This window comes from Rutidosis leptorrhynchoides, chromosome 9, assembly GCF_046630445.1.
Source record: "Rutidosis leptorrhynchoides isolate AG116_Rl617_1_P2 chromosome 9, CSIRO_AGI_Rlap_v1, whole genome shotgun sequence".
Taxonomy (NCBI): Eukaryota; Viridiplantae; Streptophyta; class Magnoliopsida; order Asterales; family Asteraceae; genus Rutidosis; species Rutidosis leptorrhynchoides.
This window is the reverse complement of record NC_092341.1, coordinates 5,351,449-5,619,628: the sequence shown is the minus strand read 5'-3', so window position 1 is coordinate 5,619,628 and position 268,180 is coordinate 5,351,449. Positions and strand designations below refer to the sequence as shown.

Sequence of the window (268,180 nt, the reverse complement as noted above, 5' to 3'; positions counted from 1 at the left end):
TGAGATTAATTTTAAAAGTTTCGGCACCAAAAACAACATCACAATTCCTACACACATCAACCACTAGCACCGTCTTGCCGTCCGCTATTTCGACTTCTACCGGACGACTTAACTTAGCTAACGGTCTATTAAGTTTAGGCACAAATTTAGGAGAAACAAACGACAAATTTGCACCGCTATCAAAAAGAATTCTCGCCGGATTAGAATTAACCATAAGTACCTGAGACAACTTCGTTCGATTGTTTGGCTTCATCATTAGTCATCAAATAGTTGCGACCCCTAGCCGTACCCGCCGCCCTCTCCAACCTTTTCACATTATCATTTCGCAAGTCGGGACACTCCGGCTTCTTATGCCCCTCTTTGCCGCAATTAAAGCAAGTAACCTTGGTCGACGCCTTAGGACATTCGCGAGCCATGTGCCCTCTTTGATTACAATTAAAGCAAGTGGGTCCAAAACTCCCGGAACCAACCTTCTTCGCACTATTAACGCTCTCGGCGCCTCTTTTGGACTTCTTGTTTGAAAAATTCGAATGGCTCGATCCTTCAAACTTCCTTTTCGAAAATGTAAAATCACTCTTCCTAGGCACCTCCGGCTCAAAACCCCGAGCCAACTCAAACAATTCATCAAAAGTCTTAGCCATACCCCGGCTAATCTTGCTCTTGTAATTAGCATTCAAGGTACGATAAAAATCTTTCATAAGCTTATGATCATCACCCACATACTCCGGGCAAAAACGAGTCTTTGCCAAGAATGTAGACTTGAGGGTAACTAAATCCATGGAACCTTGTTGCAAATGATGCAACTCGTCCCGGATTCGATCAAGATCGGATGAAGTTCGGTATTCCTTGAAAAACTCTTTCTTGAACTCCTCCCATGTCAAGTCCATGCATTGCTCTTCGCCATACAAATTGATTTTATCATCCCACCACAACTTGCCCTCTTCACGTAACATGCTAGACCCAAACCTCGTCTTCTTCTCGGGAGGACACTCCACGGTACGGAAGGCCCCCTCGATGTCCGATATCCAACAAGTACTTTTCAACGGATCCCTCACCCCATTAAACGTCGGAGGTTGAGTATCCTTAAAATTTTTGTAGTGGAAGTCTCTCTTTCCATCACCCCCTTCACCTCGAGGATAAACGTTTCTAGCATCAAGGGCCTCTTCAATAGTGGCCTTCATTCGTTCGTTTATCATTTCGGTCACTTGCCCATCGACCGACTCTTGGAAGACCTTTTGAACGTCCGCAAGAAAATCCGATTTCAACTTCTTAAAGACGGCCTCGACCTTGGTCGAGAACTTAGCGTCTTCACTTGTACTTCCGTTATCGTGATCGGGACCGTTTCTCGTCTTCATTCTATAAAACGAATTAGGTTAAACCACGAAACGAAAGGGCAAATATACACAATTACATACATATACGCCTCACTACCCCATCTCGCTCAACAATCGTCGTACATTGCTTGTTTGACCCGATTTGCACCCGTAGTAATGGTAGCTAGTCATTACTACGCGAGCACGTCGCGCTAACTCGCTAGTACAACGTCCATCTCGCTTGATGATTGCTAAACACAACACAAACAAATAGCGCATGATTAGTTCACATAAACCTATGCACTAATCATTCCGATCCGACCCAAAGTCCTACAAGTCCCGCATAATCACGCACACAAAAGTCTAAGTCTAGGCGCCTATCTCAAGTCACCTAAATCCCTTAGACCATGCTCTGATACCACTTGTAACAACCCAAACCAACACCCGACAAAGCCTTGTGAAAATACGAAATAAAAAAAAAAAATTCTGTTGCAGACCATCGGCGCGCCGCGCCATATTGCCCGCGCGCCGCGCCATATCTGGCTGTCCTCGGGACTTTTAACCGCGAAAAGATTGACTAGTTCCCGGCACTTTTAGACAAAACGCTTTTTACCATACAACCAAATATGTAAAACTAACATGTTTCAAACATAAAATTAAAGTTTTAAAAGTGGGGCCCACACGACCCAAATTAAAAGTTTAGTACAATTTAGGAGTTTCGACCACCAAAAAGTTTAAGTTCCAAACTACACAATGAGCATGGCGTTTGGGATTAAACTACCCAACTATCGGTCAAACTCCGAGAGCTACTAAAACCAAAAGCGTCCCTTAGCAACAAGCGGGATCCCTAGTCCAAAACGATGCCCTTACCCTTGTCCAACACCGAACCTATAAAAGTGGTAAACAACGAGAGGGTAAGCAAAGCTTAGTGAATGCAATAATTACACATACATATATATCGCCCATCTATTTGCAATCACAACACAAGATACCTCGTACGAAACGTGTAACACAAAAGCATGTAATCAACCTCAAACACTTAACAAGTCATACAATAACATAACCGAGTTAGCATATACTCAACACAACCATAAATAATTTAGCATGCTAAATATCAACAAATCTTAATATGGTTAACCATGACGTTATGGTGCTACCGGCTCGTGGTTCACACCATACGCATTGAGTCTCACTCGTTTATAGTGCTACCGGCTCGTGGTTCACACTTTGTTTATAGTGCTACCGGCTCGTGGTTCACACTCGATGCTACCGGCTCGTGGTTCACATCAATTATTTTATAGTGCTACCGGCTCGTGGTTCACACTCGATGCTACCGGCTCGTGGTTCACATCAATTTACACACATGCTATGGTACTACCGGCTCGATGGTTCATAACATAACACCCACAAATAAACACGCCATATACACGAATGCATAATTATTCCACTCACCTCCAAATCTCTTGGTGAAAGATAACCGAGCTTGAACACTTCAATGTAACGCACCTATTACATTTATCACAATATCAAAATCACAACTCGAGTTGGTCAACACTCTAAAGCTCACTCCTAGTGTTAATTTGACCCATGGTGCAAATCCGACCCATTTGCACCCTTAACCCTAAAATCGGGTTAACTCATCACAAAACCCTATCATTAACCAAAGTAGGTTCATTACACATTTTAACACTAGTTTTAGGCTTCAACCACACATATTAATTAGCTTAGGTTCATTTTGACCCATTTGACACTTTCAAAGTCAACCTACCCATTTTGGGTCAACCACTAACCCATTTACACCCATTTACATAAATCATGGTGTTCTAGCAATTTTACTAGCTAATTAGGGTTCTCTAACAACAATTAACTCTTCCAAACCCTAGTTAACCCAATATTGAGTCTACATGACTCAAATTACCCTAGAACACCCAAAACACTAACAAAATGGGTTTTATGTTCATCTTCACCCCAAACCCAAGCCCTAAATCAAATTAAACAAAGAAATTAAGATTAGAGCATACCACAACTATCACAACGAAGCTAGAGGGAAGGCGAACAACTTTAATGCTTGGACTTAAGCAAGAAACCTTCTTCTTCTTCTCCAAAATGGGGTTTCCCTCACTAAAAGCCACTCTCTCTCTAGAATTGATTTGGATAAGTGTTGGTAGTTGTGGAAGGAGTAAATGAACTCCCCAAAACTGATATAAGGCATTAAATCCGGCCTCCAAGTGATTTTTACCAAAATACCCTCAAAATATCTAATTTAAAAGAAAGAGAGAATCTGTCACAGACAGATGGCGCGGCGCGCCACCATGCCGCGCGGCGCGCAACTCTCCCAGTCCAGCTCCTTTTGCCTTTTTAAATATATACAACCAAACCCCGATTCGAGTACCGCACAATACACTTATATACACATGTGTACACTTCAATTATTCGGGTCTTACAGTTATTTGCTATGAATAAAAGGTTCGGAAATAATATGAAAAACTAAATGTGTTGGATTGATTTCAAATGGTTACAATCACATCCTTATATAGATGATTAAAGCAAAACATAATCATAACACACCAACAACTTGACCCACTAGTAAAGCTAGATGACAACTAGCATACATGTGAACACACCAACATGACAACTAGCATACATGTGAACACACTAACAACTAGAACTAATAAAACAAAACAAAAGACAACTTGATTATGCAAGTATGCCACAAAAGATAATATCTAGTTGTCCATTAAACACCTTAACCATTAATTTGGTCAATAATGGCCTAAACCTATTTGGACAAGTTGAGCAACTTGAACAATAAATTCCAAAATCAAGTTGACCAAGTTGAGCCACTTGAGTTGTGCACTTATATTTTAACATTGTCTGCAAATTGCTATAAAAAGAAACATTGAAATACCAAAGTGTCATTATAATGGCTTGAGTCTAAAAAAAATGTCTTACTTTAGAAACCAAAAGTTATACCAATTCAAATATTAATTTACTTTATACATTTAATAAATAAACAAACCAAGTCATCATATTTTATACAATTGAAATTAAATAAGACAATCCAACACTTTGTTCTTGAACTTCTTTGTGGCAATTTATGAAGCAGATGGAGTTTGGTTAGTAGTAGTAACATTATGCATCCTACTTTCAATTTCTGATTTCGCATCCTTCATCTACATAGGCATAATGATGAATAAATCTGAAAGTATAAATTACAAAACACATAGAATAATGAGTAACTTGATAAAGTCAATATAGTATACCATAACTGATAAATTAATCCGAGCACCTTGAAGATAATAGTTGTGAGAAATCCAGTTTGAGAAAAATCGGACGGGAGATAAAGAAGAGAGAGGTGTATCAATTTGAATTCACTATGATTTATGACGATAGTAAAAGAGTAGGAGTGAATAATTTCAATTTTCAAGAGGAGCGAAAGCATGCCGATCGATTAAACATCCTTACAAAAATCGTCTAAGTATATATATTTTTGTAACGTATCAGTTAGGCATGTAAATGACATCATGTTAATCCTCATTTCTTTCTTAGACTATAGTAATAGAATAGAAGCCGTATCAAAGTAGAAAAAAGAGAAATTGAAAGGTTTCCATTGAGTCGTTGACAAATGACAATAATGCAAATTAATGGGCTTGTGGGTACATAAACTAATGGGCCGTTATTTCTATGTTAAAGCCCAAATTTTAGAAACAATTATATTTAATAATAGGAGTAAATAGTATGTGTTGGTTTGATACGGAGTAAATAGATTCAATAATAGGAGTAGTTAATTTGTTTATTATATTTAATTTTGAGTTTCAATAATAAGAGTCGTTAGATTTCCTTTTCTTGAATGTAACTAGTTGTGGAGCCCTCGCTTCGCGCTGGGGGCTCCGTTTTGAATGCGAGTTAAAAAAAAAGTCTTGATCTATTTTGTAAAATAGAATGTTTTTCGACATCTAACATTGAAGGGTTGTTCCTTTTGTGAAAGTTGCTTCTTTTAGCATTTGAGTTTTTTTTTTTTTAAAAAGCTAGTAAAGTGGGGGTTCGATTTGTATTTTAATAAAAGTTAGGGGGTTAAGTTTGTGAAATTTGAAAAAATATACGTATAAAGTGGGAGTTCGATTTGTATTTTAATAAAAGTTAGGGGGTTAAGTTTGTAAAAATTGAATATTAGTAAAAAAAAAAAGTTAGTAAAGTGGGGGTTCGATTTGTATTTTAATAAAAGTTAGGGGGTTAAGTTTGTGAAATTTGGGAAAAAATATACGTATAAAGTGGGGGTGCGATTTGTGTTTTAATAAAAGTTGGGGGGTTAAGTTTGCGAAAAGTGGGAAAAGGAATAGTACTATTCATTTGGACGTTGCCTTTTAGATATAGGTATATAATATATAATATATAATATATAATTTGGGTGTTAGATTTTAGTTTGTGATTTGTAATTTCAAGTTAGAAGGTATTTATTTGACTTGAATGTATATGTGGGTTTTGTGATGATGGTGAAAGAACTAGAGGAATTTAAGGGTGAAGAAGATGAAGCGGGGATTAAGATGAAAAAGAAAAAAGGATCAAGTGAAGGACTAAATTACCAATCACATGCTAGGCACATGATAAAAGTTAACGAGTGATGGGCGTTAGTCACAAGGACTTCTTGCGAAATGAGTATAAAGTACGAGGGCCCTGCACGCTAAAAAAATTTAAGGACTCCAAGTGAAATATTAGGTAAACTACAGGGACATCTCAGTTAATTATTTCTTTCACACATACTTATTTATCTGAAAGCATGAATTTAACAAATATGGTGGAGCTAAAGTGTGTATAAACGTAATTTTGAGAATTTAGTATAAACGTAATTTTGAGAATTTAGACACACAAACGTTTTTTCTTATGCTACCTTAATTGTTGACTATGATGCTTCTTGCTTCATGACTTTAAACGCTATTTATTTGTAGTTTAAAGAGGGCACACGTATGTACATCCAATACAATTCAAATTCTAGCTTCTAGGTTTAAAACCAGAAAATATAATTAAATTTATCTCATCAAGTCACAAAGACTAATAATAATAATAATAATAATAATAATAATAATAATAATAATAATAATAATAATAATAATAATAATAATAATAATAATGATGATGATGATGATAATAATAATATTAATAATAATAATAATATTAAGAATAATAATAATAATAATAATAATAATAATAATAATAATAATAATAATAATAATAATTATTATTATTATTATTATTATTATTATTATTATTATTATTATTATTATTATTATTATTATTATTATTATTATTATTATTATAACTAGCTTAATGAGACTAATCTAGAATAAAAGCAATTATTGATGACAGTTACTAAATCATATACACTAAACCCTAAACCCTATATCTATACTCTAAACATAAATTGTAAAAACTAAGACCTAAGACCTAAACCCTATACCTTAACCATAAATTCTAAATTCTAAAATCTAAACCTTAAACCTTAAAGTCTAAACAATAAACCCTAAACACTAAACCCTAAACCATAAATTCTAAAATCGAAACCCTAAACCCTAAACTCTAAATTCTAAACCCTAACCCTAAACCCTAAAACATAAACCCTAAACCCTTAATCTAAACCCAAAACCCCACACCCTAGAATCTATACCCTAAACCCTAACCTAAAATCTAAACCTACAAATCTAAACCCTAAACCCTAAATCTAAACCCAAAACCCTAAACCTAAACTCTAAAAACTCTAAACCCTAAACCTAAACCTAAACCCTAAACCTAAACCTAAACCCGAAACCTAAACCCTAAAATATAAATCCTAAACCCTAGAATCTAAACCCTAAATATAAACGCAAAACGCTACAAGTGAGCCATTAGACCCTTTTGCAGCACCTGAATAAATATTCTTTGGTGATATAGTTAATTTCATTAGGATTATAATATTTGACAATTATTATTAATATTGACCTCACCATATAAAGACCTACTCCCTCCGTCTCATTCCAATAGTCCACAGACAAAAAACATGCAGTTTTAGGAAATTTCACTAACTTCATTTCTCCACCAATGAAATATCTTCTCTCTCCAGATCCACCAATGAAATATCTTCTTTTCTTTCTATTTATGGAAGTGGACTATCAGAATGGGACAACCCAAAATAGAATAATGGCCTATTGGAATGAGACGGAGGTAGTAATAAATTATGCACAACCTTATACGAAATTGATAAGATTAATTGTAATAAAAAAAACTAATTACAGGTTATTCAATTTCAAAATAATTTTAATTAATTATAACAATTTTTACACAAAAGGAATTGATATGATTAACTGCGGAAATAAAAATTCATAAGGATACTGAGCATAATACGTATTAACAAATAATGGTTATTTCGCGATAAACTCAGTTGCCTATGAATGGGTCGATTTGAACTGCACTATTCGAAATAACATCGAAGTGTCCAAAATCTAAATTCAATGCACACAACATCCTAAATTTTCAAGATAAGGATTTGTATGTATCTTTTGATTGTACTTAACAAATCACCTATTTAGAGATCATAAAACAGAATTGAAAAAAAAAATAAAAATAAAAAATAAAAAAAAATTGACCCAATAAAAGATACGACCCAACCCAAATCGACCCAATGAAAGATACGACCAACCCAAATTGACGTATTCAATGAGAAATGAATTAATTTATTAGGTTGAATGCAACTTCAAGTTGTAAAGAGATGAATAGAGATAGAACTTACTAAGCAAATGTTAGAAGCCTGATTGTTTGCTCATGGGATTAAGTCGTCATACATTAAACTAAAGAAAGAAGCTAGAACATGCTCAAGAGCTGAACTATGAACTCTGTAAACTATTATGAACGTAGTAAAGTTTAGAGAATGAATATGATCCATTTATGGTACTTGAAACCCACAGAAGGGTTAACTTACACTCCCAATGTCCCTACATAAGTGAATCACAATACGTTTTTTTAGCAATTTTTAACTTCGATCTTCCATTATGAAGTGTATGATAAGTCACTGTAAGTTTCCAAGTTTAATTAATGAACACTCTTGTGCTTTTTTGATAAATTAAGAGCATATAAATTTATAGTTGAATATCTGATATTCAATTTTGATGCAGCTACCATCGACTCGATTATTTTATCCCTCTACATAATCACAATCATATTGAATTATAAACAAAAACAAAGTTTTAAAAATATATCAGTTCACCTTCAGAAGGATTAGTAACTCTTGTAGTTGAATGTATCAACAATAATTTTATCCAAAAAAAAAAAACTTATCAACAATAAATAAAACGTGACAGCAAAAGCACATAAAAAAGTTATCCTGAAATTTATTACCGTCATCATGATTTCATTATCATTTATCATATCAATTAAACATAATTGGATAAACAAACACAAACAGATAACACAAACCAAATTACATGAGAGGAAATAATACCTCAATCTTCCACATGATTCAAACTTGAATCCCACCATCTTCAAATTAAAAGCTCTGCAAAATCAGGCACTTGAAAATCACTACAAATAATTGAACAGAAGAAACACTAAAGTGTTCCATAAACCAAGAGTCGCATAATATCAGTATAGTACATAGTATTTTAAATCAAATCGAATACCAGGCAGTTTTATGCATCAATATTTGCTCCATTTGACAGAAAATCGTTACTCTGAAAAATCATCTCCATCAAAACATTCAAAAAATAAAACATATAGAAAGCCTTATTCTGATAACAAATACCTTTTACCTCTTGCAACCAATCCTTTAATCACACATGAAAGAAAAACTCTTATGTAAGCCTTTAAATGCGATAAGTTAAAGACTTCAGGTAAAAAGAATCTATGTAAAGTAGACATAAGAAAAATAACAAAGTTGGAACTAATTACCTGAAACTTATACAAATCACGATCAATAGGTTTATCCAAATTCACTCATCACGATTCATGATCTGCAACACAAACAAAATTATGTCATTGATTATTTTCTACCTTTTTGCAAAATTATGATTTGCAGCACGATTCAAAATTGTCTACCTTTTTGCATATATTGAACTGAAGCGTAGAAATCGGATTCATCGATTATTTTCCCATTCTGATTATCAGAAACTATGGCATCACATCAACGATAATAATCAATCGATTGCACCCTAAGAACCTTAATTTGATTTTGAAAGGGGGGCGTTTTTTACCATCGATTGCAATCGAGAACCTTAATCGATCGTTTTTAAGTACCTGAATGATTGAATGTATATTTGAAAAAAACGGTGTAGAAGAGGAAAAAGGTTTGGAGGTCGCCACTCTTTTTTTCTCATAGGGTATTTTTGTAATCAAAGAATTCAAGCTTAGGTTTATGATTAGAAAGATTAGGAAAAAATTAAGGGTTAAGATCATAGATGATTAATTTAATGGATGGCTATGATTAGTTGAGGCTTTTTAAAATGACCTATTTTAACTTTTGTTATTATATATAGAATAGATAGATACATAGATTATATTACCTACTGCATATTAATTAGGAGTACTAATACTAATATCGGTCGGTGAGAAGGACAAGCTTAAGAAGTAACACCGGCTATCAGTGATCACTCAGTCATACAAAACTAGAATATACTTCGTAATAAATATGTCTAAAATACTTTTTTATTATATGATTAACATAATTGTTTTTATTACATGATTAACATAATGATTGAAATACATACTGCATAAAACTTGCTATTGAGGATAAACAAATACAAAATGTTAAAACAAATATATATGGATTATACATTTTTGCAAGTCAATGTTTTACGCATAACAAATAATATAGGCTGAATATTTTTGCATTACATCAAATTCTTTGATGGAAATCTGTCAAGTGGGAGGACGGGTATTGGTGCGAAGATTTTGTAAGTGCTAATTGGATCTTAGATCAAACGTAGAACCTAGATTAAAGGCGGAAAACAATAACTATGGTAAATCGAATACGAGTTACACTTTCGGGATCGATCTAACCAACAATATGTTGATACAAACGACACCTAGATAATTGTATTCGGTTGGGGTTTGGTCTGGGACAAGGATCACAGCAATAAACAACTGCTAGAGGGTGTGGGGTGTGTAACCTAAGAATGAAACCCAAAACCCGTATTTATATATAATCACAGTGACCATCGGCCGGTGGTCTGGGACCTTCGGCCGATGGTGATAGTCCCTCGACCGATGGTCTCTACCATCGGTCGATGGTCTGAGCAGCCAACCAAACTGCTCGAACCATTTCACGTCATCATATTAAACAATCCAAACACATTGTATTAAAGACGTAATCCTCACATGACTGAAATAGACAATACAATACGAATAGAACTCATTACAAAATAGAACTTGGGATTATGCACCAACAAACTCCCCCTAAGACCTAGTTCTATATCAAAAGTCTTCAGTCGTCATCCAATTTATTCGTATGGATCGATTACCATGTTGTTCAAGTAGCACAGCTTAGCTACTTTAACATACTGTTCAGCCTGCACCCTGTTCTCTCGACGATAGAGCATACGGTTGTAATACAACGTGAAAATATCAGCCTCGGTACAGTTTCTCAACCAAATCGGATCCAATACACGAATGCATTCAATATCATTCTCATTCACCTTATCCAAAACAATCACAGCTTCTTCAGAACGATCATCATAAAACCACCATCTGAATCTCTGACTCCAATTTTACGGCAATTTCCTCAATGGTACCTTCTTCATAGTCTTTGCCCGCTTGTACTTCACAATTCTTCGAGATTCACCAGTTCTAGGATTAACTTTGAAACTAATCCTAGAAAATTGTGGCCTAAAACCTTCCCAATTCTTTGAATTAAAAGCTATTCGAATCTTCTTCACCAGCAACGAAGATCGATCGTTCATTCCACAATACAACATTCTCAACCTGGCAATCTGCATTAGCTCAAAGTACGGTAGCGATTTGAATTCGTGACCATGTTTTAAATAATCAACGCCAAATTCTCGCTTAACTGCAAACATGTTGAATTCTTCAATGTAAGCCCAGGCTAGAATTCTTCCTTTCGCACTCTTTATCAGATTAATCATCTTCAAATATTTCGGCTCAAGCTTCGGTTTCTCATAATACTTTCTAATCCTCAAGATATCTCTCCAATCAACTTCCAACTTTTCAGTTCTTTCCTTGTGATATTTGACTGGCAAAAATCCTTCAGACAGGACTTCAGTTCGTTCTTTCTCTTTACACTTTCTATCCAAAAGTTCATCATTTGTTTTAAACAACTCCCCAAAACCAGGAAGATCCTCATTCTTATCATTTTGATATGTAGGAAAATCTTCATGAGTAACATCCTCAACTAAATCATCTAAATCTATATCACTAAAATTCTCTGTAATCTCAGGGCCAAAAGAATCATCCTCAGATGGAGAATCGTCGGACTGTGCGTCAGCAGCTTTAGCTTCCTCTTGCTCTAGACGCACTAGTTTGTCTAGCTCTTCTCTAGAGAGGTTATGAGGGATCTCTCCCTCTTCTAGTTCATCATAAACAACAGAATGCTTGAGCTCATCCTGTTTAGAAAAGAAATCACTAAAACTATAATCAATTTTAAGAGTAATTACTGACAGTGCTGTAGCTTTGGAAGAAACAGGAGCCTCCACCATTCGATTATCAATCTCATCCTCAGGCATCTCAACCAGATCAAACTTCTCTTCCCATGCAGTCATCTTAGCCAGAGCTGATGCAGCCAACTCCTTAGCTTGAGAAGCTTCTCGTTTCGCATCAGTTAATAACAACGATTGATCACCAACTTTTCTTTGCAACAGGTCAACTTGCAACGATAGCCTTGTAACATCTTCAGACTTAACACGATTCTCCTCCTTCAACTGCTCAATTTTCTCATCCATTTCCTTCCTCATTCTCAAATTATCAGCCATAGCTTGAACATACAAATCATTCAAATTGCAAAGAGTCGAGGAACTAACACCTCCTTCAGTTCCAGCATGAATCGGAGCTTCTGGAGTAGGAGTAGAAACAGTCTCTTGAGAGACTTGTTGAACCACAGGTGGTGACTGTTGCGTTGACGGACATTGTTGTTGTTGTGAAGTTTGTTGTCCTTGAGTCTGCGGTATCGGTGTCACTGGTTGAGTTCCATCCGAAGATCCACCAGCATCTTTGTAAACCAACTTGAACCTTCTTTTCAATTTTAGCTTAGTTGAAACCTGAGAACTCTCATCTTCAACCAATCTCCTTTTTGATCCCCTTGAAGCTTCCTCAACACCAACATTTGGATTAACATCACCAATCTCATCAACTAACCCACCAGCACCTGACCCACCAGCAGCTTGAGTATTCACCGGTTGTTCCACCTCTTCATCACTATTCGCTACTTCAAAATCAGGTTCTCGATCAGATAAGCTATTTTCATTTCTCCACTTCTTCCCTGGAGGACACTGATAAGTTTCTTTCGCAAGATGACATACAAGCTTGCCATCATTAGCACTCTTCATCTGATTCAGTCGATTGAAAGTAAGATCAGTCATATGCTTCAACTCAATGACGTCTTTCCTCAATCTAGGCAAATCAACAGTTTGACGATTGATCATAATTTGTAAGAACCTCGGATAAATTAGATATGACTTGCTCGTCACATTCTCCACCAGTAGATCAAAGATAACTCCTGAGAAATTGAAATCAGCCTTCAAAACCAAAGCAGCAAACATTCCTTGATAAATCTCGCTCAGTTCATCAAACCCTCCTTGCAATGGGCTTAAGCACCTCAGCACAACAAGTGACAGATATCTATACGGTGGAGTGAATCCACTTCTTTTAATCGTTGCTCTCGTAATATCACCAAAATACTTGCATCTTAACACACATCCAGTAATCTTTGCCTTTGACAACTTCTTCGGCATATTCTCATCATCCTCGAACAAGAAAGTGTTTCGAATCGTATCTTCAGAAATCTGAATCTCCTGACCACAAACAGTACTCATAATTACCTTCCTGTTATCTACAGTCTCAACTCTTACACGTTCCCAGAACTCTCTCTGATGTGAGTAATATGCCATACAGGGCATAGAGATAGCTGTAAACACTCTTGAACGTTTCAGAAACTCGATTACACCCTTGTACTTACCAGCATTAGGACCTTTCTCATTTAGACATGCAGTAAGATTGGAACCACTGTTAGCTTTCAATCCTGGAAGATCAATAGAAAACGGAACCCCCGAAGACTCAGTATCGTATATATGTGCAATGTTTTCTGGATCAGCTTGAACACCTGACATTATGAAAATAACTGCAAACACAATTCAAATTAGCACAGAGTATTCATGACATATTTAGACATCACAAGGTGGTCATAACAGAATATATTACATCATTCAATCTATGATACCAAAGTCACAATACCCTGTTCGAAGTACGATTATTACAGACATAGAATAGTGTATAAATGCTAACAGACTAGCATCATCAAATTACATACAAAGCTAAAAATACATAATAATAAAGACAAACACAGAAACATAAACTCAGAAACACTTATCCCTCAATGGGATTCTCTGGCACGAGCTTTTCCTCATATTGGACCACACCAAGTTTCTCAAACACATTATGCAATAAGGCTGCATACGAAAATGGTTCTTCCATCTCAAGAAAATCTTTCATCACATGAATGAGAAAGTGGCCCATATTCACTTGAATACCCTCTAGTAGGCAATACAAAAGCAGAGCTTCAGTACCAGACAATAGATTATCTCCTTCTCTCCTAAAGGTCACATTACTTTTGATTATTCTCAAGTGAATCTCATGTTGTTGTGACACCTCGTCATCACAAATTTCAACCCTACCAGCATTAACTACTTTCCCTGTTGGGAATCTTTCGTATATCTTTGCTAGGATACAAAATTTTAACCCCAGTGTGCGGGACATTCAATAGGTTTGAAAATTCCTCCATAGTCCACTTAAACTGATGGTCAAATAGGCCTGAGTGCACAAACTTCTTCTTACCATCTTCTAAGGCAACATTGGCATAAAATTCCCACAACAAATCAGGACAAAAGTAATCCCCAATGTCTAAGAATGCTTGACATCCAATTTGTTCCCAAGGACTATAGGTCTGTCGAGTCGCAATGACCTTTTGTTCCACTAAAATGGGTCGTCCACTAGCTAGAATTCTCCTACGGTCGATGTTAAACATCCATTGCCCGACAAAGGAACCACCTGACATTCTAATATAGACTACAAGCACTAGCATTAGATAGGCATAACAAATATTATCAGAAAACTAAAATTCATTCAGATTTAACCATAAAATTTCACCATCGGTCCAATTAAGTGACCATCGGTCGATGGACTGGACCATCGGTCCGATGGTCTAGACCTACGGCAGTTGGTCTAAACCACATTAACAAACTGATCAACTGGAGACCAAAGGCCGAGTGACGAGTCATACGGCCGAGTGTAAGACACCATCGATCGAGGGTCAAAGACCTTTGGCCGAGGGTAGTTCATCAGATCTGTTTTCCCAAACTATTCAATTCGATCAAACCGTTGTTTCTGGTTCGAATCCTGGTCAAAATAGTTGCTAAAGGTGCCGATTAAAACAAATACATAATCAAACTCAACAAATAACTAACAGAAATCACTCGATTTAAAATTCAAACTTCGAACACAAAATTAAAGATTTAAACTAAACGAAATTGAGTTAGATTACCTCGCTTACGGCGCTAGAATCACAAAGGAATGATGCACAAAACACACGGACAAAAACACCTTTCTCTCTCACTTGAAAATCTAGGGTAAAATCGCTCAAAAATACACAAAGTGACAGACCCGATTGACTTTGGGTCCTTTTATACTCTGTCAGTGACCATCGGCCGATGGTCTAATCCTTCGGCCCGATGGTCTAGACACTCGACCGAGTGACAGACCCGATTAACTTTGGGTCCTTTTATACTCTGTCAGTGACCATCGGTCAATGGTTTAATCCTTCGGCTCGATGGTCTAGACACTCGGTCGAGTGTCTTAGTCCTTCGGCCGAGGGTAATTTCATTCGGCCGGTGGTCTATGCTTTGAAAAACTTAAAAACTTAACACTTTTCGCATTCAAACTTTACCTTCTTTTTCACATTCACTCCCCTGGGACTGATCTCCACAGTATACGTCAACACGGAGAACATAAGATTCCTTTCACAGTAAACCTTTCCAAGAACTGAGTTGTTTGGCTAAATACATAAACAGAAATGCACATGCCGCTAATCTTATGAATGCAAACAAACTCAGATATGTATGCATATGCAAAAGCACAGACATATAACTGTACAAGGTCCAGTGTGTCATGATTATCCACATTATAACAGACATAATCAGTAACAATTAACCTCTTAGATCTGAAATAAAACAACTTCTAACATCAGTTTCATTAAACAATAGCATAAGAAGAATATATGATGTTATCAGCATAGGAACAGATAAAACTGCTTATCATGAATCACACTTCAAGAAGTAAGACACATCTTTTTGTGAGTTGACACATTAAATTGATTAAATCTTTTGATTCGGGGATCGGAACTGAACTACATTGACATGTTTTTCACAGTTCATTAACTTATTTGATAAAGCATATACATAACAACTTTCAAATATATCAGTAATCATTTATCAACTTTCACCCCAGACTTCGATGATCATGTTATATTAATTACCTTAACACTTTTCAATGTTAGTGTAACACCCTGCTTTTTTTTTAAATCACAGCGGAAGTCTTAATTCACATAAATACCCTTAGTTAATTACGAACATGATTATCACAAATCATTAGCTAGTTACTTATTACAAACAACTGGTGTTACGTTAAACAACTAGTTACATATTTATAAAAGTTAAGACATCATAGTTCGTCTTGTCAAACATATCGTCAACCCAACTCCCGTCCCTACCAGCACTAAGATCGAAAACCTGCAAGGGAGGAGGTGAGGGGGGTTAGCACGAGGCTAAGTGAATGGAATCATCTAACAGATCTAGCATACAGTACCAACTTGTACAACTACAATAACTACAACAATCCATAACAGGCAACTGACAACTAATAACTAGCAACTATCAACTGGCAACAATCAACTAGCAACTATGCTCCAACTAGAGACTCGGCGGCTTGTACGAGCACACGACCACTAGCTGATCAGTCTAGCGTCTACCGAAAGTCCTTACTACTGAATCCCCAGTATAGTAAATCCACACGTAGGTGATGCGTCATTCAGCACTATACTCAACAAACAGTAGCCAACTGGACCCAACCACAACAAGGTTGACCTCTCTGAGCTGAACCTAACAACAATAGGTTCCAACAGGCAACTACAACTTATGCACACAACTGTTAAGCAACTACCACTACGAACAACTGTTCCTACGACTAGCATGGCAACTCTACGATGATCATTATTACAACATATCTACTAAGAATAGCAACTATAATAGTATAACATAGTAGCACAACTTGCTACTCTATACTACACCCGGAGATAATCCCACTCACCGATTACCAGCTACAGCTCAGTTATCTTACTTCTGAGCTTCTTCCTTGTTCTTATCACCTGAGAACAACACAACGAAGTCAATATACATATCCTAATCAATAGTATAATCAAATCATGCTATAAACTAGGTCATAACACCATATATTCATAATTTTATGAGTCTACATCATGACTCCATTCAATAATGGCATACAGGTGCGTGCAAAACACGACATACACACTAAAACTCCTTTTCCGACCCAAAAATAGTTTGATCTAGTTTCTTAAAAGTTCACCATTGAAAAGTATTCTTTATTACGATTCTAACGATAGTTTATTCATTAAAAACGAAATTACGTTTTGAAAGTTACGCCCGTTTCAATTTCATAAAAGGCACTGTAGCAAATAGTGACACTGTAGCAAATAGCGGCACTGTAGCAACTCGGGGTACTGTAGCAACTCGGGTACTGTAGCAACTTGGCACTGTAGCAAATAGTGACAATGTAGCAAATAGTGACACTGTAGCAACTCGGTACTGTAGCAACTCGGGGTACTGTAGCAACTCGGGTACTGTAGCAAACTGGGTTTCGAAGCAATTTCGCTGATTTTGTGATTTCTTCCCCAAAAACTCGATTTCTAAGTGTTTTTGACCAAATTTTAAGCACAAGAAAGTTACTAAACATATATACAACCTATTTCTAACATCAATTAAGCATAATAAACATATTTCATGAAGATTCATGCTCATATTCACACTTTTTATTCAAGAACACAAAAACCCAATTTCTAACAATCAAAGCATGGATTCAACAAGGCAAACCTGAGATGATGCTCACAATGATGCTAGAAATCAGTCTCTAAAGTCTCTTAATCCAATTTCAAGTTTAGATCAATTAGGATTTCAAGAGTGAAGGAGTTAGGTACGGGAGTAATATTTCTAATTTGGGGAAAATGATGGAATAATCCAGATTCAAGCTATTTATATTGGGTTATAAAACCATACCCCATAACACACGGGTATTTACCAGTTATCTGATATCTTTCGTACTTAATTTGACTGCCCTAACGGAGTCCAAATTAAACAAACGAACCTATTCTGTTACCCTTGTCACAAACTGGTCTCAACTAAACAACCAAATAATTATAAACATATAATTATAAAAATCACTAATTACGCCATTTCCCAGGGTACAATGGTCATTTCATCTAGACCCAAAACGCGGGTGTTACAAATCTACCCTCCTTAAAAGAGATTCCGTCCTCGGAATAGGTTCAACTATGGTCAACAAACCCAAAAATTGTTACTCGCACCGCCAAAACACACGGTTAACTTTATCGATCTTATCCCCGATATCGACAATATCCACCACAATTGCTTAGGAAATGAGATTCCTGACATCAATACACTCCCGATACCAAATAACTTGTCACAATCTTCATCGATCAACGTCCGTTAATCCACTTAAGCCCACAAATTACACTATCAAGTCAAATAATCAGAGTCAAATTCGTGTTTCTTCGCCATTCCGTATCATAAATTTCAAGATCTGTCATCCAATTCAACTCTTTATACAGTCCACTTTTCCCAATTATCCAAAGCTTAGGCAATAGAATTAGTCATCATGCTAAAATCTATACCTAGGTCCACGAAATTGTCTCGTAAGTCAACAGAACTTCACAGGTTATTCGTCTCATATCCAGTCACATCACAATCCAATATAGCACAGGCCGCCTAATTTTCCTTCAGCTTCCCAGAAATTCCGTATGATTTATCACAATATACTTCTGTTGGCCAGACACAAGCATATTATCCTAAATCATACCTTCATTCTGAGTTGTTCGTAACGGAAAAATTCTACTTGTCTCATTCACTAACTTATGTCCAATCAATTTCTTCAATAAGCATCGGTAATTAATTTAACTACTTTATGACTAATCAATTACAACATCTGTCCAATCATAGTTACTCAAACCTTGTCTATCAATCATCCAAATATAATCTATCAACCAGATCATACATCCAAAAAGCTTAGGAAATACCGTCATAACAATCATACTCATGCCACTATCCAACAACTTCATGTCGTCCAAAAGTCCATTACACAAACATAATCAACGCATCTCTATCCAAGTCACGGTTCTCAATCCCAAAAAGTCAACCTAAGGGTCACCCTTACCCCACATGGCACAGAAGGGTCACAACCAAAACATAAACAACATAATGCAACAAAATAAATCTTACACTACTATCAAGATCTACTAATCTACCACACATATATATACACCCAATCATATACATGTATATAACTAAACAATACGAGGATTTTGAAGCATACCTGTATTCACATCATATTCAACATCTGCATCTACAACCATCTGATAAGCTCTTGCTGTTTCTGTAGGTGGATTCTTTCTTTTCTGCCCAACTGGAGAACCAGAAGATCCACCTACTGATCCCAACTGCGCTCCTGGCCCCGCCCCAGAACTTGATCCTCTTACATACGGACACTGAGCTGACCTATGCCCCACTTGATGACATCTCCAACATACATCCTCTTGGAACGAACACATCTGAATCTCGTGCCCCACAATACCACATCTCAAACATCTTTTGGATGAATCCGAACAAGGACCACTATGAGATGATCTGCAACTATAACACCAAGAATTCTGACTTGATGCTGACCCACTCTGTTCTGACCCACTCTTTTGTTTCAACTTAACAGACTTCTTTGACCTAGAGTCCGAATGACTCATCACCTGATCTTGTTGTGACATCTCATAACCTACTATTCTATTCCTTGCTGCTCTGACATCATCCTCTACCATCTTAGCCATAACAAACGCTTGCGATAACGTCGTCGCCATCCTAACCATTGTTCTGTACTCTGGTAAAATTATGTTAACAAAGTGCTGAATTCTGGACTGCTCATCTGGAACCCACTGTTGCACAAACCTTAATTTATCCATATACTGCTCAATCACCTCATCTATCGTCATCTGAGGTGTCATTTTCATCGCCAGAAATTCCGTCTTAGTTCGATTGAGGTCATAAGATGAACAATACTGCTCACAAACTTTACTAAAAAATTGTTCCCAAGTAATCATGTTCACTTGCTCTTTTGGTATACTAGAAATAACCGTATCCCACCAAACCATTGCCCTATTCTTCAGCATACGACTAGCATAAATAACCTGCAATTCTGGTTCACACTGACATGCCTCAAAAACCTTTTCTATCTCTCTTAACTAGTTAAGTGTTACCGTTGGGTTAGAACTTCCTGAGTACTCTGGTGGATTACAATTCAGAAACTGTTTGAAGGTACATTTCTTTGGTTGTTGAAACATCGGTGTCTGATACGGACCCCACATCTGATTTGGGAACTGTTGATTAAACTGAGGTGACATCTGATACTGTTGAGGAAACTGATATTGAGGTGGTAACCATTGCTGTTGTTGGAAAGCACCTCCAATTTGCTGATAATTATTTGACTGCACCAGATACCCAATAATCGTCTGATTCGGTACACTACCACTTGGATTCACGGTTACCTGACGTTGTTCTAATTCCCTTATTCGATCACGTGCTTCCTTTAACTTACTTTGCAAATCTAAAATTTGTTCCTGCGGATCCTCTTCTGACACATATCCGTCTTCATCTGGGGCTCTGAATGTTCCGGGGGCTGACGGACCAGTTGCGTTTCCTGTATTATCTGCCATATCTGCACTACCACAACATCTCACACAAACTCTTAGTGCAAACAAGGTTAGTACCTATCAACTAACACATGTAATCCCTACATTCACTTAACCCGTTCCCTCATATATGTTTGACACAACACAAGGTTTGGGAACATGACATTCAACACAATGTACATGCGGCCAAACCTATGCTCTGATACCAAGTTGTAACACCCTGTTTTTTTTTAAATCACAGCGGAAGTCTTAATTCACATAAATACCCTTAGTTAATTACGAACATGATTATCACAAATCATTAGCTAGTTACTTATTACAAACAACTAGTGTTACGTTAAACAACTAGTTACATATTTATAAAAGTTAAGACATCATAGTTCGTCTTGTCAAACATATCATCAACCCAACTCCCGTCCCTACCAGCACTAAGATCGAAAACCTGCAAGGGAGGAGGTGAGGGGGGTTAGCACGAGGCTAAGTGAATGGAATCATCTAACAGATCTAGCATACAGTACCAACTTGTACAACTACAATAACTACAACAATCCATAACAGGCAACTGACAACTAATAACTAGCAACTATCAACTGGCAACAATCAACTAGCAACTATGCTCCAACTAGAGACTCGGCGGCTTGTACGAGCACACGACCACTAGCTGATCAGTCTAGCGTCTACCGAAAGTCCTTACTACTGAATCCCCAGTATAGTAAATCCACACGCAGGTGATGCGTCATTCAGCACTATACTCAACAAACAGTAGCCAACTGGACCCAACCACAACAAGGTTGACCTCTCTGAGCTGAACCTAACAACAATAGGTTCCAACAGGCAACTACAACTTGTGCACACAACTGTTAAGCAACTACCACTACGAACAACTGTTCCTACGACTAGCATGGCAACTCTACGATGATCATTATTACAACATATCTACTAAGAATAGCAACTATAACAGTATAACATAGTAGCACAACTTGCTACTCTATACTACACCCGGAGATAATCCCACTCACCGATTACCAGCTACAGCTCAGTTATCTTACTTCTGAGCTTCTTCCTTGTTCTTATCACCTGAGAACAACACAATGAAGTCAATATACATATCCTAATCAATAGTATAATCAAATAATACTATAAACTAGGTCATAACACCATATATTCATAATTTTATGAGTCTACATCATGACTCCATTCAATAATGGCATACAGGTGCGTGCAAAACACGACATACACACTAAAACTCCTTTTCCGACCCAAAAACAGTTTGATCTAGTTTCTTAAAAGTTCACCATTGAAAAGTATTCTTTATTACGATTCTAACGATAGTTTATTCATCAAAAACGGAATTACGTTTTGAAAGTTACGCCCGTTTCAATTTCATAAAAGGCACTGTAGCAAATAGTGACACTGTAGCAAATAGCGACACTGTAGCAACTCGGGTACTGTAGCAACTCGGGTACTGTAGCAGCTTGGCACTGTAGCAAATAGTGACACTGTAGCAAATAGTGACACTGTAGCAACTCGGTACTGTAGCAACTCGGGGTACTGTAGCAACTCGGGTACTGTAGCAAACTGGGTTTCGAAGCAATTTCGCTAATTTTGTGATTTCTTCCCCAAAAACTCGATTTCTAAGTGTTTTTGACCAAATTTTAAGCACAAGAAAGTTACTAAACATATATACAACCTATTTCTAACATCAATTAAGCATAATAAACATATTTCATGAAGATTCAAGCTCATATTCACACTTTTTATTCAAGAACACAAAAACCCAATTTCTAACAATCAAAGCATGGATTCAACAAGACAAACCTAAGATGATGCTCACAATGATGCTAGAAATCAGTCTCTAAAGTCTCTTAATCCAATTTAAAGTTTAGATCAATTAGGATTTCAAGAGTGAAGGAGTTAGGTACGGGAGTAATATTTCTAATTTGGGGAAAATGATGGAATAATCCAGATTCAAGCTATTTATATTGGGTTATAAAACCATACCCCATAACACACGGGTATTTACCAGTTATCTAATATCTTTCGTACTTAATTTGACTGCCCTAACGGAGTCCAAATTAAACAAACGAACCTATTCTGTTACCCTTGTCACAAACTGGTCTCAACTAAACAACCAAATAATTATAAACATATAATTATAAAAATCACTAATTACGCCATTTCCCAGGGTACAATGGTCATTTCATCTAGACCCAAAACGCGGGTGTTACAGTTAGACTTTGATCACGAGGTCAGTCCTCATTTGAGATCGCACGATGTTTCAGGTAGAACAATTGAGCACAACATGTTGACGCTGTCCTCTTATCACATCAATGTACTTTCAATTTGATTGAACAGAACCATCTCACGATGTTTCTAGCAATCTTGTCAGCCATGCGCTTCTACCTTAAACTTACACCTTTCGTTTCAGATAACCTTGTGAATCTCAAATTTATTGCATACTTTAAAAAGACGCATACCGGCCGCTATAAACCCCATACTTAAACGGAAATCGTATGATGTATGATGTTTGATGGATGGAAGTGATAAATATATTTGAGTGATGGAACGCTAAGATATCCTCCAGAAGATATTCCCTCTATCCAGGCCAATAGGCATAATCCCATACCACAGACAAGAGAAGTAAAGATCACCAAATGTGAGTTGAATTGAATGATTTAAGTTCTCTATATCTGAATGATTTAATTTCTCCTCCTCGGATGTAGATAATGAAATCGTTCATTATCTGTTGTCTTAGACTTAGATAACATAGGAATCGCTGAAACTTTGTTCAATTCTTGATCCATGATTCTCTTGCAGTTAGGTGATACACCATGTTATATACAGCACTAAAGAAATAAATAGATACAATTTTTATTTTTTTTGGATTTTCTAATGTTGCCTTTTCTCCATAAATAAAACAAAACAAAATAAATAAATAACTACAACTATACATGATGATGATGTACCACTGTCTTTGACTTTAGAAGAAACTTAACGGAAAGCCAAACTTCTGATGTTGAAAGCTAGAACCCGATGATGTTGCATATTCAAATCATTCTATGTCTGTGATACAAGATTGCACTTCTCAACCCTTCAAAGAGAGAACATCCCCCTTTGGATACCCGACATATATGATGTAGACTTTTAGTGTAAGCATTAAAGGTAAATAGAAACAAGTATGCACTCTAGAAAAAGTATGCTCACCTTGGGGACTCACAAAATTATCCTTTTGCTACCGAGTATAAATCGTAGTAGGGGAGACCTCAACCGTCTGTTGAGTTTCTGAACAACCATTTCTCAGTACATATTCAGTGATAAGTAGGTGACTACCCTCAACCGCTGTAAACCTTTCCATGATTTCCTTATCATGATATTTACGCTTTGTTAATGTGATCATCTCCATTTAGAATTAGGCCAATAAAGTCCACTAACACATTATCATTCATTCTGTATCACTTGTGTTCACAACTTACATGTCAGTTCAGTGTTGCAATCACTTCCCGCAATAAAGAATACGCAACTTATTTTCAGGTTTTTCAATTTTTTATGGGTTTTCTATTTTTTAATTTTTTTTATTTGGTTTTCTAGTTTTTCTGATTTTTATGTCCTTTTGATTTTCTCTGTACAAAAACATAAAACTATCTAAAAACATAAGCAAACATGCAGAAACATCATCAAAAACAAATCTATTATGCAAATGGAAAGTAAACATGCAGATGATCTACAAACTACCATGCAAAGCTACACATATAATACAGGCAGTTGCAAATCCTTCACAACTCAGTCTCTTGGTTAGATTCCTCTGTATCAGGAACCTCAATTTCAAGAACCACGTCAGTAAGCAATTTAATACCTATTTCCTTTAACAGAAAATCAAATCGCGGTTTATCAAAAGCTTTTGTGAAGAGATCAGCCCTTTGGGCTGTTGTGTCTATCTGCACTACATCTATCAGCTTTTTCTCATAGCAATCTCTAATGAAATGGAATTTAATCCCTATGTGTTTCGTTTTAGAATGATTTACGGGATTTTTAGTGACAGCTATGGCAGCAGTATTATCAACATAAATAGGAGTGTTAGAAATTTGAAAACCGTAGTCACGTAGTTGCTGTTGAATCCAGATGACCTGAGATGTACAGCTGGCCGCGGCAATGTATTCTGCTTCACAAGTGGATTGAGCCGCTGCTGTCTGCTTCTTACACTGCCAGATAACAAGTTTGCTTCCCAGAAACTGACAACCTCCTGATGTTGACTTAAAATCTTTCTTACATCCACCATATTCCGAATCACTATACGCTGTGAGATCAAAACTATCCTCACACGGATACCATAACCCTAAGCTCGGTGTATCTTTCAAATACCTCAGAATCTTCTTAACCACTAACATATGATGAACATTAGGATTTGCCTGATAACGAGCACACAGACAAACCGCAAACATGATATCTGGTCGAGAAGCGGTAAGATACATTAGAGAACCGATGATTGCCCTGTATAATATTTGGTCCACCGAAGCACCCTCACAATCAGGAGATATCCCATGATTGACAGACAACGGAGTCTTAGTGGGTCTTTCTGCTTCCATTTGAAACCTCTTCAGAATATCAGCAACATACTTGGTTTGATGCAAAAAGATACCTTTATCCGTCTGAGCTACTTGTAGACCTAGGAAAAACTTTATCGTTCCCATCGAACTCATCTTGAACTTCTGTTGCATGACTTTCTCAAAATCATCAACCATTCCCTGATCTGTTGACCCGAAGATAATATCATCAACATAAACTTGCACTAACATAAGATGTTGTCCCTTCTTCTTGATGAAAAGTGTCTGATCAATGACACCTCTCCTGAAACCGTTTTCAATCATGTAGTTTGACAATGTAGCATACCATGCTCTAGGAGTTTGGTGAAGACCATAAAGTGCCTTTTCAAGTCGATAAACCTTTTCTGGGTAATGCGGGTCTTTGAAACCAGGTGGTTGTTCAACAAACACTCTTTCATTGATCTCGTCGTACAAAAATACACTTTTAACATCCATCTGAAAAACTTTAAAACCCATGAAGGATGCAAAAGCCAAGAAAATCCCGATTGCTTCCAGTCTTGCAACCGGAGCAAAAACCTCATCATAGTCAATTTCAGGGATCTGTTGATATCCCTTTACCACCAGTCTAGCTTTGTTTCTGATAACAATACCCTGTTCATCCTTCTTATTTTTCAAAACCCATCGAAGACCATATGGTACACAACCATGCGGTGGATTGACTAGCTTCCAAACCTTTAAATGTTTGAATTGTAACAGCTCCTCTTGCATTACACTAACCCACTCGTCAAACTTCAATGCCTCATAAGCATCTTTAGGTTCAATTTGACACACATAACATGAGTGAGCATGCACAAATATTCTTCCTATCTTATTCAACGTTGAATAAAAAGCTGTTACCACATTCGCACTCTCTGTCTGAACATCTTCCGCTACTGTTGAACTTACACTAGTCACGGGAACCTTTGATGTAGTCGGAACTTCAGATGTAGAGGCTTCATTAGACTTCCCTAGAGGAATACTAATGTGAGGAATGCCTCTTGAATCCACATAATAATCATCAAGTCGTTTAGGTGGCAGAATCACACGATTGGATCTACGTACGCCTCTTGCTTCAGTTGGCGGTTCAGTCACTGTTACAGTTGGTGGTTGATTATATAGAGGATTAAGATGTTCCTCAGTCAGTTGCGTTCGACTAACTTCCTCGTCATCTTCAAGCTCACTATCTTCATCTGTATATACTACCCCGTCCTCATTTGAATCAAAATCACCTCTAACACTCTGCGGACTTGGTTGCAAGCTAGAAACCGGATTCTGAACCTGCACTGGAGTAGTGATAACATTTTCAGAAGTGTTTTGAGAATCAAACAATATCTAAGTCAGAACTTCTTCATCTGTAGCATCTGGCGGAAGATTGAAGGAATCAAATAACTTATCATATTCAAACTGCCATGCGAATCCTTTACTGACACGAGGTGGAGTATTGTGTTGAATATCAACCTCATAACGTTCTTCCACACACTTGGACTCAGTATTATACACCCGTTTGTTCGGATTCCCATATCCCAAGAAGATACCAGAGATCACCTTTGAATTAAATTTTCCTCCAGCGTCTCGTACCAGAATAGTACAAGGTGCACCAAAGGGTTCAAAATGTTTAATGTTTGGCTTTCTCTTGTGTAACAGTTCATAAAATGTTTTACCATGTCTCTTCACCACTAGAACTCTGTTCATCACGTAGCATGCAATACTCACGGCTTCACCCCAGAAAACAATTGGAAGACATGAATCTGCTAGCATTGTTCTTGCGGTTTCAATTAGAGTCCTGTTCTTTATTTCAGCAATACCGTTTGATTGAGGTGTATAAGCAGGACTGAACTGTTGTTGTATCCCCTTCTCATTACAGAACATCAGCATATGATTGTTCTTAAATTCCGTACCATTATCAGTACGAATCTTTCTAACCTTCAACTTATACAAACTTTCGAGCTTCAGAATCAAAACTTTAATATGATCGAAAGTATCTGACTTGTGTTTCAACATCATAACCCACGAGAAACGAGAATATTCATCTGTAACCACCAAGCAGTAAGACTCTCCGGTGAGAGTTTTACAGTTAACTGGAATAAAGAGGTCCATGTGCAGCAATTCCAAAGGAATATTAACTGAATGATGCTTCTTGGCAGTATGTGACTTCTTAGTATGTTTCCCTTGCTTACACGGAAGACAACCTTCAGGAATATGAAAACTCTTAACATTCACACCTTCAACTAATTCATTGTGGACTAGATTATTCATCTTCCTTAGACTCAGATGACCCATACGCTTATGCCAGATAATGGACTCCTGTTCAGTAGCCTTAGAAACAAATGCCTGATGGCCTGTAGCTGCTTTAACATGAGCCTTACGCATATCAAGGATATAGAGATCCTTGCACCTTGGAGCCATCATCAGAATCATGTCTTCCGGAATTACAAACTCTTTTCTCAAAATATAACAAAACTTATCATCAAAAGCTATGGTATACTTTTTGTCAGCAACTTGTGAAAAGGAAAGCAGATTGTTCGACATCTGCTCTACATAATTAACTTTATCAAAGCTGATGTTCTCATTAGTAATAACACCCTGAGCAGTAATAAATCCTCCTTCACTACCTGCAAAAGAAACTGGTCCTCCATCCACTGTTTTCACATTAGACAGCAAAGACAAGTTCCCTGTCATGTGCCTGGACGCCCCACTACCAACAATCCAAGTACTGCAGCGTGGATTGTAGGCGACCTGCACATTAAAGTAAGAGGATTAGTTAGAAAGGGCCACCCATGCCCTAATGGCAGTGGGTTTCCCATCAACACCAACAACTGGAAACTCCACCCATTGTCCTTTAGATCCAGAAGGACCTTCAGGGTTTTGAACACTCTTAACTTCTGATTTAGGTTTTCAAACTGTGTTATTCGGTAATGGTTTTCTATAATAATCATTAGTTTGAAAAACCTTTTTATCATTTGTTTGCACAGAAAAAGAATTAAACACTGGTGAAGGTGATCTCCTATTAAAAGAACGATTTGGACTAAGATCAACCTTCCTTCTTGGTGTCTGTCGAATGGGTCTACAATTCATAGCCCTGTGTCCTAACCTCCCACAATTGAAGCAGTTAACATTATCAAAATCATGAGAATTAAACAATTTGCATCTAATTGGTGAAAACTGTCTCCTAGGTGGTTCAGTATGTTGTCTAGTCGTAGGGGATGACGAGACTTGTTGCTTAACAGTCTGTCGAGGACCAGGCGGAACATACTTGGACACACTACCAGATTTGGAACTTGCACTTGTTGGTGATTGTTCTACCTTAGGACCCGATTCATCTATCCTTCCCTTACTGACAAACTTAGATGACACTCCCTGGGTGTTCTTCTTCTTATTCTGTTTGGGAGTTACAGTTTTCTTAGACTGAGCCTTTTGACTCTCAGTCATCTTACCAGCATTAACAGGATTTTTTAGAATGGTAACTGGTTTAGTGACAAGCTTAAAAGGTTTGCTGTCTTTCTCAGTGTCGATATCAGTATCTGACTCTGTTTCATAGACAACATCTAAAGTCTTCTTCGACTCAACTATCTTAACAGAACTCTCAACAGGTGTTTCTTTAGGCTTACCATATTCTAGTTCTACAACAGGACCCTTACTTTTCTCAACTGGTTTGTTAATATACTCACCTAAAAGTGGCGGGGCAACCTGGTTGTAACCTAAACCCTGCTGTTTAGGAGGATTCAAAGTCTGTTTCACATAAGACATCCTCTGCCAATTGTCGATCCTAGCTTTTTCAGACTCGTATTTCAACTTAAATGAATCCCTTTCTGCCTTAAGAGTCTCTATCTGTCCCAAATACATAGTAATCACTTTTTCATCATCTATAACCGTTGATTTTAAGTGACCCACCTAATTTTCTAAAGACTTAATCACATCAACATAGTCTTTATGTTTATTAAGGTAGAAAAGCGCATCATCATAGTTCTTTTTATTAGTCTGATTCTCCAAACTTAAATTCTTAAGGTCAATTCTAAGCTTAGGACAAGTCTCACATGTAACAGATATCTCATTAAGCTTTGTGATAACACATTCAAGCCTCTCAATTTACTGTTCATAATCAATGCATTTAGAACAATTAGAAACTGAGTCAATACATACCTTATCATTTCCGGGCGTGTTGACCATGAACGCATAGTCATTTCTTCTATCCTGAGAATCTGCATCTGATTCTGACTCTGACTCTGAGCTCGTACTATCCGAGTAATCAGCCTCATAACCTCCTTTACTCTCAACTTGATCTCCACAAACTGGACTCTGAACAGTAACAATCTTCTCATCATCACTCTTAAGATCATAGTTGAGCAAATGTTCCAGCTCCTTTCTGAACCAAGTACCAACATGACAACTCATCCCTTCTTCTTCATCAGACGAGTCAGTAGTAAACTCAAGATCTGATAAGTCCTGAGCTTTGTGAAACTTATCATACAACCTATCCTTAATCCTCTTCCTGAAACAAAATTTCATCAGCTCTTCTGCTCTCTTCAACCTAGCATCACACATAGCATGTGCAATTCGGATTATCCTTACTCGTACAACCTGCATTTTTCCGAACAATTCTTTCCTCTTCAATTTCTGCTTCGCTTTTACCTACAAACACAACATTAGCCTTTTGCGTATCTACCGAGATGGACCAGTCACATACTTCATCCGCATACGTTGTAGTCAAAGCCTTGGATTGAACAGAACCCGAAGATTCTTTCTCTATAATTACATGTTATGGTGTAACTGAGATGGTTGTCTGGTGAAAAGGATCATGAAAACCAGGTTTGGGTGGTCTCGTGCAAGTCTTCTTAAAATGACCATATTCATCACAATTGTAGCACCTAACCTTTGACATATCAAAATCAAATTTCGAATCTCGATTCAAACTCAACGATCTTTGTCATGTTCTCTTCAAGTACTTTCTAGCACGTCACACAATGCTACCCATACAGTAGAGTATATCCATTCTCTCAAGCTCGTCCTCATCAATCTGATCATAGTCTTCATTTTCAAGATGACTATTAAGCACTTGTCCACCAATCATATCGTTGTATGAGTTAACAACAATAGCTGCCAATGCCATATCTTCCTGAATAGATTCGCGAGATCTCTTCTTGATATTCTCAGTTTGAAACACAGGAGTTTGAGTCTGAGTCTGAGTCTGTTGAATCGGAGAATCCTCAATCATCTTAATTGTAGAATTTTGAGCTTGTAATTTAGCATTAAAGTAGCCGGACTGAGACGATGGTGCAGACATTTGTGAAGCATTGGCTGATATGTATACTGTCTGTAGTGGAGCATGAGTACTAGAAGACGAAGCTAAAGATGATGCAGCAGCTGCTACAGAACCAAGTCTCTTTCTCTTTGCTTCATCTTGAATGTCCTTCTCCATTAACTTCGACGTAAAAGCTGTTAGTGTCAACGGACGACCTGATGAGCTGTACCTGTTCTGAATCTTTTCAATCTCATGATCCCACTTTTCTAGAAGACCATCTTTCAACACCCTTACTGTCTTTTCATCAGGCACCTCAATCCCATAATCTGCCATCTCTGCAACCAATAATCGATATCTTTCCAAAGTCTGTCCTAGAGATTCTGATGGAAGAGCTGCAAACACCCTCCATTCATCCTTCAAAACCTTACCCTTAGTCGCACGATAAGTAGCTGTACCCTCTGTTGCTGATTGAAGAGCCAACCAGATAGTATACGATGTTTTATTTCGGTTCTTAAATTGCTGAAAAATCTCCTTAGACAACGCTTGGGTTAGCTGAGCATAACATCTACACTCAAGATTGTACTCTTCACGCTCTGTGGGACTAAACTGTGAAGTTTCTTTGGGTTCTCCATCTGTTCCGCATGGCCATACATACGGATTCTCAATACATTCCTAAAGTCTAGAGTCGACACCGTTTAAGTAAATAACAAACCTAACTTTCCAGTCCAAGAAATTCTTAAGGTTGTCAAGTCTAGATACTTTATTCGCTGATCCAGATTCACTTTCATTAAGTAACAGTTTTTGTAGTCCAGGTGCAATTACTAACGCGCTGTATTCATTTGTCATTTGTTCATTAGTGTCAAACATTTTGACTGATTAAGATTACTTAAGTGCAATTAAAAGATTCTGTCTCCAAAGAGGATCGGCCGATGGACAAGACAATAGGTCGGTGGTCGGTGACGATCGGTCGGAGGTCTGTGACTATCGGTCGGAGGTGCTGACGTTGTAACAGAATCTATAAATTTGGTCCTTCGGTCGATGGAAGAGACGTACGGCCGATGGTTAAGACAAACGGATCTAAGTTATGAAAGACTGTCCTCCGGTTCACTGCTAGACGATCGGTCGATTGTGTATGACTTACGGTCGAGGGTCGGGACGAACGGTCGATGGTCTAAGACAGTCGGCCGAGGGTTGTTCTTACGAATTCTGGGCAGAAAAAAGCTAGGGTTTTCGACAAAAACTTCAAGTTTGATCGATTTTGACGTTCTAGACTTAAACTGAACCGATAGAAACTTCAGAAAAACACCCTTGAACAATAATAGACCCAAAAACACAAGATTTAAACGTAAAAATCTCAAATTTCGATTAAAAACCCCGTTTAGACCAAAAACCCTAAAATAAAAACAATGAATTCGATTCAAAAACGTTTGGTTCAGCAACGTTATGCTCTGATACCACTTTGTAAGTGCTAATTGGATCTTAGATCAAACGTAGAACCTAGATTAAAGGCGGAAAACAATAACTAGGGTGAATCGAATACGAGTTACACTTTCGGGATCGATCTAACCAACAATATGTTGATACAAACGACGCCTAGATGATTGTATTCGGTTGGGGTTTGGTCTGGGACAAGGATCACAACAATAAACAACGGCTAGAGGGTGTGGGGTGTGTAACCTAAGAATGAAATCCAAAACCCGTATTTATATATAATCACAGTGACCATCGGCCGGTGGTCTGGGACCTTCGGCCGATGGTGATAGTCCCTCGACCGATGGTCTCTACCATCGGTAGATGGTCTGAGCAGCCAACCAAACTGCTCGAACCATTTCACGTCATCATATTAAACAATCCAAACACATTGTATTAAAGACGTAATCCTCACATGACTGAAATAGACAATACAATACGAATAGAACTCATTACAAAATAGAACTTGGGATTATGCACCAACAGATTTGACAAGCGGTTAATTGGACATGTGCCTACCTTATTTGGAAAAATCGTAACCAAAAAGTCTTTAAAGGTAAGTGTTGGAACGTGCCGGTTGCCTTGAGTGAAGTACAAGTTAAGAGCTATGACTGGGTCGCGAAGAGATGCAAATCAATGACCATCGATTGGCATTCTTGGTTGCATAATCCTCAAAAGTTCACACTTGCTTAGTTTGGTTAGTCGTATTAGGTTACTACCTTAGCACCCTAATTTGTCTCGCCAAATTTCGTGATTAAGGATGTTCGTGTTTAGTTTTGAGTTCAAAGGGTGCTGCTGTTTTGTTGTAGGCATGCTACCTTCTGTATGTACATTTGATTTCTTTAATAATATATGTGCTGCCTTTAAAAAATTAATAAATAAATAAATAAATTCTAACAATAAAAAAGAACACTTTAAATGCCTTTGTCCATTATGCGACCCTAATCCCCTATAACTTGTATAATAATAATAACTAGTGAAATGACCCGTAGATCCACGAGTTTGTTTAAATGAAACAGTTTAATAATATATTTTAGATATTAAATGAATTTAAAAGCTAAAGTAATTTAGTTTAATAACCTGATGGATTCCGACTAAGAAACTTCTCGTTGTTTTTACAAACACATTGATGTACTTAACTTGATAGAAATAAATGAACTACATTTATTCTGTCACCATCATCTTCCAATTTTTATCATAATTACTATTTTACTTGTCATAAAAATCTACATTAGAACCTTTTATTGAGACGTGTATTTCGCATACATATATAACGTAATTAATCTCGTAAAGAGAACTCATATTTGAATTTTTTATAATAATTAATAATTAATGAGAGTGAATTTTTTTCCGAAAAACATGAATTAAATAAATAAGTAGATTTAATTTAATTATTCATTAATTAGATTAATGACATCACTTTAAGGGCTTAGATATTTTTCTTTCTTTTTTTTTTGTTTTTTTCTTAACAAAAGGAATTAGCCTAATAATGACATCATCGTTATAGAATTTTAATAGAAACTATAGATTATATAGGGAGTAATATTTATTATAAAATTGGTTTTTTTTCGAGTTATTTGAAAGAGTAAGTAATCCAACCTCATATTCTATTGTTCGGGTTACTCTAGCCATTTTCAATCCTTTCTTTGCCACCTCAAGTTTCTAACTTGAACCTCTTACACTATTTCTCAATAAGATATCATATAATCACTGAAACATTTTCGATTAATTGTTACCTGTATATAATAATGAACACTTAGTTTTAGATGAATTCAAAATGTAATACTCCTGCCTTTAAAAAAAAAAAAAAAAAAAAAAATTAATACTCCGTATATTAAGTGGGAAAGGTGATAAAACCCAACCAAAAAGTTATTTTGACTATAGGTATTAAGGAATTGAGAATTTGAGAGTGTAGTCATAACTGTTTGTGAGGCCGGTGGATATATTGCTCTGCCGTAGAATGCAAGAACCTAAAAAAGTCAGGGTATCAAATAATGGACTATTTGCAAATTTCCGATAAAAAGTGGACGGCGTATGGCCAGAAATGTGGATATTTACAAAATTGTTCTAAAATTAACAATTCTTATAGTTCCCATCACTATCATATTACCACAAAAATGCTACGACCAACTCGTAACTAAATTCTCTCTATCGTGACCTCTTAAGTAGTGACGAATTCAGGATGAAAACTCAATGGTGTTCTAATTTTTTTTACAAAGTACCATTTATAATTAGTAGTTGGTTACCTTTAAAAAATCATAAATTAGTAGTTGTTTACCTTTAACAAAATCATAAATCCTCCTAATAGTGGGGTCCGTTGTTAAATTTAGTGGTGTCTTATACGATTTTACGAATATTTAACAAAATGATAATGGGGTCATGGGACCCCGTAGCCCATAGGCTACATTCGCCATTGCTCTTAAGTTACATGTCATTAATTAATTTTTATTTTTTTAGACAGCCATTGGGATCACTCGAGGGGGATTAAACCACCTGTTGCGATCATCTCCCGTTTCGACTATGCCGGTGCAGCGATAATAACCTCGCCCCTATTGCTGCCCGGGAGGACACATTAAAACCGATCCAAGGGCACAGCCAAGTAACCCCCCCCCCCCCCCCACACACACACACACGATATGGTAAAGGTGCCATGGGTGGATACTTCGCGGCAGGGATGAAATTGTGTTTTTAGTTGTTAGTCAACGGGGGTCGAACTCCTGATCTCCCCTGAAGTAGGCAGACCACCAACCGCTAGACCACATCACAACTTCTTTTATTTTATTTTTTTAACTAACACAAAATAATAAAACTTATATATAATTATACTTTATCACACACAACTTTTATTATAAGACAAATATACAAGTTTTTTTTATGTTTTTTTAAAACAAACGTAAATTAAGACGATAAAATAATAATTTAAAACAAAAGGTACTAAATTATGCATTTCGGGCACGAATGTTATTCAGTAGCGTCCAAATGTGTTCAATTAGATCGTTTCGTAGTGAATGATGAACGACCCGATCGCTCAACTCTTTTGCCATACGTTCACGTGTTTCAACCCTCTTTGGCCATACAACCACTTTCAATTTCAAACCACATAGACTGTGTCCGTTATCTTCGGCAATCATATCGCGTAATACAAACATGTGTACATAATTCTACGTACCTTGTTACAATATATGCCCGTGCGAGATTTTTAAGGATGACCCAACGACCTTGAAGAACACCAAACACACGTTCTACGTCTTTTTTTGCAGCTTCTTAAAATCTTTAAAACTTCATATTCTTTGGCTCAACTGGACATTCAAATGACTTAACAAGTGTCGCCCATTCCGGCTAAATCCCATTTGCGAGATAATAACCTTTATTGTAGGTGATATCGTGAACATTCAGTGGTGCAGTTGGAGCTGTATCTTCTAGTAATTCATTGGACAAATACGATTAATTAAATACATGTATGTCGTTGTTTGAACCAACCAGACCAAAGTAAGCGTCTCGAATCCACATGTCATATGATGCAACAGCTTCAAGCATTATGATTGGGTTTCCATGGTCACCCAATGTGTATTGGCATTTCCATTCTATTGGCAATTTTTCCATGCACAATGCATATAACCGATGCTACCGAGCATCCCCGAAAAACCATGCAATTCAGCATGCGCATGATATAAACGCTGGATGTCATAGTAATTTGGTTTTTGCAAATACTCGTGTGATAATAGATGAATAGTACATTTACATAAAATATTCAAAAAATCATATGACATTTAATGTCTAATGTGTAAATATTCATCAAAAAGGTCGGGTGCACAACCATACGCCAATTGACGTATATCAGGCATGCATTTTAAAAAATTATTAAAACTAGATCTTATGCTAGAATCATGTCGTTGATGGAAAAAATGAAAATACTTTAAGTAGTGGTTCTTGGGAGTAAGATAATATACCATTACATATACGAAGAAATAGAGGCGGCTCATTCGTTATCGTCTTCTAAAGTAATCCGCTGGAGAAAATGGAGACTCTGAAAAATATTCTGAAATGCCCCGTTCATATCGATTATAAACGATTCACAATAGTTGATTACATCGCGAGGTATTTGACCTCTATATGATACATTTTACAAACATTGCATTCGTTTTTAAAAGACAACCTTTCATTTCATCGAAAGTTGACAGACATGCATACCATTTCATAATATCCAAACTATAAATGACCTAATCTGTCATTTGCTTAATAATAATCTTTATTGAACTCAACGATTTGAATGCAACGTCTTTTGAAATATGCCATGAACAACTCCAAGTAATAGCTTTAAGGCGTTGTTATAACGATAATCGTTATATATATCGTTTCGAGTTTCTTAATTCAATAAACTCAATTTTATGTATATAATGAAATGTCCCGTTCTTGTTGATTAAAAACGTTCCATATTAATTGATTTCGTTGCGAGGTTTTGACCTCTATATGAGACGTTTTTCAAAGACTGCATTCATTTTTAAAACAAACCATAACCTTTATTTCATAAATAAAGGTTTAAAAAGCTTTACGTAGATTATCAAATAATGATAATCTAAAATATCCTGTTTACACACGACCATTACATAATGGTTTACAATACAAATATGTTACATCGAAATCAGTTTCTTGAATGCAGTTTTTACACAATATCATACAAATATGGACTCCAAATCTTGTCCTTATTTTAGTATGCAACAGCGGAAGCTCTTAGTATTCACCTGAGAATAAACATGCTTTAAACGTCAACAAAAATGTTGGTGAGTTATAGGTTTAACCTATATATATCAAATCGTAACAATAGACCACAAGATTTCATATTTTAATACACATCCCATACATAGAGATAAAAATCATTCATATGGTGAACACCTGGTAACCGACATTAACAAGATGCATATATATAAGAATATCCCCATCATTCCGGGACACCCTTCGGATATGATATAAATTTCGAAGTACTAAAGCATCCGGTACTTTGGATGGGGTTTGTTAGGCCCAATAGATCTATCTTTAGGATTCGCGTCAATTAGGGTGTCTGTTCCCTAATTCTTAGATTACCAGACTTAATAAAAAGGGGCATATTCGATTTCGATAATTCAACCATAGAATGTAGTTTCACTTACTTGTGTCTATTTTGTAAATCATTTATAAAACCTGCATGTATTCTCATCCCAAAAATATTAGATTTTAAAAGTGGGACTATAACTCACTTTCACAGATTTTTACTTCGTCCGAAAGTAAGACTTGGCCACTGGTTGATTCACGAACCTATAACAATATATACATATATATCAAAGTATGTTTAAAATATATTTACAACACTTTTAATATATTTTGATGTTTTAAGTTTATTAAGTCAGCTGTCCTCGTTAGTAACCTACAACTAGTTGTCCATAGTTAGATGTACAGAAATAAATCGATAAATATTATCTTGAATCAATCCACGATCCAGTGTATACGTATCTCAGTATTGATCACAACTCAAACTATATATATTTTGGAATCAACCTCAACCCTGTATAGCTAACTCCAACATTCACATATAGAGTGTCTATGGTTGTTCCGAAATATATATAGATGTGTCGACATGATAGGTCGAAACATTGTATACGTGTCTATGGTATCTCAAGATTACATAATATACAATACAAGTTGATTAAGTTATGGTTGGAATAGATTTGTTACCAATTTTCACGTAGCTAAAATGAGAAAAATTATCCAATCTTGTTTTACCCATAACTTCTTCATTTTAAATCCGTTTTGAGTGAATCAAATTGCTATGGTTTCATATTGAACTCTATTTTATGAATCTAAACAGAAAAGTATAGGTTTATAGTCGAAAAAATAAGTTACAAGTAGTTTTTATAAAGGTAGTCATTTCAGTCGAAAGAACGACGTCTAGATGACCATTTTAGAAAACATACTTCCACTTTGAGTTTAACCATAATTTTTGGATATAGTTTCATGTTCATAATAAAAATCATTTTCTCAGAATAAAAACTTTTAAATCAAAGTTTATCATAGTTTTTAATTAACTAACCCAAAACAGCCCGCAGTGTTACTACGACGGCGTAAATCCGGTTTTAGGGTGTTTTTCGTGTTTCCAGGTTTTAAATCATTAAGTTAGCATATCATATAGATATAGAACATGTGTGTAGTTAATTTTAAAAGTCAAGTTAGAAGGATTAACTTTTGTTTGCGAACAAGTTTAGAATTAACTAAACTATGTTCTAGTGATTACGAGTTTAAACCTTCGAATAAGATAGTTTTATATATATGAATCGAATGATGTTATGAACATCATTACTACCTCAAGTTTAGTAGGTAAACCTACTGGAAGTGACAAGAAATGATCTAGCTTCAAAGGATCTTGGATGGCTTGAAAGTTCTTGAAGTAGGATCATGACACAAAAACAAGTTCAAGTAAGATTTTTACTCGAATTAAGATAGTTTATAGTTATAGAAATTGAATCAAAGTTTGAATATGAATATTACCTTGAATAAGAAAGATAACCTACTGTATATAACAAAGGTTTCTTGATCTTAGATGATTACTTGGAATGGATTAGAAAGCTTGGAAGTAAATTAGTAAACTTGAAGGAATTTTTGAAGTGTTGTTGAAGTGTTCTTCCTATGATGATTATAGCTTGATTCTTGAAGTGATTTTTGATGAGGATGATGATTAAATACTGGAAAAATACGTTCATAGTAGTGTGTGTGTGTTGAGAGAGAATTAGAAAGAGAATTGGAAGTGAAATGGAGTGAATGATGAGTGGTAATTGGTGAGTGGTGAGTGGGGTTAAAAGGAGTTCTAGTTAGTTGACTAGCTCATGGTAGAAGTTAAAATTGATTAGTCATACATGAAATAATCAAGAGTGGAATCCCATGCTAGTTCCTATTGGTATATACTCATAGTAAGTACGTTTTGAAGCTGTGTATAATACGGGTAAGAATACGACTAGAATTCTTGATGAAAGAAAAGAATGGAAAAGTAACTGTAACCATTTTCGTTAAGTATGAGTGTTTTGATATATGTCTTGAAGTCTTCCAAAAGTATTTTAATACATCTAAATACACTACATGTATATACATTTTAACTGAGTCGTTAAGTCATCGTTAGTCGTTACATGTAAGTGTTGTTTTGAAACCTTTAAGTTAACGATCTCAATTAATGTTGTTAACCCATTGTTTATTATATCTAATGAGATGTTAAATTATTATATTATCATGATATTATGATATATTAATATATCTTAATATGATATATATACATTTAAATGTCGTTACAACGATAATCGTTACATATATGTCTCGTTTCGAAATCCTTAAGTTAGTAGTCTTGTTTATATGTATATAACTCATTGTTAATATACTTATGGAGATACTTACTTATCATAATCTCATGTTAACCATATGTATATCCATATATATATCGTCATGTCATTTTTACAAGTTTTAACGTTCGTGAATCGCCGGTCAACTTGGGTGGTCAATTGTCTATATGAAACATATTTCAATTAATCAAGTCTTAACAAGTTTGATTGCTTAACATGTTGGAAACATTTAATCATGTAAATATCAATCTCAATTAATATATATAAACATGGAAAAGTTCGGGTCACTACATATAACTCATTGTTAAAATACCTAATGAGATACTTACTTATCATAATATCATGTTAACTATATATATAATCATATATATATGTCATCATATAGTGTTTACAAGTTTTAACGTTCGTGAATCACCGGTCAACTTAGGTGGTCAATTGTCTATATGAAACCTATTTCAATTAATTAAGTCTTAAAAAGTTTGATTGCTTAACATGTTGGAAACACTTAATCATGTAAATAACAATTTCATTTAATATATATAAACATGGAAAAGTTCAGGTCACTACACCAAGCATTAAATCCCTCAAATTCGGCCTCAAATTTTATCCAAAAATAGCTCCAGCCGCAAATTATGCTCACCGGGTGCAAATTACGCCCGGGCACCAAATCCAGGCGCCTCCTTATGCCCAAATTCCACCTGAAAAGATTTGTGACACCCTGCCAAGCGCCAACATGCGCCCACCAGCCGCCTCCTTGCGGCTGGGTTCCAGTTTTCGTATTTTTTTTCTTGTTTTAACCCCCGTTTTCGCGTTTTTGTCCCAAATCGTTACTCGTTATAAAAACCTCATGAAATAGCTTTTTAAGCCTCAAATGTACACATAAAATTCACCTCTTAACATCAATCATGATCGGTGTTTAAGACCCGATCACATATATACATATATATTTTCTTCAGATGTAATATAGATTTAATGAGTTAATATGATATTAATCTCATTTGATTTTTCGGTTGGAACTAGAATAAATAATCTCTAAAACATTAGAAATTACACAATCGTCATGCAGAACGAAGATAAATGATGTAGAACGATTCGTAGAACGATTATTAAGTTCGAGGTATGGATTGTGATGTTGAGACGTGTGATGTTGAAACTTGGGTTATTGGTGGTGCTGGTGTTGATGTTGGTGGTACTGTTGGTGCCGGTGGTGTTGCTGAAGCTAGTAAGTTTTGCACCATATACTCTAAATTTATTACTCGAGCGCGAAGCTCATTAACTTTTTCCATTACCCCAGGATGATTGTCGGTCGAAACGAGCGGATGAATAAGGTCTAGAATTTTAGATAGAATATAATCGTTGCGTGATATCCTGGAAATGAGGGTGAATATGATGTTTCGGACAGGTTCACCGGTAAATGCTTCAGGTTCTTCACTAAGAGGTGAATTCGGTTGGTGGAAAGGATCGCCTTCTTCGCCTCTCCATTGATTAAGTCGACTACGAACCCATCCCCAATTCATCCAGAATTGATGATGGCTGATTGGTTGATTCATTACGGTGACGCTGCTTTCGGAGCTTACGTGAACATCCATGTCGGAATCTGAGGGACTTGAACTGGTGGCGAGTTTCATTTCGTACGATTGAGTAAAGGATTTTTCGATATGAAATGATTTTTCGACCATCGGATGATATTCTAATTACATAGAATATCTATATATATAGAACAAAAGATTTCGTGGATTACGGAGGAATTCACGGAATATGTCAGGAAAAGTTTACAGTAACAGATACGCTAAGATATGAATTAGCAGATACGCTAAGATATGAATTTTATCTATACACTATTCATGCAATTAATGCAGTAACATGTGTCTAGACTAAGAATGGTAAGCAGGTAATTTCCTAAGGATGATAAGCAGGTAATTTTCGACACGAAATGATAAGAAAAACTTTTGACATGGAGACACGGTCGAAGTCCAGATTCACTAATGCATCTAAACAACTATCAGTTAGACACACTAATGCAAGACCTGGTTCGCTAAGACCACCGCTCTGATACCAACTGAAATGCCCCGTTCATATCGATTATAAACGATTCACAATAGTTGATTACATCGCGAGGTATTTGACCTCTATATGATACATTTTACAAACATTGCATTCATTTTTAAAAGACAACCTTTCATTTCATCGAAAGTTGACAGGCATGCATACCATTTCATAATATCCAAACTATAAATGACCTAATCTGTCATTTGCTTAATAATAATCTTTATTGAACTCAACGATTTGAATGCAACATCTTTTGAAATATGCCATGAACAACTCCAAGTAATATCTTTAAAATGAGCAAATGCACAGCGGAAGATTTCTTTAATACCTGAGAATAAACATGCTTTCAAGTGTCAACCAAAAGGTTGGTGAGTTCATTAGTTTATCATAAACATTCATTTCCATCATTTTAATAGACCACGAGATTTTAGATATTTAATTGTACACGTAACACGAGTACATAATAACACGCGTAACCCGCGAATTAAAATTCATTCATATGGTGAACGCTTGATAACCGAACTAACAGGATGCATATAGAATATCCCCATCATTCCGGGACTCTCATCGAATATGATAATCGAAGTACTAAAGCATTCGTAACCCGAATGGGACGTGTCAAGGTCCATAGATCTATCTTTAGGATTCGCGTCAATTGGTGGCAATTATAATAAACATCAATTCTTAGGCTACTAAGCTAAAAAGGGGCATATTCGATTCGATAATCCAACCATAGAATGTAGTTTCGATTACTTGTGTCTATTTTGTAAAACATTTATAAAAGCAGCGCATGTATTCTCAAACCCAAAAATATATATTGCAAAAACATTTAAAAAGGGAGCAAATGAAACTCACTCTACAATATTTTGTAGTAAAAATATTCATACGACGATACTGAACAATGCAGGTGGCCTTGGATTCACGAACCTATATCATTTGTATATTTATTAATATACATAGTTGTAATCGAACAAATATATGTAAATTCTATTAGTTATATCCTTTTTATATTAATAATATATATATGTTATTTATGTAATTGTAGTTATATAAAATTTATACTAAATTTCATTTAAAATCGTATATTTATATTATATCTTAAATTATGTGTTATATATATCTTAAATAATTATTATAGTTATATTAGTATCTATATATATTTAGTATTATATTAAAAATACCTAATTTGTTATATGTAGTATTTATATAATGTTAATATGTTTTTCATATATTTTGTGGAATCTCAATATAATTATAGTGTATATAATAAGTGTGTTTTTATGTACAAGATATTTATTTATTAAAAATGATAGTTTTGATATTAATGTGTTTCTAGTGATAATAATAATAATTTTATTAATAATGATAATATTAATAATAATAATAATGATATTGTTAATAATAATACTTATATAAATATTAATAATAATACTTACTTTTATATTACTACTAATACTTATAATCATAAAATGATACTAATACTAATAATAATAATAATAATGCTAACAATAATAACAATAACAATAATAATGATAATAATAATAATAACGATTATAATACTTGTAATTGTGATAATAATATTAATAATACTGATAATACTTATAGTACTAGGAATAATAATAATACTAAATTATAATACTTAAAATTGATATTAGTTAGTAATAACAATATTAATAATATTTATAATTACTATAATTATAATATTAATAATTCATGGTAAATAACAATAATAATAATAATAATAATAATAATTATAAGATTAATAATAATAACAATAATAATAAAAATAAAAGTTTTGGTATAGTAACTACCTTCTAATGCCCATTTAAAAAAATTTGCACCAAACCGGAATCGAACCCGAGACCTCCCCCTTGCCCAACACACGCACAAACCACTCAGCTACTTCTGTTTTTCCTGAAGTACTCCCACCCTAGATTTATTTAACTATCATCATCATTATCTCCTTCTTCATCTTCTTCTTTAAAAAAAAAATTAATCGACAAGACCCAATTACCAAACATCATAACAATGATTTGGTTACATCAAGTAATTATAAACAATTAACATCAGACCAGAACTTTGTATTACTAGAAATTGAAAAGTAAAAATAAAAAATAAAAAAAAAACCTGCTGTGTCGCGGCTCAGAATAAAAAAAAAAATTTTGATTTTGAATTTTGAAAAAGTTATAGACTACGATTATAACATAAAATATGTTTCAAATCAATCTTAGAAACTTTATCCATCGTTAATTTAACTAGAAACCTCAAATTGAACTCGAATTTGATTGAAGAAAGAAGTTTGACTTTTTAAAACCCAAACTTTGACTCAAAAATTCGTACTTGATATTACGAATTGAGTTTTGAAACTTTGCAGATAGTTTATATGGAAGATTCCTAACAATTCTGCATTTAAGGATTTTTAAATAAAACTCAAATTCAAATTTTGACTAAAAATGTTCAAGAACGGAGGTACGAGCCATGTTCTCTTTTATTTCTATTTTTATTTTCAAATGGCAGTGACTGAATTATACTGGATGATTGAGGTTGGATTATAATTGGTTGTAGAGGAATTAGAAGGACAATCACTTTGACTTGTGGAGTTATAAAGGTCGACATAAAAATCACGCTAGGAGAAAAATACAGAATCGTACATTTTTCTTAACAAAATCGTACCTTTTTCTTAACAGAATCGTACCTTTTTCTTAATTTTTATATATATGTACAATTAATATTAATATTAATAATTATTATATAAATATATTACTAATAATAATAATTCTAATATTATAAATAATACTAAAATTAATAATACAAATTTTAATATCAAGTATATTAATATCTATTTATAATAGTGTTAATAATAATAATAATAATAATAATAATATTGATAATAACAATAATATATAATATTATTAAGGATTTATAAATAAAAGGATAAATTTAATAATAATTAATAAATATAACAAATCATACATAGCAAAATTTTCATATCTATTTATTGTATATTGGAAATAATAATATTACTAATACTGATATTAATATTAACATTAATTTTGATATTAACAACGAAAGTAACTATAGTATTGATATAACAACTATATTTTAATTTGTAATCTAATATTATATTTTATTGTTTATGTAATATTAAATGATTATATATTATATATTATATAATAACTTATTGAGTACTAAAATTTATACATTTTTACCATATTATAATATACATACGATCAATAATTATGTATAGCAATCATATAAATATTTATATATATAGATTCATTTTATTAATACTTTGTTATATCATTTATTATTTTACCATTTTTAGTCTTTACAAATTAAATCATATATTATTTTAATTTATTTTTCAAATTCAAATTATTATATATGTACTTATATATATATATATATATATATATATATATATATATATATATATATATATATATATACATATATATATACATATACATATTTATTTGTACACATTTGTTCGTGAATCGTCGGAAATAGTCACAGGTTAAATGAACCAATGTAAACAGTTCAAAAATTTTTACGACTCAATATTACAGACTTTGCTTATCGTGTCGAGTTCATATTAAAATTAAGTTTAAATTTGGTTGGAAATTTCTGGGTCGTCACATATTCATTCCATAATCGTTCGACCGTTTCTTTACAATCTCTATTTAAATGTATCGTTGAAATCTTTGACTTTTAGAACTCTCTAGTTCTTTTTCTTCATCATTATCCTCCAAACTTACAAGGATTAATAGTAATTCTTTCAGATTTATCGCAATAACATCTTAATGCAATTCCATATTTGAATCTTACTCGTATCGCCTTCCTTTTTCAATATAAATTTAGAAGTTAGAACTAAAAAAGAAGTGATGCTATTTTGTTATGCAAATATAAATAGATAGATATGTAGTGTGCATGTGTATTTTGAATGTATAAAATGAATGTGTATATATAGTGTTAAATATATTGTTTATAAATATTAAAAAAAAGTTTCTCTCTCATGAGGGAGGCGGGAAAGGCGGTTACGCCATTTTTGCCCTAATTCATTCGATCCAATCCTAATTCTCACTAACTTCATCCAAATTAAATTGTAGATCAACATTTATTCTGTATTATTGATAATGCTAAAAACGAACATATATTTCATAGCATTATTCCTCAAGAAAGACAAGCTTTTAGTTGCAATTGTTCTATTTACAAGTGATATTCGTTTAAATAATAAAAGGTGAAGACAAAAGACAGATTCGACGAATTGAAGACGCAAACGACCAAAAAGCTCAAAAGTACAAAAGACAATCAAAAAGGTTCCAATTATTGATAAGAAACGTCTCGAAATCACAAGAGTACAAGATTCAAAACGCAAAGTACAAGATATTAAATTGTACGCGAGGACGTTCGAAAATCCGGAACCGGGACCAGAGTCAACTCTTAACGCTCGACGCAACGGACTAAAAATTACAAGTTAACTATATATATAAATATAATATAATATATAATTAATTATATTAATTATATATATATTATATATATATATATATATTAAAAACCGTCGGCAGAGAAAACTCCAAGGACTGAGCTGTAATTTCTATCTCCGCGACTCGCGGAGTTTGAAGGGCATTTTGCCGCGAGTCGCGGAGCCCCAATTTTCAACTCTGGCTATAAAGCAAACCGAATTCTGATCAAATTTCATATCTTATTTCTCTATCTCTCTCAATATATACGATATATATATATATAATTTATATTTTAATTTTAATTTTAATTTTAAATCCTAATAATAAGGGTATGTTAGCGAATGTTGTAAGGGTGTAAGTCGAAATTCTGTCCGTGTAACGCTACGCTATTTTTAATCATTGTAAGTTATGTTCAACCTTTTTATATTAATGTCTCGTAGCTAAGTTATTATTATGCTTATTTAAAACGAAGTAATCATGATGTTGGGCTAATTACTAAAATTGGGTAATTGGGCTTTGTACCATAATTGGGGTTTGGACAAAAGAACGACACTTGTGGAAATTAGACTATGGGCTATTAATGGGCTTTATATTTGTTTAACTAAATGAAAGTTTGTTAATGTTAATATAAAGATTTACAATTGGGCGTCCCTATAAATTACCATATACACTCGATCGGACACGATGGGCGGGGTATTTATATGTACGAATAATCGTTCATTTAACCGGACACGGGAATGGATTAATAGCCACTAGAATAATTAAAACAGGGGTGAAATTACATTCAAGGGTAATTGGTGTAATTATTAACAAAGTAGTAAAACCTTGGTTTACACGCAGTCGATAACCTGGTGTATTCATTAAACAAAGTATTAAAACCTTGTTACAATTCGAATCCCCAATTAGTTGGAATATTTAACTTCGGGTATAATAATAATTTGACGAGGACACTTGCAATTTATATTTATGACTGATGGACTGTTATGGACAAAAACCAGACGGACATATTAAATAATCCAGGACAAAGGACAATTAACCCATGGGCATAAAACTAAAATCAACACGTCAAACATCATGATTACGGAAGTTTAAATAAGCATAATTCTTTTATTTCATATTTAATTTCCTTTATTTTATATTTAATTGCACTTCTAATTATCGCACTTTTATTTATTTTATTTTATCGCACTTTTAATTATCGTACTTTTTAATTATCGCAATTTTATTTTATCGCATTTTTATTATTCGCAATTTCATTATCGTTATTTACTTTACGCTTTAATTTAAGTCTTGTATTTATTTTATATTTTACATTAGGTTTTAACTGCGACTAAAGTTTTAAAATCGACAAACCGGTCATTAAACGGTAAAAACCCCCCTTTATAATAATAATATTACTTATATATATATTTGTATTTTTATAAAAGTAAACTAATATAGCGTTGAGCTTTGTTTAAAGATTTCCCTGTGGAACGAACCGGACTTACTAAAAACTACACTACTGTACGATTAGGTACACTGCCTATAAGTGTTGTAGCAAGGTTTAAGTATATCCATTCTATAAATAAATAAATATCTTGTGTAAAATTGTATCGTATTTAATAGTATTTCCTGCTAAAATTTAATAGTATTTTATACCCCTCTGCTTTGACATCAAGTATTTTTGGCGCCGCTGCCGGGGAACTATCTTAAAAGCCGGAAGCGCAACGCTAATATAAAAAAAAAGATTTTTAGTTACTTTTATTAAAAGTCATTTTTGTAAAAATACATTTTAATTATTCAAAAATATAAAAAGAAAAACAAAAATATAAGTATTTTTAAGATTTTGTTAAATATTTAAGTTTTATAAGTTTCTTTATTTCTATTTTAGTTTATAAAAATATAAGTTTTATTTTAATATCTTTTATTTATATAAAAATTAAAAAACAGAAAATAAAATAAATAAATAAATAAAGGAAAACGCGTGAATAATTAAATCTGTCAGCTGAATTTTGAAACCCCGCGACTCGCGGGGTTTTCCTCATTAATCACCGCAACTCGCGGAGGCCATCTGACACGCGACAGGAAGCCCTAAACCAGCATTAATTACGGGTTATTTTTAATTATTATTATTATTTAACCTAATTATTATTATTATTATTATTAGTTTTAGTTTTATTTTTACTTTTTATTTAATTTATGTATTTTGTTTAATTAGTTTTATTAAAATTGTAAAATTAATAGTTTTATAAAATAAAAATAATATTTTTATAAAAATTGTACTTTTTATAACTTTTTGTATATTTTTATATTTTGTACCTTTTTAATCGTTGTAGCGTAATATTTGTATTTTTAGCTCATATTTAATTTTAAACTTAGTTTTTGCTATAGTTATTTTTACTCCTAGATTTTTAGGCTTTGCCGTAGAATTCCTTAAGTGCTTTTTCTTTAGACTAAGATTTAGGTGCTTTAGAATTTTGCGACGCCATTTTAAGTTTTAGTTTCTTTTTAAGTTATTTCCATTTGGGATTTAGTTTTTCCTGTAAGCTTTAATATTTTTAGACCTTTTACTATGTATCAATTATCATTCCAATTAGTAATTTCAATTTGCGATTATAATTTTAAGTTAGTTGTAGTAATAAGGTTAGGTTAGTTAAGTATTTTTAAGTTTTGATAAGTTTCTTTTATTTTTCCGTCACCTTTTATTTTTCAACCATTTTTTTTTCTTTTTCAACCTTTTTCGACGAACTCTTTTTCTCTCTTATTTCTCGCCATTCTAGTTTTTAGGACATAGATTTTTATTCTACTTCTTATCTAAATTTCTCAAAATTACGAAAACTTATTTTAAGTGGTTAAATTGATAGACATCAAAATTTTCTCGTTCGTAGTAATAGTTGGATTTGTACGTGGACCGGGTTATTGGAGCTAAACAGTCCTCAATTATATTGAGACCAAACGAATCCTGCCCCTCTGCTGCATCTTTTGGCTATTCGAAACGTGGGCAAAATCAGAAAAGTCTATTGATTGGATAACTTATTATAATTTTTCTTTCCTTTTAAAAACTAATAGGATATTCAGTGAATGCACCGAGCAAGACGTTCACCACCTTTTGTACGTTCACCACCTGTAACTAGATCAAGACATCGTTTAACAAATATAACCGCTGTTGATTTTTCTTTAGAATCGTCATCCAGTCAACCAAGTACTTCAGTTCTAATTTTCGATAATCCATTTTTTGAACCCGACCTCACAATTGAGAATCCAGAGAATATTCAGGAACGGTTCGTAGATCCTGAACCACTAAACTTTCCTCCGGAGCCACCAATCATTCAAACAGAGATTGTTAGTGATACCGATTCAACAAATTCAATTATGGAAAATCTGGAACCTTTAAGTATGGAAGACCGAATGAGAGCTAAACGCACTGGCCAAGGTCACGCAATTACTCATCCAGACATTAATGCGCCAGATTATGAAATCAAAGGACAAATTCTACACATGGTGACTAATCAATGCCAATTTAGTGGTGCGCCGAAGGAAGATCCAAATGAACATCTACGTACCTTTAATAGAATCTGCACACTATTTAAAATACGAGAAGTGGAGGATGAACAGATATATCTCATGTTATTTCCCTGGACTTTAAAGGGAGAAGCCAAAGATTGGTTGGAATCGTTACCTGAAGGGGCGATCGATACATGGGACGTTTTAATTGACAAATTTCTTAAACAATTCTTTCCTGCATCTAAAGCCGTAAGACTTCAAGCAGAAATTGTTACGTTCACACAGAAACCAAATGAAACTCTATATGAGGCGTGGACAAGATATGGAAAGTTGTTAAGAGGATGTCCGCAACATGGTGTAGACACCTGTCAAATAGTACAAATATTCTACCGAGGATGCGACATCACTACAAGAAAAGACATAGATATAGCAGCTGGTGGTTCTATTATGAAGAAAACCGAAACTGATGCTTACAAAATTATTGATAATACTGCTTCCCACTCACATGAGTGGCACCAAGAAAAAGATATCATTAGATCATCTAAAGCAGCTAGAGCCGATTCTAGCCATGACTTAGATTCCATTTCCGCAAAGATAGATGCTTTCGAGAGACGAATGGAAAAGATGACTAAAGATATTCATGCTATACGAATTAGTTGTGAGCAGTGTGGAGGACCACATTTGACAAAAGATTGTCTCAGTATTGAATTAACAATGGAACAAAGAGAGAATATTTCATACATAAACCAAAGGCCTGGAAATAATTATCAGAATAATTATCAACCGCCAAGACCAATTTACAATCAAAACCAGAATTATAACCGAAATATTCCATACAACAACCAACAAGGTCCTAGCAATCAACAAGTATCCAATAATACTTATAATCAGCAAAGACCGAATTTTCAAAACAAACCACCACAACAAACCGATGATAAAAAGCCGAATTTAGAAGATATGATGACGAAGCTAGTTGAAACTCAAACGCAGTTTTTCACATCTCAAAAACAAACAAATGAACAAAATGCTCAAGTATTTAGAAATCAACAAGCTTCTATTCAAAATCTGGAACAAGAAGTAAGTAACCTAGCAAGGTTAATAGGTGAAAGAAAACCGGGAAGTCTACCTAGTGATACAAATGCTAACCCCCGGAATGAAACAGCTAAAGCTATTACCACAAGAAGTGGTACAACACTTAAACCACCTGAAATACCTGTAACTTCTGATGAAACTATTCCTACTCCACAAGAACCACAACCTGATCAAGATAAGGAAAAAGAACCGGTAGTTGAAAAGGTTAATGAAAATAACACAGTTAAGGATAAACCTTATGTTAAACCATACCAACCACCACTTCCTTACCCGAGTAAAATGAAGAAAGAAAAACTTGAAGCCGAGCAATCCAAATTCTTGGATATGTTTAAACAGATAAATGTAAATCTTCCTTTCATTGATGTGATTTCAGGAATGCCAAGATATGCTAAATTCTTGAAAGATCTAATCACGAATAGAAAGAAAATGGAAGAACTCTCGGCTGTTACTATGAATGCTAATTGTTCAGCAGTGCTGTTGAATAAGATACCAGAAAAACTATCTGATCCAGGAAGTTTCACAATTCCATGTTTTCTGGGTAGTCTTAGTTCAATAGAAGCATTAGCAGACTTAGGTGCTAGTATAAATCTAATGCCGTATTCACTATACGCTAAACTAGACCTTGGAGAATTAAAACCAACCAGAATAAGCATACAGCTAGCCGATAGATCAATAAAATATCCTAGAGGGATAATGGAGAACATGCTAGTTAAAGTTGGTACTTTAGTATTTCCAGTAGATTTTGTTGTTTTGGACATGGAAGAAGATTCTCAAGTTCCTCTCATATTAGGAAGACCATTCTTAAACACGGCTAAAGCAATGATAGACGTGTTCGGTAAGAAACTGACCCTAAGTATAGAGGATGAGAGTGTTACCTTTTCAGTTGATAGAGCAATGCAACAACCACAATCTGCAGATGATACATGTTATTATATTCAAACTATAGATGCACATGCAGAATTATTAGAAGAATTTCCAGAATTACAAGGAACAGGAGAATGTTCTTTAGGAGGAGGTAATGAACCAATTGATGAAGCTGAAATGTTAGCTACACTTATAGCTAATGGATATGAACCAATAACAGAAGAAATTCAAATGCTAAAAGAAGAAGACAGATATCGATACAAATCATCGATAGAAGAACCTCCGAAATTAGAGTTAAAGCCACTTCCAAACCATTTGGAATACGCTTATTTACATGGTGAATCTGAATTACCTGTAATAATATCGTCTTCTCTTACTGAAAATGAGAAATCACAACTCATATCTGTGTTGAAAGCTCATAAACCAGCCATTGCATGGAAGATTCATGATATTAAAGGAATAAGTCCTTCGTATTGCACACATAAAATCCTTATGGAAGAAGGTCATAAAACGTATGTGCAATGCCAACGAAGACTAAATCCTAATATGCAAGATGTAGTTAAGAAAGAGATTATTAAACTGCTAGATGCAGGTTTAATTTATCCAATCTCTGATAGTCCATGGGTAAGCCCAGTTCAATGCGTGCCTAAGAAGGGTGGCATGACTGTCATTACAAATGAGAAAAATGAGCTTATTCCTACTAGAACTGTAACAGGATGGCGTGTGTGTATTGATTATAGAAAATTAAATGACGCCACCAGAAAAGATCACTTTCCCTTACCTTTCATAGATCAAATGTTGGAAAGATTAGCCGGAAACAGTTACTATTGTTTTCTAGATGGATTTTCCGGATATTTTCAAATTCCAATAGCACCCGAAGATCAAGAAAAAACCACATTCACGTGCCCTTATGGTACTTTTGCTTACAAACGCATGCCATTTGGACTTTGCAACGCCCCTGCAACCTTTCAAAGGTGTATGATGGCGATTTTTCACGACATGATAGAAGAATGCATGGAAGTTTTCATGGATGACTTTTCAGTCTTCGGTGATACATTTGAATCATGTCTAGTTAATCTGGAACGAATGCTTATTAGATGCGAACAATCAAATCTAGTACTTAATTGGGAGAAATGCCATTTCATGGTTAAAGAAGTCATCGTTCTTGGACATAAAATTTCAAAAGAAGGAATTGAAGTGGATAGAGCTAAAGTAGATGTAATTGCTAAACTTTCACATCCCACCAATGTTAGAGGAGTTAGGAGTTTTCTAGGGCATGCCGGTTTTTACCGACGTTTCATAAAAGATTTTTCTAAAATTGCCACTCCTATGAATAAACTCCTAGAAAAGGATGATCCATTCATCTTTTCAGATGAGTGTATCAAATCTTTTAATATTTTTAAAGAGAAACTCACTAATGCACCGATCATGATAACACCAAATTGGAATCTACCATTTGAGCTAATGTGCGATGCAAGTGATTTTGCAATGGGAGCCGTTTTAGGACAAAGGATTGAAAAACGATTTCAACCTATATATTATGCTAGTAAGACGTTACAAGGAGCACAAACAAACTATACAACTACTGAAAAAGAACTCCTTGCTATTGTCTTTGCTTTTGACAAATTTCGATCATATCTCGTTCTAGCAAAAACGGTGGTCTATACCGACCATTCTGCTCTTAGATACCTATTTTCAAAACAAGATGCTAAACCATGATTAATCCGTTGGATCTTACTCTTACAAGAGTTTGATATTGAAATCCGAGATAAAAAAGGAGCAGAAAATCTCGCCGCTGATCATCTTTCTCGTCTTGAAAATCCCGAATTAGAAGTTCTAAATGAATCGGCCATACAAGACAACTTTCCTGATGAATATCTATTGAAGATAGATTATAAAGAAATCCCATGGTTTGCAGACTATGCAAACTACTTAGTTTGTGGATTCCTTGAAAAAGGATTATCATACCAAAGACGAAAGAAATTCTTCAGTGATATAAAACACTATTTCTGGGAAGATCCACATCTGTTTAAAAGTTGTCCCGATGGAATAATACGCCGATGTGTATTTGGAGATGAAGCTAGTAAAATTTTAAACCATTGTCACACAGGACCAACAGGAGGGCATTATGGGCCTCAACTAACAGCAAGAAAAGTTTATGAAGCTGGATTCTATTGGCCTACAATTTACAAAGACGCACACCTTCTTTGCAAATCCTGTGATGCTTGTCAAAGGGCCGGAAAAATAAGTCAACGTGATGAAATGCCACAAAATGTCATCCAAGTATGTGAAGTATTTGACATTTGGGGTATTGACTTTATGGGTCCATTTCCAAAATCTCATAATAATCTATATATACTCGTAGCCATTGATTATGTATCTAAATGGGCGGAAGCACAAGCTCTCCCAACTAACGATGCACGAGTTGTAGTCAACTTTTTAAAACGTCTTTTTGCAAGGTTTGGAACACCGAAAGCTTTAATAAGTGATCGGGGTACTCATTTCTGTAATAATCAACTTGAGAAAGTTCTTAAAAGATATGGAGTAACTCATAAAATCTCCACCGCATATCATCCACAAACAAGTGGACAAGTTGAAAAAACCAACCGAGCTTTAAAACGTATTCTAGAGAAAACCGTAGGAACAAATCCAAAGGAATGGTCCATTAAATTGAAGGATGCACTCTGGGCTTTTAGAACAGCCTACAAAACTCCAATTGGAACCACACCTTTTAGACTTGTTTATGGAAAAGCATGTCATCTTCCACTAGAAATTGAACACAAAGCATTTTGGGCTTTGAAGACATGTAATCTTGATTTACATGAAGCCGGACGTCTACGATTAAGTCAACTAAACGAATTAGAAGAATTAAGACATGAAGCATACGAAAATTCGTTAATCTATAAAGAAAGAACGAAGAAATGGCATGATAAAAGAATCAGAAGTTCAAAAGAATTTAAAGAAGGAGACAGAGTTCTTCTTTTCAATTCACGATTCAAGCTATTTCCTGGAAAATTGAAATCAAGATGGTCTGGACCATTCATAGTCAAAAGAGTTTTCCCATACGGAACGATAGAATTAATAAATTCAAATGGGATTGAATTTAAAGTTAATGGTCACAGAGTTAAACATTACATACATGGTCCGATGGAAGTCGACAACGAAGTTAATCACAATTTCGACACCACAGCTAACTAAATGTGGGGAGAATCAAGTCTTTAAAGGAAAATATGTATTTCTGTTAGAGTTAGATTGTCTGTTTTCGTGTAGTTCTCGAAAATGGAACACGTATGGTCTTTCCCTAGCAGACCCTAAAGAACTAGTCTTCTCCCCCCATTCTGAATTTTTATTTTTTTTAGGTTTTTACGAAATGAAGACTGCCTGTGAACTAAACCATGGTCTAATGCTACACGCTTTGATCACTAAACGTAATAATGACATACTACCGAGCGAATTAGTATCAGTAATCAAAGAAAGAATGGACGGAGTTAGAAAAGGATCCAGATGCGAAGATAATAAGTTACAATTTGGTAAAGGAAAATCAAAATCCGCAGCGAAAAGAAGAGCACGACACCTAGAAAGATGTCACAAATGCGGAAAATGGTCACATGGAGGTAAATGTTCAAATAATCAAACCTATTCAAATACCGAATTTGTTACTTTATGCAGAGACGGACCGTTCATATGTTTAGAAGAAAAGACACTGAATGCTCGAGGTTACGCCTATGCAGCCATGGAAAACCAATTAAACCGACTATCTTATGAATATAATAGATCATATAACTAAGAAATCTATTTCACAGGTATGTCTGTACAGTTTTTATTTTTATTTATTTTTAACCTTTTGATAATAAACGCTAATTTGTTCGCTAAAAAGTATTAAATTGGTATTAAATAAAATTAGGTTTGGCGACCGAAATTATTGATATCATTCAAAAATTTATTACATCACTGCGAAATTTAACGTTTATTCTTAAGGTATAAATATCTTTAATCAATCAACCCAAAATATTTCAAAAATTCGTCATGAGTTAAATTAGGTCTTTGAACCGAAATTACTTTACCGAAAAGAGGGGCGCATATTTTTGATAATATTTGATTGATTAAAGTGGGATAAAAAGACAAAAAGATTTTTAATTTTATTATGTTTTTAAAATTAATATTTAAATCTTAAATTAATATTGTAAATTTTGTAAAAACAATATATTTAAAATTGTAAATATTTGAAAAATTAATATAAGTTTGGTATGAATTTATAATATGAATTTTTAAATTAAGTTTGGTGTGAATTTTTAATTTTTAAAATATGAATTTTTAATTTTATGCATTTCAAATTTTAAGTTTGGTGTGATTTTTTTTTTATTAATTTTGAATTTTATATTTAAGTTGTGTGAATTTAAAAACAAAAATTTACTTTATCTCATTAAGTTAAGAATATGATTTTTAAAATTCGTCGTAAGTTGAAGACTAGGTCTTTGAACCGAAATTGCTTTACCCGAGGGAGGAGCGACAAATTTTGTTATCATTATTTTTAATTTTTTTGATTTAAAGTATGCCAAAAATATTATACTTTATAAATTTTTGAAAAGTGGGGTTATAAACCAAACTTCAAAAAAATATATATATATATATATGTTTGTATTTTATCTTATGTACAAAACAGGGTAAAACAGCGCACTTTCAAAGACTGTCATGAAGTTCAGCAAAAGCTACTGATTTTGACAAGACGCAAAAAAATCAAATGTGAAATAACAATATGTTTGCAAACTCGGTATTTTTAATCACTTTTCTACGCTAATCACCCTCATGAATTTAAATTATAATCTGATTTCATGCAAATGAGGGCATTGCATGATCTTAAGTGTGGGGAAGGGTTATAAATTCTCTCAGGTTTATACTTGGTTTATTTGCCAAATTTTGTGAAAATTTGAAAAATTTTCAACTAAATGAACTCAAAATCATGTTTATACATATTTATGAACGATGAAAACTAGGTGTTAATACCGAAATTATCGTTACCTCGGAAAGGACATAAATTGAGAAACAACCTAAAATGCTTGAATTCATTTAAAATGGAATAAAGGAGAATAAAAAGGCAAAGAAAGAAACTAAGTGTGGGGAGAATGTACCAAGTTATTCAATTAAAAATTATCTATCACATATCTTTGTACAAGATTATTGCAGGTACTTTTGTTTTGGATGATACTAATCATTTTTACCCGGTTTACTGTAATATATTTGAAAGAAATATGGATCTACACGATGAATCAATTCCATCATTAAAAGGAAGTAAAGTCTTCCGAAAAAGACACGCGCTTCTTGATTTAGGTCATGAAGTTGTCGTCCAGACCAGCTGTAGGTTGACGAAAAATCTAGAAAAGTCATCACTAAAATCAGCAGGAAATCCACGGACCTCAGCATTAAACAGGGTCGCCAAGTGGTCAGATTTATCCTAACCATGAGAAGGATTTATCTCGTACAATGGGGGGGCACCGTGTAAATTAGCTGGATAAGACTAATGAATCAGATCCCCAGAAAGGATAATCTCCTTAAAGATTAAAAATCAGCTTTTAAGACTGATATTACTCAATCCTAGAGATTGACCTTAAAGATTGAGAATTACAAACTCATGGAATTCGATGATATCTAAACTCGAGCGTGAACGAGAAAATATTTTGATCAAATTACAAACCGATTTGTTTTCTGAAAACCCTATTTTCAATGCGTTCATTACCATTGAACGTAAAATCCTAGGAATTCACCTGGAATTCATTAGGTCACCTGAACTAAATCGGGTGTCAACCGTAAGAACGGTGGTTGCATAGTGGTCAAAGACAGGACTTTGTGCCAAACCGACAAATTATAAGGGTGAGCTTTACTATTGCTCCTACCAAGGATAGTAATTGCGTCCGACACGTTATAGACCATAATCAAAAGCATGTCACGGGACATTGCCTTAACAGTTGCTTGTTCAACGCTTTCCTTTACAACCGGACGGTAGTTTGCCGAAAGGTAATATACGGGACAAGTAAACTGGACGTGTTGCTTTCCAAATACAAGGTTAGCAAGTGGGTGACACAAAACCGCAAGTTTTGAGCTAAAATTTTCAAATCTGAAACCCACCAAACCCACAAAAATATTTTGCAAACACCGGTAAAGGGTTATTCCGGAAAACTTATCTAGGGTAAAAACTAGATTTAATTTTCAAAAGATCAAATGTTTTCATAAAGATCCAATTTCCTTAATGGATCTAAATTTTTATAGTCATGTGGGACTGTAAACCATATCGTTACTACCATTGTTTATACCGCCGTATAGAAATCACTGATGTACAAAGTGTGAAGAATAAAGAAGTGATTCTAGTATTTCAAGACGATATTGCTTGAGGACAAGCAACGCTCAAGTGTGGGAATATTTGATAATGCTAAAAACGAACATATATTTCATAGCATTATTCCTCAAGAAAGACAAGCTTTTAGTTGCAATTGTTCTATTTACAAGTGATATTCGTTTAAATAATAAAAGGTGAAGACAAAAGACAGATTCGACGAATTGAAGACGCAAACGACCAAAAAGCTCAAAAGTACAAAAGACAATCAAAAAGGTTCCAATTATTGATAAGAAACGTCTCGAAATCACAAGAGTACAAGATTCAAAACGCAAAGTACAAGATATTAAATTGTACGCGAGGACGTTCGAAAATCCGGAACCGGGACCAGAGTCAACTCTTAACGCTCGACGCAACGGACTAAAAATTACAAGTTAACTATATATATAAATATAATATAATATATAATTAATTATATTAATTATATATATATTATATATATATATATTAAAAACCGTCGGCAGAGAAAACTCCAAGGACTGAGCTGTAATTTCTATCTCCGCGACTCGCGGAGTTTGAAGGGCATTTTGCCGCGAGTCGCGGATCCCCAATTTTCAACTCTGGCTATAAAGCAAACCGAATTCTGATCAAATTTCATATCTTATTTCTCTATCTCTCTCAATATATACGATATATATATATATAATTTATATTTTAATTTTAATTTTAATTTTAAATCCTAATAATAAGGGTATGTTAGCGAATGTTGTAAGGGTGTAAGTCGAAATTCTGTCCGTGTAACGCTACGCTATTTTTAATCATTGTAAGTTATGTTCAACCTTTTTATATTTATGTCTCGTAGCTAAGTTATTATTATGCTTATTTAAAACGAAGTAATCATGATGTTGGGCTAATTACTAAAATTGGGTAATTGGGCTTTGTACCATAATTGGGGTTTGGACAAAAGAACGACACTTGTGGAAATTAGACTATGGGCTATTAATGGGCTTTATATTTGTTTAACTAAATGAAAGTTTGTTAATGTTAATATAAAGATTTACAATTGGGCGTCCCTATAAATTACCATATACACTCGATCGGACACGATGGGCGGGGTATTTATATGTACGAATAATCGTTCATTTAACCGGACACGGGAATGGATTAATAGCCACTAGAATAATTAAAACAGGGGTGAAATTACATTCAAGGGTAATTGGTGTAATTATTAACAAAGTAGTAAAACCTTGGTTTACACGCAGTCGATAACCTGGTGTATTCATTAAACAAAGTATTAAAACCTTGTTACAATTCGAATCCCCAATTAGTTGGAATATTTAACTTCGGGTATAATAATAATTTGACGAGGACACTTGCAATTTATATTTATGACTGATGGACTGTTATGGACAAAAACCAGACGGACATATTAAATAATCCAGGACAAAGGACAATTAACCCATGGGCATAAAACTAAAATCAACACGTCAAACATCATGACTACGGAAGTTTAAATAAGCATAATTCTTTTATTTCATATTTAATTTCCTTTATTTTATATTTAATTGCACTTCTAATTATCGCACTTTTATTTATTTTATTTTATCGCACTTTTAATTATCGTACTTTTTAATTATCGCAATTTTATTTTATCGCATTTTTATTATTCGCAATTTCATTATCGTTATTTACTTTACGCTTTAATTTAAGTCTTGTATTTATTTTATATTTTACATTAGGTTTTAACTGCGACTAAAGTTTTAAAATCGTCAAACCGGTCATTAAACGGTAAAAACCCCCCTTTATAATAATAATATTACTTATATATATATTTGTATTTTTATAAAAGTAAACTAATATAGCGTTGAGCTTTGTTTAAAGATTTCCCTGTGGAACGAACCGGACTTACTAAAAACTACACTACTGTACGATTAGGTACACTGCCTATAAGTGTTGTAGCAAGGTTTAAGTATATCCATTCTATAAATAAATAAATATCTTGTGTAAAATTGTATCGTATTTAATAGTATTTCCTGCTAAAATTTAATAGTATTTTATACCCCTCTGCTTTGACATCAATTATGTTACTTGCAATCCTATTTTCGTGAAGATTGAGCAGTGATTTAGCCATGTCCCCAAATAAAAGAACATCGAAGAGGAAGGTCAAAGTTTCGAATAAGTTTGATGATTCAGTATTGATGATTGCTAATAAGAATAATAACCGAGCTTTGGTAGAGGATACTAGTGCTAGTAACAATGTTGAATTCGTTGATACCATCAATTTAAAAGAGGACGCAACTGATTTTGATGTTGAAGGTAAAAAACAGTGTTTGGATGAGGAGAGGTTAATCTGAAGGCTGAGAATTCTGTGAATATGCCTAAGGATACTAAAAATTCAAGTAAAGCTATTAATGATGAAGGTATTCACCTTGTGTCTGTAAGTAGTTCTATTTTGAACAAGGAACAAACTGCTAGTTCTTTTAAAAGTGTTAGTCAAGGGTTTAATATGACATATGCTAATACTGTGAATATTGATAATGTGAATAATGAGAAGATATTTAGATATATACCTCCCGATGTTGAAAAAGAGGGTAATGAATTTGTATTTTCTGATGAAGATCTTGTGAATGAAGGCAATGTTAAATGGAAATCCACTACTTGTGATTTTACGATTAGATGTTCAATGTTTTATAATGCTCTACAATATAACCCCGGGAGAATGCGGGGAAAGTTTGGACTTAGAGAAATTATAATGGATAACATACAAGTATGTTACTTTAAATTTAATAATGAGGATGATATGAATAAGGTAATTGAAAGCAGTCCTTAGATGGTCAACGATAAACCACTATTGGTATGCAAATGAGATCTATAAATGACTTTGGAGGAGACAGATCCAAGTAAAGTGCCTGTTTGGGTCAAATTTCTCAATGTTCCATTGGAGGCTTGGAGTGTTAAGGGAATACACACTATTTCTAACACGATAGGGAAACCATTGTTTATGGATACTGTTACTGCTAATATGTGTCATAAAGGTAATGGCAGGGTTGATTTTGTGAGAGTTATGTTTGAAATGGATGCTAGTAAAGGATATGTAGACGTATTTGGATATTCATTATCATGATGCTGCTCAAAAGGCTAAGATTGTAAAACATGTGAAAGTGAAGTATTTACGGAAACCTCGCGTATGTTCTAATTGTGATGTGTTTGGTCTTGGACATAAATATTGTAAGTTGAGACCTAGAACTGGGGAAGAATTAAAAGCTAAGGAGATAAGAATTGATACTAAGACTCGACTGATGATGGATTTATCGAGGTTATAAATAATAAGAAAAATGAGGAATATTAGAAGTTGGATAACAAAAGTAAGGGATCACTTAAAGTTCAAATGGTGTACATACCAAGAAAGGATATGAATAAACAATGTACAGGTGATATGAATGGGAAAGATGGACGAGAAAATAATAGGTTTTCTGTTAACAGGTTTTCTGTTTTATCTGAGAATGTAGAAGATTGTAGGGTTGATCCATTGGTTGATAAGAGATTAATTGTATATAGCTATATCAAGAAAAGATAACATCCTACAGATGATGAAACTAGAATGTGGTCTTATGACACGGTTAAGTATTTGCAGATTCAATGTGAGACAATGATAAGAAGGAAATGAGTTGAATTTGATGAAGATGATGTTTTTGAAATGGATGATGAATATCAAGCATTGAATGGTAATGAGTTGAAGGATGGTGACCCTTCTATTTTGGTATGATATCTGCCACAAAATTATCAAAAGTTGTTATTATGGAATTGAAAGTAGCAACTTGGATTATAAGGGGGGCTAACAATATTGATAAGCAGAATGAGGTAAGGAATTTGATTAAGGATGAACAATTATGTATTTGTGCAATTTTAGAGACTCATCTTAAGACAAAAACTGTGATTGCGATTAGCAATTATATGTTTGATAAGTGGGAATGGACTTCAAATATGAAGTATAGTTCTACATGTTGTAGAATGGTTACTGGATGGAATCCTAATGAAGTCAAAGTTATGGTTCTACACATGGATAGACAGGTGACATAATGCTTAGTTGAAACAGTTGTGAATAAACAAAGTTCTTTTATAGCTTTTTGTATGCAAGATTGCAAGTAATAATTGTGCTGAAAGAAGAAATTTGTGGTCTGCTTTGGAAGGCCATAAAGTTGTTTCTTGTAAGACCCGAATATTTCCTTGTTCATATGTGCTTTTAGGTTGAATGAATTGTGGGGTTTCTTTGTATATTTTAAAAAAGAGAAAAGAATGCTGCCCAGGCTATCTGCGCGCCGCGCAGTATTATGGCGCGCCGCGCCATTACGGGCTGACAGCCCAACTCTTGCTTTTAAATTAGATATTTTAAGGGCTTTGATAATGCTAAAAACGAACATATATTTCATAGCATTATTCCTCAAGAAAGACAAGCTTTTAGTTGCAATTGTTCTATTTACAAGTGATATTCGTTTAAATAATAAAAGGTGAAGACAAAAGACAGATTCGACGAATTGAAGACGCAAACGACCAAAAAGCTCAAAAGTACAAAATACAATCAAAGAGGTTTCAATTATTGATAAGAAACGTCTCGAAATTACAAGAGTACAAGATTCAAAACGCAAAGTACAAGATATTAAATTGTACGCAAGGACGTTCGAAAATCCGGAACCGGGACCAGAGTCAACTCTCAACGCTCGACGCAACGGACTAAAAATTACAAGTCAACTATGCACATAAATATAATATAATATATAAATAATTCTTAAAAATTATATATATATTATATTAATATTTAAAACCGTCGGTAAGAAAGACTCCAAAAGGGACTGAGCTGTAATTTCAATCTTCGCGACTCGCGGAGTTTGAAGGCCAAAAGGGCCGCGAGTCGCGGAGCCCCAATTTCTGAAACTCCCTATAAAAGCAACCGAATTCTGATCGCAAAAATCATCTTTTTTTCCTTCTTCTCTCAATATATACGTAATATATATTTATAATTATAATTTTAATTTTAATTTTAATTTTAATCTTAATAATAAGGGTATGTTAGCGAATGTTGTAAGGGTGTAAGTCGAAATTCTGTCCGTGTAACGCTACGCTATTTTTAATCATTGTAAGTTATGTTCAACCTTTTTACATTAATGTCTCGTAGCTAAGTTATTATTATGCTTATTTAATCCGAAGTAATCATGATGTTGGGCTAATTACTAAAATTGGATAATTGGGCTTTGTACCATAATTGGGGTTTGGATAAAAGAACGACACTTGTGGAAATTAGACTATGGGTTATTAATGGGTTTTATGTTAATTAAACAATACCTTGTTAATTTAATATACAAACTTATAATTCGACGTATTTATATATAACCACATACGCTTGACTGGGTACGGTGGGCGGGATATCTATAAATACCAATAATTATTCATTTTACCGGATACGGAACTGGATTAATAGTTAATAGACTTGTTGAAACAGGGGTGAATTACATTCAAGGTTAATTGGTGTAATTGTTAACAAAGTAGTAAAACCTTGGTTTATACGCAGTCGATAACCTGGTGTATTCATTAAACAAAGTATTAAAACCTTGTTACAATTCGAATCCCCAATTAGTTGGAATATTTGACTTCGGGAATAAGAATAATTTGACGAAGGCTTTCGCTCTTTATATTTATGACTGATGGACTATTATGGACAAATCCGTATGGACATATTAAATAATCCAGGACAAAGGACAATTAACCCATGGGCAATAAAACTAAAATCAACACGTCAAACATCATGATTACGGAAGTTTAAATAAGCATAATTCTTTTATTTCATATTTAATTTCCTTTATTTTATATTTAATTGCACTTCTAATTATCACATTTTTATTGTTATTGTATTTAATTGTACTTTTAATTATCGTACTTTTTAATTATCGCAAGTTTATTTTATCGCACTTTTATTATTCGCAATTTCATTATCGTTATTTACTTTACGCTTTAATTTAAATCTTGTATTTATTTTTAATATTTTACATTTGGTTTTAACTGTGACTAAAGTTTTAAAATCGACAAACCGGTCATTAAACGGTAAAAACCCCCCTTTATAATAATAATATTACTTATATATATATTTGTATTTTTATAAAAGTAAACTAATATAGCGTTAAGCTTTGTTTAAAAAGATTCCCTGTGGAATGAACCGGACTTACAAAAAACTACACTATTGTACGATTAGGTACACTGCCTATAAGTGTTGTAGCAAGGTTTAAGTATATCCATTCTCTAAATAAATAAATATCTTGTGTAAAATTGTATCGTATTTAATAGTATTTCCTGTAAAAATATAAGTATTTCGTATACACCTCGCACGACATCAAGTTATTTTTGGCGCCGCTGCCGGGGACCTCTTAAAAGCCGGAAGCGCAACGCTAATATAAAAAAAAAAAAGATTTTTAGTTTACTTTTATTAAAATTCGTTTTTATAAAAATACGTTTTAAATATTCGAAAATATAAAAAGAAAAATAAAAATTTATATATTTTTAAGATTTTGTTAAATATTTAAGTTTTATAAAGTTTCTTTATTTTTATTTTATAAAAAATATAAGTTTTATTTAATTTATTTTATAAATATATTTTATAAATATAAAAAACCGAAAAAAATATATATATATATATAAATCTAGCTTTAAGATTTTTATTTATAAAATTATAAAGTAATTCTATTTTTATTTTAGTTTTTAAATATAAGTTTTTTTTTATATACAAATATTTAGATTATAAAACAGAAAATTATAAAACAGAAAATAAAAAAAATAAAAAAAAACGCGACTTGCGGGGTTTGCAGCTTCGGGAACCGCGACTCGCGAAGCCGTCTGACACGAACCTGGTCCAGCAATTAATACGAGTTAAGTTTTAATTATTTATTATTATTATTATTATTAAACCTAATTAGGTTTTATATATAATATTATTTAGTTTAAAGTTTTTAATTAATTTGTAATATTAAATTTTAATTAGTTTTATTTATATATTTAAATTAATAGTTTTATTAAATAAATAATATAAAAATAATATTTTTATAAAAATTGTATCTTTTTACAACTTTTTGTATATTTTTATATTTTATCCCTTTTTAATCGTTTTAGCGTAATATTTGTATTTTTAGCTCATATTTAGTTTTAAACTTAGTTTTTGCCATAGTTATTTTTACTTCTAGATTTTTAGGCTTTGCCGTAGAATTCCTTAAGTGCTTTTTCTTTAGACTAAGATTTAGGTGCTTTAGAATTTTGCGACGCCTTTTTAAGTTTTAGTTTCTTTTTAAGTTATTTCCATTTGGGATTTAGTTTTTCCTGTAAGCTTTAATATTTTAGACACCTTTTACCTATGTATCAATTATCATTCCAATTAGTAATCTCAATTTGCGATTATAATTTTAAGTTAGTTGTAGTAATAAGGTTAGGTTAGTCAAGTATTTTTAAGTTTTATAAGTTTCTTTTATTTTTCCGTCACCTTTTATTTTTTAACCATTTTTCTTTTTCGATTTTTTTTCGACGAACTCTTTTTCTTTCTTATTTCTCGCTATTCTAGTTTTAGGACATAGATTTTTATTCTACCTCTTATCTAAATTTCTTAAAATTACGAAAATTTATTTTAAGTGGTTAAATTGATAGACATCAAAATTTTCTGGTTCGTAGTAATAGTTGGATTTGTACGTGGACCGGGTTATTGGAGCCAAACAGTCCTCAATTATATTGAGACCAAACGAATCCTGCCCCTCTGCTGCATCTTTTGGCTATTCGAAACGTGGGCAAAATCAGAAAAGTCTATTGATTGGATAACTTATTATAATTTTTCTTTCCTTTTAAAAACTAATAGGATATTCAGTGAATGCACCGAGCAAGACGTTCACCACCTTTTGTACGTTCACCACCTGTAACTAGATCAAGACATTTAGCAAATATTACCGCCGTTGATTTTTCTTTAGAATCGTCATCCAGTCGACCAAGTACTTCAGTTCAAATTTCCGATAATCCATTTTTTGAACCCGACCTCACAATTGAGAATCCGGAGAATATTCAGGAACGATTCGTAGATCCTGAACCACTAAACTTTCCTCCGGAACCACCAATCATTCAAACAGAGATTGTTGAGGAACGAACCATTAAATCAGAATCCTTTAGTGATTCCGATTCAACAAATTCAATTATGGAGAATCTGGAACCTTTAAGTATGGAAGACCGAATGAGAGCTAAACGCACTGGCCAAGGTCACGCAATTACTCATCCAGACATTAATGCGCCAGATTATGAAATCAAAGGACAAATTCTACACATGGTGACTAATCAATGCCAATTTAGTGGTGCACCGAAGGAAGATCCAAATGAACATCTACGTACCTTTAATAGGATCTGCACACTATTTAAAATCCGAGAAGTAGAGGATGAACAGATATATCTCATGTTATTTCCCTGGACTTTAAAGGGAGAAGCCAAAGATTGGTTGGAATCGTTACCTGAAGGGGCGATTGATACATGGGATGTTTTAGTTGAAAAATTTCTTAAACAATTCTTTCCTGCATCTAAAGCCGTAAGACTTCAAGCAGAAATTGTTACGTTCACACAGAAACCAAATGAAACTCTATATGAGGCATGGACAAGATATGGAAAGTTGTTAAGAGGATGTCCGCAACATGGTTTAGACACCTGTCAAATAGTACAAATATTCTACCAAGGATGCGACATCACTACAAGGAAAGACATAGATATAGCAGCTGGTGGTTCTATTATGAAGAAAACCGAAACTGATGCTTACAAAATTATTGATAACACTGCTTCCCACTCACATGAGTGGAACCAAGAAAAATATATCGTTCGATCATCTAAAGCAGCTAGAGCCGATTCTAGCCATGACTTATATTTCATTTCCGCAAAGATAGATGTTGTCGAGAGACGAATGGAAAAGATGACTAAAGATATTCACTCAATACGAATTAGTTGTGAGCAGTGTGGAGGACCACATTTGACAAAAGATTGTCTCAGTATTGAATTAACAATAGAACAAAGAGAGAATATTTCATATATAAACCAAAGGCCTGGAAATAATTATCAGAATAATTATCAACCGCCAAGACCGATTTACAATCAAAACCAGAATTATAACCGAAATATTCCATACAACAACCAACAAGGTCATAGCAATCAACAAGTATCCAATAATACTTACAACCAGCAAAGACCTAATTTTCAAAACAAACCACCACAACAAACCGATGATAAAAAGTCGAATTTAGAAGATATGATGACAAAGCTAGTTGAAACTCAAACGCAGTTTTTCACATCTCAGAAACAAACCAATGAACAAAATGCTCAAGCATTTAAAAATCAACAAGCTTCTATTCAAAATCTGGAACAAGAAGTAAGTAACCTAGCAAGATTAATAGGTGAAAGAAAACCGGGAAGTCTACCTAGTGATACAAACGCTAACCCCCGGAATGAAACAGCTAAAGCCATTACCACAAGAAGTGGTACAACGCTTAAACCACCTGAAATACCTGTAACTTCTGTTGAAGCTATTCCTACTCCACAAGAACCACAGCCTGATCAAGATAAGGAAAAAGAACCGGTAGTTGAAAAGGTTAATGAAGATATCACAGCTAAGGATAAACCTTACGTTAAACCATACCAACCACCACTTCCTTACCCGAGTAAAATGAAGAAAGAGAAACTTGAAGCTGAGCAATCCAAATTCTTGGATATGTTTAAACAGATAAATGTAAATCTTTCTTTCATTGATGTGATTTCAGGAATGCCTAGATATGCTAAATTCTTGAAAGATCTAATCTCAAATAGAAAGAAAATGGAAGAACTCTCGGCTGTTACCATGAATGCTAATTGTTCAGCAGTGCTGTTGAATAAGATACCAGAAAAACTATCTGATCCAGGAAGTTTCACAATTCCATGTTTTCTGGGTAGTCTTAGTTCAATAGAAGCATTAGCAGATTTAGGTGCTAGTATAAATCTAATGCCGTATTCACTATACGCTAAACTAGACCTTGGAGAATTGAAACCAACCAGAATAAGAATACAACTAGCCGATAGATCAATAAAATATCCTAGAGGGATAATGGAGAACATGCTAGTTAAAGTTGGTACTTTAGTATTTCCAGTAGATTTTGTTGTTCTGGACATGGAAGAAGATTCTCAAGTTCCTCTCATATTAGGAAGACCATTCTTAAACACGGCTAAAGCAATGATAGACGTGTTCGGTAAGAAATTGACCCTAAGTATAGAGGATGAGAGTGTTACCTTTTCAGTTGATAGAGCAATGCAACAACCACAATCTGCAGATGATACATGTTATTATATTCAAACTATAGATGCACATGCAGAATTATTAGAAGAATTTCCAGAATTACAAGGAACAGGAGAATGTTCTTTAGGAGGAGGTAATGAACCAATTGATGAAGCTAAAATGTTAGCTACACTTATAGCTAATGGATATGAACCAATAACAGAAGAAATTCAAATGCTAAAAGAAGAAGACAGATATCGATACAAATCATCGATAGAAGAACCTCCGAAATTAGAGTTAAAGCCACTTCCAAACCATTTGGAATACGCTTATTTACATGGTGAATCTGAATTACCTGTAATAATATCGTCTTCTCTTACTGAAAATGAGAAATCACAACTCATATCTGTGTTGAAAGCTCATAAACCAGCCATTGCATGGAAGATTCATGATATTAAAGGAATAAGTCCTTCGTATTGCACACATAAAATCCTTATGGAAGAAGGTCATAAAACGTATGTGCAATGCCAACGAAGACTAAATCCTAATATGCAAGATGTAGTTAAGAAAGAGATTATTAAACTGCTAGATGCAGGTTTAATTTATCCAATCTCTGATAGTCCATGGGTAAGCCCAGTTCAATGCGTGCCTAAGAAGGGTGGCATGACTGTCATTACAAATGAGAAAAATGAGCTTATTCCTACTAGAACTGTAACAGGATGGCGTGTGTGTATTGATTATAGAAAATTAAATGACGCCACCAGAAAAGATCACTTTCCCTTACCTTTCATAGATCAAATGTTGGAAAGATTAGCCGGAAACAGTTACTATTGTTTTCTAGATGGATTTTCCGGATATTTTCAAATTCCAATAGCACCCGAAGATCAAGAAAAAACCACATTCACGTGCCCTTATGGTACTTTTGCTTACAAACGCATGCCATTTGGACTTTGCAACGCCCCTGCAACCTTTCAAAGGTGTATGATGGCGATTTTTCACGACATGATAGAAGAATGCATGGAAGTTTTCATGGATGACTTTTCAGTCTTCGGTGATACATTTGAATCATGTCTAGTTAATCTGGAACGAATGCTTATTAGATGCGAACAATCAAATCTAGTACTTAATTGGGAGAAATGCCATTTCATGGTTAAAGAAGTCATCGTTCTTGGACATAAAATTTCAAAAGAAGGAATTGAAGTGGATAGAGCTAAAGTAGATGTAATTGCTAAACTTTCACATCCCACCAATGTTAGGGGAGTTAGGAGTTTTCTAGGGCATGCCGGTTTTTACCGACGTTTCATAAAAGATTTTTCTAAAATTGCCACTCCTATGAATAAACTCCTAGAAAAGGATGCTCCATTCATCTTTTCAGATGAGTGTATCAAATCTTTTAATATTCTTAAAGAGAAACTCACTAATGCGCCGATCATGATAACACCAAATTGGAATCTACCATTTGAACTAATGTGCGATGCAAGTGATTTTGCAATGGGAGCCGTTTTAGGACAAAGGATTGAAAAACGATTTCAACCTATATATTATGCTAGTAAGACGTTACAAGGAGCACAAACGAACTATACAACTACTGAAAAAGAACTCCTTGCTATTGTCTTTGCTTTTGACAAATTTCGATCATATCTCGTTCTAGCAAAAACGGTGGTCTATACCGACCATTCTGCTCTTAGATACCTATTTTCAAAACAAGATGCTAAACCAAGATTAATCCGTTGGATCTTACTCTTACAAGAGTTTGATATTGAAATCCGAGATAAAAAAGGAGCAGAAAATCTCGCCGCTGATCATCTTTCTCGTCTTGAAAATCCCGAATTAGAAGTTCTAAATGAATCGGCCATACAAGACAACTTTCCTGATGAATATCTATTGAAGATAGATTATAAAGAAATTCCATGGTTTGCAGACTATGCAAACTACTTAGTTTGTGGATTCCTTGAAAAAGGATTATCGTACCAAAGACGAAAGAAATTCTTCAGTGATATAAAACACTATTTTTGGGAAGATCCACATCTGTTTAAAAGTTGTCCCGATGGAATAATACGTCGATGTGTATTTGGAGATGAAGCTAGTAAAATTTTAAACCATTGTCACACAGGACCAACAGGAGGGCATTATGGGCCTCAACTAACAGCAAGAAAAGTTTATGATGCTGGATTCTATTGGCCTACAATTTACAAAGACGCACACCTTCTTTGCAAATCCTGTGATGCTTGTCAAAGGGCCGGAAAAATAAGTCAACGTGATGAAATGCCACAAAATGTCATCCAAGTATGTGAAGTATTTGACATTTGGGGTATTGACTTTATGGGTCCATTTCCAAAATCTCATAATAATCTATATATACTCGTAGCCATTGATTATGTATCTAAATGGGCGGAAGCACAAGCTCTCCCAACTAACGATGCACGAGTTGTAGTCAACTTTTTAAAACGTCTTTTTGCAAGGTTTGGAACACCAAAAGCTTTAATAAGTGATCGGGGTACTCATTTCTGTAATAATCAACTTGAGAAAGTTCTTAAAAGATATGGAGTAACTCATAAAATCTCCACCGCATATCATCCACAAACTAGTGGACAAGTTGAAAATACCAACCGAGCTTTAAAACGTATTCTAGAGAAAACCGTAGGATCAAATCCGAAGGAATGGTCCATTAAATTGGAGGATGCACTCTGGGCTTTTAGAACAGCCTACAAAACTCCAATTGGAACCACACCTTTTAGACTTGTTTATGGAAAAGCATGTCATCTTCCAGTAGAAATTGAACACAAAGCATTTTGGGCTTTGAAGACATGTAATCTTGATATACATGAAGCTGGACGTCTACGATTAAGTCAACTAAACGAATTAGAAGAATTAAGACATGAAGCATACGAAAATTCATTAATCTATAAAGAAAGAACGAAGAAATGGCATGATAAAAGAATCAGAAGTTCAAAAGAATTTAAAGAAGGAGACAGAGTTCTTCTTTTCAATTCACGATTCAAGCTATTTCCTGGAAAATTGAAATCAAGATGGTCTGGACCATTCATAGTCAAAAGAGTTTTCCCATACGGAACGATAGAATTAATAAATTCAAATGGGATTGAATTTAAAGTTAATGGTCACAGAGTTAAACATTACATACATGGTCCGATGGAAGTTGACAATGAAGTTAATCATAATTTCACCACCCAAGAAAACCTTCAAAATGAAAACATAAATATGTTATCAACAACATATGAAAAATCAAAACTGGAATATAGGGAGGATTCAAATTTGAGTGATGAAGAAGAATTCCTATACAAACCTCCCATTCCAAGAAACGAAGAAAAATGTGAACAAGAAATTCAAATAGAAATGAAAGAACCAAGGAAAGAACACCCGAAAAAGGTTTACAAACCAACTCGACTTACTAAAGCAAGAGACTCGGGTGAATTTATCATTTCTTGCTTACTTAATGATGGTGCTGTATATAATGGACTCGCAGATTTAGGAGCAAGTGCAAATATTATGCCTCTTTCCTTATACAAAAGATTAGGCATGGGTAAATTAAAACCAACCAAAATAGGTGTTCAATCATTTGACCAAACCATTAAACACCCGGTTGGAATAGCAGATAATTTACTTGTTAACGTGGGAAGTTTGACCTTTGTTGCAAACTTCATAGTGATTAATATGGAGGAAAACCTTGATATTCCTCTAATTCTAGGTCACCCATTTTTAGCAACCACCGAGGCATTCATTGATGTAAGAGAAGGTAGAATAACACTTAGGGATGGTGATACATCGATCACCTTTGTGAACCGAAAGTTTAGATCTCCACAAACCAAAACCGTTAGACCAATAAAAACGCATAAGTGTGGGGAAGATGAAGAAACACTTAATGATGATCCAATCACAAAGAATGCCGTTGATGATACGAAATTAGATGAACCCATTTTTAACAGTTCAACGAAGAAACTTTATAAACGGATTCACGATGCTAAGATTAAAGGAAACTTTAAGTTATATAACCGATTAATATCCAATTTATCGTCAAAAGAAAAGGCAATGTTAGTTGAATTTGTGAAAGTTACGGAGGAAATCAACAAATGGATTGAAATAAAAGTTAAAGATATACAAGTTATTGATGATTCAATTGAAAATAATGTTAATCACAATTTCGATACCACAGCTGACTAAGTGTGGGGAGAATCAAGGGGTTTATGTATTTCTGTTAGAGTTAAATTATCTGTTTTCGTGTAGTTCTCGAAAATGGAACCCAAATGGTCTTTCCCTAGCAGACCCTAAAGAACTAGTCTTCTCCCCCCATTCTGAATTTTTATTTTTTTAGGTTTTTACAAAATGAAGACTGCCTGTGAACTAAACCATAGTCTAATGCTACACGCTTTGATCACTAAACGTAATAATGACACACTACCGAGTGAAATAGTATCAGTAATCAGAGAAAGAATGGACGGAGTTAGAAAAGAATTCAGATGCGAAGATAATAAGTTACAATTTGGTAAAGGAAAATCAAAATCCGCAGCGAAAAGAAGAGCACGACACCTAGAAAGATGTCACAAATGCGGAAAATGGTCACATGGAGGTAAATGTTCAAATAATCAAACCTATTCAAATACCGAATTTGTTACTTTATGCAGAGACGGACCGTTCATATGTTTAGAAGAAAAGACACTGAATGCTCGAGGTTATGCCTATGTAGCTATGGAAAACCAATTAAACCGACTATCTTATGAATGGGATAGATCATATAACTAAGAAATCTATTTCACAGGTAAGTCTGTACAGTTTTTATTTTTTTTATTTTTAACCTTTTGATAATAAACGCTAATTTGTTCGCTATAAAGTATTAAATTGGTATTGAATAAAATTAGGTTTGGCGACCGAAATTATTGATATCATACAAAAATTTATTACATCACTGCGAAATTTAACGTTTATTCTTAAGGTATAAATATCTTTAATCAATCAACCCAAAATATTTCAAAAATTCGTCATGAGTTAAATTAGGTCTTGGAACCGAAATTACTTTACCGAAAAGAGGGGCGCATATTTTTGATAATATTTGATTGATAAAAGTGGGATAAAAAGCCAAAAAGATTTTTAATTTTATTTTTACCATGTTTTTAAAATTAATATATAAATCTTAAATTAATATTGTAAACTTTGTAAAAACAATATTTTTAAAATTGTAAATATTTGAAAAAATTAATATAAGTTTGGTGTGAATTTTTAATGTTATGCATTTTAAATTGTAAGTTTGGTGTGAATTTTTAATATTAATTTTGAATTTTATATTTAAATTGTGTGAATTTAAAAACAAAAATTTACTTTATCTCATTAAGTTAAAAATATGATTTTTAAAATTCGTCGTAAGTTGAAAACTAGGTATTTGAACCGAAATTGCTTTACCCGAGGGAGGGACGAGAACTTTTATTATCATTATTTTTAATCTTATTGAATTAAAGTATGCCAAAAACATTAAAAAACCCAAAAATCTAAGCTTTTAAAACAATCGCTACAAAAAGACAAATTTTAAAATTTTGTCGAAGGACGGACTAGGACATCGATCCGAAACGACCTCGTCCTAAATAACAAGGGAAACAAAATTTTAAAATTAATTACTCAATTGTTTTAATTAGTATAAGATATTTAAAAAAAAAAAAAAACCAAACTCCGCGACTCGCGGAGTTTGAAGGGGAAATCTCCGCGACTCGCGGAGGGATCGAAATACAGAAAAAATAAAATCGAGCTAAACAGCTCAGTCCACACACCACAAGTAAAACACAGCAAAGAACAGCCGAAAAAACTGTCGAAAATACACGAAAAAAACCCCCAAAATCACAATTTTTAACCATTAATCATCAAATCTTTTACTAAAATCATGTTGAGAAGGATGCTATCAAGGAATTACTCAAGAAAAACGGTAAATTTCTACACCTAAACACCATTTAATTCGAAATTAGTGTTCTTGAGCAATTTTTTTCCCCAATTTGATTTTGATGCTTTTTAGTGTAATTAAGCTTAAATTGTTTATGTATTATGCTTGTATAACCTAGATTGATGCTATTTAACATGATTAGAAGCCTTAAACTTCAAATTTTGAGTAATCTAGGGTTTGTGTTCTTGAGCAAATTTGGGGCTTTTTGATATAAACAGGTTATGGCCGATTTTTGTCATGAATTGTTGCTAAATTAAGTAGTGTAACATGTTTAGGTAGTTAAATGATCCAAACTTTGAGCCTAAACATGATTTTAAGAATTAAAGTGGACTTTTTCAAGTCTAAAAATTCATGAACTTGATTTTTGAAAGATAATGCCATTTGAAACTTGTTTAATTGCTAGTAATGATTATTTTGACATGTTATTTGAGTTGAATGCTTATGAACTTGGCAAACATTTTCGTATATGCTATTTTGAAAAAGTGTAGATTTGATGAAAATATGAAAATGAGCTTAAGTTTGATATAAATTGATCATGTCATTGTAATTATTTTGATTGATGATTTTGCTGACACTAATGCATATTTGGATGCACAAAAATTGTGTTTGATGTGTATTGCAGACTGAAAGGGGTGAATCTTCATCCCAAGCCCGCAATGCTCCTGCTGAGAATGCGGAACAACAGGAGGTGGATAACTACTACAAGCAAGATATACCTCATCCAGTCATGACCTTTTCTGATATGCACTTGGAAGATTTGCACCCGAACCTGAGATTTGACAGACTTTGGATAGATTATCCAAAATATCAAAGGGGTTTGCATACTCTTCATTCTAAGGTTGTTGAGGTACCGAGGGTCATAGAATGGGGACCCTTAGAAGCTGTAGAATTGGCCGGGCCAATTAGGGAATTACTTGTACAGAGGTATGATAATTCTACTTTTAATGACTGGGTACGTTTATTCACCATGCGTAGACCTGTATATAAAGTATGGTGTGAAGAATTGTTGTGTAGTATAGAGTTGAATGATCGGGTAGCTAGTTTAACCGATCGTTCTTTTATTAGATTTTTGTTAGGAGGTTCGATGCGCCACATGTCTTTACTAGACATGGCTCAGGCTTTACGTATATATACGCCTGAGGAGTTAGCATCTGCCGATTGTAGAGGGTTGATACTAAATGGTAGAAAGATAGATGAAAATTTTGATACACACGGTGTGTGGAGTCAAATGACAAGCCATCACCGATTCAAAGGGGGAAATTACTCTTATTTGGATATAGATAGAGCCGAATTAAGAGTAATTCATAGGTTTTTAGCTAATTCGATTACACAAAGAGGTAAGAACAAGGAAAAGGTAAATGAACAGGATTTGTTTTACCATATGTGTATTCGAGACCCACAAAGCACTGTAAGTATACCGTATTGTGTGGGTTATTATTTATCAGCTATGGTTAGGGGGATGAGACCGCATAGCATAATAGGAGGTGGTATTTTTATTACTTTGATTGCTGAATATCTCGGTGTGGATATAAGTCGGGGGGATTATTAGTGGAAGAACCAGAACCCCGCGATACTATAGGTTTAAATGTATACCATGGTGCGAAAGTTTTGAAGAGGCGAAATAACGCCGCAGTACAATACCATGGTAGACATCCACAGGTTGAGAGAAACCAACAGCAAGGTAATGTAGGAGGGGGAAATGAGATGCAAGAAATGCAAAGGTTTATAGCTTCACAGGAGTACGAAAATGCTAGACAGAGAGCATTTGAAGATTGGCAAGTTCATCAGAACCAAATCATAGCTCATTGCCAACATATAGGTAGAAACTATATTCCTACACCAAAACCCATATTCCCTCCCTGGTCTATAGAGATGCAACCACCGTATCCTACGTATAACCCTGCCGAAGCATTCTATAGCACCTATGGTTATGCTTGGAACCCCTATTGGTATCAGTATCATCCTTAGTCTACTTAGTTTTATTTATTTTGTAATTTGTAATGTTGATACGTTTAATACTTATGTTAATATTGTAATAGTTTTTATAATTTTCTAACTTTTATTCTTAGATTTTAATAATTTTTGAATGTGGGGTAATATACCAAACTTCAAAAATATGTATATATGTTTGCAGTTTATCTTATGTACACAACAAGGTAAAACAACGCATTTTCAAAGACTGACATTAAGTTCAGCAAAAGCAACTAATTTTGACGACAAGATGCAAAATATATGTGAAATAACAACAAGACGGAATGAACAAATGATGTGCACCATTTATCATTCAGCAAACAAACGCCAATATATTTGGAAACTTTGGTAAAAATTTAATCATTTTCACACAAATCACCCTCAATAATTTAAATTGTTACTGATTTCTTGCAAATGAGGGCATTGCAAGATCTTAAGTGTGGGAAGGGGTTAAATTCTTTCGGATTTTAAAATTTTTATCTTAAACACATGGTTACCATTAAAAATACTAGTAAAGCAGTAGTTGTATTAGAATCTAGTGCTCTCTGATAATAAAGAACATCCCTAGTCTTATATACTGACTACCCAATTCTAGTAAAATTTTTACAAATTTTCAATTAAATGAACTCAAAATCATGTTTATACATATTTATGAACGATAAAACTAGGTTTTAACACCGAAATTATTGTAACCTCGGAAAGGACATAAATTGAGAAACAAATCAAAATGTTAAAATTCATTTAAAATGGAATAGAGGACGATAAAAAGGAAAATAAAAGCCAAGTGTGGGAAAATTTACCAAGTTATCCAAAACATATGTCACATATATCTGTAACAAATAACTGAAAATACTTTTGTTTTGGACTAAACTAAACTGTTTTACCCGATGAAAGAAAAGAAGAGATGGATCTACACGATGAATCAATTCCATCATTAAAAGGAAGTAAAGTCTTCCGAAAAAGAAACGCGCTTCTTGATTTAGGTCAAGAAGTTGTCGTCCAGACCAGCTGTAGGTTGACGAAAAATCTAGAAAAGTCATCACTAAAATCAGCAGGAAATCCACGGACCTCAGCATTAAACAGGGTCGCCAAGTGGTCAGATTTATCCTAACCATGAGAAGGATTTATCTCGTACAATGGGGGGGCACCATGCAAATTAACTTGATAAGACTAATGAATCAGATCCCCAGAAAGGATAATCTCCTTAAAGATCAAAAATCAGCTTTTAAGCCTGATATAACTCAATCCTTGAGATTGACCTTAAAGATTGAGAATTACAAACTCATGGAATTCAATGATATCTAAACTCGAGCTTGAACGAGAAAATATTTTGATCAAAATTACAAACCGATTTGTTTTCGGAAAACCCTATTTTCAATGCGTTCATTACCATTGAACGTAAAATTCTAGGAATTCACCTGGAATTCATTAGGTCACCTGAACCAAATCGGGTGTCAACCGTAAGAACGGTGGTTGCATAGTGGTCAAGGACAGGACCTTGTGCCAGACCGAAAAATCATAAGGGTGAGCTTTACTATTGCTCCTACCAAGGATAGTAATTGCGTCCGACGCGTTATAGACCATAATTAAAAGCATGTCAGGGGACATTGCCTTAACAGTTGCTTGTTCAACGCTTTCCTTTACAACCGGACGGTAGTTTACCGAAAGGTAATATACGGGACAAGTAAACTGGACGTGTTGCTTTCCAAATACAAGGTTAGCGAGTGGGTGACACAAAACCGCAAGTTTTGAGCTAAAATTTTCAAATCTGAAACCCACCAAACCCACAAAAATATTTTGCAAACACCGGTAAAGGGTTATTCAGGAAAACTTATCTAGGGTAAAAACTAGATTTAATTTTCAAAGGATCAAATGTTTTCATAAAGATCCAATTTCCTTAATGGATCTAAATTTTTATAGTCATGTGGGACTGTAAACCATATCGTTACTACCATTGTTTATACCGCCGTGTAAAAATCACTGATGTACAAAGTGTGAAGAATAAAGAAGTGATTCTAGTATTTCAAGACGATATTGCTTGAGGACAAGCAACGCTCAAGTGTGGGAATATTTGATAATGCTAAAAACGAACATATATTTCATAGCATTATTCCTCAAGAAAGACAAGCTTTTAGTTGCAATTGTTCTATTTACAAGTGATATTCGTTTAAATAATAAAAGGTGAAGACAAAAGACAGATTCGACGAATTGAAGACGCAAACGACCAAAAAGCTCAAAAGTACAAAATACAATCAAAGAGGTTCCAATTATTGATAAGAAACGTCTCGAAATTACAAGAGTACAAGATTCAAAACGCAAAGTACAAGATATTAAATTGTACGCAAGGACGTTCGAAAATCCGGAACCGGGACCAGAGTCAACTCTCAACGCTCGACGCAACGGACTAAAAATTACAAGTCAACTATGCACATAAATATAATATAATATATAAATAATTCTTAAAAATTATATATATATTATATTAATATTTAAAACCGTCGGCAAGAAAGACTCCAAAAGAGACTGAGCTGTAATTTCAATCTCCGCGACTCGCGGAGTTTGAAGGCCAAAAGGGCCGCGAGTCGCGGAGCCCCAATTTCTGAAACTCCCTATAAAAGCAACCGAATTCTGATCGCAAAAATCATCTTTTTTTCCTTCTTCTCTCAATATATACGTAATATATATTTATAATTTTAATTTTAATTTTAATTTTAATTTTAATCTTAATAATAAGGGTATGTTAGCGAATGTTGTAAGGGTGTAAGTCGAAATTCTGTCCGTGTAACGCTACGCTATTTTTAATCATTGTAAGTTATGTTCAACCTTTTTACATTAATGTCTCGTAGCTAAGTTATTATTATGCTTATTTAATCCGAAGTAATCATGATGTTGGGCTAATTACTAAAATTGGGTAATTGGGCTTTGTACCATAATTGGGGTTTGGATAAAAGAACGACACTTGTGGAAATTAGACTATGGGTTATTAATGGGTTTTATATTAATTAAACAATACCTTGTTAATTTAATATACAAACTTATAATTCGACGTATTTATATATAACCACATACGCTTGACTGGGTACGGTGGGCGGGATATCTATAAATACCAATAATTATTCATTTTACCGGATACGGAACTGGATTAATAGTTAATAGACTTGTTGAAACAGGGGTGAATTACATTCAAGGGTAATTGGTGTAATTGTTAACAAAGTAGTAAAACCTTGGTTTACACGCAGTCGATAACCTGGTGTATTCATTAAACAAAGTATTAAAACCTTGTTACAATTCGAATCCCCAATTAGTTGGAATATTTGACTTCGGGAATAAGAATAATTTGACGAAGGCTTTCGCTCTTTATATTTATGACTGATGGACTATTATGGACAAATCCGTATGGACATATTAAATAATCCAGGACAAAGGACAATTAACCCATGGGCAATAAAACTAAAATCAACACGTCAAACATCATGATTACGGAAGTTTAAATAAGCATAATTCTTTTATTTCATATTTAATTTCCTTTATTTTATATTTAATTGCACTTCTAATTATCGCATTTTTATTGTTATTGTATTTAATTGTACTTTTAATTATCGTACTTTTTAATTATCGCAAGTTTATTTTATCGCACTTTTATTATTCGCAATTTCATTATCGTTATTTACTTTACGCTTTAATTTAAATCTTGTATTTATTTTTAATATTTTACATTTAGTTTTAACTGTGACTAAAGTTTTAAAATCGACAAACCGGTCATTAAACGGTAAAAACCCCCCTTTATAATAATAATATTACTTATATATATATTTGTATTTTTATAAAAGTAAACTAATATAGCGTTAAGCTTTGTTTAAAAAGATTCCCTGTGGAACGAACCGGACTTACAAAAAACTACACTACTGTACGATTAGGTACACTGCCTATAAGTGTTGTAGCAAGGTTTAAGTATATCCATTCTCTAAATAAATAAATATCTTGTGTAAAATTGTATCGTATTTAATAGTATTTCCTGTAAAAATATAAGCTATTTTATATACTACTCTGCTAAAACATCAGGCTTTTTGGTAAATTCACATGGGACCCGACTTTAAGGCTTGGGATCAGTTGTTGGAGTCTCATTAACTCCATTTCCATCTACTTCAACCTCATCCATTAAATAGATGAATGGATGAATGAGTGCAAAAATGTGTAAATAACATTGAAGTTAAGGATATATGCAACTATGGATTTTAGTTTACCTGGACCAAAGCATTGAAAAATCCTAACTGTGATGTGTTAAAAAAACTGTATAGAATAATGCTTAATGAAGATTTCATCAGTAAGTTTAATAGGGCCCATGCTATATTTCATCCATACCTGATATCTGATCATAGCCCTGATCATCTGATTATAGCTGATGAGTTAGTAAATAAACCTAAATCATTTAGGTTTATGAATTACATAGCTGAGAAGCCTGAATTTGTTCCTTGTTGAGAGTGGATGGAATAAAGTGGTGCATGGATGTGCTATGCTTAGGGCAGTCAATAAGCTTAAAGCTAAAAGCTATGAAGAATGACCTAAACAATCTAAATAGGCAAAATGAAAATATTTTTTTCTAAAGTTGTTGATCTAAAGTTGTGGTTATCGACCACTGAGTTATGCTGGTATCAGTGAGTGGGACTTTTCTTATGGATATGGTTATACAGTGACAAGTGTGGTGACCATTGCCATGCTTATGATTAGACTGTGTAATAAGTCGGTGATTAGTGCAAGTGATCCTATGTGACTACGTGTACACCCAGTGATACCGTCATGGTGATTTATCACGGAAGAGGCCAACCCTTCCTTCATGGTGCTTTCTGAGGGAAGTGTGTTGAGTCCAGGTGTTACTGATTGGTGGCATAGTTTAAATGACGAGTGTATCACGCAGGAAGACTATGCTAGTGATTCAGTAATAGGGACTATCGGTAAACTCTAGCCCGACCAGCTAGTAGTTGAAGGCGAGGTCAAGCCGTCGCTCCTCTTGATTGTGCTTTATGTGTTTAGTGACCCGTTCCTTAAGTTGTGCTTGTAACTTATAGTGATGTCTATCTAGATATCTCCATTTACTTAGCGGTGCGCTAATTCCTTCACGGTGTTCTTTCCCTGCAGGTGAAGTGCGACATATTTTTGAGATGAGTGTAGCAAAGATTATAGTGATGTTTGACACACCTGACAACTCTAATATTTTATATAAACACTTCTATCATATGGTCTCTAATTAAGTAATATCAATGGTTTTATCTTATCTTATATTATGTGTAATTAATATAAATCGTGTTTAAAGACTTCCCCCATTATTTAAAAAAAATGTACAATGTTACATAAAGGATCATATGTAGTGGTCTTATGGTCTACAACTCTTCTATTATATGCCAAACGTAATGATCTACAACTCTTCTATAGCGAGTCCGGAACAGTATTGTACTTGTTTTTTTGAAGGACTCTTTCATCTTTGATGAAAGACTTATGTTCAAAATTAGTTTTATGTCTTTTTATAAAAAAAATAAATAAAAAAAATCACCCATCATACATCGTGTCTTGAAAACACTATCTAAATTATTATTTACCATAAGGTAAGGACTCACATGCCAACTTTCCGATGTACAGGGACTTTATTAACCTTTTTTATGATATTCAAGGACAGAAATGGGTCCTTTTAAGATTTAAATCCATCCATCCATTTTTCCAACTAATAAAAAATATTTAACACTGTTCATTATTATTATTATTATTTTATTTTTTTATCTAAATCTAAATCTAATTCTCCCCAAAAAAAAAAAAAATAAAAAAAAATAAAAAAATACACCTTCCTGCTAGCTGCTACTACCCTCCCTGGTCCACGGTTTGACTCAGAAAACTAGATACTCGGTTTGACTCGCAACAACATAACCCCTATATCCCCTATATGTATGTACACATGTATCTATGTATCTATCAATCTAACAATTTGAAAAGTTTTAAACGTGGAGTGTTTATACTTGGAAGGACATTAGTGGCCGGTGATAATCAGCTAACCATTTTTATTTTTTCAAATTCTGCTGCTTTTTTTTTTTTTTTTTTTTTCATGCATATATAATCGTTTCACAACATATTTGTTTCTTCATTATAAATAAAACTCACTCTTCTTTTTTTATTCATTTCAATTTCAACTTAAAGTGAGATGGCATTAGCTAATGAAATGATGTGCAGTCATTCTGTGATTGAAAAGTCATCATTTTTGGGTTTAAATAAGAATTTAGGTCAGTTATGTGTTAATCCTGTATTGATTCGGCTTGATAAAAGCAGGCCGAATTCAAATCAATTGAGAAAAGGTGTTCATAAATCGGGTCGGGTTGTTGCGACAATTAGTGAAGATTTGGCTAAATTAGTTAGGGTTGAAAAACCAGTTAGTTTCAATGTGAGAGCTGTGTTGACTGTTAGAAATAAAAACAAGGAAGATTTAAAGGAGACAATTGTTAGAAAGATTGATGCTTTTACTGATCAGATTGGAAGAAATGTTGTTTTGCAGCTTTGTAGTAATGATATTGATCCAAGTACGCCAACTGTTCGATGAAATGCCTCTGTGAATCTTATCATTATATATTTTCATTTTCATTATTTGTTTTCAATTTGCAGTATTATTAATTTTTTGTGTGTGTGATGTTTAAAGGAACAAGAGCTCCAAAGCGAAGTAAAGAAGCTGTGTTGAAGGACTGGTCGAAAAAATCGAACCTTAAAACCGAAAGGGTTAATTACACAGCTGATATATTAGTAGATTCAGGATTTGGAACCCCTGGAGCAATTACTATTACTAATAAGCATCAAAAAGAGTTCTTTTTGGAGAGTATTACCATTGAAGGATTTGCGTGTGGGCCACTTCATTTCCCTTGTAATTCATGGGTTCAATCTACTAAAGATCATCCTAAACCTAGGATTTTTTTCTCTAATCAGGTAATTTATCATTATAATTGCCTTTTTGCCTTTTTTAATTCTAATAAAGTAAAGACTTTTCTCCACGTAAGTTTGTTAGGCAAGTCTTGATAGTTTATAAGATGCTTTGTTATTCCTATTATTCAATATTCAATTCCTTGCCTAACAGTCAACAAAATCAAGAAAGTCAAGAATTTTCTTTTTGAAAGTCAAACCTCAACTTTTCTATCCTGATGGCTAGCTTGTAATAATTTTGAATATTCATAGTCTTGATTCCGAGCACTAGGAGTCGTTCAGTGTTAAATCTCAGTGTTAAATTTAACACTGGATTTAAATTAAACAGGGGAAATCGTTCAGTCAGTGTCTAATTTACTTTATATAGTATTTAATATTTTTTTAGATAACAAAAAAGAATAATAAAATAAACATTGCAAGCCTTTGTTCACCGTTACCTAGCTAACGTTGAGACCAAAATTTGGAATTTAACATTGATTTAACATTGAAAGGGAGTGGTGGACACTGAACTCTCGGTGTTAAATTGGGTTTAACGCTGAAAAAATACAATGACTCCTGGTGCTCTAACAGATGCATTGAATGATTGAGCTAATATTCTTTTGTACTCTTGCAGCCTTATCTGCCTGACGAGACTCCGTTAGGACTAAAGTCTTTAAGAGAACAAGAGCTTAAAGATTTAAGAGGTGATGGCAAAGGGGTTAGGAAGTTGTCAGATCGAATTTATGATTACGATGTTTACAATGATTTGGGTAACCCGGATAGAGGATCCGACTTTGTTAGGCCCACACTCGGAGGCGACAAAATCCCATATCCAAGAAGATGTCGAACTGGACGCGTACCTTGCGATACTGGTAAACCTATATATAACTATATAACTGTATATAACTATAACTATATCTGTATAGTTATGTAATAAGATTGTATAGAGACTCATGTTGGTTAATTTGCGTTGCAGATATTACAGCTGAGAGCCGGGTGGAGAAGCCATTGCCAATGTATGTTCCAAGGGATGAACAATTTGAGGAGTCAAAGGCGAATGCGTTTTCAACAGGGCGACTAAAAGCGGTGTTACATAATCTACTTCCGTCAATGGTGGCCAGCATTTCAAAGAAACACGACTTCAAAGGGTTCTCACAGATCGATAGTCTTTATAGTGAAGGAGTGCTTTTAAAACTAGGTCTTCAAGATGATCTATTGAAGAAGCTTCCATTGCCCAATCTGGTTACCAGGTTACATGAATCTAGTCAAGGTGGTGGCCTTCTTAAATATGATACCCCAAAGATTCTCTCCAGTAAGTGTTGGATTATTGCCATTTTTATTCAAGTTTTAATTTTTTGATGTTAAAAAGACAAAATATATAATTATAATGTGATTATAATGTTCAGAGGACAAATTTGCATGGTTACGGGATGATGAATTTGCCCGTCAAGCAATTGCTGGGGTGAATCCAGTCAGCATAGAGAAGCTTCATGTTTTCCCACCTGTAAGTCGGCTTGATCCTGAAATATACGGCCCGCAAGAGTCTGCTTTACGAGAAGAACACATCACAGGCTATCTCAATGGCTTGACTGTACAGCAGGTAACGTAATCAATGTCGAGACCTTTTATTATTTCTACAGTATTTTTAGCATTAGAGTATGGGTCGGTCAGGTATTGGATCTAAAGTAGTTTCGGGTCGAAACGAGTAGTTATGGAATGTGGTTATGGGTAGGTTAGGTACTTCGGTTGACCCAAGTTTATCCAAAATAATTTAAAATCACTTTTTATCTTTTTTTTTTTTTTTTTTTTTTTAGTTAGGTTAAATAATTAATCCTGCTTATTACTCTGTAAATAAGAGGTTTTCTGCCTCAAAAATATACTTAGCGCGAATTCCTGCCAGGTCAACCCGTTTGACTTGTTTCTTTTAGCTGATTTTATCTCATTTTAGCAGTTTGGCCCGTAAGAGATAGAACATAATCCGATCGACCCATTTATATGTAAATAGGTCATAATTTCCACCTCAACTTCTAAGTGTATTAACATATATTATAATTCGTAGTATATTTTAGCATAAAGTATATTTAGCTTATTATTTATTATTTTGGTGATGTTGACAGGCAATTGAGGAAAATAAGCTATTTATAATAGACTACCATGACATATACCTACCCTTTCTGGACAGAATAAATGCACTTGACGGGCGTAAAGCATACGCAACAAGAACAATTTTTTACTTGAACCCATCTGGCACTCTCATGCCGGTTGCAATCGAACTTAGCCTACCACAAGCATTGCATGGTTCCGAGTCAAAACGCGTGGTTACACCACCAGCTGATGCCACAAGTAACTGGATGTGGCTGCTAGCCAAAGCCCATGTATGCTCAAACGATGCTGGTGTTCACCAGCTGGTTCATCACTTTTTACGGACTCATGCATCTATGGAACCATTTATATTGGCTGCACATAGGCAATTGAGTGCAATGCACCCTATATATAAACTTATAGACCCACACATGAGATATACTCTAGAGATTAATCAATTGGCTCGCCAAAACTTGATCAATGCTGATGGTGTTATCGAAGCGTGCTTCACTCCTGGACGCTATTGTATGGAGATCAGTGCTGCTGCTTACAAGAATTGGCGTTTCGATTTAGAAGGTCTTCCTGCTGAGCTCATCAGAAGGTACCAAAATAATACCACCCCATCTCTATTACTAATTCATAAAATATGTGTTTAGTTTTTGTGGTTGTATATAGTAAAGATTATAACTTTGACACATATATTATGACATTATGATTCATCTCAAACTAGTCAGAATGGACATTGCTAAAAGTTTCTAAAACAAGAACAATAAGGTGTTCTTTGTTTTTTAAGATGTTTTTGTCTAAAGATCTGCGGATCATGTCTGTAAAGAAGATGTGGCCTAAAGTTCTTGAATAGTGAAGACGGCTTGTTTCTATGTCTGCAAAAATAAGTTAATCTTGTATGCGACATTAAGAAGCATATTTCTAAGTCTGCAAGATTGAAGACAAAATAACACATAATTTTATCTTATGTCTTTAGAAAAAACAAATAGTCTACAGTAAAAATGTTTGCGGACACGCATACATAAGACATAATAAGATCTTCAGACTGAAAAACAGACAACGCCTAAGATTTGTCTTTCGTAATCATAATTAATATATTTATGATTTAAAGTTTTCAAAACTTCAACCATAAAGTCTTTGCGGGTCAAGCCAACTTCCAACCCCGGGTAGCCTCTTTTGTCCCGTTCAAAAATGCCCTATTTTGACCTGAACTTTTTTGGTCCATACTTCTTGTGACTAAACCCTTTTCTTGTTGATGCTTTATACAGAGGTATGGCGGTTCGAGACCCAAGCAAGCCACATGGTCTAAAGCTTCTAATAGAAGACTATCCGTATGCATCCGATGGGCTCCTGATTTGGGATGCCCTTCAAAAATGGGTACAAACTTACGTGAACCGATACTATCCAGACTCAGCCCATGTCTGCAATGACAGAGAGCTCCAAGCATGGTATGCAGAGTCCATCAACGTGGGCCATGCCGATCTTCGTCACGAGGATTGGTGGCCCACTTTAGCCACTCCAGATGACCTTACTTCCATCCTAACCACTATCATCTGGCTCGCATCAGCTCAACATGCAGCACTTAACTTTGGTCAGTACCCGTATGGTGGCTATGTACCAAACCGACCTCCTTTGACCCGTCGATTACTACCCGATGAAAACGACCCAGAATACACATTGTTCCATGATGATCCACAAAAATACTTTTTATCTGCTCTACCAAGTTTGTTACAATCTACAAAATACATGGCTGTGGTGGATACATTGTCTACTCATTCGCCTGATGAGGAGTATATTGGGGAGAGACAACAAACCGACACTTGGTCAGGGGATGCTGAAATCGTTGAAGCGTTTTATGCGTTTTCAGCTGAAATTCAAAGTATTGAAAAGGAGATTGAAAAAAGAAACAGCGATCCGAGTTTGAAGAATAGATGTGGTGCTGGGGTTTTGCCATATGAACTTCTTGCACCAAGTTCAGGTGCTGGTGTAACATGTAGAGGTATTCCAAACAGTGTGTCTATATGATTTATGATTTATGATTATGATCAGTAATAAATTAGGAGCAATTTTTGTTTAACCCAAAGTAGGATTTTGGGGTAAAGTGTTGTAGTGTTGATTGTCATTAGTGTGTTAATAGATTGCATATATATGTAATAATGTAACTCAAGATTCTTATACTTGTATAATCGTGGTTTAAGCAATATAAAAGTATTAGTAAAATATTTTGTTATCTTGCTCATAATTTGAAATGTTTTACAGAACAGCTTCTAAGTAACAGCAGTAAACTTTCTAAACATCCATCCATCCATCCATAATATCTAAGATTAAGACACACAGTGCCTCCATTGATTATGTGAAAATAGAAAATACACAACAATGAACTACTAAATAGTCATAAGTGTAAATTAAACCCCGGATAGTCTGAACAGTAAAAAATATTAGTATCTGTTATCTGTTTTTTATCCGTACATTTCAAATTGTAGCCTCGGTTGAGCGATTGTGACGAGTGGGATCTTTTTAGGAGTTGATAACCCGTATATTTCTTCCATTTCTAAATCCTTTTCATTCATATTACCCGGTAATTTCCAATTAAACCCATGAATCAGATTAGCCAAACTCGACTCGATCACCTTTATCCCTAAACTATAACCAGGACACATCCTTCGCCCTGCACCGAACGGAAGTAACTCAAAATCGTTACCTTTTATATCAATTTCCTTACCGATGAATCTCTCTGGACAAAAATCTTCAGGGTTGTCCCATAACTCTGAATCTCGACCAATTGTCCACACGCTAACAAGCACCAACGTGTCTTTTGGAATATCGTAACCGGCTACTTTGCAATCCTCGCGTGTCCTTCTAGGAGGCAACATTGGTGCTACTGGATGTAACCTCATTGTCTCCTTAACGATCGCGTTAATATAAGGAAGGTTAACCATGTCGGTCTCTTCCACCCATCGATCTCGACCTATAACTCGATCTAGCTCATTCGTTGCCTTTTTAAATATTTCAGGTTTCTTTAGGAGTTGTGCTATCGCCCATTCAACTGTAATCGTTGAACTTTCAGTTCCACCGGCAAGCAAATCCTATTAAAAGTGAAATATGATTACCATCACATTAAACATGATCATATCCACGTGAAGACGTGACTAGTAATAGTAATAGTAATAGTAATAATATTAATCAAATGAAAATATGTACAATTGTACATTAAAGTGAATTTTTTTTGTATAAATGAAATCTAATCTATCGCAACAACTTTCACCTGGCATGCCATTCGAGTTATGTTTACAAGGTCTTTTGGCTCTATTTATTGAGGCAACAACAAACGTCGACTCAATGGCGACTTGACTGCCGCTTAGAGCTTAAATTGAATTCCAGGCAGACTTTAACCCCCATGGAAATTCGATTTTACCATTCCCATGGCGTCTCTTTTTTTATTTTTTGTTTAGACCGGAGGTCCTCACGGAAGCAATCTCTCTACCATTGAGTAGAGAGAGGGATGACTTTCTTTTCCTGTGGGTGGAGAATTTTTTTTCAACTCGTGGTTAGAGAAACGACCTCTCTTCTACACTAGGGTAGAGGAAAGATTGTCTACATCTCACCTCCCACATACCTCACGGTGCGGGATTGGGTTTTGTTGTTGTTGTTGTTGTTGCTGCTGCTGTTATTGAATCGACAACAAGGGTCGATTTATTGGCGACTTGACTGACTCTTAGAGCCTAAATTAAATTTCAGGCATGATTTAAAACCCATGAAAATTTGATTTATCATTTTCATTGCATCTAGATTTTATTTTTAATTTTATTTATTAAGCTTATCTAAAAAAAAGTTTCCTACTTATTGGCTGGAGGTCTACTTTAAAGAGTGTTTTCACTCTGAGTGGAGAAATGACTTGTATTTATTCTCGGATAGGGGAAGAATTGTATACATCTCACCCCCCATACACTACTTATGTGGTATTGGGTATTGTTATTGTTGAAATCTAATCTATATGGAGCTACTAGGTTTATTGATGACAACTTAACTCCCTTAAAAAAAAAAAAAAACCTTCAAATACTAAAAAATATGTCAAAATATTAGGCTTAAATTTTGAATTTTAACCCTAAAATTGATTTATTTAAGAGTTTTTCTAATCATAACCTTGAAGATTATATACGTGGGTAAGAAAATTATTATCCATAAGTGGTTGTGCAAAAAAGTTAAGAAGTTGATTAATAATAAGTCACTATTTAAGTTAGTTACTAGCAGGTTACAAGCCAGTTAAACATTTTAAAATTTTAAAGATAGCTCTCAGACCATTTGTAGTGGTATATGGTGTTGGTTGATGGTGTGGGTTTTATTTGATGATGTGGCGGTATTGGTTGAAAATGTGAAGTAATTAATGTTGGTGCGAGTTTGAGTGTTTGTTGAAAATGTTGTGTTAATGTTACAAAATATAATTAGGAGTTAGGAAAAAAGGAGATAAAAATAATTAAAATAGTAATAATAACAATAATAAAATATTATTTAAACCAATCACAATAAGCAACAACCGTGGCTTTCATTGTTGCTTTCCCACGCATGTACATCCAACGTGTTTACCCATAGGCATGCGATCAGAGCTTTGGGATCCTCTCACTGCTTGAGAGCTTACGGTTTCATGTTCTATTTCACTCCCTGATGGGGGTTCTTTTCACCCTTCCCTCACGGTACTACTTCGCTATCGGTCACCCATGAGTATGGCAATTACTCAAATTTTTTTCCCGTTGCTTTTGCCATGTAATGAACCCACGGTGTGGGTGTGGCCCGATACAAGTGGTCTCAAGACTATTTAAAAAAAAAAAAAACTCTTTATTTAAATGTCAATAACTGGCCACCCTTAAGTACTAGTTATATCCATATATAGCAGTTAGGACATGTTATAAAAACTCTAGTTATATCCATATATAGCAGTTAGGACATGTTATAAAAACTTGTCTAATGCACTGCATGGGCGGAAATAATGAAATAATTGTTTGAGACAAACTTGCGAGAAATAAAAGAAAATGATATAAAGTAATCGATAGATACGACGATTTACGTGGTTCGACGTAACCCTACTTACGTCCACCCAAAAGAGTTCTCTTTATTTCTTACGGATGTATATAAAAAAAAACCTGATACAAAAAACACTACATGTACTATGAGTTAAACCTAAACTAAAGCCTTTTATTCCTAAAATCTAAGTATTTGATACACTATTTTTGGATCCTTACAAAAAAATAAACATTCTTGAAGAAAGTCTCAGTGTCAATTGTACCTAACAACTTATTTAATCTGTGATGTCTTTGTCTTCTCTAGTTCTCTGCATGAGGACATATTTATACATACACTTGCAACCATAACTTTAAGCCACTCATGTCACTGTCACTGTCACTGTGTAACGTTATTCCTCAATTATTAGGCAAACTTTATTTGATAAAAGTGAGCCAAATATCTTTCATGCTGTAGACTGATTTCTATGGATATTAGAATCGTTCTAGACTTAATCTAAGGGCGGAAAGCAATATATTAAGTCTCAATCGAATAATGGGTCGAATGAATCAAACCTAGGATATTAACTAGATTAGATCGACTACTATAGGTGTTATTCGGTGGGTATTGTGGTTTGGGAACGACTGAAACGAGAGAAATAGGATTAGGGTAAATAGAATGTGTAAACTAACCCAATTCCAATTCCAGTTCTACCTAAATGTTTGTCAACTATTTCCATTTGGACAGTCAAGCAGGGCAAATAGATTAATTCTTATAAAAACAATAATTCTAATATGTATACTCGAGTAAACATCACATGGGAAGTTGATGTGGATATATAAAAAAATAAGGCTTTTCTTGTTCATGATATTCAGGAAATATAGTAATCTTTAATAATAAGATGTACTCGGTTTAACCAGGTTACCTCAAGTCCGTGACCGTTTTCAACCCTTTTTCTTGACCATCTTTTTCTTGACCATCGCAAAGGTGCTGCTTAAAATTTAAATTTAAAACCTTTCTAAGAATACAAAGACCCGACCGACTAAGATGTTTCACATAAGAATTGATATGATGTACCTGTGTAAATGCCTTTACTCCATGCCTCTCGAGCTTAACATCAAGACTGGGATCATCAGCAAGCTGCAGCAAGACGTCAACCATGTCCCTTTGAACAAAATTTTCCCCTTCCACCGTCCTCCTTTCATCGTGCTCCTTCAACACGTGCTCAAGAAACCGATCGAACTTTTTGCTTACCGTCTTCATTCTCTTCACATAACCTTGCAAGTCCAAGAAACCAATCCATGGTATCCAATCTCCAATATTAAGCACTCCATTTAACAAAAACCACTCGTTCACCATTTTATGAAACTCGTCCCCACTCACCACATTCTTCCCAACCTCGCCTAATTCATCATCCCAATATGTCTTCCCCAACACCATCCTACCTATCACATTCATGTTCAACGTCGATAATAGATCCTTCACCCTAATTTCTTTCCCACATGACTTGTAAACCTTTCTTAAAAACGACTTCGTTTCTTCTACTCGAATGTATTGATACGACTCCAAACGTTTCGCACTAAACAGCTCCATGACAAACATTTTACGGCCTTGACGCCAGTAAGGCCCGTAAGGGGACCAAGTGATATCCGAATAATTATAAGTGGTATATTTTCCTGCTGCATTTTTAGGACGACATGCAAAGTTGGAGCCCATGGTCTTGAGGAAGATTTTAGCCATCTCAACGGATGAGGCCGTGACTACATTTCGAGAACCAAATTTAAGGTGCATGATCTCTCCATATTTTTTGGAGAGTTCATGCATGGAACGGTGAGGAAGTGCACCCATGAGGTTGAGGTTGCCGATTATGGGCCAGGGTTTGGGCCCGGGAGGAAGGTTGAGGTTGGTGGGACCACGGCGGATGTGGTCAGAAAAGAGAAGCACAACCACGATGGCTAGGCATACAACTGAACAAGAAGAATAAAAGACTAGGTACTGATCTGTAACATCCCGCGTTTTTCCGTTAAATTTAATTTTAACACCGTCTTTTTTTTTAAAAACAAAATCTTTCGTATTTAAATTAATAGTTTCCGTGAGTAACGTTCATTATATTTCCGCTATTTAATTTTGACATCACCCGTTTACTCGAGCATTTTAAAAATATTCGATCGGTTAAATTCCGCACCCGCTTTGAAACTCGAGGGACCGGAGTTGCCAAATGGGCAAACTAGTTGACTAGGTCAACTAGTCAACCCATTTTTCATTCATTCCATCATCTCCCTCCTCTCTTTTCTCTCCATCTCAAGAACACACACACAAACCCATTCCATTCATTCATCATCTAAATTCAATCTTGGAAGCTCACAACAAATCCGACTACATATTCTTGATCCTCTCATCATCCTCTACGATTTGATACTAACTTCATTGATTTTGGGTAACATTTCTAAAACTCTAGATTTCTCTAAATTCGTGTTTTTGACTTGAAATGGTGTTAGTTAGTGTCTATGGCTCGTGTATAACATGAATATATGTTTTGTTTGCTCGATTCGTTGTTTTGAGTAACTAGTTTGAACATTTGAAATGGGTGTGCTAAATCTTTGATTTTGGATGAGTAAATGTTGTTTAATTGTTAAAGTTCATGTATTAAATGTGTTACTAGCATCATTAGCTTCAATTTGATGTGTAGGTTGATTAAGAAAACTTTAAAAGCATGATTATTGATTTTGAGATGTTTGACTAGAGTTTGATAGTTCTTGACATGAATTTTTGGATGCTTGAATGCCATGGAATGTTAATTGTTAGTGTTTAGTTGTAATGTATGCCTCATTACCTTCAAGACGGCATATCATATGTGAGAATTGGATTCCCGAAACTCAAAATGCATTTGATGAACTTGAAAATTTGAAAATAGACTTTTAATGATCACTTGACGAGAAATCGGTTATGGAAAATGTTGTTTTTGTTTGATGAAACATGTTTAGTTGTGTTCCTTGTCAAAAGAGCTTTCCAACGGTATAAGATACGCTTTCTAATTGTTTACGGTTTGAGTTTTGCGTTTGTTTGAAATTTTACCAAGCTTTGAACAAGTGAAACAGGCCTGGGACCAGGCCACGGCCATTGTCGCGGCGCGACAGGCCTGGCCGCGGCGCGACATAAGCCGCGTCCAGATTCTGTTTCCCTTGACCTTTTTACTAAAAATGTTTGACATGTTCTTGACCTCCGATTCACATGAGACTTGTTCTAACATGCTTATATATGAATAAAAACCTCAGAAAAATAGTTCGGGACCCGACCCGAACGCGTTGACTTTTTCGTTGACTTTGACCAAGTTTGACTTTTAGTCAAACTTAACCAAACTTTTATACAATCATTCTAACATGCTTTTATACTTGATTCTCGCATGAAACTTGGCAACGTGATTCACATGCTATATTTAATCGAGTCGTAATGAGCCATAGGACTAATTGAACACATTTCACCCGACCTTGTGTCGTAACCGGTTAATTGATACAACTTACTTGTTTAGGTCAAGGCTAAGCAACTTTCATGCACACGTTTACTTTGTGAAGTACATTTATACTCGTGCACTCGAGGTGAGATCATAGTCCCACTTTTACTCTTTTAAACTTACTTTTGGGATGAGAAAACATAAACGATTCTTTTGAACTAAGTGAACACAAGAACGGGAAAACAAACATTCTACATACGAGTTTAGAACGAAAATCCTCAATCCGATTATCATTAGTTACATCAGATGGTGTAAGCGAGAACTTATGTTATATGGCCATATGGGTTTGACAAACCCTCATTCAAACGGTTCGCTACCGTTTACGAATGAAATATATTTTCGGGAACAGTGTTGTTCTAGCACTAATTGATGGGGTATTCAACGGACGGAACGTTAAGCTTTGATAATTGGGTGCTCGTGAATATTAACTTTTAGAATGTACTACTATTATTTCAACTTTGCAAATCTTGGGGTTCGACTTACTTTACTTTTACTCACTTACTCAAACCTATTGTGATGACCCGGAAATTTCTGACCAAATTTAAACTTAATCTTTAACGTTTCCGACACGATAAGCAAAGTCTATGAAGTTGAATCTCAAAATTTTGAACTATTTAAATACTCTTCGATTGTTCTCAACGATTCGCGAACAATAATATGTAAATAGATACCTATATATATACACTATAACTTGAAAGCGTAATAAGGTATTAATTGTATGATACCGTACATTGAACTTATTGGTTTATATATCTATTCGAATATATATGATAAGTTAGAATAGTAATTGTATGAATAACTTGCGACGTGTATTTAAAACGTGTTTATAAATATTGAATATATTTAGTTCTAGAAAACTAGATTTTATAATATTTATATATGAAATGATAAAAATCTACTATTAAACGATGCGTTTTCAATTTAAAAATTTTACGTATTAAGTCGTTTTATTTTCATGATATAATTTTTGTAATTTTTTTTAAGAAACGAAGTTAAATTAAAAATGTACAATTTGTAAAGCACAACGTACAACAACGTGTAGCTTAAATAGTTGAATTTAAATTAATTCATTTACTATTCATTGAATAGTAAATGAAACGAAATTAATTAATTTACTATTCACATGAAAGCGATATTATAGAAATTATTAATTATAAGATACATAATATAACCCTGAAGTATTCAATAAATACGACTTTTTAAAAATTTACGATTCAAATTTGATTCTAAATATATTATTATATTATTATATTTTCTTTCAATATTATTATATTATTATATATATTATATTTAATTATGTCGACAAGCAAAACAACAAAAATTACGATTCCTTTTATTATTATATTATTATTTTATTACTTTATTATATTATTATATTATTATAATTAAACACGTTTGATTCTTTTTATTATTATAATATTATTTTTTTAACTATATATATCAACGTTGATCGATCGATAACACATACACATTTTACATTCATATTACTCCCATATTATTTATATTTATATTATTAATATTATAAATATTATTAATATTAAGATTATTAATATTAATCTTATTATAGAGAGGTATTATTATTACACATAAAATACTACGACGGGGTTATGTTCAAGTGATTTCAAAACGGGTTTTCAAATGGGTTATTGCCAAGGAGGTTATGGGTAATGTTCGGGGGTATATTTGTGAATTAAACCTAGTGTTTATCATCTCCGTTACGTCTACGTACTTTCCTACAATATTGAATCTCAATATTGATACGTTGAGATCTACGGTTATTTGGTAATACGAGTTTCGGTCATAATTCGATGAACAACTTTATGTGCTGCTAAGGTGAGTTTCATATGATCCCTTTTTAACTATATTTTTGGGCTGAGAATACATGCAAATGCTTTATTAACTGTTTTACAATATTATATGCGTGAGTTTCATATGATCCCTTTTTAACTATATTTTTGGGCTGAGAATACATGCAAATGCTTTATTAACTGTTTTACAATATTATATGCGTGAGTTTCATATGATCCCTTTTTCTCTATACATTTTTGGGCTGAGAATACATGCAATTTATTTTAAACGCAATGGATACAAGTACATACTAAATTCTACACGGAGTTTGAACCGAAAATCCCTTAGCTTTGGTAACTAGTAACTGTCGGTTATAAGAACCGATGGGCGCGAATAGAGATATATGGATCCATAGGGTTTGACATCCCCGTCTGTTCCAGGTATAGAAAGAAACTCTAGCCTGAACTATAAAACAGACGTATGCTATTTGAAGTTAGTACACGTTGGATTGCGTGTATTGTACATGTTGGTTGCATGTTAAACGAGGGGTACTTATTATAGACGTTAAGGCTTGGTTACCAGGGTGCTCATTCTTGTAGAACATTTTGATAAACGTTTCTGGATGAAACAACTGAAATCTTGTGATCCATCTTTATATACATATTATGTGAAACATACAAACTATGAACTCACCAACCTTTGTGTTGACACTTGTTAGCATGTTTATTCTCAGGTTTCCTAGAAGTCTTCCGCTGTTTGCTTATAGGATATACAAGCTATGTGCATGGAGTCTTACATGGCATATTTTCAAGAAAACGTTGCATTCACCAATTCATCACCATGTACCTTATTTTGACTGCATTGTCAACGAAAGCACTATTGTAAACTATTATATACGGTGATTGTCTATATGTAGAAATCATCAGATGTCGAAAACCTTTGATTTAAATATACATTTATGGTATGCCTTTTCAAAAGAATGCAATGTTTACAAAACGTATCATATAGAGGTCAAATACCTCGCAATGAAATCAATGAATGACGTGTTCGTCCATATGGATTTGGAGCGATCGTCACAGTTGGTATCAGAGCTTGAGGTCATAGGGAACCAGAATATGCATTAGTGTGTTTAACTGGTAATTGTTAGGATGCATTAGTGAGTCTGGACTATGACCGCATCTGTTTTTACCGAGTTTGCTTATCAACTCTTGTCGGAAATTACCTGTTTATCAATCTTATGTCTTGACACGTGTTTTTGCATTTATTGCATACACGGTGTATAGACAAATCATATCCTATCATATCTACTACAGTGTTTCTTATTTGGCATTTTTTTTCGAAATTTCCTGCGTAAATTACGGAATCCTTTTACTATATATACGTATACGAGAAGACGAAGGTATCATCCGGTTTTCAACCCTCAATTCATACCAAGAATCATTTCATAACTTTCTGTGAACACGTAAGATGGCCTCCTCGAATAGACCAAGTCCCTCCAACTCCGAAGACAGCGTGACGGGACAGCACCGACCGATCAACTACCGTGATTTCTTTAGAAAGTGGGGATGGGTTCGCGAAATACTTACCCTATGGAGAAATGAAGAAGGTACTCCATACCACGAGTCGAACCTACCGCCTAACGTCGGAGTACTCGATCCGCTTACCGGCGAACCTGTTTGCAACACCGTTTATACTCTTTTTGCGAGAATTTTTCATCTTGAAGCTACCATTAACGGAACCAGAAAAGATATCCGACCTCTACCTCACACCGATAACCAACCAGGGTTAGTAGAAGAAGTTAAAGAACTTCGAGCTCGAGTGTTAACTTTAGAGAGCACGGTACACAATTTACAAACACCAACAGTACCATTACCACCACCAACAACATCCACATCACACTCCTCAACATCACGATCTGTACCTCGAACATCAACATCATACGCACCATAGATACCAAGGAGTATCAACAACATCAAACGATGAAGTATTGATTCGTAACTTCATCGGAGAAACATTCTACGGCGATTTATAAAGTTTAGAGATTATCTATTATAGCCTTAACCATAAATCAGATAGAGTAGAAACATTGATCGGAATAGTGTATGATTTACAAGTTACACTTGTTATATCACAACATCAACATTACCCTTAGCCTCACCAGCACACAGTGCTGTCAACATCATTAGAAACATCAGCACCTCTAACATCACAAACTCCGCCAGTTCAAGAAGACACCATGGACATCATTACGAATCAATAACGCGTATAGTGAATCAACGAGTTATGAAATAATAACTCATTCCCTCCGAAGAATTTGTATGTGTATCTTATATATATAAATTTTAAACCCTAATAAATCTTTCTGTACTAAGCTATTATGTATGAAACTTAACTACTCGGTTAAATCATATTACTAATATGCTATGATGTACATTCTTCGTTAGCAACCTAAACTTCGTTAACTACAAGCTCTGTTTCAATTCAATGAATTTCGTTTCATAATAAACCAAGTGTATTATTCAATAACATGGTTGATTTTACACTTTCATTTTCGATTCCCTCGAAACTTTCTAGAAAACATCATTCACATCTTGCGAAGTTTTCAAGAATTCCACAAACATCGACATCCTTCACCAAGGGATATCGATAAGAATGAATAATGAAGTATTGATTTCATTAGTGAAATACTCTGCGAAGATTATGTAATCTCTAATGTTTTAGAGATTATTCATTCTAATTCAAGCCAAAAATCAAATGAGCTTAATATGATATTAACTCATTAAATCTGTATTACATCTGAAGGAAATATATATACCTATATTTTTCATAAAGACTGTAATGAAAATTCTTTTGTACAAAATATTAATCGTGAAATCTTTAACGGATAGGTAATACTCGGGAAATATATAAGTTCACAATTAATATGTTACATTGTACATTCTTCAAATTTTGATTCAAAAATCATTAACTACACTCACTATCTTCACAACGATATACAATCGTTTCCATACAAATTCAATTACACATTCTGATATTGACGGATCAGAATCCAATTCATAACTCTGAACCGGTGACATCATTCTTAGATCTCTACATCTTTCAAAGCTATACTTTGACTTCAAAACCGTGCAAGATCCTTTAGCGTTGTTTTTACTGAAAATAATCTTGCATTCCCTTTTCAAATTATCCAGTATTATCAACTATTCAACCAGTCAATGAAGACCTTTCAGACCGGTAACTTTGGCATATACGTTTTTGTTACCGGGGAACCTTTCATGTTCCACCACATTAGCTGTAAATTTACCAACAACTTCATTTATCCTTGACCTTCCGAAAAATCCTTATACTCTTTGAAACCCTATCATATACTCATCCACATCTTGTAACGAGAATTGCCATATGAAGTATCGGGAATTAGCAATGAGTATTTTGAAATCTTGCAGCACGTCTACGCCAACAGTTATATGTGTACATATAACGTCTATCTCCTGGATTCACATACTTCGAATGTGAAGTTTCTGAAAAACACCCCAAAACTACGAAACTAGTTCTCCGAATTTTGGTAAAATGCTGATGAAGCAACAAAAACGGTAAACGATCTTAACAGTCAAAAGTTTGATGATAAAGAATAGTATGGTGGTAAAGCTGAGAAAAGGAGAAGGTTTGGAACTGGAAAACGGATTGAGCAAAGTATGAAGGAGGCTGTGGATAAATCACAAAGACTGAACCTGCCTTCAAAGAATACAAATGATTCAGTGTCTGCTGAAATCCTTAGCAAATACCTTACTCCTTACTCTAAAACCGTTACGGACAATATTCTTCATCATCATCATTATCTTGAATATTCTAAGATATCATCGTATCTTTCATTATAAATATCCTCAATATTTCTGAAGATAATTTCGTAACCATCTGAAATTATTCATTCCTTCACGCTATCTGTGTTACATCATAAAAGAAACTGTGTTAGTTTCTAAATTCTGAAAAATTCAAGTTTAAAATATGAATGTTTTGAAGTAGTATTGGGAACTGAAGCATGAATTAGTATAATATAATGACGTCAGGCCAACGTGATTATATTACAGTAAGTCATGCTGAGTTTCTAATGGAACATGATGAAGGTTCACAGATCCCACCCTCATCATGAACCATGTTACATAACTCTTTCATTCTATTTAATCTCTAAAATTTTCAAGAAAACATATTTCTTGATGATTCGGTCTTTTCCAGATATTCTGGTAATTTGATAAATCAAGATCGTGCCATTACAATTTCTTTCTTAGAACATTAGTTATGTTCATCTCAAAACTTCATATCTACAAATTCTAGACCATTATTCGCTTGATTCAAGGTCGGGAAGAGAAGTTGAAAGCATGGAGCTCCGAAATATAAAGGAGAATATAGGCCCGATAACAACCCCGAAATTTACAAACCGTGTATATCAATGCGTATAGCAATATAAAGACATGGGAGAATGAAAAACACTATAACCCCAAGGTAATGGTAGAAGAAAGTAATTTCCTCTGGTGGTAGATGAAAAAGAAGAATGACAGATATGAAAGTTAGGAGTATATCAAGAATCAGAACTGGATGAAGCATTTCACAATCTGTTGGAAGTATGAAATAAGGAAGAAGATTATAGGAGTGATGAAAATAAATGAAACGAAAGTGGTCAATTTATAGCGAAATATCAGATATAGCAACGAGGTAGATTACGCATTCAATCAAAGGAAATCTTAATTTCCTTAATTCCCGAAGAATCAAATCTTATTTAGATTACGAAGATTTTCTATTCCTTAAATTCCGGAAATCAACCGTGACTACGTCACCAGCTAAGGTGAACATGTATTTACTCATCTTCATTCTTTTATGATAACTTCTCTCATACGCTTCGAGTAATTGGATTGTTTTATTCAACGGTGATAAAACTCTATTTATCGACTCATATGCGTCATGAAAACATTTTTATTGTTAGCCATGACGACCTCACTCAAATTTCGGGATGAAATTTCTTTAACGGGGGGATACTGTGATGACCCGGAAATTTCTGACCAAATTTAAACTTAATCTTTAACGTTTCCGACACGATAAGCAAAGTCTATGAAGTTGAATCTCAAAATTTTGAACTATTTAAATACTCTTCGATTGTTCTCAACGATTCGCGAACAATAATATGTAAATAGATACCTATATATATACACTATAACTTGAAAGCGTAATAAGGTATTAATTGTATGATACCGTACATTGAACTTATTGGTTTATATATCTATTCGAATATATATGATAAGTTAGAATAGTAATTGTATGAATAACTTGCGACGTGTATTTAAAACGTGTTTATAAATATTGAATATATTTAGTTCTAGAAAACTAGATTTTATAATATTTATATATGAAATGATAAAAATCTACTATTAAACGATGCGTTTTCAATTTAAAAATTTTACGTATTAAGTCGTTTTATTTTCATGATATAATTTTTGTAATTTTTTTTAAGAAACGAAGTTAAATTAAAAATGTACAATTTGTAAAGCACAACGTACAACAACGTGTAGCTTAAATAGTTGAATTTAAATTAATTCATTTACTATTCATTGAATAGTAAATGAAACGAAATTAATTAATTTACTATTCACATGAAAGCGATATTATAGAAATTATTAATTATAAGATACATAATATAACCCTGAAGTATTCAATAAATACGACTTTTTAAAAATTTACGATTCAAATTTGATTCTAAATATATTATTATATTATTATATTTTCTTTCAATATTATTATATTATTATATATATTATATTTAATTATGTCGACAAGCAAAACAACAAAAATTACGATTCCTTTTATTATTATATTATTATTTTATTACTTTATTATATTATTATATTATTATAATTAAACACGTTTGATTCTTTTTATTATTATAATATTATTTTTTTAACTATATATATCAACGTTGATCGATCGATAACACATACACATTTTACATTCATATTACTCCCATATTATTTATATTTATATTATTAATATTATAAATATTATTAATATTAAGATTATTAATATTAATCTTATTATAGAGAGGTATTATTATTACACATAAAATACTACGACGGGGTTATGTTCAAGTGATTTCAAAACGGGTTTTCAAATGGGTTATTGCCAAGGAGGTTATGGGTAATGTTCGGGGGTATATTTGTGAATTAAACCTAGTGTTTATCATCTCCGTTACGTCTACGTACTTTCCTACAATATTGAATCTCAATATTGATACGTTGAGATCTACGGTTATTTGGTAATACGAGTTTCGGTCATAATTCGATGAACAACTTTATGTGCTGCTAAGGTGAGTTTCATATGATCCCTTTTTAACTATATTTTTGGGCTGAGAATACATGCAAATGCTTTATTAACTGTTTTACAATATTATATGCGTGAGTTTCATATGATCCCTTTTTAACTATATTTTTGGGCTGAGAATACATGCAAATGCTTTATTAACTGTTTTACAATATTATATGCGTGAGTTTCATATGATCCCTTTTTCTCTATACATTTTTGGGCTGAGAATACATGCAATTTATTTTAAACGCAATGGATACAAGTACATACTAAATTCTACACGGAGTTTGAACCGAAAATCCCTTAGCTTTGGTAACTAGTAACTGTCGGTTATAAGAACCGATGGGCGCGAATAGAGATATATGGATCCATAGGGTTTGACATCCCCGTCTGTTCCAGGTATAGAAAGAAACTCTAGCCTGAACTATAAAACAGACGTATGCTATTTGAAGTTAGTACACGTTGGATTGCGTGTATTGTACATGTTGGTTGCATGTTAAACGAGGGGTACTTATTATAGACGTTAAGGCTTGGTTACCAGGGTGCTCATTCTTGTAGAACATTTTGATAAACGTTTCTGGATGAAACAACTGAAATCTTGTGATCCATCTTTATATACAGATTATGTGAAACATACAAACTATGAACTCACCAACCTTTGTGTTGACACTTGTTAGCATGTTTATTCTCAGGTTTCCTAGAAGTCTTCCGCTGTTTGCTTATAGGATATACAAGCTATGTGCATGGAGTCTTACATGGCATATTTTCAAGAAAACGTTGCATTCACCAATTCATCACCATGTACCTTATTTTGACTGCATTGTCAACGAAAGCACTATTGTAAACTATTATATACGGTGATTGTCTATATGTAGAAATCATCAGATGTCGAAAACCTTTGATTTAAATATACATTTATGGTATGCCTTTTCAAAAGAATGCAATGTTTACAAAACGTATCATATAGAGGTCAAATACCTCGCAATGAAATCAATGAATGACGTGTTCGTCCATATGGATTTGGAGCGATCGTCACACCTATGATTTCACCAACGTTTTTGCGTTGACAGATTCTTCTATGTTTTCTCAGGTTTTCACATGGCTATTTGTTACACGCTTCCGCACTCTTTGATTACTTGATTGGAGTCTACCATGCATGCATACGCTAGGGATAGCATTTTTGGATTCAAACTTTTGTCTACTTATTTACGCTATTTATAGCAACTGTGGTTTCAAACTAATTATGTCGCAAGTTATTTCATTCATACTTTATAACTTTGTAAACTTAAACTTATTGTCGATCCCTTTGTTAAACTAAACTTTGTACCTTTCAAATGAACGCGACATAATTTTGGTCAAACGAGTCTCATATAGGGACTACGACCACGCAACGGGACCTAAGTTAACGACGCCGTAAAATAACGGTTTTGGTCGGGTCGTTACAAGTGGTATCAGAGCGTTGGTTGTAGGGAACTAGGACGTGCATTAGTGTGTCTAACAGAGTCGTTAGGACGCATTAGTGAGTCTAGACTACAACCGGATAGTTAGCATTTACATTCTGACATACGTTTGCTATAGATAGCACTTACTTGACTACTTGTGCATTATACTTGAATCATTCTTAGGAAAACTTTTTAATGGTACCCAACCTTCATCATACGAACTCGTATTCCGCCACTTTCTGGTAATACACGTAAATTCAAGATTCATGCGCGTATGGATGACGACGACTTCATTAGTCACACTTGTTCGGGAACTCTGTCTCCTGGATTGTTATTTGCCACCGTTTCAACTTACTATCGGTTTTCCACTGGTGTTTCTTACTATCTACTTTTTGGTGTTACTACCATCACTACTCTAGGTGAGTATCGTCATCAACATTTATCACTACGGTTGCGTGCTACTCGTTATCATGACTCGTTACTCTTTTCATACCTGAATACCTTATTGTCTGACTCGAACCACATTGCCGTGAACAATCATTTATACACTTCCCTCGGGGAATGCTTCTTTATAGTTGCACTAATTCTTTCGATTCAATACGAGTCACGTTAGAGACGTCGTTACACTTTGTTTATTTTAAACTTCACGATTACACGAACTTGAATCTATAGAGTGATGTGGGAATGGAGGTATGAGTTAGCGTAATATAACGACACTCGATCAACGTGGTTATATTACGGTAAGACATACCAAAGTTCTAGTGACGCGTGATGGTGGTTAGACTCGATCAACCTAAACACCACCATGTGCCATGTACATGACTTCATCTTTTCAGGTTTGGACATCCGAAAACTCCGAGAATATTTATAACAACCATACCGGGGACACACCTTCGACTTTTGTCGAACTATATTTATGCTTCCGAATGAATTACCGATTCCTCTCGGCTTCAACCGTATGTTACACGTGTATACTAGCTCGTCCTCGCACAGTCTTATGGACTAATTACGATTTACTCGTTATGCTCGCACTGAGGCGGAAACTTCTCTTGCATCACCCTCGTACTTCCGGTTCAGGAGGTCCTTATTCTAAATTCTCAATGGAGAGCGACTCTTCACGTCATACAAGTATTCGCCGCGAGGGTGGATAGTCCTAACAATCGTTTTCAAAACCCGATGAGAACTTGCCCCGACGAACGTTTTTGGAAACCGATAAATCTTTCGTGACGCGAATTTTCTTGAGAAACTTGTCCTAACAAACTTGTTCAAATATACCTTACGGAATGTACTTTGTTTCGGATCGAGATCATCGTTTCACTTCTAGATTTTGGAGTACCTTACAAAAAGCCTCGGGACCGCGTTTAGACATGAGTACCGCGTACCATCCACAACCCGACGGACCGAACAAACGTGTGATTTAAACCTTGGAAACCATAATACAAGTTTGTATTACCAACTTCAAATTTACTTGAGAAAAGTATTTTCCTTAAACCGAATCCTCGTACTACAATGATTTTCATTCGAGTTTTAACGTCACTCCTTTTGAAACCACATGTGACCGGAAACGTCATTCTCCTTTTGTCGAACCAAGTAAACGATGACCAATTCACCGGGACCGGGATTATGCATGAGTGACCGATAAAACTTATCCATATCCAAGAAAACCCTACGCAACTCGTAATCACCAAGAGCTACGCCGATGTTAGACGTAAACATTTCAAATTCCACGTGGGAAACCGCGTCACGTTAAGAGTCGCACCTTGGAAAGGTGCAATCCGTTTCGGGAAAACGTAGGAAGCTAAATCCGCGATATTTTGATCCTTTAAATTCTTGGGGTGTTTTGGACCCGTCGCTAGCCGTTTAGACTTTTCCGACTCATTTTGGGTCTCCGTTTATCCTACATTCGATGTATCAACTCAAAGACGTGTTTTGCGAAACGAGAACTTGTTATCTCCTTTGATGAACTCACTATCGACGATAACCCTCACTTCCTAGGAGGACCGGTTGAAACCATGAATCATGGAAGCCAAACCTTAAAACAACATATGATCCCGACCGTCAAAATTCGTGGAAATACTCAAGGACGTACCTTCACTTATTCGTAGAATTTACAACGCAAGGTCTCGAGTAAGATTCAACAACTACTACTTCCAACTAAATTTCGGGACGAAATTTCTTTTGAGGTGTGGATAATGTAACATCCCGCGTTTTTCCGTTAAATTTAATTTTAACACCGTCTTATTTTTTTAAAAACAAAATCTTTCGTATTTAAATTAATAGTTTCCGTGAGTAACGTTCATTATATTTCCGCTATTTAATTTTGACATCACCCGTTTACTCGAGCATTTTAAAAATATTCGATCGGTTAAATTCCGCACCCGCTTTGAAACTCGAGGGACCGGAGTTGCCAAATGGGCAAACTAGTTGACTAGGTCAACTAGTCAACCCATTTTTCATTCATTCCATCATCTCCCTCCTCTCTTTTCTCTCCATCTCAAGAACACACACACAAACCCATTCCATTCATTCATCATCTAAATTCAATCTTGGAAGCTCACAACAAATCCGACTACATATTCTTGATCCTCTCATCATCCTCTACGATTTGATACTAACTTCATTGATTTTGGGTAACATTTCTAAAACTCTAGATTTCTCTAAATTCGTGTTTTTGACTTGAAATGGTGTTAGTTAGTGTCTATGGCTCGTGTATAACATGAATATATGTTTTGTTTGCTCGATTCGTTGTTTTGAGTAACTAGTTTGAACATTTGAAATGGGTGTGCTAAATCTTTGATTTTGGATGAGTAAATGTTGTTTAATTGTTAAAGTTCATGTATTAAATGTGTTACTAGCATCATTAGCTTCAATTTGATGTGTAGGTTGATTAAGAAAACTTTAAAAGCATGATTATTGATTTTGAGATGTTTGACTAGGGTTTGATAGTTCTTGACATGAATTTTTGGATGCTTGAATGTCATGGAATGTTAATTGTTAGTGTTTAGTTGTAATGTATGCCTCATTACCTTCAAGACGGCATATCATATGTGAGAATTGGATTCCCGAAACTCAAAATGCATTTGATGAACTTGAAAATTTGAAAATAGACTTTTAATGATCACTTGACGAGAAATCGGTTATGGAAAATGTTGTTTTTGTTTGATGAAACATGTTTAGTTGTGTTCCTTGTCAAAAGAGCTTTCCAACGGTATACGATACGCTTTCTAATTGTTTACGGTTTGAGTTTTGCGTTTGTTTGAAATTTTACCAAGCTTTGAACAAGTGAAACAGGCCTGGGACCAGGCCACGGCCATTATCGCGGCGCGACAGGCCTGGCCGCGGCGCGACATAAGCCGCGTCCAGATTCTGTTTCCCTTGACCTTTTTACTAAAAATGTTTGACATGTTCTTGACCTCCGATTCACATGAGACTTGTTCTAACATGCTTATATATGAATAAAAACCTCAGAAAAATAGTTCGGGACCCGACCCGAACGCGTTGACTTTTTCGTTGACTTTGACCAAGTTTGACTTTTAGTCAAACTTAACCAAACTTTTATACAATCATTCTAACATGCTTTTATACTTGATTCTCGCATGAAACTTGGCAACGTGATTCACATGCTATATTTAATCGAGTCGTAATGAGCCATAGGACTAATTGAACACATTTCACCCGACCTTGTGTCGTAACCGGTTAATTGATACAACTTACTTGTTTAGGTCAAGGCTAAGCAACTTTCATGCACACGTTTACTTTGTGAAGTACATTTATACTCGTGCACTCGAGGTGAGATCATAGTCCCACTTTTACTCTTTTAAACTTACTTTTGGGATGAGAAAACATAAACGATTCTTTTGAACTAAGTGAACACAAGAACGGGAAAACAAACATTCTACATACGAGTTTAGAACGAAAATCCTCAATCCGATTATCATTAGTTACATCAGATGGTGTAAGCGAGAACTTATGTTATATGGCCATATGGGTTTGACAAACCCTCATTCAAACGGTTCGCTACCGTTTACGAATGAAATATATTTTCGGGAACAGTGTTGTTCTAGCACTAATTGATGGGGTATTCAACGGACGGAACGTTAAGCTTTGATAATTGGGTGCTCGTGAATATTAACTTTTAGAATGTACTACTATTATTTCAACTTTGCAAATCTTGTGGTTCGACTTACTTTACTTTTACTCACTTACTCAAACCTATGATTTCACCAACGTTTTTGCGTTGACAGATTCTTCTATGTTTTCTCAGGTTTTCACATGGCTATTTGTTACACGCTTCCGCACTCTTTGATTACTTGATTGGAGTCTACCATGCATGCATACGCTAGGGATAGCATTTTTGGATTCAAACTTTTGTCTACTTATTTACGCTATTTATAGCAACTGTGGTTTCAAACTAATTATGTCGCAAGTTATTTCATTCATACTTTATAACTTTGTAAACTTAAACTTATTGTCGATCCCTTTGTTAAACTAAACTTTGTACCTTTCAAATGAACGCGACATAATTTTGGTCAAACGAGTCTCATATAGGGACTACGACCACGCAACGGGACCTAAGTTAACGACGCCGTCAAATAACGGTTTTGGTCGGGTCGTTACATGATCCATGATTACTAATTAACTTATGGTTTGTATTTATGTATAGTATGCGATGAGTGAATTAGTAGAGTAATGGAAGGGGGTGCTTTATGGTCAAACCGATTATTTCAATAGTGTAAGCTTGGGTCACGCACAATGTGCTCCAATCATTATTTATAAGTACTCGCATTTTTTATTATTTTTATTTAAAAAAAAAAAAACAAGATAGATAAATAAATAAAAACACCAACCATTAAAATGACGATTTAGTCCAACTACAAAACAATGCACCTTCATGATCTTTAAACCTAACCGATCATAAGCAATGGCAAGTCTATGTAGAGCCATATGGGGTCCTTTGACCCATTAATATAATTTTTTTATGACTATTAAAATTGTATATGACACCATTAAATTCATAGATAGGACCTCATTTATTTTTAAAATTAGTAATTTTTATGGAAGTAAATAGTCATTTTTTAGAATGTTTTTTACATAGTATCACTAAATTGTATATGACCCTATTGAATTTCGATCCTAGAATCGCTACAGATCATAAGCTCAATTGATTATACAAATAAACACTTAAACTGAAGCTTCTAAATAGCATACAACAATATAAAACATATAAACTCGTACATCTCAAACCGAACAATATTCAAAGGATTGTATCAAAAGACATATAGTTAATGAGAGTAACACAATTTAGCTCCAATATATGCTTTGAAATTTTTTGGTGATGTGGTAAAATATCATTGGAAATTGAGTGGGTAAAAGATAAATTGATACGGAGTAATATAAATATATCCGCGTTAAATTCTAATTAGATAAAAATATACTCAAATGCCATCATCTCTTCCATCACTTGATTGACTAACGCTACCTCGCGTTAGTCCGTAACGCTGGGTTAATGGCTTTACGGCGCTACCTAAAATCCACCTAGGTGCCTCCTAGGATTTTTTGGTTTTACAAACCACTACTAACGTTACATTAGTAGTGGTCTTAATGAGCTTGGCGTTATTGGTCCCGATCTATAATTAATGCAATAAATCATCCAACTTGAATACGTAAAGTTGCGAGGGTCAATTTTATATTTCATATTATTATCATATAACAATAATAAGAATATATATATATATATATGAGTAAGAAATTGTATCTAGTTGTATCGTGAGTAATATGAATATGAGTATTTCAATTTCATATTGGGGCCCGAGAGTTTTTGTTGTTTTTGTTGTGCTCGTTTTGCATTTTGTCTTATACTTTTGTGTTGGAACGTTTGATTTGTTTATGTGCATGCACGCCCGGTTGAGACTTGGTTTTAGTTAGTTTTCCTTAGGGTCATCTAGTTTTTTTCCTTCGGGTCATCCAGTTTTCTTAATCATTCTGAATCTTAAAATGGTTGGTGTTGTTGTAATCGATCTTGGAATATTTCATTATTCGATAAATGTATCTCTCATTTTAATAAAAATCGTTATTTTAGTTAAAAAACTATCCAGAGTAATAAAAATATCTTGAGTTAATTGATAAATGTTAGATATTTACGTTCCATTTGAAACGAGTTTTATTCTTTTATCGAGTTTTATTCTTTTATCGAGTATAACTTTTTTTCCCTAATCAATCTAGGGGTGTTCAAAACCAGATAGTGAATTTGACCGTCCGATATTTAAATCCGAAATTTTGGATATCCAATTTTTAGATATTTGAAATTTTGGCTTCAGATATTGGATTATCAAAATATCTTAACTTTATTTTTGAAGTGAGATCAGATACAATAAAAGAAACTCTTGGTATAGATGTTGGCATAGAAATAAAAGTGAGTTAAGTAAAAAAAATCACTATATATCACATATATTAATGGTACAACATATAAAAAGTCCAAAAGTACTACGAAGTAAACATTAAACAACTCAATAATTATACTATATCAAATAAAATTACATTTTTTAGTGTTGGAAAAACCAACTAATAAGTGGTAGCCTTGAATGGGCTTGGAGGTCCGTTTTTATTGTTAAGTTTGTTATGATCAATTAATTGTTGGATAACTATATAAAAAGTACAAAACACTAAACAACTAAGTGGACATAGAACATTGAGTCAATGCCTGCATTTTATTATTATTATTATTTTTTGGCAAAAAAAGAAGATAGATAAATAAATAAAAAGACCAACCATCAAAATGATAATTTAGTCCAACTACAAAACAATGCACCTTCATGATCTTTAAACCTAACCGATCATAAGCTCAATTAATACAAATTCACACTTAAACTGAAGCCTTTAAATGACATACAACAATATAAGACATATAAACTCGTACACCTCAAATCGAACAATATTCAAAGGATTGTATCAAAAGACATAATTGATGAGAGTAACACAATTTAGCTCCAACAGATGGTTCGAAATTTCTGGTGATGTGGTAAAATATGATTAGAAATTAAGTGAGAAAAAAATAAATTAATACGGAGTAATATAAATATATCCGCGTTAAATTCTAATTAGAAAATATACTCAAATGCCATCATCTCCTCCGTCACTTGATTGACTAACGCTACCTCGCGTTAGTCCGTAACGTCGGGTTAATGGCTACGACGTTACCTAAAATCCTCCTAGGTGCCTCCTAGGATTTTTTTGCGCTACAAACCACTACTAACGTTGCATTAGTAGTGGTCTTAATAAGTTTGGTGTTATTAGTCCCGATCTATGAATAATGCAATAAACAATCCAACTTGAATACGTAAATTTGCGAGGGCCAATTTTATATTTCATATCATTATCATAAAACAATACAAATATAATTATGAGTGAGAAAATTGTATTTGGTTGTATCTAGAGTAATATGAATATGAATATGATTATTTCAATTTCACATTGGGGCCCGAGAGTTTTTGTTGCTTTTGTTGTGCTCAATTCTTTTTGCATTTTGTTTTATACTTTTGTGTTGGAACGTTTGACTTGTTTATGTGCATGCACACCTGGTTGAGACTCGATTTTAGTTAGTTTTCCTTTGGGTCATTTAGTTTTTTCCTTAGGGTCATCCAGTTTTCTTAATCATTCCGAATCTTGAAATGGTTGGTGGTGTTGTAATCAATCATGAAATATTTCATTATTCGATAAATGTATCTCTCATTTTAATAAAAATCGTTATTTAGTTATAAAAAAAAAACTATCTAAAGTAATAAAGATAACTTGAGTTAATTGATAAATGTTAGATATTTATGTTCCATTTGAAACGAGATTTATTCTTTTATCGAGTATAACTTTTTCTTCACTAATCAATCTAGGGTGTTCTAACCGGACAGTGAATTTGATCGTCCGATATTCGAATTCGAAATTTTGAATATCCAATTTTCGGATATTTGAAATTTTGGCTTCGAATATCGGATTATCAAAATATCTGAACTTTATTTTTAAAGTGAGATCAGATACAACAAAAGAAACTATTGGTATAGATGTTGACATAAGAATAAAAGTGATCTAATTAAGTAAAGAAATCACTATATATCACATATATTAATTGTACAACATATAAAAAGCCCAAAAGTATGGCGGAGTAAGCATTAAACAACTCAATAATTGTACTATATATCAAATAAGAATTACCCTTTTTAGCTTTGAAAAAACCCAACCAACAAGTGGTAGCCTTAAATGGGCCTGGAGGCTAGTTTTTATTGTTAAGTTTGTTATGATCAATTAATTGTTGGATAATCATATAAAAAGTACAAAATACTAAACAACTCAGTGGACATAGAACTTTGAGTCAATGCCTCCAATTTTTTTTTATTTTTTTTTGGCAAAAAACAAGATAGATAAAAAGACCAACCATCAAAATGATGATTTAGTCCAACTACAAAACAATGCACCTCCATGATCTTTAAACCTAACAGATCATAAGCTCAATTAATACAAATAAACACTTAAACTGAAAACTCTAAATGACATACAACAATATAAGACATATAAACTCGTACACCTCAAACCGAACAATATTCAAAGGATTGTATCAAAATACATATAATTGATGAGGGTAACACAATTTAGCTCCAACTGATGGTTCGAAAAGTTTTGGTGATGTGGTAAATATGATTAGAAATCGAGTGGAATAAAGATAAATTAATATGGAGTAATATAAATATCTGCATTAAGTTCTAATTAGATAAAAATATACTCAAATGTCATCATCTCTTCTATCACTTGATTGACTAACGCTACCTCGCGTGAGCCCGTAACACCGAGTTAATGCTTTACGGCGATACCTAAAATCCATCTATGTGCCTCCTAGGATTTTTTGGCGTTACAAACCACTACTAATGTTGCATTAGTAGTGGTTTTAATGAGCTTGGCGTTATTAGTCCCGATCTATGAATAATGCAATAAACCATCCAACTTGAATACGTAAAGTTGCGAGGGTCAATTTTATATTTCATATTGTGATGACCCGTCCTAATCCATCTGGACGAAGTCCATATCAATTATAAATGATTCACAACAGTTGATTACATCGTGAGGTACTTGACCTCTATATGATACATTTTACAAACATTGCATTCGTTTTTGAAAAGACAATCTTTCATTACATCGAAAGTTGACAACATGCATACCATTTCATAATATATATCTAACTATAATTGACTTAACAATCATTTTGATGAACTCAACGACTCGAATGCAACGTCTTTTGAAATTTGTCATGAATGACTCCAAATAATATCTCTAAGATGAGCAAATGCACAGCGAAAGATTTTTTTCGTACCTGAGAATAAACATGCTTTCAAGTGTCAACTAAAAGGTTGGTGAGTTCATTAGTTTAACATAAATAATCATTTCATAATTTTAATAGACCACAAGATTTCATATTTCCTTTTCTCATAAACATACGTCCCATGCATAGAGACAAAAATATCATTCATATGGATTGAACACCTGGTAACCGACATTCACAATATGCATATAAGAATATCCCCATCATTCCAGGATCCTCCTTCGGACATGATATAAATTTCGAAGTACTAAAGCATCCGGTACTTTGGATGGGGCTTGTTGGGCCCGATAGATCTATCTTTAGAGTTCGCGTCAATTAGGGTGTCTGTTCCCTAATTCTTAGATTACCAGACTTAATAAAAAGGGCATATTCGATTTCGATAATTCAACCATAGAATGCAGTTTCGATTACTTGTGTCTATTTCGTAAAACAGTTATAAAAGCAGCGCATGTATTCTCAGTCCCAAAAATATATATATTGCAAAAGCATTTAAAAAGGGAGCAAATGAAACTCACGCATATAAATATTGTAAAACAGTTATTAAAATAGTGCATGTATTCTCAGCCCAAAAATATAATGAGTAAAAGGGAGCAAATGAACTCACGCATATAAATATTGTAAAACAGTTAATAAAGCATTTGCATGTATTCTCAGCCCAAAAATGTAAAGAGTAAAAGGGAATCAAATGAACTCACCTAATGTATTTTGTAGTAAAAATACATATGACGACATTTAACAAGTGTAGGGTTGACCTCGGATTCACGAACCTATATCATTTGTATATTTATTAATACACATAATCATAATCGAACAAATTTATTTATTATATCTTAATTTATATATTATATATTTAATTTGGGTATATATTCAAAATGATTAATATCTATATTAATATATATTTGGTTAGTATTATATTAAAATACTTAAGTTGTTATATATGATTATTTATATATAAAATGTTCATATGATTATTAAATATTTATATGTAATATTACTAAAAGTATATTTTATATACAAAATATTTATTTGGTAACATAATATCAATAATAGTAATAAAAGTATAGCGTAATGTATTTTTATATAAAGGTATCTATTTATGATAATATTGTTAGTTTTGGTGATAACAAAATAATAATTTTATAAGAATGATAATAATGATTATAAGTTTAATAATAATAATACTAATGATTATATTAATAATAATAATATTAGTATTTGTAATACTACCTATGTTACTAATAATAATAATAATATTCTTATTCATAACTATAATCATAAGAATAATAATGATAACTAATACGTGCATGACAAAATTTATAATAGTAAATACACTAGTAATGTTAATAATAATAATAATGGTTTTAATACTTATAACAGTAGTAATAATAACCTTACATTAATATTAATGATGATAATAATTATAATAATAATACTTGTATTAATAATAATAATAAGTGTCTTAACTAACAATAATAATAACAATAATAATAATATTAGTAATAATAACAATAATACAATAGCAATAATAATTGTAATATCAATATTAATAATAAATATAATAATTAAAAAAATAAGACTACCTTAGAAGCTTTTATAAAAAGAGTGCATGGAACCGGGTTCGAACCCTTGACCTCCCGCTAACCAACACACCACTCTAACCCCTGCACTGCCAGTTGCTTTTCTGATTAAAACCTCAAACTTTATTTATTTAACCCGATACACTGTGTTCTTATTTACTCCTTCTCCCTTGAATCGAATAACCCATGAACCAATTCAACTTAGGGACTATATTATGTATTTGATCTAGACTTGTAATTAAATAGAAAGGTTCCAAGTAAATGTTTAAATCATTAACAACCGAAATAAAAAAAACAAAAAAACAAAAAACCTGCTGCTGTTGCCGTCGGTGTAAAAAAAAAATATTTGATTTTGCAATCTAGACCGTTATAGACTAAAATCATAACATGAAATACATTTTAATTCATTCATAGAAACTAACTCAAACATCAATTGAACCTGAAACACCGAATTGAATTCGAATTCTGCGAAGAACAAAAAGTTTGACTTTTAAAATTTTATCTTTGACTCGTAAATTAGAACTTGATATTTGAAATTGGAAATTGAAACTTTCTAGATAGTTTAAACAATGGATTTCTAACCTAACTACATTTATACATTTTTGAATGGATTTCGAATTCGGTGTTTGAGCAAAACGAGTTCAAGAACAGGGTGCGTGACCCGTTCTTTATTTTCTGTTTCAATTAAAAGTTGTTAAGGGTGTTTGGGATTGAGGAATGATACGGTAAAATTTGGTATTCCTTATGACTGAGTTTGGTTGGATTTTATCGTAATTAAGCTTGACAGCAAGTATCTCCACGTACAGAAAGAAAAATAAAAAAATAATAAATGAAAGGGATTGCTAACGATTTTTGTTTGTTATAGGACCTTGATTTCGACTGGTAGCTAGTTGGAGACAGAAACAAAAGCAACTACAGATTGATGGACGCAGGTAACGGATTGTATCATCTCCCATTTTTTTATATATATAATTTATATATATTTAATAATAAAAATAATTATTAATTATATTAATAATAATAATAATTATTTTAATATTAATTTTGAATAATAATGATACTAATAATCATAAAAATGATAATAATCATATCATTAATGTTAGTAATAATGAAATGTATTATTTTCTAATAATAACAACATTAATATTAATAATAATAATAATAATAATAATTTATAATAATAATAATAATAACTAATAATAATATTAATATTAATTATAATAATTAAAATTATAATTTTTACTATTAATTATGATAATAAGGACATTAACAATGATGATAATATTAATAATGATATAATGAATCAAACGTATCAAATTCCATATTTATGCGTCATATAATAATTTTAATAATACTAATATTAATACAATATTAATATTAATAAATTACTAATTAATAATATTAATAAGTATATTTTAAATTGTGAGTACATTTTATACATTAATCTTTTATATTAATAATTATGTAATACTTATATCATATTTGAATTGTTGATATTTATATATTTTATATTTATTACAATATACATATAGATATAGATTTATAATAATACCATGTATATGTTTGCATATATATATATATATATATATATATATATATATATATATATATATATATATATATATATATATATATATATATATATATATATATATATTCATTTTATTTGTTTTTAATTATTCTGTTTATTATTTTATATTTTTATTTCTAATTAATTATAATGTATCTTATTTATTTAATATATTATATATATATATTCTTATATTTATATTAATTTAAATATATATATACATATTTATTTACTGGCAATCGTTCGTGAATCGTCGGGAATAGTCAAAGGGTAATTGATTACATGAATATAGATTTCAAAACTTTCGAGACTCAACATTACAGATTTTGCTTATCGTGTCGGAAACATATAAAGATCAAGTTTAAATTTGGTCGGAAATTCCCGGGTCACTACAGTACCTACCCATTAAATAAATTTCGTCCCGAAATTTGAGTGAGGTCGTCATGGCTAACTATAAAAATGTTTTCATGACGAATATGAGTTGATAAATAGAGTTTTATCATCATTGAGTAATATGGATAAAACAATTTGATTATTCGAAGAGCACGAGTGAAGCTATTCACAAAAGAATGAAATGAGAAACAAAGATTTGTTTTTTTTTTAACTTTTGACGTAGTCAGGTTTGAATTCCGGAATTCAAGGGATTTAAAAGAAAATCTTGAAGATCTATAAGATCTGATTCTTCGGAATTTATGGAAATTAAGATCTCTTTAATTAAATACGGTGATCTGCCCCGATTACTACGTCTGATATTTCCTTTATAAATTTACCTTTTCCTTTCCATTTGTTTTCACCACTTCTATACTTAATTCCCAAATTCAAAATATTTATGAAAATGCTTAACCCTGTTCTGATCCTTATTCTTATTCTAACTATTGCAATGATCGTTCTTCTTTTCCAACTCCCACCTGAAGAATCTGTTTATTTCTATTATGCTCTAGGGATTATTGTATTTATAATCCTCCCGTGTCTTTATATTGCTATACGTACTGATATCCACAGTTTGTAATTTTAGTGTTGTCATTGGGCTTTATATTTTTCTCTTATATTTTGGATCTCTTTGCCTTTTTATTATCCTCTCGACCTCCTATTAAAGCGAGCAACAGTCTAGAATTCATAGATATGAATTTCGAAATGAACATAGTTAATGTTCTAAGAAAGAAATCGTAATGGCACGATCTTGATTTGGTAAATTCCCAGAATATCCTGAAAGATAAAACTATCAAGAAGATATGTTCTTAATATGTTTAGAGATTGAGTAGAATGCAAGAGTCGTGTAAATGGCACATGATGATGGTACTGAGAATCATCACGTTTCATTAGAAACTCAGCATGACTTAATGTAATATAATCACGTTGATCAAGTGTCATTATATTATACTAACTCATGCATCAGTTCTCAACATTACTTCAATAACATTCATATTTTAAGCTCGAAAGTTTATAGAATATAGAAACTAACAGTTTCTATATGATGTAATACTGATAGCACGAAGAGATTAATGATTTCAGATAAGAATAGTTATAAAAATATCTCCAGAAATATGGAGGATATTTATAATGAAAGATACGATAATATCACGGAATATCTAAGATCAGAGGATGATAGAAACTATTATCTGCAAGGGTTTAGAGTAAGGAGCAAGATATTCACTAAAGACTTTAGCAGACATTGAATCATTTGGATTCTTTGAAGTCAAACTTATTCTTTGTGATTTGTCCACGGCTTTCTTCCTAGTTTCACATAATCTACTTTTCGGTACTAAATTTTCTATTGAATGTTTCCAATATAATGATACACAGGAAGCACGAGGAGGTATATAATTTCGGACGAGAATATTTATGAAAATATCCTCAGAAATATCGAAGATATTGATGATGATATTTTGGAATTTCTAAGTTCGATGGTTGATGGAGAAAGATTTTTTCGCAAGATTTTAACATGACTTCGGAGCAAGATATTCTCTAAAGATTTCAACGGATCCAGAATTATCTGAATCCTTTGAATATAGGGTTTGGTCCTTGTATTTGTCCTTGGTCTCCTTCATGGGTAGCTCAATCTGTTTTTCAATACCCAATTTTCTATCGAGCGTTCCTAACACTCCTTTCTTTATCATCAAACTTTTGGTCGTTTACGATTATCTACAGTTTCTGCTGCTTCATTCAGCTTTTTCAAAGTTCAATGTATTAATTCGTAGGCTGGGTGCTTTTCAAAATTTCAGAATGGAAGATCATTATTCTAAAAGATAAATGTTATACATATAACTGTTGATGTAGATATGCCGTGAGTTTTCAAAGTACTGATTGCCGATTCCTCTACATTTACTGCTACCATATCTGAATCATTAGTTATCGATCCGAGGTGATTTCAAGAGAATTGTGTTTTTAGATGATTAAACGCTGACGGTAATATGGTGGAATATAAAAGGTTCCCCGGTAACAGTAAAAGAACATACATATAAGTCAAGGTGATAATAAGGTTGTTTCGAACGAAAAGTCGAAGTTGATTTGCTGAAGTTGTGAAAAAATTTGCTACTTTGAAAAGGGATCGTAAAGTTATTTTTGCTAATAAATGCCAAAGGATCTGACGCGGCTACGTGTTAAACTTTTACTCAGTTGCCGAGAGTTTCTCTGGTGCATAACTATATGCACAAATCTTTCCTTCCGTAGATGAAGTGCGGTTGATTCATCCTATCGATTGAGGTGTTTTCAAGAATTATGAAAGTTTGAATGCAAATTGGAATCATCAAGATACAATTAAGGTTTAAGATGAAATCAAGTGGTAAATTTGAAGAATTGTTTAGTTTCATATATTATAATCTATATTTTATTTCATTTTAATTGTTCAATGTTATTAGTCCATAGTCGATAGTCCACAGTTGACAGTCCAATAATTCATATATAGTTTAATATATAATATTCGAATTAATTAATACGTATCGTGACCCGTATACGTCTCAGACTCGATCACAACTCAAAGTATATATATTATTGTAGAATCAACCTCAACCCTATATAGAGAACTCGATCATTACTGCATATAGAGTGCCTATGGTGATTCCAAATAATATATATAGATGCATCGATATGATATGTCAAAACCTTGTATACGTGTCCCGATATTTAAAGTGCGTAAAAATAAATAACAGAAATTAAATGACGATAATTAAAGTGCGTAAAGTAAATAACAGAAAATTAAATGACGATAAATAAAATTGCGAAAATGTAAATTGCGATAATTAAATTGTGATAAATAAAATATAATCAGTTAGCTATGAACAATTAGCTAGGAACAGTTAGCGTGGATTCTTAACAAAATTCCTCATAGTTAATTTGTTTGTTTCTAACAAATTTTATTTTGTCAAATATTTTCTTCATTATGCCACTTGTTGGATTCTGATATGTCAAAATCTAAATATGAAATTGGATGAAAAGGGTTATTCTGCGGTGAACGGATACGTATGGTTGTAAGTAGGATAGTAAATGAGTGTTGAATCAGATTCGAAGAATGTACAGTGTAACTTATTAATGCGAAATCTAAATATTCCTCGGGTATTACCTACCCGTTAAAATATTTTCACTATTAACAGTTTGTACAATAAAAATTTTAATTACAATCTTTATGAAAACATATATACATATATATTTTCTTCAGATGTAATTATGGATTTAATGAGTCAATGTGATATTAAACTCATTAGATTTACGGCTAGAACTAGAGTACATAATCTCTAAAACATTGGAGATTACATAATCACCATGAAGGACGAAGATAGTTTATATAGAACGATTCGTAGAACGATGATTATGCTTGAGGTATAGATTGCGAGGTTGAGACGTGTGATGATGTTGTTGTTGTTGTTGGTACTGGTTATGCTGCTGGTGCTGCTGATGGTGGTATGGTTGCTGTCGATGCTACAAGTGTTGTTGGTGCTAAGGTTGGTGATGATGTTGGTGTAGCAAGTATAGCTTATAAATCACGCACTATTCTTGTCAGGTTTTCTATCCTACCCTCTATCATTTCTATCCATCCACTCATCTGATTCAATAGATCTTGATTATCAATTCGAAGTTCCCTAACTTCTTCTAATATTCCCCTTCGATTGGTATTCGGAAGTAGAGGTTGAATATTTTCTGAGATTGCAATAATACGACCTTCGAGGTGGAAAACTTTAGCAAGAAGGATGAATACAGTGTTGCGCATAGGTTCACCGGTGAGTACATCGTTTTCTCCGATGTTAGGAGGTAAGTTTGGTTCGCGGTAGGGCTCGCCTTCTTCATTTTTCCATCGAGTGAGTAAGTCTTGGACCCACCCCCATTTCTTCCAGAAATAAAAATAACTAAATGGTTGAGGCAATTCTTGTTCATTGACTTCGGAGTCTGCTTCAATATACATCTCGAAATCGCTTCCGGAACTAATGGAATCCAAGCTAGGTGTAGGATCCATCTCTCACGATCAGTTAAAGGGTTTTGATATGAAATAATTTTCGAATATCGAATGATATTCTTAATTATATATAGAATATCTAAACATACTTCCAAAGATCCCGTGAATTACGGAGAAAATTAAGGAAACGCGTCAGATAAAGTCTACAGTGACAGATACGCTAAGATATGGATTTTGTCTATACACTATTCATGCAATCATTGCAGTAAGATGTGTCTAGACTAAGAATGATAAGCAGGTAATTTTACTAAGGATGATAAACTGATGATTTCCGACAAAAATGATAAACAAAATTTTTGACATGCAGACACGGTCGAAGTCCAGACTCACTAATGCATCCTAACGACTTATCAGTTATACACACTAATGAAGACCTGGTTCTCTAAGACCACCGCTCTGATACCAACTGTGATGACCCGTCCTAATCCATCCGGACGAAGTCCATATCAATTATAAACGATTCACAACAGTTGATTACATCGCGAGGTACTTGACCGCTATATGATACATTTTACAAACAATGCATTCGTTTTTGAAAAGACAATCTTTCATTACATCGAAAGTTGACAACATGTATACCATTTCATAATATATATCTAACTATAATTGACTTAACAATCATTTTGATGAACTCAACGACTCGAATGCAACGTCTTTTGAAATTTGTCATGAATGACTCCAAATAATATCTCTAAGATGAGCAAATGCACAGCGGAAGATTTTTTTCGTACCTGAGAATAAACATGCTTTCAAGTGTCAACTAAAAGGTTGGTGAGTTTATTAGTTTAACATAAATAATCATTTCATAATTTTAATAGACCACAAGATTTCATATTTCCTTTTCTCATAAACATACGTCCCATGCATAGAGACAAAAATATCATTCATATGGATTGAACACCTGGTAACCGACATTCACAATATGCATATAAGAATATCCCCATCATTCCGGGATCCTCCTTCGGACATGATATAAATTTCGAAGTACTAAAGCATCCGGTACTTTGGATGGGGCTTGTTGGGCCCGATAGATCTATCTTTAGAGTTCGCGTCAATTAGGGTGTCTGTTCCCTAATTCTTAGATTACCAGACTTAATAAAAAGGGCATATTCGATTTCGATAATTCAACCATAGAATGTAGTTTCGATTACTTGTGTCTATTTCGTAAAACAGTTATAAAAGCAGCGCATGTATTCTCAGTCCCAAAAATATATATATTGCAAAAGCATTTAAAAAGGGAGCAAATGAAACTCACGCATATAAATATTGTAAAACAGTTATTAAAACAGTGCATGTATTCTCAGCCCAAAAATGTAATGAGTAAAAGGGAGCAAATGAACTCACGCATATAAATATTGTAAAACAGTTAATAAAGCATTTGCATGTATTCTCAGCCCAAAAATGTAAAGAGTAAAAGGGAATCAAATGAACTCACCTAATGTATTTTGTAGTAAAAATACATACGACGACATTTAACAAGTGTAGGGTTGACCTCGGATTCACGAACCTATATCATTTGTATATTTATTAATACACATAATCATAATCGAACAAATTTATTTATTATATCTTAGTTTATATATTATATATTTAATTTGGGTATATATTCAAAATGATTAATATCTATATTAATATATATTTGGTTAGTATTATATTAAAATACTTAAGTTGTTATATATGATTATTTATATATAAAATGTTCATATGATTATTAAATACTTATATGTAATATTACTAAAAGTATATTTTATATACAAAATATTTATTTGGTAACATAATATCAATAATAGTAATAAAAGTATAGCGTAATGTATTTTTATATAAAGGTATCTATTTATGATAATATTGTTAGTTTTGGTGATAACAAAATAATAATTTTATAGGAATGATAATAATGATTATAAGTTTAATAATAATAATACTAATGATTATAGTAATAATAATAATGTTAGTATTTGTAATACTACCTATGTTAATAATAATAATAATATTCTTATTCATAACTATAATCATAAGAATAATAATGATAACTAATACTTGCATGACAAAATTTATAATAGTAAATACACTAGTAATGTTAATAATAATAATAATGGTTTTAATACTTATAACAGTAGTAATAATAACCTTACATTAATATTAATGATGATAATAATTATAATAATAATACTTGTATTAATAATAATAATAAGTGTCCTAACTAAAAATAATAATAACAATAATAATAATAATATTAGTAATAATAACAATAATACAATAGCAATAATAATTGTAATATCAATATTAATAATAAATATAATAATTAAAAAAATAAGACTACCTTAGAAGCTTTTATAAAAAGAATGCATGGAACTGGGTTCGAACCCTTGACCTCCCACTAACCAACACACCACTCTAACCCCTGCACTGCCAGTTGCTTTTCTGATTAAAACCTCAAACTTTATTTATTTAACCCGATACACTGTGTTCTTATTTACTCCTTCTCCCTTGAATCGAATAACCCATGAACCAATTCAACTTAGGGACTACATTATGTATTTGATCTAGACTTGTAATTAAACAGAAAGGTTCCAAGTAAATGTTTAAATCATTAACAACCGAAATAAAATAAAATAAAAAAAAAACAGAAAACCTGCTGCTGTTGCCGTCGGTGTAAAAAAAAAAAAATTTGATTTTGCAATCTAGACCGTTATAGACTAAAATCATAACATGAAATACATTTTAATTCATTCATAGAAACTAACTCAAACATCAATTGAACCTGAAACACCGAATTGAATTCGAATTCTGCGAAGAACGAAAAGTTTGACTTTTAAAATTTTATCTTTGACTCGTAAATTAGAACTTGATATTCGAAATTGGAAATTGAAACTTTCCAGATAGTTTAAACAATGGATTTCTAACCTAACTACATTTATACATTTTTGAATGGATTTCGAATTCGGTGTTTGAGCAAAACGAGTTCAAGAACAGGGTGCGTGACCCGTTCTTTATTTTCTGTTTCAATTAAAAGTTGTTAAGGGTGTTTGGGATTGAGGAATGATACTGTAAAATCATTTGGTATTCCTTATGACTGAGTTTGGTTGGATTTTATCGTAATTAAGCTTGACAGCAAGTATCTCCACGTACAGAAAGAAAAATAAAAAAAATAATAAATGAAAGGGATTGCTAACGATTTTTGTTTGTTATAGGACCTTGATTTTGACTGGTAGCTAGCTTGGAGACAGAAACAAAAGCAACTACAGATTGATGGACGCAGGTAACGGATTGTATCATCTCCCATTTTTTTTATATATAATTTATATATATTTAATAATAATAATAATTAATAATTATATTAATAATAATAATAATTATTTAATATTAATTTTGAATAATAATGATACTAATAATCATAAAAATGATAATAATCATATTATTAATGTTAGTAATAATGAAATGTATTATTTTCTAATAATAACAACATTAATATTAATAATAATAATAATAATAACTAATAATAATATTAATATTAATTATAATAATTAAAATTATAATTTTTACTATTAATTATGATAATAAGGACATTAACAATGATGATAATATTAATAATGATATAATGAATCAAACGTATCAAATTCCATATTTATGCGTCATATAATAATTTTAATAATACTAATATTAATACAATATTAATATTAATAAATTACTAATTAATAATATTAATAAGTATATTTTAAATTGTGAGTACATTTTATATATTAATCTTTTATATTAATAATTATGTAATACTTATATCATATTTGAATTGTTGATATTTATATATTTTATATTTATTACAATATACATATAGATATAGATTTATAATAATACCATGTATATGTTTGCATATATATATATATATATATATATATATATATATATATATATATATATATATATATATATATATATATATATATATATATATATATATATATTCATTTTATTTGTATTTAATTATTCTGTTTATTATTTTATATTTTTATTTCTAATTAATTATAATGTATCTTATTTATTTAATATATTATATATATATATATATATATATATATATATTCTTATATTTATATTAATATAAATATATATATATATACATATTTATTTACTGGCAATCGTTCGTGAATCGTCGGGAATAGTCAAAGGGTAATTGATTACATGAATATAGATTTCAAAACTTTCGAGACTCAACATTACAGATTTTGCTTATCGTGTCGGAAACATATAAAGATCAAGTTTAAATTTGGTCGTAAATTCCCGGGTCACTACACATATCATTATCATATGACATTAAAAAATATAAATATGAGTAAGAAAATTGTATCTAGTTGTATCTAGAGTAATATGAAAATGAATATGAATATGAGTATTTCAATTTCATATTGGGGCCCGAGAGTTTTTGTTTCTTTTGTTGTGCTCAGTTCATTTTGCATTGTCTTATACTTTTGTGTTGGAACGTTTGACTTGTTTATCTGCATGCACGCCTAGTTTAGACTCGATTTTAGTTAGTTTTCTTTAGGGTCATCTAGTTTTTTTCTCAGGGTCATCCAGTTTTCTTAATCATTCCGAATCTTAAAATGGTTGGTGTTGTTGTAATCGGTTTTAGAATATTTCATTATTCGATAAATTTATCTCTCATTTTAATAAAAATTGTGAATTTAGTATAAAAAAAAAACTATCGAGAGTAATAAAGATACCTTGAGTTAATTGATAAATGTTAGATATTTATGTTCCATTTGTAACAAGTTTATTCTTTTATCGAGTATAAATCATTCTTCACTAATCAATCTAGGGGTGTTGAAAACTGGAGTGTGAATTTGATCATCCGATATTCGAATCTGAAATTTTGGATATCTAATTTCTGCATATTTGAAATTTTAGCTTTGGATATCGGATTATCAAAATATCGTTACTTTATTTTTGAAGTGAGATCAAATACAATAAAAGAAACTCTTGGTATAGATGTTGACATAGAAATAAAAGTGAGTTAATTAAGTAAATAAACTACTATATATCACATATATTTATTGTACAACATATAAAAAGCCCAAAAGTACTGCTGAGTAAGCATTAAACAACTCAATAATTATACTATATATCAAATAAGAATTACCCTTTTTAGTTTTGGAAAAACACAACCAACAAGTGATAGCCTTGAATTGGCCTGGAGGCCCGTTTTTATTGTTAAGTTTGTTATGATCAATTAATTGTTGGATAACCATACAAAAAGTACAAAACATTAAACAAATCAGTTGACATAGAACTTTGAGTCAATGTCTACATTTTTTATTATTTTTTTGGCATAAAACAAGATAGATAAATAAATAAAATGACCAACCATCAAAATGATGATTTAGTCCAACTACAAAACAATGCACCTTCATGATCTTTATACCTAACCGATCACAAGCGAAATTAATACAAATAAATACATAAACTGAAACCTCTAAATGGCATACAACAATATAAGACAAATAAACTCGTACACCTCAAACCGAACAATATTCAAATGATTGTATCAAAAGACATATAATTGATGAGAGTAACACAATTTAGCTCCAATAGATGGTTCGAAATTTTTTGGTGATGTGGTAAAATATAATAGAGTGGGAAAAAGATAAATTAATATGGAGTAATATAAATATATCCGCGTTAAGTTCTAATTAGATAAAAAAAATATACTCAAATGTCGTCATCTCTACCATCACTTGATTAACTAACGCTACCTCGTGTTAATCCGTAACGTCAGGTTCATGGCTTTACAATGTTACCTAAAATCCACCTAGGTGCCTCCTAGGATTGTTTGGCATTGCATACCACTACTAACGTTGCATTAGTAGTGGTCTTAATGAGCTTGGCGTTATTAGTCCCGATATATGAACAATGCAATAAATCATCCAACTTGAATATGTAAGTTGCGAAGGTCAATTTTATATTTCATATCATTATCATATAACAATAAGAATATATATATATATGACAAAGAAGATTGTATCTAGTTTTATCTAGGGTAATATGAGTATTTCAACTTCATATTGGGGCCCGAGAATTTTTGTTGATTTTGTTGTGCTCAATTCGTTTTGCATTTTGTCTTATACTTTTGTGTTGGAACGTTTGATTTGTTTATGTGCATGCACGCCAGGTTGAGAATCTATTTTAGTTAGTTTTCCTTAGGGTCATCTAGCTTTTTCCTTAGGGTCATCCAGTTTTCTTATTCATTCCGAATCTTATAATGGTTGGTGTTGTTTAATCGGTCTTGAAATATTTCATTCTTCGATAGACGTATCTTTCATTTTAATAAAATTCATTATTTTAGTAAAAAAAAACTATCCAGAGTATTAAAGATACCTTGAGTTAAATGATAAATGTTAGATATTTACGTTCTATTTGAAACAAGTTTTATTCTTTTATTGAGTATACATTTTTTCTTCACTATTCAATCTATGGGTGTTCAAAACCGGATAGTGAATTTGACCGTCCGATATTCGAATCTGAAATTGTTGGATATCCAATTTCCGGATATTTGAAATTTTGGCTTCGGATATGGGATTATCAAAATATCTTAACTTTATTTTTGAAGTGAGATCAGATACAATAAAAGAAACTCTTGGTATAAATGTTGACATAGAAATAAAAGTGATTTAAAGAAATCACTATACATCACATATATTAATTGTAGAACATATAAAAAGTTCATAAGTACTGCGGAGTAAACATTAAACAACTCAATAGTTGTACTATATATCAAATAAGAATTACCTTTTTTAGATTTTGGAAAAACCCAACCAACAAGTGGTAGCCTTGAATGGGCCCGGAGGCCCATTTTTATTGTTAACTTTGTTATGATCAATTAATTGTTGGATAACCATATAAAAATTATAAAACACGAAACAATTTAGTGGACATAGAACTTTGAGTCAATGCCTAATTTGGGTCTATTCAGTGGCGAGTTTATATAGAGTCCTGTGGGCAAGTTTGGAGAATTCAGATATCGGGGAGATCTCGTTTGAACTTTTTAGGGAGATCTTGGCATCTCGGATTAATCCCTGGGAGATCTCGTACGTTGACTTACGTTGACTTTATAATTTTTTTAATAAAAATATACATAAAAACATAGATATATGTATATTTATATACGTTTTTACGAGATTTTACAAAAATATCTGAGAAATGAGCGAGAAAATCTTAGAAATTACGAAGTTTACAAGAAAATCTTACAAATTAGCAAGAAAATCTGAGAAATCATGGCTTTGACTAAGTTTGACCCCGTTGACCGAGAAATCTCGGGAGGTGAACATCTCGTCTCGGTTGCCTTCTAAAAACGAGATCTCGAGGGAGATCTCGGGGAAATCTCGGGAGATTTACAACACTGCCAGTGGAGTCACGGGAACCGCTAGTTTGAAAATTATTAGTAGAAAATACACTGTAAATTGTATAGGACATCACTAAATTTAACTGGAGGACCCCATATCTTTTTCGAATTTATAGTTTTTCTTTTAAAATGTATATGACACCACTATATTTAACTACTCGGACTTAATATATATTCCGAACTTGTAGTGTTTTTGAAAGTAAACAACCACTAAAATAATATTAAAATATAATTAGTACTGAAAACATTTTCAGGACCCCATTGAGTTCGCATCCTGAAATCGCCACTGGGTCTATTGCCTCAATGTAAAATCAAAAAGCAGAAGAGACTTACTTGGAACCTTTTTTAGCAATAATAATGAAAACTTTTGTAAATATGAAAAATACTTTCGAACAAAAAAAGTCTATAACACATGGTACAACGAGAGAAACTCCAATGAGGCTTGTACCTAGAAAACGGAAAACTTACAAACTATCTATATCGAGCCTCAATTTGACCAAACCGAGACAAAAACCAAAATCAAATTATTTAAAATACAAACCGGATAAAAAAAACATTGCATATAACGAACTAGCGATACCAAACTCAAAAAAACGAAAAAGAAACTAGGAAACACGATGCTGATAGCACGAGCTCAAATGTGTTTGATGAAAACGCCATAATCATGGTTCGATAATTATTGTGCGCATGATTAGTTAATATATAAAACTGGTGGAAAAAGCTCCAGTATCAGTATAAATTCTAGAAACACTTCAATTCGTAATCTTGCTTCGATAATTATTGTGCGCATGATTAGTTAATATATAAAACTGGTGGAAAAATCTATTGGCTCCATTTTCCATCCAAAACTTTTGCTTTTCTCTGTTGTCCAACTCCTCACCAGTGAATAATATTCTCAACATTGATGGTGTCAAATGATCAAGCGTATTCCGGAAATGGAATACACTTGAATGGAGAGAGTAAAGAATTTCCTTGGGAACTATAGGATTGATCGACTGTTCGCTCACCGTTAAACGTGTGTGACACCCCGTACAAAATCATCGTGTACGATTCGTCAACAACAGGATCTTTACACGGCCAAATACTACATGCTATTTGAAAACCAGTTTTGTATTCATAAAAAGATAGCGTTTACAAAAGATAACGTGGCACAAAGGTCGTTACAAAGTCATTATTTCAAAATAACATAAGTTACGAATGCAACATAAAAGTTCCATGATTGAGACATCTCTAAGTAATGCAGCGGAAATCTAACACAGCAGGTCCATAACAGCAAGTCTATAACACCAAGATAGCAAGTCTAACAGCGGAAGCAAAAACGTCTAAGCACCTGAGAAATACACGCTTAAAAGTCAACACGAATGTTGGTGAGCTATAGTTTGTAACCAGTAAAGTAATGTAGACCACGAGTTATCGTATTCAAAACAGTATGAAAAGTATATGCTTATCCGTGGGCACCGGGTAACTAACTTAACGTAATAGTAATACCCGCTAAAAGTACACTTGGCGAGTGCGTATGTCCTCGAAGTATCAAACACCCGTTAAATGCTAGCGCGACTAGCCTGAGTGGAGATGTCAAACCCTATGGATCCATATCTAATATTCGCTTTCACCGGTTCAAAACCAATGATTAAACGTTACCGTGCTAAAGGGAATCTTTATGCCGTTATATAACCCACACATATGTAAAGTTTAAGTTCTCGTGTCAAGCAAGTAAAACATAAAAGCGCATGTATTCTCAGTCCCAAAAACAGTATAAGTAAAAAAAGGGAAGCTATAACTCACAGTGATAAATTCGGTAAAGTCGATATGCAAAGTATGCAAGTAGTAAGTCGGTCCGAAATGTCGTCAACCTAAGTCAAAGGTCACTAGGTCAGTATGTTGTCCCAAAAAGTTAAAAGTGAATAAATTAAGTTTAAGTGTCATCATCGACATCATCATTATCATCATCATCATTCATCAACACTAAGGTAAGTTTAACAAGAATAGAGATCGAAACAAAAGGCTGACTTCGGACAGATGTTACGACCTCTATAAAAATCGGAAAGATGCGTAGTCAGTGGCTATGGCTCCGTATGTGAGTCCTCTAACCTCTGACCAATTTTCAGAACCTAACTCGTCTTCGTTTGACCGTGGCGACGGTTTAAGTGCGAGTAGGTCAGAAATTTCAGCACATCATTACAAAGGCGTAGTGACTTTCGGAAGGCTATAAATCCTAAAACGTATATCGGATTAAGTCGAGGCCTAAACGAAAAGTCATATACTCGAAATGAACTATCTTAAAATCAATTTTACAGAAGCCCAGGAGTCTGATCAGACCCCAAAAAACAGCAAACAAGTGCTCCGGTGAGGTTCTTGATGCTTGATGCTCATCACGGTTCTCATTCTTGATGCTTGTAAGCTTCAAGTGTACAAATCTTTGATGTTTTAGCATTACTTTGACCAAGGTTCAACCATCAACACACAACTAAAAGTAAAATCTATCATTCTACAAGTTTTGAACATCAAGATTGCCTCTTTATTGCATGAATCCAATAAAGCTTCAATCTTTGTCCATTTTACACAAGTTCATGTATATCATATGTGATGATGAAGACTTGATCTTTATCATCAAAAAAAGGTTCCAAGTAAGTGAGATCTACAATAATAACTTAGATCTCAAGTATTAAGAAAACCCTAAGCTAGAAAGCTTGGATCTTTACAAGATTAATGAGACAATAAGCTAGAAAGCTAAGATCTTTAACAAAATAATGAAAGTAATGAGACCATAAGCTAAAAAGCTAAGATTTTTAACATAATAATGAAACCCTAAGCTAAAAAGCTTGGATCTTTAGTGTTCTTGAAGATCTTGAAGCATAAAGCTTGGATCTTTAAGATACATGAATATTACAAACACAAGTTTGAATTTTTATAATAAAATAACAAGATTAAAGTTAAAAAGATTTAGATCTACAAAATAAGTGAAGATTCAAAGCTAGAAAGCTTGAATCTTCCATGTTCTTGAAGGATTCAAACCCAAGTTTGAATCTTTAAGATATAACAAGATCAAAAGCTAAAAGCTAGATCCATAAATGATGATGATGATGTCATGGATGAGAAGAAGAGAAGAAGAAGAAATAAATAAAAAACTTACACTTTTTAGAGTGAGAAAGACTAGAGAGAGAATTAAAGAGTAAGTGTGTGTAAATTGAAAATGTGATCAAGTATGAAATGAGTGAAATAAGGCTTGTATTTATAGGTGGTGAGGTGAGGGTGGGGTGGGGTGGTTTAGGCCGTGGGTTAGTGGAGGGGACAAGGGGGAAAACTTTTTGCTTTTTGTTTAATGGTTGTCTAAAGTAGGTGCTTATGTTAGGATCCCATGCAACATTAAGGATAATGCTTAACAAAAATGCTAGTATGTTCCCTCTAATAAATGGGCATTTGTCTTTCATTAATATGGGTCACTAACTTATTTAAATTGGGCTAATTAAATATTCCACTAGCTAGTGTAGGGTGGGCTAAAGTCCAACAAGGTAGAAAGTCCAACAAGACTAACTAGTGTGCTCTAGTAAATTACTAAGCGTAATTAAGCATCCAAAAACCCAAGTAATTGTTATTATAGAATAACAATTAGTATTTCGTATTCATAATATTCTGGTTACAATAAAAGTTAAACGCATACACAGTACGCAGTTTGTTCTAAACGTCAAGTGACACTAACGGTCATAAAGGCTTCCGGGGTTCAAGTTAAGTAACCTACGTACTTAAAGGAACATTTTAATATATAAACGAAAGTAATCCATATGTAGAAAGTTCCTAGAGCATAATATAGCTCAGTACACACAAATACGCAGTTTCGCAGAAAGCACAAAGCACAAAAGCAAGTCGAAAAAGTCGGGTCGTTACATTACCCACCTGTTAATGAAAATTTTGTCCCGAAATTTTAAGCTGAGGTAGATGGTAGAGTTGTGAAGAGGTGAGGATACTTCTGTTTCATCTGATCCTCTCACTCCCAAGTAAACTCAGGTCTACATTTTGCATTCCATCGTACTCGGACGATCGGAATCTTGTTGAGTTTCAAGGTTTTGACCTCACGGTCCATAATTTCGACAGGTTCTTCCACGAAATGGAGTTTGTCATCAATCGTAAGCTCCTCGAGAGGTATGAAGAGTTCTGGTTCAGCAAGACATTTCTTCAGATTCGACACGTGAAAAGTGGGATGAACTTCGCTCAATTGAGTCTAAAGATCCAAACGGTAAGCAACGGGTCCAATACACTCCAAGACTTCAAAAGGACCAATATATCGCGGATTCAACTTCCCACGCTTTCTGAAACGGATTACACCTTTCCAAGGTGCGACTTTCAACATAACATGGTCACCGATTTGAAATTCGCGATCTCCACGTTTAAGGTCGGCATAGCTCTTCTGACGATCACGGGCCGTCTTGAGCCTCGCTTGAATTTTGACAATCTTCTCGGTGGTTTCATGAACGAGTTCGGGACCGGTGAGTTGCTTTTCACCTACCTCGGCCCAACAAATAGGAGAACGACACTTGCGGCCATACAACGCTTCGAAAGGTGTGGCATTAATGCTTGCATGATAGCTATTGTTGTAAGAGAATTCGGCTAGCGGTAAATGCTTCTCCCAGGTTTTTCCGAAATCAATAACACAAGCACGCAGCATGTCCTCTAAAGTCTGAATCATGCGCTCGCTCTATCCGTCAGTTTGCGGGTGATATACTGTACTCATATCTAGACGTGTTCCCAAGGCTTCTTGTAAAGAACGCCAAAACCTAGAAGCAAAACGGGTATCGCGATCTGAGATAATCGATAAGGGTACACCGTGTCGAGATACAACTTTCTTTATGTATAATTGCGCCAGTTTCTCCATCGTATCAGTTTCCTTCATGGCTAAGAAGTGAGCAGATTTGGTAAGACGGTCAACGATAACCCAGATGGTATCATAACCTCCTACCGTCTTTGGTAGCTTCGTGATGAAATCCATTGTTATCCCTTCCCACTTCCATTGCGGGATTTCGGGTTGTTGGAGTAATCCATACGGCTTCTGATGTTCGACTTTGATCTTGGAACAAGTTAAACACTTTCCAACATAAGTCGCAACATCCTTCTTCAGGTTCGGCCACCAATACTGAACCTTGAGGTCGTGGTACATCTTACCAGCTCCTGGATGAATTGAATACATTGACTTGTGGGCTTCGTCTAGAATAAGGCTCCATAAATCTCCATATTTAGGTACCCAAATTCTTCCGGCAAAGTATCGGAGTCCAGTCTCCTTGACCTCAAATCGAGAAACGAGAATGTCCAAGTGCTCTTGAGAAATATTCTCCTCCTTGAGAGCCTCATCTTGAGCTACGCGGATCTGGTTATTGAGATTCGTTTGAATGGTGATGTTCAAGGCACGGACATGAAGTGGTGCCGTTCTCTCCTTTCGGATCAAGGCATCAGCTACAACATTTGCCTTGCCAGGGTGGTAACGAAGTTTCAATCATAGTCGTTCAACGTCTCAATCCATCGACACTATCTCATATTCAGCTGCTTCTGGTCGAATATGTGTTGGAGGCTTTTGTGATCGGTGAAGATAGTACTCTTGGTTCCATAAAGATAGTGTCTCCACAGTTTGAGTGCGAAGAAAAAAGCTCCAAGTTCAAGATCGTGAGTAGTGTAGTTTCACTCGTGAATCTTCAGTTGTCGGGAGGCGTAAGCAATAACCTTCTTCTGTTGCATCAATACACAACCCAATCCATGTTTCGAGGTATCGCAGTACACAACGAAATCGTCACTGCCTTCGGGAAGTGATAAGATAGGTGTGGTGGTTAACTTCTGCTTTAGGGTTTGAAATGTCGACTCTTGCTCGGCTTCCCAAACGAACTTCTTCTCCTTATGAGTTAATGCAGTCAAAGGACGCGCAATCAGAGAGAAAACTTCAATGAATCTTCGGTAATAACTGGCGAGACCTAGAAATTGGCGAATATGAGTCGTAGTAGTGGGGGTTTCCCACTTGCTGATAGCTTCAATCTTTGCGGGATCGACTTTGATACCCTGATTGCTCACGATATGACCAAGAAATTAAACTTCCTTCAACCAAAATTAGAAGTTGGAGAATTTGGCATAAAGTTGCTCTTGTCTCAAGAGTTCTAGCATGAGTCGAAGATGTTGCTCATGTTCTTCTTCGCTTTTGGAATAGATGAGGATATCATCTATGAAGACGATAACGAACTTGTCCAGATATGGCTTGCATACACGATTCATGAGATCCATAAACACGGCAGGTGCGTTGGTTAAACCGAATGGCATCACAAGAAACTCATAATGGCCATAACGGGTTCTGAATGCGGTCTTCATCACATTGCTCTCCTTCACCCTCAACTGGTGATAACCTGATCGTAAATCAATCTTGGAGTAAACATTGCATCCTTGCAGTTGATAGAAAAGATCGTCAATTCTAGAAAGTGGATACCGATTCTTGATCGTCAAATTGTTCAGTTCACAATAATCGATACACATGCGGAAAGATCCGTCCTTCTTCTTCACGAACAAAATAGGTGCGCCCCAAGGCGACGAACTCGGTCGGATAAATCCATGGTCTAGTAGTTCCTGCAGTTGACTCTGCAACTCTTGCAGTTCGAAAGGTGCTAGTCGGTAAGGTGCGCGGGCTATAGGTGCAGCTCCTGGTACTAGATCGATCTGAAATTCCACTGATCTCAGCGGTGGTAATCCCGGTAATTCTTCTAAAAAGACGTCGGGAAATTCGTTCACAATTCGTACATCATCCACACACTTCTCCTTAGTCTCTAGCTTCTTCACATGCGCTAAAATAGCAAAAACGTCCCTTCTTCATAACCTTTTGTACCTTCAAGCAACTAATAAGGTTCAACTTCGGACTACATCTATCTCCGTAAACAATTAGAGGCTCACCATCTTCGCGTGGTATACGAAGAATCTTCTCACTACAGATAACTTTGGCTCTTACCTTGGACAACCAGTCCATACCGACAATCACATCAAAGCTTTCCAACTTGATGGGTATCAATTCAATCTCGAAATCTACACCAGCTAAGTTTATTATACCTCCTCGGCCAATTAGGTCAACTTTCTCAAGTTTTCCATTGGCTACCTCAACAAGCATGCTCTCCTCCAAAGGTACTAACGATCAATCTATTTTAAAGCAAAAGTGTCTATCTACATAACTCCTATCGGCACCAGTATTAAATAAGACAGAAGCTAATAGATTGTTGATAGTGAATGTACCAGTGACCAAGTCAGGATCCTCACGGGCATCTCGGGCGTTCATGTTGAAGACTCTTCCACGTGCTGGCCCGCCATCCTTCTTCTTGTTCGAACATTCATTTTTGAAGTGGCCCTGCTGGCCGCACTCAAAGCACTTCCTGGGTCCAATCGGGTTTGTCCTCACAGCTGGGGCGGTGATCTTACAATCTTTACCGATATGTCAAGTCCTCTTACACTTTTCACAAACCATGTTGCAGTACCCAGTATGATGCTTATAGCATCTCTTGCACTGAGGAAGGGTACCCTTGTAGTTAGGGTTCGAGCTAGGGTTCGGGTTCCTCCAATCGTTGTTCCCTTTGAAATTCTCATACCTCTTAGTCGAGTTTTGGTCAAAACCTTTTCCCTTGCTTCCATCCCACTTACGCTTCCCATTACTAGATCCCGATTCTGATTTCGCCTTTTCTGGCTCTTGGAGGGTAATTTGGTTCATCAAGGTGTGTGCCATATGCATAGCTTCTGGGACATTCGCCGGTTTCGATGAAGTGACATTTCCTTGAATGTCCTTGGGAAGTCCCCACAAATATCGTTCCATTCGCTTAAATTCAGGAGTAACCATCGTGGGGAACATCAAAGCTAACTCCAAGTACCTTTGGTTATAGCCATCAAGATCAGTCCCTATAACTTTCAGTTCCCAAAAATCCTCTTCCATCTTCTGAATTTTGGTTCGGGGGTAATACTCATCGATCATAGCACTCTTAAACTCCTCCCATGGTGTAGCATAAGCCTCGTCAATTCCCTTGGCCTGGGCAAGTGTGTTCCACCAAGTTAAAGCACCATCCGACAAAGTGCAGGAAGCGTACTTAGTCTTATTCCCCTCGGAGCAGTTACTCACACGGAACACAGATTCCAACTTCTCAAACCATCTTGTCAGCCCAACTGGCCCTTCAGTACCACTGAAATTGTGGGGCTTACAGCTTTGGAATTCCTTATAGGTACACCCGTTCTAAATAGCTGGGTTGGCTGGTGGAGCTGGAGCAGGGTTAGCATTCGCCATAGTTGCGGCTACTCGAGCAGCTATCATCTCCTCAATCTGAGCTGTTGTGGCAAGTCCCTTGGAACTCTTCCGTTCGTCATTGATCTTCTAAACAAAAATTTTGACTTTAAGTCAAAATTCTGCATTCAACAATTCATAATGCTATAGCATAAGGTAATCAACCGGGAAACATCACAATACACATTAACTAAGCATGGCTAGCTAGTTACAGATAGCACGAAAACCATCAGGTAATAACTTAAATAGAACACCGTATAAAAATTAAACAACATTAACTTCCATTCATTAATAAGAAAGTTGCATACATAAGGTTCGTACAATACATGAGTAAAACATGAAACTACCAACGAGATTACATAACAAAATCTAATACAATAGCCCTATGGTGATGGAGGGTAAATGATGTCCATCAGGTGGGACATCTGATCCTCGAGCTCAGTCACCCGAGCAAGGAGGGCATGCACTTACCTTGTCAGATCCTCGACGACGGGGGATGCTGGTGGGGCAGGTGGTGCAGATGGTGCAGGTGGTGCTGATGTAGACGGCACAGTGCGGGTGGTCTTACGCACGAATGGATCAGCGGGATACGGTACGACCCTCTTACGGGTTGTGACCCTAACCAACTGTTCATGTGCATCCACGAACGGTCTTCCTCCGTTAATCCCTGGGATAACAGTGCCATTGAAATGATACCGCTTCTTCGGTGGGGTAAAGGGCGGCTGCACTGGCTCCTCCTCAGGGTCCTCCTCAGAATCCTCCTCGGGATCCTCCTTGCTGGAGTCGTCGGATGATAAATCATCTGAATCATCTAAGGGTGGATGTGCCTGGCCGGTGGTCATAAGTCGATATCTGAAAGGTAGAATCGGTACAAGACGTCCATCAGCGGTGCGTCTAGCCCAATGTCCATGTTCGTTACGGAAAGGACCATCTCCATTTCCCCCAGGAATTACAGCATCATCGGAATGGTGCTGTGGCTCCGAGAGTCAAGGGCTGGGTGGTGCTGGAATCATCTCGGGATCCTCGTCTCCATCTGAAACGTCTATCAGGTCAAGCACGAGTCCACTAGAAGGTGAATCGCCAGAGTCTCGAAGGGTAGCGGTGAATCAGCAACAATCGTAGGCGAGGCAACAGTCATCTCTGAGTCACTCTCAAAGTCAAAGGTCATGGTGAAATGTCCCGTTCATATTGATTATAATCGTTCTATATTAATTGATTTTGTTGCGAGGTTTTGACCTCTATATGAGACGTTTTTCAAAGACTGCATTCAATTTTAGAACAAACCATAACCTTTAAAATATTACGACAATTATCAAATAATGATAATCTAAAATATAGCGTTTTTCACACAACCATTACATAATGGTTTACAATAATATTACACATCAACATAAGTCTTCGAATGCAGTTTTTAAACAATATTATACAAGCATGGACTCCAAATCTTGTCCTTAATTTAGTATGCAACAGCGGAAGCTCTTAATAATCATCTGAGAATAAACATGCTTAAAACGTTAGCAAAAATGTTGGTGAGTTATAGGTTTAACCTACATATTATCAAATCATAATAATAGACCACAAGATTTCATTTTAATAACAAATCTCATATCAGGCATTTCGCAAACTGCATAGAGATAAAAATCAATCATATGTTGAACACCTGGTAATCGACCTTAACAAGATGCATATAGAATATCCCCATCATTCCGGGACTCTCATCGGATATGATAAATCGAAGTACTAAAGCATCCGTAACTCGGATGAGGCTTGTTGGGCCAAATAGATCTATCTTTAGGATTCGCGTCAATTAGGGGCCATTTCCCTAATTCTTAGGCTACCAAGCTAAAAAGGGACATTTTCGGTTCGATAATCCAACATAGAAAGTATTTTCGATTACTTGTGTCTATTTTGTAAAACATTTATAAAATCGCATGTATTCTCATCCCAAAAAAATAAAAGATTTTAAAAGTGGGACTATAACTCACTTTCACAGATTTTTTACTTCGTCGGGAAGTAAGACTTGGCCACTGGTCGATTCACGAACCTATAACAAATATGTACATATATATCAAAGTATGTTCAAAATATATCTACAACATTTTTAATACATTTTAATGTTTTAAGTTTATTAAGTCAGCTGTCCTCGTTAGTAACCTACAACTAGTTGTCCATAGTTAGATGTACAGAAATAAAACGATATATATTATCTTGGATCAATCCACGACCCAGTGTATACATGTCTCAGGGTAGATCACAACTCAAAGTATATATATTTTTGGAATCAACCTCAACCCTGTATAGCTAACTCCAATATTACTGCATATAGAGTGTCTATGGTTGTTCCAAATAATATATATACATGGGTCGATATGATATGTCAAAACATTTGCATACGTGTCTATGGTATCCCATGATTACATAATATATTAGAATACATGTAATACAATATAAATTAGCTAGGATATGATTAATATAGATTTGTTACCAATTTTCACGTAGCTACAACAAGAAAAATTATCCAATCTTGTTTTACCCATAACTTCATCGTTTTAAATCCGTTTTGAGTGTTTCAAGTTGCTATGGTTTCAAATTGAACTTAAGTTTATGAATCTAAATAGAAAAAGTATAAGTTTATAATCGGAAATACAGGTTACAAGTCATTTTTGTAAAGGTAGTCATTTCAGTCGAAAGAACGACGTCTAGATGACCATTTTGGAAAACATACTTCTACTTTGAGTTTAACCATGATTTTTGGATATAGTTTCATGTTCATAAGAAAAATCATTTTCCCAGAAGAACAACTTTTTAATCAAATTTTATCATAGTTTTTAATTAACTAACCCAAAACAGTCCGCGGTGTTACTACTACGGCGTATATCCGGTTTTACGGTGTTTTTCGTGTTTCCCGGTTTTAAATAATTAAGTTAGAATATCATATAGATATAGAACATGTGTTTAGTTGATTTTAAAATTCAAGTTAGAAGGATTAACTTTTGTTTGCGAATAAGTTTAGAATTAACTAAACTATGTTCTAGTGATTTCAAGTTTAAACCTTCGAATAAGGTAGTTTTATATATATGAATCGAATGATGTTATGAACATCATTACTACCTCAAGTTTAGTAGGTAAACCTACTGGAAGTGACAAAAAATGATTTAGCTTCAAAGGATCTTGGATGACTTGAAAGTTCTTGAAGCAGAATCATGACACGAAAACAAGTTCAAGTAAGATTATCACTCGAATTAAGATAGTTATAGTTATAGGAATTGAATCAAAGTTTGTATATGAGTATTACCTTGATTTAGAATGATATCTTACTGTAAACAATAAGGATTTCTTGAGGTTGGATGATCACTTTACAAGATTGGAAGTGAGCTAATAAACTTGAAAGTATTCTTGATTTTATGAAACTAGAACTTGTAGAATTTATGAAGAACACTTAGAACTTGAAGATAGAACTTGAGAGAGATCACTTAGATGAAGAAAATTGAAGAATGAAAGTGTTTGTAGGTGTTTTTGGTCATTGGTATATGGATTAGATATAAAGGATGTGTAATTTTATTTACATGTAAATAAGTCATGAATGATTACTAATATTTTTGTAATTTTATGAGATATTTCATGCTAGTTGCCAAATGATGGTTCCCACATGTGTTAGGTGACTCACATGGGCTGCTAAGAGTAGATCGTTGGAGTGTATATAACAATCGTACATACATCTAAAAGCTGTGTATTGTACGAATACGAATACGGGTGCATACGAGTAGAATTGTTGATGAAACTGAATGAGGATGTAATTGTAAGCATTTTTGTTAAGTAGAAGTATTTTGATAAGTTTATTGAAGTCTTCCAAAAGTGTATGAATACATATTAAAACATTACATGTATATACCTTTTAACTCAGTCGTTAAGTCATCGTTAGTCGTTACATGTAAATGTTGTTTTGAAACCTTTAGGTTAACGATCTTGTTAAATGTTGTTAACCCATTGTTTATTATATCTAAAGAGATGTTAAATTATTACATTATTGTGATATTATGATATATTAATATATCTTAGTATGATATATATACAGTTAAATGTTGTTACAACGATAATCGTTACATATATGCCTCATTTCAAAATTCTTAAGTTAGTAGTCTTGTTTTACATATGTAGTTCATTGTTAACACACTTAATGATATACTTAATTATCATTTTATCATGTTAAACATAGTGTATCAATATCTTAATATGATTCATATGTATTTAGTAAGGCGTTGTTATAACGATAATCGTTATATATATCGTTTCGAGTTTCTTAATTCAATAAACTCAATTTTATGTATATAACTCATTGTTAAAATACCTAATGAGATACTTACTTATCATAATATCATGTTAACTATATATATAATCATATATATATCATCATATAGTTTTTACAAGTTTTAACGTTCGTGAATCACCGGCCAACTTGGGTGGTCAATTGTCTACATGAAACTCATTTCAAATAATCAAGTCTTAACAAGTTTGATTGCTTAACATGTTAGAAACATTTAATCATGCAAATATAGTTTTCAATTAATTTATAATCATGGAAAAGTTCGGGTCACTACAGTATCTACCCGTTAAATAAATTTCGTCCCGAAATTTTAAGCTGTTGAAGGTGTTGACGCATCTTCTGAAAATAGCTGAGGGTATTTCAGCTTCATCTGATCTTCACGTTCCCAGGTGAATTCGGGTCCTCTACATGTATTCCATCGAATCTTAACAATTGGTATCTTGTTTTGCTTAAGTCTTTTAACCTCACGATCCATTATTTCGACGGGTTCTTCAATGAATTGTAGTTTTTTGTTAATTATAATCTCGTCTAATGGAATGGTGAGATCTTCTTTAGCAAAACATATTTTTAAATTCGAGACATGAAAAGTATTATGTACCCCGACGAGTTGTTGCGGTAAGTCAAGTCGGTAAGCTACTGGTCCGACACGATCTATAATCTTGAATGGTCCAATGTACCTTGGATTTAGTTTCCCCCGTTTACCAAATCGAACAACGCCTTTCCAAGGTGAAACCTTAAGCATGACCATCTCTCCAATCTCAAATTCTATATCTTTTCTTTTAATGTCCGCATAGCTCTTTTGCCGACTTTGGGTAGTTTTCAATCGTTGTTGAATTTGGATGATCTTCTCGGTAGTTTCTTGAATTATCTCCGGACCCGTAATCGGTCTATCCCCCACTTCACTCCAACAAATCAGAGACCTGCACTTTCTACCATAAAGTGCTTCAAACGGCGCCATCTCAATACTCGAATGGTAACTGTTGTTGTAGAAAAATTCTGCTAACGGTAGGTGTCGATCCCAACTGTTTCCGAAATCGATAACACATGCTTGTAGAATGTCTTCAAGGGTCTGTATCGTCCTTTCACTTTGCCCATCAGTTTGTGGATGATAAGCAGTACTCATGTCTAGACGAGTCCCCAATGCTTGTTGCAATGTCTGCCAAAATCTTGAAACAAATCTGCCATCCCTATCTGAGATAATAGAGACTGGTATTCCATGTCTGGAGACAACTTCCTTCAAGTATAATCGCGCCAACTTCTCCATTTTATTATCTTCTCTCATTGGCAGAAAGAGTGCTGACTTGATAAGACGATCGACTATTACCCAAATTGTATCATAACCACTTGCAGTCCTTGACAATTTAGTAATGAAATCTATGGTAATGTTTTCCCATTTCCATTCCGGGATTTCAGGTTGTTGAAGTAGACCTGATGGTTTCTGATGTTCAACTTTGACCTTAGAACACGTCAAACATTCTCCTACGTATTTAGCAATATTGACTTTCATACCCGGCCACCAAAAGTGTTTCTTGAGATCTTTGTACATCTTCCCCGCTCTGGGATGTATTGAATATCTGGTTTAATGTGCTTCCTTAAGTACCTTTTCTCTAACATCTCCAAACTTTGGTACCCAAATTCTTTTAGCCCTATACCGGGTTCCGTCTTCCCGAATATTAAGATGTTTCTCCGATCCTTTTTGTATTTCATTCTTCAACTTTCCTTCTTTTACAACTCCCTACTGCGCCTCCTTTATTTGAGTAGTAAGGTTAGTACGAATAATTATATTCATAGCTTTTACTCGGATGGGTTCTCTGTCCTTTTTGATCAAGGCGTCGGCTACCACATTTGCCTTCCCCGGGTGGTAACGAATCTCAAAGTCGTAATCATTCAACAATTCAATCCACCTACGCTGCCTCATATTCAGTCGTTTCTGATTAAATATATGTTGAAGACTTTTGTGGTCGGTATATATATAATACTTTTGACCCCATATAAGTAGTGCCTCCAAGTCTTTAATGCAAAAACAACTTCGCCTAATTCCAAATCATGTGTCGTATAATTCTGCTCGTGAATCTTTAATTGTCTAGACGCATAAGCAATTACCTTCGTTCGTTGCATTAATACACAACCGAGACTTTTCTTTGAGGCATCACAATATATCACAAAATCATCATTCCCTTCAGGTAATGACAATATAGGTGCCGTAGTTAACTTTTTCTTCAATAATTGAAACGCTTTCTCTTGTTCATCCTTCCATTCAAATTTCTTCCCTTTATGCGTTAATGCAGTCAAGGGTTTTGTTATTTTGGAAAAACCTTAGACAAATCTCCTGTAATAACCAGCCAGTCCTAAAAATTGGCGTATATGCTTCTGAGTTTTCGGGGTTTATCACTTTTCAACGGTTTTAATCTTTGCCGGATCCACTTGAATACCTTCTTTGTTCACTATGTGATCGAGGAATTGAACATCTTCCAACCAAAATGCACACTTTGAAAACTTAGCATACGGTTTTTCTTTCCTCAACAACTCTAGCACTTTTCTCAAATGTTCTTCGTGCTCTTGATCATTCTTTGAGTAAATAAGTATGTCATCGATAAAAACAATGATAAACTTGTCAAGGTATGGTCCACACACTCGGTTCATGAGGTCCATGAATACAGCTGGTGCGTTAGTCAACTCAAAAGGCATAACCATAAACTCGTAATGACCGTATCGCGTCCTGAAAGCAGTCTTTAGAATATCATCCTCCTTCACCCGCATTTGATGATACCCATAACGTAAATCAATCTTCGAATAAACTGACGAGCCTTGTAGTTGATCAAATAAGTCGTCGATTCTTTGTAGTGGATAACGATTCTTGATGGTAAGTTTGTTCAACTCTCGGTAGTCGATACACAACCTGAATGTACCTTCCTTCTTTTTGACAAACAAAACAGGAGCTCCTCATGGTGATGTACTTGGTCGTATAAAACCACGCTCTAAAAGTTCTTTTAGTTGGCTTTGGAGTTCTTTCATTTCACTGGGTGCGAGTCTGTATGGAGCACGAGCTATTGGTGCAGCTCCTGGTACGAGATCTATTTGAAAATCAACAGATCGATGTGGAGGTAGTCCCGGTAATTCTTTCGGAAATACATCGGGAAATTCTTTTGCGACGGGAACATCATTGATGTTCTTTTCTTCGGGTTTGACTTCTTCGATGTGTGCTAGAACGGCATAGCAACCTTTTCTTATTAGTTTTTACGCCTTCAAATTACTAATAAGATTTAGCTTCGCATTGCTCTTTTCTCCGTACACCATTATAGGTTTTCCTTTTTCTCGTACAATGCGAATTGCATTTTTGTAACATACGATTTCCGCTCTCTCCTTTTTCAACCAGTCCATGCCGATTATCACATCAAAACTCCCTAATTCTACTGGTATCAAAACGATCTTAAACGTTTCACTAACCAGTTTAATTTCTCGATTCCGACATATTTTATCTGCCGAAATTAATTTACCGTTTGCTAATTCGAGTAAAAATTTATTATTCATAGGCGTCAATGGACCACTTAATTTAGCACAAAAATCTCTACTCATATAACTTCTATCTGCACCCGAATCAAATAAAACATAAGCAGGTTTTTCATCGATAAGAAACGTACCCGTAACAAGCTCTGGGTCTTCCTGCGCTTCTTCCGCATTAATGTTAAAAACTCTCCCACGGCTTTGCCCATTATTATTTTCCAGGTTTGGACACGCAGTTTTGTAGTGGCCCTTCTTCCTGCATCCAAAACAAATAATGTGGGCATTACTTGTTCCTTTACCCGATGGTCCATAAATTTCACACTTCGTTGTATCATGACCCTTTCTATTACATTTAGTACATGTTGCTGGACAAAAAGTAGTTGGATGGTACCCTTCACACCTCAGACACGGAATTTTCTGATTTTGATTACCAGTGTTGTTATTGAGATTGTTGTTGGGATTTTTGTTGTTGCGGTTGGTATTATTGTTGGGATGATTGTTGTAGTTGTTGTTGTTGGAATGGTTTTTGTTGCGTTTGTTGTTGCGAAAAATGGTGCGATTGTGGTTGTGATTGTGGTGTTGATTGTTGAAATTGTGACTCTTGTCACTGGGTTCTTCTTACTTTCTCTTGACTTGTTTCATTTTGGCCTCCTCGGCCTCCTGCTCTTTAATCCTTCCCTCAATCTGGTTTATAAGTTTGTGAGCCATTCGGCTTGCTCTTTGCATTGAAGTGGGCGCGCTTGAACTCACATCCTCCTGAATTCTCTCTGGTAACCCCTTTACAAACGCATCGATCTGCTCTTCTTCATCTTCGAACACTCTTGGGCACAATAAACACAACTCGGTGAATCGTCGTTCGTATGTGGTGATATCGATTCCCTTCATTCGTAATTCTCTAAGCTCTGCCTTGAGCTTATTGACTTCGTTTCTGGGACGGTACTGCTCGTTCATCAAGTGTTTGAATGCTGACCACGGTAGTGCGTAAGCAGCATCTTGTCCCACTTGTTCGAGATAGGTATTCCACCATGTTAACCCAGTACCTGTGAAGGTATGCGTGGCGTACTTTACCTTATCTTCCTCAGCACATTTGCTTATAGCAAACACAGATTCGACCTTTTTGGTCCATCGTTTCAGTCCGACTGGTCCTTCAGTTCCATCGAATTCCAGAGGTTTACAGGCAGTGAAAGCCTTGTAGGAGCATCCTACACGATTTCCTGTGGAGTTAACTCCACTGCTAGACCCTGAGTTATTGTTGTTTTGCATTGCAGCCTGTACTGCGGCTATATTTGCTGCAAGGAAAGCACGGAATTCTTCCTCACTCATGTTCAAGTTCTGACGAGTAGTCGGTGCCATTTCCTTCAAAAATAGCCAAAAGAATTAAGTTAGTCATATAGAATATTAGGAGTAGTCAATAGTATTCTGTAGCATAATATGAACTCATTTATAAAAGCTTTTTCTTCATATTAGCATTTTATAGGTTTTAATTCGGGTAATACCTACCCGTTAAGTTCATACTTAGTAGCGAACATACAATTCAACTACTACAATTCTATATGAAAAACTGATTATAATAATATTTCACATTCAAACTTTTATACAATATTTTGCAAATTTACAATACTGCTATTTTACATATAGCATGAAATATAGCACATAAAAACTCTGATACAAAACAGTTGCGAAGACAATTCTAGTTAATACGCAAGTCGTTTAACAAAGGCAATAAAGACACGTAATTCATATGTCCAGAAACAAGTCATGCATTCTGGTTTTACTAAGAATACTTCCCATCCTTGGTCTTGTGGAACATAACCGTTGTGACCGTTGACAAGACAGCATGTTGTAATGTCATCAAAATGAAGAGGGTTTCGCAATGTCCAACAGCCCCGTAATAATCTAAAAACCTTGTTTCTCACCCCAACTACTGAATCCGTCACTTGTGGGAAGGTTTTATTTAAAAGTTGAAATCCGATGTTCTTTTTCTCACTTTGGTAAGAAGCGAACATCACTAACCCGTAAGCATAACATGCTTCTTTATGTTGCATGTTAGAAGCTCTTTCTAATTCACGAAATCCTATGTTGGGATATGTTGAGTCAAAATAGGTTCTTAACCCGTAGCGTAAAATTGCGTTTGGGTTCCCCGCATTTAACGCTTTAAAGAAAACACGGCGTAACTTACGGTCTCCCCAATGTGATATACCCCACCTATCAAAGGAAAGCCTTTTATAAACTAAGACATTTCTGGAAAGTCTTTCAAATGTTTGACAAGTTAATTTTGCCATAATTAATTGTGCTGATGAATTCTGACCGACTCTAGACAAGATTTCCTCAATCATATCCTCTGGTAGATCTTCTAAAATATTCGGTTGTCTACCCTTAACGTCCATTTTGTTTTTATACTGTAAAATAGACAAGGATTAGATTCGTAAAAGATAATTAACAAACAATACTAGCAATTTTTACATAGAACATAAAAGTACAAGCACACTACAATACATATAATACACAACATGATTACAACCCTCTAATCTGAATCACTGGTTTCTTCTTCTTCGGACTTGGTTCATTTTCCTAATTTTCTAGGAATATATGGTGTTCCTCTAATACGAGCCGTCGTTTTCCACAATGGTTTAGAAAAACCTGGTGGTTTAGAGGTTCCCGGGTCATTGTTACATTTTAGGAAATACGGATGTTGCCGATACATATAAAGTTCATCGGGGTTGGAATCGGGTTTCTCTATTTTTATACCTTTTCCCTTATTATTTTCTTTTGCTTTATTAAATTGGGTCGAGGTAATTTCTATAACATCATCGGAATCCTCATCGGGATCCTATTCATCGGAAAATTGGTAATCTTCCCAATATTTTGCTTCCTCGGCGGAAACACCATTGACCATTATTAACTTTGGTCCGTTGGTTGAAGATTTTCTTTTATTTAATCGAATTACTGTAGGTATCAATATTTCTTCCTCCGGAACCTCTTCTTCTTCCGGTTCCTCCTCTTCCGGTTCCTCTTCTTCCGATTCCTCCTCTTCCGGTTCTTCTTCGGGAATTTGTGAATCTTCCCAAAATATATTCGACTCTTCATTATTATTAGGTGAATCGATGGGATTTGTACTAGTGGTAGACATATATCACACAATATCAAACACATTAAGAGGTTAATATATCACATAATATTTACATGTTAATAATATATAGTTTCCAACAAAAGTGTTAAGCAATCGTTTTTAAAGAAAACACGATCGAAGTCCAGACTCACTAATGTATCGTAACAAACTCGATAAGACACACTAATGCAAATTTCTGGTTCTCTAAGACCAACGCTCGGATACCAACTGAAATGTCCCGTTCATATTGATTATAAAGGTTCCATATTAATTGATTTCGTTGCGAGGTTTTGACCTCTATATGAGATGTTTTTCAAAGACTGCATTCAATTTTAGAACAAACCATAACCTTTAAAATATTACGACGATTATCAAATAATGATAATCTAAAATATAGCATTTTTCACACAACCATTACATAATGGTTTACAATAATATTACACATCAACATAAGTCTTCGAATGCAGTTTTTAAACAATATTATACAAGCATGGACTCCAAATCTTGTCCTTAATTTAGTATGCAACAGCGGAAGCTCTTAATAATCACCTGAGAATAAACATGCTTAAAACGTCAACAAAAATGTTGGTGAGTTATAGGTTTAACCTACATATTATCAAATCATAATAATAGACCACAAGATTTCATTTTAATAACACATCTCATATCAGGTATTTCGCAAACTGCATAGAGATAAAAATCATTCATATGTTGAACACCTGGTAACCGACCTTAACAAGATGCATATAGAATATCCCCATCATTCCGGGACTCTCATCGGATATGATAAATCAAAGTACTAAAGCATCCGTAACTCGGATGAGGCTTGTTGGGCCAAATAGATCTATCTTTAGGATTCGCATCAATTAGGGGCCATTTCCCTAATTCTTAGGCTACCAAGCTAAAAAGGGGCATATTCGGTTCGATAATCCAACATAGAAAGTATTTTCGATTACTTGTGTCTATTTTGTAAAACATTTATAAAATCGCATGTATTCTCATCCCAAAAAAAATAATAGATTTTAAAAGTGGGACTATAACTCACTTTCACAGATTTTTACTTCGTCGGGAAGTAAGACTTGGCCACTGGTCGATTCATGAACCTATAACAAATATGTACATATATATCAAAGTATGTTCAAAATATATTTACAACATTTTTAATACATTTTAATGTTTTAAGTTTATTAAGTCAGTTGTCCTCGTTAGTAACCTACAACTAGTTGTCCATAGTTAGATGTACAGAAATAAATTGATATATATTATCTTGAATCAATCCACGACCCAGTGTATACACGTCTTAGGCTAGATCACAACTCAAAGTATATATATTTTTGGAATCAACCTCAACCCTGTATAGCTAACTCCAACATTACTGCATATAGAGTGTCTATGGTTGTTTCAAATAATATATATACATGGGTCGATATGATATGTCAAAATATTTGCATACGTGTCTATGGTATCCCAAGATTGCATAATATATTAGAATACATGTAATACAATATAAGTTAGCTAGGATATGATTAATATAGATTTGTTACCAATTTTCACGTAGCTACAATAAGAAAAATTATCCAATCTTGTTTTACTCATAACTTCATCGTTTTAAATTCGTTTTGAGTGTTTCAAGTTGCTATGGTTTCATATTGAACTTAAGTTTATGAACCTAAACAGAAAAAGTATAAGTTTATAGTCGGAAATACAGGTTACAAGTTGTTTTTGTAAAGGTAGTCATTTCAGTCGAAAGAACGACGTCTAGATGACCATTTTGGAAAACATACTTCTACTTTGAGTTTAACCATGATTTTTGGATATAGTTTCATGTTCATAAGAAAAATCATTTTCCCAGAAGAACAACTTTTAAATCAAATTTTATCATAGTTTTTAATTAACTAACCCAAAACAGCCCGCGGTGTTACTACGACGCCGTATATCCGATTTTACGGTGTTTTTCGTGTTTCCCGATTCTAAATCATTAAGTTAGCATATCATATAGATATAGAACACGTGTTTAGTTGATTTTAAAAGTCAAGTTAGAAGGATTAACTTTTGGTTGCGAACAAGTTTAGAATTAACTAAACTATGTTCTAGTGATTTCAAGTTTAAACCTTCGAATAAGGTAGTTTTATATATATGAATCGAATGATGTTATGAACATCATTTATACCTCAAGTTTAGTAGGTAAACCTACTGGAAGTGACAAAAAATGATCTAGCTTCAAAGGATCTTGGATGGCTTGAAAGTTCTTGAAGCAGAATCATGACACGAAAACAAGTTCAAGTAAGATTATCACTCGAATTAAGATAGTTATAGTTATAGGAATTGAATCAAAGTTTGTATATGAGTATTACCTTAATTTAGAATGATATCTTACAGTAAACAACAAGGATTTCTTGAGGTTGGATGATCACTTTACAAGATTGGAAGTGAGCTAGTAACCTTGAAAGTATTCTTGATTTTATGAAACTAGAACTAGTAGAATTTATGAAGAACACTTAGAACTTGAAGATAGAACTTGAGAGAGATCACTTAGATGAAGAAAATTGTAGAATGAAAGTGTTTGTAGGTGTTTTTGGTCGTTGGTATATGGATTAGATATAAAGGATGTGTAATTTTGTTTACATGTAAATAAGTCATGAATGATTACTAATATTTTTGTAATTTTATGAGACATTTCATGCTAGTTTCTAAATGATGTTTCCCACATGTGTTAGGTGACTCACATGGGCTGCTAAGAGCTGATCATTGGAGTGTATATACCAATAGTACATACATCTAAAAGCTGTGTATTGTACGAGTACGAATACGGGTGCATACGAGTAGAATTGTTGATGAAACTGAACGTGGATGTAATTGTAAGCATTTTTGTTAAGTAGAAGTATTTTGATAAGTGTCTTGAAGTCTTCCAAAAGTGTATGAATACATATTAAAACACTACATGTATATACCTTTTAACTGAGTCGTTAAGTCATCGTTAGTCGTTACATGTAAATGTTGTTTTGAAACTTTTAGGTTAACGATCTTGTTAAATGTTGTTAACTCATTGTTTATTATATCTAAAGAGATGTTAAATTATTACATTATCATGATATTATGATATATTAATATATCTTAGTATGATATATATACAGTTAAATGTTGTTACAACGATAATCGTTACATATATGCCTCGTTTCAAAATTCTTAAGTTAGTAGTCTTGTTTTACATATGTAGTTCATTGTTAACACACTTAATGATATACTTAATTATCATTTTATCATGTTAAACATAGTGTATCAATATCTTAATATGATTCATATGTATTTAGTAAGGCGTTGTTATAACGATAATCGTTATATATATCGTTTCGAGTTTCTTAATTCAATAAACTCAATTTTATGTATATAACTCATTGTTAAAATACCTAATGAGATACTTACTTATCATAATATCATGTTAACTATATATATAATCATATATATGTCATCATATAGTTTTTACAAGTTTTAACGTTCGTGAATCACCGGCCAACTTGGGTGGTCAATTGTCTACATGAAACTTATTTCAAATAATCAAGTCTTAACAAGTTTGATTGCTTAACATGTTTGAAACGTTTAATAATGCAAATATAGTTTTCAATTAATATATAATTATGGAAAAGTTCGGGTCACTACACATGGGCAGCATGTCTGTCATCTGAACAAGGAAAAATAACTTTTTCCATGTCAGTAAGACATATAGCAAGCACGTAATCAGGCACTACAGCAACCTTGATCGTCTACCGCAGTACATAGCATGGCAACAACAACAGTACTAAACAAAGTAACATGCAATCGAAAGCAGACAGTAGCATGCAATAACGAGGATAAGCAATAGCATACAGCAAGTTCACATAGCAGTAAAGGAAAGCAGTAGGATGCAGCAAGATCATACAGCAGTATAAGTAAGCAGTAACATGCAGCAGTAGTAAGCAGTATCAAGTAAACGAACAAGTTGTAGATTAGTCCTATTAGTGAATCCTACTCGGTCTAGTCTAGACTCACTAATGCAACCTAATTCCCTACAACCAATGCTCTGATACCAAATGTGATGCCCCGTACAAAACCGTTGTGTACGATTCGTCAACAACAGGATCTTTACACGGTTAAATATTACATGCTGTTTGAAAACCAGTTTTGCATTCATAAAAAGATAGCATTTACAAAAGATAACGTGACACAAAGGTCATTACAAATCATTATTTGAAAATAACATAAGTTACGAATGCAAGATAAAAGTTCCATGATTGAGACATCTCTAAGTAATGCAGCAGAAATCTAACACAGTAGGTCCATAACAACAAGTCTATAACACAAAGACAGCAAGTCTAATAGTGGAAGCAACAATGTCTAAGCACCTGAGAAATACACGCTTAAAAGTCAACACAAATGTTGGTGAGCTATAGTTTGTAACCAGTAAAGTAATGTAGACCACGAGTTATCGTATTCAAAATAGTATGAAAAGTATATGCTTATCCATGGGCACCCGGTAACTAACTTAACGTAATAGTAATACCCCCTAAAAGTACACTTGGCGAGTGCGTATGTCCTCGAAGTATCAAACACCCGTTAAATGCTAGTGCGACTAGCCCGAGTGGGGATGTCAAACTGTCATACCCCGTCCTAATCCATCTGGATGAAGTCATCAACATTTGGTCCCATTGCGATGATCGACTCCAAGTAATATCCTTAAGATGAGCAAATGCACAGCGAAAGATTTCTTTCATACCTGAGAATAAACATGCTTTCAAATGTCAACCAAAAGGTTGGTGAGTTCATTAGTTTATCATAATCATTCATTTTCATCATTTTAATAGACCACAAGATTTCAAATATTTAATTGTACATGTAACCCGAGTACAAAATAGTACGCATAACCTGCGAATTAAAATTCATTTATATGGTGAACACCTGGTAACTGATATTAAAAAATGTATCTAGAATATCCCTAAATATACAGGTACACTCATCTGTATATAAAATCGAAGTACTAAAGCATCCATAACCTGGATGAGGTTTATTAGGCCCGATAGATCTATCTTTAGGATTCGCGTCAATTTGGGGGTCTGTTCCCAAATTCTTAGGCTACCAAGCTAAAAAGGGTGATATCCGGTATAATAATTCAACCATAGAATGTAGTTTCAGTACTTGTGTCTATTTCGTAAAACAGTTATAAAAGCAGCGCATGTATTCTCAGTCCCAAAAATATATATAAAAAGGGAGTAATGAAACTCACAATACGATATTTTGTAGTAAAAATATTCATACGACGGAACTGAATAATGCAGGATTGACCTTGGATTCACGAACCTATATCATTTATATATATATTAACACCTATAATTGTAATCAAATAAATTTATATTTATATTTATTAGTGATATCATTTTATATTAATATCTTGTATGTTTCATAAATGTATTCATTTTATGTATTTTTAAAAAAATATATAGTTATATTATATGTATTAAGTATAGTTTTATATATCTAATAGTTACTTGATAAAATAATATTAATGTTAAAAATAATAATAATAATGATAATAAAAATAATAATGATAATAATAATACTATTAATAATAATAATAATAACTTTACTACTAATGATAGAATTGATAATAATAATAATAATAATAATAATAATAATATAATAATAATAATAATAATAATAATAATAATAATAATAATAATAATAATAATAATAATAGTAATAATAATACTAACAATAATGATAATAGTATTAATTGTATGATTGATACTAATAATTATATTTTTAATATTTGTAATAATCTAATATCAATAATAAATAATAATAATAATAATATTGAGTAATAAGTAAACTACCTCAAAGAAGTAGTCCTTAAAAAAATGCCCAAGTCCGAGTTTGATCCCGCGACATCCCTGTAGTGACCCGAACTTTTCCATGTTTATATATATTAATTGAGATTGATATTTACATGATTAAATATTTCCAACATGTTAAGCAATCAAACTTGTTAAGACTTGATTAATTGAAATATATTTCATATAGACAATTGACCACCCAAGTTGACCGGCGATTCACGAACGTTAAAACTTGTAAAAATGACATGACGATATATATATGGATATACATATGGTTAACATGAGATTATGATAAGTAAGTATCTCCATAAGTATATTAACAATGAGTTATATACATATAAACAAGACTACTAACTTAAGGATTTCGAAACGAGACATATATGTAACGATTATCGTTGTAACGACATTTAAATGTATATATATCATATTAAGATATATTGATATATCATAATATCATGATAATATAATAATTTAACATCTCATTAGATATATTAAACAATGGGTTAACAACATTAATTGAGATCGTTAACTTAAAGGTTTCAAAACAACACTTACATGTAACGACTAACGATGACTTAACGACTCAGTTAAAATGTATATACATGTAGTGTATTTAGATGTATTAAAATACTTTTGGAAGACTTCAAGAAATATATCAAAACACTCATACTTAACGAAAATGGTTACAGTTACTTTCCCATTCTTTTCTTTCATCAAGAATTCTAGTCGTATTCTTACCCGTATTATACACAGCTTCAAAACGTACTTAATATGGGTATATACCAATAGGAACTAGCATGGGATTCCACTCTTGATTATGTCATGTATGACTAATCAATTTTAACTTCTACCATGAGCTAGTCAACTAACTAGAACTCCTTTTAACCCCACTCACCACTCACCAATTACCACTCATCATTCACTCCATTTCACTTCCAAATCTCTTTCTAATTCTCTCTCAACACACCCACACTATTATGAACGTATTTTTCCAGTAGTTAATCATCATCTTCATCAAAAATCACTTCAAGAATCAAGCTATAATCATCATAGGAAGAACACTTCAAGAACACTTCAAAAATCCCTTCAAGTTTACTAATTTACTTCCAAGCTTTCTAATCCATTCCAAGTAATCATCTAAGATCAAGAAAGCTTTGTTATATACAGTAGGTTATCTTTCTTATTCAAGGTAATATTCATATTCAAACTTTGATTCAATTTCTAAAACTATAAACTATCTTAATTCGAGTAAAAATCTTACTTGAACTTGTTTTTGTGTCATGATCCTACTTCAAGAACTTTCAAGCCATCCAAGATCCTTTGAAGCTAGATCATTTCTTGTCACTTCCAGTAGATTTATCCAAGGAACTTAAGGTAGTAATGATGTTCATAACATCATTCGATTCATACATATAAAGCTATCTTATTCGAAGGTTTAAACTTGTAATCACTAGAACATAGTTTAGTTAATTCTAAACTTGTTCGCAAACAAAAGTTAATCCTTCTAACTTGACTTTTAAAATCAACTAAACACATGTTCTATATCTATATGATATGCTAACTTAATGATTTAAAACCTGGAAACACGAAAAACACCGTAAAACCGGATTTACGCCGTCGTAGTAACACCACGGGCTGTTTTGGGTTAGTTAATTAAATACTATGATAAACTTTGATTTAAAAGTTGTTATTCTGAGAAAATGATTTTTATTATGAACATGAAACTATATCCAAAAATTATGGTTAAACTCAAAGTGGAAGTATGTTTTCTAAAATGGTCATCTAGACGTCGTTCTTTCGACTGAAATGACTACCTTTACAAAAACAACTTGCAACTTATTTTTCCGACTATAAACCTATACTTTTTCTGTTTAGATTCATAAAATAGAGTTCAATATGAAACCATAGCAATTTGATTCACTCAAAACGGATTTAAAATGAAGAAGTTATGGGTAAAACAAGATTGGATAATTTTTCTCATTTTAGCTACGTGAAAATTGGTAACAAATCTATTCCAACCATAACTTAATCAACTTGTATTGTATATTATGTAATCTTGAGATACCATAGACACGTATACAATGTTTTGACCTATCATGTCGACACATCTATATATATTTCGGAACAACCATAGACACTCTATATGTGAATGTTGGAGTTAGCTATACAGGGTTGAGGTTGATTCCAAAATATATATAGTTTGAGTTGTGATCAATACTGAGATACATATACACTGGGTCGTGGATTGATTCAAGATAATATTTATCGATTTATTTCTGTACATCTAACTGTGGACAACTAGTTGTAGGTTACTAACGAGGACAGCTGACTTAATAAACTTAAAACATCAAAATATATTAAAAGTGTTGTAAATATATTTTGAACATACTTTAATATATATGTATATATTGTTATAGGTTCGTGAATCAACAGTGGCCAAGTCTTACTTCTCGACGAAGTAAAAATTCTGTGAAAGTGAGTTATAGTCCCACTTTTAAAATCTAATATTTTTGGGATGAGAATACATGCAGGTTTTATAAATGATTTACAAAATAGACACAAGTACATGAAACTACATTCTATGGTTGAATTATCGAAATCGAATATGCCCCTTTTTATTAAGTCTGGTAATCTAAGAATTAGGGAACAGACACCCTAATTGACGCGAATCCTAAAGATAGATCTATTGGGCCTAACAAACCCCATCCAAAGTACCGGATGCTTTAGTACTTCGAAATTTATATCATATCCGAAGGGTGTCCCGGAATGATGGGGATATTCTTATATATGCATCTTGTTAATGTCGGTTACCAGGTGTTCACCATATGAATGATTTTTATCTCTATGTATGGGATGTGTATTGAAATATGAAATCTTGTGGTCTATTGTTACGATTTGATATATATAGGTTAAACCTATAACTCACCAACATTTTTGTTGACGTTTAAAGCATGTTTATTCTCAGGTGAATATTAAGAGCTTCCGCTGTTGCATACTAAAATAAGGACAAGATTTAGAGTCCATGTTTGTATGATATTGTGTAAAAACTACATTCAAGAAACTGATTTCGATGTAACATATTTGTATTGTAAACCATTATGTAATGGTCGTGTGTAAACAGGATATTTTAGATTATCATTATTTGATAATCTACGTAAAGCTTTTTAAACCTTTATTTATGAAATAAAGGTTATGGTTTGTTTTAAAAATGAATGCAGTCTTTGAAAAACGTCTCATATAGAGGTCAAAACCTCGGAACGAAATCAATTAATATGGAACGTTTTTAATCAATAAGAACGGGACATTTCAGTTGGTATCCGAGCGTTGGTCTTAGAGAACCAGAATTTTGCATTAGTGTGTCTTATCGAGGTTGTTAGGATGCATTAGTGAGTCTGGACTTCGACCTTGTTTACTTGAAAAATGATTGCTTAACAAATTTTGTTGGAAACTATATATTTTTAACATGTGAATATAATGTGATATATTAATCTCTTAACGCGTTTGATATTATGTGATAGATGTCTACCTCTAGAATAAGTCCCATTGACTCACCTAATAATAGTGAAGAGTCAAATGTAAATTGGAATGATTCGTGGACTGATTCACAAGTTCCCGAAGAGGAACCGGAAGAAGAGTCGGAACCAGAAGAAGAATCGGAACCGGAAGAAGAATCGGAACCGGATGAAGAAATAGAACCGGTGGGGGAAATAATAAAACGGTTAAGTAAAAGAAAATCCTCAACCAACCGACCAAGGTTAATTATGGTCAATGGTGTTTCCGCTGAGGAAGCAAAATATTGGGAGGATTACCAATTCTCCGATGAATCAGATTCTGACGAGAATTCCGATGATGTTATAGAAATTACCCCAACTGAATTTAAAAAGGCAAAAGAAAATAATAAGGGAAAGGGCATAAAAATAGAGAAATCTAATTCCAACCCCGATGAACTTTATATATATCGTTAACCCCCGAAGTCCTTAAGTTGTAACAATGACCCGGGAACCTCTAAACCACCAGTTTTTTCTAAACCAATGTGGAAAACGACGGCTCGTATTAGGGGAACATCATATATCCCTAGAAACTTGGCAAAACGAACCAAAATCGAAGAAGAAGAAACAAGCGAGTCGGAATAAGATAGTTGTATTCGTGTGGTGTAATATATGTAATATAGTGTGCTTATGCTTTATGATATATGTAAAAATTGCTTGTATTAATAAGTATTTTTTTTTATGAATCTAACTCTTGTCTATTTTACAGTATAAAAACACAAAATGGATAGACAACCCAATATTTTAAGAGACCTACCCGGAGACATGATTGATGAAATCTTGTCTAGAGTCGGTCAGAATTCTTCGGCACAACTATTTAAGGCGAGATCAGTTTGTAAGACATTCGAAGAACGTTCCAAGAATGCCTTGGTTTATAAAAGGCTTTCGTTCGAAAGATGGGGGATATCACATTGGGAAATCCATAAGTTACGATGTGTTTACTTTGACGCATATATTGCGGGGAACCCAAATGCTATTTTACGCAATGGGTTAAGAAATTATTTTGACTCAATATATCAGAAATTTGGACTTCGTGATTTAGAAAAAGCGGCTAACATGCAACATAAAGAAGCATGTTATGCTTACGGATTAGTAATGTTCGCTTCTCACCAAAGTGAGAACAAGAACATCGGCCTACAACTATTAAACAAAACGTTCCCACAAGTGACGGAGTCGGTAATTGGGGTAAGAAATGAGGTTTTTAGATTGTTACGGGACTGTTGGACATTACGTAACCCTCGTCCCTTTGACGACGTTAGAACTTGCTGTCTTATCAATGGCCATAACGGTTATGTTCCACAAGACCAAGGATGGGAAGTAATCCTAGTAAAACCAGAATGCATGACTTGTTTCTGGACGTATGAATTACGTGTCTTTATTGCCTTTGCTGAACGACTTGTGTACTAGCTAGAATTATCTTCACAACTATCTTGTATCAAAGTTACTGTGTGCTATATTTCATGCTTTATGTAAAATAAGCGGTATTGTAAGTTTGTAAAATATTGTATAAAAGTTTGAACGCGAAATATTATTATAATCAGTTTTTCATATAGAATTGTAGTAGTTGAATTGTATATTAGCTACTAAGTATGAACTTAACGGGTAGGTACTACCCGAATTTAAACTTATAAAATGCTAATATGAAGAAAAAGCTTTTATAAATGAGTTCATATTATGCTACGAAATACTATTAACTACACTTAATATTCTGTATGATTAACTTGTTCCATTTGACTATTTTGAAGGAAATGGCACCGACTACTCGACACACCGTGAATATGAATGAAGAGGAATTCCGTACTTTTCTAGCTTCAAACATAGCCGCAGTACAGGCTGCGCTACATACCAACAATAACCTTGGATCTAGCAGTACAGGAAATCGTGTAGGATGCACCTACAAAGAATTCACTGCCTGCAAACCTTTGGAATTTGATGGAACCGAAGGCCCGATCGGATTGAAACGGTGGACCGAGAAGGTCGAATCGGTGTTTACCATAAGTAAGTGTACTGAAGAGGACAAAGTGAAGTACGCTACGCATACCTTCACAGGTTCTGCGTTAACATGGTGGAATACCTATCTAGAGCAAGTGGGACAAGACGATGCGTACGCACTATCGTGGTCAGCATTCAAGCACTTGATGAACGAGAAGTACCGTCCCAGAACCGAGGTCAATAAGCTCAAGACAGAACTTAGAGGGTTACGAACCCAAGGATTTGATATTACCACGTACGAAAGACGATTCACAGAATTGTGCCTATTGTGTTCGGGAGCATTCGAAGATGAGGAAGAGAAGATCGACGCGTTTGTGAAAGGATTACCGGAAAGAATCCAAGAAGATATAAGTTCACACGAGCCCGCCTCCATACAATAGGCATGTAGAATGGCTCACAAACTAGTGAACCAGATTGAAGAAAGAATTAAAGAACAGACTGCTGAAGAGGCCAATGTGAAGCAAGTCAAAAGAAAGTAGGAGGAAAACGGTGATAAGAATCACCAATACAACAACAACAGCAATTACAATAATAATCGCAACAATTATCCCAACAATCGCAACATTAATCGCAACTACAACAAACGACCCAACAACAACAACAATAACAACAAAAACAACAACAACAACAAGAACAGCAACTACAACAATCATCCCAACAACAATAATAACCGCAACAACAACAACAACAACAACAATCAGAAGCAGCTATGCCAAAGGTGTGAAAAGTATCACTCGGGGTTCTGCACTAAATTTTGCAACAAGTGTAAAAGAAATGGTCATAGCGCGGCGAAGTGTGAGGTCTACGGACCAGGGGTTAATAGAACGAAAGGAACAAATGGTGTCGGAACGAGTAATGGCGGAGCAAGTAGTGTCGGAGCAAGTTATGCCAATGTAGTTTGTTATAAATGTGGAAAACCGGGCCACATTATTAGAAATTGCCCGAACCAGGAGAACACGAATGGACAAGGCCGCGAAAGAGTTTTCAATATTAATGCGGCAGAGGCACAGGAAGACCCGGAGCTTGTTACGGGTACGTTTCTTATTGACAATAAATCTGCTTACATTTTATTTGATTCGGGTGCGGATAGAAGCTATATGAGTAGAGATTTTTGTGCTAAATTAAGTTGTCCATTGACGCCTTTGGATAGTAAATTTTTACACGAATTAGCAAATGGTAAATTAATTTCAGCAGATAATATATGTCGGAATCGAGAAATTAAACTTGTTAGCGAAACATTTAAGATTGACTTGATACCAGTAGAGTTAGGGAGTTTTGATGTGATAATCGGTATGGACTGGTTGAAAGAAGTGAAAGCAGAGATCGTTTGTTACAAAAATGCAATTCGCATTATACGAGAAAAAGGAAAACCCTTAATGGTGTACGGAGAAAAGGGCAACACGAAGCTACATCTTATTAGTAATTTGAAGGCACAAAAACTAATAAGAAAAGGTTGCTATGCTGTTCTAGCACATGTCGAGAAAGTACAAACTGAAGAAAAGAGCATCAATGATGTTCCCATTGCAAAAGAATTTCCCGATGTATTTCCGAAAGAATTACCGGGATTACCCCCACATCGATCCATTGAATTTCAAATAGATCTTGTACCAGGAGCTGGACCAATAGCTCGTGCTCCTTACAGACTCGCACCCAGTGAGATGAAAGAACTGCAAAGCCAATTACAAGAACTTTTAGAGCGTGGTTTCATTCGACCAAGAACATCACCTTGGGGAGCTCCTGTTTTGTTTGTCAAGAAGAAAGATGGTACACTCAGGTTGTGTATCGACTATCGAGAGTTGAACAAACTTACCATCAAGAACCGCCACCCACTACCGAGAATCTACGACTTATTTGATCAACTACAAGGCTCGTCTGTTTATTCAAAGATTGACTTACGTTCCGGGTATCATCAAATGCGGGTGAAAGAAGATGATATTCCAAAGACTGCTTTCAGAATACGTTACGGTCATTACAAGTTTATGGTCATGCCATTTGGTTTAACTAATGCACCAGCTGTGTTCATGGACCTTATGAACCGAGTGTGTGGACCATACCTTGACAAGTTTGTCATTGTTTTCATTGATGACATACTTATTTACTCAAAGAATGACCAAGAACACGGTGAACATTTGAGAAAGGTGTTAGAAGTATTGAGGAAGGAAGAATTGTACGCTAAATTTTCAAAGTGTGCATTTTGGTTGGAAGAAGTTCAATTCCTCGGTCACATAGTGAACAAAAAAGGTATTAAGGTGGATCCGGCAAAGATAGAAACTGTTGAAAAGTGGGAAACCCCGAAAACTCCGAAACACATACGCCATTTTTTAGGACTAGCTGGTTACTACAGAAGGTTCATCCAAGACTTTTCCAGAATAGCAAAACCCTTGACTGCATTAACGCATAAAGGGAAGAAATTTGAATGGAAGGATGAACAAGAGAAAGCGTTTCAGTTATTGAAGAAAAAGCTAACTACGGCACCTATATTGTCATTGCCTGAAGGGAATGATGATTTTGTGATTTATTGTGACGCATCAAAGCAAGGTCTCGGTTGTGTATTAATGCAACGAACGAAGGTGATTGCTTATGCGTCTAGACAATTGAAGATTTACGAGCAAAATTATACGACGCATGATTTGGAATTAGGCGCGGTTGTTTTTGCATTAAAGACTTGGAGGCACTACTTATATGGGGTCAAAAGTATTATATATACCGACCAAAAAAGTCTTCAACACATATTTAATCAGAAACAACTGAATATGAGGCAGCGTAGGTGGATTGAATTGTTGAATGATTACGACTTTGAGATTCGTTACCACCCGGGGAAGGCAAATGTGGTAGCCGATGCCTTGAGCAGGAAGAACAGAGAACCCATTCGAGTAAAATCTATGAATATAATGATTCATAATAACCTTACTACTCAAATAAAGGAGGCGCAACAAGGAGTTTTAAAAGAATGAAATTTAAAGGATGAAATACCCAAAGGATTGGAGCAGCATCTTAATATTCGGGAAGACGGAACCCGGTATAGGGCTGAAAGGATTTGGGTACCAAAATTTGGAGATATGAGAGAAATGGTACTTAGAGAAGCTCATAAAACCAGATACTCAATACATCCTGGAACGGGGAAGATGTACAAGGATCTCAAGAAACATTTTTGGTGGCCGGGTATGAAAGCCGATGTTGCTAAATACGTAGGAGAATGTTTGACGTGTTCTAAGGTCAAAGCTGAGCATCAGAAACCATCAGGTCTACTTCAACAACCCGAAATCCCAGAATGGAAATGGGAAAACATTACCATGGATTTCATCACTAAATTGCCAAGGACTGCAAGTGGTTTTGATACTATTTGGGTAATAGTTGATCGTCTCACCAAATTAGCACACTTCCTGCCAATAAGAGAAGATGACAAGATGGAGAAGTTAGCACGACTGTATTTGAAGGAAGTCATCTCCAGACATGGAATACCAATCTCTATTATCTCTGATAGGGATGGCAGATTTATTTCAAGATTCTGGCAGACATTACAGCAAGCATTTGGAACTCGTCTAGACATGAGTACTGCCTATCATCCACAAACTGATGGGCAGAGCGAAAGGACGATACAAATGCTTGAAGACATGCTACGAGCATGTGTTATTGATTTCGGAAACAGTTGGGATCGACATCTACCGTTAGCAGAATTTTCCTACAACAACAGCTACCATTCAAGCATTGAGATGGCGCCGTTTGAAGCACTTTATGGTAGAAAGTGCAGGTCTCCGATTTGTTGGAGTGAAGTGGGGGATAGACAGATTACGGGTCCGGAGATTATACAAGAAACTACCGAGAAGATCATCCAAATTCAACAACGGTTGAAAACCGCCCAAAGTCGACAAAAGAGCTACGCTGACATTAAAAGAAAAGATATAGAATTTGAAATTGGAGAGATGGTCATGCTTAAAGTTGCACCTTGGAAAGGCGTTGTTCGATTTGGTAAATGAGGGAAATTAAATCCAAGGTATACTGGACCATTCAAGATTATTGATCGTGTCGGACCAGTAGCTTACCGACTTGAGTTACCTCAACAACTCACGGCTGTACATAACACTTTCCGCGTCTCGAATTTGAATAAATGTTTTGCTAAAGAAGATCTCACTATTCCGTTTGATGAAATCCAAATCAACGAAAAACTCCAATTCATCGAAGAACCCGTCGAAATAATGGATCGTGAGGTTAAAAGACTTAAGCAAAACAAGATACCAATTATTAAGGTTCGATGGAATGCTCGTAGAGGACCCGAGTTCACCTGGGAGCGTGAAGATCAGATGAATAAGAAATACCCACATCTATTTCCAGAAGATTCGTCAACACCTTCAACAGCTTAAAATTTCGGGACGAAATTTATTTAACGGGTAGGTACTGTAGTGACCCGAACTTTTCCATGTTTATATATATTAATTGAGATTGATATTTACATGATTAAATGTTTCCAACATGTTAAGCAATCAAACTTGTTAAGACTTGATTAATTGAAATATGTTTCATATAGACAATTGACCACCCAAGTTGACCGGCGATTCACGAACGTTAAAACTTGTAAAAACGACATGACGATATATATATGGATATACATATGGTTAACATGAGATTATGATAAGTAAGTATCTCCATAAGTATATTAACAATGAGTTATATACATATAAACAAGACTACTAACTTAAGGATTTCGAAACGAGACATATATGTAACGATTATCGTTGTAACGACATTTAAATGTATATATATCATATTAAGATATATTGATATATCATAATATCATGATAATATAATAATTTAACATCTCATTAGATATAATAAACAATGGGTTAACAACATTAATTGAGATCGTTAACTTAAAGGTTTCAAAACAACACTTACATGTAACGACTAACGATGACTTAACGACTCAGTTAAAATGTATATACATGTAGTGTATTTAGATGTATTAAAATACTTTTGGAAGACTTCAAGACATATATCAAAACACTCATACTTAACGAAAATGGTTACAGTTACTTTCCCATTCTTTTCTTTCATCAAGAATTCTAGTCGTATTCTTACCCGTATTATACACAGCTTCAAAACGTACTTACTATGGGTATATACCAATAGAAACTAGCATGGGATTCCACTCTTGATTATGTCATGTATGACTAATCAATTTTAACTTCTACCATGAGCTAGTCAACTAACTAGAACTCCTTTTAACCCCACTCACCACTCACCAATTACCACTCATCATTCACTCCATTTCACTTCCAAATCTCTTTCTAATTCTCTCTCAACACACCCACACTATTATGAACGTATTTTTCCAATAGTTAATCATCATCTTCATCAAAAATCACTTCAAGAATCAAGCTATAATCATCATAGGAAGAACACTTCAAGAACACTTCAAAAATCCCTTCAAGTTTACTAATTTACTTCCAAGCTTTCTAATCCATTCCAAGTAATCATCTAAGATCAAGAAACCTTTGTTATATATAGTAGGTTATCTTTCTTATTCAAGGTAATATTCATATTCAAACTTTGAATCAATTTCTAAAACTATAAACTATCTTAATTCGAGTAAAAATCTTACTTGAACTTGTTTTTGTGTCATGATCCTACTTCAAGAACTTTCAAGCCATCCAAGATCCTTTGAAGCTAGATCATTTCTTGTCACTTCCAGTAGGTTTATCCAAGGAACTTAAGGTAGTAATGATGTTCATAACATCATTCGATTCATACATATAAAGCTATCTTATTCGAAGGTTTAAACTTGTAATCACTAGAACATAGTTTAGTTAATTCTAAACTTGTTCGCAAACAAAAGTTAATCCTTCTAACTTGACTTTTAAAATCAACTAAACACATGTTCTATATCTATATGATATGCTAACTTAATGATTTAAAACCTGGAAACACGAAAAACACCGTAAAACCGGATTTACGCCGTCGTAGTAACACCACGGGCTGTTTTGGGTTAGTTAATTAAAAACTATGATAAACTTTGATTTAAAAGTTATTATTCTGAGAAAATGATTTTTATTATGAACATGAAACTATATCCAAAAATTATAGTTAAACTCAAAGTGGAAGTATGTTTTCTAAAATGGTCATCTAGACGTCGTTCTTTCGACTGAAATGACTACCTTTACAAAAATGACTTGTAACTTATTTTTCTGACTATAAACCTATACTTTTTCTGTTTAGATTCATAAAATAGAGTTCAATATGAAACCATAGCAATTTGATTCACTCAAAACGGATTTAAAATGAAGAAGTTATGGGTAAAACAAGATTGGATAATTTTTCTCATTTTAGCTACGTGAAAATTGGTAACAACTCTATTCCAACCATAACTTAATCAACTTGTATTGTATATTATGTAATCTTGAGATACCATAGACACGTATACAATATTTTGACCTATCATGTCGACACATCTATATATATTTCGGAACAACCATAGACACTCTATATGTGAATGTTGGAGTTAGCTATACAGGGTTGAGGTTGATTCCAAAATATATATAGTTTGAGTTGTGATCAATACTGAGATACGTATACACTGGGTCGTGGATTGATTCAAGATAATATTTATCGATTTATTTCTGTACATCTAACTGTGGACAACTAGTTGTAGGTTACTAACGAGGACAGCTGACTTAATAAACTTAAAACATCAAAATATATTAAAAGTGTTGTAAATATATTTTGAACATACTTTAATATATATGTATATATTGTTATAGGTTCGTGAATCAACAGTGGCCAAGTCTTACTTCTTGACAAAGTAAAAAATCTGTGAAAGTGAGTTATAGTCCCACTTTTAAAATCTAATATTTTTGGGATGAGAATACATGCAGGTTTTATAAATGATTTACAAAATAGACACAAGTACGTGAAACTACATTCTATGGTTGAATTATCGAAATTGAATATGCCCATTTTTATTAAGTCTGGTAATCTAAGAATTAGGGAACAGACACTCTAATTGACGCGAATCCTAAAGATAGATCTATTGGGCCTAACAAACCCCATCCAAAGTACCGGATGCTTTATTACTTCGAAATTTATATCATATCCGAAGGGTGTCCCGGAATGATGGGGATATTCTTATATATGCATCTTGTTAATGTCGGTTACCAGGTGTTCACCATATGAATGATTTTTATCTCTATGTATGGGATGTGTATTGAAATATGAAATCTTGTGGTCTATTGTTACGATTTGATATATATAGGTTAAACCTATCACTCACCAACATTTTTGTTGACGTTTAAAGCATGTTTATTCTCAGGTGAATATTAAGAGCTTCCGCTGTTGCATACTAAAATAAGGACAAGATTTGGAGTCCATGTTTGTATGATATTGTGTAAAAACTGCATTCAAGAAACTGATTTCGATGTAACATATTTGTATTGTAAACCATTATGTAATGGTCGTGTGTAATCAGGATATTTTAGATTATCATTATTTGATAATCTACGTAAAGCTTTTTAAACCTTTATTTATGAAATAAAGGTTATGGTTTGTTTTAAAAATGAATGCAGTCTTTGAAAAACATCTCATATAGAGGTCAAAACCTCGCAACGAAATCAATTAATATGGAACGTTTTTAATCAATAAGAACGGGACATTTCAATCCCGCTAACCCAACATCTCCCCAAACCACTCTTCTATCTTAACATTTCTGATTTAGTTCGCTAACCACAAGTATTTAACCCGTTTACATCTTTTTACTTTTCTTCTTCAAAACCCAAAACCCATAATTAACATTTATCATGCTAAACCTTCATCATCTTATCTCGTCACCATTTTTATCTCATCATCATCGTGAACATCATCATTTGAATCATAATCATCACCTTATTTTTGCTATCACTTTCTTCATTAGATTATCATCATATACATGTTGTATTTTATCACCTTTAACATAATTATCCTCACTCTTTTTAAAACATCATCATCAACTATCAACTAGCAATATAAATAATATGGGTATAATGATAGAACTCGGTTGCTATCAAACCTTTTTAGAAGCACGATCATCTAATTTATACTAGTTACATCCTTACATCATCATCTTTATGATCTATCATCATTATCATTAATCAACTTTCTGTTTCCCTATCACCTTTATCATTGTAACAAAAGGGACACAGCAATGGCACGTCGGCAACCACAACAACTAGACTAAATGGATTTTTAGGCCAAATTAAAACTGAACACCTTGTAGTCCATTTGCTAGTCCACTATTCGGCCCATGATGCAAAGATCAAGTTTACAACCCAAGTAGAAGCAATATAGAAGAATTCGATTAAACTGATACACTTTAATAATTGGTCGGCCAAAAGAAAAACATAATATAGTGGACTGGATCCCACATCATTCGATTTTCAAGCATATGAAAATACTATAATCGATTTATCTCTTTAATGTCACAAGTGGGTCATGATTTGATGACTTTCGGTTCAAAAGTAAATCAACAGCCATATATATAATTGGTTACAGAAAAGCAGTCTAAATAATGAAAAACACACGAAGGTTTTCTAGAGCTTCCTGGCTTTAACCTGCGGTTATAATAGCAGAGAAGAAAAAGAATCGATTATATGAGGTTGAGGTAATTCTTGGGTCGCTAGAGGCAAGTAGCAGCTGTAATAGCTGGGTCGGCAGTGAGCATGGTGAAGTGGTGATAGAAAGTGGTGGTTAGTAATGGTTATTAATGGTGGTTCACGAAGAAAAGAAAGAGAGAGATTGGTAGAGAGAAGAAAAATAAGGATGGTTGTCGATGGTTTGATTACTACAGAAACACGTAAATAAGCTGCAGTAATAAATCGAAGGTATTGGTGATTAAGGGTGTTCAAAGTGGTGATGGTAGTGATGCTAGGTGGACGTGGAGGTTGTGGTTTGTGTTGGACAAAGAAACAGAAGATAGGTGTCGTAGTTGTAGCTGCAGTAGAAGTGATCGAGCAATAATAGCAATGGTGTTCTATCATGACTAATGGTGGCGGTTCTTCTCAATGGTTGTGGTGGTCTTGTGGTGTTTAATTTGTAAGGTTGTGGTGGTCGATCACTACAAGAATAATAGTAGTAAACGATTATGGGTGTTGAGATGTAATGGCCGTAGTGGTTTCTTGGTTCAATCAATAATCGGGACAAAACCTCAGAAACATGAAACGTGATTAGTATGGTTGTTGAAGTGTGAAGATGACAGAGGTGGATGATAGTTTGTAAGTGTGTTTCATTTATTTCTCTCTATAAGTCTAAACTTATGTATATATCTATCATATATTCTTATGTGTACATACTTATGTGAATATATGTATGTATATATAATAGTATACATAATACTATTGATGGTAATAAAATGATTGATTGGAACTATATCTGGATTGTTTTACAGTGAATGAAGTTGACACTCGTGGAGTAAAGAACAGATAAAGGAGGATAAAAGATTAAAGCTGATCTTGATATCTAACTGCATTGTACCTGTAGTTGTTTTGTAGTGATTTGGAGTCGACAGAATGCGATTCGGGAGCAGGGAATGAAGAGAAAGAATTACAAGTGGATTGTGATTGATAACAGATTCTATTGAAATTGCTGTAGTGTTAATGGATTCGTCCAAGAATCTTGAGCAGGGAAGGAAGGACAAGAAAAAAAAATTTTAAAACAGATAGTGACCTTCAACAGATTTTGTATTTTTCTGTTAGTTGAGTTCATTATTGATGTGTGCGAGGTGTACTAGGAAATAGTATTATTTTTACAACGAAATACTATAAAATACGATACAATTTTACACAAGATATTTATTTATTTATTTATAGAATGGATATACCTAAACCTTGCTACAACACTTATAGGCAGTGTACCTAATCGTACAGCAGTGTAGTTTTTAGTAAGTCCGGTTCGTTCCACAGGGAGACTTTTAAACAAGCTTAACGCTATATTAGTTTTAAATTTATAAAAATACAAATATATATATATATATATATATATATATATATATATATATATATATATATATATATATAAGTGATATTATTATTATAAAAGGTGGTTTTTACCGTTTAATGACCGGTTTGTCGATTTTTAAAACTTTAGTCGCAGTTAAAACCTAATGTAAAATATTAAAAATAAATATAACTTAATTTAAAGCGTAAAGTAAATAACGATAATGAAATTGCGATAAATAAAAGTGCGATAAAATAAAATTGCGATAATTAAAGAGTACGATAATTAAAAGTGCAATTAAATACAATGACAATAAATAAAAGTGCGATAATTAAAAGTGCAATTAAATATGAAATAAAAGAATTATGCTTATTTAAACTTCCATAATCATGATGTTTGACGTGTTGATTTTTAGTTTATTCCCATGGGTTAATTGTTCTTTGTCCTGGATTATTCAATATGTCTATACAGATTTGTCCATAATAGTCCATCAGTCATAATCATAAAATGCGAAAGTCTTCGCCAAATTATTCTTATTCCCGAAGTCACATATTTCAACTAATTGGGGATTCGAATTGTAACAAGGTTTTAATATTTTGTTTAATGAATACACCAGGTTATCGACTGCGTGTAAACCAAGGTTTTACTACTTTGTTAACAATTACACCAATTACCCTTGAATGTAATCCACCCCTGTTTCAACAAGTCTACTAACTATTAATCCAGTTTCGTGTCCGGTAAAATGAACAATTATTGGTATTTATAGATATCCCGCCCACCGTGCCCAGTCAAGCGTATGTGGTTATATATAAATACGTCAAATTATAAGTCTATATATTAAATTAACGAGGTATCATTTAGTTAATATAAAGCCCATTAATAGCTCATAGTCTAATTTCCACAAGTGTCGTTCTTTTTTCTAAACCCCAATTATGGTACAAAGCCCAATTACCCAATCTTAATATTTTTAGCCCAACATCATGATTACTTTGTCTTAAATAAGCATAATAATAACTTAGCTACGAGACATTAAATTAAAAATAACATTAACCATAACTTACAGTGATTAAAAATAGCGTAGTGTTACACGGACATAATTTCGACTTACACCCTTACAACATTCGCTAACATACCCTTATTATTAGAATTTAAAATTAAAATTAAAATTATAATATAAATATAAATATATTTACGTATAGATAGAGAGATGGATATATGATATATAAACTGAGCCAAAACACGCGAATTTATAGGACCAGGCCTGGATTTCAGGGCCATGCGATCGCCTGGTTTTTGTTCTTCCAGGCCATGAGATCGCATGGCTAGCTGGGAGAGCTCAAAAGTCATTAAAAACGTGGGCAGCTTATTTATTTATTATATAATATAATATATATATAATTAAATATAATTATATATATATATATATATATATATATATATATATATATATATATTATATTATATTCTTGTACTCCGTTGACTTGTAATTTTAGCTCCGTTGCGTCACGCATTGATAGTTGGTTCATGTCTCGGTTCCGGATTTTCGAACGTCCTTGCGTATAATTTAATATCTTGTACTTTGCGTTTTGCGTCTTGTACTCTTGTAATTTTGAGACGTTTCTTATCAATAATTGGAACCACTTTGATTGTATTTTGTACTTTTGAGCTTTTTGGTCTTTTGCGTCTTCAATTTGTCGAATCTGTCTTTTGTCTTCACCTTTTATTATTTAAACGAATATCACTTGTAAATAGAACAATTGCAACTAAAAGCTTGTCTTTCTTGAGGGATAATGCTATGAAATATATGTTCGTTTTTAGCATTATCAAATATTCCCACACTTGAGCGTTGCTTGTCCTCAAGCAATATAGTGTTGAAATAAAAATACTAGAATCACTTCTTTATTCTTCACACTTTGTACATCAGTGATTTCTATACGGCGGTATAAACTTTGGTAGTAACGATGTGGTTTACAGTCCCACATGACTATAAAATTTTAGATCCTTTAAGGAAATTGGATCTTTATGAAAACATTTGATCTTTTGAAAATACAATCTAGCTTTTACCCTAGATAAGTTTTCCGGAATAACCCTTCACCGGTGTTTGCAAATTGTTTTTGTGGGTTTTGTGGGTTTCAGATTTGAAAACTTTAGCTCAAAACTTGCAGTTTTGTGTCACCCACTTGCTATCCTTGTATTGGGAAAGCAACACATCCAGTATACTTGCTCCGTATATTACCTTTCGGTAAACTACCATCTGGTTGTAAAGGAAAGCGTTGAACAAGCAACTGTTAAGGCAATGTCCCCTGACATGCTTTTAATTATGGTCTATAACGTGTCGGATGCAATTACTATCCTTGATAGGACCAATAGTAAAGCTCACCCTTATAATTTTTCGGTCTGGCACAAGGTCCTGTCTTTGACCATGCTATGCAACCACCGTTCTTATGGTTGACACCCGATTCGGTTCAGGTGACCTAATGAATTCCAGGTGAATTCCTAGGATTTTACGTTTAATGGTAATGAACGCATTGAAAATGGGTTTTCAGAAAACAAATCGGTTTGTAATTTTGATCAAAATATTTTCTCGTTCAAGCTCGAGTTTAGATATCATCGAATTCCAAGAGTTTGTAATTCTCAATCTTTAAGGTCAATCTCTAGGATTGAGTAATATCAGGCTTAAAGGCTGATTTTTGATCTTTTAAGGAGATTATCCTTTCTGGGGATCTGATTCATTAGTCTTATCCAGCTAATTTGCACGGCGTCCTCCCCATTTTACAAGACAGATCCTCTCATGGTTAGGATGAGTCTGACCACTTGGCGACCCTGTTTGATGTTGAGGTCCGTAGATTTCCTGCTAATTTTAGTGATGACTTTTCTAGATTTTTCGTCAACCTACAGCTGGTCTGGACGACAACTTCATGACCTAAATCAAGAAGCGCGTTTCTTTTTCGGAAGACTTTACTTCCTTTTAATGATAGAATTGATTCATCGTGTAGATCCATCTTTCTTAAAGTAAATCGGGTAAAACTGTTTAGTTTAGTCCAAAGCAAAAGTATCTTCAATTATTTGTTACAGAAATATGTGATATATGTTTAAAATATCTTGGTAAATTTTTCCACACTTGGCTTTTATTTTTCTTTTTTTTCTTTTTATTGTCCTCTATTCCATTTTAAATGAATTCTAACATTTTGGGTTGTTTCTCAATTTATGTCCTTTCCGAGGTAACAATAATTTCGGTGTTAACACCTAGTTTTATCGTTCATAAATATGTACTCCCTCCGTCCCACCATAAGTGTCCACTTACTTTTTGCACACAGTTTTAGGAAATTCCACTAACTCCATTCTCCATCAATAAGAAATCTTCTCTCTATAGAATAACTAATTTTGATTGGTTGAAATTCCAAGTGGACACTTGATATGGGACATCTCAAAATGGAAATGTGGACACTTAAGATGGGACGGAGGGAGTATAAACATGATTTTGAATTCATTTAATTGAAAATTTTGAAAAATTTTACTAGAATTGGGTAGTCAGTATATAAGACTAGGGCTGTTCTTTATTATCAAAGAGCACTAGATTCTAATACAACTACTGCTTTACTAGTATTTTTAATGATAACCAAGTGTATAAGTTTAAAATTAAAAATCCTAAAGAATTTAACCCCTTCCCACACTTAAGATCTTGCAATGCCCTCATTTGCAAGAAATCAGTAACAATTTAAATTATTGAGGGTGATTAGCGTAGAAAAATGATTAAATTTTACCAAAGTTTCCAAACATATTGGCATTTGTTTGTCGAATGATAAATGGTGCACATCATTTGTTCATTCCGTCTTGTTGTTACATCACATTTGTTTTTCGTTTTGTCGTCAAAAGTACTAGCTTTTGCTGAACTTAATGCCAGTATTTGAAAATGCGCTGTTTTACCCTGTTTTGTACAATTGACAATATACATACATACAAATATAAACAAGCATGGCAATTTGAAATGGGACTTAAAATCCCACTTTCAAATCAAATATGAAACATTAGTATAACAAATAAAAATATTAAACATTACAATAAAAGTATCACAATATATTATGTTTAGACATAAATAAACAGAAATAATAAAAATTAAAAAAAATTACCAACCGGAACTAAATCAATCTGGATAGGGGTTCCAGTTCATGTCGTCATCCGGGTTCCATGGTTGGTGATAGGTGTACTGGTATGCCTGGTTAGGGTCGTAGAGAGTATAAGGCGGTCTCATCTCGGGCTGGTGTGGAGGATAGTAAGCTGGTCTGGTCGGGATGTAGGGCTCCTGAGGTGACAGTCGGCTCATAATCTGACGCTGATGATAGTCCCATCTATCATGCTATCGTTGCCTAGAATGCTCGTAATCATTCCGGGCTTGCCACTGCTCCATCCGACGAAATCTCTCCGCGTTTGTCATATCTACCTCCTCTACACGCTGGTAGACATCAGTCATAGCCTCTCGAATGACATCCCTAATGTCATCCGCTTCCTCCATCTCCTCGTCTGATCCTCTTTCTACCTGCGGATGACTACCTACATAGGGTATTGCCTGGTTGCGTCTACTCTTTAATACCTTAGCACCCGCATAAACCCTCAATCCTAAAAGCTCAACCTGCTCCCTACATTCCAAAAGTGGACCCCCTTGGTTCTTATCTACACCTAAATACTCTCTAATGAGAGTAACAAAAATATCTCCTCCTATAATCCCCCCTTCCTGTATTCCTTCAACCATCTTAGATAAATAAAAACCAACACAGTAAGGGATATTAACAAAGCCTCTCGGGTCTCGAATACACTTTGGGTAAAATAAATCATGTAAGGTCAATTTTTCCTTGTTGTGACCTCTCTGTGTAATCGAGTTAGCCAAAAATCTATGAATTATACGAAGCTCGGCTCTGTTAATATGTAAGTAGGTATGTGTTCCTCCCCGCCCAAAAACATTATAATCGGACATACGCCTCCAAACGGCGTTCGCATCAAAATTCCTATCTACCCTTTCACCACGATAAATCAAATTCATACAATCGGGTAGTAGTAATTCAGCGGGCGTATATATCTGTAATGCCCTGGCCATGTCCAGCATGGACATCCTGTACATCCTACCGCCAAGTATAAACCTAAGAAAACTTCTATCATCTAATCTATCTACATCTACATTTAATGCTATAGTACTCATCAGCTCAACACACCATTCCTTATATACATGTCTATAAATGGTGAATAGACATTCCCAATCAGTAAAAGAAGAACTGCCATACCTTTGGATCAAATGCTCCCTAACACGGTCAGCAAGTTGGACCCTTTCCAAAAGATCCCAATCAATTACCCTAGTGACCTCTACATCTTTCGTTACTAATTTGAATTTATTACTTTGATATGCCGGGTAATCTCTCCATCGTCTATCGAATCTCAGATTAGGATGCAATGTGTGTTCAGGAATCGTTGGGTATTCTACAGGAGGATGCATCAGAAATACTATGAATTCAGTAACAAACTGTAGCGGATCATAATAAGGTACATGTTGATATGGCTGTTGTTGTGGTTCCTGTTGTGGTACTTGTTCAGGTTCATATTGCATTTCTGGTTCTGGTTCTGGAGCAGGTCGTCTAGATCATGATGATGATGAACCTCCAGTATCGGCTCTCTGCAAAACACATTAAACACAAAATTTGTGCATCCAAATATGCATTAGTGTTAGCAAAATAACCACTTAAATTAACCACAATAACATGTTAAATCAAACTTAAACTTATACGCATTTTCACAATTTTTACAATTCTACACTTTTTCAAATAAGCACATATGAAAATGTAGACAAAGTTCATAAGCATCTAACTCAAATAACATGTCAAAATAGTCATTACTAACAATTAAACAAGTCTCAAATGGCAATTATATCAAATTAATCAAGTTCATGAATTTTGCTCCTAAAAAGTCCACTTTCATCTTCAAAAATCATGTTTAGGATTAAAGTTTGGATCATTTAGCTACCTAAACATGTTACACTACTCAATTTAGCAATAATTCATGACAAAAATCGGCCATAACCTGTTTATATCAAAAAGCCCCAAATTGCTCAAGAACACAAACCCTAGATTTCTAAAATTTTTGAAGTTTTTGGCTTCAAATCATGTTAAATAGCATCAATCTAGGTTATACATGCATAAAATACTATCAGTTTAACACTAATTACACTAGAAATTAACAAAATTGCATTAGGTAAAATATTGGTAATTATCACAAAAACTAGAGAATTTAAGAGTTTAGGGGTGTAATTTTTACCTTTTTTGATAAACTTCTGAACAATTTCATGATTAGAGCGAAAAAGTTGACGAATTACGGTGAATTTTGGTGAAATTTGGTGAGGATTTGAAAGTATTTTCGTGTGTATATGTGTGTGTTTGTGGAGTGAGGCAGAACAGACTGCCTTTTGATCCTGGCCAATTTTCCAGCTCCATACGATCGCATGGAGTTGAAGTTCAAAATCCATGCGATCGCATGGGGGTCCGGGAACAGTACTTTGGTTTTTTTTTTTTTTTATAAAAACCTTATACTTGAATAAAACATAAAATTAATAAAATTTTAAAAATTTGTTTCTTTTTAGCATGAGGGCGTTTCGGATCGATGTCCTAGTCCGTCCCTCGACAAAATTTTAAAATTTGTCAATTTTTAAGCGCGGTTTTAAAACTAAAGATTTTTGAGTTTTTTTAAATGTTTTTGGCATACTTTAGTTCAATAAGTTTAAAAATAATGATAATAAAAGTTCTCGTCCCTCCCTTGGGTAGAGCAATTTCTTTTCAACGACTTAGTCTTCAACTCACGACGAATTTTAAAAATCAAATTTTTAACTTAACGAAATAAAGTAAATTTTTGTTTTTAAATTCACACCAAACTTAAATTTAAGATGCATAAAATTAAAAATTCATATTAAAAATTCACACCAAACTTAAATTATATTTTTGTTTTTATACATACAAACTTATATTAAAAATATTAATTTTTCAAATATTTATAATTTTAAATATATTGATTTAAAAAGTTTACAATATTATTTTAAAAATAAAGTAAAAATAAAATAAAATCTTTTTGGTCTTTTATCCCACTTTAATCAATCAAATATTATCAAAAACATACGCCCCTCTTTTCGGTAAAGTAATTTCGGCTATATTACCTAGTTTTACTCCTAACGAATTTCTGAAATATTTTGGATTGATTGATTAAAGATATTTATACCTTAAGAATAAACGGTAAATTTCGCAGTGATGTAATAAATTTTTGTATGATATCAATAATTTCGGTCACGCATACCTAATTTTATCGAATACCAATTTAATACTTTATAGCGAACAAATTAGCGTTTATTATCAAAAGGTTAAAAATAAAAATAAAAATAAAAACTGTACATACTTACCTGTGAGATAGTATTCTTAGTGATATGCTTTAGCCCACTCATAAGATAGTCGGACTAATTGATTTTTCATAGCTACATAGGTGTAACCTCGAGCATTCAACGTTTTTTCTTCTAAACATATGAACGGTCCATCTCTGCATAAAGTAACGAATTCGGTATTGGAATATGTCTGATTCGTTGAGCATTTTCCTTCGTGTGACCATTTTCCGCATTTGTGACATCTTTCAAGGTGTCGTGCTCTTCTTTTCGCTGCGGATTTTGATTTTCCTTTACCAAACTGTAACTTATTATTTTCGTTTCTGGATTCTTTTCTTACTCCGTCCAATTTACCTCGGATTAATGATACTATTTCACTTGGAAGGGTGTCATTATTACGTTTAGTGATCAAAGCTTGTAACATTAGACCATGGTTTAGTTCACAGGAAGTCTTTATCGCGTAAAACTTAAAAAAAATAAAAATTCAGAATGGGGGGAAAAGACTAGTTCTTTAGGGTCTGCTAGGGAAAGACCATTCGGGTTCCATTTTTGAGAACTACACGAAAACAGAAAATCTAACTCTAACAGAAATACAAATTACCCTAAAAAGATTCGATTCTCCCCACACTTAGTTGAAATTGTGATTAACGTTATTTTTAATTGGATCATCAACAACTTGTATATCTCTGACTTTTACTTCAATCCATTTGTTGATTTCCTTCGTAACTTTCACAAATTCAACTAACATTGCCTTTTCTTTTAGCGATAAATTGGATATTAATCGGTTACATAACTTAAATTTTCCCTTAATCTTAGCATCGTGAATCCGTTTATAAAGTTTCTTCGTTGAACTGTTAAAAACGAGTTCATCTAATTTCTTATCATCAACGGGGTTCTTTGTGATCGGATCATCATTAAGTGTTTCTTCATCTTCACCATACTTATGCGTTTTTATTGGTCTAACAGTTTTGGTTGGTGGAGATCTAAACTTTCGATTCACAAAGGTGATTGATTTATCACCATCCCTAAGTGTCATTCTACCTTCTCTTACTTCAATGAATGCCTCGGTGGTTGCTAAAAATGGGCGACCTAAAATTAGAGGAATATCAAGGTTTTCCTCCATATTAATCGCTATGAAGTTTTCAACAAAGGTCAAACTTTCCACGTTAACAAGTAAATTATTTGCTATTCCAACCGGGTGTTTAATGGTTAGGTCAAATGATTGAACACCTATTTTGGTTGGTTTTAATTTACCCATACCTAATCTTTTGTATAAGGAAAGAGGCATAATATTTGCACTTGCTCCTAAATCTGCGAGTCCATTATATACAGCACCATCATTAAGCAAGCAAGAAATGATAAATTCACCCGGGTCTCCTGCTTTAGTAAGTCGAGTTGGTTTGTAAACCTTTTTCGGGTGTTCTTTTCTTGGTTCTTTCACTTCTATTTGAACTTCTTGTTCACATTTTTCTTCGTTTCTTGAAATGGGAGGTTTGTATAAGAATTCTTCTTCATCACTCAAATTTGAATCCTCCCTATTTTTCAATTTTGATTTTTCATATGTTGTTGATAACATATTTATGTTTTCATTTTGAAGGTTTTCTTGGGTGGTGAAATTATGATTAACTTCATTGTCAACTTCCATCGGACCATGTATGTAATGTTTAACTCTGTGACCATTAACTTTAAATTCAATCCCATTTGAATTTATTAACTCTATTATTCCGTATGGGAAAACTCTTTTGACTATAAATGGTCCAGACCATCTTGATTTCAATTTTCAAGGAAATAGCTTGAATCGTGAATTGAAAAGAAGAACTCTGTCTCCTTCTTTAAATTCTTTTGAACTTCTGATTCTTTTATCATGCCATTTCTTCGTTCTTTCTTTATAGATTAACGAATTTTTGTATGCTTCATGTCTTAATTCTTCTAATTCATTTAGTTGACTTAATCGTAGCCGTTCGGCTTCATGTAAATCAAGATTACATGTCTTCAAAGCCCAAAATGCTTTGTGTTCAATTTCTACTGGAAGATGACATGCTTTTCCGTAAACTAGTTTGAAAGGTGTGGTTCCAATTGGAGTTTTGTAGGCTGTTATAAAAGGCCAGAGTGCATCCTCCAATTTCATAGACCATTCCTTCGGATTTGATCCTACGGTTTTCTCTAGAATATGTTTTAATGCTCGGTTGGTGTTTTCAACTTGTCCACTTTGTTTGTGGATGATAAGCAGTGGAGATTTTATGAGTTACTCCATATCTTTTAAAAACTTTCTCAAGTTGATTATTTCAAAAATGAGTACCCCGATCACTTATTAAAGCTTTCGGTGTTCCAAACCTTGCAAAAAGACGTTTTAAAAAGTTGACTACAACTCGTGCATCGTTAGTTGAGAGAGCTTGTGCTTCCGCCCATTTAGATACATAATCAATGGCAACGAGAATGTAGAGATTATTATGAGATTTTGGAAATGGACCCATAAAGTCAATACCCCAAATGTCAAATACTTCACATACTTGAATGACATTTTGTGGCATTTCATCACGTTGACTTATTTTTTCGGCCCTTTGACAAGCATCACAGGATTTGCAAAGAAGGTGTGCATCTTTGTAAATTGTAGGCCAACAGAATCCAGCATCGTAAACTTTTCTTGCTGTGAGTTGAGGCCCATAATGCCCTCCTGTTGGTCCTGTGTGACAATGGTTTAAGATTTGACTAGCTTCGTCTCCGAATACATATCGGCGTATTATTCCATCGGGACAACTTTTAAACAAATGTGGATCTTCCCAGAAATAGTGTTTTATATCACTAAAGAATTTCTTTCGTTTTTGGTACGATAATCCTTTTTCAAGGAATCCACATACTAAGTAGTTTGCATAGTCTGCAAACCATGGAATTTCATTATAATCTATCTTCAATAGAAATTCATCAGGAAAGTTGTCTTGTATGGCCGATTCATTTAGAACTTCTAATTCTGGATTTTCAAGACGAGAAAGATGATCAGGGGCGAGATTTTCTGCTCCCTTTTTATCTTGGATTTCAATATCGAACTCTTGTAAGAGTAAGATCCAACGGATTAATCGTGGCTTGGCATCTTGTTTTGAAAATAGGTATCTAAGAGCAGAATGGTCGGTATAGACCACCGTTTTAGCTAGAACGAGATATGAACGAAATTTTTCAAAAGCAAAGACAATAGCAAGGAGTTCTTTTTCAGTAGTTGTGTAATTCATTTATGCTCCTTGTAACGTCTTACTACCATAATATATAGGTTGAAATTGTTTTTCAATCCTTTGTCCTAAAACAGCTCCCATTGCAAAATCACTTGCATCGTACATAAGTTCAAACGGTAGATTCCAATTTGGTATTATCATAATCGGCGCATTAGTGAGTTTTTCTTTAAGAATATTAAAAGATTTGATGCATTCATCTGAAAAGATGAATGAAGCATCCTTTTCTAGGAGTTTATTCATAGGAGTGGCAATTTTAGAAAAATCTTTTATAAAACGTCGGTAAAAATCGGCATGCCCTAGAAAACTCCTAACTCCTCTAACATTGGTGGGATCTGGAAGTTTAGCAATTACATCTACTTTAGCTCTATCCACTTCAATTCCTTCCTTTGAAATTTTATGACCAAGAACGATGCCTTCTTTAACCATGAAATGGCATTTCTCCCAATTAAGAACTAGATTTGATTGTTCGCATCTAATAAGCATTCGTTCAAGATTAACTAGACATGATTCAAATGTATCACCGAAGACTGAAAATTCATCCATGAAAACTTCCATACATTCTTCTATCATGTCGTGAAAAATTGCCATCATGCACCTTTGAAAGGTTGCAGGGGCGTTGCAAAGTCCAAATGGCATGCGTTTGTAAGCAAAAGTACCATAAGGGCACGTGAATGTGGTTTTATCTTGATCCTCGGGTTCTATTGGAATTTGAAAATATCCGGAAAAACCATCAAGAAAACAATAGTAACTATTTCCGGCTAATCTTTCCAATATTTGATCAATAAAAGGTAAGGGAAAGTGATCTTTTCTGGTGGCGTCATTTAATTTTCTATAATCAATACAAACACGCCATCCTGTTACAGTCCTAGTAGGAATAAGCTCATTTTTTCATTTGTAATGACAGTCATGCCACCCTTCTTAGGTACGCATTGAACTGGGCTTACCCATGGACTATCAGAGATTGGATAAATTAAACCTGCATCAAGTAGTTTAATAATTTCTTTCTTAACAACATCTTGCATATTAGGATTTAGTCTTCATTGGAGTTGCACATACGTTTTATGACCTTCTTTCATAAGGATTTTATGTATGCAATACGAAGGACTTATTCCTTTAATATCATGAATCTTCCATGCAATAGCTGGTTTATGAGCTTTCAACACAGAAATGAGTTGAGATTTTTCATTTTCAGTAAGAGAAGACGATATTATTACAGGTAATTCAGACTCACCATGTAAATATGCGTATTCCAAATGGTTTGGAAGTGGCTTTAACTCTAATGTCGGTGGTTCTTCTATCGATGATTTGTATCGATATCTCTCTTCTTCTTTTAGCATTTGAATTTCTTCTGTTGTTGGTTCATATCCATTAGCCATAAGTGTAGCTATCATTTCAGTTTCATCAGTTGGTTCAGTACTTTCTCCTAAAGAACATTCTCATGTTCCTTGTAATTCTGGAAATTCTTCTAACAATTCTGCATGTGATTCTATAGTTTGAATATAATAACATGTATCATCTGCAGATTGCGGTTGTTGCATGGCTCTATCAACTGAAAAGGTAACACTCTCGTCCTCTATGCTTAGGGTCAGTTTCTTACCAAACACGTCTATTATTGCTTTGGCCGTGTTTAAGAATGGTCTTCCTAATATGAGAGGTACTCGAGAATCTTCTTCCATGTCCAAAATAACAAAATCTACTGGAAATACTAAAGTACCAACTTTAACTAGCATGTTCTCCATTATCCCTCTAGGATATTTTACTGATCGATCGGCTAGTTGCATGCTTATTCGTGTTGGATTCAATTCTCCAAGGTCTAGTTTAGCGTACAGTGAATACGGCATTAAATTTATACTAGCACCTAAGTCTGTCAATGCTTCTATTGAACTAAGACTACCCAGAAAACATGGAATTGTGAAACTTCCTGGATCTGATAATTTTTCTGGTATCTTATTCAACAGCACTGCAGAACAATTAGCATTCATAGTAACAGCCGAGAGTTCTTTCATTTTCTTTCTATTTGTGATTAGATCTTTCAAAAATTTAGCATATCTAGGCATTCCTGAAATCACATCAATGAAAGGAAGATTTACATTTATCTGTTTAAACATATCCAAGAATTTGGATTGCTCGGCTTCAAGTCTCTCTTTTCTCATTTTACTCGGGTAAGGAAGTGGTGGTTGGTATGGTTTAACATAAGGTTTTGCCTTAACTGTGTTATCTTTATTAACCTTTTCAACTACCGGTTCTTTTTCCTTATCTTGATCAGATTGTGGTTCTTGTGGAGTAGGAATAGTTTCATCAGAAATTACAGGTATTTCAGGTGGTTTAAGTGTAATACCAGTTCTTGTGGTAATGGCTTTAGCTATTTCATTCCGGGGGTTAGCATTTGTATCACTAGGTAGACTTTCCGGTTTTCTTTCACCTATTAACCTTGCTAGGTTACTTACTTCTTGTTCCAGATTTTGAATAGAAGCTTGTTGATTTCTAAATGCTTGAGCATTTTGTTCATTGGTTTATTTCTGAGATGTGAAAAACTGTGTTTGAGAATCAACTAGCTTCGACATCATATCTTCTAAATTTGGCTTTTTATCATCGGTTTGTGGTAGTTTGTTTTGAAAATTAGGTCTTTGCTGGTTGTAAGTATTATTGGATACTTGTTGATTACTAGGACCTTGTTGGTTGTTGTATGGAACATTTCGGTTATAATTTTGGTTTTGATTGTAGATCGGTCTTGGCGGTTGATAATTATTCTGATAATTATTTCCAGGCCTTTGGTTTATGTATGAAACATTCTCTCTTTGTTCCATTGTTAGTTCAATACTAAGACAATCTTTTTTCAAATGTGGTCCTCCACACTGCTCACAACTAATTCGTATTGAGTGAATATCTTTAGTCATCTTTTCCATTCGTCTTTCGACAGCATCTATCTTTGCGGAAATGGAATCTAAGTCATGGCTAGAATCGGCTCTAGCTGCTTTAGATGATCTAATGATATCTTTTTCTTGGTGCCACTCATGTGAGTGGGAAGCAGTGTTATCAATAATTTTGTAAGCATCAGTTGCTGTTTTCTTCATAATGGAACCACCAGCTGCTATATCGATGTATTTCCTTGTAGTGATGTCGCATCCATGGTAGAATATTTGTACTATTTGACAAGTGTCTAAACCATGTTGCGGACATCCTCTTAATAACTTTCCAAATCTTGTCCACGCTTCATATAGAGTTTCGTTTGGCTTTTGTGTGAACGTAACAATTTCTCCTTGAAGTCTCACGGCTTTAGATGCCAGAAAGAATTGTTTAAGAAAATTTTCAACTAAAACATCCCATGTATCAATCACCCCTTCAGGTAACGATTCTAACCAATCTTTGGCTTCTCCCTTTAAAGTCCAGGGAAATAACATGAGATATATCTGTTCATCCTCCACTTCTCTTATTTTAAATAGTGTGCATATCCTATTAAAGGTACGAAGATGTTCATTTGGATCTTCCTTCGGCGCACCACTAAATTGGCATTGATTAGTTACCATGTGTAGGATTTGTCCTTTGATTTCATAATCTGGCGCATTAATGTCAGGTTGAGTAATTGCGTAACCTTGGCCAGTGCATTTAGCTCTCATTCGGTCTTCCATACTTAGAGGTTCCAGATTTTCCATGATTGAATTTGTTGAATCTGAATCACTATAGGATTTTGATTTAATGGTTGGTTCCTCAATAATCTCTGTTTGAATGATTGGTGGTTTCGGAGGAAAGATTAATGGTTCAGGATCTCGAAATCGTCCCTGAATATTCTCCGGATTCTCAATTGTGAGGTTGGGTTTAAAAAATGGATTATCGGAAATTTGAATTGGAGTACTTGGTCGACTGGATGACGATTCTAAAGAAAAATCAACGGCGACAATATTTGCTAGATGTCTTGATCTGGTTACAGGTGGTGAACGTACAAAAGGTGGTGATCGTTTTGCTCGGTGCATTCACTGAATATCCTATTAGTTATAAAAATAAGAAAAAATATATAAGTTATCAAATTAATAGACTTTTCTGATTTTGCCCACGTTTCGAATAGCCAAAAGATGCAGCAGAGGGGCAGGATTCGTTTGGTATCAATATAATTGAGTACTGTTTGGCTCCAATAACCCGGTCCACGTACAAATCCAACTATTACTACGAACCAGAAAATTTTGATGTCTATCAATTTAACCACTTAAAATAATTTTTCGTTAAAGTTTAAAAAAATTTAGAGAGAAGAAATAGAAAAATTCTATGTCCTAAAAACTAGAATGTCGAGAAATAAGAAAGAAAAAGAGCGCGTCGAAAAACGTCGAAAAATAAAAAGTCAAAAAATAAAAATAAGAATGTAGCTCGTCGAAACTTAAAAAGGAACTAAAAACTAAAAATTAAAAGTTGCGTCTAAAAATATTAAAGCTTAAAAGAAATTCTATATCCCAAATGGCAATAACTTAAAAAGGTACTAAAATATAAAAACGGCGTCGCAAAATTCTAAAGCACTTAAATCTTAGTCTAAAGAAAAAGCACTTAAGGGATTTTACAGCAAAGTCTAAAAATCTAGAAGTAAAAATAACTATGGCAAAAACTATGACTTGAAACTAAAAACGAGCGAAAAATACAAATATTACGCTAAAACGAATAAAAAGGTACAAAATATAAAAATATACTTAAAGTTGTAAAAAGTATAATTTTTATAAAAATATTATTTTTATATTATTTATTTTATAAAAGTATTAATTTTATAATTTAATAAAACTAATTAAACTAAAAATACAAATTAATAATAAAAACTAAACTAATAATTAAAAACTAAAAACCTAATTAGGGTTTATATTAATAATTAATATTAATTAAAACCCTAATTCGATACAGCTAAGGTATCAGGCCTGTCCAGTCAACTCATACGATCGCATGAGTTTTCTGTTCTGGAGCCATGCGATCGCATGGGCCTTGGATCCGGGCCAAATGCTGGGCTGCTACAGTGATCGGGCCGAGAGTTTTTTTTATATTTTTCTTTTTCAGTTTTCTGTTTTAAATATATATATAATATTTATATAACTTAAATAAAAATTTAATTTTAAAAACTAAAATAAAAATAAAGAAACTTTATAATTTTATATATATATATGTAACAAACTCTTAAATATATATATATATTTTGTTTTTCTTTTATATTTTTGTATATTTAAAACGTATTTTTACAAAAACGTATTTTTATAAAAGTAAACTAAAAATTAATAATTTTTTATAGCGTTGCGCTTCTGGCGTTTATACAAATGCTAGTTCCCCGGCAGCGGCGTCAAAAATACTTGATGTGTGCGAGGTGTACTAGGAAATAGTATTATTTTTACAACGAAATACTATAAAATACGATACAATTTTACACAAGATATTTATTTATTTATAGAATGGATATACCTAAATCTTGCTACAACACTTATAGGCAGTGTACCTAATCGTACAGTAGTGTAGTTTTTGGTAAGTTCGGTTCGTTCCACAGGGAGACTTTTAAACAAGCTTAACGCTATATTAGTTTTAAATTTATAAAAATACAAATATATATATATAAGTGATATTATTATTATAAAAGGGGGTTTTTACCGTTTAATGACCGGTTTGTCGATTTTTCAAACTTTAGTCGCAGTTAAAACCTAATGTAAAATATTAAAAATAAATATAACTTAATTTAAAGCGTAAAGTAAATAACGATAATGAAATTGTGATAAATAAAAGTGCGATAAAATAAATTTGCGATAATTAAAGAGTACGATAATTAAAATTGCAATTAAATACAATGACAATAAATAAAAGTGCGATAATTAAAAGTGCAATTAAATATGAAATAAAAGAATTATGCTTACTTAAACTTCCATAATCATGATGTTTGACGTGTTGATTTTTAGTTTATTCCCATGGGTTAATTGTTCTTTGTCCCGGATTATTCAATATGTCCATACGGATTTGTCCATAATAGTCCATCAGTCATAATCATAAAATGCGGAAGTCTTCGCCAAATTATTCTTATTCTCGAAGTCAAATATTCCAACTAATTGGGAATTCGAATTGTAACAAGGTTTTAATATTTTGTTTAATGAATACACCAGGTTATCGACTGCGTGTAAACCAAGGTTTTACTACTTTGTTAACAATTACACCAATTACCCTTGAATGTAATCCACCCCTGTTTCAACAAGTCTAGTAACTATTAATCCAGTTCCGTGTCCGGTAAAATGAATAATTATTGGTATTTATAGATATCCCGCCCACCGTGCCCAGTCAAGCGTATGTGGTTATATATAAATACGTCAAATTATAAGTCTATATATTAAATTAATGAGGTATCATTTAGTTAATATAAAGCCCATTAATAGCCCATAGTCTAATTTCCACAAGTGTCGTTCTTTTGTCCAAACCCCAATTATGGTACAAAGCCCAATTACCCAATCTTAATATTTTTAGCCCAACATCATGATTACTTTGTCTTAAATAAGCATAATAATAACTTAGCTACGAGACATTAAATTAAAAATAACATTAACCATAACTTACAGTGATTAAAAATAGCGTAGCGTTACACGGACATAATTTCGACTTACACCCTTACAACATTCGTAAACATACCCTTATTATTAGAATTTAAAATTAAAATTAAAATTATAATATAAATATAAATATATTTACGTATAGATAGAGAGATGGATATATGATATATAAACTGAGCCAAAACACGCGAATTTATAGGACCAGGCCTGGATTTCAGGGCCATGCGATTGCATGGTTTTTGTTCTTCCAGGCCATGCGATCGCATGGCCAGCTGGGAGAGCTCAAAAGTCTTTAAAAATGTGGGCTGCTTATTTATTTATTTATTATATAATATAATATATATAATTAAATATAATTATATATATATTATATTATATTCTTGTACTCCGTTGACTTGTAATTTTAGCTCCGTTGCGTCGCGCGTTAATAGTTGGTTCATGTCTCGGTTCCGGATTTTCGAACGTCCTTGCGTATAATTTAATATCTTGTACTTTGCGTTTTGCGTCTTGTACTCTTGTAATTTTGAGACGTTTCTTATCAATAATTGGAACCACTTTGATTGTATTTCGTACTTTTGAGCTTTTTGGTCGTTTGCGTCTTCAATTTGTCTAATCTGTCTTTTGTCTTCACCTTTTATTATTTAAACGAATATCACTTGTAAATAGAACAATTGCAACTAAAAGCTTGTCTTTCTTAAGGGATAATGCTATGAAATATATGTTCGTTTTTAGCATTATCAATTATGTACTGAGCAGATAAAGAAAGATTTCTTGATTGAAACTTGCAACTGATTTTGTTTTATCCCTTTTGATTGGATTCAGTTTGTAACCAGATAAGAGACAAGGATCAAATTAAATATAGTATGATCGTGATATGAAACAGAATACTTGATATATATATATATATATATATATATATATATATATATATATATATATATATATATATATATATATATATATATATATATATATATATATATATATATATATAAGTATATTATATTAATAATAATAATAATACAAATAATAGTAATAGTTATATAAATAATAATAATAATAATCTTAATAATAATGAAAATAATAGTTTATCACTAAATAATGATAAATGGTGTTATTTTTATAATAATGTTTATTTTCTTAATAATAATTCTAATGATAATGGTATATATTAAAATTAAAAATAATAATAATAAGAATCTTAATAATAACTAAAATCATCATTTTTACATCTATATATAAAAATACTGATATTAATAATGATAACAATAATATTAGTAATTAAATGTATCAAATTTTATATAATAAATTAAATCATATAATATTTTAAATTGTATTTTTAATTACCATTTATAATATATACACACATATCTATTTACAATTAATTGTTCGTGAATCGTCAGAAATGGTCGAAGTTAAATGAATGCAAGAAAACAGTTCAACATTTTTGAGACTCAACATTACAGACTTGGCTTATCGTGTCGAAATCGTAAAAGATCAAGTTTAAATTTAGTCAGAAATTTCCGGGTCGTCACACAAATCCTATGGATCCATATCTAATATTCGCATTCACCGTTTCAAAACCAATGATTAAACGTTACCGTGCTAAGGGGAATCTTTATGTCGTTATATAACCCACACATATGTAAAGTTTAAGTTCTCGTGTCAAGTAAGTAAAATATAAAAGCGCATATATTCTCAGTCCCAAAAATAGTATAAGTAAAAAAAGGTAAGCTATAACTCACAGTGATAAATGCAGTAAAGTCGATATGCAAAGTATGCAAGTAGTAAGTCGGTCCGAAAGGTCGTCAACCTAAGTCAAAGGTCACTCGGTCAGTATGTTGTCCCAAAAGGTTAAAAGTGAATAAATTAAGTTTAAGTGTCATCATCGACATCATCATTATCATCATCATTCATCAACACTAAGGTAAGTTTAACAATAATGGAGATCGAAACAAAAGGCTGACGTCGGACAGCTGTTACGACCTCTATACAAATCGAAAATACACGTAGTTAGTGGATATGGCTCCGTATGTGAGTCCTCTAACCGATGATCAATTTTCAGAATCTAACTCGTCTTCTTTTGACCGTGGCGACGGTTTAAGTGCGAGTAGGTCAGAAATTTCAGCACAACGTTACAAAGGCGTAGTGACTTTTGGAAGGCTATAAATCCTAAACCGTATATCGGATTAAGTAGAGGCCTAAACGAAAAGTCATCTACTCGAAACGAACTATCTGAAAATCAATTTTTCAGAAGCCAGGAGTCTGATCAGACCCTTAAAAAACAGAAAACAAGTGCTCCGGTGAGGTTCTTGGTGCTTGATGCTCATCACGGTTCTCATCCTTGATGCTTGTAAGCTTCAAGTGTACAACTCTTTGATATTTTAGCATCACCTTGACCAAGGTTCAACCATCAACACACAACTAAAAGTAAAATCTATCATTCTACAAGTTTTGAACATCAAGATTGCCTCTTGATTGCATGAATCCAATAAAGCTTCAACCTTTGTCCATTTTACACAAGTTCATGCATCTATATCATATGTGATGATGAAGACTTGATCTTTATCATCACAAAAAGGTTCCAAGTAAGTGAGATCTACAATAATAACTTAGATCTCAAGTATTAAGAAAACCCTAAGCTAGAAAGCTTGGATCTTTACAAGATTAATGAGACCATAAGCTAGAAAGCTAAGATCTTTAACATAATAATGAAACCCTAAGCTAAAAAGCTTGGATCTTTAGTGTTCTTGAAGATCTTGAAGCATAAAGCTTGGATCTTTAAGATACATGAAGATTATAAACACAATTTTGAATCTTTATAACAAAATAACAAGATTAAAGTTAAAAAGATTTAGATCTACAAAATAAGTGAAGATTCAAAGCTAGAAAGCTTGAATCTTCCATGTTCTTGAAGGATTCAAACTCAAGTTTGAATCTTTAAGATATAACAAGATCAAAAGCTAAAAGCTAGATCCATAAATGATGATGATGATGTCGTGGATGAGAAGAAGAGAAGAAGAAGAAATAAATCAAAAACTTACACTTTTTAGAGTAGGAAAGACTAGAGAGAGAATTAGAGGGTAAGTGTGTGTAAATTGCAGATGTGATCAAGTGTGAAATGAGTGAGATAAGGCTTGTATTTATAGGTGGTGAGATGAGGGTGGGGTGGTTTAGGCCGTGGGTTAGTGGGGGGGACAAGGGGGACAACTTTTTGCTTTTTGGTTAATGGTTGTCTAAAGTAGGTGCTTATGTTAGGATCCCATGCAACATTAAGGATAATGCTTAACAAAAATGCTAGTATGTTCCCTCTATTAAATGAGCATTTGTCTTTCATTAATATGGGTCACTAACTTATTTAAATTGGGCTAATTAAATAGTTCACTAGCTAGTATAGGGTGGGCTAAAGTCCAACAAGGTAGAAAGTCCAACAAGACTAACTAGTGTGCTCTAGTAAATTACTAAGCGTAATTAAGCATCCAAAAACCCAAGTAATTGTTATTATAGAATAACAATTAGTATTTCATAGTCGTAATATTCTGGTTACGACAAAAGTTAAACGTGTACACAGTACGCAGTTTGTTCTAAACGTCAAGTGACACTAACGGTCATAAAGGCTTTCGGGGTTCAAGTTAAGTAACCTACGTACTTAAAGGAACATTTTAATATATAAACGAAAGTAATCCATATGTAGAAAGTTCCTAGAAGCATAATATAGCTCAGTACGCACAAATACGTAGTTTCGCAGTAAGCACAAAGCACAAAAGCAAGTAGAAAAAGTCGGGTCGTTACAACGTGCAATCATTCGAGATTTGGGTCCGCAAGAGTAACTAAACAATCAATATCTGAATCAAATAGGATTTTAATACGAAATAAGAGTTGTACTCAGATTCTATAGAGAGAAACATTGTTTAAGAAAAAATGGTGTAATCTCTGATAAATTCCAAGTGTTTGAATAGTGAAGGCCAAATATCCTATTTGAAGGAAAAAGTTGAGCCATAAATCTCAAACACTACGCATCGTATCCTGATTGGATGGTCAAATGCTAAGAATTTGACCAATCAACCCTAAAGGCTCGTAGTTAACTTTCCACGATAAGGCTTATGTGGAAGTTCAATGGATCGTGTATGTGCACTGTCGAAATGCTTGGCACTTATGAGCTTAATGCCGCCTAAGGGCTTACATGTTTACGCTAATCGGCTAAACGTAGGTACAAACTAATATCTTAAATATTCTATATGGTTTCCGGTGAACTGATATCCGATGTTTTTCTCGCCTTTCCTTCTATATATTTAACTATTTTTCCATATCAAAACAGTTAACTTATAATCTTCTCGTTTACCACTTTTCATAGGGTGCATCATTAAATCGCTCACTCCGTGGATGGTAGCTTATAAATGGTCATTGTCAAACTCTAAGTAATATTTTCAAATTTCATAGTTTTGTACTATATACTTTTGTGACTTGAATCTTGTAATAAATGTGCTGACTGCAATTATCGTTTCAATCATTTCTTCATTCACAGTCTTCAAGATTATGACAGGTCATAATTTTAGAGTTTCTCTATGTTTAAATAGATCTCCATTGTCTGTACGACCTCGATTGAATGCCGTTTCATGAAACCAATCAGATTGATCATATACATATGTAGTGACCCGAACTTTTCCATGATTATATATTATATGAGATTAATATTTACATGAATAAATGTTTCCAACATGTTAAGCAATCAAACTTGTTAAGACTTGATTAATTGAAACGAATTTTTTGTTAACATTTGACCACCCAGTTTTGAAATGTCCCGTTTTTATTGATTAAAAACGTTCCATATTAATTGATTTCGTTGCGAGGTTTTGACCTCTATATGAGACATTTTTCAAAGACTGAATTCATTTTAAAACAAACCATAACCTTTATTTCATCAATAAAGGTTTAAAAAGCTTTACGTAGATTATCAAATAATGATAATCTAAAATATCCTGTTTACACACGACCATTACATAATGGTTTACAATACAAATATGTTACAACAAAATAAGTTTCTTGAATGCAGTTTTTACACAATATCATACAAGCATGGATTTCAAATCTCGTCCTTATTTAAGTATGCGACAGCGGAAGCTCTTAATAGCCACCTGAGAATAAACATGCTTAAAACGTCAACAAAAATGTTGGTGAGTTATAGGTTTAACCTATATATATATATATATATATATATATATATATATATATATATATATATATATATATATATATATATATATATATATATCAAATCATAATAATAGACCATAAGATTTCATATTTCAATACACATCCCATACATAGAGATAAAAATCATTCATATGGTGAACACCTGGTAACCGACATTAACAAGATGCATATATAAGAATATCCCCATCATTCCGGGACACCCTTCGGATATGATATAAATTTCGAAGTACTAAAGCATCCGGTACTTTGGATGGGGTTTGTTAGGCCCAATAGATCTATCTTTAGGATTCGCGTCAATTAGGGTGTCTGTTCCCTAATTCTTAGATTACCAGACTTAATAAAAAGGGGCATATTTGATTTCGATAATTCAACCATAGAATGTAGTTTCACGTACTTGTGTCTATTTTGTAAATTATTTATAAAACCTGCATGTATTCTCATCCCAAAAATATTAGATTTTAAAAGTGGGACTATAACTCACTTTCACAGATTTTTACTTCGTCGGGAAGTAAGACTTGGCCACTGGTTGATTCACGAACCTATAACAATATATACATATATATCAAAGTATGTTCAAAATATATTTACAACACTTTTAATATATTTTGATGTTTTAAGTTTATTAAGTCAGCTGTCCTCGTTAGTAACCTACAACTAGTTGTCCACAGTTAGATGTACAGAAATAAATCGATAAATATTATCTTAAATCAATCCACGACCCAGTGTATACGTATCTTAGTATTGATCATAACTCAAACTATATATATTTTGGAATCAACCTCAACCCTGTATAGCTAACTCCAACATTCACATATAGAGTGTCTATGGTTGTTCCGAAATATATATAGATGTGTCGACATGATAGGTCAAAACATTGTATACGTGTCTATGGTATCTCAAGATTACATAATATACAATACAAGTTGATTAAGTTATGGTTGGAATAGATTTGTTACCAATTTTCACGTAGCTAAAATGAGAAAAATTATCCAATCTTGTTTTACCCATAACTTCTTCATTTTAAATCCGTTTTGAGTGAATCAAATTGCTATGATTTCATATTGAACTCTATTTTATGAATCTAAACAGAAAAAGTATAGGTTTGTAGTCGGAAAAATAAGTTACAAGTCATTTATGTAAAGGTAGTCATTTCAGTCGAAAGAACGACGTCTAGATGACCATTTTAGAAAACATACTTCCACTCTGAGTTTAACCATAATTTTTGGATATAGTTTCATGTTCATAATAAAAATCATTTTCTCAGAATAACAACTTTTAAATCAAAGTTTATCATAGTTTTTAATAAACTAACCCAAAACAGCCCGCAGTGTTACTACGACGGCGTAAATCCGGTTTTACGGTGTTTTTCGTGTTTCCAGGTTTTAAATCATTAAGTTAGCATATCATATAGATATAGAACATGTATTTAGTTGATTTTAAAATTCAAGTTAGAAGGATTAACTTTTGTTTGCGAACAAGTTTAGAATTAACTAAACTATGTTCTAGTGATTACAAGTTTAAACCTTCGAATAAGATAGCTTTATATGTATGAATCGAATGATGTTATGAACATCATTACAACCTTAAGTTCCTTGGATAAACCTACTGGAAAAGAGAAAAATGGATCTAGCTTCAACAGATCCTTGGATGGCTCGAAGTTCTTGAAGCAGAATCATGACACGAAAACAAGTTCAAGTAAGATCATCACTTGAAATAAGATTGTTATAGTTATAGAAATTGAACCAAAGTTTGAATATGATTATTACCTTGTATTAGAATGATAACCTACTATAAGAAACAAAGATTTCTTGAGGTTGGATGATCACCTTACAAGATTGGAAGTGAGCTAGCAAACTTGAAAGTATTCTTGATTTTATGTAACTAGAACTTGTAGAATATATGAAGAACACTTAGAACTTGAAGATAGAACTTGAGAGAGATCAATTAGATGAAGAAAATTGAAGATCTAAAGTGTTTGTAGGTGTTTTTGGTCGTTGGTGTATGGATTAGATATAAAGGATATGTAATTTTGTTTTCATGTAAATAAGTCATGAATGATTACTCATATTTTTGTAATTTTATGAGATATTTCATGCTAGTTGCCAAATGATGGTTCCCACATGTGTTAGGTGACTCACATGGGCTGCTAAGAGCTGATCATTGGAGTGTATATACCAATAGTACATACATCTAAAAGCTATGTATTGTACGAGTACGAATACGGGTGCATACGAGTAGAATTGTTGATGAAACTGAACGAGGATGTAATTGTAAGCATTTTTGTTAAGTAGAAGTATTTTGATAAGTGTATTAAAGTCCTTCAAAAGTATATAAATACATATTAAAACACTACATGTATATACATTTTAACTGAGTCGTTAAGTCATCGTTAGTCGTTACATGTAAGTGTTGTTTTGAAACCTTTAGGTTAACGATCTTGTTAAATGTTGTTAACCCAATGTTTATAATATCAAATGAGATTTTAAATTATTATATTATCATGATATTATCATGTATGAATATCTCTTAATATGATATATATACATTAAATGTCTTTACAACGATAATCGTTACATATATGTCTCGTTTAAAAATCATTAAGTTAGTAGTCTTGTTTTTACATATGTAGTTCATTGTTAATATACTTAATGATATGTTTACTTATCATAGTATCATGTTAACTATATATATATATATATATATATATATATATATATATATATATATATATATATATATATATATATATATATATATATATATATATATATATATATATATATATATATCCATATATATGTCATCATATAGTTTTTACAAGTTTTAACGTTCGTGAATCACCGGTCAACTTGGGTGGTCAATTGTCAATATGAAACATATTTCAATTAACCAAGTCTTAACAAGTTTGATTGCTTAACATGTTGGAAACATTTAATCATGCAAATATCAATCTCAATTAATATATATAAACATATAAAAGTTCGGGTCACTACAAGTTTGTCCGATGATTCACGAACGTTATAACTTGTGATAAGTAAGTATCTTATTATGTATATTAACAATGAACCTTATACAAAAACAAGACTACTAACCTAAGAAATTCAAAATGATATCTATACGTAACGATTATCGTTGTAATAACGTCTTAATATTTATATATCATATTAAGATATATTAGTACATCATGTTATCATAATAATGTAATAATTTAACATCTCATTAGATATAATAACAATGGGATTAATTACATTTAACAAAATCGTTAACTTACAGGTTCCGAAACAACATGTACATGTAACGACTAACGATGACTTAACAACTCAGTTAAAATGTATATACATGTAATGTATTAAGATGTATTGTTATACTTTTGAAAGACTTCATGACACATATCAAAGTACTTATACTTAACAAAAATGCTTACAATTACATTCTCATTCATTTTCATCAACAATTCTACTCGTATGCACCCGTATTCGTACTCGTATAATACACAGCTCCTAGATGTACATACTATTGGTATATACACTTCAATGATTAGCTCTTAGCAACCCTTAATGAGTCATCAAACATGTGGGAACCATTCTTTGTAATCTAGTATGAATTATTTAGCAAGATTACAAAAATATTATTAATCATTCATGACTTATTTACAAGAAAATAAACTTACATATCCTTTATATCTAATCCATATATCAAGGCCTAAAACACATACAAACACCTTCATTCTTCAATTTTCTTCATCTAATTGAACTCTCTCAAGTTCTATCTTCAAGTTCTAAGTGTTCTTCATTAATTCTATAAGTTCTAGTTTCATAAAATCAAGAATACTTTCAAGTTTGCAACTATACTTCCAAGCTTTCTAATCCATTTCAAGTAATCATATAAGATCAAGAAACCTTTATTAATTACAGTAGGTTATCATTCTAATTCAAGGTAATACTCATATTCAAACTTTGATTCAATTTCTATAACTATAACTATCTTAATTCGAGTAGAATATCTTACTTGAACTTGTTTTCGTGTCATGATTCTACTTCAAGAACTTTCAAGCCATCCAAGATCCTTTGAAGCTAGATCATTTCTTGTTACTTCCAGTAGGTTTACCTACTAAACTTGAGGTAGTAATGATGTTCATAACATCATTCGAATCATATATATATAACTATCTTATTCGAAGATTTAAACTTGTAATAACTAGAACATAGTATAGTTAATTCTAAACTTGTTCGCAAACAAAGTTAATACTTTTAAATTGAATTTTAAAATCAACTAAACACATTTTCTATATCTATATGATATGCTAACTTAATGATTTAAAACCTAGAAACACGAAGAACACCGTAAAACCGGACATACGCCGTCGTAGTGAAACCTGAGGCTGTTTTGGGTTAGATAATTAAAAACTATGATAAACTTTGATTTAAAAGTTGTCCTTCTGGGAAATTTATTTTTCTTATGAACATGAAACTATATCCAAAAATCATGGTTAAACTCAAAGTGGAAGTATGTTTTTCAAAATGGTCATCAAGACGTCGTTCTTTCGACTGAAATGACTATCTCTTACAAAAACGACTTGTAACTTGTATTCCTGACTATAAACTTATACTTTTTCTGTTTAGTTTCATATATTTTAGTTCATTATGAAATCATAGCAATTGGATTCACTCAAAACGGATTTAAAACGAAGAAGTTATGGGTAAAACAAAATTGGATATTTTTACTTGTTGTAGCTATTTGAAATTTGTAACAAATCCATACTAACCATAACTTAACTAACTTATATTGTATTATACATGTCTTGATAGACCATAGACACGTATACAATGTTTTGACATATCATATCGACGTCATCTATATATATTATTTGTAACAACCATAGACACTCTATATGCGGTAATGATCGAGTTAGCTATACAGGGTTGAGGTTGATTCCAAAATAATATATATACTTTGAGCTGTGATCGAGTCTGAGACTTGTATGCACTGGGTCGTGGATTGATTCGAGATAATATATATTGATTTATTTCTGTACTACTAACTGTGGACAATTATTTGTGGACTACAAACGTTGGACTATCAACTTAACAAACTTAAATCGTTAAAACATAATGAAATATATTGTGAATATATTTCGATCATACTTTGATATATATGTATATATTTGTTAATATGTTCGTGAATCGACCAGTGGCCAGGTGTTATTTTCCGACGAAGGGATAATCTGTGAAAGTGAGTTATAGTCCCACTTTTAAAATCTAATATTTTTGGGATGAGAATACATGCAGCTTTATAAATGTTTTATAAAATAGACACAAGTACGCGAAACTACATTCTATGGTTGGATTATTAAACCGAATATTGCCCTTTCAAGTCTGGTATCCTAAGAATTAGGGAAATGGCCCCTAATTGACACGAATCCTAAAGATAGATCTATTGGGCCTAACAACCCCCATTCAAGTTATGAATGGCTTTAGTACTTCGATTTATATGGTGATTGCGATTGCCAATTTATGACATACTTGCGAGTATGCGGGGAATATTCTATATGCATTAAAATTGATGTCGGTTACCAGGTGTTCATCATATGAATGATTTTTATACACTTGCGAGTGTAAGATTATTGAATAAATGAAATCTTGTGGTCTATTATTACGATTTGATAAATATATAGGTTAAACCTATAACTCACCAATATTTTTGTTGACATTTTAAGCATGTTTATTCTCAGGTGATTATTAAGAGCTTCCGTTGTTGCATGCTAAATAAAGACAGGATTGGAGTCTGCATGCTTGTATAATATTCTTTAAAAACTGCATTCGAAGACTTAAGTTGTTGTGTAATATTATTGTAAACCATTATGTAATGGTCGTGTGAAAACGCAAAAATTTTTATTATCATTATTTGATAATATTCGTAATGTTTTTAAACCTTTATTGATAAAATAAAGGTTATGGTTTGTTTTTAAAAATCGAATGCAGTCTTTGGAAAAACGTCTCATATAGAGGTTAAAACCTCGCAACGAAATCAATTAATATGAAACGTTTATAATCGATATGAACGGGACATTTCAGTTGGTATCCGAGCGTTGGTCTTAGAGAACCAGAAATTTGCATTAGTGTGTCTAACCGAGTTTGTTAGGATGCATTAGTGAGTCTGGACTTCGACCGTGTTTACTTTAAAAATGATTGCTTAACACTTTTGTTGGAAACTATATATTTTTACATGTAAATATTATGTGCTATATTAATCTCTTAATGTGTTTGATATTGTGTGATAGATGTCTACTTCTAGTACAAATCCCATCGACTCACCTAATAATAATGAAGAGTCGAATGTATTTTGGGAAGATTCACAAATTCTCGAAGAGGAACCGGAAGAAGAGGAATTGGAAGAAGAGGAACCGGAAGAAGAGGAACCGGAAGAAGAGGAACCGGAAGAAGAAGAGGTTCCGGAGGAAGAAATATTAATAACTACAGAAAAATGGTTAAATAAAAAAAAATCCTCAACCAATGGACCAAAGTTAAAAATGGTCAATGGTGTTTCCGCAGAGGAAGCAAAATATTGAGAAAATTACCAATTTTCTGATGAATCGGATCCCGACGAAGATTCTGATGATGTTATAGAAATTACCCCGGCTCAATTTAATAAGGCAAAAGAAAATAATAAGGGAAAAGCTATCAAAATAGAAAAACCCGAGTCCAAAACCGATGAACTTTATGTTAACATGAAGTACCCTGATGGGGTGTACCGTAAACACCTGTATTTCTTAAACTTTCACTATAACCCGGGAACATCTAAGCCACCAGGTTTTTCTAAACCATTTGTGAAAACGACGGCTTGTATTAGAGGAGCACCATATATCCCTAGAAAATTAGCTAAACGAACCAAGTCTGAGGAGGAAGAAACAAGTGAGTCGGAATAAAGAGTTGTAATCATCTTGTGTAATATATGTATTATAGTAATAATTGCTTGTATTGTGTGTTAATTATCTTTTTTGAATCTAATCCTCGTCTATTTTACAGTATAAAAACACACAATGGACGTTAAGGATAGACAACCAAATATTTTAGAAGACTTACCAGGGGATATGATTGATGAAATCTTATCTAAAGTCGGTCAGAATTCATCAGCACAATTATTTATGGCAAAATTAGTTAGTAGGACATTTGAAAGACATTTCAGGTATGCCTTGGTTTATAAAAGGCTTTCCTTTAATAGATGGTGTATATCACATTGGGGAGAACCTAAGTTACGCCGTGTTTTCTTTAAGGCATTAAGTGTGGGAAACCCTACTGTAACTTTCCGCTACGGTTTGAGAGCCTATTTTGACTCCACATATCCCAACATAGGACTTCATTCTTTAGAAAGAGCATCAAACATGCAACATAAAGAAGCATGTTATGTTTACGGGTTAGTGATGTTCACTTCTCACCAAATTGAGAAAAAGAACATCGGGTTGCAACTTTTTAATAAAACATTCCCACAAGTGACGGATTCAGTAGTTGGAGTGAGAAATAAAGTTTTTAGATTGTTACGGGGCTGTTGGGTGAAATGTCCCGTTCATATTGATTATAAACGTTCCATATTAATTGATTTCGTCGCGAGGTTTTAACCTCTATATGAGACGTTTTTCAAAGACTGCATTCATTTTTAAAACAACCATAACCTTTATTTTATCTATAAAGGTTTAAAAAGCATTACGTAGATTATCAAATAATGATAATCTAAAATATACCGTTTACACACGACCATTACATAATGGTTTACAATAAGAATATATTACATCAAAATAAGTTTCTTGAATGCAGTTTTTACATAATATCATACAAGCATGGACTCCAAATCTTGTCCTTATTTTAGTATGCAATAGCGGAAGCTCTTAATAATCACCTGAGAATAAACATGCTTAAAACGTCAACAAAAATGTTGGTGAGTTATAGGTTTAACCTATATATTATCAAATCATAATAATAGACCACAAGATTTCATATTTCAATATACATCCCATACATAGAGATAAAAATCATTCATATGGTGAACACCTGGTAACCGACATTAACAAGATGCATATAAGAATATGCCCTATCATTCCGGGAAATTCTTCGGACATGATAAAAACGAATTCGAAGTACTAAAGCATCCTGTACTTTGGATGGGGTTCGTTAGGCCCAATAGATCAATCTTTAGGATTCGCGTCAATTAGGCGTGCACTAATTCTCAAAATTAGATGTTCCCTAATTCTTAGGCTACCAATCAAAAAGGGGCATATTCGGCTTCGATCATTCAATCATAGAAAGTAGTTTCATGTACTTGTGTCTATTTTGTAAAACATTTATAAAGCTGCATGTATTCTCATCCCAAAAATATTATATTTTAAAAGTGGGACTATAACTCACTTCACAGATTTTTACTTCGTCGGGAAGTAAGACTTGGCCACTGGTCGATTCACGAACCTATAACAAATATGTAAATATATATCAAAGTATGTTCAAAATATATTTACAACATTTTTAATATGTTTTACTGTTTTAAATTTATTAAGTCAGCTGTCCTCGTTAGTAACCTACAACTAGTTGGCCACAGTTAGATGTACAGAAATAAATCGATATAAATTATCTTGGATCAATCCACGACCCAGTGTATACATGTCTCAAGCTAGATCACAACTCAAATTATATATATTTTTGGAATCAACCTCAACCCTGTATAGCTAACTCCAACATTACTGCATATAGAGTGTCTATGGTTGTTCCAAATAATATATATACGTGTCTATGGGGTACCAACATTACTGCATATAGATTACATAATATATTAGAATACATGTATAATACAATATAAGTTAGCTAGGATTTGATTTGTATAGAATCATTACAATATTTCCCGTAGCTACAACAATAAAAAAATATCCAATCTTGTTTACCCATAACTTCTTCGTTTTAAATCCGTTTTGAGTGAATAAAATTGCTATGGTTTCATATTGAACTCTATTTTATGAATCTAAACAGAAAAAGTATAGGTTTATAGTTAGAAACATAAGTTACAAGTCATTTTTGTAAGAGGTAGTCATTTTAGTCGAAAGAACGACGTCTTGATGACCATTTTGAAAAACCTACTTCCACTTTGAGTTTAACCATGATTTTTGGATATAGTTTCATGTTCATAAGAAAAATCATTTTCCCAGAAGAAAAACTTTTAAATCAAAGTTTATCATAGTTTTTAATTATCAAACCCAAAACAGCCCGCAGTATTACTACGACGGCGTATGTCCGATTTTACGGTGTTTTTCGTGTTTCCAGGTTTTAAATCATTAAGTTAGCATATCATATAGATATATAAAATGTGTTTAGTTGATTTTAAAAGTCAATTTAGAAGGTTTAACTTTTGTTTGCGAACAAGTTTAGAATTAACTAAACTATGTTCTAGTGATTTCAAGGTAGTTTTATATATATGAATCGAATGATGTTATGAACATCATTACTACCTTAGGTTTTGTGGATAAACATACTAGAAATGAGAAAAATAGATCTAGCTTCAAAGGATCCTTGGATGGCTTAAAAGTTCTTGAAGCAGAATCATGACACGAAAACAAGTTCAAGTAAGATTTCCACTCGAAATAAGATTGTTATAGTTATAGAAATTGAATCAAAGTTTGAATATGAGTATTACCTTGTATTAGAAAGATATCTTACTATAAATAAGAAAGATTTCTTGAGGTTGGATGATCACTTTACAAGATTGGAAGTAAGCTTGCAAACTTGGAAGTATTCTTGATTTTAAGAAACTAGAACTTATAGAATTTATGAAGAACACATAGAACTTGAAGATAGAACTTGAGAGAGATCAATTAGATGAAGAAAATTGAAGAATAAAAGTTTTTGTAGGTGTTTTTGGTCATTGGTATATCGATAAGATATAAAGGATGTGTAATTTTGTTTACATGTAAATAAGTCATGAATGATTACTAATATTTTTGTAATTTTATGAGATATTTCATGCTAGTTGCCAAATGATGGTTCCCACATGTGTTAGGTGACTCACATGGGCTGCTAAGAGCTGATCATTGGAGTGTATATACCAATAGTACATACATCTAAGCAATTACTTTCGTTCGTTGCATTAATACACAACCGAGACCTTGCTTTGAGGCGTCACAATATATCACAAAATCATCATTCCCTTCAGGCAATGACAATATAGGTGCCGTAGTTAACTTTTTCTTCAACAATTGAAACGCTTTCTCCTGCTCATCTTTCCATTCAAATTTCTTTCCTTTATGCATTAATGAAGTCAAGGGTTTTGCTATTTTGGAAAAATCTTGGATGAATCTCCTGTAATAACCAGCTAGCCCTAAAAATTGGCGTATGTGTTTCGGAGTTTTCGGGGTTTCCCACTTTTCAACGGTTTCAATCTTTGCTGGATCCACCTGAATACCTTATTTGTTCACTATATGACCGAGGAATTGAACTTCTTCCAACCAAAATGCACACTTTGAAAACTTAGCGTATAGTTTTTCTTTTCTCAGCAACTCTAGCACTTTTCCCAAATGTTCTTCATGCTCTTGATCATTCTTCGAGTAAATAAGTATGTCATCAATGAAAATAATGACAAACTTGTCAAGATATGGCCCACACACTCGGTTCACGAGGTCCATGAACACAGCTGGTGCGTTAGTCAATCCAAACGGCATAACCATAAACTCGTAATGACTGTAACGCGTCCTAAAAGCAGTCTTCGGAATGTCATCTTCTTTCACCCGCATTTGGTAATATCCAGAATGTAAATCGATCTTCGAATAAACCGACGAGCCTTGTAGTTGATCAAATAAGTCGTCAATTCTCGGTAATGGGTAACGGTTCTTGATGGTAAGTTTGTTTAACTCTCGGTAGTCGATACACAACCTGAATGTACCATCTTTCTTCTTGACAAATAGAACAGGAGCTCCCCGTGGTGATGTACTTGGTTGAATGAAACCACGCTCTAAAAGTTCCTGTAACTGACTTTATAATTCTTTCATTTCACTGGGTGTGAGTCTGTATAGAGCACGAGCTATTGGTGCAGCTCCTGTTACAAGATCTATTTGAAATTCAACGGATCGATGTGGGGGTAATCCCGGTAATTCTTTCAGAAATACATCGGACAATTCTTTTGCGACGGGAACATCACTAATGTTCTTTTCTTTAGTTTTAACTTCCTCGATGTGTGCTAGAATGACGTAACAACCTTTTCTTTTTAGTTTTTGCGCCTTCAAACTACTAATAAGATTTAACTTCGCGTTGTTCTTTTCTCCGTACACCATTAAAGGTTTTCCTTTTTCACGCATAATGCGAATCGCATTTTTGTAACAAACGACCTCTGCTCTTACCTTCTTCAACTAGTCCATGCCAATTATTACATCAAAACTCCCTAACTCGACTGGTATTAAATCAATCTTAAACATTTCATCACCCAGTTTAATTTATCTATCCCGACATATATTATCTGCTGAAATTAATTTACCATTTGCTAATTCGAGTAAAAATTTATTATCTAAAGGCGTTAATGGGCAACTTAATTTAGCACAAAATTCTCTACTCATATAGCTTCTATTCGCACCCGAATCAAATAAAACATAAGCAGATTTATCATCAATAAGAAACGTACCTGTAACAAGCTTCAGGTCTTCCTATGCTTCTGCCGCATTAATATTGAAAACTCTTCCACGGCCCTGCCCATTAGTATTCCCCTGATTCGGGCAATTTCTAATAATGTGGCTTGGTTTTACACATTTATAACAAACAACGTTGGTATTACTTGCTCTGACACTATTCGTTCCGGCATTACTTGTTTCGACACTATTTGTTCCTTTAGTTCTAGTAAACTTTGGTCTGTAGACCTCACACTTTGTCACGCTATGACCATTTCTTTTACACCTGTTGCAAAATGTCGTGCAAAACCCTTGATGATTTTCTTCACACCTATGACATGGCTGTTTTTGTTTTTTGTTGCCGTTGTTGTTATTGAGGTTGTTGTTGGGATTGTTATTGTTGTTGAAACGGTTGTTGTAGTTGTTGTTGTTGTTGTTGTTGGGATGTTTGTTGTAGTTATTGTTAGGATTGCTGTTATTGTTGCAATTGTTGTTGCGGTTATTGGGATAGTTGTTGCGATTGTGGTTGTAATTGTTATTGTTGTTGTACTGGTGACTCTTGTCACCATTTTCCTCCCACTTCCTCTTGAGTTGTTTCGTGTTGGCTTCTTAGGCTGCCTGCTCTTTAATTCTTCCCTCAATCTGATTTATGAGTTTATGAGCCATTCGACTTGCCTTTTGTATGGAAGCGGGCTCGTGTGAACTCACATCTTCTTGAATCCTTACTGGTAACCCATTTACAAACGCGTCGATCTTCTCTTCTTCATCTTCGAACACTCCCGATCACAATAGGCACAACTCTGTGAATCGTCGTTCATACGTGGTAAAGTCGAACCCTTGTGTTCGTAACTCTCTAAGCTCTACCTTGAGCTTATTGACTTCGTTTCTAGGACGGTAATGCTCGTTCATCAATTGCTTGAATGCCAACCACGGTAGTGCATAAGCAGCATTTTGTCCTACCTGTTCAAGATAGGTGTTCCATCACGTTAACGTAGTACCTGTGAAGGTATGCGTAGCGTACTTAACTTTGTCCTCTTCAGTACACTTACTTATGGCAAACACCGATTCGACTTTCTCGGTCCACCGTTTCAATCCAATTGGTCCTTCGGTTCCATCAAATTCCAATGGTTTGCAGGCAGTGAATTCTTTGTAGGAGCATCCTACACGATTTCTTGCGCTGTTAGCTGCATTGCTAGATTCAGAGTTATTGTTGGTATGTAGCGCAGCCTGTACTGCGGCTATGTTTGCAGCAAGAAAGGTACGAAATTCCTCTTCACTCATATTCATGGTGTGTCGAGTAGTCGGTGTCATTTCCTTCAAAATAGCCAACTGAATCGAGTTAATCATACAGAATATTAAGAGTAGTCAATAGTATTTCGTAGCATAATATGAACTCATTTATAAAAGCTTTTTCTTCATATAAGCATTTTATAAGTTTAAATTCGGGTACTACCTACCCGTTAAGTTCATACTTAGTAGCTAATATACAATTCAACTACTACAATTCCATATGAAAAACTGATTATAATAATATATCACATACAAATATTCTTCAAACTTACAACATCGCTATATTACATATAACATGAAATATTGTACACTTTGATACAGGACAGTTTTGAAGATAAATCTAGTTAATACGCAAGTTGTTCAGCAAAGGAAATAAAGACACGTAATTCATAAGTCCAGAAACAAGTCATGCATTCTGGTTTTACTAAGACGACTTCCCATCCTTGATCTTGTGGAAAATAACCATTATAACCATTGGCTAGGCAGCATGTTGTAATGTCGTCAAAAGGATGAGGGTTTCGTAATGTCCAACAGCCCCGTAATAATCTAAAAACCTTGTTTCTCACCCCAACTACTGAATCAGTCACTTGTGGGAAGGTTTTATTTAAAAGTTGCAATCCGATGTTCTTTTTCTCACTTTGGTAAGAAGCGAACATCACTAATCTGTAAGCATAACATGCTTCTTTATGTTGCATGTTAGAAGCTCTTTCTAATTTACGAAATCCTATGTTGGGATATGTTGAGTCAAAATAGGTTCTTAACCCGTAGTGTAAAATTGCATTTGGGTTCCCCGCATTTAACGCTTTAAAGAAAATACGGCGTAACTTACGGTCTCCCCAATGTGATATACCCCACCTATCAAAGGAAAGCCTTTTATAAACTAAGGCATTTCTGAAAAGTCTTTCAAATGTTTGACAAGTTAATTTTGCCATATTTAATTGTGCTGATGAATTCTGACCGACTCTAGACAAGATTTCCTCAATCATATCCTCTGGTAGATCTTCTAAAATATTTAGTTGTCTACCCTTAATGTCCATTTTGTTTTTATATTATAAAATAGACAAGGATTAGATTCGTAAAAGATAATTAACAAACAATACAAGCAATTTTTACATAGAACATAAATGTGCGAGCACACTACAATACATATAATACACAACATGATTACAACCCTCTAATCTGAATCACTGGTTTCTTCTTCTTCGGACTTGGTTCGTTTTCCTAATTTTCTAGGAATACATGGTGTTCCTATAATACGAGCCGTCGTTTTCCACAATGGTTTAGAAAAACCTGGTGGTTTAGAGGTTCCCGGGTCATTGTTACATTTTAGGAAATACGGATGTTGCCGATACATATAAAGTTCTTCGGGGTTGGAATCAGGTTTCTCTATTTTTATACCTTTTCCTTTATTATTTTCTTTCGCTTTATTAAATTGGGTCGAGGTAATTTCTATAACATCATCGGAATCCTCATCGGGATCCGATTCATCGGAAAATTGGTAATCTTCCCAATATTTTGCTTCCTCGGTGGAAACACCATTGACCATTATTAACTTTGGTCCGTTGGTTGAGCATTTTCTTTTATTTAATCGATGTACTATAGGTATCAATATTTCTTCCTCCGGAACCTCTTCTTCTTCCAGTTCCTCCTCTTCCGGTTCCTCCTCTTCCAGTTCCTCCTCTTCCGGTTCCTCCTCTTCCGGTTCCTCTTCTTCCGGTTTCTTTTCTGGAATTTGTGAATCTTCTCAAAATATATTCGACTCTTCATTATTATTAGGTGAATCGATGGGATTTGTACTAGTGGTAGACATCTATCGCACAATATCAAACACATTAAGAGGTTAATATCTCACATAATATTTACATGTTAATAATATATAGTTTCCAACAAAAATGTTAAGCAATCGTTTTTAAAGAAAACACGGTCGAAGTCCAGACTCACTAATGTATCCTAACAAACTCGATAAGACAGACTAATGCAAATTTCTGGTTCTCTAAGACCAACGCTTGGATACCAACTGAAATATCCCGTTCATATTGATTATAAACGTTCAATATTAATTAATTTCGTCGCGAGGTTTTGACCTCTATATGAGACATTTTTCAAAGACTGCATTCATTTTTATAACAACCATAACCTTTATTTTATCTATAAAGGTTTAAAAAGCATTACGTAGATTATCAGATAATGATAATCTAAAATATATCGTTTACACACGACCATTACATAATGGTTTACAATAAGAATATATTACATCAAAATAAGTTTATTGAATGCAGTTTTTACATAATATCATACAAGCATGGACTCCAAATCTTGTCTTTATTTTAGTATGCAACAGCGGAAGCTCTTAATAATCACCTGAGAATAAACATGCTTAAAACGTCAACAAAAATGTTGGTGAGTTATAGGTTTAACCTATATATTATCAAATCATAATAATAGACCACAAGATTTCATATTTCAATATACATCCCATACATAGAGATAAAAATCATTCATATGGTGAACACCTGGTAACCGACATTAACAAGATGCATATAAGAATATCCCCTATCATTTCGGGAAATCCTTCGGACATGATAAAAACGAATTCGAAGTACTAAAGCATCCAGTACTTTGGATGGGGTTCGTTAGGCCCAATAGATCTATCTTTAGGATTCGCGTCAATTAGGCGTGCACTAATTCTCAAAATTAGTTATGTTCCCTAATTCTTTGGCTACCAAGCAAAAAGGGGCATATTCGGCTTCGATCATTCAACCATAGAAAGTATTTTCATGTGAAATGTCCCGTTCATATTGATTATAAACGTTCCATATTAATTGATTTCGTCGCGAGGTTTTGACCTCTATATGAGACGTTTTTCAAAGACTGCATTCATTTTTTTAAAACAAGCATAACCTTTATTTTATCGATAAAGGTTTAAAAAGAATTACGTAGATTATCAAATAATGATAATCTAAAATATACTGTTTACACACGACTATTACATAATGGTTTACAATAAGAATATATTACATCAAAAATAAGTTTCTTGAATGCAGTTTTTACACAATATCATACAAGCATGGACTCCAAATCTTGTCCTTATTTTAGTATGCAACAACGGAAGCTCTTAATAATCACCTAAGAATAAACATGCTTAAAACGTCAACAAAAATATTGGTGAGTTATAGGTTTAACCTATATATTATCAAATCATAATAATAGACCACAAGATTTCATATTTCAATACATCCCATACATAGAGATAAAAATCATTCATATGGATTGAACACCTGGTAACCGACATTAACAAGATGCATATAAGAATATCCCCTATCATTCCGGGACATCCATCGGACATGATAAAATAACATCGAAGTACTAAAGCATCCGCTACAACGGATGGGGTTTGTTAGGCCCAATAGATCTATCTTTAGGATTCGCGTTAATTAGTAGACTGGTTTACTAATTCTTAGGTTACCAAGTAAAAGGGGCATATTCGGCTTCGATCATTCAACCATACAATGTAGTTTTAAGTACTTGTGTCTATTTCATAAAACATTTATAAAAGCAGAGCAAGTATTCTCAGTCCCAAAAATATATATTGCAAAAGCATTTAAAAAGGAGCAAATGAAACTCACTTCAAATAATCAAGTCTTAACAAGTTTGATTGCTTAACATGTTGGAAACATTTAATCATGCAAATATAGTTTTCATTTAATATATAATCATGGAATAATCATGGAAAAGTTCGGGTCACTACAATACCTACCCGTTAAATAAATTTCGTCCTGAAATTTCAAGCTGTTGGAAGTGTTGACACATCTTCTGGAAATAAGTGCGGGTATTTCTTCTTCATCTGATCTTCTCGTTCCCAGGTGAACTCAGGTCCTCTACGAGCATTTCATCGAACCTAAACAATTGGTATCTTGTTTTACTTAAGTCTTTTAACCTCACGATCCATTATTTCGACGGGTTCTTCGATAAATTGAAGTTTTTCGTTGATTTGGATTTCGTCTAACAGAATAGTGAGATCTTCTTTAGCAAAACATTTCTTCAAATTTGAGACGTGGAAAGTGTTATGAACAGCTGCGAGTTGTTGAGGTAACTCAAGTCGGTAAGCTACTGGTCCGACGCGATCAATAACCTTGAATGGTCCAATATACCTTGGGTTTAATTTTCCTCGTTTACCAAATCGAACAACGCCTTTCCAAGGTGCAACTTTAAGCATGACCATCTCTCCAATTTCAAATTCTATATCTTTTCTTTTAATGTCAGCGTAGCTCTTTTGTCTACTTTGGGCGGTTTTCAACCGTTGTTGAATTTGGATGATCTTCTTGGTAGTTTCTTGTATTATCTCCGAACCCGTAATCTGTCTATCCACCACTTCACTCCAACAAATCGGAGACCTGCACTTTCTACCATAAAGTGCTTCAAACGATGCCATCTCAATGCTTGAATGGTAGCTGTTGTTGTAGGAAAATTCTGCTAACGGAAGGTGTCGATCCCAACTGTTTCTGAAATCAATATCACATGCTCGTAGCATGTCTTCAAGCGTTTGTATCATCCTTTCACTCTGCCCATCAGTTTGTGGGTGATAGGCAGTACTCATGTCTAGACGAGTTCCTAATGCTTGCTGTAATGTCTGCCAGAATCGTGAAATAAATCTTCCATCCCTATCAGAGATAATAGAGATTGGTATTCCATGTCTGGAGATGACTTCCTTCAAATACAGTCGTGCTAACTTCTCCATCTTGTCATCTTCTCTTATTGGCAGGAAGTGTGCTGATTTGGTGAGACGATCAACTATTACCCAAATAGTATCAAAACCACTTGTAGTCCTTGGCAATTTAGTGATGAAATCCATGGTAATGTTTTCCCATTTCCATTCTGGGATTTCGAGTTGTTGAAGTAGACCTTATGGTTTCTGATGCTCTGCTTTGACCTTAGAACACGTCAAACACTCTCCTACGTATTTAGCAACATCGGCTTTCATACCCGGCCACCAAAAATATTTCTTGAGATCCTTGTACATCTTCCCCGTTCCAGGATGTATTGAGTATCTGGTTTTATGAGCTTCTCTAAGTACCATTTCTCTCATATATCCAAATTTTGGTACCCAAATCCTTTCAGCCCTATACCGGGTTCCGTTTTCCCAAATATTAAGATGCTTCTCCGATCCTTTGGGTATTTCATCCTTTAAATTTCCCTCTTTTAAAACTCCTTGTTGCGCCTCCTTTATTTGAGTAGTAAGGTTATTGTGAATCATTATATTCATAGCTTTTACTCGAATGGGTTCTCTGTCCTTTCTGCTCAAGGCATCGGCTACCACATTTGCCTTCCCCGGGTGGTAACGAATCTCAAAGTCATAATCATTTAACAATCCAATCCACCTGCGCTGCCTCATGTTCAGTTGTTTCTGATTAAATATGTGTTGAAGACTTTTGTGGTCGGTATATATAATACTTTTGACCCCATATAAGTAGTGCCTCCAAGTATTTAATGCAAAAACAACCGCGTCTAATTCCAAATCATGCGTCGTATAATTCTGTTCGTGAATCTTCAATTGTCTAGACGCATAAGCAATTACTTTCGTTCTTTGCATTAATACACAACCGAGACCTTGCTTTGAGGCGTCACAATATATCACAAAGTCATCATTCCCTTCAGGTAATGACAAGATAGGTGCCGTAGTTAACTTTTTCTTTAACAATTGAAACGCTTTCTCTTGTTCATCTTTCCATTCAAATTTCTTCCCTTTATACGTTAATGCAGTCAAGGGTTTTGCTATTTTGGAAAAATCTTGGATGAATCTTCTGTAATAACCAGCTAGTCCTAAAAATTGCTGTATATGCTTTGAAGTTTTCGGGGTTTCTCACTTTTCAACGGTTTCAATCTTTGCCGGATCCACTTGAACACCTTCTTTGTTTACTATGTGACCGAGGAATTGAACTTCTTCCAACCAAAATGCACACTTTGAAAACAGTTTTTCTTTCCTCAACAACTCTAGCACTTTTCTCAAATGTTCTTCTTGCTCTTGGTCATTCTTTGAGTAAATAAGTATGTCATTGATAAAAACAATGACAAACTTGTCAAGGTATGGTCCACACACTTGGTTCATGAGGTCCATGAACACAGCTGGTGCGTTAGTCAACCCAAATGGCATAACCATAAACTCGTAATGACCGTAACGTGTCCTAAAAGCAGTCTTTGGAATATCATCCTCCTTCACCCGCATTTGATGATACCCAGAACGTAAATCAATCTTCGAATAAACCGACGAGCCTTGTAGTTGATCAAATAAGTCGTCAATTCTCGGTAGTGGATAGCGGTTCTTGATGATAAGTTTGTTCAACTCTCGGTAGTCGATACACAACCTAAATGTACCATGCTTCTTCTTGACAAACAAAACAGGAGCTCCCCACGGTGATGTGCTTGGTCGAATGAAACCACGCTCTAAAAGTTCTTGTAATTGGCTCTGAAGTTCCTTCATTTCACTGGGTTTAAGTCTGTATGGAGCACGAGCTATTGGTGCAGCTCCTGGTACAAGGTCTATTTGAAATTCAACGGATCGATGTGGGGGTAATCCCTGTAATTCTTTTGTGACGGGAACATCATTGATGTTCTTTTCTTCGGTTTGTACTTTCTCGACATGTGCTAGAATATTATAGCAACCTTTTCTTATTAGTTTTTGCGCCTTCAAATTACTAATAAGATTTAGCTTCGCGTTGCTCTTTTCTCCGTACACCATTAAGGGTTTTCTTTTTCTCGCATAACGAGAAATTGCATTTTTGTAACAAACGATTTATGCTTTCACCTCTTTCAACCAGTCCATGCCAATTATCACATCAAAACTCCCTAACTCTACTGGTATTAAGTCAATCTTAAACGTTTTGCTAACCAGTTTAATTTCTCGATTCCGACATATATTATCTGCTGTAATTAATTTACCGTTTGCTAATTCGAGTAAAAATTTATTATCCAAAGGCGTCAATGGACAACTTAATTTAGCACAAAAATTTTTACTCATATAGCTTCTATCCGCACCCGAATCAAATAAAACATAAGCAGATTTATTGCCAATAAGAAACGTACCCGTAACAAGCTCCGGGTCTTCCTGCGCTTCTGTCGTATTAATATCAAAAACTCTTCCGCTACCTTGTCCATTAGTATTTCCCTGATTTGGGCATTCATTTCTGATATGACCAGGCTTTCAACATCCATAACAAATAATGGCGGTATTATTTGTTCCGACATTATTTGTTCCTTTATTCTTGTTAGCCTTTGGTCCGTAAACTTCACACTTCGTTGTACCATGACCCTTTCTATTACACTTATTACACGATGTCCTACAAAGCCTAGTCGGATGGTATCCTTCACACCTCTGGCATGGTTTCTGCCTCTGGTTGTTATTGTTGGGATTGTTGTTGTTGCGGTTGTTGTTATTGTTGGATCGGTTGTTGTAGTTGTTGTAGTTGTTGTTGGGATGGTTATTATTGTTGCGGTTAAAGTTGTAGTTGTGGTGGTAGTTATTGCGTTTGTAATTGTAGTTGCAGTTGTTGTTGTTATTGTTGGGATGGTTATTATAATCGCAATTACAAACGCAATAACTACCACCACAACTGCAACTTTAACTGCAACAATAATAACCATCCCAACAACAACTACAACAACCGATCCAACAATAACAACAACCGCAACAACAACAATCCCAACAATAACAACCAGAGGCAGAAACCATGCCAGAGGTGTGAAGGATGCCATCTGACTGGGCTTTGTACGACATCGTGTACTAAGTGTAATAGAAAGGGTCATGGTACAACGAAGTGTGAAGTTTACGGACCAAAGGCTAACAAGAATAAAGGAACAAATAATGTCATTGTTTTCATTGATGACATACTTATTTACTCAAAGAATGATCAAGAGCACGAAGAACATTTGAGAAAAGTGCTAGAGTTGTTGAGGAAAGAAAAACTGTACGCTAAGTTTTCAAAGTGTTCATTTTGGTTGGAAGAAGTTCAATTCCTCGGTCACATAGTGAACAAAGAAGGTATTCAGGTGGATCCGGCAAAGATTGAAACTGTTGAAAAGTGGGAAACCCCGAAAACTCCGAAGCATATACGCTAATTTTTAGGATTGGCTGGTTACTACAGAAGATTCATTCAAGATTTTTCCAAAATAGCAAAACCCTTGACTGCATTAACGCATAAAGGAAAGAAATTTGAATGGAAGGATGAGCAGGAGAAAGCGTTTCAATTGTTGAAGAAAAAGTTAACTACGACACCTATATTGTCATTTCCTTAAGGGAATGGTGATTTTGTGATATATTGTGACGCCTCAAAGCAATGCCTCGGTTGTGTATTAATGCAACGAACGAAGGTAATTACTTATGCGTCTAGACAATTGAAGATTCACGAGCAGAATTATACGACACATGATTTGGAATTAGGCGCGGTTATTTTTGCATTAAAGACTTGGAGACACTACTTATATAGGGTCAAAAGTATCATATATACCGACCACAAAAGTCTCCAACATATATTTGATCAGAAACAGCTGAACATGAGGCAGCGTAGATGGATTGAACTGTTGAACGATTACGACTTTGAGATTCGATACCACCCGAGGAAGGCGAATGTGGTAGCTGATGCTTTGAGTAGAAAGGACAGAGAACCTATGCGGGTAAAAGCTATGAATATAATTATTCGTACTAATCTTACTACTCAAATAAAGGAGGCGCAACACGGATTTTTAAAAGAAGGAAATGTGAAGAATGAAATACCCAAAGGATCGGAAAAACATCTTAATATTCGGGAAGACGGAACTCGATATAGGGCTGAAAGAATTTGGGTACCAAAGTTTGGAGATGTGAGAGAAATGGTACTTAAGGAAGCACATAAAACCAGATATTCAATACATCCCGGAGCGGGGAAGATGTACAAAGACCTCAAGAAACACTTTTGGTGGCCGGCTATGAAAGCCGATATTGCTTAATACGTAGGAGAATGTTTGACGTGTTCTAAGGTCAAAGCTGAACATCAGAAACCATCAGGTCTACTTCAACAACCTGAAATCCCGGAATGGAAATGGGAAAACATTACCATGGATTTCATTACTAAATTGCCAAGGACTGCAAGTAGTTATGATACTATTTGGGTAATAGTCGATCGTCTCACCAAATCAGCACACTTTTTTGCCAATGAGAGAAGATGATAAAATGGAGAAGTTAGCACGTTTATACTTAAAGGAAGTCGTCTCTAGACATGGAATACCAGTCTCTATTATCTCTGATAGGGATGACAGATTTGTTTCAAGATTCTGGCAGACGTTGCAACAAGCATTGGGGACTCGTCTAGACATGAGTACTGCCTATCACCCACAAACTGATAGGCAAAGTGAAAGGACGATTTAGACCCTTGAAGACATGCTACGAGCATGTGTCATTGATTTCGGAAATAGTTAGAATCGACATCTACCGTTAGCAGAATTTTCCTACAACAACAGTTACCACTCGAGTATTGAGATGGCACCGTTTGAGGTACTTTATGGTAAAAAGTGCAGGTCTTCGATTTGTTGGAGTGAATTTGGGGATAGACAGATTACGGGTCCAGATATTCTCCAAGAAACTACAGAGAAAATCATCCAAATTCAACAACAGTTGAAAATTGCCCAAAGTCGACAAAAGAGCTACGCGGACATTAAGAGAAATGATATAGAATTTGAGATTGGAGAGATGGTCATGCTTAAGGTTTCACCTTGGAAAGGCATTGTTCGATTTGGTAAACGGGGGAAACTAAATCCAAGGTACATTGGGCCATTCAAGATTATAGATCGTGTCGGACCAGTAGTTTACTTACTTGACTTACCTCAACAACTCGCCGGGGTACATAATACTTTTCATGTCTCGAATCTGAAGAAATGTTTTGCTAAAGAAGATCTCACTATTCTGTTATACGAAATCCAAATCAATGAAAAACTTCAATTCATCGAAGAACCCGTCGAAATAATGGATCGTGAGGTTAAAAGACTTAAGCAAAATAAAATACCAATTGTTAAGGTTCGATGGAATGCTTGTAGAGGACCCGAGTTCACCTGGGAATGTGAAGACCAGATGAAGAAGAAATACCCGTACCTATTTCCAGAAGATGCGTCAATACCTCCAACAGCTTGAAATTTCGGGACGAAATTTATTTAACGGGTAGGTACTGTAGTGACCTGAACTTTTCCATGATTATATATTATATGAGATTAATATTTACATGAATAAATGTTTCCAACATGTTAAGTAATCAAACTTGTTAAGACTTGATTAATTGAAACGGATTTTGTGTTAACATTTGACCACCCAGTTTGTCCGATGATTCACGAATGTTATAACTTGTATATGACATGATATTATATATATGAACATATATATATGTTTAACATGATTAAATGATAAGTAAGTATCTTATATGTATATTAACAATGAACCTTATACATAAAACAAGACTACTAACCTACGAAATTCAAAACGATATCTATACGTAACGATTATTGTTGTAATAACGTCTTAATATTTATATATCATATTAAGATATATTAGTACATCATGTTATTATAATAATGTAATAATTTAACATCTCATTAGATATAATAACAATGGGATTAATTACATTAAACAAATCGTTAACTTATAGGTTCCGAAACAACATGTACATGTAACGACTAACGATGACTTAACGACTCAGTTAAAATGTATATACATGTAATGTATTAAGATGTATTGTTACACTTTTGAAAGACTTCATGACACATATCAAAGTACTTCTACTTAACAAAAATGCTTACAATTACATTCTCATTCATTTTCATCAACAATTCTACTCGTATGCACCCGTATTCGTACTCGTACAATACACAACTCCTAGACTATTGGTATATACACTTCAATGATTAGCCCTTAGCAGCCCTTAATGAGTCATCAAACATGTGGGAACCATTCTTTGTAATCTAGTATGAATTATTTAGCAAGATTACAAAAATATTATTAATCATTCATGACTTATTTACAAGAAAATACACTTACATATCCTTTATATCTAATCCATATATCACGACCTGAAACACATACAAACACCTTCATTCTTCAATTTTCTTCATATAATTGAACTCTCTCAAGTTCTATCTTCAAGTTCTAAGTGTTCTTCATAAATTCTATAAGTTCTAGTTTCATAAAATCAAGAATACTTTCAAGTTTGCAAGTATACTTCCAAGCTTTCTAATCCATTCCAAGTAATCATCTAAGATCAAGAAACCTTTGTTACTTATAGTAGGTTATCATTCTAATTCAAGGTAATACTCATATTTGAACTTTGATTCAATTTCTATAACTATAACTATCTTAATTCGAGTAGAAAATCTTACTTGAACTTGTTTTCGTGTCATGATTCTACTTCAAGAACTTTCAAGCCATCCAAGATCCTTTAAAGCTAGATCATTTATTGTCACTTCCAGTAGATTTACCTACTAAACTTGAGGTAGTAATGATGTTCATAACATCATTCGATTCATATATATATATATATAACTATCTTATTCAAAGATTTAAACTTGTAATAACTAGAACATAGTTTAGTTAATTCTAAACTTGTTCGCAAACAAAGTTAATCCTTCTAACTTGACTTTTAAAATCAACTAAACACATGTTCTATATCTATATGATATTCAAACTTAATGATTTAAAACCTGAAAACACGAAGAACACCGTAAAACCGGACATACGCCGTCGTAGTGAAACCAGGGGCTGTTTTGGGTTAGATAAAAAACTATGATAAACTTTGATTTAAAAGTTGTTCTTCTGGAAAAATTATTTTTCTTATGAAGTGAAACTATATCCAAAAATCATGGTTAAACTCAAAGTGGAAGTATGCTTTTCAAAATGGTCATCAAGACATCGTTCTTTCAACTGAAATGATTACCTCTTACAAAAACAACTTGTAACTTGTATTCCTGACTATAAACTTATACTTTTTCTGTTTAGTTTCATAAATTTCAATTCATTATGAAACCATAGCAATTAGATTCACTCAAAACATATTTAAAACGAAGAAGTTATGGGTAAAACAAAATTGGATATTTTTGCTTGTTGTAGCTACGTGAAATTTGTAACAAATCCATACTAATTGATAACGCCAAAATTATACATGTTTATTGCCGTTATTTCGATCCAAAGTTGTTCCATTTGTATGTAATTGTTGTACGTATGTATTGTAATTCGTGTATATTGTAAAAGTCCATTGTGAATGAATAAATGAAGACCAACAGCGAAAACAGAGTTAAAACGAAGATTGAACGCGTAAAACAGCCAGAACCACTGAAACAGGTCCAAATGCGGCGCATCTCTCTTAGATGCGGTGCATCTATGCACCAAATAACTCCTGATAGTTTCAGATGCGGAGCATAAAGACTTCTAGACCAAAACAGCCTCAGATGCGGCGCATCTGAGATGGATGCGGCGCATCCAAGCCAGATGCGGCGCATCTGTCCCAGATGCTGAAATGTCCCGTTCTTATTGATTAAAAACGTTCCATATTAATTGATTTCGTTGCGAGGTTTTGACCTCTATATGAGATGTTTTTCAAAGACTGCATTCATTTTTAAAACAAACCATAACCTTTATTTCATAGATAAAGGTTTTAAAAAGCTTTACATAGATTATCAAATAATGATAATCTAAAATATCCTGTTTACACACGACCATTACATAATGGTTTACAATACAAATATGTTACAACAAAATAAGTTTCTTGAATGCAGTTTTTACACAATATCATACAAGCATGGACTCCAAATCTTGTCCTTATTTAACTATGCGACAGCGGAAGCTCTTAATAATCACCTGAGAATAAACATGCTTAAAACGTCAACAAAAATGTTGGTGAGTTATAGGTTTAACCTATATATATAAAATCATAATAATAGACCACAAGATTTCATATTTCAATACACATCCCATACATAGAGATAAAAATCATTCATATGGTGAACACCTGGTAACCGACATTAACAAGATGCATATATAAGAATATCCCCATCATTCCGGGACACCCTTCGGATATGATATAAATTTCGAAGTACTAAAGCATCCGGTACTTTGGATGGGGCTTGTTGGGCCCGATAGATCTATCTTTAGGATTCGCATCAATTAGGGTGTCTGTTCCCTAATTCTTAGATTACCAGACTTAATAAAAAGGGGCATATTTGATTTCGATAATTCAACCATAGAATGTAATTTCACGTACTTGTGTCTATTTTGTAAATCATTTATAACACCTGCATGTATTCTCATCCCAAAAATATTAGATTTTAAAAGTGGGACTATAACTCACTTTCACAGATTATTACTTCGTCGGGAAGTAAGACTTGGCCACTGGTTGATTCACGAACCTATAACAATATATACATATATATCAAAGTATGTTCAAAATATATTTACAACACTTTTAATATATTTTGATGTTTTAAGTTTATTAAGTCAGCTGTCCTCGTTAGTAACCTACAACTAGTTGTCCACAGTTAGATGTACAGAAATAAATCGATAAATATTATCTTGAATCAATCCACGACCCAGTGTATACGTATCTCAGTATTGATCACAACTCAAACTATATATATTTTGGAATCAACCTCAACCCTGTATAGCTAACTCCAACATTCACATATAGAGTGTCTATGGTTGTTCCGAAATATATATAGATGTGTCGACATGATAGGTCGAAACATTGTATACGTGTCTATGGTATCTCAAGATTACATAATATACAATACAAGTTGATTAAGTTATGGTTGGAATAGATTTGTTACCAATTTTCACGTAGCTAAAATGAGAAAAATTATCCAATCTTGTTTTACCCATAACTTCTTCATTTTAAATCCGTTTTGAGTGAATCAAATTGCTATGGTTTCATAGTGAACCCTATTTTATGAATCTAAACAGAAAAAGTATAGGTTTATAGTCAGAAAAATAAGTTACAAGTCGTTTTTGTAAATGTAGTCATTTCAGTCGAAAGAACGACGTCTAGATGACCATTTTAGAAAACATACTTCCACTTTGAGTTTAACCATAATTTTTGGATATAGTTTCATGTTCATAATAAAAATCATTTTCTTATAATAACAACTTTTAAATCAAATTTTATCATAGTTTTTAATTAACTAACCCAAAACAGCCCGCGGTGTTACTACGACGGCGTAAATCCGGTTTTACGGTGTTTTTCGTGTTTCCAGGTTTTAAATCATTAAGTTACCATATCATATAGATATAGAACATGTGTTTAGTTTATTTTAAAAGTCAAGTTAGAAGGATTAACTTTTGTTTGTGAACAAGTTTAGAATTAACTAAACTATGTTCTAGTGATTACAAGTTTAAACCTTCGAATAAGATAGCTTTATATGTATGAATCGAATGATGTTATGAACATCATTACTACCTTAAGTTCCTTGGATAAACCTACTGGAAAAGAGAAAAATGGATCTAGCTTCAATGGATCCTTGGATGGCTCGAAGTTCTTGAAGCAGAATCATGACACGAAAACAAGTTCAAGTAAGATCATCACTTAAAATAAGATTGTTATAGTTATAGAAATTGAACCAAAGTTTGAATATGATTATTACCTTGTATTAGAATGATAACCTACTGTAAGAAACAAAGATTTCTTGAGGTTGGATGATCACCTTACAAGATTGGAAGTGAGCTAGCAAACTTGAAAGTATTCTTGATTTTATGAAACTAGAACTTTTGGAATTTATGAAGAACACTTAGAACTTGAAGATAGAACTTGAGAGAGATCAATTAGATGAAGAAAATTGAAGAATGAAAGTGTTTGTAGGTGTTTTTGGTCGTTGGTGTATGGATTAGATATAAAGGATATGTAATTTTGTTTTCATGTAAATAAGTCATGAATGATTACTCATATTTTTGTAATTTTATGAGATATTTCATGCTAGTTGCCAAATGATGGTTCCCACATGTGTTAGGTGACTCACATGGGCTGCTAAGAGCTGATCATTGGAGTGTATATACCAATAGTACATACATCTAAAAGCTGTGTATTGTACGAGTACGAATACGGGTGCATACGAGTAGAATTGTTGATGAAACTGAACGAGGATGTAATTGTAAGCATTTTTGTTAAGTAGAAGTATTTTGATAAGTGTCTTGAAGTCTTTCAAAAGTTTATGAATACATATTAAAACACTACATGTATATACATTTTAACTGAGTCGTTAAGTCATCGTTAGTCGTTACATGTAAATGTTGTTTTGAAACCTTTAGGTTAACGATCTTGTTAAATGTTGTTAACCCAATGTTTATAATATCAAAATAGATTTTAAATTATTATATTATCATGATATTATGATGTACGAATATCTCTTAATATGATATATATACATTAAATGTCGTTACAACGATAATCGTTACATATATGTCTCGTTTCAAAATCATTAAGTTAGTAGTCTTGTTTTTACATATGTAGTTCATTGTTAATATACTTAATGATATGTTTACTTATCATAATATCATGTTAACTATATATATAACCATATATATGTCATCATATAGTTTTTACAAGTTTTAACGTTCGTGAATCACCGGTCAACTTGGGTGGTCAATTGTCTATATGAAACCTATTTCAATTAATCAAGTCTTAACAAGTTTGATTGCTTAACATGTTGGAAACATTTAATCATGTAAATATCAATCTCAATTAATATATATAAACATGGAAAAGTTCGGGTCACTACAGATGCGGCGCATCTGGTCCCCTGCCGACAGTTCTGAGTGCAGAATTGAGCTGGAATCTACTGAGCGTAAAGAGATGCGGCGCATCCCAAACAGATGCGGCGCATCTGGTCAATTTCTGGCCATTTTACCTAACTTTTTAGCCTATTTAAGAGAGCCTTTGGTTACATACTTCAGATACCTTCACTACTACGTTCTCCCTCAGTTCTAATACGATTTTCAAGGTTCAAGGAAGGCTGCAAGTCAATCTCCACTCTTTCAACATCAAGATTAAGCTAGGATCATTTATCGCAATTGGTACTATTGTTCTATATCTTTTTAAACATGAATTCAACTTGTATTTACTGTTTCATTACTTCTACTATGATTATGTTAGGCTAAAAGCCTTGTGTGTTTGCTTCAATGTAAGATTTATGGCTTGGGATTGTTCTATACTTTGATGTTATGCTAGTTATACATATGTTTGATTGATTAAATTATCTAGTTCAACCGTAAGAACCATTGTTATGCTTGTTTAGTTCATTACTTTATTTATATATATTGCAAACCTATTAATGTGAGTTAACTAGGAAAACAATCTATACTTCAATACACCTAGTAATCTAGACAATTAGATGCATAAACTTAAGTGATTTTGTTATGTGTTTAATTCGGTAATTGAATAAGTTCCAAAGCAACATAGTTATGAAATTACCTCAAGTGATTGTTGTAATTTAGGTTTCACGTGAGTTTAACCGGGTTGAATCTAGTTAGTTAATCAATCTAATTCACCATGTTCTTTCAAAAGATCCATAGTTGTAATCATCCTTGTATCCTAGTTCAATTATGTAAGTTATGACTTGATTTATGTGAATTTATCAAAGACCATAGCTTATACTTCAACACCTAGTGATCTAGCCACCTATATGTGAGTATAGGATGTTAATTGAACGATATTTAGGATATACAATCATGTAGTTTACTTAGAGTGATCTTAGTAAACTAGGTTTTATGTGAATTCAACCACGAAAGAATCTTGTTGATTAAACATAACTCTTAAGTTTATAGAAATTGTGAAATTGATATAAACTACTCTATTGTAACTATTACATAACGATTTTAATTATAGAAGAACAATCCCTGTCATTTATCAAGCATAGAAGTAAACATCGCATTCTCATTCTTGTTAATTACTATATTTATTTACTGTTTCGTTAAACGAAAATACAACTTCAAACACAAAACCCCCCTTTTAGAATAATTAATCGTGGTAAAATCTTAAAAACAAACTTCTCCCTGTGGATCGAACTGGTCAATTTACTTGCTAGTTACTGCATGATCGGGTTTTAGTTACCTGTATTATGTGTTAATTATTAAGCATATTGTCTTCATTTTAAAGGTTACGTCTTGACACATCAACTTTTTAGCGCCGCTGCCAGGGAAGCGGTTTTGTTAAAAGATTTTAATAAACTTTGAATTATTCGATCCTTTTGTAGGAATTCAATTCCTAGAAAAGTTACTTTTTATTGTAAGCTTGTGTTTTTGCAATTGGTTTGTTTGTGGTGTTGTGATTGCAGGATAAGTATTAGTGCATGAATCTACGTTCTTCCAACTCTAATTTAATTCCTTCATATCCTGAACCTGAAAGAGAACTTCACGAACGCTTAAGAGCTCAAGAAGTAGAATCGCTTGCTCAGGGTTTATAATCACTTTCATTAGATTCTAACTCTGAACCAATTGTTCAAGAAATCATCGAGCCAGTCATTAAAGAAGAGGAAGAGATGACTGTTACAAATCAAACGATGGATGCTTTAATGAAGGCAACAAGGACAGGACAAGGCCACGTGATTATTCAACCTACGATGACTGATGGTTTTGAAATAAAGGGGCAATTTCTCCACATGGTGACTAATACATGTCAATTCAGTGGAGCCCCAAATGAGGATGCTAACGAGCATCTTCGTAAGTTTGTAAGCATTTGCAATCTTTTCAAAATCAAAGATGTCTCCGATAAAGTTGCATGTTTAAAAATCTTTCCATGGTCCCTAAAGGATGATGCAAGAGATTGGCTAGACTCATTACCGGAAGGTTATATTGAAGATTGAAATGACATGATGGACAAGTTTTTGTCAGAATTCTTCCCTGCTTCAAAAGCAGCAAAATTGCAAATTGATATAAATCACTTCAAGCAAAAGTCTAACGAGACTCTTTATGAAGCTTGGACCCGATTCAATAAAATGCTTAGGGTATGTCCTCAACACGGGTTGAATACATTCCAAAAGGTCCAAATATTCTACAAAGGAGTCAATGTGGCTACCCGAAAGGAAATAGATGTTGCAGCAGGAGGATCAATCATGAAAAAAATGCCCGAAGACGCTCACACAATAATTGCCGATATAGCAGCCCATTCTCACAATTGGCATCAAGAGATGGAGTTCTCTATATCATCAACAGTTGCTAATGTCGAAAGCAACGATGAAATCGCTGTATTAAAAGTTCAATTGGCAAATCAAGCAAGGCAAATTGAGAAGGTAACCAAAGAAATGCACGCTATCAGGGTAAGGTGTGAATTGTGCCAAGGTCCCCATCTCACTCGAGATTGCGACCAAACGACAATGGAAGAGCAAGCAAATTTCTTAGGTTACTTGCGTAAAGGTGAAATGAATTTTGATGACTTTCCGGCGGTTGATGCAATGAACCGGAAATACCCTCCTATCAACAGTTATCAAATAGGGGGACCTTCAAGTTCAAACAACAATTACCACGGAGGAAATTCAGGTTACCAAAATAACCGGAATTTTCCAAATCAAAATCAAATAAATGCACCACCGGGTTACAATCACATAAACAATCGTAATCAACCTCCACGAAATTACCAAAATAATTTCCAACATAATCAACCACAACCACAACCACAAGTACATGTACAACCACAACCCGAGAAGAAATCCGGTTTAGAAGATCTTTTGAGAGATTTTATGGTTAAAACGAGCAAAATGCGGAACTTCAAACTCAGTAAATTCGAAATCAAAAAGCTACGATTCAGAATTTAGAAAGGGATGTTGGAAGGATCTCACAGTTACTAGAAGAGAGACCACCTGGTGCTCTCCCCTCAAAGACTCAAGTGAATCCCAGTAACAATCAAACAAGGAATGAGTATGTAAATGCTATAACTACTAGAAGTGGTTTAACCACTAACCCGGAGATTCCAAAGTCCCCAGAAGTTCCTTTATCTCCTTCTGTTTTGCAGGTACCTGTTGATGTAGATGAGCATCTTGAAAAAGAACAAGAGAAAAATAATCCACCATAGGTCATGTCGAAGAAAAGTGAAGAACCACCAGTGAAGGTGTACAAGGCACCTATTCCATACCCAAAAGCATTGAAGAAAGACAGACTCGCGAGCCAATATCAGAAATTTGCAGATATGATCAAGCAAATAAGCATTAACATGCCACTCGCGGAGGTTCTTAAGGGTATGCCCCATTACGGGAAGTTTTTGAAAGATCTCATATCCTTGAAGGGTAAATACCACGATGTTTCTGCCACATTCCTCCATGAGGAGTGTTCGGCCATCTTAAAAAAGCAAAATGTACCTCCAAAATTGGGAGATCCGGGTAGTTTTATCATCCCATGTATGATGGGTGATTCGGTAGTGTACGATGCACTAGCCGACCTAGGTGCAAGTGTTAACCTATTGCCTTACTCGTTATATTTGAAACTTGACTTAGGAGACTTGAAACCAACCCGGATGGGTATTCGATTAGCAAATCAATCATTTGATACTCCCATAGGTAAAGCCGAGGATATTCTTGTAAAAGTTGGCTCACTTATCTTTCCCGTCGACTTTGTTATTCTAGAAATGCAAGAGGACACAAAAGTTCCTATCATTTTAGGACGTCCTTTCCTTAACACCGCAGATGCTATCATTAATGTCCAAAAAGAACAATTAAGTCTAGGTGTGGGAAACGAGAGAATAATTTGTCATATTGACAAAGCCATGAAAATACCCACTTCCACCGATGACTCTTGTTTTTAAATTGATGTTATAAATCTTTGTGTTGAGGATGAATTGCAGGAGCTACTTTAAATTGATACATCGGGGTTTGCCCCGGTAAGTGAAAGTGAGTATTTCAATATTGATGAAGCTTTTGATGAGTTGATGAAAGTGGTCACGGATGATGAGACCATGGAAGAAGAAATTCCCAAGGAAGAGGAATCATTTGAAGATATCGGAAATAAAGATAGATTCCGAATAAAGAATTCCTTAGAAGAACCACCCGTACTAGAGCTTAAGGAGCTACCCAAACACTTGGAGTATGCTTATCTCGAAGGTACATCTCAATTACCGGTAATTATTGCTTCACATCTTTCCGGTAACAAGAAGGATAGGTTAATCTCTGTTTTGAAAACCCATAAAAAGGCTATAGCCTGGAAAATGACCGACATTCCAGGGATAAACCAGTCTTATTGTACACATAAAATTCTCCTTGAGAATGACTTCAAACCAGTAGTACAAAGACAACGTAGGCTAAATCCTAACATGAAAGAGGTGGTTAAAAAGGAGGTAGTCAAGCTTCTTGACATCGGCTTAATCTGCCCCATCTCCGATAGTCCTTGGGTTAGTCCAGTACAAGTAGTGCCCAAAAAGGGGGGGTACAACCATTATTGTAAATGAAAAGGACGAACTCGTTCCAACTAGAATGGTTACCGGCTGGTGAGTCTGTATTGATTACAGGCGTCTCAATGATGCCACTAGAAAGGATCATTTCCCGTTGCCTTTTATTGATCAAATGATTGAACGATTAGCGGGGAAAGAATACTATTGCTTTCTAGATGGTTTCTCCGGTTACTTCCAAATTCCAATTGATCCCAACGACCAAGAAAAGACCACATTCACTTATCCTTTAGGTACCTTTGCCTATCGCCGCATGCCATTTGGTTTATGCAATGCACTCGGAACCTTTCAAAGGTGCATGATGGCAATTTTTGATGATATGGTAGAGGATTGTATGGAAGTCTTCATGGATGACTTTTTCGTGTTTGGAGATTCCTTTGAATTGTGTCTTTTTAACCTTGAACGTATGCTTATCCGATGTGAGAAAGCAAACTTGGTCCTAAATTGGGAAAAATGCCACCTCATGGTGAAGGAGGGCATTGTACTTGGTCACAAGATATCTCGTGCGGGAATAGAGGTAGATAAAGCTAAAATTGAAGTTATCTCTAAGCTACCTATACCGACAAATGTCAAGGCCATTAGAAGCTTTCTTGGTCACGCGGGATTCTACAGACGATTTATCAAAGATTTTTCTAAAATCGCCCGCCCAATGACCAAACTTCTTGAAAAGGATGCTCCATTTGACTTCGATTCAAATTGCGAGAATGCATTCTCCATTCTAAAGTCAAAACTCACACAAGCTCCCATTATCGTATCTCTGGATTGGAGTATGCCTTTTGAGTTAATGTGTGACGCGAGCGACTATGCCGTAGGTGCTGTCTTGGGACAACCACCCGATAATCATTTTCGTCCAATTTATCATGCGAGCAAAACGCTAACGGGAGCTCAAATTAATTATACCACCACAGAAAAGGAGCTCTTGGCGGTTGTTTATGCGTTTGATAAATTTCGGTCATATTTGGTGTTGTCCAAAACCATTGTTTACACGGACCATTCGGCCTTTAGGTACTTATTCTCGAAACTAGATGCAAAACATCGTCTCATACGTTGGGTTCTTTTACTTCAAGAGTTTGACATTGAGATACGTGATAAGAAAGGAGCCGAGAATCTAGCCGCCGACCATTTATCCCGACTTGAAAACCTCAAATTAGAAAAACTCGATGATACAATCATCAAGGACACATTTCCTGATGAATCATTAATGAGGGTTGACAAGGAATCTGAAATCCCATGGTTTGCCCATTTTGCAAACTATCTTGCGTCAGGCATTCTTCAAAAAGGACTTTCTTATCAACAAAAGAAGAAATTCTTTGCGGATTTGAAGTCCTATTTCTGGGAACATCCCGACCTATTTCGTGTTGGTGCAGATCAAATGATTCGGCGTTGTGTGTACGGAAAAGAGGCTCAACAAATTCTTGAGCATTGTCATCAAGGGCCCACCGGCGGTCATTTCGCACCAAACCACACCGCAAGAAAAATCCTTGACTCGGGCTTTTATTGGCCCACGATCTTTAAAGATGCCCATAATTTTGTTCGGACTTGTAATGCATGCCAACGAACGGGTAACATCACGAAAAAGGATGAGATGCCTCAAACCGGCATCCAAGTTTGTGAAATCTTTGATATTTGGGGAATCGATTTCATGGGACCATTTCCAAGTTCCCATAAGTGCAAGTACATCCTAGTAGCCATTGACTATGTATCTAAGTGGGCTGAAGCGAAAGCTTTACCTACGAATGATGATAGGGTGGTGGTGAACTTCTTAAAAAATCTCTTCTCGCGCTTTGGAATTCCGAAGGCACTCATATCCGATCGAGGAACACATTTTGCCAACAACCTTCTTGAAAAGGTGTTGAAGAAGTATGGCATAACTCATCGTTTCTCTACTCCGTACCACCCGCAAACGAGTGGTCAAGTGGAGAACACGAATCGTGCCTTAAAACGCATACTTGATAAGACGGTTGATAACAACCCTAAGATTTGGCAACGCAAGTTAGATGATGCGTTGTGGGCCTTTAGGACTGCTTTTAAAACACCAACCGGTACCACACCATTTAGACTTGTATATGGTAAAGCGTGCCATCTTCCGGTTGAAGTGGAACATAGAGCATACTGGGCATTGAAACTTTGTAATTTAGACATGGAAAAGGCTGGTGAAAACCGATTCATGTAAATGCATGAATTGGAAGAGTTGAGGTTAGAGGCGTACGAGAATTCGAGCTCGTATAAGGAGAAAATGAAAAGGTGGCATGATGCCCGATTGAAAGAAGTGAAAGAGTTTAAAACCGGTGATAAGGTTTTGGTTTTTAACTCACGGTTTAAATTTTCTCCCGGAAAGTTGAAGTCCCGATGGACGGGACCTTATTTGGTGAAACAAGCATTTCCATCGGAATATGTTGAGTTGTTTGGAAACAGAAATACTTTTAAAGTGAATGGTCATCGATTAAAACTCTATTTTGATGGAGTTAATACCACGGTTCAAGATGACATCACTTTCTCCCCCAACGCTAATTAGCTTGGGAAGGAGTCGCGTGAACGACTCATTAATAAACCTCACAAATTGTATATAGTTCCTTCGGTGTGTTCATTTCTTAGGATTGATTGTTTTGAGTGTTTTGAGTGATTTTTCGAGTTTTAGTACGAACCAAGTTGTTTAGGGACCTTCCAAAATGTTTAATACGCGAAAAAATGTCAAAACTGGTACAACAGGGCCAGAGGTGCCACATCCAGGCTGGATGCGCCGCATCTGAGGACAAGAAAAATGTTGACTGTTTTTGATGCGCCGAGAAAAGGTCATGCACCGCATTTCAGGACGACTGTGTCATATGCTGCAGATCCCGCTAACTATACCCCCTCTCCTTGGCCTGCATACGAACCATGGGTTTGAATGGGTGATCCATATCCTGCGCCTTATCCTCCTCCTAACCCGCCTACTGATGACACTGCTATATATATATATATATATATATATATATATATATATATATATGTATGTATATATATATATATACCTGCTCAAGTAACTTATCAGGGGTACAACCCCTCAATATTTCAGGACGACGACGTGGGAAACCAAAATGAAGGCGGAGCTGGCCCAGGTAACTCTTTTTGGGGATTCTTCTGAAGTTGACATGATTATTGGTGAAGTGTGTGAACGGTTTGATTGATGTTGGTTTGTTTCAAAAATAATTTATCTTTATGTATGGTGTGTAATAACTTGATAGTATTTTGGATGATTGTAATTTGAATAATTTAGATAATTATAAGTGGGGTTTTTAGTACATGGAGTACACCCCCATTTATTTGTGTGAATCGTATGTTTGCTTTGTTTGAATTGATACAGATGAGCATTGTGCTATATGCTGTATTTTTTACAAAGACTGGCAGTAAGTTCAGCACATACTTGATTGGTGATTGTTTTGTGGTTGCAAGAAGCGGATGATGTTCTTATGCTGGCATTCAGTTCAGCGCCATCATCCCGTGAACTTCGGTTTTAGACCTTGAAAGTAATAAACTCTCTTACACTCTTTAACCCTCTTGAATTTAAATTTTTTCTGATTTCATGTAACGAGGGCGATACATGAACTCAAGTGTGGGGAGGAAGTTATAAATTCTTTCGGGTTTTTGATTTTGTTTTTGATTTTAGTTAAAAAGGCTTAAAATGGTGAAAATTTTTAAACTTTTATCTTCATAAATTTAAATTTTGTTTAAAATTTGTAGATTTTAAAACTAGGTGTATACACCGAAATTATTATCACAAAACAAATTAAGAAACAACCAAATGATTGAGTTTATTTTGTTAAAAAATCATAAAAACTAGTAGTCATATAAAAGATATAATCATCAGGCTATACCACATTCTGAATGAAAAAGAATCATCAAGTAATTTGTTGTTCTAACAATCTAATCCAATGCTCATCTATGTAATGATTGTGAAGGAAGTCAAGTCTTCCAATATGACACACTTGCTAACTTATGTTAGAAGATGTAGTCCAGAACAGCTGTAGATTGACGAAAAATCTTGAAAAGTCATCTCTATCATTGGCTGGAAATCCACCTCACCTCAGCATCAAACAGGGTTTTTGGTGGTCAAACTTATCCTAACCATGAGATGGATCTGTCTCGTATAATGGGGGGGGCACATTGCAAATTAGCTTTTAAGACTAATGAATCTAATCCCCAGATGGATGATCTCCGTAAAGATCAACCCATCTATGTTGACTGCGGCCAACATACATATGCCATAACAAATTGAGGTGTGCAAACTCATGGTTCACCGATGATATTTGGACATGATATAGTTTCTTCTAAAAACTTATGCTATTTTATGAACTATATTGTGTAAAACCATTTTTAGGACATCCAGTTTCAAGTTCCATGATACTTCAATCATGGGGGCGAGTAGCTTGCTAAGCACCGACTGAGGCTTAGGTTTTCAGTTACCCTCAACCGGACTTTAAGGTTAAAACCGGAAAACTTGTTAGTGTAAAAACTAACATGTCTAATTTTCAAAATATAAAAGGTTTTTTGAAAAGGTCCCAATTTCCCCAAGGATCCAAATTTTTAAGAAATGTAGACTTTAAAACCCGCCTTTCGACTTTGGTGTGATTTCATTTCGTGTGTGTACTAAAAGTGTGTGTATTACATTATGAAATAAATAAAAGCGTGTGTACTCCAAATGTGTGTGTATACTCAAAACGCATGAGTTTGATTCGTGTGTGAAATAAAAAGTGTGAGTGTATATATTGTGACCCGAGTGTGTGTTCCATATAGCGTGAGTTATTGTGTTACTAAATAACTTGTGTATCTTGTGTACTATATCAAGTGAGTGTGATTCCCATTTTTGTGTTCTCAATTAAATAAGTGTGTTCACTATAGTAAATTTCGATTTCTTGTGAGTTTTGCTTGAGGACAAGCAAGGTTTAAGTGTGGGGATTTTGATAACGCCAAAATTATACATGTTTATTACCGTTATTTCGATCTAAAGTTGTTCCATTTGTATGTAATTGTTGTACGTATGTATTGTAATTCGTGTATATTTGTAAAAGTCCATTGTGAATGAATAAATGAAGACCAACAGCAAAAATAAAGTTAAAACGAAGATTGAATGCGTAAAACAGCCCGAAACCACTGAAACAGGTCCAAATGCGGCGCATCTCTCATAGATGCGGCGCATCTATGCACCAAATAACTCCCGACAGTTTCAGATGCGGAGCATAAAGACTTCTGGACCAAAACAGCCTCAGATGCAACGCATCTGAGATGGATGCGGCACATCCAAGCCAGATGCGGCGCATCTGTCCCAGATGCGGCGCATCTGGTCCCCTGCCGATAGTTCTGAGTGCAGAATCGAGCTGGAATCTACTGAGCGTAAAGAGATGCGGCGCATCTCAAACAGATGCGGCGCATCTGGTCAATTTCTGGCCATTTTACCTAACTTTTTAGCTTATTTAAGAGAGCCTTTGGTTACATACTTCAGATACCTTCACTACTACGTTCTCCCTCAGTTCTAATATGATTTTCAAGGTTCAAGGAAGGCTGCAAGTCAATCTCCACTCTTTCAACATCAAGATTAAGCTAGGATCGTTTATCGCAATTGGTACTATTGTTCTATATCTTTTTAAACATGAATTTGAAATGTCCCGTTCTTATTGATTAAAAACGTTCCATATTAATTGATTTCGTTGCGAAGTTTTGACCTCTATATGAGACGTTTTTCAATGACTGCATTCATTTTTAAATCAAACCATAACCTTTATTTCATAGATAAAGTTTTTAAAAAGCTTTACGTAGATTATCAAATAATGATAATCTAAAATATCCTGTTTACACACGACCATTACATAATGGTTTACAATACAAATATGTTACAACAAAATAAGTTTCTTGAATGCAGTTTTTACACAATATCATACAAGCATGGACTCTAAATCTCGTCCTTATTTAAGTATGCAACAGCGGAAGCTCTTAATAATCACCTGAGAATAAACATGCTTAAAACGTCAACAAAATGTTGGTGAGTTATAGGTTTAACCTATATATATCAAATCATAATAATAGACCACAAGATTTCATATTTCAATACACATCCCATACATAGAGATAAAATTCATTCATATGGTGAACACCTGGTAACCGACATTAACAAGATGCATATATAAGAATATCCCCATCATTCCGGGACACCCTTCGGATATGATATAAATTTCGAAGTACTAAAGCATCCGGTACTTTGGATGGGGTTTGTTAGGCCCAATAGATCTATCTTTAGGATTCGCGTCAATTAGGGTGTCTGTTCCCTAATTCTTAGATTACCAGACTTAATAAAAAGGGGCATATTCGATTTCGATAATTCTACCATAGAATGTAGTTTCACGTACTTGTGTCTATTTTGTAAATCATTTATAAAACCTGCATGTATTCTCATCCCAAAAATATTAGATTTTAAAAGTGGGACTATAACTCACTTTCACAAATTTTTACTTCGTCGGGAAGTAAGACTTGGCCACTGGTTGATTCACGAACCTATAACAATATATACATATATATCAAAGTATGTTCAAAATATATTTACAACACTTTTAATATATTTTGATGTTTTAAGTTTATTAAGTCAGCTGTCCTCGTTAGTAACCTACAACTAGTTGTCCACAGTTAGATGTACAGAAATAAATCGATAAATATTATCTTGAATCAATCCATGACCCAGTGTATACGTATCTCAGTATTGATCACAACTCAAACTATATATATTTTGGAATCAACCTCAACCCTGTATAGCTAACTCCAACATTCACATATAGAGTGTCTATGGTTGTTCCGAAATATATATAGATGTGTCGACATGATAGGTCGAAACATTGTATACGTGTCTATGGTATCTCAAGATTACATAATATACAATACAAGTTGATTAAGTTATGGTTGGAATAGATTTGTTACCAATTTTCACGTAGCTAAAATGAGAAAAATTATCCAATCTTGTTTTACCCATAACTTCTTCATTTTAAATCCGTTTTGAGTGAATCAAATTGATATGGTTTCATATTGAACTCTATTTTATGAATCTAAACATAAAAAGTATAGGTTTATAGTCGGAAAAATAAGTTACAAGTCGTTTTTGTAAAGGTAGTCATTTCAGTCGAAAGAACGACGTCTAGATGACCATTTTAGAAAACATACTTCCACTTTGAGTTTAACCATAATTTTTGGATATAGTTTCATGTTCATAATAAAAATCATTTTCTCAGAATAACAACTTTTAAATCAAAGTTTATCATAGTTTTTAATTAACTAACCCAAAACAGCCCGCGGTGTTACTACGACGGCGTAAATCCGGTTTTACGGTGTTTTTCGTGTTTCCAGGTTTTAAATCATTAAGTTAGAATATCATATAGATAGAGAACATGTGTTTAGTTGATTTTAAAAGTCAAGTTAGAAGGATTAACTTTTGTTTGCGAACAAGTTTAGAATTAACTAAACTATGTTCTAGTGATTACAAGTTTAAACCTTCGAATACGATAGCTTTATATGTATGAATTGAATGATGTTATGAACATCATTACTACCTTAAGTTCCTTGGATAAACCTACTGGAAAAGAGAAAAATGGATCTAGCTTCAACGGATCCTTAGATGGCTCGAAGTTCTTGAAGCAGAATCATGACACGAAAACAAGTTCAAGTAAGATCATCACTTGAAATAAGATTGTTATAGTTATAGAAATTGAACCAAAGTTTGAATATGATTATTACCTTGTATTATAATGTTAACCTACTGTAAGAAACAAAGATTTTTTGAGGTTGGATGATCACTTTACAAGTTTGGAATTGAGCTAGCAAACTTGAAAGTATTCTTGATTTTATGTAACTAGAACTTGTAGAATATATGAAGAACACTTAGAACTTGAAGATAGAACTTGAGAGAGATCAATTAGATGAAGAAAATTGAAGAATAAAAGTGTTTATAGGTGTTTTTGGTCGTTGGTGTATGGATTAGATATAAAGGATATGTAATTTTGTTTTCATGTAAATAAGTCATGAATGATTACTCATATTTTTGTAATTTTATGAGATATTTCATGCTAGTTGCCAAATGATGGTTCCCACATGTGTTAGGTGACTCACATGGGCTGCTAATGAAATGACCCGTTCATATATATTATAAACGATTCACAATAGTTGATTACATTGCGAGGTATTTGACCTCTATATGATACATTTTACAAACATTGCATTCGTTTTTAAAAGACAAAATTTCTTTACATCGAAAATTGACAGGCATGCATACCATTTCATAATAACCACTATCCAACTATAAATTGATTTAATAATAATCTTGATGAACTCGATGACTCGAATGCAACGTCTTTTGAAATATGTCATGAATGACTCCAAGTAATGTCTCTAATAAGAGATAATGCACAACGGAAGATTTCTTTCATACCTGAGAATAAACATGCTTTCAAGTGTCAACCAAAAGGTTGGTGAGTTCATAGGTTTATCATAAAACAATAAAATTCATCATTTTGATAGACCACAAGATTTAAATGCTGCATGGTACAAATGGGCCCGAATCCTATACCCACCTGTAATGTACATACGGTATATTTTAAATACAGTACACATTTCTCGTGTACGAAATCATCTTTCATAAATCTTAGTAACCGTACACATATCTCGTGCACAAAAATAACATACACATAACCTGTGTATAAAATCATTCTCTCGATACATAACATTCACTTTTCATTGCTTTCATAGCTTGGCTTGGTAACCGACCTTAACATATAATGCGCATAATAATATCCCCAAAATAGAACATCTCGTCTGTATAATAATAATAATATAAACTTCGAAGTACTAAACACCACGCCCACTAGCGGTCTAGTGAACATTTTGGGTGGGGGTGTTAAACCCGGTAGCTACCTTTAGGATTCGCGTCAATTAGGCGTGCACTAATTCTCAAAATTAGTGATGTTCCCTAATTCTTAGGTTACCAAGCAATAATAATCAGGGAAAAAATATTCATATCAATTGTGGCAATTATCACGTCCACATGATTCAATGGTGGCAATTATCACATCCACATAATTCATTCAAGGAATGTTTTGCTTGTGTCTATCTCGTCAAACATTTATAAGAGCATTTCATGTATTCGCAGTTCAAAATGTATTTCAAAAGCATTTAATAAAGCAGTTGTAAAAGTAGCGCATGTATTCTCAGTCCCAAAAATGTAAAGAGTAAAAGGGAGCAATGAACTCACACATATAAATATTGTAAAACAGTTAATAAAGCATTTGCATGTATTCTCAGCCCAAAAATGTAATGAGTAGAAAGGGAGCAAATGAACTCACAATATTGTATTTTGTAGTAAAAATACATATGACGACATTGAACAATGCAGGGTTGGCCTCAGATTCACGAACCTATTCCAAGTATTTATATTAACACATATAATAATATTCAAATAAATATATATTTTGATGATAGTAATATACTTGTGATATTAAATTTAATATTAGTAATTACTTAAATATATTTATTTTATATATTTTCTATAAAATTATCATAATAATCTATTATATTCTTTATTAAAATATTTTGGATAAGTACTTAGTATCAATATTTTTAAATACTCATAATTTTTAATATGATAACATTTTTAATAAATTCGAGTTATATTAAAACGTAAATGAATGAAAAGTATTTTATTAGTAAAAGTAATATACTTATTATATATACTTTTATATATCTAAAGATTGTATCTATCTTATGATATCTATCTTTTTAGTTTAAGATCATAAAAATATAGTTATATTTTATATACAAAATACATTTAAAACTCAAGTTATAGTTTAATAATAATAATAATATTAATGATATTAGTAGTAAAATTATAATAACAATAATAATAATAATATAGTTGTAATAATAATAATAATAATAATAATAATAATAATAATAATAATAATAATAATAATAATAATAATAATAATAATAATAATAAAGATAATAATAAAAATGATAGGAATATTAAGTATACTACCTTAAGAAAATAGCTAAAAATATAGTGTCGCAGCCCGAGCTCGAACCCGAGACCTCTCGCTTAATGAAAATACCCATAACCATACTCAATCACCTCCATAGCTATAACCCATAATTTCCTTAATCCTATCCTACTCGAAAAACAATTTCGAAATCACTCGGACAGCACTCCGTCGTAATATTTTATGTATACTAATAATATCTTGAAATAATACGGAGTAAATATATATATGTAAATCGATTGAGAGAGTTTAGAGAAAAATATTTTCAAGTTTCTATGAAATAATGAAACCTATTGAATTCTATTTATAATAGATTTTTGAATTATTAAAGTGAATTATTAAAGTATGAATTATTAAAGTGAATTATTAAAGTATGAATTATTAAAGTGAATTATTAAAGTATGAATTATTAAAGTGAATTATTAAAGTATGAATTATTAAAGTGAATTATTAAAGTATGAATTATTAAAGTGAATTATTAAAGTTAAAGTAAAGTAAAAATAAAGTAAAGGTAAAGTTTAAGTATAGTAAAAGTATAAAACTATGTACGTATAATACGCGTATAAATATATATAATATTAATTTAAATCGTTATATATATTTAATAAAATAAAATATAAATATCGTTATCTTTATCATACTAGTTAAGTAATGAGTTGTCAAAAGTGGTTCTAGATATTTATAAAAATTATATACGTTTTAATAATAAAGTTCTTTTTAAACTGAAAACGTTTTTGTACGTTTGAAACTAAATAGATCAATCGAGTCTTTATGAGATTCAATCTTCCACTATCCTTTGTCTAGTTCTCAATGATTGACAATTTATTCTTATTTATAAATCACTTTACCATTTTCCGAATATTGTTAAAACAGAAAGATTTCTCAAATCAACGTGAGCCTTTCAACAGAGACTTGTAATCATAATTCAATATATCTGATAATTCAATCATTTGATCTTATCTTCTAATTCCATTGATAAATATTTTGAAACAGATACAATCATATAAAGTATTTAATCTAATATTTTGTTTACGTTTCAAGTTATAATATATATACACATATACATATATAATCATATTCGTTTAATGGTTCGTGAATTGTTGGAACATGGTCGAGGTTGAATGAATGTATGAACGTAGTTTAAAATTCTTGCAATTTAACTTAACAAATATTGCTTATCGTGTCGGAAACATATAAAGATTAAAGTTTAAATTTGGTTGGAAATTTCCGGGTTGTCACAGTACCTACCCGTTAAAGAAATTTCGTCCCGAAATTTGAGTGGAAATGTCGTGAATGATAATAAGTATGTTTTCATGATGCATATGGGCTGAAAATTAGAGTTTTATCATCAGCGAATAATTTGGATAAACAATCCATTTATATGAAGAGTACGAATGAAGCTAACATAGAAGAGTGAAATGAGTAAGTGTAGATTCATCTTATCATTTGACGTAGATATGATTGATTCCCATATTTCAAGGGATTTGAAGAAAATCTTCTTAATAAGATTTGACTCTCCGGTAATCAAGGGAATTAGGATCCGCTTTAAATGCGATCGTCCATTTTAATTGTTCTGTAGGAGATTTTCTTATAAATTCACCTCCTTCGTTTCCTTACAACTCACACCTTCTGTTGATGCATTTTATGCAGTTCCTAGACATCTACTCGCGTCCATTGCAGGTACAACAGTTTACAGGCCACCATGATTGCTCATTATTATCCTATCCGTGTTTGTATGTGGTTACAGGAACTGCAGGAACGAGATTTAAATGTTTAACTATGTTAGACTTAGTCAGACGTACGAGTGAAGCCTCACTAGTACAGCTGACAGGCTCATACGCACGGTTGATGCTGAGCTAAGTCACAATTACAACCTAAATGAGAAGACACGAGTGAGTGATCACCCGTACGACTAATGAAGCCAACTCGTACGTGTGATGAATGAATCGTATAGGTGAGTCAACAGCAGGGTATATAAAGTCTTATGTTCTTCATTTTAGGTTAAGCCTCTCATTTGTTACACACACTCAGATCTAGTGAGCTCCTCCGATTCTCTCTCAGTCCAAATCACCCAGGTGGTGAATAATAGCTCTAGGTGTTGATCTAATCACACTTGATTTAGTTGTGGTTTGACTAAATTAATTAAAAAAAAACTTAACCTATTCACTAGAGGGTTTGATTCACTTATTCCGCCATTGTGTGAGTTAAATCTGTTGATTTCTAAGTTCCTAGTCATGTTTCATCACCTTCTATTCTTTCCCCCTCAACTCATATTTTAAAGTATTCATCAATATGCTCCATCCAGTTCTGATTCTCGATATACTTCTAACTTTCATATCGGTCATTCTTCTTTTTCATCTACTGCCGGAAGAATCTATTTACTTCTACCATACTCTTGGTTTTATAGTGTTTTTAGTTCTCCCGTGTCTTTATATTGCTATATGCATTGATATATACGGTTTGTGATTTCTGGGTTGTTGTTGGGTTTTATATCTTCCCTTATATTTCAAAGTCCTTGCTTCTTCTATAATCATTGTCATCCATAGTTAATGCTCTCTTCTATTTGCTATGATTTATACTCCCATTTCTAGTTCGGAGCTTTGTCCTTCCGTTTCTTCTTCTTGCGATTAAGCACCGCTTGTAATGGTCCAGAATTCGCAGATATAAATTTCGGAATGAACATTGTTAATGTTCTAGGAAGGAAATTGTAATGACACGATCTTGACTTGTCAAATTACCAGAATACCTCGAAAAAGGCTGAATCATCAAGAAATATTTTCTTGATATTTAGAGATCAAAGAGAATACAAGAGTCGTGTAACATAGCACATGATGATGTTATGATCTGTGAATCATCATGTTTCATTTAGAAACTCAGCATGAATTACTGTAATATAATCACGTTGATCAAGTGTCATTATATTATACTAACTCATGCTTCAGCTCCCAACACTTCTTCAAGAATATTCCTATTTTAAACTCGAATGTTTCAGAATTTAGAAACTAAAATAGTTTCTTTTATGATATAATACAGATAGCGCGAAGAGGTAAATGATTTCAGATAAGAATAATTATAAAAATATCTTCAGAAGTATGGATGATATTTATAATGAAAGATACGATGATATCTTAGAATGTCTAATATCAGAGGATGATGAAGGATATTGTCCGCAAGGGTTTAGAGTCAGGAGCAAGGTATTCGTTAATGACTTCAGCAAGTACTGAATCATTTGGATTCTTTGAAGGCAGGTTCAGCCTTTGTGATTTGTCCACAGCCTCATTCATACTTTGCTCAATCCGTTTTCCAGTTCCAAAGCTTCTCTTTTTCTGAGCTTTGCCAATATACTATCCTTTATCATCCAACTTTTTACTGTTAAGGTCGTTTACAGTTTTTGCTGCTTCATCAGCATTTTTCAAAATTTCGAGAACTGGTTCGCAGTTTAGGGTGTTTTTCAGAAATTTCTCATTCAAAGAATGTAAGTCTTGGAGGTAGACGTTGTGTGGATATGTAATTATTGATGTAGACATGCTGCGAGGTTTCAAAATACTGATTGCTGATTCTCAATAATTGGTATGGCAATTCTTGTTATAAGGTACGAATGAGTATATGATAGGGTTTCGATAATTATAATGATTTTTTTTTTTTTTGGAAAGTCAAAGATCAATGAAGTTGTTGGTAAGTTTATTGCTAATGTGGTGAATATAAACGATTCTCCGGTAACGTTGGCGAAAGGGCAACGTATCTATCGAGGTTATAATAAGACTTTTTTTTTGATTGAGAAGTCGAAGATGACTTGCTGGAGCTGTGACAAAACTGTCTATTTTGAAACGGAATTGAAAAGTTATTTTAGCTAGTAAATGCCAAAGGGTCTAACACGGATACGTGTCGAACTATGACTTGGGTTTTGAGAGTTTTTCAGGTGTATAACTGTGGGTAACATGTGGTTGGATCATCATCTCGATTGTTCCTTAGTTGAAGGTGTCTTCAGAAATTTCGAAGGGTTTGAACACAGATTGTAATCGTTAACATACATTTGATGTTCTAACACAGTTTTGAAGTCAAAATATAGCTTGTGAAAGATGTAAGGATCTAAGAGTGATGATTTTGGTCATATCTCAAGTTGAATTTTGAGATTTCAAAATCAGAATATGTAATTAAATTTTGAATGAGTATGGTTGTTTTGATTTATATGAAAGAATGGATATTGTTGTGAAAGTAGGGAGTATAGTTGATGATTGCTGAATCAGTTTCGAGAAATGTAATATATTAATTGTGAATTTATATATCTCTCGGGTATTACCTACCCGTTAAAAAAAATTTCACAATTAATATTTTGTACAAAAGAAGTTTATTACAGTCTTTATGAAAATATATGTGTATATTTTCTTTAGATGTAATATAGATTTAATGAGTAAATATTAAATTAAACTCATTTGTTTTATGGTTGGAACTAGAATTGAGTAATCCCTAAAACTTTATAAATTGCATAAGTATTTCTTCAATAATATTGAAAGTATGAATCATTACTTTGTTATTTGTTGGTTTTCGTGAAATTCTTGTGAACTTCGCAAGGTACGAATGATGTTATTTGAAAAGTTTCGAGTACATCGATGATGAAAGCATAAAATCAAACATATATTCGAATAATACACTTGATTTATTATAAATTGGATTTTTTTATTGAATTGAGACAGAGATTGTAATTAACGATGGTTAAGTTACGGACGAAGGACGTACATCATTGCATATTTGTAATATGAATTAACTGAGTAGTTAAGATTCACACATAATAGCTTAGTACGGGAAGATTTATTATGGTTTAAAAATTTATACATATAAATCTTTCGATTAGAAATGAGTTAATACTTCATAACTCGTTGATACAATATATTTGTTGTTGATTCGTAATAATGTCCACAATGATTCTTGAACTGACAGAGTTTGTGATGTTACAGGTGCTGTTGATTCTGACGATACTGACGGCACTGACTGTGTTGATGATGCTACGGTCCTGTTGATGTTGTTGGTAAAACAATTCTAGCTTGTAAATCATACACCATTTTCGATCAAAGTTTCTACTCTACCATCTCCGTTCACTCATCCGATTTACGGTCAGAATTAAATAATCTCTAAGATTTTGGAGATTACATAACTGCCGCAGAGATATCTCTTCAATGAAGTTTATGAATTAATACTTCATCGTTTGTTGTTGTTGATATTCCTGGATATTTACAGGGCGTATGACGTTGATGTTTGAGATACATATTGTGATGTTGCAGTGTGGGATTTGGATGTTGTTGTTGGTGGTGGTGATGGTACTGTTGGTGTTGCTGATGGGGGTACTGTTTATGCTGTTGGTGCTGCTGCTGGTGTTTGTAACCTTTGCACCATATTCTCCAAAGCCACTACCCGAGCGCGAAGCTCGTTGACTTCTTCTATTACACCGGGGTGATTGTCGGTTCGGACGAGCGGATAAATAAAATCTAGAATTTGGTGTAGTATGTAATCGTGACGAGATACTCTAGAAATAAGAGAGAAAATGGTGTTTCGGATAGGTTCGCCGGTAAGTGCTTCAGGTTCTTCGCCAAGAGGGCAATGTGGTGGATGGAAGGGATCACCTTCTTCTTATCTCCAATGATTAAGGAGGCTACGAACCCATCCCCAATTCATCCAGAATAGATGATGACTAATTGGTTGATCCATTCCGGTCACACTGCTTTCGGAACTTGAGTGAGATTCCATTTCGGAATCCGAGGGACTTGAACTAATGACGAATTCCATTTCGTACGATTGAATAAAGAATTTTTCGATATGAAATGATTTTTCGGCTATCGGGTGGTATTCTAATTATATAGAGCAAAAGGTTTCGTAGATTACGGAGGAATTTACGGAATATGTCAGGCAAAGTTTACAGTAACAGATACGCTAAGATATGAATTAGCAGATACGCTAAGATATGAATTTTGTCTATACACTATTCATGCAATCAATGCAATAAGATGTGTCTAGACTAAGAATGATAAGCAGGTAATTTCCGACAAGAATGATGAGCAAAACTTTTGAAATGCAGACACGGTCGAAGTCCAGACTCACTAATGCATCCTAACGACTATCAGTTAGACACACTAATGCAGACCTGGTTCGCTAAGACCACCGCTCTGATACCAACTGAAATGACCCGTTCATATATATTATAAACGATTCACAATAGTTGATTACATTGCGAGGTATTTGACCTCTATATGATACATTTTACAAACATTGCATTCGTTTTTAAAAGACAAAATTTCTTTACATCGAAAATTGACAGGCATGCATACCATTTCATAATAACCACTATCCAACTATAAATTGATTTAATAATAATCTTGATGAACTCGATGACTCGAATGCAACGTCTTTTGAAATATGTCATGAATGACTCCAAGTAATGTCTCTAATAAGAGATAATGCACAACGGAAGATTTCTTTCATACCTGAGAATAAACATGCTTTCAAGTGTCAACCAAAAGGTTGGTGAGTTCATAGGTTTATCATAAAACAATAAAATTCATCATTTTGATAGACCACAAGATTTAAATGCTGCATGGTACAAATGGGCCCGAATCCTATACCCACCTGTAATGTACATACGGTATATTTTAAATACAGTACACATTTCTCGTGTACGAAATCATCTTTCATAAATCTTAGTAACCGTACACATATCTCGTGCACAAAAATAACATACACATAACCTGTGTATAAAATCATTCTCTCGATACATAACATTCACTTTTCATTGCTTTCATAGCTTGGCTTGGTAACCGACCTTAACATATAATGCGCATAATAATATCCCCAAAATAGAACATCTCGTCTGTATAATAATAATAATATAAACTTCGAAGTACTAAACACCACGCCCACTAGCGGTCTAGTGAACATTTTGGGTGGGGGTGTTAAACCCGGTAGCTACCTTTAGGATTCGCGTCAATTAGGCGTGCACTAATTCTCAAAATTAGTGATGTTCCCTAATTCTTAGGTTACCAAGCAATAATAATCAGGGAAAAAATATTCATATCAATTGTGGCAATTATCACGTCCACATGATTCAATGGTGGCAATTATCACATCCACATAATTCATTCAAGGAATGTTTTGCTTGTGTCTATCTCGTCAAACATTTATAAGAGCATTTCATGTATTCGCAGTTCAAAATGTATTTCAAAAGCATTTAATAAAGCAGTTGTAAAAGTAGCGCATGTATTCTCAGTCCCAAAAATGTAAAGAGTAAAAGGGAGCAATGAACTCACACATATAAATATTGTAAAACAGTTAATAAAGCATTTGCATGTATTCTCAGCCCAAAAATGTAATGAGTAGAAAGGGAGCAAATGAACTCACAATATTGTATTTTGTAGTAAAAATACATATGACGACATTGAACAATGCAGGGTTGGCCTCAGATTCACGAACCTATTCCAAGTATTTATATTAACACATATAATAATATTCAAATAAATATATATTTTGATGATAGTAATATACTTGTGATATTAAATTTAATATTAGTAATTACTTAAATATATTTATTTTATATATTTTCTATAAAATTATCATAATAATCTATTATATTCTTTATTAAAATATTTTGGATAAGTACTTAGTATCAATATTTTTAAATACTCATAATTTTTAATATGATAACATTTTTAATAAATTCGAGTTATATTAAAACGTAAATGAATGAAAAGTATTTTATTAGTAAAAGTAATATACTTATTATATATACTTTTATATATCTAAAGATTGTATCTATCTTATGATATCTATCTTTTTAGTTTAAGATCATAAAAATATAGTTATATTTTATATACAAAATACATTTAAAACTCAAGTTATAGTTTAATAATAATAATAATATTAATGATATTAGTAGTAAAATAATAATAACAATAATAATAATAATATAGTTGTAATAATAATAATAATAATAATAATAATAATAATAATAATAATAATAATAATAATAATAATAATAATAATAATAATAATAAAGATAATAATAAAAATGATAGGAATATTAAGTATACTACCTTAAGAAAATAGCTAAAAATATAGTGTCGCAGCCCGAGCTCGAACCCGAGACCTCTCGCTTAATGAAAATACCCATAACCATACTCAATCACCTCCATAGCTATAACCCATAATTTCCTTAATCCTATCCTACTCGAAAAACAATTTCGAAATCACTCGGACAGCACTCCGTCGTAATATTTTATGTATACTAATAATATCTTGAAATAATACGGAGTAAATATATATATGTAAATCGATTGAGAGAGTTTAGAGAAAAATATTTTCAAGTTTCTATGAAATAATGAAACCTATTGAATTCTATTTATAATAGATTTTTGAATTATTAAAGTGAATTATTAAAGTATGAATTATTAAAGTGAATTATTAAAGTATGAATTATTAAAGTGAATTATTAAAGTATGAATTATTAAAGTGAATTATTAAAGTATGAATTATTAAAGTGAATTATTAAAGTATGAATTATTAAAGTGAATTATTAAAGTTAAAGTAAAGTAAAAATAAAGTAAAGGTAAAGTTTAAGTATAGTAAAAGTATAAAACTATGTACGTATAATACGCGTATAAATATATATAATATTAATTTAAATCGTTATATATATTTAATAAAATAAAATATAAATATCGTTATCTTTATCATACTAGTTAAGTAATGAGTTGTCAAAAGTGGTTCTAGATATTTATAAAAATTATATACGTTTTAATAATAAAGTTCTTTTTAAACTGAAAACGTTTTTGTACGTTTGAAACTAAATAGATCAATCGAGTCTTTATGAGATTCAATCTTCCACTATCCTTTGTCTAGTTCTCAATGATTGACAATTTATTCTTATTTATAAATCACTTTACCATTTTCCGAATATTGTTAAAACAGAAAGATTTCTCAAATCAACGTGAGCCTTTCAACAGAGACTTGTAATCATAATTCAATATATCTGATAATTCAATCATTTGATCTTATCTTCTAATTCCATTGATAAATATTTTGAAACAGATACAATCATATAAAGTATTTAATCTAATATTTTGTTTACGTTTCAAGTTATAATATATATACACATATACATATATAATCATATTCGTTTAATGGTTCGTGAATTGTTGGAACATGGTCGAGGTTGAATGAATGTATGAACGTAGTTTAAAATTCTTGCAATTTAACTTAACAAATATTGCTTATCGTGTCGGAAACATATAAAGATTAAAGTTTAAATTTGGTTGGAAATTTCCGGGTTGTCACAGCTAAGAGCTGATCATTGGAGTGTATATACCAATAGTACATACATCTAAAAGTTGTGTATTGTACGAGTACGAATACGGGTGCATACGAGTAGAATTGTTGATGAAACTGAACGAGGATGTAATTGTAAGCATTTTTGTTAAGTAGAAGTATTTTGATAAGTGTATTGAAGTGTTTCAAAAGTGTATAAATACATATTAAAACACTACATGTATATACATTTTAACTGAGTCGTTAAGTCATCGTTAGTCGTTACATGTAAGTGTTGTTTTGAAACCTTTAGGTTAACGATCTTGTTAAATGTTGTTAACCCAATGTTTATAATATCAAATGAGATTTTAAATTATTATATTATCATGATATTATCATGTATGAATATCTCTTAATATGATATATATACATTAAATGTCTTTACAACGATAATCGTTACATATATGTCTCGTTTAAAAATCATTAAGTTAGTAGTCGTGTTTTTACATATGTAGTTCATTGTTAATATACTTAATGATATGTTTACTTATCATAGTTTCATGTTAACTATATATATATCCATATATATGTAATCATATAGTTTTTACAAGTTTTAACGTTCGTGAATCACCGGTCAACTTGGGTGGTCAATTGTCTATATGAAACATATTTCAATTAATCAAGTCTTAACAAGTTTGATTGCTTAACATGTTGGAAACATTTAATCATGTAAATATCAATCTCAATTAATATATATAAACATGGAAAAGTTCGGGTCACTACAGTACCTACCCGTTAAATAAATTTCGTCCCGAAATTTTAAGCTGTTGAAGGTGTTGACGAATCTTCTGGAAGTAGATGCGGGTACTTCTTCTTCATCTGATCTTCATGCTCCCAGGTGAACTCGAGTCCTCTACGAGCATTCCATCGAACCTTAACAATTGGTATCTTGTTTTGCTCAAGTCTTTTAACCTCACGATCCATTATTTCGACGGGTTCTTCGATGAATTGAAGTTTTTCGTTGATTTGGATTTCATCTAACGGAATATTGAGATCTTCTTTAGCAAAACATTTCTTCAAGTTCGAGACGTGGAAAGTGTTATGTACAGCCGCGAGTTGTTGAGGTAACTCAAGTCGGTAAGCTACTGGTCCGACACGATCAATAATCTTGAATGGTCCAATATACCTTGGATTTAATTTCCCTCGTTTACCAAATCGAACAACTCCTTTCCAAGGTGCAACTTTGAGCATGACCATCTCTCCAATTTCAAATTCTATATCTTTTCTTTTAATGTCAGCGTAGCTCTTTTGTCGACTTTGGGCGGTTTTCAACCGTTGTTGAATTTGGATGATCTTCTCCGTAGTTTCTTGTATAATCTCCGGACCCGTAATCTGTCTATCCCCCACTTCACTCCAACAAATCGGAGACCTGCACTTTCTACCATAAAGTGCTTCAAACAGCGCCATCTCAATGCTTGAATGGTAGCTGTTGTTGTAGGAAAATTCTGCTAATGGTAGATGTCGATCCCAACTGTTTCCGAAATCAATAACACATGCTCGTAGCATGTCTTCAAGCATTTGTATCGTCCTTTCGCTCTGCCCATCAGTTTGTGGATGATAGGCAGTACTCATGTCTAGACGAGTTCCTAATGCTTGCTGTAATGTCTGCCAGAATCTTGAAATAAATCTGCCATCCCTATCAGAGATAATAGAGATTGGTATTCCATGTCTGGAGACGACTTCCTTCAAATACAGTCGTGCTAACTTCTCCATATTGTCATCTTCTCTTATTGGCAGGAAGTGTGCTGATTTGGTGAGACGATCAACTATTACCCAAATAGTATCAAAACCACTTGCAGTCCTTGGCAATTTAGTGATGGAATCCATGGTAATGTTTTCCCATTTCCATTCCGGGATTTCGGGTTGTTGAAGTAGACCTGATGGTTTCTGATGCTCAGCTTTGACCTTAGAACACGTCAAACATTCTCCTACGTATTTAGCAACATCGGCTTTCATACCCGGCCACCAAAAATGTTTCTTGAGATCCTTGTACATCTTCCCCGTTCCAGGATGTATTGAGTATCTGGTTTTATGAGCTTCTCTAAGTACCATTTCTCTCATATCTCCAAATTTTGGTACCCAAATCCTTTCAGCCCTATACCGGGTTCCGTCTTCCCGAATATTAAGATGCTTCTCCGATCCTTTGGGTATTTCATCCTTTAAATTTCCCTCTTTTAAAACTCCTTGTTGCGCCTCCTTTATTTGATTAGTAAGGTTATTATGAATCATTATATTCATAGATTTTACTCGAATGGGTTCTCTGTCCTTCCTGCTCAAGGCATCGGCTACCACATTTGCCTTCCCCGGGTGGTAACGAATCTCAAAGTCGTAATCATTCAACAATTCAATCCACCTACGCTGCCTCATATTCAGTTGTTTCTGATTAAATATGTGTTGAAGACTTTTGTGGTCGGTATATATAATACTTTTGACCCCATATAAGTAGTGCCTCCAAGTCTTTAATGCAAAAACAACCGCGCCTAATTCCAAATCATGCATCGTATAATTTTGTTCGTGAATCTTCAATTGTTTAGACGCATAAGCAATCACCTTCATTCGTTGCATTAATACACAACCGAGACCTTGCTTTGATGCGTCACAATAAATCACAAAATCATCATTCCCTTCAGGCAATGACAATATAGGTGCCGTAGTTAGCTTTTTCTTCAATAACTGAAACGCTTTCTCTTGTTCACCATTCCATTCAAATTTCTTCCCTTTATGCGTTAATGCAGTCAAGGGTTTTGCTATTCTGGAAAAGTCTTGGATGAACCTTCTGTAGTTACCAGCTAGTCCTAAAAACTGGCGTATGTGTTTCGGAGTTTTCGGGGTATCCCACTTTTCAACAGTTTCTATCTTTACCGGATCTACCTTAATACCTTCTTTGTTCACTATGTGACCGAGAAATTGAACTTCTTCCAACCAAAATGCACACTTTGAAAACTTAGCATACAATTTTCCCTTCCTCAATACTTCTAACACCTTTCTCAAATGTTCACCGTGTTCTTGGTCATTCTTTGAGTAAATAAGTATGTCATCAATGAAAACAATGACAAACTTGTCAAGGTATGGTCCACACACTCGGTTCATAAGGTCCATGAACACAGCTGGTGCATTAGTTAAACCAAACGGCATGACCATAAACTCGTAATGACCGTAACGTGTTCTGAAAGCAGTCTTTGGAATATCATCTTCTTTCACCCGCATTTGATGATACCCGGAACGTAAGTCAATCTTTGAATAAACAGACGAGCCTTGTAGTTGATCAAATAAGTCGTCGATTCTCGGTAGTGGGTAGCGGTTCTTGATGGTAAGTTTGTTCAACTCTCGGTAGTCGATACACAACCTGAATGTACCATCTTTCTTCTTGACAAACAAAACAGGAGCTCCCCACGGTGATGTGCTTGGTCTAATGAAACCACGCTCTAAAAGTTCTTGTAATTGGCTTTGTAGTTCTTTCATCTCGCTGGGTGCGAGTATGTAAGGAGCACGAGCTATTGGTGCAGCTCCTGGTACAAGATCTATTTGAAATTCAACGGATCGATGTAGGGGTAATCCCGGTAATTCTTTCGGAAATACATCGGGAAATTCTTTTGCAATGGGAACATCATTGATGCTCTTTTCTTCAGTTTGTACTTTCTCGACGTGTGCTAGAACAGCATAGCAACCTTTTCTTATTAGTTTTTGTGCCTTTAAATTACTAATAAGATGTAGCTTCGTGTTGCCCTTTTCTCCGTACACCATTAAGGGTTTTCCTTTTTCTCGTATAATGCGAATTGCATTTTTGTAACAAACGATCTCTGCTTTCACTTCTTTCAACCAGTCCATACCGATTATCACATCAAAACTCCCTAACTCTACTGGTATCAAATCAATCTTAAATGTTTCGCTAACCAGTTTAATTTCTCGATTCCGACATATATTATCTGCTGAAATTAATTTACCATTTGCTAATTCGAGTAAAAATTTACTATCCAAAGGCATCAATGGACAACTTAATTTAGCACAAAAATCTCTACTCATATAGCTTCTATCCGCACCCGAATCAAATAAAACGTAAGCAGATTTATTGTCAATAAGAAACGTACCCGTAACAAACTCCGGGTCTTCCTGTGCCTCTGCCGCATTAATATTGAAAACTCTTCCGCGGCCTTGTCCATTCGTGTTCTCCTGGTTCGGGCAATTTCTAATAATGTGGCCCGGTTTTCCACATTTATAACAAACTACATTGGCATAACTTGCTCCGACACTACTTGCTCCGCCATTACTCGTTCCGACACCATTTGTTCCTTTCGTTCTATTAACCCCTGGTCCATAGACCTCACACTTCGCCGCGCTATGACCATTTCTTTTACACTTGTTGCAAAATTTGGTGCAGAACCCCGAGTGATTCTTTTCACACCTTTGGCATAGCTGCTTCTGATTGTTGTTGTTGTTGTGGTTATTATTGTTATTAGGATGATTGTTGTAGTTGCTGTTGTTGTTGTTGTTGGGCCGTTTGTTGTAGTTGCGATTGATGTTGCGATTGTTGGGATAATTGTTGCGATTATTGTTGTAATTGCTGTTGTTGTTGTATTGGTGATTCTTATCACCGTTTTCCTCCCACTTTCTTTTGACTTGTTTTACATTGGCCTCTTCAGCAGTCTGTTCTTTAATTCTTTCTTCAATCTGGTTCACTAGTTTGTGAGCCATTCTACATGCCTGTTGTATGGAGGAGGGCTCGTGTGAACTTATATCTTCTTGGATTCTTTCCGGTAATCCTTTCACAAACGCGTCGATCTTCTCTTCCTCATCTTCGAATGCTCCCGGACACAATAGGCACAATTATGTGAATCATCTTTCGTACGTGGTAATATCAAATCCTTGGGTTCGTAGCCCTCTAAGTTCTGTCTTGAGCTTATTGACCTCGGTTCTGGGACGGTACTTCTCGTTCATCAAGTGCTTGAATGCTGATCACGGTAGTGCGTACACATCGTCTTGTCCCACTTGCTCTAGATAGGTATTCCACCATGTTAACGCAGAACCTGTGAAGGTATGCGTAGCGTACTTCACTTTGTCCTCTTCAGTACACTTACTTATGGCAAACACCGATTCGACCTTCTTGGTCCACCGTTTCAATCCGATCGGTCCTTCGGTTCCATCAAATTCCAAAGGTTTGCAGGCAGTGAATTCTTTGTAGGTGCATCCTACACGATTTCCTGTACTGCTAGATCCAAGGTTATTATTGGTATGTAGCGCAGCCTGTACTGCGGCTATGTTTGAAGCTAGAAAAGTACGGAATTCCTCTTCATTCATATTCACGGTGTGTCGAGTAGTCGGTGCCATTTCCTTCAAAATAGTCAAATGGAACAAGTTAATCATACAGAATATTAAGAGTAGTTAATAGTATTTCGTAGCATAATATGAACTCATTTATAAAAGCTTTTTCTTCATATTAGCGTTTTATAAGTTTAAATTCGGGTAGTACCTACCTGTTAAGTTCATACTTAGTAGCTAATATACAATTCAACTACTACAATTCTATATGAAAAACTGATTATAATAATATTTCGCTTTCAAACTTTTATACAATATTTTACAAACTTACAATACCGCTTATTTTACATAAAGCATGAAATATAGCACACAATAACTTTGATACAAGATGGTTGTGAAGATAATTCTAGCTAGTACACAAGTCGTTCAGCAAAGACAATAAAGACACGTAATTCATACGTCCAGAAACAAGTCATGCATTCTGGTTTTACTAGGATTACTTCCCATCCTTGGTCTTGTGGAACATAACCGTTATGGCCGTTGATAAGACAGCGTGTTGTAACGTCGTCAAAGGGACGAGGGTTACGTAATGTCCAACAGTCCCGTAACAATCTAAAAACCTCATTTCTTACCCCAATTACCGACTCCGTCACTTGTGGGAACGTTTTGTTTAATAGTTGTAGCCCGATGTTCTTGTTCTCACTTTGGTGAGAAGTGAACATTACTAATCCGTAAGCATAACATGCTTCTTTATGTTGCATGTTAGCCACTTTTTCTAAATCACGAAGTCCAATATTCGGATATTTTGAGTCAAAATAATTTCTTAACCCATTGCGTAAAATAGCATTTGGGTTCCCCGCAATATATGCGTCAAAGTAAACACATCGTAACTTATGGATTTCCCAATGTGATATCCCCCATCTTTCGAACGAAAGCCTTTTATAAACTAAGGCATTCTTGGAACGTTCTTCGAATGTCTTACAAACTGATCTCACCTTAAATAGTTGTGCTGAAGAATTCTGACCGACTCTAGACAAGATTTCATCAATCATGTCTCCGGGTAGGTCTCTTAAAATATTGGGTTGTCTATCCATTTTGTGTTTTTATACTGTAAAATAGACAAGAATTAGATTCATAAAAAAATACTTATTAATACAAGCAATTTTTACATATATCATAAAGCATAAGCCCACTATATTACATATATTACACCACACGAATACAACTATCTTATTCTGACTCGCTTGTTTCTTCTTCTTCGGTTTTGGTTCATTTTGCCAAGTTTCTAGGGATATATGATGTTCCCCTAATACGAGCCGTCGTTTTCCACATTGGTTTAGAAAAACCTGGTGGTTTAGAGGTTCCCGGGTCATTGTTACAACTTAAGGACTTCGGGGGTTGACGATACATATAAAGTTCATCGGGGTTGAAATTAGATTTCTCTATTTTTATGCCCTTTCCCTTATTATTTTCTTTTGCCTTTTTAAATTCAGTTGGGGTAATTTCTATAACATCATCGGAATTCTCGTCGGAATCCGATTCATCAGAGAATTGGTAATCCTCCCAATATTTTGCTTCCTTGGCGGAAACACCATTGACCATAATTAACCTTGGTCGGTTGGTTGAGGATTTTCTTTTACTTAACCGTTTTATTATTTCCCCCACCGGTTCTATTTCTTCATCCGGTTCCGATTCTTCTTCCGGTTCCGATTCTTCTTCCGGTTCCGACTCTTCTTCCGGTTCCTCTTCGGGAACTTGTGAATCAGTCCACGAATCATTCCAATTTACATTTGACTCTTCATTTATTAGGTGAGTCAATGGGACTTGCTCTAGAGGTAGACATCTATCACATAATATCAAACGCGTTAAGAGATTAATATATCACATAATATTCACATGTTAAAAATATATAGTTTCCAACAAAATTTGTTAAGCAATCATTTTTCAAGTAAACACGGTCAAAGTCCAGACTCACTAATGCATCCTAACAAACTCGATAAGACACACTAATGCAAAATTCTGGTTCTCTAAGACCAACACTCGGATACCAACTGAAATGTCCCGTTCTTATTGATTAAAAACGTTCCATATTAATTGATTTCGTTGCGAGGTTTTGACCTCTATATGAGACGTTTTTCAATGACTGCATTCATTTTTAAATCAAACCATAACCTTTATTTCATAGATAAAGGTTTTAAAAAGCTTTACGTAGATTATCAAATAATGATAATCTAAAATATCCTATTTACACACGACCATTACATAATGGTTTACAATACAAATATGTTACAACAAAATAAGTTTCTTGAATGCAGTTTTTACACAATATCATACAAGCATGGACTCCAAATCTCGTCCTTATTTAAGTATGCGACAGCGGAAGCTCTTAATAATCACCTGAGAATAAACATGCTTAAAACGTCAACAAAAATGTTGGTGAGTTATAGGTTTAACCTATATATATCAAATCATAATAATAGACCACAAGATTTCATATTTCAATACACATCCCATACATAGAGATAAAATTCATTCATATGGTGAACACCTGGTAACCGACATTAACAAGATGCATATATAAGAATATCCCCATCATTCCGGGACACCCTTCGGATATGATATAAATTTCGAAGTACTAAAGCATCCGGTACTTTGGATGGGGTTTGTTAGGCCCAATAGATCTATCTTTAGGATTCGCGTCAATTAGGGTGTCTGTTCCCTAATTCTTAGATTACCAGACTTAATAAAAAGGGCATATTCGATTTCGATAATTCTACCATAGAATGTAGTTTCACGTACTTGTGTCTATTTTGTAAATCATTTATAAAACCTGCATGTATTCTCATCCCAAAAATATTAGATTTTAAAAGTGGGACTATAACTCACTTTCACAAATTTTTACTTCGTCGGGAAGTAAGACTTGGCCACTGGTTGATTCACGAACCTATAACAATATATACATATATATCAAAGTATGTTCAAAATATATTTATAACACTTTTAATATATTTTGATGTTTTAAGTTTATTAAGTCAGCTGTCCTCGTTAGTAACCTACAACTAGTTGTCCACAGTTAGATGTACAGAAATAAATCGATAAATATTATCTTGAATCAATCCACGATCCAGTGTATACGTATCTCAGTATTGATCACAACTCAAACTATATATATTTTGGAATCAACCTCAACCCTGTATAGCTAACTCCAACATTCACATATAGAGTGTCTATGGTTGTTCCGAAATATATATAGATGTGTCGACATGATAGGTCGGAACATTGTATACGTGTCTATGGTATCTCAAGATTACATAATATACAATACAAGTTGATTAAGTTATGGTTGGAATAGATTTGTTACCAATTTTCACGTAGCTAAAATGAGAAAAATTATCCAATCTTGTTTTACCCATAACTTCTTCATTTTAAATCCGTTTTGAGTGAATCAAATTGCTATGGTTTCATATTGAACTCTATTTTATGAATCTAAACAGAAAAATTATAGGTTTATTGTCGAAAAAATAAGTTACAAGTCGTTTTTGTAAATGTAGTCATTTCAGTCGAAAGAACGACGTCTAGATGACCATTTTAGAAAACATACTTCCACTTTGAGTTTAACCATAATTTTTGGATATAGTTTCATGTTCATAATAAAAATCATTTTCTCAGAATAACAACTTTTAAATCAAAGTTTATCATAGTTTTTAATTAACTAACCCAAAACAGCCCGCGGTGTTACTACGACGGCGTAAATCCGGTTTTACGGTGTTTTTCTTGTTTCCAGGTTTTAAATCATTAAGTTAGCATATCATATAGATATAGAACATGTGTTTAGTTGATTTTAAAAGTCAAGTTAGAAGGATTAACTTTTGTTTGCGAACAAGTTTAGAATTAACTAAACTATGTTCTAGTGATTACAAGTTTAAACCTTCGAATATGATAGCTTTATATGTATGAATTGAATGATGTTATGAACATCATTACTACCTTAAGTTCCTTGGATAAACCTACTGGAAAAGAGAAAAAGGGATCTAGCTTCAACGGATCCTTGGATGGCTCGAAGTTCTTGAAGCAGAATCATGACACGAAAACAAGTTCAAGTAAGATCATCACTTGAAATAAGATTGTTATAGTTATAGAAATTGAACCAAAGTTTGAATATGATTATTACCTTGTATTAGAATGTTAACCTACTGTAAGAAACAAAGATTTCTTGAGGTTGGATGATCACTTTACAAGTTTGGAATTGAGCTAGCAAACTTGAAAGTATTCTTGATTTTATGTAACTAGAACTTGTAGAATATATGAAGAACACTTAGAACTTGAAGATAGAACTTGAGAGAGATCAATTAGATGAAGAAAATTGAAGAATGAAAGTGTTTGTAGGTGTTTTTGGTCGTTGGTGTATGGATTAGATATAAAGGATATGTAATTTTGTTTTCATGTAAATAAGTCATGAATGATTACTCATATTTTTGTAATTTTATGAGATATTTCATGCTAGTTGCCAAATGATGGTTCCCACATGTGTTAGGTGACTCACATGGGCTGATAAGAGCTGATCATTGGAGTGTATATACCAATAGTACATACATCTAAAAGCTGTGTATTGTACGAGTACGAATACGGGTGCATACGAGTAGAATTGTTGATGAAACTGAACGAGGATGTAATTGTAAGCATTTTTGTTAAGTAGAAGTATTTTGATAAGTGTATTGAAGTGTTTCAAAAGTGTATAAATACATATTAAAACACTACATGTATATACATTTTAACTGAGTCGTTAAGTCATCGTTAGTCGTTACATGTAAGTGTTGTTTTGAAACCTTTAGGTTAACGATCTTGTTAAATGTTGTTAACCCAATGTTTATTATATCAAATGAGATTTTAAATTATTATATTATCATGATATTATCATGTATGAATATCTCTTAATATGATATATATACATTAAATGTCTTTACAACGATAATCGTTACATATATGTCTCGTTTAAAAATCATTAAGTTAGTAGTCGTGTTTTTACATATGTAGTTCATTGTTAATATACTTAATGATATGTTTACTTATCATAGTTTCATGTTAACTATATATATATCCATATATATGTAATCATATAGTTTTTACAAGTTTTAACGTTCGTGAATCACCGGTCAACTTGGGTGGTCAATTGTCTATATGAAACATATTTCAATTAATCAAGTCTTAACAAGTTTGATTGCTTAACATGTTGGAAACATTTAATCATGTAAATATCAATCTCAATTAATATATATAAACATGGAAAAGTTCGGGTCACTACAGAATTCAACTTGTATTTACTGTTTCATGAGTTCTACTATGATTATGTTAGGCTAAAAGCCTTGTATGTTTGCTTCAATGTAAGATTTATGGCTTCGGATTGTTCTATACTTTGATGTTATGCTAGTTATACATATGTTTGATTGATTAAATTATCTAGTTCAACCGTAAGAACCATTGTTATGCTTGTTTAGTTCATTACTTCAATTATATAGATTGAAAACCTATTAATGTGAGTTAACTAGGAAAACAATCTATACTTCAATACACCTAGTAATCTAGACGATTAGATGCATAAACTTAAGTGATTTTGTTATGTGTTTAATTCGGTAATTGAATAAGTTCCAAAGCAACATAGTTATGAAATTACCTCAAGTGATTGTTGTAATTTAGGTTTCACGTGAGTTTAACCGGGTTGGATCTAGTTAGTTAATCAATCTAAATCACCATGTTCTTTCAAAAGATCCATAATTGTAATCATCCTTGTATCCTAGTTCAATTATGTAAGTTATGACTTGATTTATGTGAATTTATCAAAGACCATAGCTTATACTTCAACACCTAGTGATCTAGCCACCTATATGTGAGTATAGGATGTTAATTGAACGATATTTAGGATATACAATCATGTAGTTTACTTAGAGTGATCTTAGTAAACTATGTTTTATGTGAATTCAACCACGAAAGAATCTTGTTGATTAAACATAACTCTTAAGTTTATAGAAATTGTGAAATTGATATAAACTACTCTATTGTAACTATTACATAACGGTTTTAATTATAGAAGAACAATCCCTGTCATTTATCAAGCATAGAAGTAAACATCGCATTCTCATTCTTGTTAATTACTATATTTATTTACTGTTTCGTTAAACGAAAATACAACTTCAAACACAAAACCCCCCTTTTAGAATAATTAATCGTGGTAAAATCTTAAAAACAAACTTCTCCCTGTGGATCGAACTGGTCAATTTACTTGCTAGTTACTGCATGATCGGGTTTTAGTTGCCTGTATTATGTGTTAATTATTAAGCATATTGTCTTCATTTTAAAGGTTATGTCTTGACACATCACTAACCATAATTTAACTAACTTATATTGTATTATACATGTCTTAATAGACCATAGACACGTATACAATGTTTTTGACATATCATATCGACGTCATCTATATATATTATTTGGAACAACCATAGACACTATATATGCGGTAATGATCGAGTTAGCTATACAGGGTTGAGGTTGATTCCAAAATAATATATATACTTTGAGTTGTGATCGAGTCTGAGACTTGTATGCACTGGGTCGTGGATTGATTCGAGATAATATATATTGATTTATTTCTGTACTACTAACTGTTGACAATTATTTGTGGACTACAAACGTTGGACTATCAACTTAACAAACTTAAATCGTTAAAACATAATAAAACATATTGTGAATATATTTCGATCATACTTTGATATATACTCCCTCCGTCCCACCACAAGTGTCCACATTTCCATTTTGGGATGTCCCATTTCAAGTGTCCACTTTGTATTTCAACCAATGAGAAGATGTTATTCTGGAGAGAGAAGATTTCTGATTGGTGGAGAATGAAGTTAGTGAGATTTCCTAAAACTGGGTGCAAAAGGTAAGTGGACACTTGTGGTGGGACGGAGGTAGTATGTATATATTTGTTAATAGGTTCGTGAATCGACCAGTGGCCAAGTGTTATTTTCCGACGAAGGGATAATCTGTGAAAGTGAGTTATAGTCCCACTTTTAAAATCTAATATTTTTGGGATGAGAATACATGCAGCTTTATAAATGTTTTACAAAATAGACACAAGTACGCGAAACTACATTCTATGGGTGGATTATTAAACCGAATATTGCCCCTTCAAGTCTGGTAGCCTAAGAATTAGGGAAATGGCCCCTAATTGACGCGAATCCTAAAGATAGATCTATTGGGCCTAACAACCCCCATTCAAGTTATGAATGGCTTTAGTACTTCGATTTATATGGTGATTGCGATTGCCAATTTATGACATACTTGCGAGTATGCGAGGAATATTCTATATGCATTAAAGTTAATGTCGGTTACCAGGTGTTCATCATATGAATGATTTTTATACACTTGCGAGTGTAAGATTATTGAATAAATGAAATCTTGTGGTCTATTATTACGATTTGACAAATATATAGGTTAAACCTATAACTCATCAACATTTTTTTTGACGTTTTAAGCATGTTTATTCTCAGGTGATTATTAAGAGCATCCGCTGTTGCATGCTAAATAAAGACAGGATTGGAGTCTGCATGCTTGTATAATATTGTTTAAAAACTGCATTCGAAGACTTAAGTTGTTGTGTAATATTATTGTAAACCATTATGTAATGGTCGTGTGAAAACGCTATATTTTTTATTATCATTATTTGATAATCTGCGTAATATTTTTAAACCTTTATCGATAAAATAAAGGTTATGGTTTGTTTTTAAAAATCGAATGCAGTCTTTGGAAAAACGTCTCATATAGAGGTCAAAACCTCGCAACGAAATCAATTAATATGAAACGTTTATAATCGATATGAACGGGATATTTCAACATAGGCATGTATATGCAAATTTTAAGTGCAAAAGGCAAACCAAAAGCAAATGCAAACAGAACCGCGCAAATAAATAACAACTGCGCTGATTATGTTAAGATATTGCGGAAGCCCGCATAAAATTTATACTGCGAAAGTGTCTCGCATAAACATTGTGCATCAGTAAAGTATGCGCAAATATTGGATCCGTGAATTCTAAACCTATAAATAGGGAGTTTCGCATCTCATTTTAGGTTGTTGATTCCGTGCAATTGCTTTGGCCTTTGTGATTCACTTGTGACTTTGCCCGAGTGTCAATCATATTCTTGCTAAGGTAATTCAATCAAGACCGGGACATGGTGATTGATCACTTGATGCTAAGTTAAAGACGATCATAAGATACCAAAAACATTATCAACACCACCATCCACCCCTTATTGCATTCAATTCATTGATTAGATTAAGTTCTAATCTAGGATTGATCACAGATCATTACATCTAGTCGGAAAAAAGTCAATTAGAAAATTAAAAGATTAAGATAGTTTTTCACTTTTTCTCAAAGTTTTGATTAGATTTTATCGTCGCATGGGCCGCTTCAAAATTTTACAAATAGTTGAATGAGGTCCATACTTGTTACTTGTACACTTTTTTGGGCCGCGGCAAATCTTATGTACAGTACACACAAACAGTGGTACAGATAATTGAGGCCAATATCTTTTATCCAAGGCGAAGTCCAAAATTACGCAGAACATGTTTCATCCGGTTCGAACCTTCATTGCACATGATGGTGTGCCACCGCCCGCCACGAACCTTAACTCGACTCCCGGTTACTTTAATTTTTTCGATAATTTGACCATCTGACGTCAGCTCTATGTCACCGTTCGTCAACCACCGGTTCGAATCCTCAACTTGGCGGCACAGAGTTGGAACTTGCGGCAACATTGATCGACGGCTGTGATTACAAGGACTGGCTTGTTGTTACGGATCCTCCGATAGGTTACCCGCTCCGATATCAAATCTGTAATAGCTTCCGCTTAGGCAGGTATGAAGACAAAAATTTCTGATAAAATAAACTTCAAAATTAACGGTTAAAAGAAATTGACATGAAGTGATAATTAGAATAATGTAAAAATTAGGCTATCTTATATTATCACCTAAACTGATTGGACTTGTTCTTTAATCTTCTTCTTATTTTATTTTTTTTCATGACGTGTCGTCACTGTAGTTGTAGTAGATACTAAATATGCAGTTTCCTGTCATAATCAAAATGAAGCTGATTAATAAATTCAACTGAAGTTGTTAACCTTTGATTATCTCTCGTGCTTATTAGGTAGTGGGTCGCGTGTATATTATTATGCATTTTACGCTATCTTACTAGAATAAACAGTTATTGATCAATGATCGAGTTATACGTCCTGTTTTCTTTTTCTTTATTTATTTATTTATTATTATTTTTATTTCTTTATCTCTAATACGGAGTATATGACTATGACATGATACTTGTAATATTCTGTTCTTAATTGTTTAATTTATCAGAAACTGCATGTATATTTCATGTTTATATTTTTTAAGACAACGTTTTATAACTTTAAGCCCTTTGAATTTTGACTCTGGCTTCCAACTTGTTTGATAAGAGCCACAAAAACTTTAACATAGGGAACTTAAGTACAATGGAATTTGAATTAATCAAATTTACTTAATCATGTTATGTGAAGAATTCAATGCTAAAATTTCAATTCCTAAGCTTCACCCACCCACCCACCCACTATATCATATGATTATTATTATCATATTTGATATTTGATATATTAATATGATGATGTCTTACTTAGCCATGTCCCCTATAAGGTTATAAACTAAGGTTTAATTGATGTGTCTTACTTAGCCATTTTTGTAGTTTTGATAGATAATCAAGTAGTTGTCTGTATGTTTAAATTGTCCCAAAAATCTGTATGCGTATTTTTTAATTTTGAAATTGAACTGCTTTTGTTTGGAAAGCATTGAATGTGTTATTTCAAAGTCTATCCTTCCAAATTTGATAACTTTTTTAAAAAGGTCTTCACTTTTGAAGTTCTGGTACATGATTTCAGTTCCCATTATAGAAAATGCACTAAAGTTAAATGAAACCATGACTCAAACAAATACTTGAATCAAATAAAGTAGGTCTCACTTGACCTTAACAAAAAAATTGGTTTGAAAAGTATGATAATCAATGGACTTAAATAATTCTCAGTTTTTGTATCTCATTTTTACTAAGTTTCATTACAGCAGTTTGGGATCACTCAGGGGAACTAAACCACTCACGCGTTCATCTCCCGCAGTTGCATAACCCGCCCCCAACTGCTGCTCAAGCCCAATCCGAGGGCATGGGCGGTAAAACCCATCTCCCCGACTGCCCACAACGCGATGTGTGAAAGGCACCCTTAGGTGGAATTCAAGGGTTAAGAGCAACCTTGTGTGCAATGTTGCACCTCACAGGAGTCGAACTCCTGACCTCTCGCTAAGAGAGTCAGACCACTACCACACGAACTACAACACAAGGTTTATTCTGTGATTTATTGATGCGTTGTTAGAGCACTCTTAACGGTACCGTCCTTGGTACCGTCTTTGCATCCGTCTATAAAGACTCCAATATTATCAACCCGTCATGGGTTAGTGTTTGGAAGACCCGTGCTTCACTTTTTCATGGTATGATAAAATGGATCACGGATGTATGTATTAAATTTTTGTACATTTTTCCTTACTACTTGTACCCGTAAATAATTAATTAATTTAGTGGGTGTGAGGAAGAGTTTGATGGGTACGTCATGGTTGTTAGCATTTAGTCTTTGGTTAGTGATAGATGCTGATGTGACGCTAATGTGGCAGTCAGTAATCCCATGACGGACCGTCATGGATAAGAGTGGTCTTGGTCATTACAACTCTTTATTTGAATACGAATTGCTGCACATACAAGTAGATATTGGTACCAAAAATAAACCAAATAAACCTCTTCTTCTTCTTTATAGAAGGGTAATAATGAAACAAGAACATACTTAATAAAAACTACCCTAATTAAAATCAACATTTGAACAACTTTACGTCACCATTTTCTTTGGGATGTTGGGGCAGCAACGGAGAATTAGTTCCCTTCTTAAAGTTTTTATACAAAGCAGTATCAGAATATACTGCTCGAGATCTCATTGATCGTACCTTATGCTTACGCCTATGACCCTTTCGTTCAGGTTCACGTATCTGGTTATTTTCTTTCTTTTCGATCACCACTTTCATCACTGGGCCATCACTGTCACTACTAATATTGCTGTTATCTTGTTCTTTATTCTCTACGCTGTTCTTTTGTCCCTCTTTTGGAGCAATATACACAAAGGGACCAATTGGGAAATCATCTAATTCGAGTATATGTTCTAAAGTCTTGACCACTTCACTCATGTTTGGTCTGCATTTTGGGTGGTGGCTTAAGCACCGGCTAGCCAATGTCGCTGCTCTTTTAGCTGCAAGTAGTGGATAATAACTGTCTAGTTTTGGGTCCAATATTCGGTCAAGATTGTTTGGATCTTTCAAAAGTGGTCTAGCCCACTCTACTAGGCATTGCTCTCTGTTTGGCCGTTTCTTGTCAATCGATCTTTTTCCTGTTAATAACTCTAGTAAAACCACCCCGAAACTGTAGACATCACTCATGGTTGTCAGATGACCTGTCATGATGTACTCCGGTGCTGCGTATCCATGTGTTCCCATCACACGTGTACTCACATGTGTCTCATCTCCTTCCGGACCATCTTTTGCTAGCCCAAAATCCGATAGCTTGGCTGTATAATCCTATTCATGAAAACATAACATATAGTAAACATACTCAGACTTGCACCATATAACATACCTTGAGGGTGTTTGGGATTCCTTTTAGAAATGCGTATCTACTTATTGTTTATTTAAGTATTCTATGTTATATAAATCCTTAAAACTAAGTTTGTAAACAATTAAGCAAATAAAATGGGTAAACATACAAGGTTTTCACTGTGCAGGCCATTCGAGGAATGTGAGTGTTTTTACTGGCTGTATGCGGTCTAACTGGGTTATCAAATGACTATGTGTGACCCTTTTCCTAGTGAGGTTTGAACCCGAGACTTCTTGCAAAGATAGATCAGGACCTCAACCACTAGGCTTAAGCATAGGTACGCTTTAAAAATAAGCAATTTCAAACACGCCCGGATATAAATATAAATCAAATAAGAGCATTACCGATGCTAGTAATATATTTGAGGTTTTGAAGTCGCGATAAATGACGGGTTTTTCCTCCCCATGAAGAAAGGCCAGTCCTTTTGCAGCACCAAGTGCTATTTTGATCCGGGTCAGCCATGGCAAAGAAATCGAATACCCTGAATCCATAAAATCAAAAATTCTTGATTAGTCTTTTGTTAGACCAATGATATGATATATTGTATTTGTATAATGTATAATAAAGAAATAAAGATCAGTAAGAAAAATTACTTCTAAATAGTTGACTTTCCAAATTGCCCCTTGCCATGTATTCATAAACAAGAAGCCTATTTCTGTCTTCACAGCAGTAACCAATCAACTTCACAAGGTGTGGATGCCTCAACTGTCCCAAAAATGTCACTTCAGCCTATTATAATGACAAAAATAACCCATTGTTAAATAAAATTTTCCAGTAATAGTTATCAGAATATAAAAGCTAGTAAAATTGTAAAGTATACTATACCAGCCATTCATTGTGACCTTGACCACCATCCAAGTCTAATAGCTTGACCGCAACTGGTTGAGCCTCTAACCCGGGCCTCATTTTATCGTCTATGAATCCTTTATGAACCGGTCCAAACCCACCTTCACCGAGAAAATTGCTAGAGTCGAAATCATGAGTGATTTTAGTAAGTTGGGCCAAAGTGAACTCATGAAGGTCCCAACCAATAGAATGTGAAAGCCCGTTGATTTGTGATAACGATGAATCGACATCGGATAATGATAACCTTTGTGACAAACCAGTTTTGGTAACATTCATTTGAGGATCAATGTTCTGTTTGCTGTTTGTGAAGCAACCAAACATTATGGTTTTCCATGTGTTGGTGTTTTTTGGAGCCATTTGATGTGTTAGTAAAATGGTGTTGATTTGTGTGTATAAGTAGGTGTAGAGTAGTTCATATGAGGGGTTAACCTGGTCAGTTTTTAGGGTGAACCAACCAAATGATTTTGAAAATATAAGAGGATAGAAGTTGGTGGCAAAAGTTTTTTGGTTAAGAAGAAGATTCTTAGCACAAAATTGTCAAAAGGCTAACTACCACTTATTAGCATTGCAGGCATAACACCTGGGTTGATTTTTTTTTATTTACACACACATGGAAATAATATTGGAATATTTAAACATATTGTCTTGAAGTTGGTGGCTAACTAATGGTTGTTTGATATTTTTATAAAAAATCTCATATTTAAACCTCACTGTATCAAGTAATTTGGTAATTTAGGGAGGTAAGTTAAAAAGAAAAGAGTTTGAAGATAACGGGATAACCCGGTTATACACCAAATAAAAATACTTTTTCCTAAAAAATTACTGTATTCGTTTATTGGTGTCCCGGAGAGGATACAATCAGTGACGATTTCAGGATCAGAATTTAATGGGGTTTCAAATTTTTGTCCGGTGATAATTATATTTAAATGCTAATTTAGTGGTTGTTTACCTTAAAAAAACTACAAATTCGAAAAATATACGTGGTTCGAGTAGTAAAATGTATTGGTGTCCTATTCAATTTAAAAAAATAATTATAAACTCGAAAAATATATGGGGCTTGCAGTTAAATTTAGTGGTGTTTTACACAATTTAAAAAGTAATTTCTACATAAAAATTTAAAATCGGTACTGTCCCGTGACCCCACGAGCTTTTAAGCTAAACTCGCCACACTCCCTGTAGCACACAAGTATAAGCTTTTATGCTTATGGTCTAGAAGGATGTTAAAGTTAAAGACTTGAAGTAGTCTGCTTTTGCTTTTAAAATATATATTTTCTGCCAAACTCAACCATTTGTTTTTCTTCTTATTTATAACACTTCTAAGGTTATAATATTGGAGTATTAGTTAGTTGCTTAATAAATAAAGTTAAAGACATAATTAATAATGCTTTCTAACGAATCGGTCTTGCATCTGATTAGCAAAAGCAAAACCACAATTAAAACTATTTATATATATTATATATGTTTAATTAATGATTTAACTTATCAAACATCTGTGTTAATATTTTAGGGAGTACTTTTTCAGATAATATATCTAGATTTTGGAATATTGTTTATAGATCGAAGAATTGGTGGGTGGGTTCGAAATGGACTTCGACAACCTGTACAAACGCTATAGAATACAAAACTCTTTACAAAAAAAAAAAAACTCAATTTGGGGCCGACACGTCTAGTATTTGAAAAATATAAACAACTATTCTTTTTAAGACAATAATAATTTTAAAATAAAAATAAGATTAACAAGAAGCTAGTAACTACAATAATACAAAATGATATATTCATAACTAACACTACTTGGTTATTTTAGTGACATCTAACATATATTTTGGTTAATTGAAATTTACTTGAAAGCAATGGTGAACTAGTTATACTTAACAACGGGTTCGAAAAGTGTGGAGTACATGCCCGTAAAAGTTGAATAGACATTGTCGCCAATATGGCGGGGGTCAAGGGGCTGCGGCCCCTTGCGGGGTCCAAGGAGCAGCGCCTTCTAACCGGCTTTCACGCAAAAAAGATATGGCTGTTCAATAACAATTTTTCCCGCCAAATGAAGGGTTGCATCTCTTCAATTTAACTGCCAAATTAATATATTAGTTTTTGGGGCATGTCTGCTTTCATTACGAACGTACAGAAAACACACAAAACTCTCTATACGCTCTGATTAGAATTTTCTTGTCTGGACTCTTATCTTGTTCTTGTCTTATTCCAATAGAGATTTCGTGATTCTTGAGGCTTTGTGGTGAAATGTCCCGTTCATATTGATTATAAACGTTCCATATTAATTGATTTCGTTGCGAGGTTTTGACCTCTATATGAGACGTTTTTCAAAGACTGCATTCATTTTTAAAACAACCATAACCTTTATTTTATCAATAAAGGTTTTAAAAGCATTACGTAGATTATCAAATAATGATAATCTAAAATATACTGTTTACACATGACCATTACATAATGGTTTACAATAGAAATATATTACATCGACATATGTTTCTTGAATGCAGTTTTTACACAATATCATACAAACATGGACTCCAAATCTTGTTCTTATTTTAGTATGCAACAGCGGAAGCTCTTAATATTCACCTGAGAATAAACATGCTTTAAACGTCCACAAAAATGTTGGTGAGTTATAGGTTTAACCTATATATATCAAATCGTAACAATAGACCACAAGATTTCATATTTCAATACACATCCCATACATAGAGATAAAAATCATTCATATGGTGAACACCTTGTAACCGACATTAACAAGATGCATATATAAGAATATCCCCATCATTCCGGGACACCCTTCGGATATGATATAAATTTCGAAGTACTAAAGCATCCGGTACTTTGGATGGGGTTTGTTAGGCCCAATAGATCTATCTTTAGGATTCGCGTCAATTAGGGTGTCTGTTCCCTAATTCTTAGATTACCAGACTTAATAAAAAGGGGCATATTCGATTTCGATAATTCAACCATAGAATGTAGTTTCACGTACTTGTGTCTATTTTGTAAATCATTTATAAAACCTGCATGAATTCTCATCCCAAAAATATTAGATTTTAAAAGTGGGACTATAACTCACTTTCACAGATATTTCCTTCCTCGGAAATAAGACTTGGCCACGGATCGATTCACGAACCTATACAAATATGTACATATATATCAAAGTATGATCAAAATATAATTACAACCATTTTTATTATGTTTTAAAGATTTGAGTGTATTAAGTCAGCTGTCCTCGTTAGTAACCTACAACTAGTTGTCCACAGTTAGATGTACAGAAATAAATCGATATATATTATTTTGAATCAATCCACGACTCAGTGTATACACGTCTCAGGCTAGATCACAACTCAAAGTATATATATTTTTGGAATCAACCTCAACCCTGTATAGCTAACTCCAATATTACTGCATATAGAGTGTCTATGGTTGTTCCAAATAATATATATACATGGGTCGATATGATATGTCAAAACATTTACATACGTGTCTATGGTATCCCAAGATTACATTACATAATATATTAGAATACATGTATAATACAATATAAGTTAGCTAGGATATGATTTGTAAAGATTTGTTAAACATTTCCCGTAGCTAAAAAGATAAAAAATATTCAATCTTGTTTTACCCATAACTTCTTCATTTTAAATCCGTTTTGAGTGAATCAAATTTCTATGGTTTCATATTGAACTCTAATTTAAGAATCCAAACAGAAAAAGTATAGGTTTATAGTCATAAATTTAAGTTACATGTCAATTAATAAAGAGGTAGTCATTTCCGTCGAAAGAACGACATCTTGATGACCATTTTGAAAAACATACTTTCACTTTGAGTTTAACCAAGATTTTTAGATATAGTTTCATGTTCATATGAAAAATCATTTTCCCAGAAGAACAACTTTTAAATCAAAGTTTATCATAGTTTTTAATTATCCAAACCAAAACAGCCCCCGGTTTCACTACGACGGCGTATATCCGATTTTATGGTGTTCATCGTGTTTCCAGGTTTTAAATCATTAAGTTAGCATATCATATAGATATAGAACATGTGTTTAGTTGATTTTAAAAGTCAAGTTAGAAGGATTAACTTTTGTTTGCGAACAAGTTTAGAATTAACTAAACTATGTTCTAGTGATTACAAGTTTAAACCTTCGAATAAGATAGCTTTATATGTATGAATCGAATGATGTTATGAACATCATTACTACCTCAAGTTTTCTGGATAAAACTACTGGAAATGAGAAAAATGGATCTAGCTTCAAAGGATCCTTGGATGGCTTGAAAGTTCTTGAAACAGAATCATGGCACGAAAACAGTTCAAGTAAGATTTTCACTCGAAATAAGATTGTTATAGTTGTAGAAATTGAATCAAAGTTTGAATATGAATATTACTTTGAATTAGAAAGATAACCTACTATAAATAACAAAGGTTCCTTGATCTTAGATGATTACTTGGAATGGATTAGAAAGCTTGGAAGTAGACTTGCAAACTTGGAAGTATTCTTGATTTTTATGAAACTATACTTATGAAATTTATGAAGAACACTTAGAACTTGAAGATGGAACTTGAGAGAGATCAATTAGATGAAGAAAATTGAAGAATGAAAGTGTTTGTAGGTGTTTTTGGTCGTTGGTATATGGATTAGATACAAAGGATATGTAATTTTGTTTTCATGTAAATAAGTCATGAATGATTACTCATATTTTTGTAATTTTATGAGATATTTCATGCTAGTTTCCAAATGATGGTTCCTACATGTGTTAGGTGACTCACATGGGCTGCTAAGAGGAGTGTATATACCAATAGTACATACATCTAAAAGCTGTGTATTGTACGAGTACGAATACGGGTGCATACGAGTAGAATTGTTGATGAAACTGAACGAGGATGTAATTGTAAGCATTTTTGTTAAGTAGAAGTACTTTGATATGTTTCTTGAAGTCTTTCAAAAGTGTAAGAATACATATCAAAACACAACATGTATAAACATTCTAATGGAGTCGTTAAGTCTTCGTTAGTCGTTACATTTAAGTGTTGTTTTGAAACCTTTAAGTTAACGATCTCAAATTAATGTTGTTAACCCAATGTTTATTATATCAAATGAGATGTTAAATTATTATATTATCATGATATTATGATGTATAATATATCTTAGTATGATATATATACAGTTAAATGTCGTTACAACGATAATCGTTACATATATGTCTCGTTTCGAAATCATTAAGTTAGTAGTCTTATTTTTACATATGTAGTTCATTGTTAATACACTTAATGATATATTTACTTATCATTTAACATAATTAACCAAGTGTATCAATATCTTAATATGATTCATATGTACCTAGTAAGACGTTATCATAACGATAATCGTTATATATATCATTTCGAGTTTCTTAACTTAGTAATCTTATTTCTTATGTATATCACACATTGTTAATATATTTAGTGAGATACTTACTCATCATAATCTTATGTTAATCATATATATATATATGTCTATATATACCACAACATGTAGTTTTTACAATTTTGTAACGTTCGTGAATCGCCGGTCAACTTGGGTGATCAATTGTCTATATGAAACTTATTTTATTTAATCAAGTCTTAACAAATTTGATTGCTTAACACGTTGGAAACATTTAGTCATGTAAATATCAATCTCAATTAATATATATAAACATGGAAAAGTTCGGGTCACTACATGTGGGGTCGAAATACTTAATTGAGAAAGTGATTACACGATTCAAGAACTAATCAGATTATCAATTTCAACCCTATTTTCTAACATCACCAACCTAACGACCAACATCAACCTCACGAGAATCACCGACCTCACCTCACAATTAACACCAACCTCGTAATACAAGGCAACAATCCCGTAATTTAATAATCTACTCGCCATCCAAATCCACACCACACATAACCACTTAAGAACATTAACTCGGTAGAAAACATGAAACGGGTGAAAACTAAACACGATAACACTACGACAACGACAATTGAAACAGAACCTGCTAAAACCTTAAAACCAAACAGTTTCGCTCACACAATCTAACAAAGTGGTGGTATCGTAAAATGCATAAACGCTAGCAGAGAAAGAAACTACAACTATGAAAACACAAGCAATACCCCTGATTTTTATCGCCAAACCACTGAATCAATAAGGACTTACAATCATGAAAATCTACTCGAAACCAAACCTCGAAATAACCTGACACCACATATCTAACTTCACGAACAAAAACCTCCAAAAAAAGATGATGATCGATGATGTAGTTAAAGTCAAAGTGGGAAAGCACATTTTTTCGGCATATGTTACAGAAAATCAGGTCAGTCCAGTCCAAATATAGGTTGTGGTCAGTGAGGATAATGATCTTCCAATTAGTACGAATAAAGAGGAGGAAGAATTCGTTGATGATACATTTTACAACTCTGATGATGAAGATGATAATGAGGTTTATGGTACAGATGATGAAGACTTCATTTACAATTTTGAAAAATTCCAGAATCAAGAAAACGAAAGTCTGGTTGTTACCGGCAACCATTGTCGCCGGAGCTGCCTTAATGTTGAAGATGAGGAGTCCGAGTGTTTAGGAATTAGGAATCTTTTCGGAGAAAACGATAATGATGATGTATCGGGAAACTCAAACGGCGATGCAGAACCTAAAAATCCTAATAATGTTAACACATCCCAAGGAGCCCAAGGCCCAACTAGCGGTAATGTAATGGAATCACCAGCTAATAGCCCAAATTCGGAGGAAGCTATCAAATATTACCCAAGTCCCCCAATAGTTGGGCTTTGAAAAGCAAATGTAAACGATGTGCATGTGGCCCAAAGGCTGGTGAGCCAAAAGATAAATGTCCAAGTAAAAATACTTACCATACTACTTCCAAGGAAAAAGTAGCCCATAAACAAAACCAACCATCTGGTAAAAAAATTTGTGGTCGATTGAAAACAAAAGGACAAATGAAGAAAGATTGTTGCTGGTCAAACATACGTAGATGAAAATCTTCATTTAGAATGCTAAACATTAAAAATGTAGCGAGGAAATCGAGACCTGAGAATCATCCCTTGAGATCTACTTGCTCTTCATATGCGGGTAAGTCAAGGGCACCGATTTCCATTTCGATCAACAATAGGGCTGACACATGCACATGTAATTCGATGCAGTTAGAAGAGGTTCGTGAGTATGGCTTGAAATGGAAGAGGTTCGTGAGTGATTAGGAATTCATACAAAAGGAAATGGTAGGCAAATCGGGCGGGCAACTTCTTGTTTGGTATATAAACCAATTCCAGGTTGAATCCGTAATAAGGTTCGATTGTGTGATTGGGGTTAAAGGGAAATGGAAAAGCTTAGGTTTAAAGTTTTATATTGTTAATGTGTATGGACCACATGATGACATAGGCAAACAAAAGTTATGGGATGCCCTATTAAGTTCGGTGTAGATAATATACCAATTTCACACTTGCAATATGCGGATGACATCATTTT

The 268,180-nt window shown here is 33.8% G+C and overlaps 3 protein-coding genes across 3 annotated transcripts; 1 reads left to right on the top strand and 2 right to left on the bottom strand.

Annotated features, from left to right (window-relative positions):
• Positions 1 to 81,646: 81,646 nt before the first annotated feature.
• Positions 81,647 to 86,912, top strand: LOC139867026 (lipoxygenase 1, chloroplastic). The gene is made up of 7 exons (XM_071855338.1): positions 81,647 to 82,242; positions 82,359 to 82,639; positions 83,247 to 83,484; positions 83,589 to 83,924; positions 84,019 to 84,212; positions 84,730 to 85,295; positions 85,969 to 86,912. The coding sequence occupies exons 1-7, from the start codon at positions 81,870 to 81,872 to the stop codon at positions 86,723 to 86,725; spliced, it is 2,745 nt and encodes a 914-aa protein (XP_071711439.1). The 5' UTR covers positions 81,647 to 81,869; the 3' UTR covers positions 86,726 to 86,912.
• A 6-nt stretch (positions 86,913 to 86,918) lies between these two features.
• On the bottom strand, positions 86,919 to 256,894 carry LOC139866647 (trimethyltridecatetraene synthase-like). Its single transcript, XM_071854936.1, has 3 exons — positions 256,723 to 256,894; positions 90,773 to 91,695; positions 86,919 to 87,786 (listed from the first exon to the last, which is right to left on the bottom strand). Exons 1-3 carry the CDS (start codon positions 256,892 to 256,894, stop codon positions 87,160 to 87,162), a joined length of 1,722 nt encoding a protein of 573 aa, XP_071711037.1. The 3' UTR covers positions 86,919 to 87,159.
• Positions 256,895 to 259,006: 2,112 nt separating this feature from the next.
• LOC139866111 (probable serine/threonine-protein kinase PBL12) lies at positions 259,007 to 261,239 on the bottom strand. Its single transcript, XM_071854250.1, has 4 exons — positions 260,670 to 261,239; positions 260,438 to 260,573; positions 260,189 to 260,325; positions 259,007 to 259,768 (listed from the first exon to the last, which is right to left on the bottom strand). Exons 1-4 carry the CDS (start codon positions 261,045 to 261,047, stop codon positions 259,013 to 259,015), a joined length of 1,407 nt encoding a protein of 468 aa, XP_071710351.1. The 5' UTR covers positions 261,048 to 261,239; the 3' UTR covers positions 259,007 to 259,012.
• Between the last annotated feature and the right edge of the window lie 6,941 nt (positions 261,240 to 268,180).

Excerpts from the sequence above, each read along its gene's own strand:
- LOC139867026 (XM_071855338.1), top strand. The coding sequence starts at position 81,870 with ATGGCATTAGCTAATGAAATGATGTGCAGTCATTCTGTGATTGAAAAG. Across the intron at positions 82,640-83,246 it reads GGATTTTTTTCTCTAATCAG|CCTTATCTGCCTGACGAGAC; the intron begins GTAATTTATCAT and ends GTACTCTTGCAG. Across the intron at positions 83,925-84,018 it reads TACCCCAAAGATTCTCTCCA|AGGACAAATTTGCATGGTTA; the intron begins GTAAGTGTTGGA and ends TATAATGTTCAG.
- LOC139866647 (XM_071854936.1), bottom strand. The coding sequence starts at position 256,894 with ATGTTGCCGCAAGTTCCAACTCTGTGCCGCCAAGTTGAGGATTCGAAC. Across the intron at positions 91,696-256,722 it reads CACCATCATGTGCAATGAAG|ATCAGTACCTAGTCTTTTAT; the intron begins GTTCGAACCGGA and ends GGGATGTTACAG. Across the intron at positions 87,787-90,772 it reads GAGTAAAGGCATTTACACAG|GATTTGCTTGCCGGTGGAAC; the intron begins GTACATCATATC and ends CACTTTTAATAG.
- LOC139866111 (XM_071854250.1), bottom strand. The coding sequence starts at position 261,047 with ATGGCTCCAAAAAACACCAACACATGGAAAACCATAATGTTTGGTTGC. Across the intron at positions 260,574-260,669 it reads AAGGTCACAATGAATGGCTG|GCTGAAGTGACATTTTTGGG; the intron begins GTATAGTATACT and ends TCATTATAATAG. Across the intron at positions 260,326-260,437 it reads GGAAAGTCAACTATTTAGAA|GGTATTCGATTTCTTTGCCA; the intron begins GTAATTTTTCTT and ends TTATGGATTCAG.